Source organism: Mixophyes fleayi, chromosome 4 (assembly GCF_038048845.1).
Source record: "Mixophyes fleayi isolate aMixFle1 chromosome 4, aMixFle1.hap1, whole genome shotgun sequence".
Lineage (NCBI taxonomy): Eukaryota > Metazoa > Chordata > Amphibia > Anura > Limnodynastidae > Mixophyes > Mixophyes fleayi.
This window is the reverse complement of record NC_134405.1, coordinates 159,050,701-159,339,058: the sequence shown is the minus strand read 5'-3', so window position 1 is coordinate 159,339,058 and position 288,358 is coordinate 159,050,701. Positions and strand designations below refer to the sequence as shown.

At 39.1% G+C, this 288,358-nt stretch overlaps 1 protein-coding gene and 1 long non-coding RNA gene across 3 annotated transcripts in view; both read right to left on the bottom strand.

The window, feature by feature from the left end:
• Nucleotides 1–86,051: 86,051 nt before the first annotated feature.
• On the bottom strand, nt 86,052–198,048 carry SEMA3E (semaphorin 3E). Its single transcript, XM_075208695.1, has 17 exons — nt 197,458–198,048; nt 127,687–127,847; nt 119,207–119,266; nt 118,866–118,985; nt 112,534–112,627; nt 105,621–105,740; nt 104,479–104,618; nt 101,474–101,588; nt 100,062–100,131; nt 98,252–98,396; nt 97,289–97,511; nt 96,924–97,015; nt 95,973–96,014; nt 95,218–95,384; nt 94,492–94,559; nt 89,228–89,367; nt 86,052–87,313 (listed from the first exon to the last, which is right to left on the bottom strand). Exons 1-17 carry the CDS (start codon nt 197,558–197,560, stop codon nt 86,858–86,860), a joined length of 2,316 nt encoding a protein of 771 aa, XP_075064796.1. The 5' UTR covers nt 197,561–198,048; the 3' UTR covers nt 86,052–86,857.
• Nucleotides 198,049–277,368: 79,320 nt separating this feature from the next.
• Nucleotides 277,369–288,358, bottom strand: part of LOC142150006 (uncharacterized) — a 24,266-nt gene continuing 13,276 nt past the window's right edge. For both annotated transcript variants that reach the window (XR_012690964.1, XR_012690965.1), the window contains exons 2-3: nt 279,882–279,979; nt 277,369–277,866 (exon numbers count right to left, since the gene is read on the bottom strand). This is a non-coding gene — a long non-coding RNA (uncharacterized LOC142150006). The remainder of the gene's footprint in view (nt 277,867–279,881; nt 279,980–288,358) is intronic.

The following is a 288,358-nucleotide window of genomic DNA, read 5'->3' as shown; positions in this document are numbered from 1 at the left end:
CAGGATAGAACAGTGTATTCAAGACCTAGGGATTGTAGTGTTTGTATGTATGAGGAGAGAGTCGTCAACAGTGTCAAATGCAACTGAGAGATCCAGTAGAATTAGAAGAGAGCAATGGCCTTCAGTTTTTGCTGTGATCAAATCATTGACAACCTTGGTCAGCACAGTCTCTGTGGAGTGTTGAGAGCGAAAGCCTGACTGAAGGTTGTTTGCTGTAAGAAAGTGTGTGAGGCGAGTGTAGACTATTCTTTAGAGATGGGGCGGTATTTTGAGAGAGAGAGTTTGGATCAGAATTTTGTTTTTTCAAAATAGCAGTAATCACTGCATGCTTGAATAGTGATGGAAAAATACCAGTAGAGAGAGAGAGACATTACAGATTTTAGTAAGAGGTGGAAAGAGCACAGGAGACAGGGGCCTACCAGTTTGTGAGGGTAAGGGATCAAGAGGACAGGAGGTAAAGCAGGAAGATGAGAAGAGAGTGGAAACTTCCTCTTCATTTCTAGTATCAAATGAAGAGAGAGTGTCAGAGGGTGCTACATAGGAATTGAGCTGACTGCTTGTCGAGGGAGATGATACCTTTTCAAATCTGATCTTATCTATTTTGTTCTTGAAATAGGAAGCAAGACCCTGGGCACTGATGGTAGTTGGAGGGTTTGAGGTGGGAGGGTTTAGAAAAGATTTAAATGTGTTAAAAAGGCGTTTGGAGTTAGAAGCCTGAGCATAGATGAGAGATTGAAAGTATGTTTGTTTTGCAGTGTCCAGATGCATCTCCATCCAAACACATTCCCAGAAAAGTGATGGCAGCATCATGCAGATGGGGGAGCATCTCTTTAACTGCATCAGTTCAGATATTGGTCAACATGAGTACATCCACCAGAAGCTTAGAGAAATGGGCAGGCTATTGTTACATGCCAGAAAAGCTACGCCTTTGGAGAGGATGGAAAACTACCATACCATCATGCCTGGCTTGCAAAAGAATTCAAGCATTGTGGAGTGCTGATCGATAATGGAGGGCTGCACTTGAAAATGAATGCAACTTCAGGAAGATCTATGAGGCAAGATGGAATGAGTTGATCTCATTGGCTGCCTTAAAAACTCTTAAGGAGTCGAAGTGGAATATGCCTCAGCTCTTATCTTTTACTTAAGATTTGAAAAAGATGAAAAAAAGCAAGTGTACCAAGGCAATTTATCCACTGAACCGCTTAACACCTGAGTATTGATTGCAAAAGTCACCGTGGTACAGGTGGACTTGTTCAATCGAAGAAGGGAAGGGGAGGTTTCCATGATGTTTTTGACTACCTTTTTTTCAAAAGATACTTCAGCCTTAGAATTGTAAGTACCTCTATAGTATATGGAAAACGTGTCAAAGATTTCACCCCCCCCTAAAAATTTGCACATGTTGATTATTGTAAATTGCTCAGACAGTTCTACTAGTCAGCTGCTCTCTTGTCAGACAGGCTAGGTAACTTCCGTCCATATCAACTTGTGAGTATTGTCGGTGTTGTAAGAATAGAAGGTGGCACTTGGACTTATCAAAGAGATAGTCTCTCCATTCTAACTGAACCTTCAACCATTGGAGACGATCCTTGAATGTATGTGATCTAAGATATAAACACTCCAGGACCCTACATCGCTACTCCAGCATAAATTCCATTTTTCTATTAGAATATTTTGTGTCAGAGACATCTTTCATAAGGGTCCCCCTTAGAAAAGCCTTAAATGTATCCCAGAGGACAACAGGGGATAATGACATATTATTATCTGCAAAGTATCCCTCCCAGAGGACGTTAAGGTCCAATCCAGCTTCCATCGTATCCAACCAACGTGGGTTTAATTTCCAAAACCTTATTCCTCTGTCATTAGTCAGATTAATGCATATAAGAACTGGAGAGTGATCGGAAATGCCTCTGGAGAGGTATTCAATAGAGGTGACACAGTGAGTTAAAGACAGGGAGGGTTAAATCAAATCTGTTTGCGACATGGTGTGATAAGTGGTAGGAGAATTATTGTTTATCAGGGTTTCTAAGTCTCCACACATTAACCAGGCCCATCTCCTCCATCAGACGAGAGAAGGGGGTGGGACTGCAAGGAAGAGGTGTATTTGACTCTCTCCATTTATCCACCCTTTGTGAAGGACATAGTTAAATCTCCCAGACTCACCACCGGAGTGGCCGGAGAGAGTGCCATAAAAGTGAAAGCCTTACACAAAATGTCATTGTTATAAGGAGGCGGGATATAAAATTGCTAAAATTACTAGCAGGGAGAAGTTAACAACTGCCCTAAGAAACATATACCTCCCATAAGGGTCAATCTGCACATGCTCTACTGTAAAGGTTAGTGATTTCTTGACTAGTATAGAAACTCCCCTGTCATTAGCTGAGTGTGTAGAATGATATGCCCACCAATGACGCTTTATCATCATCATCATCATCATCAACATTTATTTATATAGCACCAGCAAATTCCGTAGCGCTTTACAATTGGGAACAAACATTAATAAGACAATACTGGGTAATACATACAGACAGAGAGGTAAGAGAACCCTGCTCGAAAGCTTACAATCTATAGGACAATGGGAGTTAGAAACACAAGGGCATGTGATACATCATATTGCACAATGGACCAGCCAGACTGCAAAGGTAAAAGTACTGAGTGGGCTGTGTGTGTTGCAATGTTGGTCAGAAGGTTGTTGTCTTGCGTTAGCAGTGTAGAGGATGGCAATAGGGTAATCTAGGGAAATTAAGATGATAGTTGAGGAATATCATAACCTTGTCTGAAGAGGTGGGTTTTCAGTGAACGCTTGAAGGTTTGAAGACTAGAGGAAAGTCTTACTGTGCGAGGGAGGGAATTCCACAAAGTAGGTGCAGCCCGGAAAAAATCCTGTAACCGAGAATGGGAGGATGTGATGAGAGTGGAGGAGAGACGTAGATCTTGTGCAGAACGGAGGTGTCGAGTAGGGAGATATTTCGAGACAAGTGAGGAAATGTATGTCGGTGCAATTTTGTTGATGGCCTTGTATGTTAGTAGAAGAATTTTATATTGGATTCGTTGAAATACAGGGAGCCAATGTAGAGACTGACAGAGTGGCTCAGCAGAGGAATAACGGTTTGTAAGGAAAATCAGTCTAGCCGCTGCATGCAAAATAGATTGTAGGGGTTCAAGTCTGCCTTTGGGAAGACCAGTAAGGAGGGAATTGCAATAGTCTATGCGGGAGATGATGAGTGCATGAATTAATGTTTTTGCGGTGTCTTGTGTCAGATATGTGTGTATTCTGGAAATGTTCTTTAGGTGTATGTAACATGATTTAGATATAGAGTTGATGTGGGGAATAAACGACAGTTGTAAATCAAGGATTACACCTAGGCAATTAGCTTGCGGGGTGGGATTTATGGTCATGTTATCGACAGAAATAGAAATGTCAGGCAGGAAGCTTCTGTTCTTGGGTGGGAATATTATTAATTCAGTTTTTGAAAGATTGAGTTTGAGTTGGCGAGAAGACATCCAAGATGAAATTGCAGAAAGACAGTCAGTAACGCGAGACAACACAGATGGTGAAAGATCAGGAGAGGATTTATAAATTTGTGTAGCATCCGCATAGAGATGATACTGAAATCCAAAGGGGCTTATTAGTTTTCCAAGAGAAGTGGTGTAGATAGAGAATAGCAGAGGACCTAGGACTGAGCCTTGTGGAACTCCAACTGATAAAGGAAGCGGAGCAGAGGCGGATCCAGAGAAATTAACACTGAAAGATCGATTAGATAGGTAGGATGAGAACCAGGATAGGACTGTCACAGGCACTAGGAGTCTTGCCCAGGAATTCACCAGATGACTGGGCTTACCAGAGTAGTGAAGTTCACACAACGGTCCTCTGGTAGCGGGGTGACTAGCGGAACAGATATCACAGCAGATGGAGAGAGAATGCCAATAAATAATAGGAAAGTCAGTGACTTGCAGCAATCTTTGGTCAATGAATCAGCGACTAGCTGATATAGTGGAAAGGCAGATTTGAACACGGAGATCAGGATGGACGTGAGTAGATGCAGGGAGGTAGCAGGGAAGTCAGTGGTCTGCGTACAGCAAGTTGTACCACTGCTATGGTGAAGAGACTTGTCCAGGTGTAGGTAGGTAGCGGGGAAGTCAGTGGTCTGCGTACAGCAAGTTGTACCACTGCTTATGGTGAGAAGACTTGTCCAGGTGTAGGTAGGTAGCGGGAAGGTCAGTGGTCTGCGTATAGCAAGTTGTACCACTGCTTAATAGGTGAGGATGTGTACAAGTGTTGATGAGTGGAAGCATACAAAGATAATAGGATGCAGACACTGAGAGCACAGAGGAACTTGATCCCAATAGGTATGCAGCGTATCCAACAAAGTCTATAAAACGATATGTGTGGTAAAGGCTTGCTCAGCACAGATATGCAGGCCAATAATGGATAGTCAATCACAGTTATGCATATAACGACTGAGTAGTACGGTTAATTCCAAACAGGTATGCAGCGTAACAATAACAGTCTATAGTGGGTATGATACCGCTGCTGAGCGTAGAAACTTGTCCTAGCGGATATGCAGAGTAAACGTAGAAAGTCAATAACAGATAGGCATACCGCTATTCAGTAGAACAGTCTGTCCACAGGGAAATGCAGGAACTGCAGAGATGCTGGACGGCAGTGACGAGTGTAGGAAACCAGCGATGAGTAGCACAGGGAATCCACAGAAACTGAAGACACTAGTAGTACACAGGAGATAGTAGAGGGTATGGAAACCAGCGATGAGTAGATCAGGAATCAGCAGGAAACTGAAGACACTAGTAGAACACAGGGGACACCTTCAGAGACTCACAGGGAATGAGACTCCAAGATCAGGCAATGAGGTAATGCACACAGGTGCCTTAAATAGGGAGTTGCCTGATCAACCAATTTGGATTAAAAGCAACAGTCACAAGAGTTCTTGGGAGCTGCGCATGCGCAGACCATCAGGATGGCGGACGGCCGCGGTTCAGGATAGGTGCCGGCAGAAAGGCTAGGGAGCCACGCACCAGCGCAGAGGCACTCACGGTCCGGTGAGTGACAAGGACAGTGCCTTCAAGACCTAGGGATTGCAGCGTTTGTATGAGGAGAGAGTGGTCAACAGTGTCAAATGCAGCAGAGAGATCCAGGAAAATTAGAAGAGAGTATTGGTTATTATTTTTTGCTGTGATCAAATCATTGACAACTTTGGTCAGCGCCATCTCTGTGGAGTGTTGAGAGCGAAAGCCTGACTGAAGAGGATCCAATAAGTTGTTTGCTGTAAGTAAGTGTGTGAGGCGTGTGTAGGCAATTCTCTCGAGAAGCTTGGAGGGGCATGGGAGCTGGGAGATGGGGCGGTAATTTATGAGAGAGTTAGGGTCAGAATTCTGTTTTTTTAAAATGGGAGTAATCACTGCATGCTTGAATATAGATGGAAAAATACCAGTAGAAAGAGATAGATTACAGATTTAAGTTAGACGGGGAATGAGCACAGGAGACAGGGACATACCCATTTGTGAGGGAATGGGATCAAGAGGACAGGAGGTAGAGTAGGAAGATGAGAAGAGAGTAGAAACTTCCTCTTCATTTGTGGGATCAAATGAAGAGAGAGAGAGTGTCAGAGGGTGCTACAAAGGAATTGAGCAGATTGCTTGTCAAGAGAGATACCATTTCAAGCCTGATCTTATCTATTTTGTCCTTGAAATAGGAAGCAAGATCCTGTGCACTGATGTTAGTTGGAGGATTTGAGGTGGGAGGATTCAGAAGAGAGTTAAATGTGTTAAAGAGGCGTTTGGGGTTAGAAGCCTGAGCATAGATGAGAGATCGGTAGTATGCTTGGTTAGCAGTGTCCAGAGCATTTCTGTAGTGGTAGATATCAGTATATGTGATGAAATCATTAGAGGCACAAGATTTACGCCAGTGACGTTCTGCTTTACGAGAAAGTTTTTGTAGAGTTCGTGTTACTGTAGTGTGCCATGGTTGGCAACGAATTCTACGTGAAGTATGTAGTGTCGCTGGAGCCACTTGATCCAGAGCAGTTGCTAGGGTTTCATGAAAATGGGGTACTGCCGGATCAGGGGAGGAGAATGTAGAAATTGGGGAGAGAAGGTGTTGGAGAAAGGTGGAAAACTGTTGAAAATCAATAGCGTTGATATTCCTGTGGGTACGAGGAGGCTTGGAAGAGTTTGACACCAGGGAGGGTAAAGAACTGGGGGTGAGCGCGTAGCTAATAAGGTGATGATCCGAGAGGGGGAAAGGAGTGTTAAGGAAATTAGAAACTGAGCATAGTCTAGAGAAAACAAGATCAAGACAGTGGCCATCCTTATGAGTAGCAGATTCAATCCACTGGGAGAGGTCAAGTGAGGAGGTTAGAGAGAGTAGTTTGGAAGCAGCATTGGAACGTGGATTAGAACTAGGGATGTTGAAATCACCCATGATGATGGTGGGGATATCAGTAGATAAGAACTGAGGGAGCCATGCAGAGAAGTGTTCAAGAAATTGTTGGTGTGAACCAGGGGGGCGATAGATGACAGCAACACGCTTTAGAGCCAAAACTCTACTACCGTAGAGATGCGTCTCATCTAGGCAGGCTATGTTTACATTATATTTTCGTAGCTGGGATAGTACAAGGGAGCGTTTAATCTTATCATTCAACCCTCTGGTGTTCCAAGTAAGCAATCAAACCCCCCCTCAGTGCAGTTACTCACAGCCCTGTAGAGTCATACAGCAATGGAGTGTATCGGATATAAGGTAAAAGGAAGGAGCAAACTGATGGGCAGAGGAGTCCGGTGACCCGTCCCGTGAACAGTGGAGAGAAGTAATTCACCTAAGTCATAATTAAATATAATAGCATTGTAGTGAGAACAATGAAAGCAACAATACAATTTACATAAAGACATATTGAACTAACTTGAGTACATCCCATAACTAAATATACTCTATACTCTATATACTCTATATAGTGATGAACAATACCCCTTCTAGCAACCACCCCCAGCCCGTATACCCCTCTAGAATAACTTAGGTATACCTCTTCCCCAAACAAATTCATTTAACAGTAAAATAAACTCAAGTAGAATACAAAGTGAAGGAACTAAGCAATCCTAGCTATATTAATCTTGAACCCTTTTTAATAAAGTATATCACCAATTCTAGGATGCCAATCCTATATAGAATAAAAAACAACAACAGTAGAACACATTATGCAGTTATAACTGAAATAGAATATTAGTAGGAGACAAGTCAAAGTCACACAACGGACTAATTGCCTCAAGGAATAACTCGCGCTCTCTTCTGCGGACGCCTCTTCAGCCATTCCATGGCCTCTCGGGGTGTGGAAAAGAAATGGTGACAATCTGCCTCCACACGAAGTTTGTCAGGAAACAACATTGAGTATGACAGGTTAAGTTCCGTAGCTTGTGTTTAACAGATATGAACTGAGCTCTTGATTTTTGAACATCCAATGCGAAATCTGGAAACACAGATATTGTGTGGTTCTCCAATTTTAAGTGAACCTTCTGGCATACCAGTTTGAGGACCATGTCCCTATCTTTGAAGTGGAGGAGATTGGCTATAAATGTTCTCAATGGTGCACCAGATGGAGGAGCCTAAGGTGGAGGTGGAAGGCGATGCACCCTCTCTACTGCGAATTGAAGTGAAGAGGCCTCCCTCCCGAATAGCTTAACCAACCAAGTTTCTGGGAGTGCTTCGGGAGTAGATCCTTCTGCCCGTTCCGGAAGACCGACAAATCTGAGATTGTTGCGCCTCAGGCGGCGCTCAAGATCTGTCATTTTAACTTTGCAATGAGAAACCTGCGCAGCCAGGCTCTGAATTTCACCCCTGATGGGTGCTGAATTATCCTATAAAGTAGAAATGCAATTTCAGTTTCAGCTTCTCTCTCACAAAATTTTTGCATGTCATGTCTTATCAGGAAGAGATCAGCTTGAACTTCGCCTATCTTATCAGTTAGCCTTTTTTCTAAGGCCGTTATGGCGGATAGCACCTGTTGTAAGAATGGTTTTTCGGCCCTGATTGATAAGTCAGTGGAGTGGTGAGAAGCATCAGAAGATGTTTGACCTTCTTTAGTAGTGGTGGATGGAGGTTGGCGTGCAAAGTGTTCAAATTTGATTGCAGTCGATTGAGCATGTTTCCCCATGTTAACAGAGTGCAGAACAGGAAATGGTTCTATGCCATCTACCGTAGCCCAGCTGTTCCATTTCAGGCCGCTCAGTGAATAAGGGATTAATACCCAAATACCCCCACTTGTCTCACACAGATGTAGAAGAGATGGGGGGGAGCTCAGTCCAACTATAATTGTATTAGCACTGACTCACAGAAATGCAGTAAAGACTTTGTGCCCCAGCTGTGTAAGATAGGTGAGAAAAGGCCACTTGTGATCTTTTTTTTTTGTATACTTTTTTATAGCTTGATCCAAAATAGCAGACCAGTAAGGAGGTTTACAAAGGCAGGCCAGCTTATGTAAAAACAGCAGAGAAGGTCAAACAATTAATTGCAGTCAGAATTGGACATAGCACAGGGTATTTAATTTAAGGACATTTACTCACTCTGCAACTCATGCAGCCAGGAGCGCATTTGCTGTAGATAAATACATGCAGTGGTATGGCTGCCCGTCTGAATACTTCCCGCAGCAGTTGGACAAGATGGCGGCTGTACCTTTCCAGAAGCTCGCCAAATAATAACTGAGCCCAGTGAAACACATCATCCGCAAAGACTCGCTGGAGGTCGCAGGAGAGGTAAGTTTTTAAAGGAGATATTTGAGCACTTTGTGTACGGCACCTGTACACACGTGAATAGACAGCCGCCAGATAGTAGTGGTGGGGCCGCAGCTAGTTCTCCTCTGCACCGCCGGGGTAGCGCATTGACGTTGGTGCGAACAGCCTCAGTTAGCCACCGGATCAACTGCCACGTCAGTGAGGAGTTCCCAGGACAACCACGCCGCAGGTCTCACAAAGCCGGCTCTCCATCCAAATTGAGCACCCAATCCGACAGCAGGCATAGGCCCCAGGCATGCTGGAGAGCGGGAATGCCGGTTTGAAGCAAACAATATAAAAAGGTGAGCGGTCAATAGAGGCACCCAGGGTAGAGAGTATTTATCAATAATTTGAGAGGAGGACTGGACAGCGGGAACCAGCAAAATAAGGATTTTAACACCGATGGCAGAGGAGAGTAGGAAAAAGAAGTCTTACTTGACGCTATCCCAAGCCACTCCCGCATTCGTTTGACTTTTGACTTTTACCTCGGTCATTTACATATCTCTTTCTTTTTAGAACCGGTCCAGCTACAGAGTGACAGGCCAGGTGATGAGCAATCCCCAGTAACAATGAGAAAAGTGGTCATGCATTCAGTCGGTACTTCCCTGTCAGAAGGGAGATGTGTAGGGACCTGGCAACGTGGGACCAATGTCTAGCCAAGGCATCCACAGGTTGGTTCAGCATACAGCTCTGTTTTTCGCAGCTTTGTAGTGGACCACTCTGCTTCCTTTCAGGTTGTAAAGAAGTTAGGAGTATAACCTGGGACAGAGATGAGATCCAAGCTGTGGAGAAGCACATGATCAAGTTTTATCCAAACATGCTGGGTGCCCGCAAAGCATGATTGCGTTGCATGGATTGTGGCCGAACCATCAGCACAGAAAGGTTGAAACTGGTTAGCTGTGAAATTCTACAGAATCATCTAACAATTGTAAAGAGAAATAAAATTTGTTGAAATGATATGCAGTGGTTGTACATGGCTATAACCTCCATGGCTAGGTGTTGGTGTATGCAGGTTAATAGTCTTTGGAAAATAAGAAATCAATCATAATGTATAGATTTTTTTTAATAAAGTATTTTTATTGAGATTTTTAATACAAAAAGAAAAAGCAAAAAAATAACACCATCTAAGTAGCTAGCTACACCTCCTATCTAATCTTGTCACTTGTATTAGCTTGAGTTTCAACCATGTAGACCACACAATTTGGATAACCATGTACAAACTTTCAACCAATATCACATTCTAAAACATCTCCTATAGCATATTACTGACATGGTATATGTGGAAACGGATGTCTGATTAGTCGATTCTCCATGTCTCTCCTATTAGAGTTGCACAGGGTTGTGAGCTAATTATTACCCCTGTGACTCCCCAACCCAACCACATCATCTTGATGAGGGTGAATAGCAAAGTGTGACTCATTCCAATGAAGCCATACCTTATGATACTTATGCGTGGCTTTCCTGCTTTCATACATAAACCTTTCATGTTTCCATACTTCAATAACTAGAGAAGTCCAGGAGAGAACACTGGGTGACTCAGGTGCTATCAAGCCCCTAGCAATAATAACCTTAGCCAAAGAGGCCAGTGTAAGTATGTTTTTAAAGAGCGGCTTATCAAGGTTCTCTTTTAGTGTACTGTAGTGCCAAATAGACAAAAGTTGGGGCACAGAACAGGAGTTACAAGTAATGTGGAGGAGATGTGACCTCAAATCTTGCCCCAAAAGGATTGTATGACTGGGCAGGTCCACAGTAAGTACCAAAAAGTGCCCATAACAGCACCGCAATTGGGGCACGCCGCATTAGCGCCTCATCCCATTTTGTGCAATATGGCTGGGGTAAATAAACTCTATTAACTATATTGAAGTCTACCTGCTGGTATCGCAGGCATGAGGTGACAACTCTGGTACCCCCATCACCATATTCCACTCCTCATCTGAAAGAACCCCCAAGTCAATTTCTCAGCTAGTTCTAAGCAGATCAAGCTCCCCAAAGACACTTGAGGCAGCAAAAGGGCATATTGCACAGATATTGTCTTGCAGGAGCCCACAGATCACAGTATATTTTAAACCGGAGAATCTAAAACCTGAGGCAAGTTCCTGGAAGATTGAGCCCTCAGGGCATGTCGTAACTGCAAGTATCGAAAGAACTGACAGTTAGGCATCAAGAACATGGATCTTATTTGTTCAAAGGACTGTATATAGCTGTCCACACATATCTGACCAATGGTATTCACTCCCGCCCGCCTCCACAGCACCGCGCCCTCCAACTCTTTCAGCTAATTGAAACCAGGATTATATCTGGGTCCTGTTCCCTCCCCCCCCCAAGCGGGCATGTGTCACTGACCATATCAGTATTATATTGTAGGAGCCACAATACTTTGTTTGTGCCTGGCCAGCAAAACCTGCAATGAACCGAGAGACAAGTACGTCTGCTCGGCCAATATGTGCCGAGAGTAGTATCCTGAGTAGCACTCAGCCAAGGTACCAAATGTGTAAACAGAGAGGATAATGCATGGATTTGTAAATGATTGATGATAAGATGTTAATAACTCCTCTTTCTTTCAGTGTAGAGTACCGACTGGAAGCCATTGTGCTTTTGTACCACTGCCAATGGCCACTTACAGGCTGGGTTAATTAAGTTCACATACACTTTGTTTTCTGTCAGCCATTCAGAACAGGTGATGCTCACAAATTCCCCATCCTCATATTCTACAGACAAATAAATTAATTTATTTTTTGCTGGCCCCTGTTTCCCCATCACAATGCTTTATAGTATTTAAGTAAACCAACTAATGGGTCAGTCAGTGTTGGCATAATTACTACTTACAATGAACATGGTGCATTCACATGACATTAATGATTAGTTAGTAAGTAAGAGTTAAACTATGGAAATGACTAAAACAATTTTTTCTCAATTATTTCTAGCAAGTTATTTGATATTCAGTCCTTAAATGGGCTGTCTATTATTGCATCACCACTCTCTTTATGTCCTGTCCCCTCATATAGCAAATAGGTGGCTGTCTTTTTCCAAGGATTCTGTTTTTTTACTATGTAACATGCTCTGAGAGAGTGTGGGTAACATATAAAGCTATTTACATCATGCTAACACATGCTATTGCGAAATGTAGAAATAAATAAGCACACAAACAGCCCCCCCCCATTATTTCTTCAATTAAATATGTAAACAAAATCAAGAACAATCATGGAAAACTGTAATTGTTTTTAATTTAATTAATATTTTCACTATTATGCCTGTAAATAAAAAGCAATGATCCCGAGAAAAGACATATCTGTCCTGAAAGCGCTATTCCTGGCTATACTGATACAGCGCTAAAAATGAAAATTTTGTTGGCCCCTAGTTGAGCACATCAACTGAAACATCTGATTCTGAGAGGGTTAAGAAGAACAGTGGGCATTTATTTAGATTCAGATTTAGCATTGGCGCTAAAGTTAAAACCAGTGAGGAACAAAGCATTTCTATGGTTCTAGAAAAATACATTTTATTTTCCTATTATTTGAAATATCCAGTTCAAAATTTTGGGTGTAGTGGGGAATCCATACACATGTAATTCCTCCTGTAACTGCCTCATGAAGTGTAAAAAAACTGATACTTTAGCATGACATCTTACAGGGAGCATTATAGTATAAACTCAATGTACCTTTCAATTGATTCCCATTTTATAGCTATATCCTCTGGCATTGCTTTCACAATTATTAATGTGCTGGGCCACAAGTATGTTGTTAATATATGTTTGCAGCCTAGATCATAGTAAAAGAAAAAAATAATTTAGATTCTATGGACATTCTAAGGAGAGCTGAAGGCCACAAAAGGCTTTGATGCAGTAGTCATTTAATGTCGGTGGGAGGTGGTGGAGCCAATCAGGGTTAACAACCTGGCACATTCTTTTAAAAATAATGACAAGACCATCTAACATTACATTTTTACCAGGTCCTGGTACTGTTCAAATCAGAAATTCATACTGCTTTAGATTGTTGTATTTAGCCTGTGGGTAGCTTTTCGCCAACAGGATGCCTGTGCCCTGTAAGAGACAGTGTGCGTGCTGGTATATTTTAAAGCAGTTGAATTTATGTTGTTATGTAGCAGGTTGAATATGGCATTCTGTGTGAAACACAATTAAGAGAATACTGAGCATTAAATCCATGTTTACCTGGAAATATTGTATCCATTACAGTACTTGACATTAGTTCTCAGTGGAAGTCAACAGGATTGTAATCAAAAATTAATTGTTAACAGCAAGAAATAAACACAGTAGACGTGTAAATGCTGAAATCAGCAAACACAAATAATTGTTAAATAAACTCAGCCTATGTAAAAAGAGAATGTAAAACCTCTTGTAGATGCTGGTCTTTATATCTTAGTTTGTCCCACTGAGTCAATTGCATTTTGGAACATATTTTCTAAAAGAGATGAAGACAAGTGGAAAGGAGTCACATGGAATTGGAAACAGAATCTAAAAATGTCTGTGTTGAGTTCTCAGCTAAAAAATCTAAGTTTAAAATATATTTATTTCCCAGTAATGTAAAAAATCCATAATTGTTTTGTACCCACCTTTCTGACAATCCATTGCTAATATAGATGTATACAGACACTCTCAGTTTGATCGAGCTTGCTAAGCTTCACAACAATATGATATCATGGCAATGTGGGGCTACAGGTCCATCATATAAATGTTGGCTCGAACTAGAGGCCAGAATGATGTAAAGACAGCTTTGGATAGCCAGATAGGCCCTGTAAGTACTAGTTAAAGTAAATAAATAAATAAAAGTCTATTGTTGGGAGGTGGGGTGAGTTTTAAACTTAATCTGCAAACTTCCTTAACCTGTTTTCAGATATTTTAAACCCCTTGTTCATAGTGTTTAAAACTATCTACATCTATAGGGGCTGATATAGAGTTGGTTACAAAGGATGCGTAAGCTACTCTAAAAATTGGAGCACAGAAAAATAACCTATTTCCTCCCATATGCAGAGCCATACACATATTGCAAAGCGCCCATCTACGCATAAGCAGCATATGCACCTGGTTTATGCCAATTCATCATCATCGGCAAGTCTTTTTATCTGCCCTATTGCAGGTGGAAAAGATAGACCTCCTAACAGTCATATATGTGTGTCTCTGCAGGTCTGTATGAGTCTGTAAACACCTTTACTGTACTTAGTCAAAGTTAGAAGACTCCTTCCTTATGCCAGAATCACACAATTCTGCATAGACACATATTTGAGGACCCACTTTCTGGGTATGTGCCAAGCAATTGTACGCAAGATATGCTACACAAACTACACAAACTGGCATAGTACTCACTCGGCATCAGCTCCATAGTGTATGAGATGTAACATTTATAGTATTGCCAGCCAGTGTCTGTAAGAAAAGTATTGGAATGCTGTATGTGTATGCATGTACTGCACAGACCCATACAAAGTGTCTGATTCAGAGAGTGCACACTGTAGCTAGGTATTATTTAGCTGTAGGCTACAGACATATTTTCTTGCAAGAGAATAGCAGTATGTCTGTCTATCAGATACCTTATCTTGAAATCACACACCTTTTAAGGCAATTGCCATATTTTACGGTTTACCCATTATCATTCTTATACTGAGAATACAACAAAGGTCACAGCTGAATGTGAAAGTAAACTGCAAAGGTGGATGTGAAATGAGATGGGAATTTGAGCAACTGATTGTTTTTGGAGTGCTATATTTTTAACTATTCAATTATTTTCACATCTTTTCTCAAAGTAAAGTTAGCAAAATATTGTTTAGTCTTCAAAATATAAGGCCTGGATGGTAAAATAATACAACAAATGTGGCTAAAACTAAAGCTAACTTTATACATTATCCATATATAAAGTGTAGCACGGTGTTGTGTGCCACTTAAAAAGGTGTTTACAAATGGGTGTCTATATTAACTAGAGATGCTCAGGCAGTTCCCCGAGAACCGAACACACCTGAACTTAGCAGATCCGAGTACAGAGCCGGCCCTCGGAATTTAAAACGAGGCAATATGTCATCATTACGTAATCGGATCTTGCGAGTTTTGGATTCTATACATACCGCCCTCCATGGTAATCCAGCACCATTTCACAGAGGGACACAGAAGGGGTAGCACGGTTCTTGGCAGTCTCCAGTGCAGTTGGACAGCGTCATAGGTAGAAAAGAAAGAGGAGGGGTCTCCAGTGACATTCAGGAGAGCTCCATTGCTAATTGTCATTGCTGAAATAGAAAAAATAGGGCTGATAGTCTTGGTCTTCTAAATCTGCAGTCACATTGTACTGTGTTATATAGGCAACACACAAAGAGGAGAGCTCCATTGTTCCATTGCTAATTGTCATTGCTGAAATAGAAATGATAGGGCTGGCAGTCTTCTTCTAAATCTGCAGTCACATTGTGTAGTGTTGTATAGGTAACACACAAAGAGGGGAGCTCCATTGTTCCATTGCTAATTGTCACTGCTGAAATAGAAATAATAGGGCTGGCAGTGTCCTTTAAAATCTGCAGTTACATTTTACTGTGCCTTAGCTCACTCAGAAACAGGAGAGGTGGCAGGGTTCAGTGTTGAAACAGTAATTATAATAATAGAGCTGTCAGTGTTCTTAAAAGTCTCCAGTAACATTATACTGTGCCATAGCTCATACAGAAACAGGAGGGGTGGTATTCTTCTTGTCACTCTCCAGTCTCAGTCATCATGATATTAATCCCTCTACCTCATGTGCTAAAGCCTATGTTCAAGTGCATAGTGTTTTTAAGTCAGAGAAATAAAAATGTAAATAAAAAACCTGTACCTTTTTTTAAAAAAAACCTCTCTAATAAAGGGGAAAGTTTACTGTAGAAAAACAGAAAAACATAAAATTGCAAACATGCCATTCTACCCAAAATATTACCAAGCGTACCAGCATCAGCTAGCTCCCTTCTCTCAGCTAGATCTCAGCACCTGTATTCTACACTGTCATAATTATCACCCTCATCAGTGTGTACATCATCCTCAAACAATACTAATTCATCCCTGCTGCAATCCACCATCACAGAAGTCTGTGTACTTTGATGTAATTGCCGGTAATGGCCCTCCTCATGGAATTTGTAGTTAATTTTACGGAAGAGCTGTCATGATTTTTGGGCAATTCTTTTAGACCAGATTAGACCAAATGTCAAAATGTTGTGCAGTCTCATCCGCTTCATCACAGGGTGTCTAGGGAAAGCTAAGATTTTTCCTATCAGCAATTTCCAGAGAAACTGAAGGAGGAGACGTCATTGTGTCATGTACCAGTTGAATTGTCAGCTTGCTGACCAGGAGCTCATTGCATCTCTTGAGATCTGGGTCAGTTGGAAAGAAAGAGAAAACATAGCTCTTAAACCTAGGATCAAGCACTGTTGCCAAAATGTAATGGTCCGTTTTCAAGAAGTTGATAACTCTTGGATCCTAGCAAAGTGAATAAAGTACTTAATCTACAAGCCCAACATATTTAGCAGAATTGCTTTGTTTCATTTCCTCCTTCAATTTCTCTTGCTGCTTTTCAAACAATCTAATTAGGTGAATCACTTGACTCAAGCTAACATTGTCTAAACTCTCTTCACAGGTGACTACTTCGAGTGGCTTCAGCACCTTGCACAACATGGAAAGTATTCTCCACTGTGCTGGACTAAAGTCCATTCCCTCTAAATTATATTCTTCTTGCAGCTGCTGCATTCTCCTACATGCTGTTGCACAATCCCAAAAATGACCCTAAATATTTCGGGACACAGACAGCATCTCCTGCATGTCATTGTCATTTTTTAAAAAGTTCTGTACCACCAAGTTGATTGTGTGAGCAAAACATGGAATGTGATGGAGATATTTTTATTAAGTCTTGCGACATAAGCATACAGAAATATTACAAAAAGGTGGCACCACTTTTTTATAAAATCACAAAACACAAAGTAAGGCACTGGAGATCTGCTATCCAAGCTCAGACAGAGTCCGGCAATATAAATAGGACTATATATACATATATATAAAAAAATAAAACACGCATAAAATAGAAAAGGGTGCCACCACTAAACCATAGCACATCCAAATACAAATTCACAAATACCCACTGCAAAGAAGCAAGCTGTAGGAGCATGCTAAGCCATACTTGAAAAAAACACTTAACCATCAAAATCTAGGGGGTGAAAGAATAGGAAGGAAAGCCATTTAGAAAGGAGAAAGTGCCAGACTTTTACCTCCCTACGGAGGTCTCAGACCCCGCCAGAGTCTGAGCCAGTTGGTATTGTTCATCCGACGTCCCTCAATATCCCTCCGTTTCCACACCTCGTGGAGAATGTCACCCGCCACCACTTCACAAGGAAGGATTTTATGTCTGATGGACACCTGACACCGTGCATTCCACGTGAAATATCTAACCACTAAACTGACTAAAAAAAGGGTACAGAAATCAAAAGCCCTCCACCTGGCCTTGAATGCCCGTAGACCCATTCAGGGTAACTAAGCCCCGAAAGGCAGTGGATCCCCAAGGACCCGGAGACTCTTTCATAAACCTCTACATTAAAGGGACACAGAAGCAAGAAATGGTCCATAGTCTCCTCCACCCCTACACACTCCTCCCGTGGGCAGCCACGATCATCAGCATTTCTATGCTTGAGATTCCCTCTCACGTAGAGTCTCCCCTGAAAGGAGAGCCAGGCAATATCCCAAAGCTTCAACGGGATTCTCCCCGAATTGATCAGGGAAAGCCCCGCAGAACTCACATCACCCGGGCAGTCCCTCAGTGACAGCGGGACCCAGAAATAGGAATGCAGGAATCTCTTCTCCAGCTCACTTCTAGAAGAGCTCCTGACTTCCCCCGCCCCCAGGCCCCAACGCTTTGTCACCTTCAATCTCAAGGAAACGTAGGCTGGGAGATACCCATGCCGGACCAGGAAGCTTTTCACCATGCCTCTCCCATACCATGCACTAAGGAAGGGATCCACCCAAACCCTGAAACCACCCACCCACCGAGGAGGGGTCTCAACTAGGAGACTGCTCAGGTACAACTTTAAAAAAGTTGTGATGAAGAAAAGCACTGGGTTAATCATGCCCAGTGTCACGGGCACTAGGAGGCTTTACCCAGTATCACCCGCTGATGGTCTTATCAGAGCAGTAGAGTTGGTATATGATACTCTGATGGCAGGGTGATAATGGAACTGGAAACAGCAGATGGTTAGAGAATGCTCAGAAAGTCTATGACTAGCAGCACTGGTAGGTAACTGAACACGAGGATCTGGATGGACAAGGGCACGTGAGGGTAGTCAGTGGTCTGCGCACGGCAAGTTGTACCACTGCTATAGTGAGAAGAATGTCTAGGAGTAATAAGGAGGTGGAAGTCAGCGGTCTGCGTATAGCAAGTTGTACCGCTGTCTGTAGTGAAGGAATGGAATCCAGGTGAAGGTAACGGGGAAGTCAGTGGTCTGCGAGTAGCAAGTTGTACCACTGCTTATGTGAGAGGATATATGCAACTGGTGACACAGGGAAACAGGAATCAGTGGTCTGCCTCTAGCAAGTTGTACCACTGAATATATATGTGAGGAAGGACACGAGGAGATAAATGCTATGCAGAGTCTACACGGGTACACTGAACTTGATCCCACGTTGAACTGCACACAATGATAATAATGAATGAACAGCACTGCACAGATAAACAAAGTCACTCAAATAGTCCAGCAAAGGAAACACAGTCAATAATAGCAATAGTCTCAGAGGATGGAAACTCCGGAGGAGAACAACTCAGTCCAGATGGATATGCAATACACCAGCACAGTCAATGAGAAGTATGCATACCGTGGTTCAGATGAGCAGGCTGTTAGGGATAGCTGCAGGGATACCTGAGCGGCCGGGAACAGACGAGATGCAGAATGGAAGCGGCAGGTAGGTGCAGCGCACTGTAGGTAGGCCAGCAAAGATGACAAATACTCAGGAAGCAGTAGTATATTGAATAGAACAGCAGGAGACCACGGGAGAGTTGAAGCGATGTAGCAAAGCTGGAAGCCGAGGAGCGTAGACTCGATGCAACAGGTGAGTAGACACAAATGGACACACTGTAGAAGCAGTAGGCAGCGGGTCAGCTGACGGCAGGTAGAATGCAGACTGGAGCGCTGAGACGAGCAGACTCTGTAGACACGCTGAAGTAGCGAACAGGAATCAGCTGGAACAGTAGCGATGTAACTCAGGAGAGTTTGCAGTAATCTGTAGCTGTAGATACACGGAGGCAGCGGATAGGAATCAGCTGCTGGAGTCACGAAGAAACACAGGAGAGTTTGCAGTAATCTGTAGCTGTAGATACACGGAGGCAGCGGATAGGAATCAGCTGCTGGTGTCACGAAGAAACACAGGAGAGTTTGCAGTAATCTGTAGCTGTAGATACACGGAGGCAGCAGATAGGAATCAGCTGCTGGAGACACTAGGAACACGAGGAATAGAAGTGGTCTGGAAACCACAAACGGCAAACAGGAATCAGCATTAGCTGAACACACGAGGAGGCACTCGAACACCTTCAGAGACTCATGAGGAATGAGACTCCAAGATCAGGCCACGTGGTATTGACCACAGGTGCTTAATATAGGGAGTGTTGCCTGATCAGCCAATTAAGTTAAAGGAACAGAACTGAAGGTTAAAAGGGACTGCACATGCGCAGTACCTCATAATAATGGACGGACACGGTTCCTAGCTGCCTTAGAAGTAGCACTCACAGTCCGGTGAGTGACACCCAGGCCACCATCCTTCCTCGGCCGATAGGTCACAGCCGTCTGACCAGTTCCCCCAGAGTAACTGGAAGAAAACTGCATAAACCCATGACCATAAAGACTCCGGCAGAAGGCACACATAGCTGATGTACAGGAAAACCGGGATCAGGAAGGTCTTGACCAGGTCCACCCTTTCCCGGAGAGAATGTTTCCACCTCTTCCAGCTCTCTACCTTCCAGGAAGCTTCCTCCAGCCTAAGTTCCCAATTTTGCTTGGCATAATCGCCAGGGCCGAATTGAATCCCTAAAACTTTGATCTTTTAAGTAGCCTGGGTAGACTGTCTGGAAGGCTGAATTCACAACCCTCCTCCCCCATCCAGAAAACTTTACTCTTTTCCTGGTTTACTAAAGAGCCACTGGCCTCGGAATACCCGCACACCAGAGTTGTTACCTCTGTTGCGCTCTGCGGAACTCGACAAGACAACAGTAACATCGTCAATGTAGGCCACTACCTTCAAAGGACACTCCGGACCCAACAGCACTCCCCCTAATGAGCCGCCATCAACCCTTCGGACGAAGTGATCTATGGTGAACACATACAGGAGGGGGCTTAGGGGGCAACCCTGCCTTACTCCAGAGCTCACCTCAAAGGATGGACCCACCCAACCATTCACAAGAGGGAAGCTCTCGGCTTGTCTGTAAATAGTGCGGAGCCAATTCACCACCCGGACCATAAGACCATACCACAGAAGCAGAGCCCAAAGGTACTCATGATTTACCCTATCAAAGGCCTTCAACTGATCTAATGCTAAAAGGTACTTCCTCCACCTCTCCGCACGACACTGCTCAAAGGCCTCCCGCACCGCCAGGACAGCACTGAAAGTGCTTCGACCCCTCACAGTGCAATGCTGAAAAGGAGAGAGCAACCAGCCGGAAACTTGCATCACTCTATTAAAAAGTGCCTTCGCCAAAATCTTCTTGACGGTATTAAGAAGAGCGATGGGGCGCCAGTTCTCAACACACATGACTGATCTTTCCCCTTGGACAACAAAATAAAGGCAGAGACCCTCATGGAGGGAGGTAATAAATCTCTTCCCAGGCTCTCATTAAAGACCTCCATGAGGCGCAGAGCCAGGATGTCCCCAAAGATTTTGAAGAACTCAGACGTAAGACCATCTGGGCCTTGGGCTTTCTTGATAGATAACCAATCTATTGCCATCCTGACCTCATCCACCGTTATCTCACTGCCCAAGGACTCAAGCGAGCCGCTAAGAACTTCAAGGCCAGAAGTCTCCCTCAAAACCGGTCCATCTTTTCTCTGTCAAGTGACTTCTCCGACAAAAGATCAGAGTAGAAGGACCGCACGACACCAAGGAGGCCCTCCTTATCCTCCCTGAGCACACCCCCAGCATCGCGCAAGCCCCTTACCTCCTTAACATCTACAGAGTTCCTACAGCTCTGGAAGGGGTCGGGCGAATGGTACTTCCTATAGACCCTCTCCAGAATAAAGGAAGCGTTCCGGTCATATTGTATCTCTCTCATCTGAGCCTTCACTCAGGAGATCTCCCCACCATTCCCCTGGCCAGAGATCAAGAATCCTAGTTTCCTTCTCAGTGCTAGGTAGGTACTCTCTTTTAACAAATTATTTCGGGCTACTAGTCCACGGAAAAAACCCAGGTCCTCTTTTTAAGTATCTCCCACCATTCAGACCTACTCCAACCCACCTCCAAAAGTGATTCCTGGGATTCAAAGAAGTCCCTAAAGGACTGTCTTATAACCTCCTCCTCTAGGAGCTTAGAGTTCAGGCGCTAGAGGCTCCTACCCTTCCGAAGAGTCTCCGAAGCATTCAAGGACACAGAGAGGTAGACGTGATCGGAGAACTCTACTGGCCTCAGCTCAGGAGCCAAGGTTTTTGAGCTCTCCTTAACGAAAAACCTTTCTATCCTAGACCTACAGCTAGCTCTAAAGTAGGTGAACCCTGTGTGGTCCAGGAAATGACGAATATGCACATCCACCAAACCAGCCTGCCTAATTATGCTAGCTAAAAATTTTGAGTCATAGCCCAGAGAAGTCCTTGAACCTTCCCTGTCTTTAGTCCTAATGACAGTGTTAAAGTCACCACAAAAGACTATCTCCCTGGCTAAAAAAAAAGGTACGGCTTTATCGCACTGAAAAGGCACTTCCTTTCCCACCTGGATTGGGGACCATAGACATTAATCAACCTCAGGTCGTGCCCTCTCAGATTGACATCCAAGATCATGCACCTACCTCTAGTTCTATAACTCGCTGGATGGTTATCATGCCGGTAAAAAGCACTGCCACCCCACCGTACGGCTCTGCCGCAAGAGACCAGTAGGAGGGCCCAAGCCTCCACTCCCTTTTGGCTTTATGAATGTCAGCCAGCTGACTCAATCTGGTCTCCTGCAAAAATAAAAAATCAGCCTCAACCGTTCTGAAAAAATCAAAGGCCTTATAGTGAGCTCGTTCGGAACGTATAGATGCCACATTAATGGTGGCAAATCTAATGGGCTGGGAAGCCATCCTTCAGAGCTATAAAGTAGGAATCAGCTCACTACTTTTTTACCTGTTTGGCAGAGTCCTCATCCGAGGACCCATACCTCTTGCAACTTAGGCCCACTGGCAAGGCCTCCCCCTCCTGAAGAATAACCTCTTCACCAGAAGTGGGGGCCCCACTAGACCCAACACTGGCCACTTCGACTGACAATTTAGCCTCTGAAGTTGGGGTACTAGAAAGAATGTTAGTGGGTAAGACTCCCGATATCACTGACACCTGACTCACTGGAGGTACAAGGGGGGGGGACAAGATGAACAGGGTTGAGAGGAGGAGGAAGGGGAGGAGGGACGGGAATAGAAGTCAGGCTATGGGAAAGGACCAAACAAGACGGAGAGGCAGGGACGGAACCTGAACCGGCAACCAAGGGAGATATCTCCCGAGCCAACCCAGAAGGGATCAGAGCAGACGTAGAGGCAGGAGAAACAGGAAGGGGGCCGGATCAGGGTCAAGGTCGGGAATAGGAGCTGGGGGTAATTCTTCCACAGAGGGAGAACCCTTGGGGGGCAATGATTTAAGAAAGGACCTCTGGGACTTTGATTTATCTTTGGGCTTCTTATAGGCTGCTATATCACCTAGGACAGGGCCGGAACGCTTCCTTCTCTTACTGCTGGTACTTTGTCTAAGATTTAGATCCCCCTCATTTGTTCTTACAACCTCCCCCTCCTCTGATTCCTCCCCCTCGCTAGACAAGAACTGGAACTTATTAGACAAAACCAGATTTTTTTCCCTTCTTGATTTGTTCTGCCTAATGCTCTTTTTTGGCTCCACCCATTCCATTGTCTGTGGATGAAGTTTTGGAACTAGGACCAGGCTGCTCAACACTCGGCCCCTGTCGGAAAAGGGGGGGATTGGCATAGACTTCAGCGGCTCTGTGGAGACTGGATCAACAGGTTTCACAACACCCTCACCCCTCTGCGCCTCTTCTATCCCCTCAGCAACCTGTACCAACAGCTCATCAGCTATCTCTGTGTTATGGAATGCATGGGGGCATCTACTGAAGGGATGGCCAAATGTCCCACACAAGTTACATCTAATACTGCTACAGGAACGGGTTTCGTGCCCGGTATCCCCACAGTGTCCACATTTTTGATGCGGGCAATTGGCGCTGAGGTGGCGGAAGTCACTACAGCGGTGGCACATCCTCAGCTGACCCGGATAAAAGCAATGAATCCTGACCATCTCTAGGAAGGCAGCACTTGGGATATGAACCAGGCCAGCCTCCGTGTACCGCAGGTCTACCATGGCGGACCACCCACCACCCCAGACACCATGGCTTGGATCAGGCACCTTCACAAGTGGGGGACACCAGGCACGCGTACCGCCCCACCCAAAAGGCTAAGTCAGCTACAGGGATATACTCGCTTCTAACCAGGATGGCAATCTTGACCCTTTTCTGTCTGGTGACAGCAATAGCCTTGAAATTTGCCCACGGATCCTGTCCCCTACATTCAACACATCGGCTCCAAAACGCCTGCAGCCCCTGATATGTCATAAAGCTGACATCATACTCGGGGGTCCCGACGGGATGGATGCAGGCAAAGAAATCCACTGGGACGACATCAAATGAGGGGAAAAAACCTTCAGAAAATCACCTCTATTTGGGGGTTTTCTCCCCATGTACCTTAGCTGTACAACATTCCTTCTCCTGGGGGCCACCGGAAGGAGGCACCACAGGTCTTTGTGCACCCGATACCACCCGGGCATAAGAAATTAGCCCCTGAACTGGACCTAATGGACCCTGACCATACACTGGGGGCACCAGATTAATTGAAGGGCAAATGGGGGTAACCGGCCCGGGGCCAGTCCTGACATCAGGGTTATGCCTTGCCACGGTGGGCGAAAGTGGACCCACCAACTCCCCCCCGGCGCTGATACTGGACATAGCTTGATCCCCAAGACCCCCCTGAAACCTCTCCGCATTTTCCCTGGTCACTTGGTCGATTAGAACAGCAGCTTTTTTAGCCCTCTCTGTCACCTGGAGGGGCCCATATATAGTATCAATAATTTTTGATTGTGCTGGGCTCAAAGGTATTCCAATACAGTTACTAATAGGGGCGATCCGGCCTGCGGATATAGAATCCTTACTGGACTCAAGGAGGCTAGCTGTACGTTTAGTCGTGCTGCTCACATCAGCGAACACCTCAGCATCAGGGAGAGGGGAGTTATTACTAGCAGAGACAGGAGTAGATAATCCACCGCTATAAATCCCTGCACCAACCTCTGATGCTGTAGTAGCAGGGAACAATATATCAGTGGTTATTTTGAACTTAGTCGAGACAATATCAACAACAGATATGGCATCGGAGATCTCGCCTTCATTAACCAATCTCGCTGGCATTACATTACACATTTCATTCATACCTGCCTCCTGGAGAGAGGAGCCTGAGGCTACTGTATCCACCATCAGGACTGCCAGCCGTGACCGGAAGTGACGCCAGAGGTAAGACCGCCGAACCAGCCGCAGTAACTACGGCCTATGCAACAACCACCCCAGCATCAACTACAGCCCCTACGGGTTCCTTCACGGGCGGCTCACCCTCCTGCCTCCTGATTTTATCATACAGAGAGTCTACCCCCGCATCAACAGGAGTATCCATCACCGGGTTAAGCAGGTAAGCATGATTGATCACCGGCCGAGGCATCCACATTACAGGACTACGTGCGTTGTAGTTGCTCAGTCAGGCATTGCACATTTTGTTCTTTCAGTAACAAATTAGCCAAAAGTTCCTCTATCTCTAAACGCATAACTACTCTATCCGTGCTAAAAGCCCGATTGCTCTTTTTTTTCAGTGCAGATATTTGTCTTTTCATCCTCGCTATATCAGCGATCAGCCCCTCTTGATGTTCCCTGGTAATCGGCTCCTCGACCTCTCCATCTGACTCCGGTAAGTCAACACTACCAGGATCCACTTCAGCAACAAGAGGTTTCTCTCCACAGGTCACGGCGTCATCCACTGACAGGCTGTCCTGGGTTTCTGCTTGTGGTAACTCTGGATCACCCGCACCAGTTGTAATTTCACGGGTCTCATCAGGCTGTACCACGGATGCTGGAGAGTCTGGATTGTTAGAATGCACAGAGGGGCCTCCCACGGTCCTCGGTTGTGTAGGCACCGGGACTTGTACACTTGCACCACTCGGATAGGAGTCCGACATGTTAAGTGGCACAGACGGATCTATCGCGGTCCCCAGTTGCATAGTCACTGGGACCACATTGGCTTCATTCACTTGCCCCACCATGTTTGACTTCACAGTCGGGAGTTCAATGCCGGGACCTAGTTGCCTCACTAGGGTCTGTACATTGGATGGGTGCTCAGATACAGTCTCCCCTTTACTCAAGTGCATGCAGGGGAAGCATTCTTCACCCAAGGTCATAGCCAGTGGCCCCAAGATCTCCCCCGTGATGTTGCTTGGGGGGGTCATCTGCAATAAGGCTGGAAGCTTGACTGCGGCTTTCCATGCTAGAGGGGTCATCAACCATGCTGGCTAAGATGTTTTGAGGCTGCAGATGGGAAGAATTTACCCTGGAGATCACATTTTCTGCAGGTGGAATAGGCCCGGAAACCTCTGGGCTTTCCTCCTCGCCTCCCCCAGGATCCTCCATCCTTGCTGGCTCAAAGAAAGTACTTTTCTTGGTTTGCAGGAGCTCTCCAACACACAACCTACTCGATGGAATTCACCCAGCTGTAATGCTCTAACAATATTGGTGGCGTTATCAGAAATCACGTATCCTCAGGTGAGTCCATTGCAACATGGATTATGTTGCAATGACATCCTTTAGTTTTAGCCTGCCTCTGAAAAATGTGATGTTCTTGGGTACATGCTGCTGCTGTTCCTGCTAGTGAAGGCAAATCACTAACCCAGTGGGCTTTCACAATCATATAATCTTTAGTTTGCCCAGTTCCGCTTGTCCAGATATCTGTGGTTAAGTGTACAGTGGGTAGAATGGCATTTTGTAGCGCAATAATTACATTTTTGCGAACCTTCTGGTAGAGGTGAGGAATAGCTTTTCTAGTAAAATGATGTTGTGATGGAATGTGGTATCAGGGAAAGAAGACCTCATGTAACTGTCTAAAACCAGCTGGATATGGGACGTAGATCTAGCATAGTCACCATGGTGTCTGTGATCCGCTTTGCGACCGGGTGACAGCTTTCATACTTGCTACCTCTTTCAAAGGATTGTTTAACAGTCAATTGTTGTAAACTACTAGTAGTCTTCTTCTTGGTCTGCTTCTGGGTTTAAGATCCACCCCCAGCAGCAGGAGCAGCAGCAGTGGGCTAACGCTCAAGGATTAATCTGAGAAGTCCTGGATAGGGGAGGAGTTATCTTGCCTTAGAAACTTGGATGTAGGACTAACTCCGATCACTTGTGAGGATATTGATGATGAAGGTGTTGGGGGTGTAGATTGCAGATGCTGGGGTCTAGCTGAGATAAGCTGATGCTGGACTGCTTGTTGTTATTTTTTAGCATAAGCTTCTGATTTTCACAAAAGCTTTCCATGAACTCGCTTCCAATAGCGTAACATGGATGAGGTTCTTAGATGTTAAGGTCCCTAGCTCTACTGACTATGGCTTTACAATGCTACAAATGGCTAGACAACTCTTGTCAGGATTTGTGTAAAAATAATTCCACACATAAGAGGTGTAAAGCTGAGGCATGACAATGGCCTTCTTCTTATCACTGGCAAGAACTGCTTCCACTGGTGCATGACTTGCCACAGTAGAGTTCATTAACAGCACTGTTTGCTTAGGTGCCTTTAGCCCATTGTTGGCTTGTTTTGTGGTGGCCCAAACAAACCAAGCACTTTAGCCACAAAAGTGGCACTGCTTGTCGCTAGAGTGCTTGTTTTGTTAAACTGTACATGTCCTTTTCAATATCTTACATAAGAGTGGGTGGGAGGGCCCAAGGACAACTCCATCTTGCACCACTTTTCTTTTCTGCCACTGCTGTGTGGCAATGTTTCCGAGATGTGCTATGAACTGCTGTTTGTCTGTGTCATTGCTCTGTCACTTAGCTTCCAGCCAGGTCGCTGCAGTCTTTGTTTGAAAGTTTATGAAAATTATATTGTGACCTGTGAGGTGGTCAAAATTGACTGCAAATGACTTGAAATGAGTGTTATTGAGGTTAATAATAATGTAAGGGAAAAAAAGAGCAAAATTATGTAATTATGGCAAAAAAATAGTGATTTTAGAAAAAAATAGGGATCCAAAACCAAAGCGTGAAGTTAATCCAGATTCAAAACCAAAACCAGAACACGGGGGTCAGTGAACATCTCTAATAAGAATGGAAAAGAATCCATTGGCCAAATCCACCACCGCTTGCCACTCTCCAGCTGTTTCCTCAATTTTTTTACCACTGTAACCATATCTGGATCAAATGCTGCTAACAATAGTCCTACTTTGTTTAATACCCTATAATTAATTGTCAAAAAATAGGAATAGTCTTGTTTTTTAACTGAATAGATCAGAGAGTTGAGATGGCTGACTGCGGGTCTTAAAACACCAGCTTCTATCAAAGTTTGCACATTCTGTGATATTTCTTTCAGATCTTGTTTGAGATTAACTAGCTGTAGAGGAGGAGGAATGTACACTGGGGACCATTTAATCAAACCCCTGTCAATAGGCTTCACTGCAGACACCGTCTAGGATCTGACAGAGCACCTAGGGGTTTATTTATTAAAGTTTTCCCCTGTTGTTTTCGGGGCTTTACCGGTAAAATCATTATGTATTAAGCTTGCATCGCAGCAGATATTGGAGATATCTGCTGCTTTGCATCTATTACCGTTTATCTGAGCGCTCTCCATAACAATGTATGGGGAGCGCTCAGTATCACTATGTATCAACATCTGGCAATTGAAATCTTTCTCAATTTCTACATGAAAATGTACGGCATCTGAAGCTGGCCTACACTTTCATAAGTGTAAGTTTTCTCACCTGTCAGCTCAGCAGAGCTGGTCGGCGTCTGTGTGGAGGGGTGGAGGGATGTGATCCCTCCCAGTCACATGCCAGAGTTCACCAGAGTTCACTGTTCTGGTCACTGCTGCCGAGAGACGGATGAGAGAATTGCCTTTGCTACTACCTTATATTTTACAACAATAAAATACTGGTTTAATTACAACTGAGATTGCTGCTGTGAAGAAATATTAGCTTACTTGTTTTTGCTATAAGATGTGAACCCTTGGTCATAAATACATGTTTTTTTATGTATACAGTACACATACAGTATACATTAATTATTACTACAACACTCTTTATTCACAATCTTTTTAAAAGGGAGTTTAAAGAAATAGGAAAGAATGAATCAGTGGGAGATGGCTCTGCACATGCCTGGCATTTACAGTCAGCGCATGGGCAGTAAACAAAACAAACACAAGAGAAGATCACCGCAGCTTTCAAGAAGGAGATAAGACTGCGATACACTGGTGAGTCACTTCTCAGGGACAGCAGGTTATCGGCACTGCTGTCCCTGAGATTTTTTTTAATACATTGCCGTTACTTTTCAATCCTTATCAAGGAGATAAGGATTGAAAAGTTTCAACTGAAAAAAACATAAATAGACCCCTATAACACATAAGTTCCACTTTCAGTGTACTGTTTGCTCATTAAAAATATCTATATCAATTATGATGTTTGGAAGCTCAGATACTAACACCTGTGCTTTGAATATCAGACCTTTGCAGTTTTGGAGTCTGCAGTGAATCTTGGTTGCCCATGTCTGCTGTCCCTCCCAACCCAATATGCCTGCTGTGTATGTTGAGTCCCTGTAAAGTGAAACAGTGATAATGTTGCATCAGTATCTAGTAATGCTGTAGTTCTGTGTGGTTGTGTTTGGCCTGGCCAATAAATTGCCACTGACACATAGGGGTGTCGATCCCTTGGCTTCATTAAACAAATATTGAATGTTAGTAACTGCTGCTGGGATCCACCTTGCTTTCACTGTGATTGTGAATTTCCCACTCTCTCCCAATACCATATGTCTTTGCTAAAGCTTGCACCTCCTTACTGAGAGCAGTGTAAGTGCCAGGTTTAGGTGATTGAAGTGGGGCTTGAGGTGTGGTTGTGGGTGTTACAAGGGAGTAATCTTCTACATCACTAGTTGCCACCTTTTTGGGTGGCCCACTTGACAGCTTCACTTTATATCTCAGTCCCTTCCATCACTTGAACAATTCAGTTGTAGCAATTCCAATTATGTCAATATTTGACACTTCAGCATTTAACAAGTCCAAAAACATTTATTTACCTGTCAATTTAAATCTGTTTGAAGACTGACTCTCTGTCTTCCTCTGAAAATCTTTTCTCTCTACAAGATGCTGTTGCTTTTTGTTAGATTTATGTAACTCTCCCAACTGACTCATCAGTGAAACAGTATGAAACACAGTGGGCACTGTACTCAGCATAGTGAAAAGAGCAGGTTTCAATTGTGGAGGAGTAGTTGTTAAAAGCTTATTACGCATTACTGAAGTAAATAGAGCTACACCAAGACCATTCCATTCAGTCTGCAATGAACACACAACCTGCTCTGGTAATGGATTTCGAGTAATACCATTCACACATCCCAATTCATACAATCTCTGTATTTCTTGTCTCAACTCATACCATGCACTCATATCAACCACATTTGTGGGTGTATCATATACTTGTCTTATAGAATTGTGAATGAGATGCAGCAATATAAAATTACAGTCTGTGAACCGTGCCATTCTCATTTATAATCTCACCCCAGGATAAATACTCACTGCACCCAAACTGATAGCCTCTCTTTATATTAAAGTTACACCATTTGCACTAAGTACCATGGTCAGGGCCATCAGGGGGGAGGGGGGGATGGGTATGCTAGGGTGCCCGGCCCGGGCCCTCACTGCCGACAGGGTTTTTTTTGTTACCTTTATTTTTTTATGTTGTTACCTTTATTATTTTAATCTGTTTGGCTTTTTTTATTTTGTTTTATTTTATTTTTTAAAATTTTAGTACACAAATACTCACATGACCTTGGCGTCGGCGTCTGCCCACGTCCGTTTGCACTGAATGTCGAGCATGGCGTCATCACGTCCGACATTCAATGAGGAGCGCTGCACAGAAGAAAGAAGACAGAAGAGAAAAGAGAACAAAGAACAGAAGAGAAGAAAAGAAAAGAAATATGATAGAGGGCAATACAAAGGTAAGTATAGGAATGGAGGAAAGGCACAGCGTGATGAGCCGGGAGGGGGGGAGAGAGAAAGGCACAGTTTGGTGATGAAGAAGATGGGGGGAGAGAGAGAAAGGCACAGTTTGGTGATGAAGAAGAGGGGGGGGAACAGTTTGGTGATGAAGAAGAGGGGGGCTCAGGTTGGTGAAAAAAAAGAGGGGGGAGAGAGAGAAAGGCAGAGTTTGGTGATGAAGAAGAGGGAGGGGGGAGGCAGAGTTTAGTGATGAAGAAGAGGGGGGAGAAAGAGAAAGGCACAGTTTGGTGATAAAGAAGAGGGGGGGAGATAAGGCACAATTTGGTGATGAACAAGAGGGGGGGAGAGAAAAAGGCACAGTTTGGTGATGAAGAAGTGGGGGGGGAGAGAGAGAGAGAGAAGGGCACAGTTTGGTTTGGTGATAAAGAAGAGGGGGGAGAGAGAGAAAGGCACAGTGTGGTGATGAAGAAGAAGGGAGTAGCAGCATTGCACAGAGTGATGAAGGGGAGGACAGCATAGCAGAGTATGAAGAGGGGCAAAAGCAGCGTGGCAGAGTGTGAAGGGAGCAAAAGCAGCATGGCAGAGTGTGATGAAGGGGTGCCAAGAGAAGGGGGGAGCAAAAGCAACATGGCAGAGTGTGATGAAGGGGGGCCACTTGAAGGGGGGAAAAGCAGCACTGAGGTCGCAGTATGATTATAAGGGGGCATAGCGTAGTTGTGATGAAGGGGCACAGTGTGATCATAAGGAGGCACAGCGTGGTGATGATGAAGGGGCACAATAATGTGTGTGTGATGGCACAGAGAGCATTTGGCAATGTAGTGTGTGTGAGGTAGGTGGTGGCTAATTAATGGGTGCTATTTTGTTTGTGGGGTGATGGTGGGGAATGTAATAGTGGGGACTAATAATTTAAGATGGGATGATTTGGGGGCTATTGAATGTGGGGGTGAGTTTGGGGAGAATGAGGTCTCTTTATTAAATGTGCCTATGAATTATTTAATGGCAGTGATGGTTGCGGGAAAAAGGTATATTTCTGAAAAGTAAATACTATTAATTTATTGCTGCGGCTGTTTGTAGGGAGATTATAGGTTTATTTATTAAATGGGAACACTATTATTTTAATGTTGGGACTGGAGCAAAGCCTAATTATTAATCGTGGGTGCTATTGATTTAACACCGGGGCTGTTTGGAATTATCTAAATGTACCCATTCTTTTTCCAAATAGGGCCCCCAGCATTCCAGAACCCAGACAAGCGGCAACTAAAGAAACCTGCAGCCACAGGTGGTGAAAGTGACAAGAACAGGTAGGAGAGAGCAGGAGATTGTGTGAAATGTTGTGATTCTAGTGGGACAATGCCAAGTTTTGGTGACTGTTCTGCCCAATGTAAGGTGCAGGCCAAGACTGTGAACTCTTTCTGTACACACTGCATTCTTTCTATTCTACACTGTGGTGCTAGATGGCCTGAAAGTCAGGAGTGCTTGGACATATGTCACGATCCGGCGAATTCAGGGCCTAGTGATTTTGACCTGCTAGCCACGCCCCAATGATGCATAGCAACGCCACCAATTCTATGACCACACCCACTATTAATCAGCGTTATTTTTTTTAGCGTGCTTGACTATAAGGGGGGCCCCATGAAGTTGTTGTATAGGGGCCCTGAATTCCTCTTGGCAGCCCTGACCACAGTGTCATTATCCATGCCAGACATTCCTTATTAGGATGTTGTTTATATTTAACCCCAATCTCACTAATTTCTCCATCAGAATAATTTTATGTTTCTTCCACCATTTCTTGCTCTGACCTCATCCCTCCCTGTCTTTGAGTAATTGTGATCTGAATCTGACACAATAGCATTGGTGTCAGATCTATGTGTCACCTCCCTCCTTTGTCTGGTAGTAATAATGGGATATAGTTCTCACTCCACCTGTTCAACTTCAACCTCCTCCTCAGATTCAATCTGTCCCTGACCATTCAGCTACAGACTCCCAGTCCCTGCACTGTATCAGTGTTCCCACCATTACAGGGTCACCATAAGTCGCAGTTATAGGCATATTTGCCTCTGCTGTTTTTTTTACATGGGAGGAACTGATCCTTTATCTTCCCTTTATGTTTTCCAAGTCTCTTAAACAAGTGCGGAGGAGAATTAGCTGCTCTGTGTATTTTAAAAGTTCTTTTTCTGCACTTTCTCTACGTTCTGTCTCATCTTGTACAAATTCACCCAATGTTTGTCACAGCCTTCTGCTCAATGTTATTATATCGAAACAAATCTAAATTCATAGTGGCATGGTGAGGATCTGCCAATCATACTGATGCAACATGTTTATTAAATTTGTGAGCAATGGGAGCCCAACATCCTGAACTAGACACCCACAAAGGGAGCGGACTCACATTTTTTTGATTTTCTTTCACTGATTTTTTTCCATTTAAACAATCTCACTTAACAAATTACCACAGTCTAATAACTTTACATAGCGATATTTCATCAGGTGGTGTAACACCCCTTAAGGGGGTATGCAAATGTTTGTGTGTTTTTTGTGCGAATCTACTTTGCGTGGGTTTTCTTCACCTTGATAGACTTTTCCAGCAGCTTCTCCTTTTCCCATGCCACAGCAGAGAAACATGTGGTCCCAAACACAATGATGACACAAATAAAATAAATTAAACATGTATTTTACAGGAACCCTTTCATGCACTCTAGCTTCCTTCAAGTGAAAGGTTAATGTCACCCGGCACAACAAGCAAGATAATTGCAGCAAACACAGTATCACATTAAACAGCAAAATGAAAACATGCAATACTTAGTTTTCAATCTAACAGTAGTTATCTCCAATGTGACAATCGTCATATAGACAGCACTAATTATCTATGGATTAAGCCTAGATTACTCGGTACGGCGCTGTCAGCTACTACTACTGAAGGTAACTGTAACTTTTAAAGGCAATCCAAACTATTATTACTTCACAAATATATTATGTATTATAGTTGTTTCTTCTCTGGCCAGGCTTTGATGGTGCACATAAATGTAGATTAAAACTGCTTGCGAGCTTTTTAAATCCTGAACATGAAACACTGTATTACCTGCTAGTTCTGAGCACTACTTCCGCTTGTCACAATTAATATGTTGTTAGATATGATGGGGCACAGTTTTACTGATGTGTTGCAGGGACCGCTAAAGTGTCCATTCCTGTTAGGTGTAGCTGCTGATTTTTAGCTGGACTTGGAAATACACAACTGACTGACTCTTGTGTAGTTGTATTTATCTTAAATTATTTCTCTGGATGACAGAACAAAATGGCTGGCTCTGTGGGTCACTTTTGCTGGACTGTTTCTATTTCCTCTGCCTTACAGCTCTTATTCTCTTTTCAATGTTCTGCTGTATTTCTAGTGTAGAAAGCTGTCATTGTTTTCTGACAAACTCCTTTCTGGGTAGGATATATAAGTCTATGTAAGTTTACAGAGTAACTAACTTGTCATTTCTGTCCCAGGTTCAGACAAACTATTAATGGTTGCATTCTATCTTTATGGCTCCTTGGTACAAAGAATAGACACTCTTGTCTGACTGCCTCAGGCTGTACACCTAGCACCTGTAGAACAGCTATATCTCACTCCTCTGGTTTCTCCTCAGTATACCAGCTCAGTTAACTGTAGCTTCCGGCACCTTCTCGCTCTCTCTGGCAGTCAGCTGACTTTCACCACGGCAACGGTGACAGCTTGTTTCTCTCAGGTGGCTCTCACAGTGCTCTCTTTCTCTCTCAGCAGGTCACATGGTTATATCCCACAAACACAGTTTTCCATGTACTCTCAGGTATAGGGTTCCTCCTTACTTACTTAAGTGATACCACCATTCCAGATATATATAGTCTTTTTGTAGGGAGTCACTAGTTCTGAGTGGGGTATCACAGTGAAGTCCTGCATTTTCAACTTCATTTTCAAATATGTATAACATATTTTGAGTTGTATTGGATTGATTAAAGTGAAAGCAGATTTTGGCAGCAACAAAATTGGCACCTATAGGATTGTGAGAAATGAAAGGTTATTAAACATTAATTTAAGAAATTAAAACTGTAGTAATTCTGTAAATTGGCAATTAAACTGCAGCTAACCTGCACAGATAGATGTTGAATCCATCAACACTGCCCTTTCTGTGTAAAGTTTGTATGGTCTCCCCATTTTGAATAGGATTAAATATTCTCTGTACAGTGCTGTATAATATGATTTGTGCTATATAAATAAATGATAATACATGCAAACACACATCAAAATAGACTGATAATTCTGTAAATGCCACAAGTTTAGGGACAATCAGAAACAAGTTTAAGATCTGTGGTTTATTTGTCTTAAGTAGATTGCTTGAGCCTGAGTATCCCTGTTTATTTGGTCATGGAATGACCTTGATGGCTACAGGCTACAGCACATTCTTCATTCATTACATACAAGACTGAGATATGCATCTGTTCACAAATGTAACCCATGATTAACCAGTTCCTAGGATGTAAGTAGACTCGATCCAGCAGTGTTAGAAGATAGGAACTGAACGAATTTCCCCAACACTGAAACAGTCCCTTTGTGAGGAATTCTTTCCTAAAAGTGGATAAAGATAGCAGCCTATCCTAAACAGATTTGTCCAGAGTTGTCAAGCAGATATTTATCTTTAGTAATTGCTTGTTGGACCCATTAGGTGGAAGGGTATCCTACCATCCCCTTCTGAAATCCTAATTTACCTAAATAAGGTAAAGATAAGGAGTGGGAGTAAAGTAGAGATGTTCACTGACCCCGATGTTTTGGTTTTGGATCTGGATTAACTTTGTCGTTTGGTTTTGGTTTTGGCAAAACCGCCCTTGCTAATAAAATATGCTAAAATCACATAATTTTGCTCTTATTTTATTCCTACATTATTATTAACTTCAATAACACTAATTTCCAGTCAATTTTGACCATCTCACAGGTCACACTATTATTTTCATCCACTCTCGGACAAAGACTGCAGCGAGCTGGCTGGATGCTAAGCGAAAGAGCAATGACATAAACAGTTCATAGTACATCTAGGAAACATTGCCACACGGCAGTGGAAGAAAAGAAAAGTGGTGCAAGATGGAATTATCCTTGGGCCCTCCCACTCACCCTTATGTAAGATATTGAAAATGACATGTACAGTTTAACAAAGCAAGCACTCCAGCGACAAGCAGTGCCACTTTTGTGGCTGAAGTGCTTGGTTTGTTTGGGCCCCCACAAAACAAGCTACCAATAACTTAGCTGCCTTAAGCCTAACAGTGCTATCAATGAACTCTACATTAGTAAACAATGTCTGGTCAGGCTGCATCTTTAATCTCCTTCTCCTCTGTGGATACAGGAATGGATATTACAACTGGAGTGACATTAGATCTACTTCAGACAGACTGTCAAACAAAACATGTCGGGAACATGGAATCTGTCATGTTGAAATACGGTGCATTGAACAGAGATTTCAACCAATATAGAGACACAGTTGAGGAGACCGTACTTAAGTTAATACATGACCCACGGGATGAGATCCCAGATTTAAGAGAGCTTGTACACGAGAGATACACTGCGCTTCAGAAGAATAATACAGAGGAGGCCCTGAGGCAGGAAAATAAATATGTCCAGTTTAAAGAACAGATAAGAGACCTCAGAAAACAAATGGGTGTGTCTCCGGCCCCTGCAGACTTAGCTTTGGAGGATGAAGACGAGGAGATAAACGTCACCTTGAGCACACGGCAGGAACAGTGAAACGGAGAATGGCTCATGAAATTAGTTATGGTTCATTTGAGCGCTCCACCCATTCTTTCGATAACTGTAGTAATTCTACAGCTAATACATGGTGACAAATGAATAATAATTCTCAACCATTCTTTGGATGTTGATAGTTGATAGTAGGATCAAGTGGAGTTACAGCAAAGGTGTCACTAATTTTGGTCAATTCTTTTACAGTAGACAAAACCAGATGTCAAAATGTTGTACTGAGTCATCTGCATTATCAATGAGTGTCTTTGATTTTTGCAAAGCACACAACAGTATATAGCACATGTAGGTAACATTGGCACACAGCGGTAGCTGAAAGGAAAAGTGGTGCAAGATGGAATTGTCCTTGGGCCGTCCCACCCACCCTTATGTTGGATCTTAAAACGGATATGCACACTTTAACAAACCAAGCACTTCAGAGACAAGGAGTGCCACTTTTGTGGCTGATGTGCTTGGTTTGTTTGGGCCCCCACAAAACAAGCTAACAATGGACTTAAGGCACCTAAGGTAACAGTGCTGTTAATGAACTCTACTGTGGCAAGATGTTGTTGTCATCATCCTCAGCCTCATCCTCACCCTAATCAGTGTGTACATCATCCTCACACATTATTAATTCATCACCGCTGGAATCCACCATTACAGAAGTCTCAGTATTTTGATGTAATTGGCGGGAAAGGCCTTCCTCATGGAAAATGAAGTTCATTTTTAAGAACATCATCTTTTCCACATTTTGAGAATGTAGCCTCCTACGCCGATCGCTGACATGGTTCCTGGCTGTGCTGAAAACTTTTTCCGAGTACACATTGGAGGGTGGGCAGCTTAGGCAGTGCAAAGCGAGTTGGTACATGGGTCTCCAAATTCCCTTTTTTTCCTCCCAGTCCCTTATAAAGGGACTGTCTGATGTGTCTATTTCTATGCTGTCATTAAAATAATCCTCCACCATCCTTTGGATGCTGATAGTAGGATCAGGTGGAGTCACGGCAGAGGTGTCATGTTTTTTGGTCAATTCTTTTAGACCAGACCAGATGTCAAAATGTTGTGCTGAGTCATCTGCATCATCCCTGGGTCTCTTGGGGAAGCTAAGTTTTTTCCTACCGACAGTTGACTGAGAAACTGAAGGTGGAGACGCCATCATGTCATGTAACACTTGAGCTGTCATCATGCTTAAAAGGAACTTCTTGCATCTCTTCAGATCTGGGTCAGTTGGAAAACGTAGAGAAAACATAGCTCTTAAACCTAGGGTCAAGCACAGTCACCAAAATGTGGTGATCGAATTTCAAGATATTGATAACTCTTGGATCCTGGCGAAGCGAATAAAGCACTTTATTTACAAGTTCGACATACTTAGCGTAATTGCTTTGTTTAATCTCCTCCTTCAGTTTCTCAAGCTGCATTTCCAAAAGTCTATTTAAGGGAATAACTTGGCTCAAGCTAGCAGTGTCTGAACTCACTTCACAGGTGACTACTTTGAATAGTTTCAGCACTTTGCACAACACGGAAAGTATTCTACACTGCGCTTGAGTAAAATACATCTGCCCTCCTTTCCTAATGTCATGGCTTGTGGAGTAAGTGTGAATGGCTTTTCACTGTTCATCCATCCTCAGAAGCATATACAGGGTGGAATTCCACTTTGTTACCACCTCTTGCTTCAGTTGGTGGCAAATTAAATTGCTCTTGTAGCTGCTGCAGTCTCCTACATGCTGTTGTCGAATGCCATAAATGTCCAGATATTTTACGTGTTACAGACAGCATTTCTTGCACGTCCCTGTCATTTTTTAAAAAGCTTGGCACCACCAAGTTTATTGTGTGAGCAAAACAGGAAATGTGATGGAATTTACTCAGCTGTACTGCTCTCACAATATTGGTGGTGTTATCAGAAATGACATATCCTGAGGAGAGTCCAAGCGGGATAAGCTATGTTGCAATGACATCCCTGTTTTTGTAACAGATTGTCAGCTGTATGCCTCTTAGTGAAGCCGGTGATACACAGAGTAGCCTGCCTCTGAAAAATGTTAGATCTTGGGTACATGTTGCTGCTGTTCCTGCTGGTGAAGGCAAATCACCAACCCAGTGGGCTGTCACAGTCATATAATCTTTAGTTTGCCCAGTTCCACTTGTCCACATTTCTGTGGTTAAGTGTACAGTGGGTAGAATGGCATTTTGTAGCCCAATAATTACATTTTTACGAACCTTCTGATAGGGGTGAGGAATAGCTTTTCTAGTAAAATGGTGTCGTGCTGGAATTTGGTAACAGGGACACAAGACCTCAAGTAACTGTCTAAAAGCAGCTGCATTAATAGTGGATATTTGACTCAGATCTAATACTAGCATAGACACCATGGCGTCTGTGATCTGCTTTGTGACTGGGTGACAGCTTTCATACTTGCTTCCTCTTGTAAAGGATTGTTTAATAGTCAACTGTTGTAAACTACTAGTAGTCTTCTTCTTGGTCTGATTCTGGGATGAAGATCCACCCCCAGCAGCAGCAGTGGGACTAACGCTCAAGAATTCTTCTGAGGAATCCAGGATAGTGGAGGAGTCATCTAGCCTTAGCAACTTGGATGCAGGACTAACTCCAATTGCTACTGAGGATACAGATGAAGAAGCTGTTGTGGGTGTAGATTGCAGGTGTCAGGATCTAGCTGAGAGAATGGACCTAGGTGATGCTTGTTGTTATTTTTTTAGCATAAGTTTCCGATTTTCCCAACAGTTTGCCATGAACTCGCTTCAAATGATGTAACATGGATGAGGCTCCTAGATGGTTAAGGTCCCTACCTCTACTGACTATGGCTTTACAAATGCTACAAATGGCTAGACCACTGTTGTAAGGATTTGGGTAGAAATAATTCCACACATAAGAGGTGGATTTTTTGGTCTTTTGCCCAGGCATGACCAGGGCTGCCAAGAGGAATTCAGGGCCCTGGTACAACAACTTCATAGGGTCCCCCTTACAGTTGAGCATTGAAAAAAAAATTGCGCCGCTGTAGTGGGTGTGTTCATACAATTGGGGGCATGGCTATGCATCATTGGGGTGTGGTTAGCCAGTGAAAAGCGCTAGGCCACCCTCCTACAGAAAAAAAGCTTGCATTGTTGTATACACCTTTGACACAAGCGTGCAGTGCCCACTCGCCGGAGCATGTCATATGTCCATGCACTCCTGACTTTCAGGACATCTAGCACCATAGTGTAGTATATAAATAATGCAGTGTGTACATAAAGAGTTCACAGTCTTGTCCTGCCCCTTACATTGGGCAGAACACTCACCAAAAATTGGCATTGACCTACTAGAATCACAACATTTCACAGACCTGCTCTCTCCTACCTGTTCTTGTCACTTTCACCATCTGTGGCTGCAGGTTTCTTTAGTTGCGGCTTGTCTGGATCCTGGAATGTTGGGGGCCCTACTTGGAAAAAGAATGGGTACATTTAAGAAATTCCAACCAGCCCTGCGTTTAGTCAATAGCACCCACATTAATAATTAGGCCTTTCTCCAGCCCCAACATTAAAATAATAGTATTCCCATTTAGTAAATAAACCTATTTCCTTCCCTCCAAACAGCCCCAGCAATAGATTAATAGTATTTACATTTCATAAATATACCTATTTTCCGTAACCATCACTGCCATTAAATAATTCATAGTCACATTTAATAAAGAGACCTCATTCTTTCCAAACTCACCCCCACATTTAATAGCCCCCAAACCACCCCAAATTAATAGTCCCCACTATTAAATTGCCCCACCATCACCCCACAAACAGAATTGCACCCATTAATTATCCACCACCTGCCTCACACTACATTGCCACAAGTCCCGTGTACCATCACACATACACATTACCACAAGCCCCCTGTGCCATCACACACACATTACCACAAGCCCCCTGTGCCATCACACACACATTACCACAAGCCCCCTGTGCCATCACACACACATTACTATGACCCTTCACCATGCTGTGCCCTCTTATGATCACACTGCAACCTCCATGCTGCTTTTCCCCCTTTCACCTGGCCCCTCTTCATAAAACTGTGCCAGGCTACTCCCCCCTTCATCACCCTGTTCCATGCTACCCCCCTTCATCATTCTTCATCATTCTGTGCCATGCTGCCCCCCCTCGCCTTCATCACACTGTGCCATGCTGCTCCCCCCTTCATCACACTGTGCCATCCTGCCCCCCTCTCCTTTATCACAGTGCCATGCTGCTCCCCCTTCATCACTGTGCCATCCTGCTCCCCACTCCTTCATCACTGTGCCATGCTGCCCCCCCTCCTTCATCACTGTGCCATGCTGCTCCCCCTCTCCTTCATCACTGTGCCATCCTGCCCGCCCTCTCCATCACTGTGCCATACTGCTCCCCCCTTCATTACACTGTGCCATCCTGCCTCCCCCCTCTCCATCACTGTGCCATGCTGCTCCCCCCTCTCCTTCATCACTGTGTCTTTCTGCCCCCCCCTCTCCTTCATCACTGTTCCATACTGCCCCCCCTTCAGCACACTGTGCCATCCTGCCCCCCCTCTCCTTCATCACTGTGCCATGCTGCTCCCCCTCTCCTTCATCACTGCCCCCCCCTCCATCACTGTGCCATCCTACTCTTCCTCTCCTTTATCACTGTGCCATGCTGCTCCCCCCTCTCCTTCATCACTGTGCCATGCTCTCCCCCCTCTCCTTTATCACTGTGCCATGCTGCCCCCGATCATCACACTGTGCCATCATGCCCCGCCTCTCCTTCATCACTGTGCATGCTGACCCCCCTCTCCTTTATCACTGTGCTATCCTGCTCCCCTCTCCTTCATCACTGTGTTATGCTGCTCCTCCCTCTCCTTTATCACTGTGCCATACTGCCCCCCTCTCCATCACTATGCCATGCTGCTCCCCCCCTTCTTTACACTGTGCCATCCTGCCTCTCCCCTCTTCATCACTGTGCCATGCTGCCCCCTCCTCTCCTTCATCACTGTGCCATCATGCCCCCCTTTCCTTTATCACTGTGCCATCCTGCCCACCACCCCTTCATAACTTGGTGTATTTGTTTTCCTCCTCTTGCCTCTGTTCCTTTACTTACCTTTGTATTGGCTTTTTTCATCTCTTTTCTAATCTTCTCTTCTCTCTTTTCTCTTCTGTCTTCTCTCTTCTGTCTTCTTGCTCCTCTCTGCGCCACTCCTCACTGAATGTCGGACGTGACTTGAGGATGTCATGCCAGACATTCAGTGCAAACGGAGCAGAAAGGCGGGAAGAGGCCTTTATTTTGTTTTTCAGTACCCTGCTCTACCTCCAACGAAGGGGGCAGAGCCACCCCCCGCAGAAAAAAAAAACAAAGGAAAAAAAAAAAAAGGTTTAACCCCCCCCCCACATAAAATAAAACAATAGTCGGCAGTGAGGGCCTGTGCCCGGGTAATTAGTACCCCACCCCCTCTCGGCGGCCCTGGGCATGACAATGGCCTTCTTCTTACTACGTGCAAGAACTGCTTCCACTGGTGCAGGACTTACACAAACAACATCAATCTCATCAACATCCTCGTTAGCGCCCTCGTCAGCTACACAAATATCCCCCCTCATCCTGTTGCAATTCCAAAGTGGCATCCTTCATTTGTGTATCACCGGCTACACTTGGGCTGCTCATGCACACATCTGCAGAAATGCTGAAAGGGGCTTTCTTTATGGGTACACTATCAGAAAGGTCAGGCTTATTCATAGCGCTCGTGAATAGAGTCTCCTCAGGGATCCTCAGGGATTTGTGTCATTTCTGAATATGAACATACATTTTCCTCTAATGCCTTATTGTTTTCTTCCAGCTCGGCTTTTACATGTAAAAGTATTTGGACAACACTTTTGGAGTTAGAATGACAAGATCTTGTTTCCCTGACTTAAAAATGGACCTCTCCTGTTTGTGTGTTAGGTATATAACACAGTTCAATCTGACTGCAGATTTAGAACAAGACTGCCAGCCCCATTATTTCAATGTCAGCAATGACAATTAGCAATGGAGCAATGGAGCTCTCCTGTTTGTGTGTTATCTATATAACACAGTACAATGTTACTGCAGATTTAGAACAAGACTGCCATCCCTATTATTTCAATGTCAGCAATGACAATTAGCAATGGGGCAATGGAGCTCTCCTGTTTGTGTGTTATCTATATAATACAGTACAATGTTACTGCAGATTTAGAACAGGACTACCAGCCCTATTATTTCTATTTCAGCAATGACAATTAGCAATGTAGCAATGGAGCGCTCATGTTTGTGTGTTAGCTATATAACACAGTGCAATGTGACTGCGACTTAGTACAAGACTGCCAGCCCTATTATTTCTATTTCAGCAATGACAATTAGCAATGGAGCTCTCCTGTTTGTGTGTGAGCTATATAACACAGTACAATATGACTGCAGGTGTAGAACAAGACTTCTAGCCCTATTATCTCTATTTCAGCTATGACAATCAGCAATGGAGCAATGTAGCTCTCCTGTTTGTGTGTTAGCTATATAACACAGTACAATGTGACTGCAGACTTAGAACAAGACTGCCAGCCCTATTATTTCTATTTCAGCAATGGAGCAATAGAGCTCTCCTGTTTCTGTGTAAGCTATAACTCAGTAGAATATCACTGGAGACTTTGAAGAACAACCCCTCCACTTTCTTTTCTACCTATGACGCTGCCCAACTGCACTAGAGACCTCCAAGAACCGTGCTACCCCTCTGTTTCTCTCTGTGAAATATCGCTGGATCGCCTTGGAGGGAAGTACTTATAGAATCCAACACTCGTGAGATCCGACAACGTAACATTGGCGTTTTGCTTCGTTTTCAATTCCAAGGGTGCGCGAAAGTACCGAGCCGGCTCAGCCCGGTACTTGGATCTGCTGTGTTCGGGTGGGCTCGGTTCTCAGAGAACCGAGTCTGAACATCTCTAGTGTAAAGTAGCACCTTATATCATCTGGCAATCTTTACACTCTACGGGGTATATTTACTAATCTGCAGGTTTGAAAAGGTGGAGCTGTTGACAAAAAAGTCTTTCAAGAGGTCTTGAAGTGAATGGAGACTATATCTGAAGGAGAGCTGGGCACAAAATTGTGAAACAAGATTGGTATCTGCTTATACATTCATATTTTAAATCCTATATTGTGTAATTTAAGATTAGGTAGATTAACATTTCCTTTATAGACTGCTGTTGCAATCTGATCATGCTGATTCTGTTTTTTTTTTCTTTATAATAAATACTTCCGTTCATTCAGTTCATTTGTTCCATTTTTGTAGATGGTATTTCTCTAATAGGTCTCATTTTCATGGCCTATCATAGTTTTGGAAGCAAGATATCTTGACCAGTTACAATGCTCTAGGAAGTTTAAATTGAGGCCCTGTCAGGAGTTGAGCTCTTGCTTGACCTGTGAAATGACTGACTTAAAGTCATTATACTCAGAAAAGCTGGATGGTTCTCGGCTCATTGAAAGGTAAAAGCAATCTGCTAGCCTGATATGGCTCAAACATAGCTAAAGCGTAACATTTTTCTAAATTAATAGTATATACTGAGGAGAATGCAAATATATTTTGTCAGTTATTTGAGGGATTGATAGACTTGGTTTAAGAAATAAATTACAGCAAGATATCGACAATAGTAGTGAATTTGTGATCTGTTTTTGCTACCTCTAATCTGTGTTAGAAGTAATAGGTGTTGAATTATGGATTTAACTGAAGTGAAGGGGTGAGAGAGGACAGGTTTGTCTTGTTCAAAGGCTTTTTATTTGATACTGATAACTGTAACGTGAGCTGTCGGTTTTGTGTAAATAGTTTGTATAATGCACCAAAATGTTGAATTTTTGTTAATTGTTTGAGCTGAAGATATGAGTTCTGATCAAGTGCCTTTTAAGCATCATAATTTGCTATGATTTTACTAATAACTCTAGCAGTATATGTGGTAGTAATGGCTGCTATAGCTGCTCAAATTCCAACTAGTGAATTCCGTCTCTGATAACTGAATGTTCACAGAATCCCAAATACACCAGGGTAGTGGATATCCACATAAAATCTATAGAGTTCTAAGTACCACCCACTTGAAACTAGGATTTTGGTGACCTGAAGCAAAAATATGTGTGGGAGCAACATAATAACTTCCAAGAGAGACAAAAAATGTTACTGTACTTTGCATGAAGTGAAATAGCACAACATACATATGAATACATTTAATTAAAATAATGCAATAATGGAAAAACATACTTTAAATAACCATTAAATTAAGCATGGGCATAAATAAATAAATATAAATAAAGCATAACCATAAAGCCAGATGGACGACAATAACAGTTTCAATCAAGAGCAGAAACAAAATAATAAAATAGCAAAATGTAAATCAACCACACAATCAATTGAATGTACTTTTTACTTCGCAGATCCTTAAAGGGGATGTCAACAATCATAATGTCTACCCAGTTCGAAGGTCAACATGTAAAATGTAGACAGGATTCTAAAGCTGACACTCAAAATGTTGGCATACAACACTATATTTAAAATGGCAAGAAATGTAAAAAATAAAACGCAGTGGCACCCCCCCACAAACAGCTTAATCAACCGTAGTGTTGTCAACCTAGGCTGGGATTAGCAAAAAACAGGGAGACAAAAAGTTTGGAGTCCCCCAGATTTTACTGTTACCAGTACTAGGCTTTGCCAGCCTGGGCTGGTGGCACTATAGCATGGAAACCTGCAGTATGGGGTCCACCTGCCATAATGCCAAATCAGCTTCATGCAGGTCAGCACATGATCGGATTACCTACGAAGATTGGGTCTGCAAAAAAACCATGGGGTTTCCCATCGCTTAAACTCAGGGCTTGAGTTCAAATTGTGGGAAATGCATATGTTATAAATATGAATACTGTTGTAAGACCTTTTAACTGTGTTGAGATTATCATTGTTGACCTTACAGTGTACACATTTTGACTGTCAACATTTTAACTGCTGACTTTTCATACCCAACCCCCTTGAAGATGGCATAAAAACAGAGCCCAGCACTAACTCAAAAACATTCATCATTTGCAATCTATGTCCAATAGAGCAATGGCACTGCTTTTAAATTCCATCAGCTAAAACTCCAAACAACCATGTTAGGGATTCTTAGTGACAAATCAGGACATATTGGAGCACAGCTGAAAATGATTCCATGCATGCAATTGAAATGCTAGTAGTTCTGTCCATGTCTGCTTCATGACTGCCTCATGTCTCTCATGATTTTTGTTATTTTAGGTTATTTTAGAATAAGGAACCATATGCTGTATAGCTGCCACTTTTCTATGTGTGTAAGCCACCAAGATTGTAGAAGGATGTGCAAATGTCAGAGCCAGAGTATTATTCATATGGCAAAGTTACATTGTCAGGTGGAAGGCAATGCCATAACTGCTCTCTTCAGGCGGCTGCATATGTTATGGTTGAATAAACATACAATGTAAGGAAGAAGACAAAAAATAGAACAGAATCTGTGACAGCCAGCTTCCTGACCCGATCTTATTGTCACAGCCAGGGTAAATGGTCCTGAAACAGGTCCACTTCCATCATTCTCTGTTGTATCTGAAACAGGCCCTATTTCCATAACAAACCATCCTGTTACCAGCAGTTTCGCCAGGGCATTTTCTAGACTGTATCCCAGGGATAAGCTTTAAAATGCAGTCCAACTCCCCCCCCCCCCCCCCCAAAAAAAAAAGCACACTGAGCTAGAGCCAGTTATCAAGTGAACTTAGGAAAATGGTACCTCTGGCTATGCAAGGAGTGGCAAGCACAGGCAGAGAGGCACCAACTGGAGGACTTAAGCAGTTGCTTGCCTTGCTTGTATGATAGCATTGTCCTTGAGAAAATGTCTATATTATTTTGAAATTTTAATACGATATTAAGTGCAGTAGAAGTATTTGTCTATTAGCTATCATTTTTGCGTTTGCAGTATCGGGGTCTAACTTTGGAATAGCGATAATCTAATCCTCATTGAATGTCTCTGATGCGTCTCCTGAGGATGTGGCTGAGTAATGTGAATTCTGGAGTTGGATTATCTCTTAAGATTTTATAGTACTTATCCTTAAAGCCTTCTGTGCCTGTAGATCTATATTTGCCTAGTTATTTAATTAAGTCAGTTATAGTTGAGAATGGAGTGTCCAAAGATGGTTTTATAATGTTGCATAAAAGCATTACTTATCTTTTATTTTATTTTCCAAACATTGCAATTTTTTTTTTAGAAAAGTAATATTGCCCCTAAGCTCTTGTAATTAGTTGGGTGTCATAGATTTGTTTTGTCTGTAAGTATTTGGCCTTGCTAGCAGCATTATTTTGGCATTTATGTTGTTGATAAACTGCTGTGAGTTTGGAACTAAGTTATTTTGCTAGTGAAATCATTATTTTTACTGTCAATGTCTTCTAACAGTTCAGTGTTATTATCAACAAAGTCATTGCTTTGTAACTATTGCAGAAGTATTCTGGCTGACTTAAATAGCTAGGAAAGCAGCAATTTTTAGAAAACTGTCTGATCGTGTTGAGTTGCAAGGATAGCTTTATGGCAGGATAGGGACATATAATTATGTTATTGATGCAGATCTTTTCAAGTCTGGGGAGAAAATTTTGGGAGATAAGGAAATAATATATATGTGAATGTATCTCATGAGAATGTGAGTAGATGGAGTATTCTTTAGAAAATCATAATGAGTCTACTAAACTTAGGACTCGGTGGAAGAATGAGATTGTCAGGATACTTGCTAGCATATTCCCTGACTAATGTTTCTCTAAAGGTCTTATCTGCTGTAACTTCTTTTCAAGGAGTATTCTACATGTTGCATGCATCTTGGTACACTCTTGGGTTGAGTCTTCCATGCAAAATGTCTCTCCAAGTTGGCACTGTTGCCACATGTCTATAGACAGAATGGACCTGATTAATAAAGGCACGATTTTGTGCATGTCATATGCAAAATCACTCTGCACATACCCAAAACTAGAAGATATTTCCGTAAATGCAGCCCTGTCCACTGCGTCCGCAATCTTAAAGGACACTTACTGCATCCTACAATTTCGGAAAGTGAACTCGGAGGGGAATGTGCATTTTGCCATAGTCAATATACAGTAGAGGCGTGCCGAGCACAAGCACATTCAGCCACGTCCGAATCAAGCTCTGAGAGTCTGAAAGTTACTTGTTTTTCTGCTGTATCTCTTGCTTCAGCTAAGGAGCTAGTCTAAGTCCTGATCAATAGTGTTGACAGTCTCATATGCATGCTATAACATGTGTTTGCAATCATGAGAAACTGTAAAAATGTATTTTATGTTCAGTAGACACTTTTTTAATTTTTTACTGATTTATCATTTAATGCCTTTATTATTAACAGGTCACATTAATGTAATATTTTTTTTTATTATCCTGTGCATTCTCCTGTGAATTTATAATCCACATAGGTATTGGATATATCCTGCAGCGTCTTGTGTAGTAGAGCACAGCTGAATACACCTGAATTCAGCAGTGCACGTATTTTAAGATCTGTGCGTTACTGAATTCGGGTGCTTGCAAATCCTAAATACGTGCGTATAATACTAAACAAGGGTTGCAATCAGAATATGTGCCTTTATGAATCAGGCCCAATGTTTTCCCAAGTAAACTATATGATAATGCCAAACAGAAGTGACTAGGAGTTTGTCCATCTGCACATGGGCAATGTCTTCCTGAGAGATTTCACACACCAAGTATTCACACTTCGGCACAGAATCAATGTTTGCCGGGTAAATTTCTTGCACACCTCAGCAACAAGCAACCATCTCTCTCTATATATTTATATATTTATACCCGAATAGGGATATAAAAAAATCTTAGAGTACAAGCAGTTGAACAAATTAAAGCCATCAAAAAAGGGCTTGACAGTTATAAGCTACCGTGTAAAAGGGATGCTTCCTGAATATTTAGAATAAGAACTTTGGTCCCACAAGGACCAGAGTTAGAACTTGATGATATAACTTCTGGACACCCTCTATGTGTTTTTTAGCATCTGTTAAGATTTGTATTAGTAGGTATTGAATTGTTTGTGTTATTTGTGTTGTATAACATATTTTAATTCCCTTGTTAGTAGATATTAAATGAACACATTAGATTTAAAATGTATTTATATCCAGCATTATAGGTACCGGTTTTGATTATGAACCGCAACTAAGAAAACAGTGGATGACTATGACAAGAGAGGCTCCTACACTCAAATGCAATATGTCTGTGTGACAATACAAAGTGCTTAACTGTTAAGAGTTAAAGCTTTAGAGGTCCTTTAGATTCCTCTTTATAAAATTTTGCTGCACAAAACTTCCCACCCTGCCTCCATTTTTAATAAGATATACAATCTAATAACCAAGTATCATTTAAATTTGTTCTCTGTTTTGCTTGCAAGTGGGTCTCCTGAAGAAATATTGTCAGGGGCTTGAGGTGTGAAATGATTTTGCTTTTCTTAATAGGATTTTTTACTACTTCCACGTTCCATGAAAGTCTATTGAATGATTTTGTGTGTGAGCAGGGATGTGTGATAGAGTAGGTGTAAGCCTATCCAACTACAGTTTTCAGGTCAACATTTTGAAGTAATGTGTCAATGCATTAGGCTTTCTTGATGTGAAGTGGTATCAGGGGTGGGAATGGCAGAAAGCAGAGAGAAAAAGTATGTTGGCCAACTTATCCATAAGAGTTGCTTGGCAAGAATAGGTATCAGTTGCAGCATCAAATGTAAGATAAATGTTTTCTTTGTGTTTGTTCATTAGCTGGCTACACCTCCAGCAATATCCCACGATATACCCTTTTAAGCACTACAAAATGAACATCCCAGCGCACCAACTGACTACAAAGAAAAGTTTCAGATTCTCGAAAAAAAATATTTTATACTGGTCTAAAACCCATGAGTACAATTAGCCTGATGAAGTGTTTGTCCCAAATTGGGTGTTATTTATGCCCCCAAATGCATCTCAAGATTCACGCAGGTTGGCACCAGTAGCATATGTGTCTGGTTTACGCCAATGTTTTTATCTTTTCATTTTATATGCAGCAAACACATTTCCTGTTAGGCATCAATGAAACTTTTTTTAAAAGAAATCTCTAATACGGCAGAAACAACCCTGTCTAATGTATGGGGTAAAAAGGTTTTCTTTAGCACAGACACAAAGGCATATCTTATACCATAGCAAAGAAGAAAAGCACTAATCAACACCAGCGGTGCAATTGTAGACAGGCAGTGGTTCACTAGTGCCAGAGAACGTCATCATCGTCATCCACTATTTGCACCTGCACCTGACCACCCGCAAATATTGCGTTTTTCTTAGGCATATGTGCATATATTTCCTGGTTTGCATCCATCTACAAATGCATGCACATGCCCTTACTTTCCTTGGCCTATATTAGAAACCCTCCATTCCTTCTCTCCAAGTGCAGGCTGAAGTAAGTGTCCCCTCTTTTTATGCATGAGCAGAGTGATTTCACACAAAATACATTACGCAAACTTGCATAGTACTCACTCTGCATTTGCCCCTTTAGAAAATACAGTCCTGCGCTCTTAAATGAAAAATATATAAATTACTATGTGCCAGCATATACATAAGTAGGAGAATTTGGTGCTCAATATATTGGGATAAGCTCACTCGTCAACGTCAAGGCATCTCCTGTAGGTATTAGCCCAGGCCCGGACTGGGACTAAAAATCAGCCCTGGCATATAAAGCACACAGGCCCACCTGCTGTGGGCTCCATGCACGATATTGTTGCATGCTGATATGGCGATGCTGGTGCAGTGTAACATGAAGCATCCGCACAAACTTATGTACCAATATATATATATATATAGTTAAAATACAGTGTATAATGTGTCCATGCTACTTCCCCTAAACCAAAACCAAATAAGACAGTAATTTGTTTGAGACGTAATGACCATAGCAATTTGTTGATTCATGGTATAATTTTAGTGGTTATATAAAATACTTAAGTGAACATGTAAAACATAAACATTACGCAGAACTGCAATAAAGCACCATTTTACTGTATAAGTCAGCACCCCCTCTAACATGACCCCTTCCACCAGGTAGAAGAGGCTCTGCTCCTGTACTTCCCACATGATTTATGATTGCTGTCACCTGTGTTGAACAAGTAAATTGATAAGAAGCGTGTTTATAAAAAAAAAAATTCACTGACAGGGGTGTGGGTCATGCCATGTATCTTGTGCATGTCCAGCCTTTCAAAAGTGCTGAGCCATCCCAAGCCCCCTTTCCCTTAAACCATCCCTTCAATGTTGCGTGTACCTGCTGCTGGTACACACGACAATGAAGAGTAACCCACCAGAACAAATCTATCAACAGCCCTGGAATTGGGGCAAATGTCCAGATCAAAGGGATGGGGTGATGATCCCCTCAAATCAGAACTATCTAGCCTATATCTGGAGCCTATATTTGGGAGGTATAGCTAAGGATGCACAACCTACTGAATTCCAGCCAGTTGTATATTCAGTAGGCAGTACAACCATAGTATTGTTAAGCCAGTTACAGACCTAAAGTTAGTTACTTAGTCCTCAGTGTGATGATTGTCTGTAGAAATCTTTCCAGTGAATTATGATGATGAATTCCCTCATCAGAGGCTATGGGTTGACTTTATGGGGCTTTTTAATGGACAGTTGGGACTTTTTCTGCACACCATATTTACATTTCATCTATATAAGAAAAAGTATTTGAGTCTCTGGTCTGGGCTATGGCATAGATAGGTGAGGCAGTTACCTAAGATGCAGTTAGCTTCCTTACAAGTAAGGTTGTATCACCCTCCTTTAAACCCCTCCTTTTTCTGCTTATCTCAGTACTTCCTCTCTCAGTTTTAACTTTTGGAAGCATTCCTATTGGGTTTCAGAATTGCTAAGAAAATCTGCTTGTAGTGCATTTGTTTCCTCTACTCCACTGAGTACTGAGGTCAGAACAGAACAAACCTCTCTTAGCCTAATTCATGACCGGATAGCAGCATGCAGTTTCCTGTCTAGCAATGAAACTGTTTTAATTCAGTGTAGAAGAAATCAGCCTGTATAACAAATACTCTGTTAATATTTGTGTAAATATGAATATAAGAATTTGGGACATCGATAACATTAGATTATTTTGAAACATACATGGATGATTATTGGAAAAACTATAGCACTGTACAAACTTCAAAGTGAAGCAATTTGTCTTGGCTAATGCTTTATAGGCAGCAATAAGTGATAAGTGGAAACCAGCTGTTTAGGTAAACAAACAAGGCTTGGTGGGTAATTATTTATGTATCAGATGCTCATCAAATCTTCCTAAACAATTACTTAAACACCCCAGTAGCTCCCATTGATTCTCAGGAGTCATCCATGATAATTTGATATTAAAATCTTTGCTCCTCATGTGAAATCCCATGCCATGTTTTTGAACATAGGATTCACTGACATAGCACTAAATACTAAGTTGGAAAGCTAAGCTAAAATGTTCACCTTTTACAAATTTATAATATTTGATATCTAAGGGGTCATGTTGCAGCTGTTAAAATTGCCATAAATTGTATTAATCATTCAATGATCATTCATCATTTAAGACCCTAGATTTATATACCAGTACTGTTATGCCAATATGAAATTTAACGAAGACTTGTAGTTGACCAGTGACCCCTGAGGTCAGTAGTTAAGTTTGCGGGCTTTCATAACTCAACTTTACATAAAAATCTCCTCCCCTTCCCACACTTACCTTCTTTTATCCGGAGCTGCAGAAACTGGGTCTTCTGTCATCTTCTCTTCCCTTCTGCACACGTGGGACGGAGCACAAATCATGTGATGCATGCTGTCACATTATATGGTGACAAGTGAGAGAAGAATGCAGGGTAGTGTCAGATCATTAAGATCCGCGGCCTCAAACATTAGGACAGTTGGTCCCTTCCCTGGAACCAGCCTATCAATCAACCCTTTGTAAGGGGCTGACATCTGTACCTGGTGCCAGATATGATGCTACTCGGGCATGCAGGTGGATGGATCAGCCCATCTAGCCAATGGCCCTTCTGGCATTTGCCAGAAGTGCCAGATGGCCAGTCCGGCTCTGTATCAGCCTCATTAGGTCTAATTTCTTTAAAAATAAGCCAAAAAAAAAAGTGAATTATGATTTATTCCATGTTGATACAATGAGTCATTTTATTTGAGAAAACGTGATCAGTGCTTTTCATGTGGCGGCTATCGCATACCCTTCCTCAAGATAGCACATTTTCCTCACACTAACACATTCACTCCGTATAATTAAAATAAACTTTCTTCATCTGTTTTTTCCCCCAGCACTGGCAGATGTATAAAGTATATTGTAAAAACAGACAGATCAGTGCTCAGGTTCCAAAGGGAGATGTGAGCAACCCAATTATGGTTTATTCCACCCCAACAACAAAAACTGTACTAAAAAATAAAACAAGTCATATCAAACACAGTCAGTGTGTTTGATATGACTTGTATTTATATGAGTGCAAACTTACAATCCAAGCACATAAACCAAAGGCAAGATATTATTGCATTATAGTGCAAATGGTCAAATAGCCAAAAAATGATAGTCCATTAGGTAATGGAAAATACAGAGTTCAATGGCATAAAATTTCATAGGATTTCTTGTGACTGAAAAAAAGAAAATTAATCCCGTACAGTTAGCTGATGTGTCTTGCAGTATTTAAAACCTTACGTGGATTAACTTCCTTGGATGTGTAGCTGTGGCTCCTCCACTCCTCCACTCCTACATGGGTAACAACACACAAAATAAACACTAACGTAAATTATTAATTTAATAAAATTTGCATACTAAACTTGTGGAACTTTGGACTTTTGAGGGGGCATTTATATTTTTGCACAGTTCACTCCTTAAAATTTTTCTCCCTCCCCACATACCAAGACGAAATTGCAGTTTTTCCAACTTTAGTAATATTTGAGTATTTGTTCATGATGCCAATTTGTGGGGAACCAACATTTTGCTCCCTCTAAGGAAAGCAGCTGGGTGAGTCAGGGTGTTCACGCTGAATACAAGATAGCCACAGTAGAGCATCAGATTCTGCAACTAAATTCAAAAAAGATATTTCAAGGACATAATTTCAAGGAGTGGAGATTGGGAGGTCTTTGTCAGAAGAAAAAAGTGTCATTTAGAAATCTGGTTGCTAACTATAATTTGTTTAAATCCCCTCATAAAAGTGTTAGTTGGCCAGATGTGACTGGTATTATTATTATTTTGGCAAACATTATTTGGTTTCTAAATTGACCAAACTGGACAATAACGGAGAAACAGAGTAAGTTACAGAGTAATATATTGGACAAATTGTGCCCTGGATGTCAAATTCTGTCATTTTTTAATTGCAAATCTACTGTTTTTGATCGACATTTGGGTTTAAAATGCATTCGTTTCATTTACATGCACAGCATAATTGTATTGGATATATTAAATTAATAAAAATATTTGAAAAATATCCAAGCCACCATTTTTTTTTATTTTTTTTTAGTGCAATATTCTTATAGATATTTTGTTAATCTGGTAACTCATGTAGGCATAAGACCAATAGACTTGGGCATTGAACACATTACAAAGTATAATACCAAGGTTATTGATTTATACTAGAGTCAGAAATCTTAGGAACATTCTAAATCTACCTTTCAGAGATTAGCTATAAAACACTGCATCCCTGTCATATAAAAATTGCAAAACAAAGTGAAGCTTTGAAATCAGCAGTTTATGTTTACTATTAGAAATTGTATTGTTGTGGCAAACATTTTATGAATTACAAAGATTAATATTTAAAAAATGTTAACAATTATAAAATTGCATAGTTATAAATAATTTTAAAAGATGTAATAAATGATAATGGAATGGTTTAATAATCGTATTACTAAACTGCTGTAAATCTGTATAAACACATTTTCATATCTATAACCTTGGCATGTCAAGGATGCCATATTTTTTGTGTGCTGTCAGTAGAATAAACAGCAGACATATATAACTACAAAACAAATTGTAAAATCTTAACAATATTCTTAGCAATTCTCTCTACTTCATTTAAACTAATAGGAATGATATCGCCTAAAAATAAATATTTTGTGCTAAAACAAAAAAAGACTTTTTATTGTTTATTAGATGTTTTATTTTATATTATGTTTTGAAAATGCATTTTATTGAGTTTTATAAGAAGAAGATACAGTATGGAGAAGGAGAGGAGGAGGAACAGGAATAAAAATACAAAAGATAAAATTAAGTTTATCTTTTACAGAAAACATTATTATTGTCAGGGATAGACGCCTTTAGCCAGTCCCTGATTTAATATTTTACCATATATTCACACAATCAAATAACATATCACCTCTATTTTGTCAGAAAACCTCTCCTAACTACCTTTAACAGTCACAAACCACACTCTGAGCACTCGTGACTTGGAAGCGTTTATCGTATGGGGTTACACACGATTCCAACACTCAATCTTCTTCTCAACTATTGCACAGGTTACAGATTTGCCGAATCGCCTTCAAACAGCGCTCACACAACCACAACCACTTCGGTTTTGCCACCACCTATTGTATAAGGGCAATAGGACCCCTATATAATGTCTTACACTGGCCCACAATGAGCACTCCTTTTTGCACACAGGTTAGCAAGGCACACACCAGCAATCAAAAGGGTTATCACTTAACCCTTCAATGCTCTATGACACAAATGTACATGTAGGCACACACTAGGCTTGGTATACAAATATGTTCACAATTCACACCTTATCATTTTAGGGGTTACCATGGTCAAGCAATCTCCTTCACAAAAGGCTGTGAATTTGTTTAGAGCAATAAGAACAGCACTTATTAAGATTCAAATTTAATATACAAAAAATACAATGCTTACAGGTTATAAAAAACAATTAATAAAAAATTGACATACAAATAAAAAATTGAATAACAGTTATAAAAACAAATGGCATAAAAGTATAGTCCCTGAAACTTCTCCACAGTCTGCAAGCATGTATTTTGCTTGCAAACAGTTAAAGCACAAATATGCTGCAGTTCTGCCCCGCAGAATTCAGGGCTCCACTGATCGGTTTGTGTGACTGTTTTCCTTGGGGGGAGGGGAGTCAGTCGTGGGTCCCTGGTATCGGGTATACAGAACTGTAGATTGCTGAGTAGCATGCACAGTGCAGAGGCAGACACATGCCCTGTCATCAGTGGGGGCAGGCCGCGCTCCAGCCGTTCAGTAGTATGAGCTAATTGGGTCAATCGTCTGTCACACTGCTGCCTCTTCCCATGTGGATAGTGATGTAGAGGTTCCCAGGTATGTGTTAGAATCTACCATGTCTGTGTAACTTTGTGTTAGAACATGTCTGTGTTAGAATCTGCCATGTCTGTGTAAGTCTGTGTAAGAACATGTCTGTGTTAGAACCTGTCATGTCTGTGTAAGTCTGTGTTAGAGCGTGTCATATCTGGGTAAGTTTGTGTTAGTGCCTGTCATGTCTGTGCAAGCCTGTGCTAGAACATGTCTATATAAACCTGTGTTAGAGCCTGTCATGTCTTTATAAGTCTGTGTTAGAACCTATCATGTCTGTGTAAGTCTGTGTTAGAGCGTGTCATATCTGGGTAAGTTTGTGTTAGTGCCTGTCATGTCTGTGCAAGCCTGTGCTAGAACATGTCTATGTAAACCTGTGTTAGAGCCTGTCATGTCTTTATAAGTCTGTGTTAGAACCTGTCCTATCTGGGTTACTCTGTGTTAGAGCCTGTCATGTCTGTGTAAGTCTGTGTTAGAGCCTATCATGTCTGTGTCTGTGTTAGAGTCTGTCATCTCTGTGTAAGTCTGTGTTAGAGCCTGTCATGTCTGTGTAAGTCTGTGTTAGAGCCTGTCATGTCTGTATAAGCCTGTCTTAGAGCCTGTCAAGTCTGTGGAAGCCTGTGTTAGAACATGTCTGTGTAAGTCTGTGTTAGAGCCTGTCATGTCTGGGTAAGTCTGTGTTAGAGCCTGTCATGTCCATGTAAGTCTGTGTTAGAGCCTGTCATATCTGGGTAAGTTTGTGTTCGTGCCTGTCATGTCTGTGCAAGCCTGTGGTAGAACATGTCTATGTAAACCTGTGTTAGAGCCTGTCATGTCTATATAAGTCTTTGTTAGAACCTATCATATCTGGGTTAGTCTGTGTTAGAGCCTGTCATGTCTGTGTTAAAACCTGTCATGTCTGTGTAAGCCTGTCTTAGAGCCTGTCATGTCTGTATAAGCCTGTGTTAGAACATGTCTGTGTAAGTCTGCGTTAGAGCCTGTTATGACTGGGTTAGTCTGTGTTAGAGTCTTTCAAGTCTGTGCAAGCCTGTGGTAGAACATGTCTGTGTAAGTCTGTGTTAGAGCCTGTCATGTCTGTGTAAGTCTGTGTTAGAACATGTCTGTGTAAGTCTGTGTTAAAGCCTGTGATGTCTGTGTATGTCTGTGTTAGATAGAGGCTGTCAATTTTGAGCATTTCAGCTTGTGCTCAGCTTTTAGCTTCTGTATGATCATGTTGGAATTTTTCCTGGAGTCAGTAAAGACATGATAGAAATCATTGGTCATCTTTGATCTGTGAAGGATAAATTGCCCTCCTTCATAATTAAGTACTACTCATCTGCTCTGACACTGCTTATCTGGCAGTACCCTTGCCAAACTGTTTAAGACAGTGGGCCACTTTTTCAACTTTTGACAGATTCAATTAAAATATTAAGGGTATATGCACATGAGCATAATAAATAATTAATTCCATTTCGCCTCCATTTAATTTTTGACAGCTGAGTGCGATGAGCCATGGAATCTCACATAGAGATTATTGTTTTCTATGAAGAGACACTGGTGCAGTGCATATAACAATCTTTCCAAATTGCATAACAGAGCTGGGAGAAGTAGAGCCTGTTCAATTTTACTCCACCCCCTTCAGACATTTGCAGAATTAAATTAATTCTCTCCTCTGCTTAGGTGTCAAAGAAGTAATGGAAGAGATGCAAAAATGATCAACACTCCTATGTACATTTACGTCCTGCTGACGTCTAATGATCTGTCCAATGAGATAGCTCCCTGTGACAGGTTAGCCATATTCCTAATCCATTCCTGCTGCCTAAATTAAGAATAGCCTAACATACAAAGACTTATGCGAAAACAAAGCTCCCTAACTCCAGCATATTTGCCCATGGCCTTTTTCAGGATAAGGAGAATCACAGCTTCCTCCTCCTGTCCTTCCTAGTGGTCCAAAGAGACAGGATCTTTTTGGCCAGCTCCTTTTCATGATTTCTGGGAGGGAGGTCTACACAACAATGAAGGTCAGCAATCAACAGATCCTGCCTTTTCGCAGATCAGCACAGGAGCTGCCAGGGAGACACAGGGTAAGTCTGTACAAAATCTACAGTGTCTAAGTGGAAAATCATTCAACCCAGTTTAATTGTATTTGATTGGATGGAATTATCAACCAATGACAAACAAGAACCTGGTAGGAAGTGTTAAACCTATTTTCTGTCGATCTAATTGGAAGGTACAATCAATCACAGCTTAGACACTTCTTGCCAAGTCTTTCTTGTTGCAGCATCTGGCCCTAATGGAAGGTTATAAAGATGTTTAAATATGACTGATTACACAAGCATTCCCGTTTACTGGGCATGTTCTAATTATAAATCTGCTTCACCTCACATAAACTGTTTGAATACACATTGAATATTATAAAAGACATAGGCATTGTTATGATATGGACAATTTCCAGAATAGAAAAAAAGTCCTACATAAAATTAATTTTTAATTGATTCCAAATAAACTCAGTAAAATGCAAAATAAAAAGGTAGGCAAATCAGGTAATTCATTGGGGGGTATTCAATTGTTGCTTTTAACGCGCTAAAACAAAAAAAACCGAGCGCTCGAAAAATATTACAGTTTATACGGTAATATGCGCGAGATGAAATTTAGCGAGTAATTACCGTATTAACCCTAATATTTTTAGAGCGCTCGTTTGAGAGCGTTGACGGCAACAATTGAATACCCCCCATTGGGGGGGTATTCAATTGTTGCTTTTAACGCGCTAAAACAAAAAAAAACGAGCACTCAAAAAATATTAGCGTTAATACGGTAATTACCGTATTAACGGTATTTACGCGCATATTACCGTATAAACTGTAATATTTTTTGAGCGCTCATTTTTTTTTGTTTTAGCGCGTTAAAAGCAACAATTGAATACCCCCCATTATGTATCAAGTGCCTGATTCATGTTCGGACGTACGTCCGTTTTGCGTAGCATATTTTGTGTGAAATAACCATACACATGCAAAGAAAAAGACATTATGCCAATGAATGCAATTGCATGCACCAATGCCCCCTTAGTCTCATGACTTAAGACATAAATAAGCAGCTTATTGGAAGAAACAAGAATGTACCAGTTTATAATAAGTATGATGATGATCTAAGAGTAGTAGTATGCAGCAATCCCACAAAATAGGACTCAAATTGTGTGAACCTCAAAAAATTAGGATGGGGACATTCAGCTGTGTATTCACCTGGTGGGGAAACAAACACAATTGCACAAAAACATGTCCCTATATTTTTTCTGTTTCCAAGCACTTTCTACTAAAGCATAATACAATCGTATGAGGCTATCCTTTTGGCAACAGGCATCAGTTAATTTAAGTTGAAGATTCAGGGCTAGATTTACTAAGATTTGAGTTTTGTGGCGGGATTAAACCATCGCCGGTGGCTTAGTTCTCCAAACCGCCGCATTTACTATAGGATGGTTTGAGGCTGTAATGTATTATGGAATTATGGATGGCGATTGAAAACAGCTAAACCACCAGTGATTTTGGCCACACCGCCGGCGGTTTGGTTAAAACCGCCATCCAAGAGACAGGACAGGACAGTTTTAATACCTGTTTCTGAATGGCTTTATAGTTAAAACATGCTGTTTGAGCTATTTTGCCATTCAGAACATAAGGCATTTAAATTATGGGGCAATCAATATTTATTGATTAAGGGGCAAAATTATTTTGAAATTAACGTAAGGGGCAAATTTTAATTTTCATAATATGCAGGGAACAAAATTATTGAATTATTATATTATTCGAGCACTATGTTCAATTTGTCCAACGCTAAAAATTGTATCCACCATCAACAATCAGTTAATATTATAATACATTCACATTTCCCCCATAATATAATGTAATAATAGTGTCCCCTTAAAACAAAGAAAGCAAAATTGTCCCATAAGTAAATTTTAATTTAATTGTGCCCCTTAATCAATAAATAATGATTGTCCCAATAATTTAAATATCAATGGTGCTTCCTGTTATGTTCTGAATGGCAAAATAGTTCAAACAGTATGCAGTTTGAGCAGTCTCACCACTCACAACCACCTCTTTTATTTTAGCCGTTTGGATGCTGGTTTTGCAAACCCCAGCTTAGTAAATCTGGAGGTTTGTATGTTCATCATTGTTAAAATCGGGATGGTGATTTGCAAAGTGGTGGCTTTGTAAAATGCAAATTTTGGCCCTTTTAATGGTGGTTTGGGCTTTAGTAAATACGGCGGTTTTAAAGCCACCAGAAAAATCACAGAAAACTGGCGGTTTCACCAAACCGAACTTTAGTAAATCTAGCCCTCAGTCTTTCAGCATGGGACCATATGACTTCTGCAGGTCTACTTTCTTGTACACTATAGGTTTCTTTAAAAAATGTAAGTGGTTGTGCATGACATGGGTGTGATTGCTGTGGTGTGTGTGTATCTGGTGCGCTTGGCTTCCAACGCTAGCTAGCAGCCAGACAATAGTTAGGGTGTAGTTAGTGTGTCAGAAAGCAGTGGAACCATTTTATGTATGTGTTATGCTGTTTAATGCTGAAAATAAAACAACTACTGCTTGAGAAGCGTGGAGTAAGGAGTCTCTTATTTGGTAATTCCTACAAAGTGGTGTTATTGTAACAGGTGCTAGGGAAGACAAAGTCACACAAACTGCAATTCCCTTCCCGACACCCCAGGTACTCACCCAATCCCGAGGGACAACTGCGAGATGCACTGTAGCCTTCTCCACAGCAATCCGGGAACTACACTTCACATCTAGTCCTCTGAACACCTCCGTTGTTACTGGGCCTGCCCTTTGGTTCCTGCATGGGCGGATACTAAGGAGAGAGACAGGTTTGCACACAAACAGCAAACAGTTCGGTAAGTTACCTGCCAGTGACCACCTCACCAATGGTCACTTCTTCTCCTCTCTGAGCGGACTGATCCCGCTGCATATACTTAATCACCCACTTCTTAAGGGCATCCTGGTCTTTTAAGCTAAGAGCCTCTAGCTGCCGAACTAAAACCAAAATGGTGGCGCTTGGTGGCTTATATAGCTGCTGACGTAACTCGGCATCGCCACGAGCCCTGATTGGCTCACCACGGTACCAACAATTCAAATGGCCGGATGTGAGCCAGGATTGGCTCACCAATCTGACCGCCTATTGACCTGCAGGAAAAAGTGAGTACTGATTGGCTCACTTGCCCTCTGCTGCCCGGACCTGTAAGGAAAGAAGATGTGTACTCACCCCTGGACCGCAGGAGTGGTAAGTAGTCTTACTCTTCTTCCATCTTTGCCCTTTTCAAGGGCACCACAGTGGGGCACACCTCCACATTATAGTGGGATCTGAAAGGACAGCCTAAAACACAGCTGTCCACTGTTATGGATTTGTTAGTCCAGAAGGTCTTACCTGCTGGTATTTGCGCTGCTAAGTCAGGAGGTGCGGAGTCCCTTGCTGGGGTCCCTGGTCTTCACCAAGGGCTCCCCAAAAGGGAGTTTGGGGTTCGCTGCAAGAGACGTGCAGGTGACGGCCCTCCCAGTTAGCTACCAGCGAAGTAACAAGTGAATAGACGTTGTCGTGCAGTCCAAGGTCAATCCTTGTGGGCAGTAATGGTATAAAAGGAACCGGCAGAATCAGAGTCAGGAAGCCAGGGGTCAAAACCAAGAGGAGTATGCAGACACAGGGAGATCCAAAGGCAAAGTCAGACAGAACAGAATCAAAATCCAGGACGTCAGTCAGAATGCTGAGAAGCATACAGGAGCCCTGGAGCATAGGTAGACCTAGATACTCTGGCACCCTAATGGTGCCAGAGCCAGCTTTAAATAGATGTAGATGATACCTCATTGGTGGCAGTGGAATCGAAAGTAAGGAACAGCTGACCGTCGACAGGAAGAGGCAGCAAGCGTCTCTGTTGCCTGGCAACAAAGGTTTTGCGCGTATTGTGCATGCGCCCACGCTGCCGGGCCAAAGACAGGAAGAAGAGTTGCATGCCTAGCAACGGGACACGCTCATGGGGGAAAGGAATAATGGCATCCCTGGCATCTACTCTGCGTGCGGGGTTGGTGCCTGACATACACCCATCCATCCAGACAGCAAAAGCGAAGTGTGATATTTAGTGAAAAAAAAAGAAGGCATTTTTTTGCGTGTTTTCTTTGTTTTCCTTCTGTTTGTTTGTTTCTCCTTAGAGGTAAAATGTAGCAGCTACTGCAAGCTAAAATATTACAAAAAAAAAATGTTTTTTTTTGTTGTTCTTGTTTTCCCATTTTGTTTGTTAGTCTATGTTAAGGGAGGTGCAGTTTCGATATCCCACTAGATTGAATAGCAAGACGGAGGAAATCCTCTGAGCTTGAACTAATGTGGCCACCACACTGCAAGCTCAGCAGGGCAAAATGCTAGTCATCGCCGAGGCACAAGTGGAAAGTAACAGAGTGTTATCGGCAGAGCTCAGTCAGCTCTGACAAAGTGAGCATGAACCCGCTGTCTTGTAAAAGATGACCTACTCGGATGACGTAGAGGCATTTTTGTTATTGTTTGAAAGGACTGTGACACATCTTAAGTGGCCAACAGCTGAATGGGTGGAGAAACTGGCTCCTTGTTTGAGGTGCGAGGCCCAGCAGGCCCATATGGATGTGACTGAGGACCAGGCAGTGGACTTTTAGCAACTAAAGGTCACAATAGGGGTGACAGGACCCGAGAAGGCACAATGATTTCATGACTGGTGGTTAAGATCGGGATCTGCAACACGTGCCAGCTGGCAAACCTGGCAAAATTTACAAAAAGTTGGTTGGAGTCGAATTGTAATACTCCTGTCAGAATGTTAGAAATTCTGGCTATCGACCATTACGAGTAAAACCTGAGTTGGAAGTTATAGAGATGGGCTCTATAGACCGCCCCTCAGTCGTTTGACTAACTTGCAACAGCTATTGACCGGTATTACACTGTCGAAAATATGACCCGGACCACTGTTAAAGGTGTTAGGCCAGACTTCAGGCAGAAACCAACACCAGAGGTGGGAGCGACCGCAGGACAGCCAAGAAAGTTGCCAGGCCGGACTTCAGGCCAAAACCAACACCAGAGATTAGAACAGACCGCAAAGTGATCCCAGCAAGATGTTTTTTGAGTGTGGTGAGCAGGGGCACTTCTGGAGACATTGTCCAAATCAGACAGAACAAATGAATTATTCAGTGGTTCGACTAGACCCCAGGTTTCCTGCTTTATTTCACACTGTTCTCATTCACAGGAGAGGCCTCCCTCCATAGTACCAAAGTTTGTTTAAGTTTAGAACATATGAAAGATGTATATATATATATATATATATCTATAATATAAATGCTTAGTGGCGTGTGTTAGTCTGTGTGTGTGTGTGTGTGTGTGTGTGTGTGTGTGTAAAAAATAAAACCAAGCTGCAGCGCCAACTGCTGGGCGGAGTTATACACTGACCTACTAAATTCTTAGTGTGTGTGGAAAAAAAAATTCAGAAAGGGCTGAAATTTGGTATACTAAGATGTTTTTAATTTGTTAATTTAATTTGTTAATTGTTAAAAGTGTTTATAAAGATTTAAAAAATATATATATATATATTTCTTGAAGGAGAAGTGACAGTTGGGAGTGGTTGGTGGTTGCCGGGGGTGACAGTGGGGAGTGGTTGGTGGTTGCCAGGGGTGACAGAGTGAGAGGAGTGTGATACTCAGGACCGCTGAGAGAGATCCCTGTGTCTGGATAGACATCTGGATAGATGTGGCGATGAAAATGAAGGATGAGGTGATGGAGAAGAATGATGAGGTGGTGACATGTGGACAAAACCACGTTAAAAAAGGGCGCTTACGTCGGGAAGTAACGCTCTTCCCCTGAGGAGGCCTGGGCTATGGCCCAAATGCATGACAAGAACCTTTTTAACACCTTAAGTAGCTTGATTTGACTAGAATGCATGAGCATCATGCACGGGTTAACTTGTATGTATATATATATATATATATATATATATATATATATATATATATATATATATATATTTCTCTTGTGTTTAGTTTTATTGCACTTACAAAGTCTGGTTGATATTCTATTTCATTTGACCCTTATTATACACATACTTCAAAATACCTTGTATGGTAAAATATAATTTTTTTATAATAAACAATTAAGCATTTAGTGGTCCCCTTGCTTTAGAGATAAATGTGCCAGTGTGACTTCTAAAGACCAGTCTGAAGCACCGCTATTTATTTGTGTGTCTGAGGTCATAAGTAATATATGGGCAGAGGGTTCCCTTATCCTCCCTCTGGTGTTGCAGTTTTTCTTTACATTACCCAACGAAGATGCTACATGATTCTCACTAATGTGAAGACACTGTATAGATGAAATAATGGTGAGAGCGATTATTCTACTACAAACACCTTTCACATAGCACACCTGGGAAAGGTCTATATATACATTTTCCCATATACACATTACATACTGTATTGGTGTATGGAAGAATAAGTGTAAATTATTCCATTATGTGTTTTAGAAACAAATTTTTCCTTTTTAGCTTCTATGCATGTGATTGTGACTAGAGAATAACATACAATACGGAGAGCATCTTAGTGACTGATATACAATACAGAGAACAAATGACCAATATAACACGGAAAGCATCCTGGTGACTAACATGCAATACAGAGAGCACCATATTTACTGATAAACCAGGCAGGGAACATCGTAGTTACACCATACAATACAAATAGCATTCTAAGGATTTATATACAATGCAGAGAACATTCTAGTGAACAACATACAATGCAGAAAGCATCCAAGTCACCACAATACATTGCAAAGAGTATCCCATTGATGTGTGTAATGGAGATACCAGTGCACTGTCACATACGTAGCCTCTGCTATGTGCACTTTACATAGGTTTCCTCCACTCCACCATGGGAGGTATCCATAGCTGAGAGGTTTGCAAATTCACACAGCTGTTTACCTGCCAGAAGCACCTAAATCTAGATGCCTGTTCTCTCTGCTTCATCTTCATATCTTCCTCCTCTCCACTAAAATGGATCAGTTATTAGTCCCACCATTCATGCAATGGAAGGTCCTCCTACTTCCTCTTTTTCCTCCTCTTCTTTTAAGCTCCCTTTTTTCTCCTCCTTTATCCTCCTCTCTCCTCCTCCTTCCTCCTCCCCTTTTCTCCTCCTTCTTCCTCCTCTTCTTTCTCCTCTATCCCACATAGATCCTCCATCATCCTCCTTCTTTCAGAATCGGAGCAGCTGAGGCAGTACATGCACTGTCTGCACTGCCCCTGGCACTCAGTAACTACATGTGCTGAGCTCATCCTACTGGGGCTCAACACACTCAGCTTTGCGTAACTGGGACTAACTCAGAACAGTGTGTGCTGAGCCTCAATTGGATTTACTGTGTGCTAGGATGGTGCAGTGCATGTACTAACCCAGCTGCACTCAAACAGGTGCTGATTGCAGGGAGTGGGGGCCACATATGGAGACAATGTTCCCCCGTCAGTAAGGGACTGAGCACCAAGAAATTTCCTGTGGGCCCCACCAATCCAACCATGCATATACTGCTTAAAAGACACTCCATCCTCCATCAAGTATTTCAACTGTAGTGTTACCCACACTCTGACAAGGATGAAGGTTAGCCCTGTACTTTCTCTCCTCTAGCTATGTAAAGGAGGATTACAAGACCACCTGTTAATAAAAATACATTACATTGGTATCCATTTTGTTAGAAAGTTAAGATTACCAAAAATATTATTTGATTTTACCAATGTTGTTTCTTTATACTTGTATGTATTCTTGTTAATAATTAATTTTTTAAATTGCTGTAAAATTCTAGATACTAAAAGTATTATGTATATTTTAGTCCACAAACTGTAGAATATACCCGTCACCTATCATTATCAGAAAAAACATTAATTTCTATTTTTACTTATAATTACATCCTTTAATAGTAGCTTAAAACATGTGTGCTCTTGTATAATAAGATTGTACACGTCTTTTTATATCGTTTATTAGCAGTAAACTCTTGATGTTGAACCCATTTGATTCCTATCCAGAATCAATATCAATTCAGAAGTCCTCAGCCTTTTACCAGAGGCAAGCTAATAACATTTTCTTTAATCCATTCTGCACTGAAAGGTAATGTTTTATTGGGAATCAGAAATATGCAGTTTAATAAATATGAACACTGCCACTTCAAAGGCAAATGTAAAAATTGTTTATCATAAATAAGCTTAATTTTATTAATAGAAAGTAAAACATTGAGCCTATATACTATATATGATATAGTTATTATGCAGACATATTTTTATATGCCCCGTAAATTGATAGGGCACTGTTTTTAGTTGTGGAAGTCTCATAAATGCAGATTATCTGCATGTTCACAGCAGCTCAGAATATTTTAGGAGATAAGAGTGCTGATCTTGTGGAGGCAGTAACCTGTCAACTCCTGTGAAATTATGTTAGCAAGATTGCATGTGACAGGGGAATTTTGTAATGTGAGAGAAGAAGTAAGGAAAAATGCAGAATTTCTAGAGGAAGCTTTCCAATGCTTTATTTTGGAATCATGAGGGGGTTTGTTGGGGTGGGACTGGGAAAAGGCCAAATGCTGCTGGTTAAACAAAGCAAAATGTAGCAGCCAAATGTAATATTAGGTGAATATTTGTGGAACAGTTTTGAACATTCCTCTCGTTCTAATTTTAAACTGTAAACACCAACATTATTCAGGTTCTCTAAAATCCATCTCTTGGTCTTCAAGAGATCTAGTGGTATATTTACTAAACTGGGGGTTTGAAAAAGTGGAGATGTTGCCTATAGCAACCAATCAGATTCTAGCTATCATTTTGTAGAATGTACTAAAAAAAATGAGAACTAGGGGCCTGATTCATGAAGGATCTTAACTTAAGAAATTTCTTATTTAAGTCTTCTGGACAAAACCATGTTACAATGTAAGGGGTGCAAATTAGTATTCTGTTTTGCACATAAGTTAAATACTGCCTGTTTTTTTCAATGAATCACTATCTTATGCTCTCACTCAACAAATACAAATGACCAAAGACCTCAAGCATAAATAAATACAATTATGCATAATTGCATATGTAGCATCTGTCATTAATATATACTGTCATTAGCAGAAATCCCAAATTGTTTGCAAAGTAGATACTTTAAGTGACTTATTTTCACCAATAGATTTGTCTGGTCCTTAAGGAGTCTAATCTGTTTACATTTTGACTCTATGATCAAAGCCAACGGAGATGTGTTGGTAGATCACTGCATGAAGGTAGATATAAATAAATTGTGCTCCAGCTTGCAGCGAGTATTAGAGGAGTTAGTTTGCAGCAGCCATGTGTGTAATGCAGGGTAGTGCTATGTGCCAAAGCTGATAGACTGCCAGTGCTAGAGGATGGGGTCAAAGAGGATACTTCTGCTGATACCTATTGTTAAGTTTGGAGCACCCTTACAGGCCCTTTCCTTCTGTGCTGAGCCCTATGTGTTAATGTGAATAAGTGCATGCATGAACTTACTGCTCTCCATTGCAATAAATTGACTTCACTAAACAGTATAATGTAGCAAAGAAAAAGGGTATAGTCCCAATTTTATGGTAGCGATATTACATTTCCAATGTGTCCATGTATAAAATATGTATGCATAATAAATAGATAAAACCTTACCAAATAAATTATTATAAATAGATACAAGCTATCTACAGCAGATTATATCTTTCTTTGACATGAAATAATAAGCATCAATATCTGTATTTGGGTATGATAAGTTAAGACCCATTATTCAATCTAATAAATAAATGAATATTTTGGTTCTTAAGTTTAATATATATTTTTATTTATTTTTATTAATAAGTCAAAGAATAAAATAAAATAAAATGAAGCAAATGGATGTAAAGAAAACCTGTATGCAATAGATATAATATGGCATTATTATGTAAACCATGCACCAAAAGTACTCAAAATATATGCAACCGTTCCTAAGTATATGCAGTGCTGGTGACATAAGCTGTAACTCGTGCAATTTGGCTTGCTCCAAAATTCAGATAACCATGGAGTGAAAGAGCTTTTATAACCTTTCGATACTTACTGGTCACTTTGGTGCTAGAAACAGTAGTATAAGGTTTGGAACAGTAGATTGATGATCCACAAAGGCACTAGAGAGAGACTAGGTAGGAGGAGCTGCTGCCACTAGAAATGTGTTTCTGCCATTCTTCTACAGATGCTGCAGCCATGGCACTTCTCTATAAGAAGATTATATTAGCAGGATTATGCACTACTACTATTATAGTCATGATATGAGCGGGTGTACAGGGGAGTTTCAAGGCAAATTGGACCCTCCACCCCTAAGTGTCTGCATGGGAAAGGAGGCAAGTAGAAAGTCACAATCAAGGCCATAGAGTAATGGTGTAAGTCTGCTGACAAACTGATGCAGGAATACTGTATTGTGTGGCACCTCTATATGAAAAGAAGTTTATTCATCCAATTTGTTGCATTTGGATATAGAATTTGATATTTTAGTGTGGCTAGCAAACATTCAGCAAGGAACAACATGATCTGCCCACTCTCTTCAATCACAAAGAGAAAATATTGTTCCTCACTAATAACCACCATAGCTACACTATTTTCATACTCACTAAAGGAGGCACAAGTGAAAATAGGACACTAAGGGCCTGATGTAGAGTTGAACATACGCCTGTTTCCATAGCATTAATTTTGTGAGTTCACTCTGCTCATGCCCACAAAAAACCTGCAAGCACTATGCCTAAATAGCATTGCACACATCCACACCTGGGCCTGCTTGGGTGTTCTAATGTAGATCAAGTATAGTAAAGGTGTGTCCACAGAGTTGAGAGCTGGTGCAGACCTGAACGCAGACACAAATACGCCTTTTAAAGCTGTGTGGTACACTCACCTGGATGCCCGATGTCTGGTGAGTCCCTTCACAGTAGTACTGGTTCCGTGATGGTGCCAGCAGCAAATCCGGATAGATTCGCTGCTGGTTCCCTGATGGTTGGGACAGGGAGCCAATCAGGCCATTTGCATTTTGGCACCACAACGTCAGCATGCCAGCGGCTATTTAAGCCGCTGAGCCCAGCACCACTTTTCAGTCCGAAGGTGGAGAGTGAAGAGAGAGAACAGTGCAGAGTGGCCAGCAAAAAAAGAACAAAACAAGAAGCAGAGGCAAGTCGGACAAAGCAAAGATCCATGGCAGCGAGCCCTTGCAAGGGCTGGGAGCTACTCTGCCAAGAAGACACTGAGAAGACATCTAGCAAGAAGCCGGAAGCAGGGAGCCCTTGTGAGGGCTGAGAGCGCCCCAGCTACAGAAAATAGAAAAGAAGAAGACGCCAGAGAAGAGAAGCTCTGCTGCAGCAGCCTGTGAGGAAGTGGCAGAGAGGTGGTACAGCTGGGGACACTAGAAGACAGCTAGTGCCCTTGTGGGCACCACTCCGGCACCTCTGTCCTGTTTCCTACGGTCTTTCTCTCCACAGCGGGCACCACACCTGAGCACCGGTGCCAGGTAAGGATTGTTGAAACAGTAGGTGTTGACGAGGGAGTACTAGGCCCATAGAGTATTTAGTGGGTGCACTAGGCCCCAAAAGCCTTTAGAGGGGGCACTATGCCCTTAGAGTATTTAGAGTAGGCACAAGGCCCTTAGTGTGTTTAGGGCACAAGGTCCTTAGGCTTAGTGGGGTGCAAGGCCCTTGGGTTTAGTGGAACACTAGACCCCTGAGTTTGTTAAGGCACTAGGCCATTGAGTTGCTAAGGCACTAGGCCCTTTTGTAAAACAGGGCATAAGGCCCTTTTAGCTAGCAGGATACCAGGACACATAGACATAGGGAGAGCAAGAGGCCTCTGAAACAGGGAGGCACCAGACACCATGGGTGGGTGCAGAGGTACCAAAGACCCTGTGTGGCTGCTGAAGCACCAGAGGCCCTGTGTGAGTGTGGAGGCATGTGGCCTTTAATTAGGTCTGGAATGGCACAAAATCCTGAATTCCTAAAGGGCGGGCTTAAAGGCTGAGGTTCCAGACAGAAGGCAGAAGCCTGCAGTGCAACTAGGTCCTGGTGGATACTGGTGAATCATGGCAGGTAAGAAGAAGCAGGATTGGGAGAAGAGTTACGCTAATTGGAGATCAGGATCGGTCTGTGTTTCAGAGCAGTGTACCTACCCTTTATTGCAAGGTGTGGCAGGTCTGTGACCATTTGTGAGGTAGTCACTGGCAGGTAATACACCGAATGGTACGTTAGTCTGCTGGATGTATGCTATCTTCTTAAGTATATTCCCCTGTAGGATCCAAGAGTCAGGACCTCATCAAAGACTGTGTTGAGGTGGGCAGCGATTGGGGTGGGTTCATGCGTACGGTAGGTTGTCCATCGTGAACAAAGTACAGTGCTCCTCTTTGCTATCCCTCGGGATTGGGTGAGTACCTGGGGTGCTGAGAAGGAAATTGCAGTGTGTGTGACCTCTAACTTGGGCCTTTTCTCAGCTGTATTTTTAGTAATATTACATTATTAACAAATAAACACTGATAATAATGACAAGTACCACCACTAGCTAATCGCTTCAGCCTGGCTAATTGCAATTTTACCTCTGAAGCTGCTTGGTACTTTCTTCATTTATTGTGCTTACATTTTAGAATTTAGTATGTGTACATTTTAAGAAAAATGTTACTTCATTGGTAAGTGAAAAGTGATTTACTATTCTGTGGAATGGCTGTTTTGTGTGGTAAATGTAATTCACATTTTGCTGAATATATAGGGGGTGATTTATGTGTATAACATTGACCTGGTGTATAATGGGGCTTTATGAAAAGTGGTGCATAGTAAAAAGATGCTTTAACCATATCAACTAATCAGATGGCATGTTCTGCTCTTGGGAGTGTGGCACTGGGCTGTGACATAATAGCACCCCGCTGCACTCTCAGACCAGCCCAGCCTGCACATTAATATATCCCGCATAACTTCTGACCAATCATTATCTAGAGTCTCAATCAACTTTCTTCCATTAACTTGTTGCAGTAATGAATATTTTATACAATGTAATTAAATGCTGCATATTATAATGGTAAACAGTTTGTGATCTATTTGATCTGCAAAAACAATCTTTAATTAAGGATATTGACATTTATGATACAAAATGTACAACAAGATATATATCAACAATATTCTGGTTGGAGCTACTGTATCAAACAAGGATAAGTAGATCTTGCATTTATAACCAAGAGTCAATTATCCTGCTTCAGTGATGTTTTTGTGCTTACACATGACATACTGTATTATGTTAGAGCTTTAAAATAAAAACCAGGACATCCTTGGGATATGATTAAATAAGGCATCTCTTTCCCGACATCATTTTATTTTTCTTTGTAGTACTGTTTATATATATATCTTCATATGCTTTTTTAAACTTCTTTGTGTGAAGACATTTTATTCAGCTAAAAAGGCACACCATATTAAATTATGGGATAATATTTATATTATAGCCCACTAGGGTTTTCCTACAAACTAATTTAACTAAGTTACCTAGGAGGCAAGGCATTTACAACACACTAAGCAATCTCAGAAACAGTGATACGTGTACTTTGCTCCCCTTTCATGTTCACTGAACAACAACCTTCAGTATGGACTTTTTCTTAAATGAAGCTGTAAAGCTTCCAATGTTCATAGTGTAAAGGGAATAGAGCTAGATGTCCCATAACATTGCCTTATTGGGTGTTGTTTGCCTGGCGGACCAGACTGTACATTTACTTTACTGTGCTTTGTTCTATAATGGAAGGTGTACTTTCTGGTTCTCTAGGCTAACAATAAAGGAGCTACATCTGTGGAAGTTAAGAACTAATAGAACAATAGTTTCTGCTTTCCATATATTTTAGGGATTCTCCATATCTGACGTGGTGAGATCCTTTCCTACACCACAAGTTTGAAAAACATAGTAAAAGAGATTCTCAGCTGCTACTGAAATGGATTATTATTATTTATTTACTATTACGTAAACACCCCACACACATTAGGGTTAATTTTCTCAGAAGCCAATAAACTTACCAGTAAGTTTTTGGAAGGTGGGGGGAAACCAAGGTAGCCCGAAGAAGCCCATTAAACAAGAGGAGAACATACAAAAGTCATACAGATAGTGCTCTAGTTAGAATTTAGCCCATGACCAAGCTCTGCAAGTCAACAATGCTAATTACTGAATATTTATATAACTTGAATACATTTTAACAGTTTTCTATCACCTTATAATTATTGTTGTATGTTTTTTATATCAATCATATATTAATCAGTCATCAACATATATACATGAATATACACATTATATTGACTAAAGTATTTGCCCACACCTGTTAATTGTTGAATTGAGGGGTTTCCATCAGACCCATGGCCAGAGGTGTATAAAATCAAGCACCTAGCCATACAGTCTCCATTTGCAAACATTTGTGATACAAAATGGGTCGTTCTGAAGAGCTCAGTGACTTCAAGTGTGGTACTGTCATTGGATGCCACCTTTGCAATAAGGCGGTTCATGAAATTTCATCCCTGCTGGATGTTCCATGGTCAACTGTAAGTGATATTATTAGATAGTGCAAGTGATTAGGAAGAACAGCAACTCAGCCATGAAGCAGAAGACCATGTAAAATCACAGAGCAGGGTCAACGACTGCTAAGGCGCATGGTGCGTAAAAGTCGCCAACGCTCTGCTGATTCCGTAGCTGAAGAGTTCTGAACCTCCACTGGCATTAGTGTAAGCACAAAGACTGTGTGACTTAATGGAATGGGTTTCTATGGCCGAGCAGCTGAATGCAAGCCTCACATCTCAAAGACCAACTCAAAGTATAGGATAGAGTGGAGCAAAGCACACCGACACTGGACTGTGGAGCAGTGGAAATGTGTTCTGTGGAGTGAAAAATCATGCTTCTCTGTTTGGCAGTCAGATGGGTGAGTCTAGATCTGGTGGATGCCAGGACTGTATTATACCAACTGTGAAGTTTGGTGGAGGAGGGATAATGGTATGGTGGTGTTTTTCAGGGTTTGGGCTAGGCTTCTTATCTCCAGTGAAGGGCAATCTTCTCGTCCAACAACAGTGCCTGATTTCATAAATGCTCTAGAGAATAAAAATGCACAAATTCCCACAGAAACACACCAACATCTAGTAGAAAGCCTTCCAACTGCTGTTTTCTTTTTGGCTGGGTGAAGAGAATGGTTGGAGGGTGCTAAGCATACCATCACGGTGTACACGGATCACAAAAATCTTCAATACATTGAGACTGCCAAGAGGTTGAATCCCAGACAGGCGCGCTGGGCTCTTTTCTTCTCTTGATTTAGTTTTGCGATCACATATCGCCCCAATTCTAAGAATTTGAAGGCGGATGCCTTATCGAGAAGTTTTCTAGAGAAACATGAGGATCCACTTTATAACACTTCTATCATATCTTCTCAAACCATTGTTTCAGGGCTAACTCAGGATTTGGCAACCCAGTTACAGGCAGTTCAGGATCAGGCACCAGCCTCCATGCCTCCCAATTTGTTGTTTGTGCCAGCTGGTCTGAGACAGTCTGTCTTGTCTGAGGTCCATGACAGCAAAATATCTGGACATCCAGATATCACCAAGACTATGAAATTACTCTCTCGTTATGTTTGGTGGCCTTCTATGAAGAAAGATGTTAGAAACTTTATACAGTCCTGCGAAATTTGTTCCAGGGTGAAAACACCCAGAGATTTACCCATGGGAGAGATGATGCCTTTACCCGTGCCCAGTGTTCCATGGACCCACAATTCCATGGATTTTATCATGGATTTGCTTTGGTATAAAGGGTGTAATTGCATTTGGGTGATAGTCGATCGCTTTAGTAATATGGCTCATTTTGTTCCTTTACCAAAGATACCTTCTGCTAAGTCTTTGGCCCCTCTGTTCATTCAAAATGTTTTCAGATTACATGGAATACCCACTAATATTGTATCGGATAGAGGAACTCAATTTGTGGCCCAGTTCTGGAAACCATTTTGTGCCTTGCTTGACATTCAACTAAGTTTTTCATCAGCCTATCACCCGCAAACTAATGGACAGACGGAAAGGGTAAACCAGTCTTTGGAACAATATTTAAGATGCTACATCTCTGAATTACATGACAACTGGGTAGAATACCTGCCATGGGCGGAATTTGCTTACAATAATTCACCCCAATCTTTCTCTGGTTATGCCCCATTTCTCTGCATTTATGGGAGACTTCCCAAGTCTGTTTCATTTTCTGACATCATATCACCCACCCATCATGAGATCGGACACATTGCTCATTCTCTGAAGTGAATATGGAAAAAGATAAACTTCTCATTGAAGCAAGCTGACTCTTAAGTCAAGTTATTTAAGGATTGCTTCAGATGTCCTTGTAAGTTCAAAGAAAGGGACAGAGTATGGCTCTCCACTAAGAACATCAAGCTCCACCAGCCTTCCTTTAAGTTCGGACCAAGATATATTGTTCCATTTAACATCATCAGGAAGATTAATCCTGTTGCTTTTCAGTTGGAACTGCCCAACTCTTTGAGGATACGCCGTATGTTCCATGCATCCTTATTGAAGCCAGCTCAACCATCCTGGAGGTTTCCCAGGAAACAGCAAAGGAAACCTGCCCCAGTGATAGTAGATGGTCACATGGAATATGTGATTGAAAAAATTCTTGATTCCAAATGGGTACAACGCCAACTCCACTATTTTGTTCACTGGAAAGGGTATGGTCCTGAAGAAAGATCTTGGATACCTGCCAGGGACTTTCATGCCAATGACTTAAGAACTTTTCATCAGAAGTTTCCAGATAAGCCTAGATTAAGGGGTTCCTTAACCTCTCGTTAAGGGTGGGGGGTAATGTTAGGAACAGCAGGTAACTGCTTTTTTCTTTTTGGCTGCTGCAGTGTTGTTTTCAGCCTGAGTGTGATCACCTGAACTCCTCTCACCTGCAGCTCTATCTGACACCTGCCCTGATTGGCTACTACTGGTTTAAATACCTGTCAGCTTCACTCTGCCTTTGCAGATTATAGCGTTCACACGCTTGCTTCTCTGTGCTTTTGGTTCTGTGATTAGTCTGACAGTTTCCTGATTGATACCCGTCCTGACCTCTGCCTGGATACCGACCTTGCTTGCTTGCTCGTGGCCCTGACTTCTACTTGAATTCGGACTCTAAATTTTCATCTGAGATCTCCTCCCATCCATAGGATCGTGGTGCCAGCTATTCGCTAAATCAGACTCACCTGTGGCTGCATTGTTTCACAGTACAGATTTACTGCTCTATCTTGCTCTGGCATTTTTCCTGTCACTGTGCTGCTCTCTAGCTCATCTCACTCAGGCCACAGCTGGTACTACACCTCTACTCCACACTGTCAATCTGTTATACTGGTGGAAGTCGGTACTGCATTCTGTTGCTAACTCAGTGTTCCTGCTTTTATCTGGTCCAGGATTATGCCTGCTCAGCATCCCACTGTCAAGTCCTCTGTGGTGCCTACCCACCAGAGTTGAGTTATAACTACGCGAGAATAAGTCCTGGGGACAGCCCAGTACCGGTGAACATATCTGGTTCTATGGGAAAGGGGGTTGCTATACGTGAAGCTCTCGTCAACAACAGGTTCTGATAACTCAACTCGTAGGGTGATTCGTGACAATTATTAATATTGTTATTCTTTAATTCTTTATTCATAAGACACAAGATTTCCTTTGTACAGAAGAATACAAATAGTTTACCATACAGGGTAAACAGTACAGAGCAATAAAGGAATAAAACCAAGACTCCAATAGTTCAAAGCATAGCTAGTACAGTGAAGTTGGAGGAGAAGAAATAGTATAGAGACAGAAGAGAGGATGGCCCTGCTCATAAGAGCTTGCATACTAAAGGTAGGGTAAACAGATAGCAGGCACAAAGGAGAGCCAGTGGAAGGGATCAGATGGAGCATATAGAGGGACAGGGGAAGAGGAAGGTGAGGAGGTCAAGCATGGAGAAGATTAGGTGGATGGCTGGTAGGATTTGAGGAACAGATGAGTTTTAACTGCACATTTGAAGGTGTACAGATTATTGGACAGTCGGATAGAGCATGGGAGATCGTTCTTGTGGAGGGGGCAGACTGGGAGAAATCTTGAATTCTGGCATGGAAGGAATTAATCAGAGTGGAGGAGAGGCGACAGTCATTGGCCAATCGCAGGAAACGGGCGGGAGTGTGAATGGATAGGAGGTTGGAGACATATGGGGTAATGGAGTGGGAGAGGGCCTTGTAGGTGAGGGTGAGGAGTTTGAAAAGAATTCTGTAGGGGAATGGGAGCCAGTGTAAGGCAAGGCAGAGAGGGGAGGCAGAAGAAGAGTAGCATGAGAGGAAGATAAGTCTCGCAGCCGCTTTGAATATAGAAGGAAGGGGGTGTAGTGGGAATGGGAGAGACTGGTGAAAACAAGGTTACAATAATCAAGATGGAATATGATAAGTGCGTGGATGATGGTTTTGGTGGCATCCTGAGATAAGAAGGTCCGTCCGGTTGAGGGTGATGTTGCGTAGTTGGAAGCAAAAGGAAAGGGCAAGAGCTTGAATGTGGAGGGCAAAAGAGAAAGAGGAGTTGAGGATGACTCCGAGGCAGTGGAGTTGGTGAACAGAAGAGATGGTAGTATTGTTACCAGTTATAGAGAGATCAAGGTGGGATGAAGTTATAAAGACGGAAGATAACCAGTTCAGTTTTGGCTATGTTAATTTTAAGAAAACATGAGGACAGCCAAGAGGAGATGTCAGAAAGGCAATCAGATACATCAGAGATGAGGGGGGGAGGAGTCCGGTGGTGAAGGCCATGGCGTAGGAACTGAGTTGAAAAACTGAGCAGCAGACTCACTGATGCATCCGGGAGTCAGTGGGACATCCGATGAAGAGGCAAACAGGCATGGTACGGAACCAGGCTGGGGAGTAAGGTGGAGGAGATTAGTGTAGGCTAGGCCCAAGTCGCAGCCTGTATAGTCAGAGACCATCAGGTCTCTGAGCATGGAGAGACAAGGCTGTCCAGAGGCAACATGTTGGGCGAGGGCATCAGTAAAACGGAGACGGAGGTAGCAGGCAGCTTGAGGCAGCAGGACAACAGAATTTCGGAACAGGGGATCGCAGGTTTGTGTGTAAATTTAATATAAACAGTGTATACAGGGCCGGTGCTATGGTCCTTTGCGCCCTAGGCACACTTTCAAAATCTGCCCCTCCCAGGCACACTTTCAAAATCCGCGCCCCCCCCCCCCCACACTTTCAAAATCCGCGCCCCCCCCTTTCCTTACCTTAACTTGCCTCCATAAAGCTGCTCCTCTCTGCTCCGTCTCCTCTCCACCACTCACTGACACTGCTGATGATAATGATGTCACGCCCCACAGTCAGGGAGTGGAGGGGAGGGGACGGAGCGCCCCATCAGTTGTTTGAGGGGAGGGCGGCGGTGGTGATCCATAGCCCCTTCCCCCTCCCCGTGGATTAATCTGAAGCTGTGCGGCGGCCGTGGAAGGTATGGTCAGCGGTCGCCGCAGAGTTTTAAAGTAATTTTAATTCTGTGGCGCCCTCCAGAGCCCGGCAACTACCTAACCTTGCCTAATGGGAGCGCCGGGCCTGAGTGTATAATATAAAAATAAAGTAAGGCTTATCTGTGATCCTCAAGGAATGGTCCCAAAAAAAGTCTCAAATCCAGAATACAAATAATGGACCCCTATAGGATGTAAAAGACAAGCCACACCAAGTGACCACACATGTGTAGAAATGTGTAGAAACTCTCATGAGTTTTGCATCGATATTTTCTCCCAGAAATGACATTTTGCCTTGTTTTTGAGATACGAAATTGCGTGCAAAACCGAGTCATGACTATGTTTCACTCGGAAAACCCAAATCTTGGATCTTTCGAATTTCTCCAAATCAGGACCGCTCTATAATAGATAGATAGATAGATAGATAGATAGATAGATAGATAGATAGATAGATAGATAGATATCGATATAGATTTAGTTTGCAAGATTTTTCATTTTTTTTAATACTTATTAACATTTACAGAAATTGATTATTATGAATTGTGGTACTAGTTTTTAAACTGCTGACCTGTGCCTTTAAATAGAAAATGTGGCTACTTCCCACAATAGTCCAAATTAATTTTCATTTATTTAATTAGTTTTGAAAATTACAGCTACCACATTTCATGTTCAAACAACTTAATAGTTATCACAAATGATATTTTGCAAATAGTGTAACTGGATGCAAATTATTACTCGTTTGATGAGTGTTCTCTGTGTTACAGCTAAAAATGATGTTTGCAAAATAATATTTGTATAGGAACTATAGAAATGCACTAATCCAAATCATTGATATAAATTATTGGCATATATCATGTTCGCCATAATACATAGTAACCATAACTTTTAAGAGATATGATAAGCTTGCAGTAGTAACTCATAACAATTATGAACACTTATCATCTGTCGAAGATCAAAAATTGTTTTAAGAGATTATTTTTTTTTTACTACAACTCCTGAAATATATAGCTGAAAGCAGAGGTGCCACCTGGTGGTCTTTTGCAAAAATAAATATAATTAACTAGAAAATAATTTTATTTTTTTTATTATAAACTTTCATTGTATTTAACACATTTTGAAACATATGTTAATACATTACTCAGTCAGAATTGAGAAAATATGATGTTAAATATCTAAAATTATTAAAATGATACATTAGTAGCCAAATTCACAAACAATATACTATGGCTATTTGTATGACTTTGGAGGAATGCCAGATTTAAAGTGAACAAGTCTAGCATTAATTATAGAAGATAACATTCTAAAGACTGATCTATTTAGCACTGCATTTCCAAAAGGTGGTGTTAAATCTGCAATTAACTTGCATGAACAGCAATTTTAGATAATTTTTGTAATTTTAACTGTAGTGGTCTTAAAATACCTTTGTGTATATGGCGTTAAATAAAATTAGACTTTTGTGAATGTATGCATATTTTTAAAAATGTTGGGCATGCTTAGGTTCTGTCACGAGCCGCGGCTTTACTACGAGCCGCCGCGGCTCGCTTGTACTTCCTGCCCATCATCCCAGTTGTCGTCATGACGACCAGTACATCACTTACGCCTCAACCCGGCCATTGCCAGGACAACGGAAGGGACACTTATCCAGTCCCTGACGTGTCCTGGCAGGTAAACACAGCCGGGCGCGTGTGTTATAATTATTTCTACTACGGCAAGCTGCTACTCGGGTTTGTTCCTGTGACAGCTGTGACCCATTAACTGTTTATGGAGCTTGCTTCTGTTTGACCACTATCAGTATTTAAGGCAGGGGGGGCTTAACCTCCCTGCCGGTTATTGCGTTCAGTTTCCTGGCTGCTGACCTGCTGCTGTACTGTGTTCCTGTACTTCTGGATAGACCCTTTAGTGTATGACCTTTGGCTTGTTTATTGGATTGTGATTCTCTGCTGGTGACCCTGACTGCTGCCTGTGACTCGGATAGCTTGTCTTTCTGCCAGACCTGACCCTTTTGCCCGGACCTCACTTCGCTGCCTGCTTGTGCCCTCTGACCTTGGCCTGTCCCTGACTTTTTCTCCTGCTGTCATCCCCTTGCCGTATTATGGTTAAAACCATAAGCTTGTACTACACTGAGCATAAGACCTGGGGGCATCTGAGTACTTGTGAGCGCAGGTGAGAGGTTATTTAAAGTATTCTAGAATTGCTGAAAATAACTCAATGGTTGGGAAGTGAATATTGGGGAGGTCTATGCAACGGATTTTTCACTATCTACAGTAGCTCAATTTGTTCATATTTCATACATTTTAAATTGAAGTAAGCATGAATTTAAAAAAATATATTTATCAAATATGCAAACTAGTCACAAATTTGTTCAGCGAGCCTCTTACAAAATATTTTTTTCACTTCACCTTTGTTTTTATTTTGCTCATTAAAGGTACAATACAATGTACAAAAACTAGAGATGGACAGACTCGGTTTTGTGAAAACAGAACCCACCCAAACTTTGGGGTTCAGAGTACTGAGCTGAGTCGCTCGGTACTCTCGCGCCTATTCGGATTCCAAAAGAGGCAAAAGGTCATTGTGACATTGCCGGATCTCGCGAGTTTTGGAATCTATAAATACCGCCCTCCACCGCGATCTAGCGCCATTTGAGAGAGGGACAGAGAAGGGGTAGGACAGAGTATAGAGCAGTTTGGCAGGCAAAGTGATAGAAGAGAAAGAGGAGGGTGGTAGCAGCGCTATAGAAAGCTCCATTGCTGAATTTGTCATTGCTGAAATCCTAATATACCAGTCATTGCACTCTTTTTTTCTGAATTTACACTACAAAGTGTAGGGTCTGATATACACCTTTATAGAAGAGCTGCGTTGGTCATTTGGTCATTGCTAAAATCCTAATATACCAGTCATTGCACTCTTTTTTTCTGAATTTGCACTACTAAGTGAAAGGTCTATTATACACCTTTATAGAAGAGCTGCTTTGGTCATTTGGTCATTGCTGAAATAGTAATCTACAAGTCCTTGCAGGCTTTTTTTCTTAATTTGCAATACTAAGTGTAGGGTCTAATATACACCCAAAGACGAGTGCTCCATTGCTAAGAGTCACTGATGAATAGGAAGACAAGCAGGCTTGTCTTCTGAATTTGGAGGCAAATTCAACAGTGTTATACTGAATAAACAGACACATAGGGGGAGAAGGGGAAGAGGGAGACAGAAAATTAATCATCTTCCTCTTCCTCAGGACTGTCAATGGTGTTATAGTCTCTTAACAGGCTATGGATCAGCCTGCGACAGTCCTGGATGATCATCGTCTCCCTTTTCAAGATGAGGCGATTCCTGGCAAGCCAAATAGCGTCCTTAAAGTGGTTCATGATGATGATGATGATGATGATGATGAAAGTGGTTCATTAGGCTCCAGGCCTCCTGGATTTCCCCAATGATGTGGGTCCCAGGAAATAATCCATAAAATACCGAATGGTATGAAAGGCAAGTTCTGGGCACACTGTCCTTATGTTCATGTTCCAAGGCATCCAACAGTGCCTGTGCAGTGGGGCAGTCCCAAAGAATATGCTGTGCTGTTTCCCTTCTGGTGATGCAGAAGGGGCAGTGGACATGTTGGCACAGGTTCCGGGAGTGCATGAATGTCCTGAGAGGCAGATATTCCTGGATAGCCATCTATGCAATGGCTATGTGTCTATTAGTCAGCCTCTAAGAGGTCACATTCTCCCACACGTGTTTTGTTTGTAATCTGCACTTTACATGAAAGGTACCTAATTAGATTACAATTTTGTGGGAATTGGGGCTGATTCGAAGCTCACCAATGAACTGGCTTTTTGCTGGGAATTACAATAGCTCTTTTTAGTGCATTGTCTGGCACCCTGGATTGGTGTGTGTCCGATAAAAGCATGCATCCCGGGGTGGGGGGTCAGCGCTCGTTGCCATGTATTAGCTGTAGAATTACCTCACTTATCCAAGAAACAAGTGGAGTGATCGTTGCCATGTATTAGCTGTAGAATTACCTCACTTATCCAAGAAACAGGTGGAACAATCAAATGAACCATAACTGGTTTCATGATCCAAGGACAATTCCATGTTGCACCACTTTTCTTTTCTGCCACTGCTGTGTACCAATGTGTCCTAGATGCTAGGAACTGCCGTGTGTTTGAGTCATTGCTCTGTCGCTTACCATCCAGCCAGGTCGCTGCACTATTGGTCCAAAAGTGTATGAAAATAATAATGTGACCTGTGAGGTGGTCAAAAGTGACTGCAAGTTACTTGAAATTAGTTTTGGTTTTGGATCTGGATTAGACTTGTGTTTTGGCTTTGGTTTTGGCAAAACCATCCTCGTGTGTTTTCGTTTTGGATCTGTATTTTTTTAGACAAATTGCTAAAATATGCTAAAATCACATAATTCTGCTCTTTTTTTGATCCTACATTATTATTAACCTCACTAACACTAATTTAAAGTAATTTGCAGTCAATTTTGACCACCTAACAGGTCACAATATTATGTTCAGACACTTTCAAACAAAGATTGCAGCATTTCTTGCCAGTGATAAGAAAAAGGCTATTGTCATGCCTAAGACCAAAAATCCAAAAAATGAAGAATTATTGAGCGTTAGTCTTGCTGCTGCTGCCAGGGGTCGATCTTCATCCCAGAAGAATACTACTAGTAGTTTACAACAATTGACTGTTAAACAATCCTTTGCTAGAGGAAGAAACTGTCACCCAATCGCAAAGCGGATCACAGACGCCATGGGGACTATGCTAGTACTAGATCTGCGTCCAATATCCACTATTAATGCACCTGGTTTTAGACAGTTACTTGAGGTCTTCTGTTCCTATTACCAAATTCCATCACAACACCATTTTACTAAAAAAGCTATTCCTCAACTCTACCAGAAGGAAAAATGTAATTATTGAGCTACAAAATGCCATTCTACCCACTGTACACTTAACCACAGAAATGGGGACAAGCGGAACTGGGCAAACTAAAGATTATATGACTGTGACAGCCCATTGGGTTAGTGATTCGCCTTCACCATTAGGAACAGCAGCAGCATTTACCCAAGTAAGTCACATTTTTCAGAAGTAGGCTACTCTGTGTGTCAGCGGCTTCACTAAGAGGCATACAGCTGACAATCTGTTACAAAAAGTAAGGCATGTCATTGCAACATGGCTAATCCTGCTTGGACTCTCCAGAGGATATGTGATTTCTGATAACGCCACCAATATTGCTAGAGCATTACAGCGGGGGGAATTCCATCATATTTCCTGTTTTGCTCACACAATCAACTTGGTGTTACAGAACTTTTTAAAAAATTACAATGATATGCAGGAGATGGTGTCTGTGTCCCGAAAAATTTATGGTCATTTTTGGGATTCTGCAACAGCATGTAGGAGAATGCATCAGCTGCAAGAAGACTGGAATTTGAGGGGAATGTACTTTAGTCCAGCAAAGTAGTCACCTGTGAAGAGAGTGCAGACATTGTTAGCTTGAGTCAAGTGATTGCCTTATTTATACTTTTTGAGAAGTAGCTAGAGAAATTGAAGGATAAAATTAAATTAAGCGAATCTGCTAACTATATTGTAATTGTAGATCTAGGACTTAATTCGCTTCGCCAGGATCCAAGAGCTATCAACATCTTGTAATTACGTCTCCTCCTTCAGTTTCTCTGGCAACTGCTTCTCGGAAAAATGCTTTCCCAAGACACGCAGTGGAGATTTAGATGAGTCAGCACAACATTTGCCCTCTTTAAACTTTTTACCCCCACCTACAAGACTCTCCCACTCCACTGCCCCTTATATCTCCAATCTCCTCTCCATCCACACTCCCGCCCGGTCCCTGCGATCGGCCAATGACCGTCGCCTCTCCTCCACTCTGATCACCTCATCCCATTCCAGAATTCAAGAATTCTCCTAAACTGCCCCCCTGCACTGGAATGACCTCCCACACTCCATCCGTTTGTCCCCTAACCTGTGTTCTTTCAAACTGGCACTCAAAACTCATCTCTTCTGCAAAGCCTACCAGCCTTCCACCTAACCCTCTCTCCATGCTCACTCTCTTCACTTCGCTCCTCCTCAGTAGTGGGGAGCGCTTGCTCCCCTCCTCCGACTCCCTTTGTGCCGGCCATCTGTCTACCCTCCCTATAGGATGTAAGCTCGTGTGAGCAGGGCCCTCCTCCCCTGTCTCGCTACCTTCTCTTCTGCTCCAACTTCAATATATTTGCCTTGCCTGGAGCCTCTGAAGTCTTGGTACTACTCATTTATTGTTTTGTTCTGTTATTCCCTGTACTGTCCATTGTATGTACTGTGTACGGCGCTGTGGAAACCTTGTGGCGCCTTATAAGTAAACGATAATAATAATAATAATAATAATACCATTTTGACATTTACTCTGCTCTAAAATAATTGTCCAAAAATCGTGACAGCTCTGCCATAAAATGAACTACAAATTCCACGAGGAAGGCCATTATTGTCAATTTCATCAAAGTAAACAGACTTCTGTGATGGTGGATTTCAGCAGGGATGAATTAGTATTGTTTGAGGAAGATGTACACAATGATGAGGGTGAATATAATGACAGTGTAGATTGCAGGTGCTGAAATCTAGCTAATAGAAGGGAGCTACCTGATGCTGGTATGCCTGGTAATATTTTGGGTAGAATGGTATCTTGGCAATTTTATGTTTTTCTACAGTAAACTTTCACCTTTTTTAGAGAGGTTTTTTTTTTAAAAAAAGATACAAGCTTTTTTTAAAATGTTTGTTTCCCTGACTTAAAACCACTATGCACTTGAACATAGGCTTTAGCACATGAGGTAGAGGGTTTAGTATCATCCTGACTGAGACTGGAGAGTGACAACAAAAACGTCACCCCTCCTGTTTCTGTATGAGCTATGGCACAATACAATGTCACTGGAGACTTTGAAGAATACTGACAGCCCTATAGTTGCAATTTCTGTTTCTGCCACCTCTCCTGTTTCTGAGTGAGCTATGGTACAGTAAAATGTAACTGGAGATTTAGACCAAGCCTGCTAGCCCTCCTATTTGTATTTCAGCAATGACTCATAGCAATGGAGCACTCCTCTTTGTCTGTTACTTATATAACGCAGTAGAATTTGCCTGCAAATTCAGAAGACAAGCCTGCTAGCCTGCAATTAGCAATGGAGCAACACAGCATTTGTCTTTGGGTATATATAACACCGTACACTTTTTGGTGCAAATTCAGAAAAAAAGCCTGCAAGGACTAGTATATTTGTATTTCAGTAATGACAATTAGCAATGGAGCTTTCTTTAACAATGCTACCACCCTCCTCTTTCAATTCTGTAAGTTTGCCTGCCCAACTGTTCTACACTCTATCCTACCCTTTCTGTATCCCTCTCTCAATTGGCGCAAGATCGCCGTGGAGGGTGGTATTTATAGATTCCAAAACTCCCGAGATCTGACGACATCACAATGATGTTTTGCCTCGTTTTGGAATCCGAAAAAGCTTGGATCCCCTAAGTTCGGGTGTGTTCGGTTTCCGAGGAACCGAGTCTGAGCATCTCTAATCATGATATGAAACTCAAAAATATTATAATTTTGCTTGAATTGGATTCTGGAGTTAAACAGGACATTTAGCAAAGGTGCATAGTTCTGGGGATGAAACCTTCAAGCTGTATTTGTGAATTCTGCAGTTTACAGAATTATAGTCAATAAGTAGATTTAGGATGATGACAATGTCAATTTATTCTGTTTCATGGTGGTGCTTGGCGGGGCAGAACTGGGGTTCTGATATTTCTACGGTGGTCCAGACAAACAACTGCAGTCACACACAAAACTCTGCCTCCACTACCAAGACAGTGAAAAGGAGCCTGCTGTTTTGCAGGTGCCGCTGAAACTAAAATAGTCTCCAGTAGTGAAATATAAATAGTCTCCTTCCTCTCCTGAATCCCTGTATCTAGTGGAGGGAGGGTGGACAAGGTTTCTGTCTTCTTGAACATTTGTCTGGAACCCGTTTGATTTTCAGAAAGTGGAAAAAGAAACATTTTTGTAAAGGGATTTTTATGTTATGTCATAGCAGCCCCAAAGGAAAAAAAATTTTTTTATTTAGATATTTGAATTCACAGCAAAAGATAATGACATTAAAAGTATTTTACAGAAAAATATCTTTACATTTTGTGTGCGAGAATTAGAAATATAATTAAAACAATAATGAAGTGTAATGGTAGAAGTTAAATAAACAATGTAATCAATACATTTGAAAAAGACACATCCACTAAGTCCTGCCTCTCCCAGTTGCAATGTAGTGATTTATTGCTTTCTGGTCACTACAAGGAAACCTCAAAACATCTTGAAGCTACTTAACAAATCACTGATACCCTTGACAAGGAATTGTAAGGCTCTTTGCAATAGCATCAGATATAGTTACATTGATGAACTAGTTATACCTATCTAATGTTCTATAAAAATAAAATGAAAAAGTCTGAAACAGATGCATGTAGAAAGTATGGGCTCTTTCTCAGTATTGATCAAATGAAATTAACCAGCTCTGCTTGTGAAATGTAAGTGGCTAGGTTCTAAGACAGATTGTTGGGAATGCAGGCCAGTGCTGTCCCAACAGTGACTTCTACTGGTCATCCACAGAATAGGAGGCAGTTTCATAGGAATAATCCCAATCAATAATGAGTTCTGTCTGAATACTGAGAGGTCACACAGAGCCAGACTTATTTACAACATCCACTATGCCATGTCAGGGCAATTCCTAGGCAATTATTTCCCAGGACAAAGCTTGGGAAGGGTCTCCTCTGTCCCTATAATAGTATAGGCATACTGTTGGGTTCATATCACAAATTGGTGCCAGGGTGACCAATTTTTGAATAGCTAGTACAGTGTCTATACTTCCTCCAGACTCAGGCAAGTGCTAGTGCTAATATTCTCTGGTTTTAATTTCATATTTGTGATTGTACAACTTACTAGTTTTATGTCTAATGTATCTAACTTATCCAATTATTTTAATTCTCTTTTCTACACATTTGTTTTTGTTTTTTATTAATTATGACTAACCTTATCTCCATTGAGATTGTATTCTCAATTCTACATATCCTAATTCCAAATCTGAATAATGATGTTTCCTCCTTATGTAAATGAAATGGCAATTTATAAGCAGAATCATGAATCTAAGATTAACCAGAAACCATTGCTTATGTACCATTGTGCTCATCTGGCAGACTACTGATATCTGGGTGTGTTTTGGTGAAAAATATAATGATTTATACAATACAAAGAATAGAATACACCAAAATGTATCATTATTATTTTATTATTTTAATTACTAAGCAATTGATGCACAATTTAAGAAAACTGGAAGCCTTCAGCTATAAAATAAATTTTGTGCATAAAATTTGTGGGGAAAAAATAGATTTCTTGTAAAATATCAGCTGAACAAAAGCATGACTGAAAACGTTGCTTTACAAAATATTAAAGTATATTGTTCTTATTTGTTGAGAAAAAGTGAATTTACAATATCAACACAATTATCACATTTTAATCATATGTCTCTGTCTAGTATGCTTCACTGATCCATTTGTTTGATCGCATATAACTTAGAAACAGACCACACTCATTTGCACGACATCACTTACTTTAAAAGTATTCCATTTCGAAATAAATAACTCAATCAATTGAGGAAATGCACACATAGCTATAACATAACTTAAAAAAAACATGTGTGCTGCTTGTTGCATGTATTATCTATGACAGAGTTATTCCATCCCTCAAGCTATTTTATGGCTAAAGAAAAAAGTAGAGCATTACAAAACAGAACATTATTTGTATGCTATTGTCCATATATTGCTTACTATATGTATTCTAAGCTTTCTCAAACAAAAAGATAAATGATAATAATATATAACACATAAACTAAAAAATACAATTCACCCATATTAAAATTACGGATGTAGACACATTTTAAATCCCAAACAATAATAAAATATATAAAAATATTTACATAAGGGTAACTCGGTCAGTATGTTGTTGATATTGTACAAGATGCTTTTGACTTAGAAAATGGTTTATTACATATAGTGTACTTGTTTTCTTTATCACTTGTGTAAATTATTGCTTTTACAGTCAAAGACAGTGCAGGAAACATCAGAAGACTTATGGTTCTGATATATGTCTTGGCATACGATGATGCTCTGATTTCCCACGTGACTTCCGCTCTTGTGGATTAATATATTTCCACTTGTTTGGAGGCATTTTCAGCTTTTTTCTCCTTTTATCTGTGCACCATACCTTTTCACAATATTCCTCAACTTTTTGAAAATTGCTATATCCAACGAGTTGCAAAAACTCTTTGTACCATGGTTTAGATGGCTGTGAAACGCTGGATTGCACAGGACATGGCATTTTTTGGACTACTGTTTCTTCTTCTTCTTCTTTGTTAAACATATCGTCCACACGCTCTTCTTCTACAATTTCCAGAGTAATTTTTCGGAGTGTATGAACGTAAGTATGCTCAACAGTTTGACAAAAATACATCCCAGCATCTGTTCTATGTAGCTTTAGAAAAAGAAGTCCAAAATCTGTCATTATAACTCTTTCTCCTGTTTTCACCTAAGACAGCAAAAATGGTAATAGTCTATTAGTACCCTTATAGATTACAAACACACATATCTACTATGGGCCTAAGTTATTAAGGAAAGTATGGAAAAAAAAGGAGTAAATGTTCCCCCGGGACAAGCAATGTTACAATGCAAGGGGTTCAAATTAGTTTAATATTTTGCACATAAGTTAAATACTACTTTTTTCATGTTTCACACAAATGATAGTTTTATTTTTACACTGAAATTTAAAGTTAGTCAAGGACATGCCCTACCCCAATTATAAATCTGTCCCCACATTTTAAATTTACCTCCCCATCCAATGCAACATGGTTTTGCCCAGGTGCAAAGTTACTCCTTTTATATGCAAAAATAATAATGGAACCGCTGGTATGTCAGACAATATTTAATAAACCATAATATTAATGAGGCATACAAAAAACAGATAATATTAAAGCAAAATACTTAATATAAATAAATAAAGTAAAAGTATGTAAACAATATATAAATATGCTAACTGGAATGGAGCCGCCTGCTAATATTATATTGAAACTGATAATCTCATAAATACTGATCTTAATAATAAGATACTGTTGTGATTCCAAAGACAAAAATGTTCCCAAACATCCAAAGATGGATACATATAACGAGTTCCAATTTGTAGAATGATTATATAAATCCTTAGTATACTGGGCATACAAAGACAAATGTCTATTCGATTGTCCTTGATTGGAATGAAATCCACTTTATGTGATGATTCACAAGTTGATCTTAGTAGTGGATATCTATGGAAAAGTCAGACTGGTATAAATCTTATTGTGCCCTGATGTTCCGTCCACTATTGAACAAACACTTTGTTACTGTGTCAGTAGGACAAGAGCGTGAGAAAGTTCCTCACTAGTATGTGCACATACAGTAATAATTGGACACTGCATCAACATGAAGAAATAGGACGGATACCATACATGATCTCCCTGTGTTCAAAACTGAAGATAAGTGTCCAATTATTACTGTATGTACACATACTAGTGAGATATGGAGTTTTGACCGGGATGGCTGCCCCCCTCAGTTGTGGTCTCAATAGCAGCTGCACCCCTGCATTTATGGTAGTTACACCCTTGTTGCCAGCCAGGTAAAGTTATTTAAGTATTCCCTTACAAGTGACTGCTCTTCTCAATGTAATAAATAGCATGCTGTAATTGAAATTTGTCAATAAAGCCAGTGATAACATTAAAACAGTCACTGACTTTTTTTATAAATAGGCAAAGATAGTAAAATTCTACTTATTGCTAGTTTATTGAATTTATTTTATTAATACGTGTAGAACCCTTTGATTTACATGGTATAATGCCATAATTCCAGTTTTGTGACACATCTTCCAATTTCTAAAGTGTATGCAAATGGAGATGCTAAAAACCTATGCTCACTAGAAGCAATTGATATTACAAGAAGATGCATAGTGGGAGAAAATAAAAAAAACAGACATAGCAATGTATGCTAAAAGATTCATATATACTGTGACGCTTTATAAGATACATTCATTGGATGCTAATATGGTTCTCTGGACCAAATCTTACCAATGCAGTATGATTTGATCAATTAAATTGTAGAAGTGATAACAAGGGCACATATACCTCACATACAGAAGCTAAGTTAATTTATTCTTCTTCTTTTATTTGGAGCATGAATCACCCAAGATAAAATGCACTACAGACAGATATTGATGACCATTTAGCCTGTCTGTTCACTGGGAACCAGTGCACTATGATGGGTATTTGGTCATGACGTGCCTAGGTGAGATCAATGGTGCTAGTAGTGAATTGATATGCTGCATTCTCATGAATTAGTGGATTAACCTAGAAAATAACTGCCTCTACTATGTGGTGGGTATGCGATGATTACATGTTAAACTGTGACAGGACTTTACCTCCTCTTTCTTTGTTTCATGCATTTTCTGAACAAACCAGATGACTTTAGACTGCAAAGAACGAGGCATACATTCCAATAAAGTAGTGTTATGCTCAACACCATACAGTGTGTACTCCTCTGTCTTCCCCAGACTTTCTCCTAGAAGGGCGACAAGTAAATTATTACATGGTAACAATCTGGAAAAGTATATAGGTAAACTACACATTAATCAGGCTCAGATAAAGCCATATGTTATATTTAAATGTATGTAAGGTATAATCACTTGACTGTGCTGTCTGTCTAAAATAAATGTGTTCATTCCGTATATATATATATATATATATATTTATTTATTATTTAACATTTTTCCTGTTCATGAGTTCTTTTTTTTTTTCAATAAGGGGGACATCAATTGCAGCTATCAGCATCTGTTTTAACTATTTTGCATTCGAGCTGATTTTAATCTTGCTTGTTGCTCTCAAAGTTCTTCTTTAGACATCACACATTCATTCCCATCAACAAAAATAAAATGATTGAATTCACTTTGACTGTTAAAGATGGGCTACTATTGTTGTGCGAAGAGACGGCTGCTTGATCGTGCATCTAGTTCCATCTGTGTGAACGACTTCTGATCATTATTTTTTATTAACCTGACCTGTTGTGACAAGGAAAATCTAGTAATGAGCTTTATTAAGCTAATCTTGTGAGTTGTGCGAGTAGTAGAGGAGTCCTGTTATCAGATGTAAGTGCAGTTTAAGGCAATTTTTTATTTGAACTATATGTATTGTTAATCTGTGCTTGATATTGTGCTTGTAACTGAGTTGAAGTTGAATAAAGTTATTTGAGGGGGATATGTTTCATTAGCATTAAAAAATCTGGTGTTAATTTCAGTTGCTTCACAAAGAGCATTACTTATATGGCAGTTATCTACGTGATGTGCGAGCAGTAGAAAATGTGCTGTTGTAGTTTAAAGGAATTTGCAGAAACTGTTCAAATCAAAGACGAAGGAAAACCTTATATTCTCTTATTTGGAATTTTTGCTTATGGTCAAGTGGTTTGACCTGTGTTGAAATTTATATATATAGTCTAACTGACTTTTCGTGTGCACAGCTGTTGCGGAAATCACATTTACCTTACGTGTACATATATAGAAAAATATTTTTATAGATTTTAGCTGTGCTGTGCTAATTTACAGAGTGTTTGCTAATGTACATCTTGTTCTATGTATGCACTTCTAGAGGGGTGAAAAGTGCTGTTCAGGATGTGTGAGTTGCTCTTTTGAAAAACCAGGTTATTGATCTATATAAGCAACTAAATAAACTGCAATCCATGGACAACATGCAACAGGCACTGATTAGGGCCAGTTAAGTTGGGGTTGAACACATAGGAGAACAAGATCCTGAGAATGGCAGATAGGATACTGGTAACAGAAAAACAGAGGGAAGAAGGAATGTCAGACAGGTTAGTCCTAACTTGTCACACACCAGGAAATATGTCAAATCATCTGAATTGCTGAAGCAGAATACTTCCTGTAGAAACAAGGACAAAGACTGTTTCTGTAAAGAAAGGAATATGAGTTCAGTAAATGTCAGACAGGTGATTGTGGGACTGGACTCAATTACAGTATTAGGAGGAGAAATAGAGTAATCTGTTGTCAAATCTATATACGACAGTTTGATGTCTTCCAGATGCTTTGGACTGGCATATTGTGGATGGGTTGATTGATTGTTGGTGGAGTTGGGCAGGACCCAGCAGTCTAAGTACACATTAACAACTTTAAATTTATGAAAATGCTTTAAAAATTATTTCAAGGATTTAGGCTGTCAGTGGAAGGTGGGGACGACAAAGGTAGTATTTTCTAAAATACCTGCGCCATATGCTACACCAGAGAGAACAGACATTTAGGAAGGTTAATAAATGGTTAAGAATTTGGTGTAGTAAAAAGTTTTGGATTGTATTCAGAACTGTGTTGATTTAGCTGTCATCGTCATATTCTACTGTAGGAATGAACTGCAAGTCAATGGGTACGGTGCATGTATGCTAGGGAAAAGATGGTTAGATGGCTGGAGGAAATTCTAAGCTAGGTTTTTGGGGAGGGCAAAGTAGTGGGCAAATTGTGCACCCTGGGAACAGGACTTATACTGGATAAATGTGGGAATAATATGTGATGGGTTTAAGAAGGTGAGGCCATAAGGGGATGCTGAAAAATAAGAGAGGCAACAAAATATTCATATGTACAGTGACAAACAACATAGGGGAACTAGAACTATTACTGGAAAAAAATTACGATATAGTGGTTATAACTGAAATGGATGGATGAGAATCATGCCTGGGCAGTGAATATCGAAGGTTATTGTTATTATTACAGTATATTCGGTATCACTGTACAGTTGAGAAGAAGTACAGTAATAAAAAGGATGGGTGATAACAAAGAAAGAGGTAAGATCTCACAAGCTTACAAGCTATAGGAATATAGAAGCTAGATACATGAGATTAAGTGGCACAGATTGCATACTGGTCCAGCCAGATCACAATGGGAAAAGTGCATAGTGGGGCTAATTAATCACAGGAAAGTTGGTTTGGAGGTCCAGAAGGTTGTTTCAGAAGAGAAAGAATAAATGTAAATTTTGAGTGAACTATGTATAGAGGGGAGGTAATCATCAGGTAGAATAGCCCAGAGAGGTTAAAAAGGTGGTTTGGGAATTTGATAAGCTTGACAAAATAAGTGAGTTTTCTGTAAATACTTGAAAGTTGCAGGCTGAGAGAAAGTCTTGTTATACAAGGATTTAATTTCAGGGAGTAGAGCAGGACATTGGTAGGAGTGAGTGACTTTCAAAGGCTGCATGCAGATGAGTTCTCTTAGTCTTATGTGACTTGACCTTCAGTAAAGTGCTGAGTGCAGTAAGTGAAAAGAAATGTGAAGTTGTCAGTGTTGCCTGTTCACTGCCAACTGTTGTCTTTAGCCGGTATTGTGGCAGATCCTCACATGAGCAACTCATTGACTACCTTAATCAGTGCAATCTAAGTGGAATGTTGGGCACAAAAGCCTAGCCAATAAGTTGTGTTTGGTGAATGTAGGCAAGCGTCTCAAGAAATTTGGAAGGGAAGGAAGTTGAGATATATAACAGTAACCTGGGTAAGAGTTTGCTTCATAATTTCTCTTTCTCAAAACAGGAGCAATAACTGTATTCTTGAATAATGATGGAAATATACCAATGGAGAAGAAGAGATTACAGGTGTTAGTTAAGAAGGATAGATGAGCACAGGAGACAGGGATCGTATAATTTGTGAGTGTGTAGGGTCAAGAGGACAATTAGTAGAGCGGGAGAGGGTAGGTACTACATCTTCATTTGGTTGTTGCTCTGGGAAGAAGATACTCCTTTTCATTGGATTTTATAAATATTGACCATGAAGTAGGACGATTTTTGGCAGTGATGGAGGTTGGAGGGATGAGCATGGAAGTTAAACTAAGAGATATAAATGTGTTGAATAGGTGTTTGGGGTTTTTGGCAGAGGTGGTAGATAACTGTGCATTTAAGGAAGTCATGAGATGAAAAAGACTGTGAAGTTCACTGCCCAGGGGAGTTAGTAATGGCAGAAACAATTGGTGGGTTTAAAAATACCTTGGATGCCTTTTTTTACAAGGAATCTATCATAAGTTAGAATTGTCAAATTAAACACTTAGGGATCAGTGAGCTATGAAATTAATCTGATTGTCATGTATAGGATCAGAAAGTTCATGAGTTGTTCCACTAAAGGGAAAATCAGTTTCTGCATTGGTTCTCAAACATGTGCATTCATTGTAGATCATTTACAAAGCACAACCAAAGTATGTAGAAAATACCTTGGTTGTGCAATAGTGTACCTGGATAGTTTTCCCAACGCACATCAAGGTACACAGCTTCTCTCATACCGTATGGATGTGCACAGTGCAAAAGTGTAAATGACAATGTCAAGTCCAACCTCCTACCACTATACTGCCAACACTTTCAATGAAATAATCTATACCTTTTTTCTCCTAAACTAACTGCTTGGTTTAGCCTTTTTTATGGCTTAAATAAATGATAAGTGTTAGGGAACATTGGGACCGTTTTTATTATACGTGTCACTTTTGTTTGTGAAGCTTGCTATTAAGATGAATCTAGAGATGTAATTTTCCGTTAAAGGCTTAGGGACATTAGTTTTGGTCCTTTACTTAAATGGGACCCATGAAGCAGAGAAGCACATTTAGAGCAGCTCTACAAGTAATGTAATACACCACACAAAATTATCCCCACACATAATGCTCTTTTATTATAAAATCATAATATATAAAACAAAAATTAAAAAAGTACTCTACTCTTTTCTTCAGCCTGGGATGGTCCCCACTATAACAGGAAGACAATGAACACGGGGTGACTCTGACATACTGAAAACCAGTCCCGGTCAGGTCAGCACATTACTGGAGCCTCTATCGGCAGAGGATGCAAATAATTTCATGAAGGTACCATCCTCGGTCTAAAAAGTGCTAGGATTTTGTCAACAACCTTGGGCTATGGGGCTGGAGTAATTAACATTAACCACAGAGTGACAACTATGCTACCTCAGTGGTCCTTGTCCCATTTATAATGGACAGGGGTTCCCCAGTTTGACTACCCCAAAAAAGCAACACCATCTGTTAAATAAGGCAGTAAGTACCCTCTTAAATATGATCTCAAAACACAATTCTGAATGAATCATTTCATCATTATGAAATGCATCTTTTCAGCAACTTTCTATTTAATGCATTTTTACAAATACACTTTAATTACTATTCACTAATGATCACAGTGCATTATAATCACATGTTTCTTATAGTAGCTTAGAATTTTTGAAGCAGTCATGCCTATTAATAAAGTGCTTACACAGTGGAAGAGAAAGTAGATACAACATGTCAAAGCAGGAATATTCTACTGCAAACATGGGTTACAATTAGTTAGGTTAAGCCAATTATGAGGAAAACTTATATGTCCACACGCGTGTTTTCTTGACTTGAGTTCCCAACATCCTACCAGGGAAATAGTGCAGCACAGACATCCACTGATCTCTGTGTCATGCCATCTTAGCTGTCCCCATAGACAACAATAAAATACATGGTTCAGCAAGGAAATTATGTCATCAAATAAATGCAGTGAGAAGATTAATGTTTTGCCATTATGATACCAAGCTATAAACAGCCATTAATTTTAAATACTCATGTGTATTACATCTAAGAGCTACAACTTACATCTTACGGATAGTGTAAACTTGTGCAAAGCAACTTACCATTAAAATATTGCCCTGAACACTGCTGAGCCGCATTGCCGTGCCGAACATCCTGCCTTCTGAACCGTCTGTCAAAGTATATACATTTATTACTGCATCATCAAAGTATCATAAGTAAAGGACTGGATGTTGAAATACATTGTTTTTAATTGTTTTCATTATAATTGTATTCAAGATGATTATGATTCATATCAAGTTAATTGTTATGAATCATCATTTGAAGGCTTGTTTAATAACTTTGGTGTAAATTGCATATATATATGGTATATATATATATATATATATATATATATATATATATATATATATATATATCTTAGCATTCAACATTTAGTGAGACTAATTTAGTTATATTCATGAAAGTTCATCTCTGATTCATTGCTATGGATTATAGAATGCTTGCGTTATTTTCGACACACCATTAAATAAACATTATAGGGACTCTATTCAACAAGATTGGTAAAGTTTTATGTATGGTGAGACCCGCTGCAATGTTAGCGGTCAATTGGCACAATATTGCTATGCAGACCGCACCAAAAACAGCATGGTGTACTATAATAATTTTCTCAAAACTGATCTTGTCTATATTGGGCATGCTGAAAATGCATCAGAAGATAACGGCTATCTGCTTATGTGTGTACTCATTTTGGCACAGCAGCAGGATCAGGTCAGTTTGCAATTTTTATAAAACGTTTTATTACATAGTTGTTATTCTTGTGCACCTACCTTTTAGAGTGTATTCCATAGGGGTAATACCTGGAGCAGGACATTCCGTCCCATGCACAGTAGGGATCACGAGCCAGGCAGCAGTCAGCACAAGCTGTACCATACATCTCACACTGGTGAAGCTTTATTTGAGCAACACTAGATTTAGACCCAATGTACAGTTGCTGCTGTAAAAGCAAACATAAACAAAACAAAGAAGTACTTAAATAAAGCAAGTAAACAATTAAGTTTACTAACTTACTTCCAACTATTTTAGCATCAGAGGTGTTTAATGGGATATTCATTTTCTATCATGATAACTGAAGAAAACCAATTTATCTTTGATATCGCACAATTTCTTATTCAGTTTGTGTATATTAGCAAGCTGTTTAAATATACAAACTGGTTTCTTACTAGGGACTTTTGATCACTTTTAAAAACAAATGTGTTTTTCTCACATACAAACTGGGTAGGAAAGATAATGATGGTGCACTGACATATGGCAAAAAGGTTTATATTACAAGGTCAGTCATCACTTATCTATAATCGTTTTCTGTAGAACCTTGCTCAGTACAGAGCCATTCTTTTCTGTTAGGTGAACTCACATCTTTTTTGTTAGCAACGCTTCTGAAAAGTTTGAATAGGACATTTGGGCGTAGTAGGGTGTCTTAATGCCATTAAACCAGGAAACCTCATTTTGAAAATTAACCATCTTAAATATAATTTTGTTCAACCTTGTATACATTTTGGTTTTTAGATAGATTATAAACACATACTCTTTTTGCTGAAATCTCCATTGAAACAATTGGTTCAGGGACCTGAAATGAAAAAAAATATAATAATTATCCTTTATATATAAGGCGCCAACATTTAAGCAGAGCTAATTGTGTTACAGACAAGTTGCATACAATCACATTGAAGCAGAAGATTAAGGAGGGCCTGTCTAAAGGACAAATTATATTATAATGAATGAATTGTGGGGAAACACATAGAAATTGATTAAGTAGTAAACAACAAGCATAACAGTATGACCAGTGACAGTTATTACAGAACATCATAGTCATAGGGATAAATGATCCTAGTTTGGGCCATGTATCTTTGTACTTTCTCATTTTGTGCATGTAAAGCAACACAAACAGAAATCAAATACACACTCTCTAAAAAAAACATTAGGCATGAAATGGCATTGTAGACTTGCTGAATGAATGTTAAAGAAAGCAACTGTTGTGGTTATATTTTCTCCTCCTGTACCCCTCTACCCTAAGGCTACAAAGGTAGGAACCTTTTTTTTCTTTTTAAACTATCACATTGTCTACTAAATCAGTTTCCTTCTTTATTGCCACTGGTATAAGAAACCACATGATGTAACTCAGTTGTTTAACTGGAAATTTAGAAGTGCCGGTATAGAAATTTAGAAGTGGCGGTATGGAAAATGTAAGTGAAAGCAAATTGATACTTCTACAATCAAGGCAGTAGAAGTGACAGTATGGCATAGCACCGTATACCAGCCCAATTCAACCACTAAGATGAGCAATTAAAAGCAATTAAATAGTCAAAAAAGCAATTATTTGAAGAACACATAGCATAGTGTAATGTAATTTTTATATACTAGTGTTGAAACAGAAAATAGAAAATCATGATGGCAAATGCACAGCACACTTTAAATGCAAAGACAATTAAAAAGAAAGCAATTTTGCAATCACAACTAATTATTAAAATAAACTTACCTTAAATACCCGAAGCTCTTCGAGAATAACTTCCTCCATTGTTTCTGTTTCTTGGTTGTAAATGGTAATAACTTTCAGTACAATCCCATTGTCTTATTCATAGCAAAAGAAGCAGAGAGGAAATATATCACTTTTTAACTATGAACTATTAAAACTATTAATGAAACAGGAGATGTGCCATAAAAATATTTAATAAATAAAAATGTTAGTTGCCATTAAACAAAGAATTGGCTAAATAAAATATTTTCTAAGAATTTGAAGGCCTTGTCCCAGATGGTAATTTACTTTTTTTAACAAACAAGTAAAGGAAAAGAAAAAATTTTTGGCATCATGGTAGTATTGACTTTATATAATTAGACCTTTACCTGTTCCTAGAAACATAACATGATATTGTCCATCTTCTGCATCCACTCTGTCTACAGCAATTTGTTTTAAATTGTATTTTTCATCAACCTTCACAAGAATTGGCCTTTTATGTACAGGCTTAATAGACTCATACATCAGAGGATGACTCCTAGCAAAGCGTAAAGCATCATCTGGATAATCCTTGGTAGATCCATAATGACCTCCATTTACCTTGCTTGCACACTAGATTGCAAACAACAAAAGGAAGATTTAATGATTTAATTATAATCATGTGCCCAGGAAAGGCAACTATCTGAAACATGATTTGTCTAAAATTGAAATTGCATAACTCACAAAGCTGAGCATGAAGGGGGCCATCAATATAATCACAAAAAAATGCAATTAGCTTAAAATATATCACTGTATATGGATTTATTAGTATCAAGCACATATTTGATATACTATGTTGACGACTATCAGAATGAACTGGTCCAACCAGGCATAATATGACAATGAATTAAATTGCATAATTGAAAAGGGATAAATAGAAATCTTGTCAAAAGTTTTAACTTTAGACCACAGAGGTCACAAACTAATTCCCCATTAAAATTAAGAATAATGTGTTCTGTTTATACTTATTTTTATGTTTATTCAATGATGAAAAGGATGGTTATGAATTCATCCTCCCAACTATGGCATGAACAATTCCAAGTTTAGAACTCCATAAAACCACCACAATGAAAGCTTAATCGTGAGCTTTCATAGCTTAGTTTGCAGTTGCATGCAATTTGATTGCTGCTTGGCACTGTATTAGGTTGATGTGTCATGGCAATCCACAGTGAATAATTTAGCTCAGCTGGAGGCACAACAAAATAGTATACAATTATTGTTATGTTTTGCAGGTAGCACACCTACTTTGTGAACCTAGTTACAAATACATTATCTGGAGCAAGTTTGAAAAACGTAATGCTAGAAAAACTTACCGATCCAGGCCTTGGATAAGGTACTTTGCCCTCATACATTGACCAATGGTATTCTGGTCCTTCCTTGTGTGCATATGGGCCATTAAATGCTTCACGTATGTTAGCCATATGATAAACACAAACAGCATACCCTTTAAAAATGTTGCTGAATAAAACAAAATACATGTTTGTTAGTATAACTTATTAGTAGTAAAAGATTATATTTTGAAGAAGAAATAGGGGCATAAATGACAATTTATACAACTCGATACCTATCATCACTGTGAGGTACCTATGTGACTGATTCTTTTAAGCTCTTTTCCCCCTTGCTCCTGTATACATTGCAAGCCATCAGATGCCAGGACTCACTGAATCAGAATTATAACACATAAGTGTTTCTAGACTGTCTGGTATGTTCACTATCATGATGATATATATATATATATATATATATATATATATATATATATATATATATATAAAAAAAAATAATTTGTAGATACAAAACAAACATGGCCATGAATTATTTGGGTGCAATGGAGGATGGACACCCAAGGGCACCAGGCTTATATACACTTAGTTTTGATATAATTACATGTTAGGAGGTCTTGGTATAAGCATCCAATATAAATACATGGACATACTTATGGTCCTTCCTTATGTGCATATGGGCCATTAAATGCTTCACGTATGTTAGCCATATGATAAACACAAACAGCATACCCTTTTCCCCCTTGCTCCTGTATACATTGCAAGCCATCAGATGCCAGGACTCACTGAATCAGAATTATAACACATAAGTGTTTCTAGACTGTCTGGTATGTTCACTATCATGATGATATATATATATATATATATATATATATATATATATATGTATATATATATATATATATATATATATATATATATATATATATATAAAAAATTAATTTGTAGATACAAAACAAAAATGGCCATGAATTATTTGGGTGCAATGGAGGATGGACACCCAAGGGCACCAGGCTTATATACACTTAGTTTTGATATAATTACATGTTAGGAGGTCTTGGTATAAGCATCCAATATAAATACATGGACATACTTATGCTATTATATATGTTTAATTGCTGTGGGGTAATTTGTTGCATAACCATATCTTATGTTTCATAAGTGATCAAATACTGTTTATTACTGGGGCTTTTTCTGTAATTACCTCTGTTCCCTTTACCCTATATGTTATTCCTTGGTTTTGGTCTTGTGCCAACTACTGTGGCTTCTTGGTGAGATTTGCTTCATTTTGGATTAGCTGATGTTTGGGTAGCACGATGGCTTAGTGGTTAGCTCTTCTGCCTGACAACACTAGGGTAATGAGCTTGATTCCCAACCATGGCCTTATCTTTGTGGAGTTTGTACTGTATGTTCTTCCTGTGTTTGCGTGGGTTTCCTCCAAGTGCTCCAGTTTTCTCCCACACTCCAAAAACATACTGGTATGTTAATTGGCTGCTAACATATTGATCCTAGTCTGTGTGTGTCAGAGAATTTAGACTGTAAGCTCCAATGAGGCAGGGAATATAAATGACAAATATTCTCTGTACAGTGCTGCGGAATTGGTGGTGCTATACAAATAAATGATGATGATGATGCTTAGCTTCGTTTTACCCATTTTAGCCTGCCTTCCTGATTTCTTTTTTCCTTTCAACTCACAACTCATTGAAATTCACCTGAAGAATCAATCCATAAATCAGTAATATTTTTTAAATGGCCTAAGCACTATTGTCCACTACAAATCATATTCTTTGACTTTTTCCAATTATTTTTAATGTGTATTTATTCTCTCTATATATCTTACCTTGTGGTGCTGAAAAGTGCAAATATCTCTGGATTCTTGCCATCTCTGGTATGCAGCAAGAAAACATCTTCTGCATTGGAGAAAAACAGAACATATCTTCAATACATAGGTAGCATGCATTTACATTTCTTCCAATTATAGGCAATCATTTTGAAAAGTATGCTGACAAAACATGTTCTACAATCTTGAGTTCAAGTTCATTTGTGTAGATTTATTAATTTGTAAAATGTATTGCTACAGTATTATGTGTCTTTTATCTACAATAATGTTTGTTCTACTTGGCGATCACACAGTGCCCTGTCAAGTACTGTTGCAACTTGTTTTCTTTCAAATATTGCAGCAATTAAATAGTAATTTGTACTTTTAGGCTTATTTTTAAAAATACATTTTGCAATTAGTGATATGTTAGTCATGGAATCCATTTTGAAAAAACTACAAATCTGAAGGCAATATAAATGCCAATGGAAACTTCATATCCTTGATATTAATTTTTATATTTTTAATGTAAAAATATTTTTTTTATTCCACTCAAGTGAACTGACTTTTTTCTTTCTTCAGGACAAACAGGGTTTTATTTTGGCAGCATATAGGAATAGCTTAAGGAAGCATATATTTCATACTCTTTTACATTATTCTGGCCATAGACACGTTTTACCTCTCTCAAAACACACTTTTATTTGGGTGTTTTTTTTAATAATAAATGGTATAATATTTTATACATTAAGCTTGCAACAAGTGTAGAAAGTGTCACTGTAATCCATGATATAGAGATTGTATATCTGGCCATTCTCATATTGAATGTACTGCTTTCTCTCAGATCCAGAGGAAAGAGCAGCGCATTCCCACTCTTTCCTCCATATTTGCTTCAGACGGCTACTTTATGGGGCTACCAGCTAGGGGTGTGACCAGAAGAGAGTCAGGGCGCACTCATGGTAATGTTAATCATTACCCATGTGACCTGTTGTACAACTCCATTCTCTCCTCCTTGCACAGAAATCCTGCACCATCTCTGCTCCAATTTGGAGCATAGATGAAATTTGGAGAGCAGGCACTTTTTTCACTAGAACTGCACTTGAAAAATGATATAATTTACAAAATGTAATAATAATTATACAAAAAAATATATAATTGATTTTAGAATGTCTAGAAAGTCTTTTGAGGGTATTGGTTCTAGCACTTTAAGTTATCACATGACACATTGATCGTCAGCCTCTTGCACCACTTAGTGCAACTTTCAGTTAAACTCCCTTTGAATGTTATCACCCAGACGCCTGTACCACATTTTTTCACTGTACACAATAGTGACATGCTGAGATTGTGAAACTAACAAAACACCACACATAATTATTTACACAGCTAGGAATGAGCAACATTTTAAAACTGATAAATGTGATAGATTTTAAATTGTTTACCGAGTTCATCAAAATGTGTATCAATCCCATGTGGTCCAGGAACTGAACAAACCAGTCTAGCTTTGAGAAATGTGGTCCATTTGTTCACCATCATTCTCTGACCCCCAATGTCATTCTAAAAGTAAGCAAACACACGAAAAAAAACCATATATGGTTAATAAATATTAATTCTAATTTTAAAGACCATCAACATGTTATTAGCACAAAGAGAGCACATTGAACCTAAACATCTGTGTGCGCAATTATAATGTAGCTAAGCATATAATACCCCACAGACCTGCAACTTTCTGGAACACTTTTAGAAAAGTTTTTGTGTGTAGAGTACAATGCAATGAGGTTGAATGCTTATTTTTTTTTTATTAAAGTCATTAGAACATGGTTTCTAACATGAGGTACTTCAATAGAAATAAAGGGTGTTGCTTTAGTTTAATTTGAAGTAACTACTTTTGCAGGATACCTGCCAACTAGAGGTTATTATTATTACCATTTATTTATATAGCGCCACTAATTCCGCAGCGATGTACATAGAACTCACTCACATCAGTCCCTGCCCCATTGGGGCTTACAGTCTAAATTCCCTAACACACACACACACACACACACACACACACACACACACATACACACACACACACACACACACACACACACACTGTCAAACACAGACAGACACACAGACAAGTGCTAACCACTTAGCCAAATTCCTCAAAAAGTGGGAAATAGCAAAGTACACGAGTGGCATGTGAGCAGCAGTTAGTGACAGCTGCGTTTTAGATCAGGTTTGAGTCTTACCTCCCACATAATCATATTATCACAAATGTGAAAAAGTGAAACATTTGTGCTGCCAGCGGGAAATTACCAGGCAGTGCTGAGGAGTAACATTACACCAAGGATGAGGTTGTTAAGAAGGTTTACTGACTACCATTTCAGTTCAGCGAATGCAAAATCCTTTCCTAGAACCAGAAGAGGACAGTAGCTGACTGCTTTAATAGGTTTACAGTGACTGGTTCTTGTTTCTAATCTCCACCTTCCACTGTCTCTCCTCTTTCCCACCATGATGATCTACTGGTAGCAGCACAGCGATGCCAGTCACCACTGACTGCTATATGATTGGTGACTGATAAAGCTGCTGCCTTACAATAAACACAAACACTTTCCCAACCAGCAGCTGCAATTGTTACTCCGCTGAGTTATGTATCAAGTGTTTCTCAAACCTCTTAGATTGTAAGCTCATGTAGGCAGGAACATCTTTACCTTCTGTTTCATATCATTGTATGAAATTTGTTTATGTTAAGAGTCCCTCAGTGTACAGCACTGTGTAGTATGTCAGCGCTTTATAAATACAAGACAATAATAACAGATAATGATGGGCAGGGGTCTAAGGGAACTAACCTACTTTTCAGCACCTTGCTGCTACCTTCAGGATAGCACGTTATCTTTGCAGGCTCACCAGCCCTGCGCTCACCAAGTTTCCCCCACCTCAGTTCATGATTTCCCTGTTACAGTGGAAGTCAGCACAGGCTGTCTGGTGTTGAGGTTCTGGGTAGGGGGTACCCTGTCATTTTTTATTTTTTTTATTAAGCATCAGTGGTCTGAGCAGAGGTGACTCCAGCAGTAGGTCTCCGCCATTCAACTAATGTTGTCTACTAAAAGTAACTTACAATAAGCTCTCATTAGTCTAGAGATACTGCCAATTAATTAATTAAAAATAAAAGTTTTTTGACTATTATCAGAAGCATCTGTCTTTCAAGGTAGACTGAGGCGCTCACTGCAACCTTATATATTTACCCTAATTCAAACCAGTGGTTGAAGCGACTGTATTGGAAATGTAAGTGAATGGAATGTGATTGTTTTACAATGAAGGCAGTAGGAGAAGTGGCAGTATGACATACCACTGTATACCAGCCCTCTTCCACCACTGTATAACATTACAATGAAGGCAGCAGGAGAAGTGGCAGTATGACATACCACTGTATACCAGCCCTCTTCCACCACTGTATAACATTACAATGAAGGCAGTAGGAGAAGTGGCAGTATGACATACCATTGTATACCAGCCCACTTCCACCATGGACTCAAAAGCAAAGCATGGTATTGTAAATATAACCTATCAATGGCTGCGTGTTTAACATTAAACATTATGCATGGCGAAACAACACTATATGGGCTGCATAATGGCATCAAATTTGTCCAGTGTTAATTTGACTTATGCCACAGCTCTCATTTTGTGCCCAGATGCTTATGACTACTTCAAAGACAATAGCTCTTACAGTACCTTCACAAGTTCGGTGAGTAATGAATACAAAATAAAAAAAAACAACAACAAAGAAAAAAAGTCATCAAATTTGTGTATGTACTTAAACATAACCATGCAGAAAAACATAATTAGATAAGTGCTTGACATGAGGATTAAGTGGTAAAATACAGAAAAGGCAGGTAAGAAGGTAGAAACAGGGAATTTGCATTGTACAAATATCCAGACTGCATGTTAATAACTTGCTATAAATCACTTGTAGAGCACCATTTGAAGACTCGTTTGTCCACATATCTTGGCAAATAAATATGTAAATGGCTGAGAAAAGCTGAAAACTAACAATAAAATAAAAGCAAAACCCTACCCACTCATGCTGAGCATATATATAAATATAGTAAGTATGTCATGGGCAAAGTTACAGAATTGGTAAGTAGTTTACATCGTGCAGCACAATGTTATATATTATGCCTTGATAAAATTACCTCTGCATAAAGTAGACACATAGGAAACTCTCATTCTTAATCATAATCTGTCCTTAGTCCATAAAAACACCCAATGCTTTCTTTTGGAGGCTAAACTTAGTAAGATGACTCTACTGCCTTTACTCATGACACTTTACGGTAGGTAAATAAGTATTTTGAATATAATTCCAAGTTAGATATTTTCATTGCCCAAATAGGAACATCTAGAAAGCATAGTTCTATGAAATACTGTATGTTACATAAGTAATATGTTGAGAAATTTCACTTACTGCACAGACTCTTCCCACCCTAGAATAAATCGCTTGGACTCCATCTCCTTCTATGGCTTTTTCGGTGTAAAAGAAGTATATTTTATTGTCGTCTTTGTCTTCATTGTCTGGAACCATATAGGAACCTACAAACTTTGGTTCTAAGACAATAAAATCAGAATGGGCATTAGTTTTACTTTACACTTTCCTTTTCTAAAAATAAGCAGCATATATTTTTATTATAATGCAGTATCAGAGTTGCTATAAAAGAAAAATGTAATTAAAATGAAAATAAACTGCAAGAACATTAGTACAGTTTAAAGTAAAGTAGGAGGGACACATTTAAAGTCAGTTAGAACATCCCACATCGGGAAGGGTCATTCTCCGTCATTTAGCTCAGTGAGAAAGGGCACCAGAGAAAGACTGCATGTAAAAAATAAAAAAAAATTGTTCCTAGATGCAAACATTTCAATTGTGCAAATATTTTAAACACTGCAAACTCATTCCCTGTTATATATGACAGTACAGAGCAGCAGTGGTATGAGGCTTCCAAATAATGGCGGCCTACACATACAATCATTGCCTTCACTGACAATCGCGAAGTAACACTGCATTTTGAGGAAGACCCCAGTCATCCATCCCAACTTATTCTGGTTAAAGAAAACTAATGCAAGGGGTGACCCCCCAATTAACTCAAGGACAGTCACAGCATCAATCATTACCTTCTGCTCAACTGCATTACCATCTCCAAGTGCTCACATCCATCATACTTCTTATGATGGACAATGAAGGTAACTGACATCCCCAACCCACCAATGGTGCCTGACCCAACAAGAAATTCAATTTGACACAAGTGTGATACAGGTGCTATTTGTTACATTCTGTTTGTGTGAGATATTCTGTTGCAAATACAATTTCTATTACTGTTTATTAAAAAAAAAATAATTGTATTAAATTTTAAAAAAAAGCATCCAGACTTTTTAACTGTACACTATTTTCAACGGCTTGATCTATGTTTTGCACATTCTGAACTAAAAACATTTTAAAAGTTCATAATGGATTACCTACAATAATGTACTCAACAACTTCACCATTTTTCTCTTATGCAAAATAACAGATACTGATTTAACTAAAGGCAGTATCATACTGTTTTATTGAATCACCTTTTAAAATGCGATCATCATCGTGCTCTGTTCGAATATGAGGCAGATGTCCCATGCTCCGAAATAAAGTAGCATCTCTTCCCCAGAAGTCATTGTAGAGGCCAACAAATAGCTCACCACCTGCAATAAAGTTTTACATGTGAATCTATTATCTTGTATTCACATATTCTAAAATGTATCTTCTTTTACCAAATGGTTAACATAAACAATAATTTAACTGGATTTTTGTGATGTAATGCATCTGTTTTATCACAAATTAGCACATTTTTTGGGGATGTGCACAGATTAGTATGTCAGCATCTGTGGGAGGTGCAAAGATTGTACCCTTTGATAGTAGTAACTGTCTGAAACTGAGTGGATAAGGCTGTTTCTTTCTGAATGCAAGCAAGCGCAATCATGCATCTAATATTGTACCCACATGCTTACATACGATTCATATTGTGGTACAAAATATTTTCTGTACATTAGATTCTGGACTCCATAAAAAACACACTAAACAAACTCCCTTTATCACAGTTACATAAGTTAAGTATAAAGGTGTCCATGCATAATGTGATTTAGATGGCCAAATATGCCATTTTAAACCTTGTTGACAACAAACTGCCTTGTGTAGGGGCACTAGTCCCACCAATTCCTATTTAATGGGGAGCCAACGGATGTGGAATGAGACAGAAGATGCTGTTGGGTAATGACAGCATCTGACCCTGTATTAGATCATTGTGGCACTATGCTAATTTATGATCTTCTACCCAGGTGCTCAACATCAGGATATTTCAGAGTTAGCCCTAAATGGCAAATGGCCACTTTTGCCTGTGTATGGCCAGAAGAAGGCCTTTATTGCTGCACTAATGCTGCATAATAACCAGTGTGTCAAAGGGTCTACCTGATTCAGGGATGTCTATATATCCACTATCTGTGAATCTATGTGAAATATTATTTTAAAACAATTAAACACACAGTAGTATTGCAAATGTGTGTGTATGTATGTACAGTCTATGTAAACAATAATGTATTATATAATGTCCCTTTTTTGCTAAGTTACACCTAAATAAACTCTAGAGCAATCAGGTATCTTCACAGGTCACATAATTAATTGATTGTACTATTAAAATGTTTCAACTGAATTAACCTGAATTAAAAATAAGTACAGCTGTCTGTGATGTCACTGTTGATTAGTGCATTTCCAAACAAAAAATCATCATTATGAAGATCTAAACAAATCCAAGAAAAGATTATTGGAACGTACCACTGAGGAATATCATATTGGAATATTTTAAAGACTTTTAATATCTGCAGAGCACTGTCGAGTCCATCATAAAGAAATTAAAAGAACATGGAACACATGTTAATTTGGGCCATCTCAAGTTTTTCATGGATGGGATAAAATGATCCATTGGACTATTGGACACCAATAGACTGTGCGCTTCACAAATCTGCTCTTTATGGGAAGGCAGCCAAAAGAAAATAATTCTTGAAGAAAACTTGCATGAAAATAAATTAAAGTTTGCCAGAAACACAAGGGAGGCTCATATTACACGTGGAAAAAATGATATGGTTTGATGAAACCAAGAATTAACATTTTGGCAACAACAGTATGTGCTATGCTTGAAGAAACTGAGCACTACAGAGGAACTCCATTCAGTGCACGCTGCACTGATGCATGTCATTTATATGCGCAGACTGTATATTCAATTATGATGCTCATAGCGCCCGGAAATAGGGTTCAATTACGCTTATTTTTTAATCGCACCACAAGAGCACTATCCCTACCTGGTAATCCATGAAGCTTGGTGGTGGGAGAATCTATGGGGATATTTCTCTGTTTCTGGACTGAACAATTGTCATTATAGAGGGCGAATAGATAGAGCAAGATCTAGACAAATCTTGGAGGAAAACCTGTTGCAGTATGCAAGAGACCTAAGACTTGATCGAAGATTTATATTACAGCAGGAGAATCACCCAAAGCATACAGCAAAAACCACAATGTAATGGCTTAAACATAAAAAAACTCAATATACTTGAAAGCCAAGTCATCACCTGGAGCTCAATACTACCAATTATCTGTGGTTTAACAATAACCTATATTAACAACCAATTAATTAATAAACAATAGCCTACATTAACAATTTAACAATAACCTACATTAACAACCAATTAATAACCAATAGCCTACATTCAACTTGATGGAGTGTGAGTAATGTTGCCAAGAATAGATGACAATTGCAGTTTCCAGATGTCAGAGGCACACTGGCAGAATCAAGGAAGCCAGTATGGTTTGACTTTACCAGCTATGGAGGTACAGAGTCTAATGCGGCAAAGGTTTTCACCACGGAGCCCTGAAGAGGTATGGTCTTTGCTGCTAGCACCACGCACGGTAGTGGTCTTCCATGCAGGTACCAGACATGAACAGCAGGTAAGTACCACCAAAGCATAGTAGTAAGACGAGTGGACACACTATCTGGAAATACTGGAGCTGAGGTAAAGGATAATGTCAGGAACATACACTGAAGTAAATACCGAAGCAATACCAGGAATACACAGAAAAGGCAACCCCAAGCCAATACTGGACAAGTGATGATACCAGGAATGCTCTGGATAAATGATGATACCAGGAATACATTGGATTGATGATGATATCAGGTATACACTGGATAGATAGTGATACCAGGAATACACTGGATAGATAGTGATACCAGGAACAGGGTGAATAGATGATGATACCAGGAATGCTCTGGATAGATGATTATACCAGGAACACAATGAATAGATGATACAAGGAATGCTCTGGATAGATGATGATACCAGGAATGCACTAGATAGATGATTATACCAGGAATAAACTGTTTAGATGATGAAACAGGAATAAACTGGATACATAGTGATACCAGGAACAGACTGAATAGATGATCATACCAGGAATGCACTAGATAGATGATTATACCAGGAATATACTGGAGCTAATGTTGGAGAATTGCCAGGAATGCAAAGGAGAAAGGGGGCCAAAAGGTCAGAGTAGTAGGAGCTAACTTAGACATGAGGATCTGGCACCATACTGGAGCATCAGCTGGTTTAAATAGCCCTGGGGAAGTTATGGCATGTGCTTGCGTACCTGTAGTCCAAGATGGTGCCCTCTTGCTGCACTGAATGCTGGTGACACCAAAGGACTGGACAATGGCTGGGGAGACCCAGACATGATCGATAGTTCATTATTGTTTGGGGTGTTTTTTCATTTAATTAATAGAAAGCTGTCTTTTATTTTGATATTTTTATTTTGATTGGTTGAAATAATTCCCTAGTAAAATAAACCATCACTTCTTATAAATAACAATATATATATAACAATATATATATATATATATATATATATATATATATATATATATATATATATATATATATTAATAGGTAAATTACCTTTACATATTAAATGTTAATATGTAGTTATAAAATAGTAAATACATTTTAAAATACCCCCCAAGAAATATGGTATTTATACAAATAGTGAAACAGATTCAGCTCACTGTACTTTACAGACTTTACAGAAGATAGAAAGGTGACCTTTGCATAAATTTTTTTATTTAATTATCGGTAGCATTTTACAAAATGGCAAAATTGAAGCTTAGAGCAGAACCAGTTATTAAGGATGACAATAAATAAATATTAAACTTTACATATCTGTCCCTTATCCAATAAGGAATAAATGACTTTTCATATAAAGTGATGCATATGGAACATTTTGAAATTCTGTGGCTCATTATGGCATACCTACAGAATTAATGTACCCACAACTTCACCAATGTTCTTTTAGGTTAAGAAATATATCCTGATTCTACTAATGTAAGTAGCCACTAGGTGGCAAGCTTACATTACTATTAGCACATACATAAACCTATGAAATCAGTAGATGGACTTAGGCACCTCAATGCACTGTAGCTGAAAACTCTTTATAATCCTTTATTGAGACAAATAATGATAATTAAATTAATATACATTGACAATAATATTGATTTGTTCTCAAAATAACATGTTTGGCCTCATGTAGAGTTAGACACATGTCCATTCAGATAGTGAAAATATGAATTTCACAACTGTGCATGCCCACAAAAAAGACTTGTGTCTGTATACAGATTCAGTCACACCCTGCATATACAACTACTCACGCTTACAGAGGGAGCTCGGGGACGGCAAGAGGTATGCAAGTGTAGGAGAAGTACAGTGTGTTCAGCTAAATGGGACTAATGTAGACCTGGATGCATAAGCTGACAGGCCTATACTACTGGTGTAAGCAGGGCCAGTGCTAGGGTCCATGGCGCCCTAGGCACTTTGTCAAAATCGGCGCCCCCCCCGCGCAAAAGTCAGCGCCCCGTTCCCCGTCCGTCCCCCTGCCGCAGGAACGCTTTGAAAATCAGCGCCCTCCTCCCTCCTCCCCCATCCCCGTCTTTCCTTACCTTGCCTCAACACCGCTGCTTCTCTGCTCCTCTCCACTCACTGACACTGTCGGGCCGTGATGATGATGTCACAGCTGACAGTCAGTGAGTGGAGGGGAGGAGACAGAGCAGAGAGGGGGCGGTGGTGAGCAATAGCCTCTTCCCCCCTCCCAGTGGTTTTATATGAATGCTGTGCGGTGGTCGTGAAAGGTCAGCGGTCGCCGCACAGTTTTAAAGTAATTTTCATTCTGTGGCGCCCTCCAGAGCCCAGCGCCCTAGGCAACTGCCTAACCTTGCCTAATGGGAGCGCCGGGCCTGGGTGTAAGATACGAATTGATAATGATGATGATCAGCTTAGATTCGTCTATCATTATACTATGTTGAATGTGCCTATTTCCGGACGCAATTTACTCTTGCATGCAACTTTACATAAGTCTCTGTATGTATTTCCAAGCATGTTACTTAGATTAGCACATTACAGCTCACATATACAAGCTTGGCAGTAAAGTAATCAGAAAAGTGATAATAATGTTAAAAGTAAACAATAACATGTTACATTATGAGTTACTGCTACGTGGTTTCCAGCTGATAGCTCTGCTACTGCTATTCAGGGGCAGGGGGGCAAGGTATAATGGGCTACCTTGGGCTGGTTCACTGGGCCACCTGCATTTTTTTCCTTTAAAATAGGCTGCTTAATCACGTCTTGCCCCCCGGGCTAAAATTTGCCAGCCCTCCCCCCTGCTGCTATTACAGTAGAATTAATGGAAATAAAACGGTGACACTTTGCTTTCAATTCACCAACCCACAAAACACAAACCACTAAGGGAGACAAATTTGAGTAGAGTGTTTTGCTAAAGCTAAATAAAACACAGCATTGTAATGCATGCCATACTTAGTTGTACTTTGCTAATTTTAATCATCCGCTTAATGAATCAGAAACACAGTGTTAATTGATACAGTGCTCATAATTATAACAAATTCACAGTGTTAGAGTTTTAAACATATTAAATAACATTTTCATTTAAAATGCTTTGTTTAGTGCATCTTATGTTGTACTCACCACTATTAGGTGTGTTTTGTCAAAGTCAAGAAGCACATTTTGTGCTTGCTTGGCTCTGTCTGTTTTAAGATAAGAAATTACCACTTGTGTTACATAGCTTATTTTGAAAGCGTTCCATGGAATACGTTATACTGTGTTATATGTAAAGCTGCTTGCAATGGTATGTTGCAATACAGCAGGATACAGCAACAGGTCAGAGTGCACTGTGGGAAGAGGAGGAACACTTGCGCTAAGAACGGATATGGCTGCTGATACTATACGTCAGTGGATCCCAAACTTTCTCAGTTCAAGGCACCCTTAGGGTCTCCATAATTTTGTCAAGGCACCCCTAAGCCAAAATAATTGCCAAGTAGTCCCTCGCCTTGCTTACCACCGGCCCTGGCCGCGGCACCCCTGTGAGATCTCCGCGGCACCCAAGGGAGCCAGGGCACACAGTTTGGGAACCACTGCTATAAGCTGTTGTCTTGTTCTCTCTAAAATGAAGTTTATGTATTGATTGATTTGAAGTGCAAGTTACATTTGTTTGCCTAAACTTTCATGTATCATAAATATTTAAAAATAAAATACACTAAACAGATACAGCAAGATGATCATCATATGTAATTCATTTCCTTTAGAACTAGAATCACAATTTCCTTTTAAGAAAACCCACAGAGCATTGTTTGTGGGATGCAGAGTTCAGAATTGTGACTGTTTAAGTAACCGGAATGACGAGTTTATGTGCATGTGTTGTATTATTGCAACTAAAGTTATTTCCAAGAGAACAATGTTGTAAATGGCCATATCCAGGCACGTTGGGCACATTGGCTAGGTTTGCCAGTGCTGATTCATTTTTCATTTTTCTGGGGGGGTATAATTTTATTTGGAAATGGTATGTGATATCACATTATCTTAACTGCATGTATGTATATATGTTTTTGTTCATCTACTCTGCTGAAATACACACAAAGAGGTAGGGGTAATATCCATAGTGTGGGACTTTCCATATAACTACCAATGCTCAGAAGGTACAGGGTCAAATTAAATTCACATATATCTCTTTTTGGACTGTCCAAATACATCCAGTTTTGGACTATTTACTAACTGTAAATAGTCCAATTCCTTAAAGCAGTGTAAGGAATTGTGTCATGGGGAATCTGAAACAAAGAATTGTTCTGCAGACCTATAGACATGTGAGCCAACTAATAGGTCATAGTAATGCTAATAACTCGAGGCACTTTACAAAATAAATAATTGTTTTTGGATGATATATATTTAAAAGTTTGTTTCTGTATTACATAAATCAACTTATCCAGAATATAAATCTACTGTAAATAAAATATTGCAACCTCACTAGTGTGTATTATAACCTGGCAGAGTAAACTAAAGTACAGGGAGTGACAAAGCAATAACTTAATGTTCATTTTCTAAAAACAATATTAATTACCTGTTAATATAGAAGTAACTGAAGAGTTTGGGTCAAATGGACATCTCCCACGTCCTCTCTCAACTCGCTGGTGTTCTTGTTGGAAAATATGTTCCTGCAAGTATAATCAAAATGTCATTTATGGTATAAAGAAATAAACTAATAGTAAAAAGAAAAGTGGAATAATGTTCTCCAAGTTTTAAAAGGCTTCACACAAATCTTGTTAAAAACAACTGTGGAAAGAATTCTGTAAGTGAATGTTTTGTAAGCCTTTTTGAAAATTTTTGCAAAAAATTATTACTTGTAAAGAGAAATCTGCACAAAAATGTCTTGATATGCAAGCTACCTCCAGAGGTGCTAAAATGGAGGTAGTGATTATGGTCAGAGTCCCCTTCTGGTTTCGCTGGAAGTTGCGTTTGCAGCGTTAAGGGTGGGGGGGGGGATGTAATTGCAAAATACATATTTCCCATTGGATTACGATGATAGAAAAGAAGGAATAAAGAATAATAGAATAATAGAGTGGTTAACACAGGCTTTCAGGAAGTGCTTATTTCATTAAACTGTATTTTACAATTATATGTTACATTATTTATGCTGTATTTTTATAATGGGCAGGGGTTTTAAGGACCACTTTCAATTATTCCGGGACAAATAAGGTGGAAAAGTTACAACTCCAGGTGTTACAATCTTTTTCATCATCCCAGCACCCAAGCCCAGGAATATCAACAGTACTTTCAGCAGTGGGCTTGTAGTCCCTAGGAGGGAACGGCAACATTGTTTGTTTTACAGACCTCTACCCTTTTTGGCTCTAGTCCTTTGCTGATTAGCTGGGCACGGTTTCCACTATGGCAGGGGATACCATGCTGTGCTCTTCCCCCTTATAGATAATCTGTCCAGCCTTTCTAGCCTGGGGCTGCTTTCTGCTCTAACAGGCGGACACCAAACTCATTGTTCTCCGGTTTAAATGGGAACTAGCCACTGGTCTCCCTTGGGATGGTTTTCACTATAGTAGGGGGCCCCTGGCTTGTGGTTTCCCAGTTTTACTGGAATTCAGCCTCAGGCTGACTAGGATTTTTTTTATGTACTGAGCTGTCCTATTCTTTCAATGGCACATTTATTTCAATGGGGTTTCCGCTTATTGTGCATAGCCTGTAAAACCCATTATACTGAAAGGCCATTGAAACAAAAGGGAAAGCTCTGTATACGCATGAAATGTGTTATTGATTTTTGTCCTCATCCATCTCACTGATTTTCAGGTGTTTTCATTATTTTTTAGTTTATTTTCCAATTGTCAATGACGGTTTACTAAATCGATCTGAATTAATCCTTACCAAATTTCCACTGTACTGTTGAAGTATATAGATAGTGATCGTGCAATATCTGGTGATTTTTGAGAGGTGAAAAATAGAGATTTACATAATATTGACTGTGCCTTAACACTATATGTGCCATTCTGTTTATGCAAAATAAGTCTAATCCAGCCAGCCAACTAGTCAGTCAGTTAAGCCTCAGTCAAGACTATATTAAGGTGCATAATTTTTATAAAACACACAAAAAACTAAATCATGTCCAATCAACAGTGTCCTTGATAATTATATTATGTATTTATTTATTTGTTTGTTTTATTTTTTAATAAGAAATTGCACAATACAACTTCCCTTGATCTGTATGTATGCACAGGGAACTGCATAATTAAATGTAATATAATCATTGCCATTGTTGTTGTTGGGTTATTGTCATGGACATAACTAGAAGTTTGGGGGCCTCATTCCCTCACTACCATAACAAACCAGCCGGTTGCCTCCTCTCTTTCTGCAGCTATGTGTGCTCTGTACTTCCCTTTCTACTTACAGCATACTTGCCTATTCTCCAGGAATGTTCTGGGGACTTACAGGTTCTGTCGAGTCCTCCCAGACTACCGGTAGTGTAGGCCACGCTCCCATATACTGATTCACTGTCTTCTAAAGTGCCTTGATGACTCTATTAAAAGCAAATGGCCCTGACCTCCCACAGCACAAAGATGTGAATTGCCTTGTTGCATTTGTTGTCCCTTGGCTATCCTCTGTGGCATATCATGGAGGAGAGGTAAAAAAAACTAGGAAAGTATGGCTCAGACAGGAAGGAAAAACAGTATTCTCTTTCCTTCTGAGCAGATATAATCCCTTGAGGTGTTGGTAGTCACAAATCATCACTCATCCAGTTCCCTGCTGACCATGGACACCACAGAGTGGAGCAGGGCCTGGAGTAACACAGGAAGCAGGTACACATGTCTTGGCAGCTAATGGGCATTAACTGGGTCCTGTGGCAGCTGTTACCACTCCTACCCCAGTAATTATAAACCTGGTAATTGCAGTGATGATATTTTTCTAATTGCACTAACAGTAATGTGCATTGATATATAGTACATTACAAAAAAGCAGCAAAATGGTATAGTAAGGATTTGAAACAACATAGTTGGCTTAAGCTGGTAGGACTGTTGAATTGCTAGATATTTTGTGGGACTGTGTATATAGACCTACAGGTTGTGCTGGGTAAGATTAATCTACCACTCACAGTAGTTTATCTTACTGGTGTTATGTTATATCATTGCATGAATGGCATTCTCTGAGAAAGTTGAATAACTATATGGTTTTGCTAACAATTTACGTTAATTTCTTGTGTAATTTAGTCAGAGGTGTATTATAAATTTGCTAGAGTACAATTCAACAATAACACCGACCGTAAAAGTGAACAAGGTATATCAACAAACAGATTACACCATGTTTGTAAAATCAGTAGTAAATGGACAAAAAACAGCAGAAAAAACAAAAACACACACAAAACCCCTGTTCCCCGTGAATATATACTTCATTAGCTAACCAAGTTACATTGGTTGGTAGTGTACCGCCCTCATAGTAGTGTTAATTGATAATGTTGCACAAATTAAATTAAAAACATGTGCTAATGAATTTATAAAAAAGTTATATTAATTCGAAATGATTATTTTAACAACTTATGATTCAAAAACAACTGCGGACTGGAAAGTCTGGAAACTTTGAAATCAGGTTTTCTCATTACGTCTCATGCGTTGTATCCATTAGTTTGCACATGTTGATGATTTGAGCTGAAGAGGGATTACAAATATTTGATAATATCTATTGGATAATGTTAAAACTTTAGGGATTTGAAATGTTTTGACATTGCCATATCCTATGAAAAAGCAATAAGTAAATTAAAATAAATGAAAAACAGCCACTCAATAACATCTCTAGTTCAGAGGTACCATATATAAAATATATTTCAATAATAGTGAAACAATACATTTGCTTAGTATGGCCTAAATGCAATTCCCAGTAAAGGCAGGTTATGAATTAGAAAAATATCAATTCTCAGTTTATTCTGTTGTATGCAAATTCATATATTTTTTCGTCCCAGGTTGTTACACTAGCACTTTTTTATGTGCAGCTATGTAGACACTTGGGGGTATATTTACTAAACTGTGGGTTTGAAAAGGTGGAGATGTTGCCTATAGCAACCAAATCAGATTCTACCTATCACTTATTAAGTACATTCTACAAAATGACAGCTAGAATTTGATTGGTTGCTATAGGCAACATCTCTACTTTTTCAAACCCGCAGTTTAGTAAATATACCCCTTGATGTACCACTTTCTGGGCTTGTGGTCTGTGACGTACATATATGTGCATGTTGGCAAAATAACAGTGTCCCCTCAAAATACTGCACAATGATAATAGCATATAAGCAATATTTAGGTCACAGAAATATTTACTTGAGTCAGAGCAATTAGAATGCATATTTTTTTTATACACAAGATATATGCCTCATTTTTTTTATTTAACATATGGTCTTACATTATATACATTGTACTTTTATATTTTTATTATTATTGCAGCAAGTGCTTTTTGTCTTTTTTTTTCTGAAACCAAGCATTTGGAAACCCCCTCAAGAAATCCTGTGTTTGCTCCTTGTAATATATTACTGCACAGACAAGAGATTGACATCTTGCATTCATCTAATATTAGTGTGGCAAACTATTAGCTCCAAAATAATAGTGAACATGACATTTTCAAATCATCTGTTTACATTTTTTTCTCTAGTTAAATCCATCAAGTGTCATGGTCTAGAAATGCTTTGCAGGTGCTTCTCGTACTATTTTACCTCAGGCTAATGAAAATTACATAATGCCATTTATGTCTCTACGTTTAAGAGGTCTTCTGAAAACTGTTCAATACTTAGCCATTTAAACACGGTATAAACACATTAGGTAAGTCAGCAAACACATCTGAAGTCTGAAGCTGAGTAAGGGTTTTGGCTCCAATTAAAATAATATCTAACATTCCTATTTCCCTGCCTAGGCAGCTGCTAATATGTCCAAAAGCAGCAAAACATTCTTTGATGATGCAATTCTTGAATTATGTTCAAGTAACACCCTGCTGTTGCATTTTCAAACTATGTGGCAGTAATAATAATGGTATTTCAAATTTTAAGCAAGCTTAATTCTAAGTAGGTCATTTTATTTATTGTGGTTTATTAGTTTAAAATGAAAATTTACTGGCTATGGTTATTATTTTAACTTTAGTGTATCTTAGTGTATTGGTTTGTATGTGTCCTTCTGCAAATGCTACTAAATACAATGGCTATAAAAAGTTTTACCATCTTGGCGTTTTTAACATTTTATTTATGGAATACAAATTAATTTATTAGAGAATTCTTGTCACTGACCAACACAAAACACTGTAAAAATAAAACAAAAAACACTATAAAAGCTTTTTCTTAATTCATTTAAAATAAAAATGTCTTGGACGCTTCTCAATTATGCACCAAAAAATCTCCCACTGAGTTAGGTGTGCTAACATGTACATGGGTAGCGGGATATGAATATACTGCCATCTATTGAGTTCTTGATGCCTCCATGTCATGTGTCATGTATGGTTCAGATACATTGATGATAGCCTCTTAATTTGGCCAGGCCACGTTGAAGAACTGTGGTTTTATAGTCTAATGAATTTCACCCTAGCATTTTACTTTTTTAATGTACACATCCTTTTAAAATGGATCAGATTATTATTGTTAGGATAATTTGAAGTTTTTGTTTTATTGTAAGTCATATATTTGCAAACAGACTATATGCAGACAAAGGTTATTATTAATTCATAAACACACATTGTATATTTTGTAGCAGACAGAATGCATATTTGCTATCGCAGAGAGTTAACAGGACAATAAAGGGTGATCTCCTTTACATTGCATAGTACAGTACAGGGCATACAGATTTGACAGTCAAAAGAATGGGCAAAGAGTTTAGCATTGACTTATAAATTCTCCACTCCATAGCAGAGTAAAGCTTATAAGAATTCACAAAATATGGAAGTAATATAACCACAGGACAATTGTTACCAAATGACAAATCTCCACTACCTACCTTATATATATATATATATATATATATATATATATATATATATATATATATATATATATATATATTTTAACTGAAAATATATTATAGAGTATTTGGTTGTGTGCAAATGCCAATGAACATTATGGACCTGATTCATCAAGGAGCGTATCTGCCGGTTTTGTGCGTATCACACGCAAATTTCATATGCGCAAGCCCAGTTCCGGACCATACGAAACTAGACGCAACAATGGTCAATTCATCTTCGTATGCAAAGGACACTTACTACAGCCTATGATTTCTGGGAGGGAATAGGGAGGGGAAGGGGCATTAATTCGTAGTCAATGTACAGTAAGGACGTGCCAAACGCAAACACACACAGACACATCCAAATCAAGATTTGGGCATCTCAAAGTTACTTGTTTACTGCAGTATCTCTTGCACCAGCTACAGGGCTAGTCTAAGTCCTGATTACTATAGATGACAGTCTCGTATGCATGCTATAACATGTGTTTGCAATCAGGAGCAACTGTAAAAATGTATTTTATGTATTCCGGACCTTTTCTCTAACTGCCTTGGATCCCGCCATCATTCTTGCACCAGTCCTGCACCAGTCCTGGTACTCCTCCTGCCTCTCTTGTTACGGTCTACAAACATAAGCTCCTACTATTCAGAGTTAAGACCTGGAGGCATCCAAGTACCTCGGAGCAAAATAAGCTCTACGAGAAAGACGGCTGCTATAGGTGAAGACCTCTGCTGCCTGTTCTAGGAGTTCATGTTTGGGACTTAGCCGTAACAATAGACAAATAAGTGTTTAAACAGATGCCTTTGATGAGCTCAGAAATTACAAATAAATGAAAGACATTTAGAGAAAAGTACAAAAGTTTTACAGACATATAAATGGATTATAAAAAAAGGAACAAACATCCTACACATGGGAAAAGAAAAAACATACCTGTGACCGAAATCCAACTCTTATAAAAATGCAAAGCGGATCAAATGCTCCAGTTCCACAAGCCAAAAGATGAGTTCTATTATAGTGGTGAAGAATGCGGATAAAATTTGCACATTCTCTCTGTGGAAAAATTTTAAATGATGAAGTGTAAATAAATAGTCATCTTGTAATCATGTAAACATATACACACAACTATCTAGCTATTGACAAAGAATCCTGAATTATAAGATTGAGTTTTCTATAATGTAGAAATATTAATGTCTGTAAATAAAAATGTCTGTAATTTACTTGTATAATTTAATAGGACCTCCCTTAAAATAAACAAACAAATATATATTTACCGGTTGGTTCCCTTTTCTGTAGCAGTCGTCAATTTGTTGGTCTGTACTGGGCCAATTTATCTAACAAAAAGATATAACACAAAAGTCATTCTTAGCAGTGAGCTCAAGGTTAATTGTTAAGACAAAATCATTATCAAAATATTAGCAATAGAAATAAGATCTATCCACACAGCCTAAAGCTAAAAAAACACACATCACCTAGGCACAAATGGAAAAGGTAAATTTGGAAATTAGTTACAGAGGTTTAATTGAATGCATATTAAAATATACTGGTATGAAAATATTGTACAAACCAGTAACATGAGTTGGTTTTACAATGGATCTCCTTTTTTTGCAGTCAACATGTTTACCACATTTTATTAGGCTGTTGATATCGGCTGACAATAGTGAGAAAATTGTATATTTGTTTAAATGCTAAAAAACAGATGCATGATATTTATGTTATATTATTATTTTACATAGCTTCCAGGCAAACCAAATTATGCTAACACAAACCACACCCGGACTGGTAAAGGCATAGTGCCAGAGTCATCTATCATAAAACGTAACTTCCATACAGCCGATTACATTTGTGGGAATTACTTGTTCCCTTATAATTAGTAGAACCATTCCAGTAACTTTTGAAACCATTAAAAAGAAAGTGTATCTATAACCGTAACATGTTAATAAATAGTTTTGCTGGAATGTAAACAGTTATTCTGTCCATACAAGGGTAGGGTCTTATGGGTCAGCAAAGACACAGTTTCTTTGAACAACATAGGATAAATAATAGTGCGTCAATAAACTATGGGGGAAATTCAATTGTAACTGCGCACTATTACTGTTTGTACGGTAATTTTAATGTGGATTTCCGCTTGTGGCTTTCAGAGCTGCGAGCAAATATCAGCATTGAAATTACCATACTAACAGTAATAATATGCACTATTACCGTAGCAACGCTAATAGTACATGGGCAGCGTTACTTTCACAAGTAAAGCGGCCAATTGATTTCTCCCCTATGAATGAGATTCCAAACTCCCACTTATCACACAATTACACTGTGAATTGGGAAGAAAAATACATTATTGCAACAATATATTGTAACAAAATTGGCTCAATGATAGGAGCTAAAGTTTATAATTAACATAAATAAGAAACAAATGGTGTGAATACTCATCAAAGTCCAATGTGTAGATTTTTATAAAGCTATGTAAGTATTCAGGCTCCAAAAATCCAACCATAACCTTAGGCTATGAATGTTCAATAGAGACATAACCCATACATTTATTTGACACTTTTAGAGGATAAACAGATATGATCGTGCATACATGACCATATCTAAAGTAATTGAAAATATACGCATGACATTGGAATTCAAATATAAATCAAAAACACAAGAATAACTGGACCTATACATGCTAAAAGACAAGTTTAAAGCTAGTGTGAAAAGTAATTGTACATGCCATATAGTATGCAAGAGAGTGTGCCCTTTGTTTTCAGTACATATGCCACTACTTTCTTATGGAATTCCCTACCATACCCGACAAACATCTCTCACAACCTTCAAATAGTTAAATGCTTTCTGAAAAGCTTAACTTACTCCCACATATACTACTCGCACAACTGCCCAAATATCTACTCTCTTCACACCTCTCGCTCTTCTTGTCTCAGTTGTGCCCTTTTCCCATTAGACTGTAAGCTCCTGCTACCTTGTATGTCCCTGTTTTATATATGACCTCTTTTCCCCACTGTTCACACTAAGGCACCTTACAATATCAACAACACAAAAATAAAAATAATAATAATAATAGATATAATTATAATGTGCTCACAGTCAAAACCTGTTTACATTGTTTTGCAACTTAGGTTGTTTCTACTCTGCCCTCCCCAACCTTTATAATATACATTATAACAGTGTTGCATTGCTCATCCTCCTACTGCCAACAGAAATAAAGATCTTGTATTACTAATCACCAGCATGAACCTGCTGCCCTTATAATATTGTGCTCTATGCCCAGGCCTTTGGGACCTTTCCACAAACCTAGGGCTATTACTAACAATCAAGAGTCTTGCCGCAACTTGTATACTGTGATAACGAAATGTGCAAATATTGGAATAGTTTGAGACGTTTTAGTTTCCAATTAGCTTAGATGAAGATTCTTATTTTATATAGCAAGAATAAATAATGTTAACAGCCATTAGCAAAAAGATTTAACCATTTCTGTGCATTGCAGTTGGAAATTCCTCCCACTAATTTGGGATGAACTGTGTTCTGAGGACAGGATATATAATACTATATATAATGTCAAAACATATAGTGATTGTGCTTCTCTCTGCCAGTCTGCTTTGCCTAGTACAGCATGTTTATGATGCTGGAAATCATTACAAAATTAGTGAGAAAAATCTGGTGCAAATATAGCAAAATAAATCAAATTCTTATTTATTTTTTGTAAAACAAGTAGCAAAGTAATCAAATGATGGTTAAATTCAAGGAACTCCTGCATTAGACTCAACTAGTCTCCCTTGATTTGAGCTGATATAACATTTCTCCTTAATTAGTTGCAGTTTTTCTTTTCATTGAAAGCTGTTTATATTTACTACAAATAAATGTGGAAACCTGATACTGGTAACAAACTTTTGTGAAAATAGTGACAAATTGTTATGTCAAAATGAAGCAAACATTTCACATCTTAAACAATAAAGCAAACCCCTATTTTTCAGGAATGCAACTATTTAAAAAATTGACACATATCCTAACATAAGTGGGATTCTTTTATTTTTTATCTAAAATGTCATGATATATATATATATATATATATATATATATATATAGATAGATAGAGAGATAGATAGATAGATAGATAGATAGATAGATAGATAGATAGATAGATAGATATTTGCAAGTAGAGTATTTACCATGTAAACAGTGCACTGAAACATATAAATAGCAAAATATTAGTGTTTGATGAGATAAATTGGTTAATTTGTAATTTTCCAGGTGCTATGGTCTTTTATTTGTAAGTTGAGTGATTGGGTATTGGAGAAGATGGAATAGGGCAACTTTAAAATAAATAAACTCATTGTGCAGAGTTACACTGAACAACAACTGTGTGTTACTCTGTAGACCATTAAGATTAATATTAATTGATGTCAATAACATTAAATTTTTAGCACTTATTACATATTTGAAATAATATCTACATGCCAAGAGGAACACATTTGTATAGTAAGCATGGGGGAATCACTGCATATTTCAAGAGAAAGAACATAAACTATATTTATGTAGTCCAGATTGTGTGTGATATTCCTGGAAACAATACAGTTCTATAATCCCTTCAAATTAAGGCCTCTTGGAATTTATATTCCCCTAGCAATCAGTACATGCATTTACATTATGACATTAGGGAGCTAGCTAGTTAGGCAGAGGCCACAATATGGTATCACAGGGTTTTTTTAAACTAATTTTAAAGACCTCAAGGGTTGCTAGCAATATGCCAGTTTAGTGTAGCAAAAATAAAAAATGGTAAAGTATGTGAGCAGAAAGGCTTTAAATACAAAAATAAAGCACTTGGTAGAAATGACCTTAAGATGTGTTTATTTGCGCTAAATACAGAGAATAAGGATCAGTTTGAGGTGTTAAATCAGTTAGTAGCTGATGGTGTGCAACCAGTATCCAAAGTGAAAATTTAGAAGTGGCAGTATGAAAAATGTAAGTAAATAGAATAAATAGCACACAACCTTATGTCATTTATCACCAGTGGGGCAGCACAGCAGGACAGGAAACGCAGGGACATAATGTAAAATGGGAGGAGGTCACAGGATCAGGCCCATGACACAAAAAGAGATGAGGGGTGAGGCCCGACTTTACTTATGACATATTAGTGTGCAAGTGGTGCTGTGCAAGTACTCACATGTTAGGTGGCATTGCTGCTGGAATATTAATGGACAAGTGCTGCTTATCTGTTAATGAGTGTTAGTGACAGCATATAACCTCTACTATTGGTATGTTACTGGTCTGTCTCACTGGCACAGTACTGGGTAGATATTACTGTCATGTGACTACTACTACAGGCTTTTTATTGGCCGTTAAAAAAAAAAAAATACCACTGGGCAACTAATACTTGCAAATGATCAATGCAGCTGACATAGCACTTTGTATAACTTAAGGCACATTACTAGGTGACTATTACCGGCATTACTAATACTGAGGACATATTGGTAGGCCTTACTAATGGATTATTATAGTGCAACTGCTGGTTATTACTTGGTATTATTACTGGAATATTATTATATAATTGATGACATATAAGTACCATTGTTGGCAAATTGAGGGGTATTGATGGTATATTACTATGCAACAACTAGGGGCATGATACTACTACTACTGTAAGGCTGCTGGGCATTACTACTGGTGTATTATTGTAGTACTGTAGGAAAATAACAAGTACTGCTGGCATATTATTGAGCATCATCACTAGTATATTACTTGACAAGTACTGCTTCCATAGTAGTATGAGGGGCACAAATACTATATATAACTCAAAAAAAAACATACTGGTAGGTTAATTGGCTGCTATCAAAATTCACCCAAGTCTCTCCCTCTCTGATTCCCTCTCCGTCTGTCTGTCTCCCTCTCTGTCTGTCTGTGTGTGTGTGTGTGTGTGTGTGTGTGTGTGTTAGGGAATTTAGACTGTAAGCCCCAATGGGGCAGGGACTGATGTGAGGGAGTTCTCTGTACAGCGCTGCGGAATTAGTGGCGCTATATAAATAAATGATGATGATGATGATGATATAACTAATACAAAAGACATATTACTGGACATTGCTGATGACTTATTGCTGCAAATTGTTGCTGGCATATAACTATTACTGCTGGTATATTATTGGGCATTACTGCCGCAGCTGGCATATAACTGGTATTTACCTCTATTGCATTGAACTTTCATGTGTGTGTGATGTAGTAATCTCTTGTGTCTGTGAAACCATTATTTAAATTTGATAGACAGTTAATAAGTGAGACTACAAAATAGTGAAATGTATACTCACGAGGGTAGACCCTAAACACAATACCAAAACTAAGCTTTTAACTGAATGCCAGCAAAGTATGATTAATCAGTCTCAGGGTCTGTTAAACATAATCTGTTTTAAATTTGAACATTATAATGTTTTAAGGTATATATCCATATATCTGTATATTAAAAATGATCTTTCTTGACAAACAGCCAAACCTTTATCCTCACAATGTAAGGTACTTTCAATTGAACAAAGCATTTAGTTCAGCAGAAAGAGACAGTTGACTATTTAGAGAATAATGAAAATGGTATCCTTGTCTTAAAACATATTGACTGCCGTGTGTAAAACTAAAATATGTATTTTCTGTTATGCTCTATACAGCAATGACACTCTGCATGATATAGGAAAAAAACTATCATTTCATGTATACAAACCCATGGTCCAGTAAGTTGTACATTGTGGACGTTCTAAGCACAGACGTTGTGCAGAACTACATTGAGCAATTAAACAATTCATTCCAAATACAACCTTAATGTGATGATTAAGGCCACTTTGTTTCATGACATTCAGTGTACAAGGATTAATTGACAGGTATACACTACTTATACGAAAAACCTGAGACCATCTGTTTCTTATATTTCCTCATTCTTACATACATTAATGGATGACTGCCCATCCTGTGTGAGCACATGTTTTAGGACTGTTATGATTTATTCTGAAACCATGCCCATACCAATATATTGCCCACTTAGTGTTTGGAAACTTAACCAAAAAATAAACTAAAACATAATGTTGTGGTTCAAGTGTCACATTGTTTCTGCAGGCATTTAAATAGCTCAACTGTTTGGTAAAATTTGGCAAAATTAGTCACCGTTAAGGGTCATTTAGAAACTAGCACATTTTAAGTTGCACATCCATTTTCGGGTCCTAGAAACACCTAAACATTTGCAAATCCACCTGAAGTGCTTTGGGTGGAAAGAGTGTAAATATCTCTATAAAGTCCAACCTGCTTCCACATCTGTAGAACCGCCAATATTAATTTAAATTACTAATGAGGTTGAGGAGACATCAAAAATAATTACATGCTGCACTTTTGTGTGCTTGAATGTTTGAATGTTTTTTAATGTTTGCTGAGAAGAGCCTTCCTGCAAATTGGAAAATACCTACCTAGTTGCACCTTCCCCTTTCGCTGCTGCAGAAGTTTAGGTATAAATTTAGGGTGTCTATTTTATATTAGTTTCATATAGCACCACAAAAAGCTTGGGTTGTATGCATAGGTAATATATGTGATATTATTATTAACCAGTACCTGTATTCTATATGCTTCACTAGACAACTAGGTTATGTAGGGTATGCAAAATGGATAAACTGTTGTACTGTTGTACAAGACAATAATTGTGTTTTAATTATTCAATCAAGCAATCTTGGGTTTCCTGACCTTAAAAAATACTATATGAGAGCCCACCTCTATCAATGCACACGCACCCTTAGGGACCAAACTATGGGCCGACATGGAAGCAGATATATTGCAAACGTTCATGAACGCTGCCTACCGATGGATTCCAAAATCTACAGGCAACGTTCCAGAATACCATTGTGTTCTACCATTGGGACCAGGCAACATCATCTTTCCATCTAATTTCCGCATCGACTGAGCTGTAACCCTTATGGAACAACCCACAATTTTTGCCAGGAACATGAAAGCCTTCTAATTTGGGTGCAGGGCCTTATTAAATTATTAGTCTTTTCCTGAATTCTTAGACCTGCAATGTAGATTACCCTTCAGAGGCAAACACTTAATAGCTACAGATACAACACTTCCATCGCTTCCAATATCCACATGATCAGAGTTGTGCGCGCTCTAAACCAGAGTCGTTGTGTGTGTTCCATTCAACAGCCAAAGGTTTATCTCCACCATGCACAAAATATTGATTGTTCCACCTCCCTTAAGAAGTACACTCTAAGTGGAAGCAAGAGATGGCAGTCATGAGGTTTGTGATACGTCAAAATCTATCTAAGACTTCAATATGTGTCTGAATTAAAGAGCCCACTTATAAATTGTATTATAGGTGGTACTTTCCTCCTGGATATGTGTCTTCGCGCATCATCTTCACATCTATATTGAAGCCAGTGCTCCCAGATGGGTACTTTGGCTCACACCAGGTAGAGTTGTACCAAGAGAGTGACATTTTAGAATGAGGTCAAGGAGCTAGTACTAGTTCTCACTGACATCAGCATTCCTTTCTCACTAGAACTCTTTTTTCTCCTACTGATTCCAGGAACCCATAAGTACCTTAATAAACTAATTTGACATATCTGCAGTGCTTCAACCTTCTAAATTGCTGCAGCATGGAGAGCTCCCGATCCCCTGTCACTTACAGCAGTGATAAACATAGTCTGGGATATTTATAAGATGGCATGTATCATTAGCAACTCATTTAAAACCTGCTTACGTGTTCCCACCTTGATCTGCATATGAGCTGTCCCTCATTCCCACCCCCATACTGCCCAATTTAACTCTTGCTACTGAAAAATATAACAGTCCTCAGATGTTCTGACTTGATAGTGTTTGGAAATCTTGATTCATATTTGCTTCATGTCATTTGATATATGATCTGTACTGTCACTCAATAAATTTGTCTTTAAAAAAATTAAAATAATCAAGCAGTCAGTTAAAACTAACATTTATTTTCATGCTTGAGTTTTGTGAGATGTAATATTGTTAGAAAAAAAAACTTTAGATACTCTTAATATTAGTTGTCATATGGGGATTTATTGTTACTCAGTGATTCACTGGTGGTTGAAGCTCCATAGATCATCTAAGATTAAGTTGCAAAGACATATTTTTCTTACTTCACCAACTTAAACCTCAAGAGCAACATTTAGTGGGAAAGGTGATTATCACAAAAGAAATCTTAAGTGAATCAAGCACGCGCTTATACTGATGCAATTCTGGTTGACACGCTCAGGTTCCTTTTCAACAAGCAGTAAATCTGTCATCTATTTCTAATTTCTGCAAGAGTTATGAATATAGCAGGTTTGGCTAACTTAGTTAACTCCCATGTAAAAATAAAATGCATGTTATGAGACACAAGCACTTACTTATTGTATGTGGAAACATATTATAAAGTGAGAGAAAAGCTAGCTCATATGGCCAACAGCAACTCATTTCTGAGAATGTCATCTACTTACACTTTAGCCTTAGAGGGGCATAATAATATCAGTCTTTGGTAAGAAGAACAATTATGTAGAACTAAGCACAATATGCAGAACTCATTATGCAAGCACTATTTCCTGAGTAATATATGGTAAGACATCATTTGGAAAATGCACATCGACAAGAAGTAGCAGGGAGTATGCTCGATAACAGATATTTTGCTTTTTATATTTAAACTTATTTGTAACATAACCCAATACATTTAGACAAGAAGAATGAGACTGAAATGTAATTAAAAACACAACTTTGCTTTTACTGATTTGAATGTTACCTCTTTGTATTTCTCACTGATGTTTTCCAAGCTAAGTGAATACACATGATCTCTGCCTCCGACGAACAATCTTTCTTGATACTCATCCAAATACATGGTATATAGGTCAGAAGTTGCAAACGAACTCTGGAAGACTGACGTTCTGTTTAAATCCTGCAGTTCTGAAATAAAAATCATTAAGTCAAATTAATATAAATAATTCAACATTTTAACTATATATATATATATATATATATATATATATATATATATATATATATATACATATAATACTGGTGTATGGTATACATTGAAGTGGATATAGACTGCAAATTTGGGACTTTGGGGATTTGTTTTGAGGCAGAATTAAGTTACATTACTGTATTATATTTATTTCAGTAAGCTATGTCAATATATTCAAGGACCTAGGGTAAAATGCTACTATTGTATCAAATCTAATGATCATACAGCAAGTGTGAAAATCTATTTAATATGAAAAGTAGATGGGACTGACAAAACAATGTGTTTAAAACAGAAGGCAAACAAAAGATGAATTGTTAATAGTCTCATAGAACAGCAGCCACATTCCCCCTGTAGAGGAATGCAGTATGCCGTGGGCATCTGAACCAGATTTTAAACCAAAAAAAGTCTAAAACATGTATTTTATTGTGGTACATGATAAATTTAAACAGTGCACATTTTTAAATTAAATTAACAGCAATTTCTAAACAGTACAGAGCAAGACGTAGTAATGATTTCACTGCTAAGGAACCTTTTCACTGAAAGTTAACACACCCAATTAGGTAAGCCACTCTATATAATCAAATCCCTCTATTTTCCTTTAGTATTAAGGTCACCTGCCTCTGAACTGTCTCAAGTTCTTTTATGTCCTCCTTATAAAGCAGGTCCCTAAGACTTTACCAAATATTTACAAGTAGTTTAAGCAGTGCCTTGTACAATGGTCAAATTATGGTTGCTTCTCATGCATCTGTCCTTATTTTATGCATGCAATATTTTTATTGGGACTTGCAGCCAGGGCCACCTTAACTACATTATGGGCCCCCGGGCAATGCAGTGCAACGGGGCCCCTAAATATATATATTATTTTTTTACACACACACTATATATATATATATATATATATATATATATATATATATATATATACAAGTTATCCCGTGCATGATACTCATGCATTCTAGTCAAATCAAGCTACTTAAGGTGTTAAAAAGGTTCTTGTCATGCATTTGGGCCTAGCCCAGGCCTCCTCAGGGGAAGAGCGTTACTTCCCGACGCAAGCGCTTTTTTTTAAAGTGGTTTTGTCCACATGTCACCACCTCATCACTTTTCTCCATCACCTCATCCTTCATCTTCATCGCCACATCCTTCATCAAGCTACTTAAGGTGTTAAAAACTCCCCACTGTCACCCCCGGCAACCACCAACCACTCCCAACTGTCACTTCTCCTTCAAGAAATATATAGGTCAGTGTATAACTCTGCCCAGTACCTGTTTGGTACGCTGCCACCTATTACTTTTTATTATATTTCACGTGTGCATTTGACATTCTTTCTTTTGCTTTTCTCTGTCTCGGTTTCGGTATATGGTTGGAATCTATTGGAAACTGGACGATATTGATCTTACCAGCTAGACATATATTTAAGTCTGCATTTCCGTTATACTACAGTACTTATTGACTGTCTGGGTGATTTAAACCAGCTAATACTGCTCTATTTGGCGCCACTATTCCTCCTACCTTTGTATATATTGATGAGATAGATATATATATATATATATATATATATATATATATATATATATATATATATATATATTTATATAGTGTCTGTGTGTGTGTAAAAAAAATATATATGCATGAGTCTCTCTGGTCTCACGCTCCTCCGTGCAGTGCTTGCAGTGAATCTTCACTGCGAGCACAGCACGGAAGAGGGGATCAGGGAGGGAGCCGGATCGCCAGCTGACATGACTGCAAGGTAAGTATTTTCTTCTTTTTTTTTTTTTTTGCAGGATTTTTTTTTTTTTGCAGGATTTTTTTTTCAGCGCTGCCTCGGACGGGCCCCCTTGCCCGCAGGGCCCCCGGGCACCTGCCCATTGTGCCCAATGGAAGAGACGGCCCTGCTTGTAGCAGCTGCTAGTTACCTTACAATCTACTGATATGTTTTAAATCCCTTACCATCTTTCATTTGCCAATTGTACAATGTATCAGGCTGCTTTGCATGAAGGAGGTGAAATAGACCCTGAAAACGTTTAGTACTTTTGCCATCCTCATTCTGAAAATGTTTATTATCTAAATTTTTCTTCTCTGCGTGGCAAATCTATGTGATACAAGTGAATGCCACCTGGGACAGGAGCTTTATCAATTTTAATCTTGCTTAGATGTAACTGCACTTCCTTCTGTGTTTGACAGTACTGTTTATTGTTCTGTTTGAGTATATGTCACCCAACATATTTTCCAGTATTTTCCCCTCATCTTGAATGTATGTTAAAGGTCCGCTTTTGTTTTATATCCAATAATAAACATCCATCATTTATCTTCTAGTGACCCAATACTATTATTTTTCAGTTTTTTTCTCTTGATGTATTTCAAAAACTTGCTGTTTTCCACAATATTGTTTCCAGTGTCTCTCTTTGCTAAACTGAGTTCCTTTTACATGCTATGCTGCATTATGTCCAGGGCTGCAGAGAGGATTCCTGAGCTCCCATGCAGCTCATCATCATCCTAATCATCACCATTTTGTTTATATAGTGCCACTAATTCCGCAGCGCTGTACGGAGAACGCACTCACATCAGTCCCTGTCCCATTGGTGCTTACAGTTTAAATTCCCTAACCCACACACACAGATCAAGAGAGACTAAGGACAATTAATTAGCAGCCAATTACCCTACTAGTATGTTTTTGGAACGTGGAAAAAAGAGTATAAAATCAATAGTGGCTAATACAGACAGACAGAGTGGTAAGCAGGGACCTGCTCGCAAGCTTACAGTCTATGGGACAATGGGAGAATTATACACAAGGTTAAGTGCCACATATTGCAAATTGGTCAGCTGTATCTTATGTAAAGGCAAATGCTGCACATGCAGTATAGGGGTATGATGTGACCGTGTGGACCAATAGAAAGCTATTTCTTCTCCCCTGCACACAGGATGGTTCTGATGGTGCAGCAGATAATACAGGAGTCCCAACCATCTCCACCTAATCACCATTGGGAATCCCAGGCCTAGGTACTTTGTACCATCCCATCTTCTCTCAAAGACCTGGATGTATTGGATACCTTGCAATTTAATATTTCAAACTGACAGAAAAATTATCTTTGATTTTTCGAAAAATTATTTAAATTATTTAAATAAAGCAAGATCACTGTGAGCAGAATTTAATGTTCAAAATACGTGCAAATTACAATTTTACTATGTCTATACAAGAAACATTAAATGATAAGAATGTGCTACATATTCCAAATCTATTTATATTTTACACTGTATACGTATTTGATTAAAGCATACTTGGCTACTCTCCTGGAATTGCCGGGAGGTTCCTGAATTTCTGACTCCCGGAAGACTAGGCTTCCTACTAAGTCTTAGTGGAGGCAGGGCTTAAGGATGCAATGTGCGTCTTCAAGCCTAACAGCAGGGGGTGGGGCCAATGGTATCACCATGCCCCCTCCTGCACTTGTCACATGAGGGGAGGTTTTAAAAGTGGGCGAACATGGATTAAAGCTGTACTACCACATAGGGAAAGGTGATCCTCCCCATGGCCCGGAGCAAAAATCTAATATTCCCCACACAGTAGTGGAACTACCGCTACTGCATGGGATGTGGCTGCTACAGGGCCTAGAGGTGAAGGGGACCGCCAATGCGGGGCTACCCTCCCAAGTTCCCCGTTCAGATTTTTTCTGGGGGGAGGGTGAGCATGTGCAGTGAGGCCCCATATGGCAGCAGAGCAGGGGTCTCCAGAATGATGAACCAGTGTAACTGGGTCCTCCCCAAATGTTGCTATGGGCCATGGCGATGCTGTGTTTTTTCCATTGTCCTACAGCAATGTCCTCAAGCAGGAGCAGAAAGTCCTCTATGAGAAGAAATATCACAGTTTATCTTAAATATCTTCAATTCTGTTTTTATGAATGTTACTGGTAAGTATTTCATATAAAGCCTGTATTTTACTTTATTTTTAATGGACCTTTAACTTCTGAATATGATAATTTGTGTCCTAATGTATAGAGCAGTCAGAATATAAAGGTAGCCCATTATGATTCAATTTGCCTTTTTCCAACAAACTCATTAGTTTTCAATGTATTTTAACCATGGTATCTTAGCAACAAAATCTATTAAAAGTTTTATATTACAGCACATTTGTCACTGTTCCAGTCATACTTCCATACACAGCAGCTGCCTTGTAGAGAATGATAGCAAGACCAGGTTTTTTAAAAAGGTTTAAGCCTTAAAGTGAGTTTAAGCACTTCAAGCAGGGATTTTTTTTTACTTTACTAGGGTCCAGGGCACGAATCATAGATGTATCCCCCGCCTAAAATGTATTAATTACTATAAACATTTGAGACAGACAAAGCTGAAGGATGTTCATCCCTTCCTGATTGGACGATCTTTGTGATTTCTGCACAAAGTTGGATTTCCTGGGAGGAACTTTTCAAAATTCTTAGATTACCCAAGCAAATTATACATTGTTTTCATTTATAACTATTATGTAAGACGATATAGGGCAAGATACTTTTCTATGATTCTTCCCTATGTTAATTTCACAAAATAATTTATTATTCAAACATACATATTGAAAAATCATATTCATGTGTGTGTAATAGGTTGATAGATGTCCATAATATTGTCCCCACCCTGGGGCGGATATAAAATCAGGATCCTCACTCTAAAGGCTCCTAGTCTTATCTCTCTGGTTCCTTCTGTGTTTCTTGGTGCTAGACTCCTATTACACTTTTGTTCCTCTCCTCTCTCCCTATTCGGAAACCTGTGCATGCTTATTACGGAAATTTAGCAAGCAAGACTAATCAGTGCATTTCCATCTTGTTCATTCAGGACTTCCACATTTACAGTACAAATTTTGTGGCCCAAAATAAAATTTATATTTAAATGTGTGTAATAGTGTTTTTTTTTATTTGCTTGCCTGAATATTTGCCTGTATGTCTTCATAATTTATTTATTTTGTAGATTTTCTATTACTTACAGTACATATTTTAAACCAGTCTCATTAAAAATCATAGTTGATTGATTGCTTAATAGAAGGACTAGGTTAAAAATTTAAAATCAGGGATACGTACATTGATCTATTGTCAATTGTATACAAAAATGAGATATGCACCTGTGATATCAAAATGAGTTACATAGGGTTGATATTGAACAAACTTAAATATGTTCCCTACTATTTGGGGATTTTCACATTGGAAAATATTTATAACCCACCTGTGCATACATGACACTTGAAAGCAATGCTGATGTCCCTGCACTTTCCTAACAGTACTTTGAGTTGTCTGAGCTGTGTTTTTCAATTAACTTTTTAAGTGTCTGCTTGTTTAATTTACTGATGAATAAAAAGCTTAGTCTATGAGTTTATTCACAGTGGTTCTTCATCTCCATGTAAGCAGATGTTTTCTTTGCTCATTGCTGCATTGTCACATATGCTTGCGTAAACATAGCATTTTCTATTCTATGTCCCTTTTGTTTCATTTCCATTTGCAGCACCGATGTGACAGTGAGTTTAACCTCTCATGTGAACTACTCTAAGTGTTATGACGCTTTGTAACAGATTAATAGGAACCACTGGGAATATGAAAGATACTCAATGGACAGGATCAGAGGACCGTAGACAGAGCAATACTACTAGTTAAACATGTCAAAACAAATCCAAACATGATCTAAGGAATAAAATCACAAGCCACAGAAAGCGTGAAGACCAAAGACACTGCACCTGTAAAATAGACATGTAACAGTTTCCCAGCACACTCATATACTGAAAAATGTAGTGCTCCTGTGAATATTCTGATGATCTGATTGGTTACATGATGTTCAATTCCCATACACTAAAAATGGAAGACACAGAGGCGGGCATGAGATAGGTGTAGAATAGAGTCCCCTTGAAAGGGAGGACGCAAAGAGGGCAAAGAGAAGAAGAGGATCCAGCTGAGGTAAGTTCGCACTTCTGACAGTGCTCCCTGGCATTGGTGTCAGCAAATTTGAACAGGTTCAATGTCAGTCAATCAATGGCTAGGACTGTAAGCCACTCAGGGATCACCTCCGGTCATTTGAACTTGGTGGCGTGGCAAGCTAGTCACTGCTTGTTACATCTCAAAGCCTCACCTACTGCACTGGTCTGATCAGAATGGTACCGGAAGCCCAAGCAGGAAAACAAAAGAGGGGCAAGAGTGCAAAGAGAACAGGAGAGAGATGATGGAAGAAGAGAAGCAATATCTCCCTTCAGGCAACAGGAGCCCAGCGTGGATTGAAGAGAAAGAGGCCTCTTCAATCAAGTAAAGCACTCAACAGGAGAAGAGGTGCCGCTGGCAGGATGAATTGGAGAAGACGAAAACAGCACAGAGATGGTCTGTTTCATGTGCAGAGCAGGTAAGTATGGTACTTTCCTCCAATCCCTGAGACACATTTTTCGGGCACAAGGCCTGAGGGCAAAAATTCGGGTTCTAGGTCTGTGCAGCCATTGTTCGAGCACAAGGCACATGGGATGCATTAGTGTATTGACCCATACTGACCCATATTCATTATCATTTGAGGCACAGTCTAAATTAGGATTAGCATCAGTTTCAGGTTTAGAAGTTTGTGGGCACATTTATAGAGCAATAGTCTGTGAGGTATAGTAGAATCAGCCATAACCTTTGGAAAATACAATTTCAGGAACTAGGCCTGTGGGGAAAACTCCGGCGCTGGCATCAGTAGGAGACTAGCCCTTGTTACTAAGAGACCACATACTGGTTCCCATTAGTCTGGTTCCCATTTGCCTGCTAAATCCCTGGTGGCTTTTTTGTAGTGGTCTACTAGAGACCTTGCTTTGATTAACACCATTATTGTGTCCTTGCCCTTATGAGTCATGCCCCCATTAAAGGTAGGCTTTTGGTATATTATTTTTTAATTTGTTAGTCTGCGGTTTGGCTGTATGGTATTGTGGGTGAATTAGATAGGTTACTACACTACACCCAGTGATAGAAGTTAATGTAGAGCAGCTTACGGTCATATACAGTGTTGTTAGGACCAGGGTGCTGCTGTTGTTGTTGTTTTATTTAGCACTAGAATTGTGGTATATACTAGCACAGTAGACAGCTCTGTGGGAGGGTTCTTGTATGTCGCTCCTTTCCTAGACGCCATTCCTGGGAATCTCAGGTGACCATCAAGAGGAGGCAATGACTACACGGTGAAAGTCCTCTGTTTGTTTTTTTGTTTTTCTCTTGGTGAGGCCCTCACCAGTAAATCAGTGAGTAAGATATTGGTGCAGGAGTCTTCCCTGATGCAAATATCTGCAACCCCGCGCCCAGGCCCAGCTGTCAGTTACAAGAGTAGAGTGCAGTGTCTGTACTCTTGCCCATCACCTTGGATACTAATTCTCTCCTTCTTTCCTTCTTCCCTGTACTTTAGCCGAATAATTGTTGTTGTCTGTCCCTTAGACCTGGTACGTGGCAAGTTATGCTTGGGATTTGGTGTGAATGATAGGTGGATCGATTGTGATCATGTAAGAACTTTGTGTGTGTTCAGTTTTCTCAGATGCTATATATAGAAAAGAAAAAATTGTGCATCACTTTTAACCAAAATGTCAACCAAATGATAATCTTGATATGCAATTTTAAAGAGTTTAATATTAATACATATAAGTTACTATAACTGAAGCATGCCTAAATATGAGGATTTGCACATTACACAAATTACTGATGTTTATGCATTTATATGTGGGATAATGGACCCTATACTGTAAGTTAAAACAATTTAAGTCATGGAGGACATCATGAAACTTGTCATATGTGAGTAGACTGGAAGTTACTTACAACTGGATAGAGCAGGTCTTGATATTAGGTAACCGAAGATATTCCCTACTTTTGTATATTTTCACAACATTTTTATGCCACCTGCACAAATACAACTCTTGAAATCGGTACTGACGTTTCTGTACTTTCCTAAATCAACTTATACTTCAGTCAGGGACTGATGAGCAGTTCATCAAAAGAGACAGGTACAATTAAGGCGGACGAGGTGCCAGGATGTGGAGATGAGTCATTTCTTATTTATGCAAAGGTTTCTTTACTGTCTTGAATTGCCTCCAAGTCCAATTGTGAATTAGGCAGTGCTTTCACCTGATTTTTGTTCTTTTGCTCTCTGTGTGCAGTGAAACCTCAAACCACATACATTACAAGCAGCATATAAAACCAATTAAGTACAAAAATTATTGCTCCTTGTGGTGAGAACCTAATTGTGTGATGGGGTTTCAAAAACAACTGCTGAAAACAAGGCATGCTTTTGTGATGATAAATGTAGATGTAATTGACCCCAATTGCTTCTCAGAAAAAGAGAAATTATCTAGAACAATCCGCTGTGCATTCCTTCTGTTAAGAACGAATTTAGGGAGTTCCCACAGACACAGACCAGCATTACTGCAATTATTACTGCTGCTAAGTGCAGATTAATTCAGAAGTAGATTTATTCTAAGCCATGGATTTGCTTTTCTCTTCACTGCTTCATCTGAAATTAGCATTTTAGTTTTAGGTACCAAAGTGTCCTGAAAAACAATGGTATGAACTGCAAGAATTGTTGAGCATGTTCATTAAATAGCTGCGCCCAAGCAAAACAAGCTTTACTGGCTGTGCTACATACTTTAATATTTCAATCTCCGTTAATATTATTGTAAATTTATACTGTGCAGTATTTGAGTGACTGGTCAGTGACACATTTGTGTTTTAATGAAATTCTTTCCACATGTCATTATAAAGAAAGCTTAATCACATGTCGGTTAGATGGATTGGCAGGGTTAATACCTTGAGCTACAATTTCCATGTGCCTTTCAGGTCAAAAGATGGATCCATTTTCTGTTTGAACTTTTAGAAAAAAAAGTTCTCTTGAATACATTAAATAATATAAGTGTGATTTCCATTTGACTCAATTACACTGTTACAATGGAGCTGTATATTACATCTCAAATTACTTGAATTAAACAGAATGCTGTACTAATTGATCATTATATTTCAATTGTGAAGGATATCTTGCGATGACAAATATTTGATTTGCATTGTTTTTTCTCCACTAAGTATATATGATTGCATTTTACATTGATTATCTTGAAATTGAGCAACTGAAAGGAAATACATGCTGGCCTCTACAACCCCAGAGCAGCCCTTGGATCTTTTCTGTACAGCACTCATGCTAACCAGCATGTATTCACTATACCATGCTGGGGAAAATGGGATTACCAGTTATAATAGTTTTTGATAAATTCTAGAAAAATTAATCTCTTTCAGTTCATTGGACAATATACTATATTGAGTTTTATTATTAGAAAATATATTTACAAAATTATATTTTAAGACACAATTCCTTTTTCTTTTCAGTGTGACCCTTACAGATTTATTTTACAGCCATAACACACTAACAATCCAGAGAAATTTGAAAATGTGGAAAACCATTTACAACTAGATTGTGTTTGATTTCCTCTATCTTTCACAATATTATCTCTATTATGTTCAGCTCTGCTCAGTTCCTAAAACGTTTATATTTGTGAATGTTATTAATAGTAGCGGTTTTATTTAATCCAGCTTGTGTTTTAGGTTTAGGGGTCCATTTAATTATGATCCATTGATTCGTCTTTAACCTGTCTTATAAACTAAAGTCATGGCCAAATGTTTTGAGAATGGCACAAGTATTGATTTTCACAAAGTTTGCTGCTTCAGTGTTTTTAGACCTTTTTGTCAGATGTTGCTATGGTATACTGAAGTAAAACTACACGTATTTCATAAGTGTCAAAGACTTTTATTGACAATTGCATTAAGTTTATGCAAAGAGTCAATATGCAGTGTTGACCCTTCATTTTGAAGACCTCTACAATTTGCCCTGACATGCTGTCAAGCAAACTCTCTGGGCCATATACTGAGTGATGGCCGCCCATTCTTGCCTAATCAATGCTTGGAGTTTGTCAGAAATTGTTGATTTTGTCTTCGCCTCTTTAGGATTGACCACAAGTTCTCAATGGGATAATGGTCTGCGGAGTTTCCTGGCTATAGACCCAAAATGTTGATGTTTTGATCTCCAAGCCACTTAGTTATCACTTTTGCCTTATCGCAAGGTGCCCCATCATGCTGGAAAAGGCATTGTTCATCACCAAACTGTTCTTGGATGGTTGGGAAAAGTTGTTCTTGAAGGATGTTTTGATACCATTCTTTATTCATGGCTGTGTTCTTAGGAAAAATTGTGAGTGAGCCCACTATTTGGCTGAGAAGCAACCCCACACATGATTGGTCTCAGGATGCTTTACTGGTGGTATGACACAGGATTGATGGTAGTGCTCAGCTTTCCTTCTCTGGACAAGCGCTTTTCCAAACAATCTGAAAGGGGATCCATCATAGAAAATTATTTTATCCCAGTCCTTAGAAGTCTAATGCCTGTACCTTTTGCAGAATATCAGTCTGTCCCTGATGTTTTTTCCTGGAAAGAAGTGGATTCTTTGCTAGCCTTTTTTATACCAGGCCATCCTCCAAAAGTCTACGCCTCACTGTGTATGCAGATGCACTCACACATGTCTGCTTCCATTCCTGAGTAAGCTCTGCACTGGTGGTGCCCCTATCCTACAGCTGAATCAACTTTATGAGCCGGCCCTTGTGGTTGCTGGACGTTCTTGGGCGCCCTGAAGCCTTCTTCACAACTACTGAACCTCTCTCCTTGAAGTTCTTGATAATCCGATAAATGGTTGATTTAGGTGAAATCTTACTAGCTGCAATATCCTTGCCTGTGAAGCTCTTTTTGTGCAAAGCAATGAAGACTGCACGTTTCCTTGCAGATAACCAGGGTTAACAAAGGAAGAACAATGATTTCAAGCACCACCCTCCTTTTAAAGGTTCCAGTCTGTTATGCTAACTCAGTCAGCATGACAGAGTGATCTCCAGCCTTGTCCTCGTTAACACTCTCACTTGTGTTAACGAGAGAATCACTGACCTGATGTCAGCTGGTCCTTTTGTGGCATGGCTGAAATGCAGTGAAATTGTTGTTTTTGGCATAAAGTTTATTGTCATGGCAAAGAGGAGCTTTGAAATTAACTGCAATTCATCTGATCACTTTTCATGACATTCTGGAGTATATGCAAATTGCCATTATAAAAACTGAGGCAGCAGACTTTGTGAAAAATAATATTTGTGTCATTCTCAAAACTTTTGGTTATGACTATATCCATGGAGGTCATCAAATGCTTTACAGAGGATACCTTACATAGAGTAACCATCATTATCATTTTCTAAACTGGTTTACTTTTCATTCTTAATTTGTTAGTAAAATAAATGTATCACATCCACTTTATAAATGCACTATATTTCTCTGGTTAGGTGCAACCATAATTATACATTCCAAACATAATTTGTATTTTGCCAAGAAGTATAAAGGAAAACCAAAGATTTACTTATCATTTTTACATTTGCTGGTCTATGCAATTATTGCAGAAGCATTGTGTTATTGGCATGTTAGCTAACTGTGGGTTATCTAAGGTGAAACAAAAAAATAAAACATATACTACAGCTAGAATTAAAGCAATTTACATTCACATATGTAAATGATTTGTAGTTTAAGACATTTCTTGCCAGTATTTATCGACTGATGTCCACTGGTTTTATTTACAGTACATGCCATATGAATACCATCCACAAATGCTTTCATAAATACTGCCCAGACATCTACGTGAAATATGGGTGCTCAGCTGATGGGGTTGGGGTTGTACCATAGAGGATGTTTACATGATTGTTAGATATCATCGAAAGAAAATAGGATTGTCCATTTAAATGCCACTGTTTACCCAGGCCTGTATTATGGCAGTGGTACATGACATCAGTGTTGCTGTGTGAATAATCACTAAGTGACTGAAGCTATTGAAAACAAGGCATAGGTTATAAGCCCACCTTGGTCACTATAAGTATTAAAAATGTATCTCAAATTGGAGTGAAGGACTCTACCTTCCAATACTAGTCATCCGCAGGCTAAAACCTATAAAAACACAATAAAACTACACTGTATGCAACTGTTTTCATAGACTGGACATTCAGTTCTTGTGTGACCACTAGAGACATCTTGCTGTCTACCACCTTCAGGACAGCACTGACTACCCTGAAGCAAGGTACCCAGAGCAACAACCAGGTTAATATGCTGGAATCCAGAGCTAATATTGGTCTAACCTACAGTGCTGGCTTTATTTAGAAAAAAAAACAACTATTTCAAAAGGAAGCTTTAAAAAGTTGATTGAAATCAGGACTTATCACATATATGGAGTTACACTGAGGAGTTATAAAGCGTGTAAGTGAACAGACAGGTTACACACAGAAAGTCCAAAAGCTTTGATAGCTAATCAAATTATATCAAGATATATTTCTAGATTAAACTGTATAAAGAATAGCCCCTGCCATGAGCAACGTTTACATAAAAACTCACTAAACTTCTAATGTGAAATGTTCATGAATGTAAAAAATATTGCCCAGTGTTACTCTGACACTACTTAGCAGAAATTGTTAAAAAATTAAATATTAACCAATAACTCTCTACTCTATAGCAGACATCTGAAACTTTTCCCACACATTTAAGACAGTATCTGACAAAGAAAAGCTGTAAATAATAACATTTCAGTTACTGTAACATCACTGGCCCTGCCCGTATATATGTATCAACCAATCCACAAAGGCAATTTCTGCAAGGCAAATCTGTCAAGATGTCAGCCATTCTGTGTCTGCTTATTAGCGATACATCTCCCTCCTAACATAACAACCTGCTGCAGAGGAGTGGAATAAAGCATAATGGGTTAATCTAGTTTAGTATAAACATTCCAGTTATCACATATTTTTTACACCACCTTTGACATATATTAAAGTCAAATAGTAGCTTTACTTGCTTTTTAAACAGGGTAACTCTAGCAATTGATTGTAAGCATTCTTCAGTAAAATATTGCCATGCTTTACACAGCTTTACACTAAGAACTATTAAAGACTGATTATTTTGCAGAAGAGAAAGTAAGGGATGCAAAGGTTAATGACTACCATATAAGCCTGTAAGTATTGCATGGAGGTGGGTTTTCTCTAATGACAATCAGCTTGCAAAAGATATTGTAGCTGCATATTTCAGATGCTAAACAAAGAAATACCTGAGCCTGTAAGAGCATAGTCTACACTCAAAAAGGACTACACTCGGAAACAGAGTGCCTGTTTCCTGACCTAGAGGGCAGTGCAGAGAAGGCTTTCCATTATATCCCTATGTTGTTGTTCTACTTTTAGTCTTTTACGTGTGTGTGTATCTGTGGGTCATATTACTTTTGTTATGGATATACCTATTTGTCCCTAGATAATTTCTCTCTTTATTTTATGTTTCCCTGTGCATTTGTTGATCTGTCCTACTTCATCACCATCCAGAAACATCACTGTTGGTGTGCCATCCAGGGCTGGCACACCAAACTGTGCAACTGTGTGCATATACAAGGGAAAACATCCTAATGTTTTTTTTCCTTTTGACAACCAGCTGTCATTAACAGTATTGTTAGAAGTCACCTAAGTAACATATACATTCTATAACATAGCACAGGTCATATCGGCATGCAGTGCTGTTATATCTAACCCTTATCTGCTCCCAATCCTTTGATGCCAGTGGTCCTTATTTAAAGTTGGACGTAAGCATACTTCCTAACATGTCTGTGTCCACCAGAGGGACAGGGGTGGGACCATGGCAGTGGGACCATGAGGTGTAAAATTCTGCTGTGTTTTATTGCTCATGCGTAATAATACAAAGTGTAATTTACAGATCCACGCATGTTGCACTTACAGCTAATGTGGGGGGGCTAGCAGCATGGGATAACCCTGCAAATGTCAAAACCAGCACCGGCCTATAACAGGCAGAAACCCAGTGTGGGGTTCCCCTGTTATAGTGCAACTCAACCCCAGCCTGTTCAGCATGAGGTTTAATTCTTTAGAGGGGTTAAGCCCTTTTTTTGGGCCCTTTTTTTTTTTTTTTTTTACTATTTTGCATTTAAACCCATCAGTTTTTTTGGTGGAGCCCCAGTGTTATCTAGTTTTTCCTAGATGGGGCAGCATTTTTTTGCAGGCCAGATCCCCATAGGGAGTTCCTGTGCAAAACAGGCTGTTTCCCTTTTTATAATCAGACCACCTCATACTGTCATAGCCTTTTTGTGTCTTCTAGAGGGGGACCCTACAGTATTTGTCCCATTCGTTTTATTTGAGGGCAATGCTATAATGTGCTTTTTATTTATTTTTATACAAATTTAAAATACATGTCATTAACATGTGCTCCCAATGTTTATGGTTAACACTGCTGCTTTTTCCATTCTAATCTATATTCTATGCCAAATTACCAATTTCTCAGGTTTAGAGCTATTTAGATTAAGTCAACTGCTTGAGTTCACACACAAGAGTATAAATCCGGCAAACCAGACCACATTTGAACTACATGGGGAGGATTTCAATTAGCCACGATGTCCAGAACCGGAGCATTCGCCAGTGTACGCATCAACATCCAATTTGTTTTTGAGCGCAAACGAGCTTATGATTTCAGGGGCAGAATGGAGATGGGACTGAGTTCATGCACGTAGAAAATGTACAGAAAGGGCATGCCAAGCTCGAGCGGACGCAGTAGTGTCTGTTTCAAGCTTTGGTCATCTCAAAGGTACGCGATTTTCAGTCGTATCCCTTGCACCAGCTACAGGTGTGGTGCAAATGCCGATTGCTAGTGATGACGACTTTATATGCATGCTAGAACATGTGTTTCCAACATCCTAAAAAATTTATTTTAGAAGGGGGGGAAGCTTTTTTATTTTTTTAGGTTTTGTCATTATTGACTATATTATTAACAAGTGACATTAATGGAATAGGGTTTTTTGTGACTTTTTGTGACTTTATATTCCCCACTTGTATTGGACGTAACCTGCAGTGTCTTGTTTGTTAGAGCAGAGCGTACCTAGACCCGTATTCATCCATAGACATTTCTTCAGAATACGGAGGCACGTATGTAACCCGCTCCATCCAATTCATAAGCACCCCCCTATCCAATTCATAAGCACCCCCTCTAGCCAGTTCATTAATCCCCATTTGCACTTCATTAATCCCCCCTAGCCATTCCATTAATCCCCCCATCCAATTCATAAGCCCCCCTCTAACCAGTTCATTACCTCCCCATTTTCACTCCATTAATCCCCCCTATCCAATTCATACTAGCCAGTTCATTAATCCCCCCATATCCAATTTATAAGACCCCCTCGTTAGCCACATTAGCCAGTTCATTAGTCCCCCCAGTCATCTCCCCCCCTCCACATCCGATGTGTCTTCCCCCCCCTGATATTTAACAAGCTGCACTTACCTTGCTGTCTTCTGTTCCTCCTCTCACCAGCCGGCGCTTCTGTCATCTTCACACGCAGCTAACAGATCTGACGCTGTTAGCTGCACTGTCACTGCGGGCGCGCTCTCTGTGATTAGTGTGGTCACGTGAGATGTGAGATCTCACGTGACCACACTAAGCAATACACTGACTAACAGCAGCAGCTAACAGCTAACAGCATCAGATGCTTTTAGCTGCGTGATTGGGTATAGGAACATGCGGGACCGCCCCCTTGTGGACAGGGGCGGCCCCATCAGAGGAGAAAGAAGCCGATCGCCGGCATTTGAATAAAAAAACAAAAAAACCCAAAAAAACAGCTTGCTAGTGTGCCGCGCTGCGCCCCCCAGGACTCAGCGCCCCAGGCTGCAGCCTGGTCAGCCTAGTGGTTGATCAGGCCCTGACTCGCGTATTTAGAAAAATGCACGTTTGTTTTGCGTTTTTTGATGAATCAAGCCAACTATGTTAAATACATTTGCTGCATGAAGATACATTAAAAATGCATGATATGCTTTAAACATATTATGATGCCAGTCATCATCACTAAATTGTTGGTGATGAAGATGACTGGTGTTTTAATGTAGATTTCAAAATAAATAATTAAAATATTTTTATTTAAGTGATCGAATCATATAGCTCATAGCTTGGATAGCCTGGGGCTCCTCACAGGACCACTGCTGTACCCTTTTCTCCTAAGAAATTCAGCTACGTGATGAACAGGCTGGGGCTCAGTTACATTATGGCAGAGAGACCCTACACTGCAGGTTTCCCCATTATAGTGTGGCCAGCCCAGCATGTCATAGCCTGGTGCTGGTTGTGGCTGTTGTGGGAGACCCCACGCTGTTTACTGCAATAGATATGCTGATAAGAGGTTATGCAGCTGTGTCCGGGTCTGACGTAGTCGCAATTACGTGAAGTTCGTTCTTATTGTACTTGACCTATGCTTGCCCTCCACGTAAATCTAAGATGCAGTTTCAAAACTTTAAGTGAGCTTTTTGTGCACATCCTCAGTATGGTAAAGTGTATTTTACGTAAAAGTTTGTCCAACTCTACATAAATCCCTATTCGTCTGTCAACTCCTCAATATCATCATCATTAACATTTATGTATATAGCGCCAGCAGATTCCGTAGCACTTTACAATTGGGAACAAAGAGTAATAAAACAATACCGGGTAATACATACATACGTAGTAGTAAGAAGGCCCTGCTCGCAAACCTACAATCTATGGGACAATGGTTTGATACACAAGGGTAAGTGCTACATCATATTGAATATTTGTTCACCTAGAATACAAAGGTTACAAAGTATTTAGTAGGCTGTATGATCAGTCACACAATTATGTTGGTCAGAGGGTAGTTGTCTTGTGTTAGCTGTGTAGAGGGTAGTAATAGGATAACCTAGGGAGATTAAGAGGGTGGTAGAGGAATATTATAAGCTTGTCTTAAGAAGTGGGTTTATATATATACTCAATGTATTAGTGAAACATGATACTACTACTACTGTGAATACTACGGTTACTACTAATAATAATAATAATTAACAGAAATTTACTCTGATTTGATTTTTTTTGTTTAAGGTTTTTGAAGCATTTCACTTAAATCCTCTTGTTAGTAAATCTTGCCTTTGGCCGAGTTCACCCTTCATAACCAGATCTGTTTAATATAATATTACACTGGGATCATTTATTTAGCTCAGAAAACTGCTGAAGCAACATAGTGTGGGGTTTCAAATGTATATTTCCTGTATATTTTAGCAAAATGTTAAATGCTTATGGTTGATCTAGGGATATGACAGCCCATTACACAGTCACAGGTCACTTTGAAAGCTATACCTGTTTAAAACAGGATCCTTATATTTCAAGTCCCTGCTGATTTGGGATTAATTAATAAAAGTCTCCATTTTCTGCCTGTTCTTGAAATCTCTCACCAAGTAAGTTCACATAAATAAATAAATAAATAGTTAAATAATATAAGTGCCTGAATTCTTATGAGGTAACACATATAATTTTTCATACTGACTCAAGCAACCCTGAGGAAATATACATGTATTTATAGTGCATAATAATCAGCAACAGCATGCTTCAACAAACGTGTGTCAAACATTCCAAACATGGATCTGACTTGTAAAGTAAAATGAAGCACATGTTTTGCATCGGTAGGTAGATGAAAAATAGCTATTCGTAGCCAATGTGAAGTCTTATTTAAAATAAAATTATTTGCACAGTATGGTAATTAAGCAATTGCTAAGTCATGGACACAAATGGATAGATTTTTTATATAAACACAAATTTACAAATGCATAACTTATTCTGGGCAAAAAACATGCATTAAACACATATTATTGTTAATATATAAACAATGAATGTTTCTAGCAAAATAAACTCACATTGGGATATTAGGAAAGTTAGGCATAGTTTATTTAACAAGTTCACTGTTTATTTTTTAAGAATAATCACACGCCTTATGTGCCAAGCAAGTCAAGGGTTAATCTTGTTGGAGTCTTCTCCCCTACAATCATTGAATAAGAGCACTACTTGACTGCATGGACCTCACTAGATTCTGTGATATATATATATATATATATATATATATATATATATATATATATATATATATATATACACAAGTTAACCCGTGCATGATACTCATGCATTCTAGTCAAATCAAGCTACTTAAGGTCTTAAAAAGGTTCTTGTCATGCATTTGGACCTAGCCCAGGCCTCCTCAGTGGAAAAGCGTTACTTCCTGACGCAAGCGGCCTTTTTAATGTGTGTTCATGAGGTAAAATTACCTCATGAAAATGAGTTTGACCCCTCAACTCGTAAATTTAGCCTTTACTACCCCTCCCACGGGGGGAAGGGGGGATGATGGAAGTTAACTGACTTGACTATTCTAATTTTTTTGTCAAATAATGTCAGTATACCAAATTTCAGGTCAATTGGATGAGCCCTTTCTGAGAAAATAGTTTTTTACACACACACACACACACATTAACGCACGCCTCTACACATGTGTGTTCATGAGGTAAAATTACCTCACGAAAATGAGTTTGAGCCCTACCAAATTTCAGCCCTTTTTGAATTTTTTTTCCCACACACACTAAGAATTTAGTAGGTCAGTGTATAACTCTGCACAGCAGGTGGCGCTGCAACTTGGTTTTTTGTTTTCACACACACACAGACGCCACTAAGCATTTATATATTAGATATATATATATATATATATATATATATATATATATAGCTACATATTGATATATAAATATGTATATGGATATATATATTACATGTGGTATTACAAATGAATAGATTGTAATTTGCATTCAGCAGGCCTCATTTGTGAAGAGCATAATGGCCGAGGCATTTCATAAAAACCTCTAAGGAGGTGATGTGCATCTCAGTTTTCCAGTGATTTCATTTTTGCACTAGCTCTGAGTTAGAAATTTGGATCTCGTCTTATACTGTTAATGAGAAGCATCTTGCAAAATCCAATAAAATTCAATAGTGAAGCACTTTTCTTGGCGTACTTTGCCAATGTAAAATAAAGCTTCAAATCTGTTTAAAATGCAATAATGGGTGTTTGACTGCATAGCACTACACGGATCAATGTGAGACAGGCTTCCCAACACCACCCACTCCTCAAACCTGATTGCATGTCAATGTAAAAATCTATGTGCCACTATTCAGGCATCACTACATGCATCATACATGGAGATTATGATGCATGTTTATTGATTTATTCAGTTTAATTCCAATTAAAAAACTACTTTGTGAAACACATTGAAATAGAAAATTAAATATTCGGTTTTAGGGGCAAAACACTGCATTGCTGGGCCCCATAGCAAAATTTGGGAAGGGGCCCAGTGATGCAGTTATAACCACAGGGGCCCTGCTCAGTTCTAAAAGGACTCGAGAGTGAACCCCTCCTGAGCATGCATGTGCCACTCAGAAGAGGACTTTCAGAGCAGAACAGTAGTCTCTGGGGGAGAGGGTTAATATGAGGAACCCGGGGGGTAAGGGTGGGATTACTGGACCTTCCCATAGGCAAACCAAGGGGTGGTGGGGGGGGGTTTCTAGTGCCTGGAAACCCCCCTCCAAGCCTGAGGCACTGTATAATTGAGGTGGCTGGACCCTGCCCCCGCTTCACACGGCTCTGCTTGAAAAGGGAGAGTTGCATGCCCCTAACAGTAGTGCACGCAGCATTGCCCATGTATATTATGGGGATAGGAAGAGTTGGAGAGCAGCCAAGCACTGTCTAAAATTATAGCCACGCCCCCATGTATGCTGGTCACGCACACTGGCGGCATGGTGTGGAAACCCCCCTCTACGAATCCTGCGTTTGCCCCTGCCTCCCTCACCTCTGGACCCTGAAGCTGCTGCACCACCTGCACCCACGGTATTTCTGTCACTGTATGGGTCCTAGATGCAGGGATTTTCCTGTTAATGTTGGTTTTGTAGAAACAGTTTATTACCTTACAGCAAGTATTTTAAATAATGTATATTATTGTTTTTGATGCTGAGTAGCATATTTTGCCTCATTTTGCACACAGCAGCCAACTGTGATGAAACATTTCCTTCAGTCAGAAACTGTTCAATTCATCTGGAAGGGATCAAACAAATAATTAAGCTTGTGTAGCTAGTGATAAAGCCACACTGGGAGGACACGTGTTGTCAAAATATAAACTATCAACCATAACAATTTCTTAACATGGAAGCAATCACTGACTAAAACAAAATAGCTTGTATAAAGGTATTTCTACCTCCACTCTAACCTGCTACTGTAATCACTTGGATATAGTTTAACTCCACACTATTAAACTCACATGATTCCTGGTTTGAGCTTATTTCTCTGTGAAGTTATGTCTAAATAAATTTTGATTTGAGTTTTACATTGTCATAGACATTATGGGCCTAAGTCATTAAGGAAATTATGGGCCTGAGTCATTAAGGAAAGTAAGGCACAAAGGGGTATATTTAAGAAAGCACGGTAGTGCATTATCGTGCACTTACCGTGTAAATTAGGCCAGGATGTGCTCTCCGCAAATTTATTAAAGGTGCATCGCAGCAGATATCATTGATATCTGCTGCTTTGCACTCCTGATCGTTTTTGCGAGCAGTCACCATTCAACAGAATGGTGACTGCTCCTGGCCGCAATCTAACAAGTCCTGAAAAAATGTTTTTTTCGGGAACTTGTTGTGTTAATGTACGTCAGCTGAAGCTGGCGTACATCATAGGAATTACTTGTAAAAGTTGTGCTCTTCGGTATGTCCAGCTCTGCTCCGGAGAGCAGAGCTGGACAGCGCATGCGCAGGGAGTGATCTTGTGATCCCTCCCTGTCACAGCCTCAGGTTCTCCGGTCGGCACATGCGCAGTAGCATGAAGAAGAGAAAGTAAGCCGAAGAGGAGGAGATCCGGAGCCAGTGCGACTGAAGAGGCAGTGGTGAGTATGGTTTTTTTTATCACAGAAACAGCAGTTTTTCGGAACTGCTGTTTCTGTGATCCATTTTTAATAAATTTGAGAAATATGCGATAAGGATTGATAAGTATTTCTCGTTTTGTCCGATAAATGATAAATGTGCCCCATTAAGCGTAAATGATCTCAGGGACAAACCATGATACAATGCAAGAGGTGCAAATTAGTTTATTGTTTTGCAAATAAGTTAAATATTGGCTCTTTTTACATCTAACATACAAATACTTGCTAGCTTTATTTTTACACTGAAATTTAAAATTGATCTAGGACATGCCCGATCCTAACTATAAATCTGTCTCTACATTTTAAATTTACCTCCCCCTCCAATGCACAATGCAACATGGTTTTGTCCAAAGTTACTCCTTTTTTATGCTTTGCTCTCCGTAATGACTCAGGCCCTATATGTGTATCTAGTGCTTTTTTTATACTAAGGGAATAATTAAAGGCTCATACACATTGGCAATCTCCTGCACTTACGGAGCATTCAATGTGAGCTATTTATGTGACTACAGTGTCATCAATGCAAATAGGATTCATTGAAATCTATGAAGTAAGGGCTGTCAGTACAAAAGTGCATTGATGTTGAACAGAACATGGAAGCAATATGATAGGACATGTTCTGTTTGTGTCTGTCGCATATTCACTCTGTGTACTCAGCACTTTTATCATAGGGCTCACTGAACCATATTTACCGTGCCAGTTACATTGTCCCTATTAGGGGACATAACTCAGCCTGAGGGTACCAGGAAAAATGCTCAAGTGTATGAGCTTTAAGGAATGTCCAATGTGTAAGAAGTCAAAGAGAAAGAAATAGTGTCATCATAATTCAGTCCATGGCAACATAAAACAATTGTGGTTAAGTAAGATTATTTGGCATGACACTATGGTTAAATTTATCATACATGTACAGGGGCGCACGCAGGATTGTCAGGGGGAGGATTTTCCCCCCTGACCCAAAAAAAAAAAAAAAAAAACACACGTGAGAGAGCTGCTGCGCATGCGCCCGTGCATGCGCAGCAGCGCCGTTCCGGCAGCACTGTACTATACAGCAGCTGCTGCGCTGTCAAAGAAGCGTCCGCGGCGGTGCTGTATACAATACAGCACCGCCGCGGATGTATAGTACAGTGCTGTATAGTACAGTGCCGCTATTGTGGGCACTTAGTTAGCGGAGGGGGGGTTCCTGGAGACCCAGAAACCCCCCCTGCGTGTGCCACTGATGTATATGTTGCCCAAGAAATCCTGGTTTCGTTGAAAAGAACATATACAAAACCCCACTTGTAAGGTGATTAGAAATTCCCTTTCTGTGGGACTGTGGCCCTCATGGTAGTAAACACTGTAAGGACACGCAACTACTGCCCTGCAAACATGCATTATTATACTTGATTTCAAAAGAACAATACCAATGTGAATTGCACTCCCATTCAGATGACTCACTAGAGTACAAGGAAAATTATGATAAATATATTTTTACTTAATTTTCCCCTTCTAGACTACACCACTGTGCCTCATGTGTGTTTTGTGTTCTCGGTGCTTAAAAGTAGTATCATCAGCTTCACAATATAACATTGGAAAAATGCAAACAACATCTATAATACCAGCACGTTATTTTCAAGAAGAAAGATAATTATGTTCAGTGATAAAAGAGAGGATAACTTTTTATTATTAAAAATATTTAAATTAAATTCTGATTATTAATACGTACAAAATATATAGTTTCTTGGACATATGAAATGTAACTGTGCAAACAAATATACTGAAATATTTGATATAATCTTAAAACCACTGTAACCTCAAATAATACATCTCTTAATTGTGCCTAGTTCAGAAGAATATAGTTTTATGCTATCTTTCTGTGATGGTTATGAGCAAGCTGTTTACATGTCTTTGGCCAGCTTGATGGTCACTCCCTCAGTGACATCATAACACTCCTCAATGACGACAATCTGTTGTGATGGGATTATTACACATTAATAATATTTACAGGAGGGCACTGGGTGGTAATTATGAGACAGACAAAAACAATGACTCTGTAGGAAACCTAATCCATACTTGCCAACTTTTGGTTGTTGTGCTCCGGGAGAGCCCGGGGGCAGGTGGGTGTGTGGAGGTGGGGCTCGATGAATTGGCACATTTGGCCCTGTCCCCTAAATGAACAAAACTATTTTACCCTATTCCAACAGCGGGCGGGGCCACAATGACATGAGAATCGCATCACTAAGTCCCGCCCCCACCTGCTTAACTAATGAAGTGGGCTGGATGGAGGAGGTTGCCCTGCTCTCCCAGGAGTCCAGGAGGACTCCCAGAAATTCAGGAATCTCCTGGACTTTCCGGGAGAGTAGGTAACTATGACCTAATCTCTGGAAGCAGAGTAAGTAACAGCATTTTAGAAGCTGATAACATTATAGTAAAAGGAAAATGTGTATACATTAATCTCTTAAAATTTATATCAGACCATTACAAACTAAAAATTAAATGGGACTAAAGTGGATTTAAAGTTAAGCACAGCCTAGATGATTTACCAGATGGCATGCCACAACTCTAAATCACTTTTAGCAGCATGACAACATTTATTGCCATGTGGCCTGGGGACTCTACCTAGCAGAAAAGGTCATCGGATGTGAGCATCACGTGATCTGCTCACATCCTACCCTTCGGCCAGGTATGTCACGCTGCTGTCAAGTCCACATGTGCATTGTGATAAAAGTTGTGATGTGGTTGACAGTTTCCTAGTTAAACTACAGGCTTAACACTGACTTGCACAACTCCTATTAAAACTATAGTTGCAGCAATCACTGCTTGTAACAAAGTGTGAATACTATTGAAATGTATGCTAACAATAAATTCTAATAATAATAGAGAATGGAATTATAAGATCTGAGTTGAAAACATACAGTATATGCCGTTAACATAACGGTTATTGCACAAGGTGTCTAGTGTTTCCAGGCTGAATCATAGTTTGTGTGTTTGGGGTGATTTCCATGGAGCATATTAATTTTTACAGAAATTACCATTAAAACATTTACAAATGTTATAGGATTTCACACCTGAAGAGCACCAGAAATCTGAATTCATTAACAATGATGTCACGAAAGAGCCTCATGTAAAAACATTTAAAATTCAAATGTTATATAATTACATTTTGTAAGCAGATGTTCATGAATATTCAAACCACAGCATGGGACCAATATGCATACTGTCTTCCTCTTACATTACACACCCAGTCTAGCGAATGCCAATATAGTAAATATGGAAACGTCTTTACTACCAGCAAATCTTAAACCTCCTTAAACACAGTGTTTCCTACAGAAGATAATCACTTCGCCATAAATCAAATCCCCTTTATAGTACTCAATCTCCACTTTTCAAATTGGAGACTGGATTATTTCCAAACCAAAGTGGCAAAAGAATAACAAGTGTCTGTCATTCTATCTTCCAACTCTGTTTCCAAATTAAATCTTTTCTTCCCTTGTAAATATACCCCCCTCCAACTAAAATTTGACTTGATTATTTTGTTTTAATCATAAAATGTTTTACTTGGACAACAAAACGAGAAACTCCTTGAAAATTCTGCCAATTGCCAAAGGATTCAGGATATGGAAATATACTCAATGTTATGTTATGATAAATAATATTCAAATAGCGTACATAAATCTCTATACTTTTTTTGTTTAATAGTTATTGTCATTTGAAAATATCCTTTCAGGAAGAAATTAAATATGGAATTCAGAGCTTTCCAGGATTTGACAAAACAACTCACACGTTTTATATATATATATATATATATATATATATATATATATATATATATGTATACATATATCTACTATATAAATGCCTAGTGGCGTGTGTGGAGAAAAAAAACCAAGCTGCAGCGCCACCTGCTGGGCAGAGTTATACACTGACCTATATATTTCTTGAAGGAGAAGTGACAGTTGGGAGTGGTTGATGGTTGCAGGGGGTGACAGTGGGGAGTTTTTAACACCTTAAGTAGCTTGATGAAGGATGTGGCGATGAAGATGAAGGATGAGGTGATGGAGAAAAATGATGAGGTGGTGACATGTGGACAAAACCATGTTAAAAAAGGGCGCTTGCGTCGGGAAGTAACGCTCTTCCCCTGAGGAGGCCTGGGCTAGGCCCAAATGCATGACAAGAACCTTTTTAACACCTTAAGTAGCTTGATTTCACTAGAATGCATGAGTATCATGCACGGGTTAACTTGTATATATATATATATATATATATATATATATATGTATTCTTCTCACCATTGATTGTGGTCTGGAAAACATATGGAACTTTACATACCACACTTATAGGTATGTGGTGTCAAGATAGGAATGATAAAATCCTCAAGCGATAGATTGATTTAGTTTCTCAGAAACAAAACCCTGCAGCATTAAGTTGTTGCAACATCTCAGTGTGAGTGCATCTGGTGGTCTTTAAAACTGAAGATTTACATTCCATAAATCATCAATGGGGTTATGGAGAGAAAATGAATCAAGGATTAGTAGAGTTTGAAATATAACTTCAATGTTCCATTATTCATAGCCTTAAACTGGGACGGCTAAAAAATGTAAATGAACTATTAGACTGGATCCTCGTGACACAAATCATTATCCCACATGGGGGTACTACAATGAGAAGATGTAATCCTGAGCTGTCATACTAACATCAAAGTATGCTTGTCACAGAGGAGTGACAGATGCAAAGTAGCCAAAAGTGCTTTTTCAAACTGGGCAAAGGAAGACACAACTGCTTTGTAAGAGTTAGTACATTTTAAACAGCAAAGCCATTGTAATTACTTTCCATTAATGCATTTAGTTTTTGTTTATGTCTAACATGTCAAACTTAAAGGACATAAAGTGATGAATTGCTTGGATAAAATTCAGTAAATTGTACTTTAGTATTAAGTGAGCTATAGAAGTTTCCATCAGTAGAAATCCATTGTGACTGAACTTTGTATGTTCTTCCCGTGTTTGTGTAGGTTTCCTCCGGGTGCTACGGTTTCCTCCCACACTCCCAAAAAAACATACTGGTAGGCTAATTGGCTGCTATTAACTTGACCTTAGTCTCTCTCAGTCTGTGTGTGTGTGTGTGTGTGTGTGTGTGTGTTAGGGATTTTAGACTGTAAGCTCCAATGAGGGATTGATGTGAGTTCTCTGTACAGCGCTGTGGAATTAGTGGCGCTATATAACTAGATGATGATGATGTATTGGCATAATTGATATATTTTACTAGTGCACCAACATTCCAAGGTAGTCATTAGGACACAATATACATCAAGTGTACTTTACTGAGCTGTTTGTGCTACATTTGGGAGATACAATAGCACAATAGCAACATATTTTTAGTGGCAGTCACCATTGTAGCTGAATATTGCACTACTAAGTGAGTTACATACACATATACACATATACACTTGAGCAAGAGAGTATTTAAATAAAATATTTTAGATTTACTGGTTATTTAAATTGCTTAACAGGGACATCTCTAGACTTATTTGCATTTCTGTAATGTTATCTAATTTGCATAATTAATTGCCCAATAATATGGATCAATGTGTCAGTCTTGGGACCACCTAGAATATATACTGAAAAGATCTTGTTGCAGTCATTATTTTGAAGTACAGACAATGGATAAAGATGGCGAGTCTCAGAAGGCCTAGTCAACGTGTGCCACATTTTTGACTGACAAGTGTCAAGGATTTTGTCATACCTATCAGCACTATTCACAAAATGCCCATGACACAATTGTTTGCTAACACATCTATTAAGGGGTCTTAAGATGAAGCATCTGGACTTGCTTAACATGATTACAAGGGAACCAAACGGAAGTATTTTGCAGACTTCCAGAATTCTAATCTATTGGGAGATTCACCACGATATTCTAAAAAATTAGCATGATTGTGTTTGCAGTAAAACCTCAATATAGCAATTCTGTTTTTGTAAAACAATGTTAAATGTTATTTTGATTTAATACTTGCAGCAACTCTCTATTGCACAGTCTGCATGATTCACTATCACTTCTGCATCATCTAGGTCAGTTCTTGGAAATGTTCATACAGTCTTACATTGGCAACAAGTATAATAAGATTAATATAAGGACTTTTTGTTATGCCTAGTTACAGTTACATAGTTAGTAAGGTTAAAGAAACATTGGTCCACTAGTTTAACTTTGCTGGCCCCTGGACTGTTTATTTGTCATTTTATTATGGTGCAAATAACTATTTGTAAATTTGTTATAAATGAATTGTATTTGCTTAAGGGCGTATACACTTTGGCCTGGATTTATACATCCCCACCTCATCCTTGACTAGCAGAATGTCTTTAAATAATTTTAAAGCACATCGTTCTAAAAACTGTCCATTGCTTGAAGTAATGAAATGCAAAAAATGCAATACATAGAGTAGAATTTTCCTATCTGTATCAATCTTCATAACCTGTCAACTTTACTATAGAAACTGTACAAATATCCTGCCCGACAAATGTATTGAAAATATTTTGACTGTTTTAAGGATTTAAAGACAGAGCACCAATTTATTATTCATTTCTATGTGGCTAGAACAACATGTAGCCAATCAGATCACTGGAATACCTCACTATTTCAGAGGATGATTGTGCTGACCTTGTGAAAGGCAGTGACCTGTCCACTCATCTGTATGTGTTAATGAGGAAACTGCCGGAAGCGACATAAGAAGTGTTATGATGTTACGGGAATAGAGGCATGCGGGAAGTTATAGGCTGAGAGTTAGATAGCAGAACGCCCATGTCACACTCATGCAGGGAACTTGTGGCATCGAACACAACTCTTGATAAAAAGAAGCTCATACAACAAACTTTCTATATTTACAATTTCAAATGTAATATAGAAGGAAACAATAATCCACATTTTAAAAGGACCAGAAAAATATGATTAGCAATGGACATTATTTTCAATTTAATTACTTCCACCCTGTTTGTATACATATTAATTTAAGAGATGCCCTAATCACTGAAAGCAGACTTTGCTTCACATGAATCAATCTCTGCATTTCGTAAACAAGTAAACTGAATAAAAATAAATAAAATCCAAATGGAGTAGAATATGATTAATAAGAAAACTGAATATAATATTCCTACTATACTGGATATAAAAAGGACAAGTGATTTGGAAACTTTTCTAAAATGTACTTGTAATAGATACTCTTTGGTTATTTATAGTTTCACCCAGTCATCAATGCTAGCAATAAATGCAACTTAATATATAAAAGTGTGTACAGCATGTACTAATTATTAATATGACATGAGTTATGTTCTCCAGGTGTCTTGCATAAAGGAGAGAGGGGAGATTACCTGCAGGTAGGGTGTATGGTTATTTCAAGTTATGTTATTCTCACTGTGATTTATTGATAGAGAAAGATATCTGCATATTTCTGAAATGTTGAACCAATATATTTCATATACATCAAATAACCGGTTGTATAGAGGATCATTCATTTTTTGTCATTACAAGTCTGTTTATTTAGAAATTTTCAAATAGTATTATATTCATTTATGTCATATTTTAGACAACAAAAGACAAAAACATGTACAGTGATGGATGAATAAACTGTAGTCTCCATTTGTAAAAATCCCTTTACTGCTTATTTTCAATGTGGTACATAATATACAAACACCTATGAATAATAGATGACAATTTTAGAATGAATAACTCGTAATTTTAGAGAACAGTGTTTAACATATATAGTGAGAAAGCTACTGTATTCGAGGGGCTGTTAAGGGACAACGTTCAAGAATATGTTTTAGAAAATAAAATTAACATCAGTGAGTGTTGCTGTATGAGAGCCCAATCTGTTCAATCAAACCTACCTGCGTTTTATAAAGAAGTGAGTAAGGATTTTGGCAGAAGGTTATAAATGGATGTAATATATTTAGATTTTTCAATCGTGCATGACACCCTGCCCCATGGACGCTTAATTCATGTTCTGACGCAAGTCCGTTTGTGTGCCATATCTTGTGTGAAATAGCTCTGTGCATGCTCCAAAATGCACCTTACAACAATGAATTTGCAATTGATGTCCGAATTCAAATGTCACGTATGACTTGAAGGACAGAACAGGGGTGGGAAGGGATGGACAGATATAGACAATGTAAAGTAAGGTAGTGCCAAGGGCAGATGCGGCCAGTGCTAATGATAGTGATGACTGTGTCAGTCATCACTATCAGTTAACACTAATACCTGCCTTAAAGCTGGTGCAAGTAATATGGCTTAAACTAGCGCACTTACAAGAAACCCAGGACTAGAATTGGCCGTAACCTTACTGTACATTGCCTATGTCTGTGCGTCCCTTCCCACCCCTGTTCTGCCCTTCAGGTCATAGGCAGTCGTACATGACATTTGTTACATACGATCGTGTCGGCATTGTCTTTGTTTGGAGAAGTACACGTATCAGGTATCTGTGCCACTAGATAGCACAGAACATGTGTATGCTACTAAAATAGACCATAAAATGCTGTGTATGTACAGAAACCATCAAGAACATCTTGATTTAAAAAAAAAAAAATACAAAGCATATTTTTATTAATGATTATACTGTTAAAAGTTGTTCTTTTATCTTACTATATAATTTTTTTAATGGGTTCTAATGTGACTTTATATTGTACATACACTTGTGCACATAGTGAACACTACTCTGCTTGGATTTGAATATAAGCAGAAATACATTCAAGTCCTGTGCTCTTTTTTTAATGGCAAGTTGTGTGTAAGTTGCGTTTGGATTTAAATCAGACCCTTAATGTATAAGTTAAAAACTATTGGTCTAAAAATTACAATATGTAACTGGATGGGAGGAACGGACCTGCAGTAATTTTAATTTTAAATAAATAAGTCCAACCCTGATATATGTTGTTTTCAACATGCTTCTGATTTATTAGTAGACTTGAATAATCTAACAGTGCTCGGCAGATCCTTCTTGATGAATATTTGATACCCGCCCAAGGAATTGTCTATATTGATACTTAGTGAAATTGAAAGTCTATCATCTGCATCGCTAAAAGCTAAACTTTCTCTATGAGACAATAATAAGATTGGTGTGATCTTAATGCATATAGCAACAAAAGCATGGTAGATGTCTGTTTTCATTAAGTCTGCTATTACACCATGATATACAATAATGCTAGGATATACGTGATACATTGTAATGGCTTACTTTACCAGCTAAAGCTATGCCTGTGGCACATGTGAATCAGCACAGACACCCATCAGTAAATATATTAGAGTAGATAGCTGTATTTGTGCAGTTGTGTTTGTGTGTTCTGTGAGAAGCTGATTATGCAATATCAGCTTTTCTGTCTGGCAGATAAAGCGGCAATTCATGTAAGTTGGTATAGGCCTGAATAGCATCTATTTCTGCATGGAAAGAAAAACCTGTCAGCAATCTAAATAAACAGTGGAGTGACCCGTGAGCCTTGTGTCTATGTATGTCATCATAGAGACAGACACATTTACTCTAATACATGTGTGGTTCAATCAACACCATTGGAGTGACCACACACACTTGTGTGTAATCAGAATATAAACAGTGTCTTCATTATTGGTCTATTGCGTGTTTTGCAAGTGTGTAATTCAGCAGATAGGTGGAAACATAAACCCATCAGTTACATTTTACATTAATACAGTGTAGTGTTCTATATCAGAAAAAAATAATAGACAAAAGCACAACTTATTATTTAATTAGGAGAAACAAATGTGAGTCTGTGAACCTTTCAAATCAATTTCAAAATCAATTTGAGGGATGTTCTACAAGAATGGAGTGGTACAATAATTCAGTAAATCCATATTGTTATGTTACTAAATGTACAACTTATTCTCTTAAAAAAATAATTCTCTATTTTTTTTTAAATGTAGTACTAATGTATCAGCCCTCTTACACCTACTTATATTTTATACCAATTTCAGCTTATTCTCCTTTTATAAAGCTCTTGACTCTCCTGTTTCCTTGTATCTTGCATGCTCTATGGAAAGTATAGTAATTTTCAGTACTGGGATGGACAAGAATTCATCAATTAAGTTGAATTTTATTTTAGGGATCAAACAGCAATTAACGATCTAAAATATCTTTTGTGTGAAGGTGGTGATAGGGATTTGTCATCATCAAGATATTCATGGCATTAATATCCCATTCAGTACTTTTCAGACTAGTTACCTAGTTAAACCTTATACCACTTTCTATCCTATCAAATCTAGGAGCACAAGACTGTATCTCTTCCATAAATTAGTAGAAAAAGATCTTGGTAAATGAATGATTAATCAACAGACTAGATCATAAAAGCTATCTAAATTGGAAATATCAGCATTAAATGATCTAAAATAGATGACACAGAACTTATCACAAATGCTTACAGAAGGTGGTTATGTAGTGGTATTTGATATATTAGAGTGTAATAATAAAATCATGAAACAACTTAATGATAAAACCACAAACCATCACCATGCCAGGGATACAAATGTTGGTTATCATGTTAAATTAAAAAACTTGACTTTTTGGATTATCTAAAGGTATTTAGAGCATCCAGTCTATCCAAGTTTTCATATAGTCCCAAAAATATACTTGGTTTGAGCACCCATCCCCCACAGCCGCATTGTCTCAGAAAGGGCCTTTTTGAAAATTTGACGCTTTTCTCCAATTATTGGTTACATCACTCCTGGAGTAGTATTTACAGGTTTCCACCCACGTTCTACAAATGTTGGTGGGGCCTATTGATTGTCACATTACAAATGAGTTACTATGAATGTACGCTATTCCTACATTCCTCATCACTTCGACCTACAGGCACTTTAACACTTTTTCTGGCTTCCTCGCTATACATGTTAATTTTGTAGTTATAGCTGTTGATTTTTTGCTCATACACAACTATTTTTGTTTTACTAGTGGTTTCTATCTCCAAGGGTGTGACACGGCAATTGGTGCTAAGATTGTGCTTGTTCTGCTAATCTTAACATGGGTTGGTGTGAAATGTGACAAATATTTCGAGATGAAACCCCTCTATGTCCAATATTATCACTTATCACAGATTTACAGATTATTTAGTTTTTGTTTGGGGTCGGACATTGGATGATCTGGGTGGTTTTTTTTTTGTTGGTTTTTTTACAGTTAGCACAATGATAGTGAGATAACTTTAAAAATGTAATATTGAGTCCCATGACAATGTCATTCATTTTTTAGATCTGACTTTATATTGAGATACTATTAAAGGAGATACATCTGATATATTTATAAAAGCAGCAGCTGGATAAGGGAGTCTTAGGGATTCTTAGGAAACTATCCTGTTAGGATAGACCCATTCACACAGCACAGTGAATGGGTCTATCCTAACCAGGTACAGCGCTGGTTGGGACACCTTCAATTGACCTTAAGGAGGAATGTGCAATAAAATTTTAAACAGAAGTTTCACTAAAAAAGACTAGGAAACAACTTGTAATTAATAAATAACACAACAAAGCAACACATTGGTTTCCGATCAAATCTGTCCACAATTCATCACAGCTTAAGCTGGGTACACACCTATGCAGTTATCATGTAGATCACATGATTCACGACTGATTGGTCAGATATTGCAAGAGTGTGTAAGCTCCCACGATCATGTTTCATCGTACCAAAACACAACGTATCATTTGATTTGGTTTTCTAAACTTCCTAAAAATCACAACCAATGAAGGAATGTCTTATCAGCAGATTTTTTATGGGAGATGAAATCACAGGTCTGATGGTAAATCGTGTAGATGTGTAGGCATCAACATGCTCATCTGGACTTTCAACTGTTGGCAAAATCATTACAAAAACTGCATCTAAAGTAAGTTTGTATAGGTGTGTACCAAACATTACAGCTCAGAATATCACAAGATTTGTTAAATTTCTACAAAAACATCTATCAGTATTATAGATAGGCGTTGGATTGTTGTGAAAATAAAAAAAGGTAGTCAGTCACTCTTGGATTAAAACCATGGAAATATGGTTATGTGGTGGCAAGAAATGTGCAACTTGCCCTTCAGTAAAATTATCAACCTCTTAGGATTTTACACAGTACAGAGGTTTTAAATCAAACACTTATCAGTATTAAGGTCTGAGGAATAATTGGGAGGGTTTTTTCAGAAGGGTCTTTGTTTTTGAAAGGTTTCCCACAATTGGCAATTTGTTTTCTCCCAGTATATTTGGAGAACAAAAAACAGTAGATGCAATTGGCTTAAAACCATGGGAATGTGGTAATTTTGTACCAAGAGGAATGTAACTTGCCCTTTAGTATATGATCAACCGCTTAGGTTTCAACACAAGAGGAACGTTTCAAATGAAGGATTTGTATAACTTTGATACAAGGGGTCATTTGATATATTACAAATGGGGTAAACAATATGTGTTCTAAACATTTGACAGTCTAAAACACTTTAGGGTATATATTTTGAATGTCAGATACATTCCTATTCATGTTATCTTAAAAATATATTATATACTTGAAGTGGATATATTTTCAATCAATAGAAAAAACTTTATTTTAAAAACAATTGTAAACATGTTCAAAATAACTTTTTTATATCTTTTAATAGGTCACAAGAAAACCGATGGGTTAAAATTAGGAATGTTAGGCGCACTTTCAGGGCCTGATCAACCAATAGGCCGATCAGGCTGCAGCCTAGGAGTCTAGCACACTGGAAGCTGGGGGGCGCAGCAATGCTGGTATTTCCATTTCTCCTCCTTTGTTTTTTATCTTATAATTATAGCAGCGGGCTGGAATTATCGGGAACACCCCTGGTCTAAAGGGGACGGCCCAACTCTCACTGTTACATGACAGGCAGCCTGGCAGTGATTGCTTCAAGCTGCCTGTCAGTGTGGCCAGAGGCGCTTCTTAATCTTGTCACGTGAGATCAGGACTTCCATATCTCACGTGACCAGAGTAAGAAGCACCGCAGCATCACGGACAGGCAGCTTGCCAGGCTTCCTGTCATGTATAGCGCTGAAGAGAAGACTGTTGCGCCAGAACAACATGTAAGTCCTAAAGTCTGGGGGGGGGGGGGCGTTGTGCAGGTTAGAATGCTGGAGGGGGCATGTGGTAACGTTAAGGGGGCATATGAAAACACTAAGGGGGCATGTGATCCTCTAAGGGGGCAGATGAAAACTTTAAGGCGGCAGGTGAAAACGCTAAATGGAGCAAAAGAAGGGGGCTGATGAAATTGCTGAGGAGGATGGCTGAAGGGGGTAGCTGAAATGCCTAAAAGGGGTCGATGAAATGGCTGAGGTGGGTATTTAAAAACTAAAGAGCAGCTTTGGGAGGGCATGATATTTTTATTGTGTGGCGGTTATGAGGATGCGCTCTGTGGTCTGTAGGGTCACTAGAATGTAAAATATTAGTCAGGTAGAGCTGATAGAGGTATGTATTTGATTATAGCTCTTTGACAACAATTTTCATATATTTTATTGCCTACATATGCCTGTGCTATGGGGTAGTTTTATCCGGCCATAATTGACTACTATTTATGGACTAAAGAGCCTAATCATTCAGGGTATGTTAGCATTTTGCATTATAATACAATTGCTGCATATTGTCAAAACAGGATTCCAACTTTCCACAAGACAGCTAGATAACAACAAAGCTGCAAGAACAGGCAAGAGAGCAGAGCAAGACCAGGTAAGATAGAATGCACAATCTGTCTACATTTGAATGCTGGAGAATACTCATATTCAGGAGTATTCCTATGCGCCTATATTGGGGGGAAGGAGGGGGGGTGTGCTACAGCTGTAATAGCCTAAGGCGGCCGATACCCTTACTCGGCATTTTGTGGTACGCTTTGTGTGCACTTCATAAAATTCCTCCATTAAATACTGGAGGGAAGGTTGGTCTATCTTTTGTGGATCTACACTATTAGGATTGGGGACTGAGACAGCTCAATTGTATATTTCCACCTCAAAGGAAAACTACATTAAGCATCTGATCACAACGTCCTTTTTCTAATTATTTTAGTAATACAAGGCCAGGTTCGAAACACATACTGCTTTTTTGGTACAAAAATAATTTTGTAATCCAGAACACTGTGATACAAATACCTTTGTAACACGAAAAACTAAGTTGGTAGTGTATGTATAATTTTAGTGGCACAAAATTTATTTTGTAGCATATGAACATGAGTTGTTGTACAAAATCTATTTCCTGACAGGAAAAACTGAAGTAATTTTTGTGCTACAATATAAACTTTCAACACAGGGAGATGTAATTTGTTGCATAACAACCAATTATGTACACATTTATGTTTAATTATGCTGACAAAATGATTGACAAATGACATGCCAAACGTACTCAGAGCTATTTTAATAAGTAGACAAGAAAAACATTTGGCGTGTGCCCTTCAAGATTGGATTCCCACAATTAGACTCAATAATATTGGAGACAGGTGATAGAATCCCTACAATAGTTTTTAACTCAAACCCTACCTATACTTTGCCATTAAAGAGAGAAATCAGTTGCAGCTGGCTACATTTACAATCTTACTTTCTACAGCCTTCTTGCTCACTAACTAAATGCCCCCTAAGGAAAATTACTTTATAAATATATGCACAGTAATACATAAAAAAAAAGGGACTTGTAACATATTCTCATATAAATGTTTTACAATACAGAGCAGACATTTTTATGGTACAATACAATGACATGTTCATCCTATTATCAAAATTCCCTAGGCATACCGAATCCTTTACATGGTTTAGATTTTCTCATCATGAAGATGCTTGACAGAAATAATTAAATTGATATAATATACAAGTGATGGTAGTATATGTATAATCTCCTGTATATAACAGTATAAAGAATGAGCTCTGATGTCATTGCTTATAATTGGTGAGTTCTCATGTCAACACTATTGTTTACGTTCATTAGGGAAACTCGTGTAAAATAAGGAATAATTCAACCCATACTGTACATTATTATGGATATTAGAAGTCTCTTTCTGTGACCTGTATAGAAGTACCATACCTACAGTGTTGTGCGTTTCTATGGTCGCAGAGGACAGAATGCCTCAACAACAGCTAATATCCACAATCTTAAAACAGTTCAAAACCCATATATTTTCTCAAATTTCATTTGAGAATCCCAAATTATTTTGATGTTCTTTTAGGTTCAACCAATATTCTAAAATGTAAAAACTCAAAAATTGTTTTTATAAAAAAAAAAAAATCATAAAAGAAACTCTGTAGCTGAATATCTCACCCAAACCATTACAGTAAACGAATTAAATTAAACTAAAATTACAAATGGCTCTTATGTTTATAAACCCTCCCCTAATATCCTCCCTGGGAGCCAACTGCACCCTGATTTTACATTTATATAGGAAGCTCTAGTGTAAACATGGGCAGCACATACCACAGCTGGCTTTTTGAACATTCATCTAGCTGGAGAGTACGCTGACCAGTGAGTAATATTCTGAATTACTAAGGACAAAAATCCCTCTCCTGTGATGCTCTCCCCATAAGATTGTGTGTGATCAAACTCCGAAAAGCTAAGCTACGCATGGTTTAAGGCTTGATAAACAGGCCCCGTTTGATCAAACTGATAGGATAGACATTTACAGTTTAATCAAAATGTGCACTATAAATGTTAAGTTTATTTAGGATAATATACAGAGATATTACAGAGTCTAATGTACAAATGTTTTCTCTTGTGATTAACATGTCTATCCATCTTTTTGCTCCCTTTTCCAATATATGTGTGTGTGTATATATATATATATATATATATGGGACTGCCACTTCCCCGACTGCTTTGATTATTGAATTACATTTCCCTTACCGCCACTTCTAATTTTACATTTTGATAACTAAATATAACAGACTCCAGAATCCAAGACTTTTCCTGTGCAGCCCCCTGAGCTTTGTTCCTGAGTTCTGTCTACCCTCCCTTAGGATGTAAGCTCATTTGAACAGGGCCCTCTTCCCTCTTGTCTCCATACCTGTTCTTCTGCTCATTCTTTACTGCATTAGCCTGCCTGGAGTTTCTGAAGTTTTGGTATTTTTTGCTTACTGTTTGTAATGTTTCACCCTGCATAGTCTACTGTTTGTGCTGTGTACGGCGCTGCAGATCTCTGCTGGCGCCTAACAAATAAAAGGATAATAATAATATATGATAATGCTCTCACTACATTACATAATGTACTGCATGAAAAAACTGACAGTATTTAACTTATGTGCAAAATAGAAAATTAATTTGCACCCTTTGCATTATAACATGGTTTTGTCCAGGAGACTACTTACTCAATTGTTTTACTTAACTTTCCTTAATGAATCAGGCCCTATATTATTAACAGGTGAAAACCATTAAAGAGTTGTTTCTTTTTTGTGTTTTCTTTTGTTACTTTATATTCCACATATGCATTGGACGTATCCTGCAGTATATTGTCTGTTAGAGCAGAGCTGAACTACACCAATATTCATCAACAGACATATCCTCCAATCTGGTCCTTGTTGAACACGTATCTGGTCCTTAGTGTACGTATGCCTGATATATATGTATTTAGAAAAAACAGCACAATACGTTCATTTTGCATTACTTGATTATCCAGGCCCTCTACCTTCATTACATAAACCTGTAAGTTTTTTCCTAAAATATGTTTTGGTTAAGTTCATGTATTTTTTTAATCATGTATATATATTAATTGTGAGAGTGAGACTGTCTTTAATATAGCTGACGATTTTGAGTTTCCTCCAAATGCGCTCCTACAGCAAAATGCCACTGGAAGGTTCAAAATGCAACCCATTAGAAGTATAAGAGATGACCCAATAAAATTCCAGTGCTTCAGCAGAATGAAAATGACTGTGAGCCTTCCACCTTCCAAAACACCCCTAAAGACGCTCCTTCACCTCTTTATCCCATTTCAATAACCTCTGCCAATAAAAAAATATTTAAACCACTGTCACTAAAAGGGTAAAGTAAATATGTCTTGCTGCACTAACTTATATACCTGCAACAGCTCCACTCAGCGTAGAATCAACATTTAAATGTGCAGTAACCAGAATTGACTGCAACACTCAAAAGCTCAGACATAAACACTAGAATGACGTGCATTCCGTATATATACTAATTCAATCATCACTGCAGTAGTTGTTTTATTGTTGCAGAATAAACTTTTCTATGGATGAAACAAATGTCAAAATGAACCACCCACCGTGCCATTTAACACATATATGCCCATCCATCATGTCTGCATATTAATGAATGGGAAGAGTGGCTCCTGCAAATGTCAATACCTTCTGAAGCAGGTAGCTGGTACTGCTTCTTTGAACATGTCGGTAAGCTATACTAACAAAAGAAATGTATGTTATGTTAATAAAAAACATAAAGATTTGCTAACATGACAGCAATCCAATGAAAGATGAGACTGTTATAGCGTTGAAAGGCCAAAACAATTACTATTATAAATTATTATTATTATCATTCAGCTTCAAAGATATTAAATGTTCATATTACTGGAGCTTTACTGGGTGGGGACAGAGTGCTGCTTGGTATGAAACTGGCATTTGTATCTGTTACTCTGCCAGGTGGACCAGAAGAGAGAGACTTGTTTTAGGCAACAATCTGTACATAGCAAAGGATGTCACAGAGGTGTTGATCCTGTTTACAAATAATAGTACAGTTGTAATATCATTCATGATGTGTTGTATCCATTTCTTCATAGGTTTGCATTACAATCACACTGGCCTTTGATAGAACAGTGCACAGTATTAGACTGGCTTCAAGAAATTGGTGCTTCTCAGAGTGGATGCTGACTGGTCTATTCATTCGCTTTAATTGGGCTGCTAGTCTCTGTAAATCTCTCAGTCCTGAACTCGAGCTATGAATATCTGTCATTTAGAGTACTACAAAAGTCTTATACAAAAGATATTAAACTAAATGTTAATAAAGATTTGTGAATTGTCCCTGAATAAGATTGTGAGACGAGTGTATAATTAAGACGACCTACAGACTAAGCCTACTTTTTAGTGCGATTCACTTAAGTGTTTACAGAAATGTATCACTTGTTTGTCTGTAAATTATAGATTAGTTTAGAAGCATTATTCACAGTAGGTTAAATATCAGGTACACAATATGTTGCAAATGACAGATACAAAGCATTGAGTTAGCTAAAAAGTGTACATTGATAAAAAAAGTGAACTTTTAAATAATATTTAAATAACATTTCACTTTGTAGATTGTGGTTTTTAAATCAATGACATCCAAGACAGCTTTGACACAGAGACTAAATAGAAAGTATATATGAAATGTCAGCAGACAGTCAAACATGCTTCAAAAAAGAAATTCCAGAGAGCATTCCAGAGACTGAAAGTTAGATTGAAAAAACTTAATGTAGAAGACAAAATAAACAGTTTGTAGACCATGAAATGGCACTTACTCCAAAACAAAGAAAGTATACATAGGAGGAGGTTTGCATGCAATTAATTACCTGCAGGTAAAATGATTGATGATATTGTTTTTTATAGAGGAAAATAACATTATTACAAATTTATTATAATTTATTATATAGTACTAGCTACTAGAAACATGTCATTTTTTTTCTTTGGTATTCTTATCTTTTGTTATGTGCGGATGCACCCAACTGTTCATTCTCTGAATGTGTGGTGGTTTTGAGATTTTTTTTCTTTGTATCATACCATGGAATATATTTCACATATCACATATTTAACTTAATTAACACACATATATACGAATTTTAAAACCCACAATATGAAAAATTGTTAGAGTGCACAATCATTTATTATGCAGAAATAAAAATGATTTACAATACAAAAGGAAAACGAACAGTTTCATGAAGAAATGCGAAATAATGTAACCTTCCTAATGAATTATGGGTGCCATGCCCTTTGCCTATATGTTTTATAACCCATCTGGTATCTAAGTTGAGCTCTACTGCATGAAGATGTATTGCGTAAAATAACTATCTCAGATAGTTATATCCTTATGGTTGTTATATATCTATGTCAAATTTATCTGAAAGTAAATTTTATGATGCACTCTCCGTGTAAAACAGCCTGCTATCAACGTAGATGAAATATAAAATAAGATACAAACATCTGTTATCTAAGCACTGTAGGTATTACAATAAAGCTTTATAAATAATTTTCTAAAAATGCAATATATTTATTAATACAAGGTCAAAAGGTTACCAGTTACCAATAGTTCTTACTAACACATGGTTCTTTTTCCACCACAGTAAAGGAATTTAATATATAGTACATTAAGTTGTCATTTTGCTAATTAACAGGGCTCCCATTAGTGGTGGCTGGTCATCAAACTAAGGCCCTAAGAGACATGTCAAATGAACAATTAAAGCACTTCATTTTAAACTGACACGTTAGGACATGAATGGAGTCTCAGAACTCACAAGTCACATTTGCTGAGTGTATATAGTTGATACTGGGACTTTGCTCAGGTATGTGTTAGGGCTGAACAATAGAGTGCAAAGTTTAAAATGCAATTTTAATAGCTTATCCACAAGTCCCTAAATAACCATCTATTATAGCCATCAATTAAGTGTCCAAAACCAGGTGGTTATAGGGTTGGGTTACACATCCATCGTTGTGCACTGAATTCAGTTTCTCCTCCCTGTTTTCAAGTACTCCCAAAAGTCATTATTTTTAGGAGTGTTCTAATTATACACAGATGAAACAATGAAGGGGTCTTGCTCAGTAACAACCCCTCATATTCTCACAGGAACAATCCTATAAACTTGACCTGTTTGGAACACTATTGGAGAGGAATACAAACACTATGAAAAGGAATGTTAAACTCGCTGACACTGGTATTCTACAAATTAGACACAACCAAATGTTTGCTTTCTCTAGGGAAGGAGTTCTGTTGGTACTGAGCACTGGAGTTGTGGCTGTTATTGACAGCATAGTGGTGGTGCAGAAGGATTCCTGCTTCATTGGTAACAGCATCTTATTTAGGCCTCAGAGCAAACTGATACCTGAACTGTTCCCCAGATATTTAATTTTCCTACTTTTATTATTTTAAATATAGTTCACGTGAATATAAAAGGCATGACAATGTAGTAGTAGTAAATATAATGGATTTTGGCAGCAATTTCTTAGCTCAGTGGAGTCATGAGCTCTATACTCTATAGAGGTGGCAATGTTAATTTATTACAGCCTTTGTCTTTGCACACAGACTGCCACTGATAGACTAAGTAAATTGAACCAGTCAGAATATTCCATCCCTGAAGTCACCAATTACTGGGAGGGGTGGGGTACGGCTTGATGGTGCTGATTACATCGACAACACTTACCCCGATATCTTCAGTCCAGACGGCTGCTTCCTGGCGAGGATCCATGACGAGTCTTCTGTGAAACGACTTCAGCCAATCACGATGTAGGAAGACACCGGTGGGACTTGATGACGTCAGTGAGACAGGCAACACTGCTAAAGCTGCTCTTAAGGGGGTAATGTAAGAATGCGGCTATGTACACTGTACAACCCTTTCTAAAGTACATTGTACATAGCTGCATACTTACATTACCCCCTTAAGAGCAGCGTTAGCAGCGTCGCCTAACTCACTGATGTCATCAAGTCCTGCCGGCATCTTCCTTCATCGTGATTGGCTGAAGTCCTTTCACAGAAGAGTCGTCATGGATCCTCGTCACGAAGCAGCTGTCTGGACTGAAGATGTCACAGTAAGTGTTGTCGGTGTAGTCAGAATCGATGTGCTGACTACCACCGACTGGGAGGTAATTTTATATTTTTTCAAATATTTTTTGAAAATTTTCTGTCTTAAATGAGCATGTTACCTGCTGAAAAAGCTAGAACCCTTCAGGTCGCCATTGACACCAGTTTGTAGTAAGTTGTGTTTTATAGGCATATGCTTTCATTCTGTAAACCATGTAGACTAGAGATGGGCAAAATGATCAAATCTGTAATGCAAAAGATTCACCTTGCTCAGCATCTGGCACGTTTCACAGCGGAATTTGGCTATAAGTATCCCCTGACCTACCACAACTGCACCACACGGTGGAACGAAACACGTTTCGCACACAACATTGCTATAACTTGCTCACCTCTACGCCACATTTTATTTTATTTGAGAGCATTTATTACTGGTAATACACCTATGACAAAATTGCAACCTTATTTTGTCCTTTTTTCCATTATCCACGATTAAATGTTACAAATATAATATTTTAGTGATTATATTTTCTCGTTGGTAATTTCTCTAAGTAAATAAATTCATATGCAAGCTTCTGTTTTTTTGTCTGAGGCACAGAAATAAGAGCACTATATAATAAACAACATAAACTCATATAGTATATGTGCTATTGACTATATTATGCCTAAACAAACATTTATTTTCTTGTATTTTATAGTCACTTTGCATAACATAATTCTATGCTTCACAAAGAAGTATTTGTCTACTGATAGCTTTATACCTGTCTTACAGAATGACGGACAATGTAACAATTATTGGTAAAATGTGTAGAAAGCCAATGACATGAAGTGAGAGACATGACAAACAGCAGGCTGTAAAAGGAAAACAGATGTGTTATGCCAAAGTATAACCCTGTAAAATATCGGTTTGAATTCATGTGTGAAATTCAATTCCTGTTCTAACCACGAATAGATTCAGGATGATAATGGCAGCGTGACTTGGATATGATCAATGAAACATATATTTATTGTAATTGGACAATTGAAAGCATTCTTTGTGCTTTCTTTGGATGTCGTCATCTTTAAAGTTAAAAAGGCAAATGAACGAAATTTGTTGGCATAAGGCAGCTGACATAAAGCATAGTAAAGAAAATGTTTAAATATCATTTTTACATTTTCAACATATTGTTTTGTAAAAACATTTTCAATATTTACACCATATCAAAGACTGATGTTCATTGCAATAATATATCATTTATTTATTAGCTATTAGTTCTCCCTGTGCCAGTGAAGCTTACAATCTATATTACCTACCTTGCAGACACACACTAGGGTTAATTTTGTCAGAAGCCAACTGACCTACCAGTATGTCTATTGAGTATGGGAGGAAACTGGAGCACACAGAGGAAAGGCAAGCATACATATGGAGAACATACAAATGCCACACAGATAAGGTCCTGGTTAGACTCAACCGATGTTTCCAATGCTTTGAGTAAGCAATGCTAACCATTGTACCACAGTGCTGACCATGGTGTAATATATATATATATATATATATATATATATATATATATATATATATATATATATATATATCTACTAATTATTATGACTCATATTATATTAGAAGTAGCTGGAGCCTGTCAGTGATATACCACATGTTTTCATGCTTATTATTATTAATGATATTAATAATGATATTTCTATTGGAGAAACTAGATAATGTATGTTATTTGTAGCTGTGAATAAAAGTGTCTTTCAACAATAGTCTGAAACACAACTGGAAGCACCGGATTTTCTCAACAGAGTTTCAGATTTACTTTTCATGATCTCTCTATACACAATATGCATAATCTACAAATTCAACATTTATATAACAAAAAAACTATATATATGCAGTATGTACAAACATCACATTTTGGAAAAGTATGCCAATCACACTATTCTGCAAAAAGTACAAATGCCTCTGCAGTCTCATGTATATTGAACAATTTGTCTGCCTCTATTGTGCTTACATGAGAGTGCCCTATTTTGCAGAGCGTACAATCTAAAGGAAAGTTTGTGCAAGAAAAAATAAAGGGGGCATAGCCATATAAGGATTTGAATAAAGGAGAAATCATCATCATCACCACCATTTATTTATATAGCGCCTCTAATTCTGCAGCGCTGTACAGAGAACTCACTCACATCAGTTCCTGCCCCATTGGGGCTTACAGTCTAAATTCCCTAACATACACACACAGACTAGGCTCAATTTGTTAGCAGCCGATTAACCTACCAGTATGTTTATGGAGTGTGGGAGGAAACCGGAGCACCCGGAGGAAACCCATGCAATCACAGGGAGAACATACAAACTCCACACAGATAAGGCCATGGTTGGGAATTGAACTCATGACCCCAGTGCTGTGAGGCAGAAGTGCTAACCACTGCCCTTATGTCATATTTACCTTACAGCAACCAGTAGATAACATAGCACAAAGTAGATTTTGCCAAAGATGTAATAGAGCACATACCAAAAAGTTAACATTGTTTAATTGGTCACATCCCAAAAGCAATGAGGACGAAAATTACCATCAATGAAAATGTGTCACATAAAACAGCTATCAAGCTAGTGGCATTCAGGCAAGAGAAAGCTGTGGGTTTTTATCAAAGTATCATCACTTGAATGGTTTCTTAAATGGCACCAATCACAGGACATGTAATCCATGAATGTATCAATATGGCCACAGATGTAATTTACTTTGATGTTCATGGGAATTTGTTTCTTGAGAAATAACAAAGTCACATGTAAGGAGATAATGAAAATATTTTTCTTCAAAACAAAATCTCTCTCATTTTCATTTGATTCTAGAAATAAAACACAGCACAGCAAATGTAAAACACAGAAGAAAATAATAATAAAATCAGTGTTCTCATATACAATATCCTTTATTTTGTTAAGTGCTGTTTGTTTTATAAACTCTTCTCTTTCACACAAGTGTCACGCCTGCAACAATGTGAGATAGTAGCACTTGTTAAATAACAAGACTTCTAGCTGCAAAATAATAATTGGGGAAGAAAGATTAAACTTGTCTTCTGTTCTCTGAACCTAGCCTCCTGCTGTTATCAGCAGGCAGGGATATTAAGATCATCATGAAAAGTGACATGTAGACAGAAGGAAACCAAGCTGCACACAGTGTGTTTTAATAGAGATGATTTATTTTCATATTACATTCAACATCAATTGTGTACAAATGCAGGACTGTTGGTTTTATATATGAGAAGTCACACAGTTAGAATTGCTGCTTCACAGTGCTCGGGTCATTTTGTTTGTTTCTGACCATCTGTGTGGCATTTGTATGTTCTCCCTGTGTTTGAATGGGTTTCCTCCAATACTCAAAAGACATACTGGTAAGTTAATTAACTTCTGACTAAATTAAACCTACTGGGTGTGTCTGTGTGGCAAGGGATATGGAATGTAAAGGATTACATATTCTCTGTTAGTGCTGCATATTATATATGCACAATAAAATGTAAATGACTGTTAATAAAATAAATAATAATTAGTGTCTTTGAGAGCCTTTCATTTGGACAACCTACTGGATGACTGACCTGCCCAATTTTGCCATAACATGTGTGCCAGAATTAGATAATCAGTGATTAGCTGGATATCCATAAGTGGGTATCTTTAACCAGCTCATTTTGTTTTCAGCAGTGGTCAAAGTGGGTTGGTACTAGGGATGTGCACCGGCGACTTTTGGTGTCTCGTGTTTTGGATTCGGATTTGCTTGAGGTTTTGGGTTCGGATTTGTCTCGCAAAACACCTGCCGAAAGGTTTTGGTTCGGATTTAAGGTTTTGGATTCGGATTTTTTTTGAAAAAAGCATAAAAAGTTCAAAAATCAAGTTTTTGGGCTTATTTTCACTCCTACGCTATTATTAACCTCAATAACATTCAATAACAATCATTTCCACTAATTTACAGTGTATTCTGAACACCTCACAATATTGTTATTAGTCCAAAACGTTGCAACGAGGTATCTTTCTGGACTGCGTAGTGGAGTGGTCCCCACAATATAATAAGAAAACCATCAACTGGTCTTAATCGCATCAAAAAATGTACCTGGACTGCGTAGAGGAGTGGTCACCACAATATAATTTAAAAACCCTGAACTTGTATGATTCGCACCAAAAAATGTACCTGGACTGCGTAGAGGAGTGGTCACCACAATATAATAAGAAAACCATCAACTGGGCTTAATCGCACCAAAAAATGTACCTGGACTCCGTAGAGGAGTGGTCACCACAATATAATTTAAAAACCCTGAACTTGTATGATTCGCACCAAAAAATGTACCTGGACTGCGTAGAGGAGTGGTCACCACAATATAATAAGAAAACCATCAACTGGTCTGAATCGCACCAAAAAATGTACCTGGACTGCGTAGAGGAGTGGTCACCACAATATAATTTAAAAACCCTGAACTTGTATGAATCGCACCAAATAATGTACCTGGACTGCGTAGAGGAGTGGTCACCACAATATAATAAGAAAACCATCAACTGGTCTGAATCGCACCAAAAAATGTATCTGGACTGCGTAGAGGAGTGGTCACCACAATATAATTAATAAAAAACCCTCCACGGGTCTGAATTCCCCCCCAAAAAATTCTGGACTGCGTAGCGGGGTGGCCCCGGTACCCAATTTGATACCGGAGCCACAATATAATTAATACACCCTCAACTGGTCAGAATTCCACCAAACAAGTATCTGGACTGCGTAGTGGGGTGGCCCCGGTACTAAATTTGGTACCGGGGCCACAATACCTCCTCCAAGTTCCAAGTGTAATGTTTATAACATATTAACACTACACTAATTCTAGCACGCCAATACCTCTTGTTTTAAATAATGACAGGGCATTTAACTTTTGATTTAATTTTTTGAATTTGTTGACATTTTGTTTTACTTTTTGAACATGGCAAACGACTGTTGAATGGTCACATAATGCCAAAAAAAGAGTTGCAAGATGGAATTGTCCTTGGGCCCTCCCACCCACCCTTATGTTGTTGAAATAGGACATACACACTTTAACAAACCAATCATTTCAGCGACAGGGCCTACCAAACTACTGTGGCAGAAATGATTGGTTTGTTTGGGCCCCCACACCAAAAAAACAATTAATCTCTCCCTGTACAAACTAAACAGGCTCTACTGAGGAAAGATGTCGTCCTCATCCTCAACCTCTGATTCCTCTCCCCTACAGTGTGTACTTCCTCCTCCTCACACATTATCAATTCGTCCCCGCTGGACTCCACAACCACAGGTCCCTCTGTACTATCTGGAGGGCAGTGCTGTACTTCATTGAGGAATTGATTATTCATTTTTATAAACATCATTTTTTCAACGTTGTGAGGAAGCAACCTCCTTCGCCGCTCACTGACCAGGTTCCCCGCTGCACTAAAAACTCTTTCCGAGTACACACTGGAGGGGGGACAACTCAGGTAAAATAGAGCCAGTTTGTACAGGGGCTTCCAAACTGCCTTTTTTTCCTGCCAGTAACAATATGGACTATCTGACATGTCTATTTGGATGGTGTCAGCAAAATAATCCTCCACCATTTTTTCAATTGTGACAGCATCCAATGCAGCAACAGTAGACATGTCTGCAATGATTGGCAGGTCCTTCAGTCCGGACCAGATGTTATCAGCATCCCCGCCAGCGGGTCTTTTAGGAAAACTGAGCTTTTTCCTCGCAGCTTTATCCTCCAAATTTTTGTTTTCCATTATATGTAGCACAAGAGAGCGTACCCCTAAGCCACACACACTCGGCAAAGCCTTTAAAAATTATATGCGGCACAGGAGAGTACCACTGGACTTATACTGCAGAATCCGTGAACTTTGTAATATTGCAGTACCAATGGACTTATACTGCAGGATTGTTTTTGGATATTTTTTTTTAATTTCTTTTTTTTATAATTTTTCTTTTTTTTTATAACTTTTTTTACATTTTTTTTATAACTTGGGAATAATGGGGAAATAACAATGCCCTTAGAAGGACAGAGCACAGGACACAGCACCACTGGACTGAACAGGACACAGCACAGGACCCAGCAGCACCACTGAATTCAGAAGAACAGAGCACAGGACACAGCACCACTGGACTGAACAGAACACAGCACAGGACCCAGCAGCACCACTGAACTCAGAAGGACAGAGCACAGGACACAGCACCACTGGACTGAGCACAGCACAGCACAGCACAGCACAGCACAGGATATAGCAGGGCAGAGGACCACCTAACACAACCTCCCTCTACCCTGATCAATGCCTGAGTGAAGATGGCGGCGGTCAGCGGGGAATTTATAGAATCCGAGTATCGCGAGATCCGACAACGGGATTATGACTCTGAGCCTCGCTTTCAGTTTTGCAATTGGCGGGAATACCCGGATCTGTCTCGGATCCGGCTCGGATCGGCAAGGTTCGGATGGGCTTCGATTTCAGATATCCGAGCCCGCTCATCCCTAGTTGGTACATGGTGATATGCATACTGCCACTTCTCTTACTACCTTCATTGTCACATTCCATTCACTTACATGCCTATTATGCACTTTTGGTTATCGAGACAGCTCCAAAACAGAAGGAAAGTGTGCTTAGTCAATGGACTATTGAGGCATAATAGTGCAAAATGATGGTGTTTTGCAATGCGCACCAAGATCGTTATTTTTGAATGGCCTCACATTTTTTTGGTTTTTCTATTTTTGCAATACTCTGGCACAAACACATTTATTTTATACTTGTCCTTAGCTTCATCACCCAACTAAGTGTCCAAATAGAAAATATATATTGTGATATCAACCAGTATATTTTTACAACACAATAAATAACGTAAAAAGCAAGTTTTATTGTACTACTCACTAATCAGTCTGTCCATCCCATCTAATTAAAGCCTTTCTTCATTGTGGAGCCATAATATATGCAATTTATTTGTAATGACCATCAGTTACTTTATACAGAATAATGACTTGAATGAAGAAAAAAAACGCTATCAAAAAACAATAGTGACAAACTTCTCTTAAGACAAAGAGGTGCTTTTGCAGATATGTGAGTAGGAATCTCAGTATGAGTATAAGACAAACAGATCAAGTTATGGACTGGCTAGCCCATGATGGTAGTTCAGATGATAATGGAACTTCTGAAATGTTATCAAATCGGGACACAAAGGCTTCTTTATATAGTCATGCTTCTGTTGACTTTGAGGTAGGTCAGCTCCTAGCAAAGGGGAAACAAAGTATGTTAAAATTAAAGCGGCAATGTCAGGTTAAGTGTTTAAACACTTAATCTTAGGGGTCCCGACATTGCTGCTTTAAATTTCTAGTGACAGACATCGCGATGACGTCAGCCTGCACTGCCGAACACTTCTTCAATCGGAAACACTTGCTGTCATCATGCTAATCCAATCGGAGATCTCCAGTGTCGTCTTCAAGGTAAGTCTGATTTTTTTTTTATTTGGTTTTGCAGCTTTTCAGGGTTTTTTTGTAGGGCTTGTTCATGTCGGCATACTCACAATAGTTAAAGCGTACCCAACCCGTGTTTACATAAAGGGGATTCTGCACAATGATCGACTGAAGATAGCATCAATGACTCCTTCATAGAGCCTCCTCTTGCAAATGTGAAATACTGCTGTTTCAGAGACAATATCAGGCAGGACTCTGGGCTACCTACATCTGTAGCAGATGTTGCAGGCTTCAAAGTCTGCACATCTGTGCTCTTCACAGCACTCTGGCACTAGAGGAATTCTGGGAAAGAGGAAAGCATCTATAGGGGCCAATGCAGAGCTATATCTCTGTACCAGACCACTAACACAACAGTGAAATTCCACAAAAACAGGGTCCTCCAATGAAGTAGCCAAAACGATATGGGCTTCCCAAATCAGCCCACCACTGTCAGAACTGTTTCTGTCAGAGACCATGGAATCAGCAACGCACCCTCTTCTGTCACAGATAATACTTGCAATATGATGTAAATTGGTTCAGCAGTGGGTAAGTGTCAACAATATCAAAGACTAGTACAGAGGTAAGGGCACTCCCTGCTGAAGCCATTATACTCAAAATTGGGTCCAGCCACCAGGTCTGGAAAAGAAACATTTTGTACCACATCCTGTGCCCTTTTACTGCTGTGAGACTGAAAGCTCACAGAAAGTACATGTAGCGCGTTCCAAATGTCTTCAGTGACATTATAAATTATGTAATATGTCATGTTCTGTATGAATGATGACATAAAAAAATCCTTGAGCTGAGTTAAGGTTACATAAATATAAACACATGCATGTATGTACATATACATAATTTAACTTAACTCTGCCTGACCTCAACTAAAATATCATGCTTATAAAATACCTGTTCTATATTATGAGACATACAACACTTTCTGAAGACATTTTTATGAGTGCTGTCTTCCCTTGTATGGAAATCCTCAACATATGCAATGAAACAATACAGAAATGTTTACAATGACAAAAGGGTATCTGGCATGTGTTAAACCAGCAGATCATTAGAACACATCATCTATCTTCATTTCATCTGCCTTTCAGTATAATACAGTATGCATAGTGTACAAACACATTTCCTTACTAAAGAATTATCTAGATATATGATTATATGTGTATATCGTATATAATGTGTTGTAAATAATATGTATTGCTTACTTATAACAGCTTATTTCACCATGCTGAACATATTAAATGTAATAACTAACTAAAATTATTTGCTAAAAGTCGCTTAAAGGTTTCCCCCACTCTTTATTACCTTGAAGTTAAATAATTGGATAAAGGTGGTAATCAATCATTTCTGTACACAAATATTGTTTGCATAGCAATCAATATCCACCACAGGGGCGCACGCAGGATTTTTAGGGGGGGGTTTCCTGGGGGAGAGAGCAGCTGCGCATGCTCCCGCGTATGTGCAGCAGCTCGGGCCGGCAGCACTGTCTTCTTTGACAGCGCCGCGGCTGCTATATAGTACAGTACCGCTATGTGGGGCACTTTCTTAGCGGAGGGGAGGGGTTTCTGGAGACCCAGAAACCCACCCTGAGTGCACCCCTGCACCCAAGTCATTATCTTAGCAACATGTAAATAAGTTTAATCTTTTTCTTTCAGTTAATATAGAATATAGTGTGGTGAAGAAGGTAATTAATATTTCCAACATGTTAATTACATTGAGTTTGGTCTCATTCTGTTTGCAATCTCATGAGAATGTTTCCGGTAGTATTTATGATGCGTTCTCACATTGCGAACGCTAGGTAAAATAACTTTTCATACACCACATAGCAACTCCAGAGATGCCATAAAAGAACCAGTTTATACAGGTCCAGTTAGTGAGCCTGAGGGGTGTCAAGTTCTTAGGAGGCCATAACCCATCGACCTATGGATGTGGACCTTAATACTGTACCTGTATATCTTTGTGATGTCACAGCTTTCTATGACTGTACAGCATATAAATTGTTCATCTCTGGCTTAGGAAACCAGAGCGTTCTGATATAAGCTTGATGAGGGTGACGACAGCGCAGGCATATGCAAGGTTTGCTACATCCTAATGACATTATGTACAGTGGAAACAGCAACACCAAGGTCTCTGCAGATTGATTTGTAGTCTTGAGATTGTCCATAATTGGCTACATTCTGTCTGACCTCCTTAGACAATTCTCTGTCTTCCTTTCTTTTTTCCATGCTCATTGCAGTACACTTAGTGACACAGAACTGGAGAATGAGTCATTTTCTCTATTCAAACTTTTTCAATTATACCATTTTCATACTGCCGCCCCGGCAATATCCTGGGTTTTTCAAGCCGGGTTTTTGCCGGGGCTCATAGCGTCCCAGCTCAGAAACACCATTCATACTGTACCTCGGACCCGGGAATTTCCCGGGTTGACCCCATTCATACTGCATAGGTCTGTGCCCTGGCAATTTGTGGGAGTCATCACCAGAGCAGTTTTCATTGGCTGAAAAATGGTGATGTCATTGAAAGGTGACTGGTTACACACTTTTTCAGTGAAATAAAAGCAATTTTCTCCAACAAACTCCGATTCTGCTTCAGCTTGATCTGCACTCCACCATCCACCATTTCTCCTAAACTCCTCGAATGTTCCACGGGCTCCCACCGATGACATCATGCTCCAGAGACAGGCAGACAGCCAATCAGCTTGTTTTCTGTGCAACCCGGGTTGAAAAACCCGGGTTGCACCATTCATAGTGCAGGCAACCCGGGTCCGACCCGGGAATTACCCCTCGATAAATCCCGGGTTGAAGACCCGGGTTTTTAGACCCAGGATTTTTGACTTGTACCATTCGTACTGCACCAAGACCCGGGTCGTTTGAGCTCGCCCCAGCAAAAACCCGGGATTTTGGTGCAGTATGAATGGGGTATAAGTGATTTTTATATCGCAGACACATGGTACTCACCAAATATGAATTCAGTTCCAAAGTGACGGAGAATCACCTGCTTGAAATATAATTATTTCTAACTACTTTTAAAAGGTGGCAATAATGTAGTCCATTTAAGTATTTATATGTGGAATAAACTATGATTTTGGCTTTTTTTCAGTTTTTTTGTGTTTTATTCTACTGCAAACCAAAGAAGTACAGGTGCAGATTCCAAAATATTTTTTCATTTCAATAATTTTCTATAAGAAATAGTGCAATATTAGAAAGAACTGCAAAGGTGCCAATATTTTTGACCTTGACTATATGGAGGAGCTCTGTCAGTGTCGTCACTTCTTGCACTACACACTGTAAAACAGTGTACAATAACAGTGTCAGTGTAAGTTAGTGCTAGGCATTGACCATGTGGCTGTGAAAAGAGTACTGCAGTTATTTAGCCTTTTTTTGGGGAGTAGTCTTAGGAAAATGAATCCCATGGTTTCACTAGTGGGGCAGTGTGGGATTTAGGGAAAAATGAGAAAGAAAATTAAATATCAAATAAATATTTAAAAATATGGTGCATTATATGGCCGAGACAAAAATGTAAATAAAGTACATTAATGTAAAAGAGGTAAAAATACAAATATTGGAACTGTAGCAAATCACATATAATAAAAAACAAATGTAAGTTTAATATCTTCAGGGAATAAACACTGCATTTATTTGCAATGTGGTCATCTCCCAAGTGTTATATAGTTCTTACCTTCCACTTCCTCTTCCACGTTTCTGATCTACAGGTGTATATATATATATATATATATATATATATATATATATATATATATATATATATATATATTCCAGTAATTTGATAAGGTTATAGTAACCTCATAATGAACATCCAATAATTGTCCATTTAATGCACTTTCCTTGAGATTGGTTTAGAGCAATATGTTTAGTGTTGGTTAATCTACTCCTGACACAAGCCAGTACAATCTCTGGGTAGTAGCAGGCTGTCCTGAAGTTCAAAGCACTTAACATTTGGCAATTCAGAACAAGTTTCACAGAGTCATATGCCTTTCATCATTTTAATAACATCTTCCTCTATGAGTAAACTATTTACAAGAAGAGGCCTTCGTGCCTAATTGAAAATGTACAGTATATTCTACTGTCATATTAGAACATTTTCACACAATGTATTTACATTTATATACATATTCTGATAAATGTATATCTTTTATACTTTGTACTTATTCTTGACCATATAGGGTTCTTAAAATGAAGCAGCTTTCACATAACATGCAATAAGTGAAAATGTTAGTTTTAACATTTATTATAAATAACAATGTATATGACAAATGCTAACTAATAAAATTACTATGATTATAATGCATTTATATGGATAAGTAAATAAACAAATTAATGATTTAGGTTTTGTAAGATATATTTGGAGATCATGGCATAAAATTTAAATAAATATTAATTATTTCTATTATCAAAATAACATTGTGAATCCAACTTGACGACTGTCCCAGAATGTCTGAAAGACTTCAAAATTAGTGGGTGACCTCCCAGACTCCAGAAAGAGTGTGGCAATCTCCCGGAAGCCAGGCCGGAGAAGCGGTGGGCAGAGCCACCACAGAGGAAACTTTCGAAAATTTGCAATGAATAAATCAGTGTGCTGGAGAGCAGGGCCATTTTCTTGTAGCTCACTTCTTCTTGGTAAATACATTTTATTTACGAAGGGGTGTGCTACAACAAAATGGCCACCACTTTCCAGCACATTGATGTAGTCATTACTTCTTATTCGCTATAGTGTGAGAGAGAGATACAAATGGGGGAGATAGTGTAAGAGTTAGAGAGAGGTGGAGAGAAAGGATGTGAGAGAAAAAGTAGCAGCAGAGGGGAGGTAAGGGTGAAGGGAGGTGGGGGAGAGAGAGGTGAAAAGGAGGAGACGGAGGAAGGAGAGAAAAATGTAGGACAGAGAAAGAGGGGAGGAGGGGTTGAGAGAAAGTTGGAGAAGGTGATGAGGAAGGTTGCATAGAGAGGGTAGGTGTATATATTCCAACTGGTGGTACTAGACATGCCACTGATTGGTACTAGATATCCCATGGGTGGAGCTAGACATGACCGTTTGGAGGCATGCTGCAATATGTGCGATGCCTAGGTGTTACTTACATCTCTTTTTTCAAAAGTCAGCAGTATGCCATAAAGTGGTCTTTTCCATAACCTAGTCAACCAAATAGATTATCTGTGAATGATATATTAGTGGAAAGAATGTGGAGAAAACACAATACCATCTACTTGTCCTTTTTACCTAAATTGCCTTGTAGTACTACTGCACTTCACATACATATATACTCTTTAATGTGGTTTACTTTAGACTTATATTAGTTTAATATACTTATCTTTATTTGTTTGGTGCAGCATATGGCCTTTTATGACATTTATTTATTTGCAGTTGGGAAACTCTAAACACTTGTTGTGGGGTTGTATACAACAACTCACTGATAGCATTGGCCAGAGGAGCCTCTTTACCGCTAAATTATATTAGTAATGTTTGCAGATATATAATGTAAATACAAGTGTATTTTATGACATCCATTTAAACATCTTCTCCCTTGAGAAGATGGGATATTTTTAAAAAGTTTCCATGGATTGCTAGCAGAGAATTTATAGATTAACTGATCAATATAAAACACTATTGTGAATTACCAATAGTATATTAAACAATGTTGGTATTGGAGTGACTCTGGTGTTTATGGAGGACTGTAGGGCACAAAATGGCATACAACCAACACGGTTAACATAGATAACTCACTTAAGTTGCAAGGTATTTGTTAATTGTTTATATTTGAAGTTCTTTAAATAATGCCCTCTATATCAACACTTTATGCAGGTGTGATAGGATAATGGCTACTAATAGTATGTGAAATCTTACTAGTGTAATAGTTGCCAAAAAAACCCATGATATATGTAAACTCATTATGAAGATGAAAATCAGCTTTGAAAAATATGTGGATGATATGATATGAATTGATTTTCACTTGATAGTTTTGGCCCTGTTTATGAGCACATAATATATTAGGGGTCTCTTATATCCCATAAATAATCATTCATTCTAGAATATTTGACTTCCTTCATGGCCAACTGATGCGATGTCAATTCATTTTGGGGCTTACTTATCAATGATTTTAAGCCTTAACTCCAGTGAAAACATCTGTTTTCTACAGCGAAAGGTTCTTTTATTTTTTCACTCAATTTATTAAATAGCTAACACCAGAGAAAACACAGATTACTCCAGTGTTAGCCCTGTTTCCACTGATAACTGCCATCTCTATAGATCTCTATAGGGATAGTGAAATCAGTTAGTTTATCAAGCAGTGAAAATCGCTGTTTGTCCTGAAAAGCTATTGCAATCTCTGAATGGCATTAAGCACGGTTTACCTGCAATTTCAGGGCTGCTGCAGAGAACAGTCCTGTGCACTGAAGACTCGCATGTGTCAAACATATAATCACAGAACTTGTAAGTGAAGTCTTTTGCCGCTGCATTTTTGGTGGCACTGTCTCAGCGAAACTTACATGATAAATTGCTCTGAAATTTCATTTCTCCACTGTGATAAGCGGTGATAAGAAATTACACTTAACAGGTAATTTTTGTGATTTATGATAAATACGTTCCTTTTTCATAGGGCCTGATTCATTAAGGGAAGTTAAGTAAAAAAAATTGAGTAAGTAGGCTCCTGGACAAAACCATGTTACAATGTAAGGGGTGCAAATTAGTTTTCTATTTTGCACATAAATTAAATACTGTCAGTTTTTTCATGCAGCACACAAATACTTGATAGCTTATTTGTACACTGAAATGTAAAGTTGATATTTGTGTGCTACATGAAAAAACAGCTAGTATTTAACTTATGTGCAAAACAGAATACTAATTTGCACCCCTTGCAATGTAACATGGTTTTGTCCAGAAGACTACTTACTCATTTTTTTCAACTTAACTCTCCTTAATGAATCAGGCCCATAATGACTAAATATCCTAGAGGAAGGATTTGCATAATTGTTAACAAAGAGGTTTTCATTTTATATAGAATAAAATTCTAGATTATTCTAGATTAGATTAAGTTTGTCCCGCTGCTGCAGTCCAGGGTTTTGTACCACTTTAGAGAGAAAGGATATCTATTGTATGTTGTCCAAAAAATATTTTATACTATTGAGAAATAATGTTCATGTTTCCAGGATAGGTTTGTCAACTGCTAAGTCAACATTTTAATTAACAATCTCAGTCAGATTCCTCAGAAAAAATGGCAACAATTATCTTGTATATTTATTAACTAACATTAGTAAATCAAATATATAAAACATTGTGTACATAGTGCCAAACAATTTTCTGTGACTGTCAGATTGTCAGGAACATTGCTTAAAGGGGATGAGGCCCTCCCTGGAGAAAAATAGCTAATCAATGTATTTACCAGTGGTCTGGACAGGAGAAACTTGAGAGACTTAAAGCAGCGGGGCAGTCTGGTCCAGAGAAGGCAGTGTGTGATAGATGTAAGTCAGACAATGCTATTTTAAGTCTCTAGAATGTCTCCCAGGAAGAGACAGTGAAAAATAGCTATATGTTTGTCTATTCATAAAATTTACATTTTTCAGACTATTAAGTGATGCAAGTGATGCAGACAACGCTGGGAATCAGAACAGAAGCCTAATTCAATAGCAAGTCCACTAGTCAGCTCCAGGACTCCAGTTGGCTATATATATATCAGGTCTAGCCCATTCTTGTTCAAAGTCGCTAATGTATGGTCATACTTAAAAATAAAATTCATATGTACCCTAGTAAAGCAGACGATTATTAAATCACAACAGATGATTACCGTATTTCCCCATGTATAAGATGCACCTTTTCCCCCAAAATTTTGGGTCTAAAAACTGGGTGCGTCTTATACAGAGGTAGTAGCGCTTACCCTGTTCGATGCTTCCTCTGTCCGGTAAAGTCTTCTTTCTTCGGTCCGTCTGATCCTGATGCTGGAAAGTCGCTTAAGGTCCTCTTCCCGATGACCGGATGTGGTCTGTGAACCGCAGTTGGAACGCACACTTCCGGTTTCTGCATTTGGTGTTTTTCCAATCAGGACCTTGTCAAAGTCCTGATTGGACATCCGGTCATCGGGAAGAGGACGGTAACCGGCTTTCCAGCATCAGGATCAGAATGGACAGAAGAAAGAAGACTTTACTGGACAGAGGAAGCATCTGACAGGGTCAGGCAGAATTGACAATAGCGTTAGAACGCTGTCTCTCCTCTCTGTATAAGCTGCACAATTACTCTGTGAAAAAATTGAGGATAATGTTTATCCTCAATTTTCTCACATGATTTATATAGGTGCGTCTTATACAGTGGAGCGTCATATACATGAGGAAATACGGTAACTAATGTTATCTGCATTGCCTTATTAAGTAATAATGCATATGCTTGTACAATATAAATGTGTAGTAGTTCCACAACACCATTACAACTTATAAAAATGCATTAGTATAAAAGATAAGTAGTCCTGGAGAATCAGAAAGGCTATGTCATGTATCCCATGATAATCTTACTTTGACAGCATTTTACCACAAGTATTCTGCCATTTTATGAACAAACCAGTTATTCAATAAAAAGGATTGCACGGCACAGTGGAAGAAGAGGAGTTATCAGTCAGGTCATTGATGGCTCACTGCACATGTCATATGCAGATGAAATATCCAGTTGTTGGCTTCTGAACAACTTAAGCCATATACCAATTCAATCATATCTCTGTAAAAGCTAAGGAGAACTATATTTGCATAGTGAAGTGGACAGGAACACCTGCTATATTATAGGGAGGAAAAACAAACAACACCCATACCACTAATGGCAATATATGGTTCCATCTAAGAGGAAATATGAAAAATAATCAAAGACTTGCAGCACATAATGACAGTGGAAGGGACATGAAATAAACTTTCCAAAACCACAGATCTCTGCGTTCCACAAACCACCAAATCTGAAACAGACTTGAAGGAAACTCACTTTCTCTTTTCCACACTGCATCGTAGACCAGTTTTCCTATTGCTTTTCAGTTTGCTGTTGCTGGTTTGTGCACGTGTATTACAGGAAGATGCATATGAATCAGTACACTTCAAGTCAATTCTAAAATCTCATTTGTAAAATTAGAAACACAATGTTACTGAACATCCCATGTTGGTTCACCTAAGACATGGAATTTGGAAAAAGAAGAAGCTGATTTGTACATGTGGGTGTCAGTAAAATCAATACTAGTAAGGAACAAAGCCATTAATTTGTTCACCAATAAGAATGTATAGATGGTGAAATTCAAAAGGTTAAGAGACCAAACCTATTTTTGCCAATTGTATTTCGGTCAATAGAGGTTTTGCTTTGAGAATAAAAATTCAGGTGAAATTAGATGAAACCTGAATCAGTAGAATATTAAAAGAATTAGTATAGAAGTTGCATATTTATATTGTGAGGTCATAACAAGCAAATAGAGAACTGAAAACAGAAGTGAAAATCTCACTGGCCAAAATGCGATATGTGACTATAACAGAATGGATTGTGCCAGTATACATAATTACAGTTACACCCGTGATATCCATGCCAATGTCATTGTCAGGGCCATGTAAATGATGGCCAAAGTTATGCACTTTGTACACCCCATGTTCTGAGCCAATGTGATCATCATTCTAATTGATATGAATAAGCAATAAAGACATATTTTTTATTTTCATGGTAATATTATTTATGATTAGGTCAGATACATTTGCATATATCAGAAATAGAGGTAGGACAACAAGGAGAGTTTCTTGTATCTCAGTTTTTTTAAGGTCATTGGATTGTGCCTGGTTTTACTAGAAAAAAGTTTTACTGAAGTGTTATAAAGATAGCCCTTTAATTAAAAAAAAAATATTCATGGTCTTAAGTACTTAGCACACACCATGAAAGTTAAAGAGACAAATAGAATAGCTTATCCAGACAGTATTCTATAGCCCTAGACTGTTACACAAATATATGCACTGTACAATGCATTTTCTTGTTAACTTGTGAATGTCACAGGTTCCCATGGGCATCATATAAAAACCATGACAACAACCTTAGCATAGCTGGAATTTTACAATGTCAACAGTGACTGATAAATCATTCATTGTCGCATTGTTAACTATCGCAATCAACATTACCCACATGATAAGATATATTATTTTACAGGTTTTTTTTTTCTATACATTGTTTGTAGTCATTTTTTAAAAGTTACTCAAGTGAGCTGGGTTTAATCTTTTGAACAGTTGGGTGTCATGTATAAAAGTGGAGAATCAGGCCAATCACAGATCATAGAACCTAAATAAGTCAATCAGCAGGACAATAGAAATGTCATAGAAGGAGCGTACAGCCTCTCTGGCTCTCATTGTTCCTGGACTGTTTTAAGGGTAAACAACCGTAAATGCTACTATTTGTGATTGTGACTTGAGATGTTATTTGTGAGTTATCAGCGGCTTCTGATGACTGTCATCCTCATCACTTCTGTTCTGCTGCACACTTGGTACATTGCAGCTTTGCCTGATACATCCTGCTTAGTTAGCCCTACAGTGACTCACACTATTTTGCAGCACAACAGATTTTAGCTTAATTCAGTATTATAAAAAATCCCCAAAACATTATTTCTGTACTTGTAATTATCCATTTATATAGTGTTCAAATCCATTACTATCTTAACTCTTTGTTTTACATTGCACTGACTGCCACCAAAAAAAATTCTTCCACGTGTCATTAGCGTCACTGGTTCTCTAAGTGTATAAATACCTAGCCAATACATTGTCATCTCAACTTCTGTCTTGTTTACAACCCACTGACTGGCAGAAAACACTTTTTTATAATTATTCAGTCTGTCCATCCCCTTTAATTAAAGCTCTGTATCAAGCTTATTTTATTGACTGACAACCACTTTATAGAGAACGATGAAAGGAAAGTAGCCCCCAAAAATCTTCTTTTATGCAAAAACAGAGATTTTGTAGACAAAAATATGACTGGTTAGCCCATGTGGACAGCTCGGATGCTAATTACACTTATGAATCTGATGGGGAAAGCTTAGAAGTAATATTAGATAATACTATTTTACTGAAAGAGCAATAGATTTTTTGAAAAAACTTTCAGCAAATGTAGTAGGAAGACCAACAGCAAAGACTATAGGATAAATACAGAAATGGAAGTTGTACAATTAATTTATTATTATTATTATTATTATTATTATTATTATTTTTACTATAAATATTTACTATTGAGATAAACTCAGGTTTTTTCTTACACTAAACCAATATTATGTAAAATGAACAGACTAAATGGATCAATATGTCAATATCCTATCCTGAGGTGTAACTCCAATCCCCTGGCTCATGGAGCAAAATCTGACCCAGGATCCGGTCTTCTAAAAGCGCAAGCAGTCTATTTAGTGGTAAAGAACCAAACAGTCCAAAGTCCATATACTGGAAGCACAGCGGGCCCTTCAGAGCCCCAGGGTGTTTGCTATCGCTACTACCTCTATTGCTATGTCACCGATTTTATATTTCTATATAGATAAAGTACCTGCTGCATCTTGTCTGCCATAAATCATTCTTAAAGATTACAATGGTATTTCTTGTTCTCAAATTAATCCTATAATAATTTTCCATGTATCCATCTCAATGCTTATTAAATATATATTATACTGATTTACCTTTGTCTGAATTAAAAATGAAATAAAGTTTCTATTCTATGCTTCAACTAGTAAATGATCTATGTCAATGATTGAGTTGCAATGATGCAAGAGATAACCTCTTACCTAAAACCTAGTACTATTGGGTGACATCAAAGGTGGCATCTGTAGAATTGCATTATATTATCACTGCATCATGTAAAGGCTCTAACTCCCAGTGTAATGGCTACTTCTTTGATCCAGAGATCAGTGCCAGATGTAAGAGGTGAAGGTCCAGGTATTTACACTTATGGCCGTGCACAAATGATCAATACCACACCTCTGATAATTTATAACATCGGTTCTTTGGTAGACAAAATGTGACATAAACTAAGGTTACCAGTTTCTGAAAAGTAATTCTGGGGACACATAAATATATAACTCCTTTTTAAGCCACACTTAATAATACAGACAACAAAATATTCATTTTTGACATAAAAATAAAAATTTAAATGAATGTGCTGAATAAGTGTAGTGCACAAATCCTGACACCATTATGAAACGTTAACATGCCAATAAAGCAATAATTCTACTTCTAGGGCGCCACGTGCAGCATCATACACTGCATAATGAAAAAAATTCATTCTTGATGTACATAGTTATAGAAAAGGAAAAGTAATTATTGTATCATACTTTGGATGAATAAAAGGAAATACTTTAATAGCTATTTGCCTAGGCTTAGAATATCCTTTAATTCATTCTTTAATTAATGTGTGCAGAGGGTATTGCCAGCAATTCGTTAAATAGAGAAACCCCAGAATTGCCAGCCATATATTGCACAGAGCTCACCCAGAGTGGCAGCTATATACTCCACAGAGCAAAAATCCTTTTGCTAGTCATTTATTACGCCGAGACTCCCCTTGTTGCCAGCCATATATAGCACAGCGACAGGCGTGGGTTGGCAAATTTCAGCTCGGGGGGCGCACAGGCGGCCGCATCACATGACACGCGATGGCCGCATCGCGTTTCATTTGATGCTCCCGCCTGTGCGTTGACGCGGCCGCATCGCGTGCCTTGTGATGCGGCACCGGTAATGTTCCAGTAATATTTCATCCACGGGGGGGGTCGACCGGCCCAAACAGCGGTCAGACTGCCTCCCTGCCCCCTGGCCCAGCCCACCCCTGCACAGAGACCCCCTGTTGCCAGCCATATATTGCGCAGAGATGACTCACAGTTGCAGCTATATACTCCACAGAGTTGAAATCATTTTGCTAACTATATATTACACAGAGACTTCTCTATTGCCAGTCATATATTGCTTAGAGGACATCCCTGTTGCTAGTGTCATATATTGCACAGATATCACCCCTCAGTCGCCAGACATATATTGCGCAGAGTCCACTTACTGCTTATATTTCGCAGAGATCCCTAAATCCCAATTGCTGGACAGCCCTAAATTATCCCAGATCATCCAATAATCAGGCATAGGTTATGGAGCACTAATAACATTTATAATAGTTACATAAACCTGTTCAGTACTTTTTCACTAACAAAAGGAGAAGACTTTAAAACAAATTTTGAGAAGCACTGTGCTGCAAATGGCACAATATGACAGAGTTACATATATTGTTTTCAATGGAATGTATGGATTGTGGTGAGCCAGGAGAGATGTAATCTATCTATAGCAAAGCTACATATTTACATAACTCCCCACATAAACCATGTATTACATTATAATTCTTTTTCACATTCATCAGAGGGAATACAGTCTAAGTGGAGTGAAGATATCAGAGATGAGTGAAGTTGAACAATCTGAATTTCCTAGCAGTATATACCGTTCTGCAGAAGTGCACAGTTACAGTGATACAGGGCCTCATTTAGAGTTGAACGCAAAGTCTGTTTTAGGCGCATCGACCAAAAAACCACTATCACGCATGTGCAGCAAGCACCATATCCGCCTGCATCCTGGACGCATTTTACACTAGCGACAGCTTGTGGCTGACTACGAGGGAAAGAGCGGAACACGGAATTGTGAAGGTTTGACCCCGTAAGTAAATCCTAGACGCAGTAAGGCGCAGACACAACACATGTCAAAAAAAGGCTAAAAATGTGCGGCAGGAATTAGGTGGCGCAAATAGTTAGCTAGCTGCAGGAGCTGTTCGCAGCTTGGTAGGGTATTACGAGTGGGACGCAACTGGGGTTGCTTGTCACTCATAATACCCTACCAAGCTGCTGTACACTCCCACTCCTGCATGTCTTAGACCAGGGGTGTCCAAACTTTTAGCTTCCCTGGGCCACATTGGAAGACGACGAGTTGGTTTGGGCCGCACATAAGATGCACTAACAATAACGATAGCTGATCATCCAAAAAACCATAGTTAATATATATATTATATATATTTATATATATATATTATATATATTTATATATATATATATATATATATATATATATGAAAAAAAGTGATTATATATCTCTTTTTTTTTTTTCAAATCCCCCTATACATACCTTTCAATCGCCCTGTTCAAAAAATCCTCCCGTTATTATACTATAATCACTTTTTGTATTGTTTTGTTGCAATATCAATAAAGTGCATTTAAGCCAGGCATTGTATATCAGGGTGCCCTGACCAGGCCTGCGGTACCTGACATATACACGACTGTGACCCCAAATTGTCACCTGTTTTGATAATTACACCACTATGTTAGTTAAGGGATAACAACTTATAATGGGCCAAAGAGAATAATATATAATACCCCATTAGTAATACAAGTAGAAGTATGTAGCAGGGAGATAAGGTCCATGATGCTCCAGGACCAGGTGACTTTTATTCACTTGTCAGCGTCCCTTGAAATAATAAAAAAATCCCCCTTAACTTACCTTTTAATCGGCTTGTTCTCCTGTTCTCTTCTATTCTCCAATTCTGCGCTGCTGATTGTTCTTCTCGAGCGGGTGTCTCCTCTGTGCTGTGCTCCGCAATGGATGTTGGGCGTGATGACATCACGCCCGACATTCACTGCGAGCACCACACAGAGGAGGAGACACGGGAGGGAGCCGGAGTACCAGCTGACACGACCGCGTGACCGCAAGGTAGGTATTTTCTCTTCTTTTTTTTTTTTTGCAGGATTTTTTTTTCCATTAACAGCGCTACCCCCTTGCCACAACCAAAACTCCCTTCTGGGGCACATTTAAAGGCGTGCTGGGCCGCATGTCTTAGACGCACATTGCGTCCGACTTTAAATGAGGTCCACAATGTTCAAGTTCTGTTTTTGCATCACCATTCTGCAGAATAGCTAGTCGCACTGTATTTGTAAATTCCTATTTTGCGAAACTTATAGACTAGGAATGGAGCTGGGACAATGATAGTCAATTCACTCTGCTGTGTGGTCTGGTTGAGGTAGGACTGGAAACACTTAAGATCAAATTCCACCGGCAAAACGTGTAAATATCCAAGTCCGATAGTGAATGAGGTGAATATTATGTGGAACAGTCTGAATATTTCATTCACTTCTAGAAGATACAAATACCAGATTGTACCAGGTGCAACCATAGTGTCCATGTTAATCTTATCTTAACAGACTTAAGTGCTTTTTAGACCATCATAACCAAGTCATTATTCTTTAGAACATACCAAAATATAAATCATTTAATTACACAATTTGCGTCCAAACTTGATTATTCAGTAAATATATCTGGTTGTTTTGCTTACTGCCATCTATATTGAAATTCTAAGGCACTTTGTTTCCAGCACTATTTTATACATCTATAATTATAAAACAATTGAAGTAACGCCTGTATGATTTTGTCAGCTAGACGATGAGAATGAAGTGATTTGATTCATGTTGTATTATTGGAACCCCCCAGGGAGTAAAGAGATTAAACCTAATATTACAGCAATGATGTGTACTGATGCACAAACCTAATGAAAATAAGAGTTGATATATTTACAAGGATCAAACAAGTTTACTTCATTTATTTGACAGATTAGTAATGTGACTCATCTTAGTCAGCTACAGCAGTCCACAATTATAAATGACATATAAGATTATTTATGTATGTTGTATACATAGACAAAATTGTTTTAGAATAACAGTGTAATATAAATTGTAAACAGGACATTCTATTTTTTCCTGGAGAGTTTATTATATAAAGTAATGTTATATTAAAGGGTACCTCTTTGGTATACATAGAAGAAATTGGACCCCATAGCCAACTCTGTAAATCTCTATTGCACCTACTGGAATGTGTTCCATTCACAAACAGGGTAATAACTACATTCTAAGCTGCCCTTAGACGGGAAGATCACTCTGTCCGCACCAAGCGCTGAGCAGCCTGGTCTATGTCCAATTTGGCTACACAGTTCTGTCACAGAAATTTCAGAAGCAAATCACCAGAAAACTGCAAACTCCACTTCAGAGGAATACACTGAGGGAAATAATTAATCCATAGACTGCTCAATCCCCATGAATGATTTCAGCACAAATATTTTTAATAAATAAGTTGAGGATTTTTCTCAGCCATCACTTTTATAATACATTTATGTCCTACTTGCTTTAAGTTATTTGCAAAGTCATTAAAATAATGGGACTGGCGAGGGCAGCCATGTTTCTCTGTGCTGTGTTATAACATTGCTCCATTTTGTTCTCTGAACAACAAAAAACAGCTACAATGCCAGTTTTCGCATTTCAATATACAAGATTACAAGTGTGTACATTAAAAATATTTACAGATGATATCTTGAAAGTTTTACTAAGTTCACAGACATTTTAAGATTTCAAAAAAAAAAAACACATATTCAGGTGAGACATTCACTGACCAGATGAAAAGGGCGAGAACTTCATTAACCATTTAGGACCTCATTTAGAGTCGGACGCAATGTCCGTCTAAGACGTGCAGGAATGGGAGTGTGCCGCAGCTTGGTAGGGTGTTACTAGTGGCAAGCAACCCTAGTTGCATCCCACTTGTAATACCCTACCGAGCTGCGAGCAGTTCCTGCAGCTAGCTAACTACTTGCACCACCTAATTCCTGCCGCACAGTTGTAGCCCTTTTTTGACGTGTGTTGCATCTGTGCCTCACTGCGACTAGGATTTACTTACGGGGTCACACCTTCACAATTCTACGTTACACCCTTTCTCTCGTAATTAGCCGCAAGCTGTTGCAAGTGTTAACTGCGTCCAAGATGCAGGCGGATGCGCCTAAAACGGACTTTGCGTCTGACTCTAAATGAGGCCCTTAATGTATATTTCAATTTTTGCCATTTTCTATTTCATAATTTATTCTGTATTAGTTTTAATGGATATGTTTATTATCTGTTCAGTTTTGCCCCGGACATTCAAGTCCAGGAAGTCCTGTATGGTCTTCAATGAATTGTATTGAAGTAGACTCATTACCTGCACAGTTGAGGAAGCCATTTTGTGGGCTATTTCAACATTTAGCCCATGAATTCACCAGGAACTAAAATGGCTGTCATCTCTGTGTATAGATATGTCCATGTTAAAGTGAAACAATTGCATTGCAGAACTGAGAACAAATCAAAACAGAGTAAGTGACAAACAAAAAGAGTGGGGTGAGGTAGAGAATCCAAAATACCTGAACAGATGCACAGTAGAAGTACACATATGTTGTGATTAGCACTATCTCTGGCACTCTTTGTATTGTGCTTCCTTCTCACAGGAGCAGAAGGTGGCAACCCTACTAATAGCTACAGTGCCACACAGTACATGGGTGAACAATCATCATCATCAGTTATTTATATAGCGCCACTAATTCCGCAGTGCTGTACAGAGACCTCATTCACATCAGTCCCTGCCCCATTGGAGCTTACAGTCTAAATGTTCCTAACATACACATACACAGACAGACAGAGAGAGAGGCTAAGGTCAATTTTGATAGCAGCCAATTAACCTACTAGTATGTTTTTGGAGTGTGGGAGGAAACCGGAGCACCCGGAGGAAACCCATGCAAACAAATTCCACACAGATAAGGCCATGGTCGGGAATCGAACTCATGACTCTAGTGCTGTGAGGCAGAAGTGCTAACCACTACGCCACCGTGCTGCCCAATGTACATCAGTAATTCCCAGCCAGTGTGTTGGGGTATATTTCTGTGTCACAATGATAAACTGAAGGTGTCACAAGAATTTAGGTGCAATCCATGAAAAGCCTTAAAAGAAAAAGGAAAATAAAGATATGAAATGATGATGTAAAGTATATTAAATTATTAAGTATTAATTTTTCTTTTTCCCATACTGATTTCTTGGTTGCCCTTCCATTTATCAAAATGCAGAGCTGTGTAATGAATATATGAATTAGAAGACAGTTATTGCATTTGTCATGATTGCAAGCTGAAATGTATAAGCAGTCCAACATAATAGTTCTTTCTCAATAACAGGTAGGAAATAAGTGATGTGTACCTGGCTGAAAGAAATCATCCCAGGATTGGATGGGAGCATCATGTGATTGCCCCCCCCAGCTGCATCCTGATAAATGTTGCAGTGTGGCAGGGGGTCTCCTAATATTTATGAATGAATGAATGTTTATTTAACATTCCTGAAGAGGCACAACATAGTCTGGAAGTGAACACAAATATTTATTTTTGCAGTTTTGAGAATTACAAGCTTACTTTTCTTCAGAACCAACCAAAACTGAAATTGACACAGTTCTACCGCAAAAAAAATGATACATTCTAAAATTGGAAGTTCATGAGATATTAAACCAGAACCTATAATTATAATAAAATGAAATATGCAAAATATTTTTCAACTGTCATTTGGTTCAGTGGCTCTTATGAATAGTAAATATAGAGTCCTAATACACTGGTTGGAATCTCACATGTCAATATCCAACATTAAATAAGAAATGTATCCACTTGTGCGGAATGGATCCCTGTAATTACCCACCACAGTCACAATTACGGTCACACATATGATATTGTCATAAACAATCTAATTACAATGTGTTGCTAAAATATCTGATTGCAAGAGCTCATTTACATGTTCAATGCTGCAGCAACAATATACAAACTCTCCAACATGACCTTTTCCACCCTGTACAAAATGTTCTGCACCCAAATGTTACACATATTTTCTTATTGCAGTTACTAGGGCTGATGGTGAGAAGGGTGTTGCTAGGTGTCAATTAATTAACTCAGCCCATGTAACTGCAATGGGAAAATAAGTCTGGAAGAAAGCAGTATTTTGCGCTTGGTCATATGGGAGGACCTGGCCATAACACATAAGTATTTATATATTTTAAATGAAAAAAATAAATTGTGATTAACTACCATAACACAAAGTGCAAATATGTGGTAACCCGCTATCAATTTACAATGGACTTTAATCATCCCATTATAGAGTATTAGATCAGTTTAGTAAATATAGATTCGATAGAGTGTTAAAAAATGTCTGATTGGTTGACATAGGATACAGCACTTTTACACCATGTCAGTAAGGTGCCCCTAAGTTTTGTATTATTATATGACATTTTAGTTCCTTATTCTGTTTTGCTGTGATTTTGTAGTTACTATTAAAAGCCAGGATGGATAAGCCCTTAACTTCTCTTTAAATCATTAATGAGTGGGTGGTGGGAAACTGGACAATGTTCTCTATAGTGGCAGTAACTAGAACTTGGCTTTCATTGACATCTTGATGTTCCAGAGAGATGTGCAGGAAGTAGTACTTGTAGTTTCCTTACCCATGAACGTAGCTGCACAGTATTCTGTAGAATGCTTAGCAGCACATGCAGCTGCAGTTATATATATATATATATATATATATATATATATATATATATGTATATATATATATATATATATATATATATATATACATATATATATATATATGTATATATACATATATATATATATATATATATATATATATATATATATATATATATATATATATATTTGCAGGGGTAACGTCACTGTGGTCCGCCTGCATGAATAGGGTCTCCTGAGTTTGCTCAGGCCAATATTAGCTCTCTTACTGGTAACATAAAAAATAGATCCCCTTGTTTATAACTAAAGTTGTAAGGACAATATGGTTAAAACAAAACACAGGTGTGAAGATTCAAAACCATTTAATGCATTCTTAAAGATCAATTTTGACCTAGTTTAAATAAATAATATATTTACAGTGAAATAAACTTAAACTTTAATAGACTATACATATTTGGTGCCTACATATACTGGACAACTAGGTAAATACATTTCCCCATTTTAGATGATATTTCTAGAGGCTGCACAAAGTTCAAGAAAATAATCATTGATACTATTTGAAAATATACTTTTTTTTTTAGACTTTGTTTTACTTGTACTTATGTAATACAGGATAAAAAGAAATACCAACAAGCATAAATGCTTCACTACTCGGATTGCATAAGAGCAAAGCACCTTAGTTATTAAGGGGTTACAAAACGTTTAACAAGCCATGAGATAACAAGTCAGTGAAGTTATGAAGATACACCCGGCAGCTGAATTTTTATAGGCTTTGTTTTGACCAGGTGTTTTGCTATACCTGTCTCATAACATAAAAGATGCCGAATGTTTTTTTTTTTTCTGTTGCTGCTTGTAATCCTGTTATCCTTGCCTGCAAAACATCAAACAGCTGACCTTGAAAGCACCATGAAGCATTGCAAGTATTCTGTAATTACAGCAGTACATCTCCTTTAATTCACATGTACAGCACAGTAATTACACAGTACATACCAACACGTATTTTATATTTTAAAAAAATTAACCCAATGTTTGATTTCAGTTAAATGCATTGTAACTCCTCTGGTATCCTGTTGGTCTAGTGCTGGGAATGCTGCAGTATCAATAAAATAGACCGGCACAGTTATTCTTAATATAGTCTTCTTAATTACAATAATTGCTCAATGCAGGTAAATCCATTTACTGTTGTAAAAAAACATGTTGCGATGCAAAACTAAAATCTCTGACAGCAAAGTGGTTAAAGAAACTGATCCACAATTGTGACTTACCTTTAAATGATAATCGAAGTCTTGGTTGTCTTGTGTCTATTGTCAAACACCTGAATACATGAAGTCCAAAGAAGAGGAATGCTTCAATCAGAAAACGTGCCATGCTGCTCAGCAATGAGTAGTTCTCCCTGGTAAGGACTTTGCTTCTCTGCTGGAGTTTAGAGAAGAGCTTTCTTTTCAGTTCCTTCAGTATCTCCCCGAGGAATCACTTCTCTTCCTAGTACACATTTCCTATTTGTCATGCTTCATTACAATGTGTAACACAGAGTGGTCTCTTGCCATGACGTTTGTTTACATGTCATTCCTTAGTCCTTGCCAGAGTGGTGCTGTATCCTAGCCCTGTGCTCAGTATTACCAGGCAATCAGCAAACTCAACTGAAGACAAACCATTTACATAAAATTCTTTCCTATCGCTGCAAGCTGCTGAGAAATCTGTTCCTTGCAAAGACTTGCCAGACATTTAGTTTTAATTCACCTTTCACCTTATATAATTAGAAGCAAAAAAGTATTTTTTTTAAAAAAAACAAATAGCTGTTAGATCCTACCAGCAGGGATGCGAGGCTGTCGGCTGTGCTCAGCAGCAAGAGAGATCAGTGAAGGATGAGAGCATGTTCATACTACTCAACTGACAGGCAACTCCTACTCTTAGCACAGTAGCTATTTTTTTTTGTTGTAATGCACTGTTTTAATATTCTAACATGCTATGTTTTATTGTTGTTATTTTATGTACTTATTTTTATATTTTGATTCATCAGGAATTCAAGCAAACTACTTGTATTAATTCCATACTCTCCTAAAAAGCTCTGTATACTAATAACAGGAACTTATGTTTAATAAGACAAAAAAAATTGTGAGAACCTGCATTGTAACCTTTGAAATACAATATAACCTTAAATATGAATACATATGCATCTTGTACAATACAAATGTAACCACTTTGGGGGCTCTTGTAGAGATAGATGCAAGTAGCGTTTTCAGTGTTTTATACACCTTTTTGTACTTCTGCACATAGCCGGATTAAGGGAGGGGGGGCACAGGGGGCACGTGCCCCGGGCCCCCCTCTCTCCGAGGGCCCCCCCGCCGCCGCGCGCATAACTTCTACTGATTTTTTTTTTTTTTTTACACTTTTCTTTTTAGCGGCGGCGGCGGAAGGGGGGGGTTCGGGGCTCCCTTCGTTGGTGGGGGGAGCCAGGTAGTACAAAAAAAAAAAAAAAGATACACTACTCACCTCACCACGCCGCTGGCGTCCCTCCTCCTCCCTCCTCTCTGCACTGTTGATACTTAATGACAGGCGTGACGTCATCAAGTCACGCCTGTCCTTCAGTGAGCAGCAGCGCGGAGAGGACCAGGAAAGAAAAAAGAAGACAGAAGAGAGGAGAAGAAAGAAGCTAACAGAAAGGTAAGTAAGAGGCACAGTATGGAGGTAAAAGGAAAGAAGAGAGGCACAGTATGGAGGAAATAGGAAAGAAGAGAGGCACAGTATGGAGGAAATAGGAAAGAAGAGAGGCACAGTATGGAGGTAAAAGGAAACAAGAGAGGCACAGTATGGAGGTAAAAGGAAAGAAGAGAGGCACAGTATGGAGGTAAAAGGAAAGAAGAGAGGCACAGTATGGAGGAAATAGGAAAGAAGAGAGGCACAGTATGGAGGAAATAGGAAAGAAGAGAGGCACAGTATGGAGGTAAAAGGGGGAGAAGAGAGGCACAGTATGGAGGAAATAGGAAAGAAGAGAGGCACAGTATGGAGGTAAAATGAAAGAAGAGAGGCACAGTATGGAGGTAAAAGGAAAGAAGAGAGGCACAGTATGGATGAAAAAGGGGGAGAATAGGCACAGTATGGATGAAAAAGGGGGAGAATAGGCACAGTATGGAGGAAAAAGGGGGAGAAAAGGCACAGTATGGAGGAAAAAGGGGGAGAGGAGAGGCACACTATGGGGGAAAAAGGGGGAGAAGAGAGGCACACTATGGGGGGAAAAGGGGGAGAAGAGAGGCACAGTAAGGAAAAAGGGGGAGAGGCACAGCATGAGAAAAAAGGGGGGAGAAAGGCACACTATAAGAAAAAAGGGTGAGAGACACAGCATGAGGAAAAAGGGGGGGGGAGAGACACAATAGTGGGAACAATTAATTTAAGATGGGGTGGTTTGGGGAGAATGAGGTCCCTTTATTAAATGTGCCTATGAATTATTTAATGGCAGTGACGGTTGCGGGAAATAGGTATGTTTTCTGAAATGTAAATACTATTAATTTATTGCTGGGGCTGTTTGTAGGGAGGGAAATAGGTTTATTTATTAAATGTGAATACTATTATTTTAATCCTGGGGCTGGAGGAAGGCCTAATTATTAATCATGGGTGGCTGTAATTTTCTAAATGTACCCATTTTTTTTCTCCAAATAGGGCCCCTAACATTCCAGGATCCAGACAAGCCGCAACTAAAGAAGCCTGCAGCACAGGTGGTGAAAGTGAGAAGAACAGGTAGGAGAGAGCAGCAAAGTCTGTGAAATGTTGTGATTCTAGTGGGACAATCCCAATTTTTGGTGACCGTTCAATGGCGTACACAACAATGCAGTTTTTTTGTCTGTAGGAGGGTGGCCTGGCCATGCCCAGTGATGCATTATCAATGGTATTTTAATTTGCGGTATAACTGCTAGTTTTAATCTGCATTATAAATTTTATTTTTAAAGTGCGGTATCATTGCTAGTTTTAGCGTGCGGTATCATTGCTAGTTTTAGTGTACATTATCAATGGTATTTTTAATGTGTGATATCATCAATGATTTTTCTTATGCAGACAACCTAAGCGAGCCCTCTGGGAGAGCTGTAAGTGTCATACTGTGGGCTGTACGTGATGTAATGCAGGATGTGTCACTATGCCCTTAATTTAAGATCTTAGGGGCCCCCCTGTCTTAAGTGCCCCGGGCCCCCCGAAGCCTTAATCCAGCTCTGCTTCTGCACATGCCGACTAGTTACATTGCAGCCATATGTAGACTTTCAATTATCGCTGCTTGTGGCAGTTTACGGAGTGGCGAAGGAGTGGGTGTGTTGGAGCAAATGGGACTTATGAAGACTGAGACTCACATGTGAGCCTGTCAGGGGACGGGAAACATGCGGGCACTCGATTGCTCGTGAATGAACTGATAATGCTGACGATCAGCTTAGATGCATCTGGCTCAATATACTAATAATTTAAATTTGTCTTTGTTTTTGGAAGCAATTTTCATCTGCGTTCCACATGAGGCCTTTAATATTTCAATTGCCCTTAACTATATAAAAAATAAACTTTAAATTAGTGTAAGAATAAATATAAAACAATATTGTCTTCCACATTATGTACAGAAGAAAGGCAGAGCCACGCTACCATTATGGGAATCTAGGTGGTTGCCCTGTGCGTCAATGGTTAGGGGGTGCATAAAATACTAAATGTGTGATATAATGTCACTCATTCGTTTTTTCAATAGCGTCACAGCACCTCCACACTGAGCGCTGACATGCAGGAACAATAGATAACAACTTTTTAACTGTGAAGCTGCTGGCTGCTGATCCTTCATGTTTGTGATACGCTGGCACTGGGCTATGATGTCAAGCCCAGCACTACACTCCCAGTCTGAAGAACAGGAGATGCTGTCACCCATCTCCTGCCTTGTAACGTAAGAAGCAGGGGGATGGGGTGCAGTGTCCAAAGGCTGGTGCTGCCTCCAAAGGGGGGCAGCAGCAAGGCGCCCACAGAGCTTAGGTAAGCTCTGACTACAGGAGCTCAGCATCCTGCTCCAGATCAGGAATACTACTGAAATATGAACAACAGCTGTACCAAGCACTGAGGGCCTTTCAGTGTAAAAATAATGCTATCAAGTATTTGTGTGCAACATGAAAAACAGCCAGTAATTTCATTACATGCAAAAATAAACTAATTTTCACCCCTTACATTGTAACATGTTTTTTCCAGGACCAAATTTACTCCTTTTTTTTCTTTTGCTCCTAACTCAGCATCAGGCCCTGAGTGAGCATTTGCACTGAGACCTATTTTTATGGCAGACTTGATCAGGATGTTCATATGATGCTCATTATTAGAGATGCTCACTGACCCCCGTGTTTTGGTTTTGGTTTTGGATCTGTATTTTTTTAAAAAATTGCTAAAATATGCTAAAATCACATAATTTTTAATTTTGCTCTTTTTTTCCCCTACATTATTATTGACCTCAATAACACAAATTTCCAGTCAATTTTGACCACCTCACAGGTCACAATATTATTTTCATACACTTTTGGACAAAGACTGCAGCGAGCGCAAACACATGGCAGTTCACAGGACATCTAGACATTGCCACACAGTAGTGGTAGAAAAAACAGAAAAGTGGTGGCAGAAAAGTGATCTAAATGATTAGACATTCTCTGCAAAGTGCTGTGTAATATGTTGGTGCTGTATAAAGGATAATGATAATATTTGATTTTAAATAAACTAATAACTAGAAGCACAACATAAATTATTTCTGGGTATGAACTATGTTTCTTATAGTGTTGCATATCATACATTTATTACTTTTCATTGATGATTCCATTCCATTTGTATTGTGAATATTGCAATTAAATGTTTAATGTTATTAATAGCCATAACCTTTTTCCCTTCTTGACTCTATTTACCACTACAATTATCTCCAAACTAACGAGGACGATATGTTCCTTCCAACCTTGTGATGCTTTGGGGGAAGAGTTGGGGTAGAGCAGTCATGGGGTAAATGTATCAAGCTGCGAGTTTCCGGTGTGTTTAAAAAGTGGAGATGTTGCCTATAGCAACCAATCAGATTCTAGTTATCATGTATTTAGTACATTCTGCAAAATGATAGCTAGAATCTGATTGGTTGCTCTAGGCAACATCTCCACTTTTCAAACTCACCGGAAACTCTCAGCTTGATAAAGTTATCCCTTGGTCTAAATATATTTTCTGAACCTGATATAGGGTGGTATAGTGGTATAGGGTGGTATGCCTTAGCACCCCCTCCCAGATAATGTAGGAGTCAGTGCATAGCCTACTTAGGACTTCAGAGGCTCACATATGAATATTATCACTGGGCACTGTAGTTAAATCAACAGAGATTGTATCTGCATTGTAGAACTGACATTGCATTTTATGAAAGAAAAAAAAAAAAAGGGTTTATTGTTTTTCCATTGCTAATAACGGTATCACAGTTTAACAAGATAACACCGAAGGTGGTTGTAGAAGAGTTAGGATCGGTGTAGAAATACTGCACATTAGCAAAGTGCACATGTGCTGATGGTAGATGAAAAGCCAGTAAATTTTACTTAAAATATCTAAGGTTTCTAGGATTCATCGACTCCTAGATTTGAAATATGGTACATAGTATTTCATGCACGATATCTCTTGCTTAGTGATTTTTCAAGAAAGATTTAGCATCTGTATTTTATCTGGCCACTACTGAGAACTTAGATTACTTTGCTGTTGCTGCCATGGTATGATAAACTCACACACCTGGCATTCATAGTGAACATGATTTATCTGTGTGGGTGTTCTCCACGGAATTTAGGAAATAATATTATGGGTATTTTTCATCAATATACATCTTTGTGCACATCACACAGACATCTCTATCTCTGACCTCAGAAGGCTAGAGCACACTAATGAACCTCACTGAAATGGCATCTTGCCCTATAATGCTAGTGTTAGTCGATATTATTAATGTATGCAATAGAAGTGGTAACGGTTGTATATAATAGTGATATGTGCTTATTATGACTATTATTAGGTAGATATCAAGGGTGAACTTCTCTTACAGTTTCTGCTGACTATTTATAAATTCTGCTTTGGATGGAAAAAAACTATATGTGACATCCAGAGCACATCACTTCCCATTAAATGATAGATATTGTTAGCAGTCGCGGCAGCCGCGGGCACCGCTGCGACTCTCACCTCCTGTCTGCAGCCGTCGCTATGACGACCGGGACGTCACTTCCGGGATTTACCCGACCATTGCCTAGGCAACGGCCGGACGCTAACTACAGCAGCGCCGTGTCCCGGTGGCTGGGGACAGCCGGACGCAGGAATAGGTAAGCCTGTGGGCTAATTAAGTAACTAATTTGTATCAGGACCTCTGTCCATGTGATCCCACTGCCAGGCTCTGATTGGCTGGTACTGATATTTAAGGCAATGAGGTCCACTACCTCATTGCCGGTAATAGCTTTTGCTCTCCAGTCTGCTGACCTGCTTGTTCCCGTTCCTGTCTTCTGAACCTCTACTGATTTCCCGTGTATGACTCTTGGCTTTGAATTGGACTTCGCTTGTGTTTCCTGTGACCCTGATCTCTGGCCTGTTTACCGTTTCTGCTATCCGTTTGTGACCCCTGACCTCGGCTTGTTTACTGGTACTGTTGTCCGCTGCCGGCCCTTGACCTCTGCGTGGACCTCACTCCGCTTGCCTGGGTTCTCACCAGCCGGTACACACTTCACGACCCTCTGTCAGTCTGCGGCCCAGTCTGTCCCCACCATCAGGGGCTCCAGTGAACACCTGATTGGCAGAGTAGATTCCGGGTTGTGTTGTGCCGGCTGGAGGGGTTCCTAACAGATATGTCCTTGATATACAGTACTCCTACATAATATCTTCTGTTTACATACTGTAAATTAACAATTCATAAGAGATGTGACAGTGTAACCAGTTTATGATCGCCCACAGTGTAATTCGTGACTCAGACTGCAGGGGAGATCCACCAGACCCTATTTCACTCTAAACAGTCTCCCACAATCGTAAAAATAACAAATTAAATTTTTTTTTTAAAAAAAATGTTACAAGTTAGATCATTTGCCCATCCCAATTTCCTGCATAATGCAACCATCAGCCATAGTTTCTGTCACATACTCCTATAAAAATGCATTATCACACACAATAATGGCCACCGCAAAACTTCACAAATAGTGATAGCCTCTATATTTGTCCTTCTCGTCCCAGCTTTATCCCCATTTATTAAGATTTGAGACTACTTGCATTTTTTTCTAATAATGTTGAAGTCAAATCCCTTCCATGACAATGTCCTATAGATAGATAAGACCAAACTACAGCTTTTTGTTAAAGCACATCATCCCTATGTTTACAGAGAGCAAAATGAAAAGACACCTTCCATATAGTCAAACATGGAGGAGGTTTTGTGATGCTTTGGGGTTGCTGAGTACCATGTGGCATTGGGTGTCTTGAACTTGTGCATGGAATCATGAAATCTGGAAATTACCAGGCAATTTTGGAGCACAATGTTGCTAAACTGCAGGTTTGATGGAGATGTTGCCTATAACAACCAATCTGATTCTAGCTTCCATTTATTTAGTGCATTCTACAAAATGACAGCTAGAATTTGACTGGTTGCTATAGCCAACATCTCCACTTTTTGCAAACCGCAGTTTAGTAAATAGGTCTAAACCCCATAGAAAACCTGTGGAGAGATCTGAAAACAGCAGCTGGGAGAAGGAACCCTTCAAATATGGGAGAACTGGAGCCGTTTGCACAAGAAGAGTGGACCAAAGTGACAGTAGAAAGGAAGCTATTGGAAGTGGTTGATTGCAGTTATTTTGTCTGTGCTACCAAATATTTAGTCTATGGTGGCAATAATTTTGCCAATGCCATTTCTTTTGATTTTCTGATTTAAAAGGATATACAGTATATAACTCAGAATCAAAGCAAAAGTTCTGTATATTAACAGAGAAAGACCTGTGTAGATCAAATACTTTTGTTAATTTCCCTTTATGTTTAGAGGAAAATGTGAGTGCAAGGGAGTCAATACCTATTCTCGGGATCAGTGATAGTCATCATAATGACACTGATGATACCGACAAAAAATACCTATTTGAAGAATGCCTATAAAAACAAAATGCAGACTTACTATAATAATGACACTGTAGATCAATGACATGCTTCTGCTAAGGTTAGGGTTAGTATTAGGGTTAGGGTAAGGCTATGGGTTAAAATTACAAAACCAATAAATACTTTTACATTATACACGGCTGTTGACATTGCTGTTTTAAATACAGAAATCTCCGAGTCGCTATGATAACTGACGTCAATAAAAACCACCGACATTGACAGCAATTATTATATAGCGAAAGCATGTCGCTGATCTACACTGTCATTCTTATGGTAAGTCTGCATTTTGTTTTTATAGGCATTCTTCAAATCTGAATTTTTTTGTCCGGTATTCACTATGTCAGTATCATCAGTGTTGTAAAAAGATACACAACCCCCGGGATAGCTAGCTAACAAACATTGGTTTGCAGCAGTGATATATCATATGATCAAAACATTTATATGAAAAATAAGTGTAAAACTCAGTTTGATGACCATTATGCACAGATGTAAGTGAGCAAGTACCCAGTGTTCTTCCTATAAGAAAACAAGGCAAAAAACACACAAAATACAGAACTTTATAGAGTAAAACTGTTTAATAGACCTAAAATTAAAAAAAGAGTGTAACCCCCCCCCTCCCCAATCAGATTATCAGATTGACCCTTGTGCTGCCAGCCTAGAGCTGATACTAGCAAAATCAGGGGGACAAAAGCGTGGGGTCCTCCTGATTTTTCTAGAACCAGCATTAGTAAAATCAGTGCTATAGCAGGCGAACCCGCTGACTATACCATGCTGTCAGAGCTGGGTCGTGGAAAGTCTCAGGCTCTAGACCTAGCAGCTTTCATTTTTTGTTTATGCGCTGGGAGTTCATGCTAATATGCATCGACTGAATTGGGTTTTTTATGTTACCAAGCATATTCAGATGGATTATTTAGGTTTATCAAGCTGATTGGTGAGTATTAATTGTTTTTTTTACTTTTTAAATACATTTATTTGTAAAACTAGGGGTGGGGTTTATTTACACTTTGTGTTGGTGCACTACAGGTCACAGCTGGCCCTGGGTACCAGGCATGCTGGCACTTGTGGGTTCCCAAGTGCCAGCATGTCCTGGCAGCCATGGGTATGTTTGTGTTTGTAGTACTAAAAGCACTAGCATGCCTAACATGTTAATGACAGCTGGGCTTGCTTGGATCTGTAGTGCACCAACAAAAATATATATTTCATTACCCCACATCCACCGCCCAGGGGTGTGCGAAGAGCCCTAGTGCTTTCAGTACCCCTAGGGCGGGGGGCAATCCAGCCCTGTGCTGCCCAGCCTGGGGCTGGTTGTCATTATGGCAGGGGGATCCTACGCTGCAATTTCCCTATTTCTGCTGGCTGGAACAACCTAGTGCTGGTTCTAGCAAAATTGGGGACACCACATGTTTTTTTCCCCCTTGACTTTGCTAGTACCAGCACTATACTGGTTGTACTAGTGTTAATCTGATTAGGGGAGCACACTCGTTTTTTGTTTTTTTTTAAATGTCTAATCCTTTGTGTTCTGGCAGCGGCTGTATTGCCACCAGGTCCGCCGGCTGCCAGCATATGTTTGGGGAGGGGATAGTTTTAGGCTTTATTAATGTTTGCATTTGTTTTTTGTAACTGTTTTGTGCCGGCGGCTGTATAGCCAACGGGTCCGTGGGTTTTGTATGTTTAATGTCAACATTGTGACTTTCGATATTACTACTGTTGACAGTCCCAATGTCTGCATTTTAAACATGTCAACAGAATGAATATGTCAATATTTACATTGTCAGCATTTTGGTGTGGACAGTATAAGTGTCGACATATTCAAAGTCAGAAATATGACCACAGGTGTGTTCGAGCTTGACATGCCTTTACTGTACACCGACTATGTGCATACGCCCATGCCCTGCCCCGTTCTGCTACTGAAATCATAGGCTGCAGTAAGAGACCTATGCGCTTGAAGATTAATTGGATACACTTGCATCATCTGGCATATAGTTAGTTTCTGGACATTGCGCAGAGCATTTTAAAGCAAAATATGGCACATATGGGCATTTGCGTTTCTTGATGAATCAGGCCCTGGGTGAACATTATTGGGTGATTAGTAAAAGCGAAATTATATCGTAGACATGTGAATAGTCAGTCCAGGCCTTTTTAATAGGTAAAACCAAGCTGCTCCTTCCCCATAATAGAGCCCTTGGAATTATACATTGAAACACTGTTTCCAGGGATTCAGTGTTGCTGTACTAGCCATGGGGGGGGTGTAATTGTGCCGACCAATATCAAGGTGCAGTTGGAGAGCTTGCAGCTTCCTCTTGGTCTAGAAAGTCACAGGTGGAACAGGTTTCACCAATATGGAGAACCCCTGGAAAAGCTGCCTATGGGTGTAGTTTTTGGGGCTCTACTAAGGGGAAGAAGCAACTTTGTAAATTAAACTTTAACAGGGTCTTGCACTGAATATAACGCAGTGCTCTGCATTTTCAAAGGCCGGCCCCGGGTAAAGAGAATATAGAATAACTTACCCATATGTGCTACAGACTGTCAATAAAGGGACCCTCCGGGTCCACATGCCACGGTCCTCGCTGCTCATCTGCGGAAAGAGCATGTAATGGCAATATGAAACAAGGATGTTTTGCCAATACGTAAAAGCTATTGGATTTACTTAACTAAATCACAAAGACAAAAACGTTCAATGATTTGCTTAAGAAGTCTGGATTTTTCCAATATAGTACCTGTTTTATTTATCTTTATTAGTAATAACAAAATGTATATGCATTACCTGTGTTGCTTGTGATTATTTGTATGACTATTTTTTGTATTACAAGTACATTTTATTGTTATACCAGACCTCAGTAAATTATGTCCTGAGCCAATAAGTTACACCTGCACAAGAAGGTGTAGTACTACACATATAACAATGAGCAAACAGATTTTTCTATACAATATAAATCTTATTCCAATTGTTCAACCATTAAAGTCTGGTCCAAAATTTAATTTTTCAAGGTACAGTATATAGGTATACACGTAAGTGTGCTGCTTCTATATATTTTCCGAATTTTTGGGGAAGGAGGAACTGCTAAAACAGTAATAACAATGTTTGTAAATCTTTCAAAACTGTAGTGTCAGTAGGAAGTAATAATCTATTGATAAAATCTATGAGATAATGTCACCTCTTTTATTCCTTAAACTAATTGGATATCTCCAAGGCAATAGTCTTACTCATCTATATCCATGGCTATGCCATTTGGTATATGTAATGCTGTTTTAACTATTCTGCTTACTGATTAGATAAAATATATGTTATTTTCAATATAACCTACACTAGACACTATTGGGGTAATTCTAATACATTATGTTGATCCTTAATATATGTAGGGATGTTATACTTGGCATAACTAGTTCTTAGATAAGTTTTAATTACTTATCCACCTGTTTTCCTGAATGTTGTTATTTAGACACTAGTCAATATCCAAAATTAAGCACTTCAAAGCTGTAAAAATTAGAGATGGGCAGGCTCGGTTCCCCGAGAACCGAACCCACCCGAACTTTGCCTATCCGAGTACCGAGCCGAGCAGGCTCGGTACTCTCCCGCCCGCTCGGAATCCAAATCGAGGCCGAACGTCATTGTGACGTCGTCGGATCTCGGGGCTCGGTTCTCGCGATAATTGAAATCCATAAATACACGCCTCCACAGAAATCCATCACCATTTGACAGAGGGACAGAGCAGGGTGTAGTCACCAGCTGATTAGAGCAGGGACAGAGAATATACCTTATTCTTCATCCAGTTCTGATAACAATTCTGATAACAATTGATAGAGAAGAGAGGAGGATAGAGGAGTCTTTTTTTTCAATATTTGCCACTCCAATTGCTTTGGGGTGTCCCCCATTCTTTTGCATTAATATTTCTGGCTATCAAAAGTCCTGTTTGTCAGCAGTCTCAAAAAATAATATTTAGCACTCCCAAGTGCTTTTGGGGTGTCCCCCATTCTTTTGCATTAATATTTCTGGCTGTCAAAAGTACTATTTTTCAGCAGTCTAAAAAAAATAATATTTAGCACTCCCAAGTGCTTTTGGGGTGTCCCCCATTCTTTTGCATTAATATTTCTGGCTGTCAAAAGTCCTGTTTGTCAGCAGTCTCAAAAAATAATATTTAGCACTCCCAAGTGCTTTTGGGGTGTCACCCATTCTTTTGCATTAATATTTCTGGCTGTCAAAAGTCCTGTTTGTCAGCAGTCTCAAAAAATAATATTTAGCACTCCCAAGTGCTTTTGGGGTTCCCCCATTCTTTTGCATTAATATTTCTGGCTGTCAAAAGTCCTGTTTCTCAGCAGTCTCAAAAAATAATATATAGCACTCCCAAGTGCTTTTGGGGTTCCCCCATTCTTTTGCATTAATACTTCTGGCTGTCAAAAGTCCTGTTTGTCAGCAGTCTCAAAAAATAATATTTAGCACTCCCAAGTGCTTTTGGGGTGTCCCCCATTCTTTTGCATTAATATTTCTGGCTGTCAAAAGTACTATTTTTCAGCAGTCTAAAAAAATAATATTTAGCACTCCCAAGTGCTTTTGGGGTTTCCCCATTTTTTTGCATTAATATTTCTGGCTGTCAAAAGTACCATTTTTCAGCAGTATCTAAAACAATTTGTAGCACTACAAGTGCTTTGGGCTCATAATGGATTCAAAGCAGTCCACATATGAGCAGAATCAACAACCAGGTTCTGTCACCAGTCCTGATGGTAGTGTTCCCAGTACGTCATCTTGGAAAGGCGATGTCAAACTACACAGTCTTTTGAAATCAGTCAAAAAAACACACACCAAAAAAACATTTACCGTGTTGAAGCGAAAAAGTGTAGCTGAGGAATAGTTAAGTGCCGATAAAAAAAAAATTGCCAACATGCCATTTTACACACACAGTGGCAACGAGAGAATGAGGCCTTAGCCTTTCTCTATTAGTGGCAGATCCAAAAATGTTACCGAGCCTACAAGTGGTGCACAACTACTGTTACACGTCAAAGCCGAGCTGCAAGATAACAGTAAGGCATTAGAGGATAATGTTTGCTCAGAATCAGAAATGACACCAATCCCTGTGGAGAGTCCATCCAACAGTGGGGTGTCTAATCATGAGCATTCTGTTAGTGTACCCATAAAGAGGGGCCCTTTCAGCAGTTCTGCTGATGTGTGCCTGAACAGCCCGAGTGTAGCCGGTGATACACCAAGTGATGATGACACTTTGTCTTTAGAAGAGGATGTGGGGGAAATTTGGGTATCCGACAAGGGCGCTGATGATGATGCGGTTGATGATGCAGTAAGTCCTGCACCAGAGGCAGCAGTGTGGCACCAGTGGCAGCAGTTCTGGCACATGAGGTTCTGGCACCAATTTGCACTTTCCAAACACAAGCAGGGATGACGCAGGTGGAAGACCACAACAGTTTTAAATCTGGGCTGGTTTGAAGGATTTGCCAAAAAAATGTGTGACCTTGACCATAACTCCAACCAATCCTATTAACATGCAAAGCATGGTGGAGGGCCTATCAGGGATTAAACTGTATTTTTCCTAATTTGCACTAATAATGTTTGGGTGAAATATAGACCCAAAGATGAGTGCTCAATTGCTAAGAGTCATTGATGAAGAGGAAGACAAGCAGGCTTGTCTGTAGTATTTGCAGGCAAATTGTGCTGCGTTATATAGGTAACACCCAAAGAGAAGAGCTCCATTGCTCCATTGCTAATTGCAATTGCTGAAATAGAAATAATAGGGCTGACAGTCTTGGTCTAAATCTGCAGTTACATTTTATTGTACCATAGCTCACTCCGAAACAGGAGAGGTGGCAGGGTTTAGTGATAATCTTCCTCAAACAATACTAATTCATCCCACCATCATAGACGTCTGTGTAGTATGATGTAATTGCCGATAATGGCCTTCCAAATGGAATTACTAGTTGATTTTAGGGCAGAGCTGTCACGATTTTTGGGCAATTCTTTTACAGCAGAGCAAATATCAAAATGTTGTGCGGACTCATCTGCATCACCACTGGGTGTCTTAGGAAAGCAATTTTTTTTACAACAAGCAGTTGCCAGAGAAACTGAAGGAGAAGACGTCCAAACAAGATGTTGATAAGTCTTGGATCCATGCGATGAAAATTAAGTATTTAATCTACAATTAAAATATAGTTAGCACATTTACTTTGTTTTATTTTACACTATAATTTTGTGCAGCACTTTTTCAAAATGTATTATTAAGGCAATCACTTGACTCAAGCTAACTGTGTCTGCACATTCTTCACATGTAACTACTTTGCTGGACTAAAGTATATTCCCCTCAAATTCTAGTCTTCTTGCAGCTGCTGCATTCTCCTACATGCTGTTGCAGAAACTAGAAATTGACCCTAAATTTTTCTGGACACAAACAGCATCTCCTGCATGTCATTTTTAAAAAGTTCTGTAACACCAAGTTGATAGTGTGTGCAAAACAGGAAATGTGATGGAATTCAACCCCGCTGTAATGCTTGACCAATATTGGGGTCGTAATCAGAAATGACATATCCTCAGGAGAGTCCAAGCAGGGTTAGCCATATTTCAATGACATCCCTTAGTTTTTGGAACAGATTGTCAGCTGTATGCCTCTTACTGAAGCCGCTGATACACAGAGTAGCCTACTTCTCAAAACTGTGACTTACCTGGGTACATGCTGCTGCTGTCCATGCTGGGGAAGGCGAATGACCAACCTAGTGGGCTTTCACAGTCATATAATCTTTAGTTTGCCCAGTTCCGCTTGTCCACATATCTGTGGTTAAGTGTACAGTGGGTAGAATGCCATTTTCCGGTACAGGAGAGAATTAGCTTTTCTAGTAAAATGGTATAGTGATGACATTTGCTAACAGGGACAGAACACCTCAATTAAATGTCTTAAACCAACTGTATTAATAGTGGACATTGGACGCAGATCTAACACTAGCATAGTACCCAGGGCGTCTGTGATCCGCTTTGCGACTGGGTGACAGGTTTCATACTTGCTTCCTCTTGCAAAGGATTGTTTAACTGCCAATTGTTGGTTCAGGAGATATTGATTATGAAGGTGTTGGGAGGGGGGGGAGATTGCAGGTGCTGGGATGTAGATGAGAGAAGGGAGGTAGATTATGCTGGAATGCTTGTTGTTATTTTTTTTTTAACCTAAGTTTCTGATTTTCCCAACAGTTTTCCAAGAACTCGCTAAAAATTAAGAAACAAAGATGAGGATCCCAATGGTTAAGGTCCCTACCTCTACTGAGTGTGGCTTTAAAAACGCTACAAATGGATAGACAACTCTTGCCAGGATTTGTGTAAAAATAATTCCACACTTAAGAGGTCTTATGCCCAGGCATGACAATGGTCCTTTTATTATCACTGGCAAGAACTGCAGCAATTTTTCCTTTCAAGTGTATGAAAATCATATTGTGACATAGGAGGTGGTCAAAATTGAATAAAAAATTGTACATAAATGACCTCATTTAGAGTTGGACGCAAAGTCTGTTCTAGGTGCATCGAAAAAAAACCACTATCACGCATGTGCAGCAAGCACTATATACGCCTGCATCTTGAACGCAATTAACACTTGCAACAGCTTGCAACTCACTACGAGAGAAAGGGTGGAACGCGGAATTGTGAAGGCGGGACCATGTAAATACATCCTAGTCACAGTGAGGCACAGATGCAATACACGTCAAAACAGGGCTAAAGCTGTGCGGCAGGAATTAGGTGGCGCAAGCGTTAGCTGCAGAAGCTGCTCGCAGCTTAAAAAGGTATTACGAGTGGGACGCGACTGGGGTTGCTTGCCACTCGTAATACCCTACCAAGCTGCGGCACACTCCCACTCCTACACTTCTTAGACGGACTTTGCATCCTACTCTAAATGAGGTCCAAAATGTACATGCCTATTCATAAATAACTGTAAACAGATGATGAGATTTAGAAATGGCATGCACAAGAGTAGTGAGATTGTACACTGTGGTCAGTATTGAAATCAGGATCATTTTGTTAGCTAGTATGTGAATCATAGCCCATTCCATTGGCTAATAAAAATTCAAACCCATTCTGGCAACTAATACATAACCTTTTCTGGTGGCAACCATACACAGCAGGTCATATTATGGTGGCAGGTATACTATGCAGTCTTCAGTTCTGGTGTCTGGCACACATTAAAAAACCCTTCTCATTCAAGTGTCTAGTATACAATTAAACCAATTCTAATGGCTAAAATACAATAAGGACTCCAATTATAGTAGCAAATATACAAAACGGACTCCCTTTAAGATAGTAATTATAAAAAATACACCCCGTTATTGTGACAATGTGATGACAATCCCTATTGTGATGGCTAGTATAAATTGCAGAACCCTTTCTGACGTCTTTACTATATAGGCACACACATAATCTGTTGGCTTATATACACAGTGCATACTCAATTTATTATGATTGTTATACAATGCTGACTTCACTTCAGCTAGCTAGAATGTATAAAATACAGATAGGCAATATGTGTCTTTCAAACTGCTGTTAAATTACAAATTCTATTGCACTCTGCTAATCAGAGACTGTCTGGAAATGTTGGGATTTTTAGTCTGTGCAGCTCACCCTGCTCAATGCTGTCAGGTCATTCTCCTGTTGTCATTGTGTTGTCATTAAAAGCCAGTGTAGAGCCCCCCAGCAGGCTAATACCACTTTCATACTGCCGCCCCGGCAATATCCCAGGTTGTTAACCCGGGATATTGCCGGGGCACAGGGCTATAAAGATAACAAGATTCCCGAGTCGGGCGGGTTCATACTGCACCTGCCCGACCCGGGTTTTAGAAAAAAAAAGTGTTAAAAAAGATTTTAATTAAAAAAAATACATAAGAAAAGTTTACTTAACTTATTTTCTGCCAGCGGTGTCTCCGGTGCGTTGCCGGCTGTCAGGGGGACCTCTGGGTACTAAAATGACGTCATTTCTAGTCCATTAGAAATGACGTCATTTTAGTACCCAGAGGTCCCCCCGACAGCCTGCAACGCACCGGAGACACTGCTGGCAGAAAATAAGTTAAGTAAACATTTCTTATGTATTTTTTATTAATTAAAATCTTTTTTTTTTACTTAACAATTTTTTTTTTTTACAGTATGAATGGTGAGACCCGGGAATTACACGGGTTGCACCATTCATACTGCAGGCTAGTGGGGTCCAACACAGGAATTACCCCTCGCAAAATCCCGGGTCTAAGTCCCGGGATTTTAGACCCGAGATTTTGTGGTTGGACTATTCATACTGCACCAAGACCCGGGTTTTTCAGCGTGCCTCTGCAAAAACCCGGGTTTTTGGTGCAGTATGAATGGGGTATAACTGGTTGAAGTGGCTTGTGAAGTAGATTCATTTTGACTGCTAGAGACTACAGCATAGGCTGCCCTGCACAACATATTAACCAATTAGAAAGCCAGGAGCTGTCTACATTGCTTCTCTTAGGGAGGATCGGCAAGCATAAAAACAGTGACAGTGGAAGGATCAGAAAGAAATAAATGGGTTAGGAACAGACCTTGTGGGCACAAGTGGAAAAGGGATAAAACCCTGCAAATTATATATACTGTGATGAGATTGGTATTTTATGCAACACTTCACTCCAGGATAGCAGAATCAATTACCCTGTTTTATTGTCATAATAGTAAGGACAGCAATTTGTTTAGAATATAATGAAACCCGTAGTCATTCAAAATCCCTGCTACCCTGTTTCTTTCTAGACATACATCTTTTGTCTAGTCACTGACCAAGTAACTGACCTCGTTCATCCCACCCACAACAAACAAAGAGTATTTTATTCTCCTCCCAAGCACTAATTAATCAGTAAATAAAATAACAATCTAATTATACCTATATGGTGTCTGTATACTGTAGGAACGCAGGAGTTGGAATTTAATCCTGTCTGTATCCTGTACCTGCAGTCTCTTTGAGATTTCACCTGTCCCTATGCAGGAGTGGTGTGGCAATTAACTCTCTCTCTCTCTCTCTCTCTCTATATATATTTTATATATATATATATATATATATATATATATATATATATTCTTCACACCCTCCAGTCCATTGGTCTCTCCTCTCTTGGTTCACCTCTTACCTTGCCGACCGTTCCTTCTCTGTTTCCACCTCTGAGTCTCTCTCCCCCTCTTCCTCCCTTCCAGTCGGGGTCCCTCAGGGCTCTGTTCTTGGACCCTTACTATTCTCACTATACACCTCTTCTCTGGGTGCACTCATCAGCTCCTTCGGCCTCAAGTACCATCTTTATGCTGATGACACTCAACTCTACCGTTCTCTTGATCTCTCTCCCTCCTTTCTCTCCAGGGTATCCGCATGCCTCTCTGCCATCTCCTCCTGGATGGCCTCTAGATTTCTTAAACTAAATCTTGCTAAAACTGAACTCATTGTCTTTCTTCCCTCTCGTACCTCCTTCCCCTCTGACCTCTCTATAACTGTTGACAAGTCCTCTATCTCCCCTGTTCCCCAACTCCGCTGCCTAGGTGTCATCCTTGACTCCTCTCTCTCCTTTGCCCTTCACATTCACTCTCTCGCCAAATCCTGCCGTTTCCAGCTTCGCAACATTGCCCGCATTCGGCCCTTCCTCTCCCAGGATGCCACCAAATCTCTCGTCCACTCTCTGATTATCTCCTGCTTGGACTACTGCAACCTTCTCCTTATCGGCCTCCCCCTCTCTCATGTCACTCCTCTTAGATCTGTACTTAACGCCACTGCTAGGCTTATTTTTCACTCTCGCTGTTCCACCTCTGGCCCCCCACTCTACCAAGCCCTTCACTGGCTCCCCTTCCCCTACAAAATCCTTTTCAAGATCCTCACTCTGACTTACAAGGCCCTCGCCAACTCCACTACTCCCTACATCTCCAACCTTATCTCTATTCACACTCCCTCCAGGCCACTGCGATCGTCCAACGATCGTCGCCTCTCTTCCCCTCTGATTACCTCCTCTCACACACGTATCCAAGAATTCTCCCGCGCCGCTCCCCTCCATTGGAACAAGCTCCCCCGCTCCATCAGAACTTCCCCTAATCTGTCCTCTTTCAAACGAACATTAAAAAACCCACCTTTTCCTAAAAGCCTTCCAGTCTCATGCCTAAACTCCCACCAGTCGGCTACCTCTCTTTCTCATCCATTCTTCCCTTCTCCCCCTTCCTCGACTCCGTCTCCATTTCTCCCGTCTCTCCATCTCATCCATGTGTCTGTCTGTCTTCCCCTCCCTTTAGATTGTACGCTCCTTTGAGCAGGGCTCTCCTACCTCCTGTTTCCATCACTTTTAACTGCACTCTCCAGCTACTCAGCTCATCTCCTCTCGGTCCCTCTGCCCTCTGTCTCCTCTCGCTTCTCTCCGCTCCCCTCAGTGACTCTTACCTGTCATCTGTGCCCACCCTCTTGGGCCATAGTTACCTGCCTGTACTCACTTTTCCCCTCCCTCCCTCTCTGTCTTGCTGTGCTTGAGCCCCCAGAGTTATAGTGCTAACTGTTACTTGTACTGTGCTGTTTCACCTTGTACTGTGTCATTGTTTGTCCTGGTACGGCGCCACAGATACTTTGTGGCGCCCTATAAAAAAAATTTAATAATAATAAAATGTGTGTGATTTCCTTTACAACAACTGCAGTGTGTGTGCATTGAAATTATATTGAAAAACATGTGCAAACATCTTAACAAATAACATAACTAACAGACTAATGTTATACAGTGTTTCTATTAATGGGTCATTTTAATACTAAGTATGTGTTATAAGTTCATTGCTTGAATCTTGATTAATTTCATTCTTAAAAATCATACCAGCTTTTACCAAGCTAACTGAAATTAATGTACAAAGAGGCATAGCATTTACTCAGACTTTCATGACAAATGGGATAAAATGGAAAAAGTTAGAAATGTGGTTCCCAGTCTCAGCATCATTGGTTGAATGGATCAAATCACAGAAATTGTCAGGTCAATGGCTTCAAGTCATTTGTTGAATGTAATCAAGTATTTTGCTAATTTTTAGCGTGCTTTCTGACCCCTTCCTTTAACCAACCAATGTCTGCATTGCTGGGTTACTTTGTCTCTCTCACTCAGACACTGGGCCTCTATGCAGAAGGCATTTAATTTATCTCCAAAATTATAATCTCTCTCAGATGTATCGCAGACAATTAATGCATTAAGTTCCACTTCTGGTTTACATATTAATTTCTTTTTTTCATAAGGATCTCTTAATTTTGGCCAGCAGTTGCTACTTTTCAAAAAACTACTAAGCAATTCAAATGATTATTTCTACAATTCTAAACCCAATGGGCAGAAAAACCTGGTGCTGACTATAGCAGCCTATACCTTTTATAGTAGAGATACAAAACCGATTCAAATAACAATCATTATACTTAGACAGGAAAAAATTGCTGCTTATTTATAGAAGTTGTTGTGCATCAACTTCAATTACAATGGAAGAAAACAAAAAACAAAAACAAGCTCAAATGAATCCTATCTAATAAATACCACTGTAGATTTAAAATATATAATAACATTTATTTGTATAACCATTAATACTTATATAAAGCAAAAAAAAAGAAAAAGAAAAGAAAATATCAAAACATAATCCACCAAACCATTAATCTGGACTAATTTTGGTCTTAAATTATGTTGAAATCACCTATAGTGCACATATAGGGAAAAAAAAGGTCTCATAGACAATAATTTATTGCATATTCCGGAATTTTTGATAATAAGAGATCGCTGGATTAGCCCACAGTACAAGACACGATTGTATCTATTACATTTCGCACATTCATTGTATGATATACACCACACTATTATGTGGATCACAATTCCTTTTTCGGTCATGATCATTCATATGATATAGCCGTCAGTATGATAACCTGGAGATACAGATCATGCTCAGTACATCTAATTCCTGAAGTCATGCAAGCGGCTTTTAGCTCCGAGTGCTAGAGCTACATACCGAATCAATCTTCAGCAATTTAAACTTGTTCTCTCTCCGTTATATCGATCTTACCCCACTTCAGGCTTCGCAAAAATGGGCAATGTGCAATATTGATGGAGGAATCCAACTGGGATTGTGATCTCTCCTTAAATCAGTAAATCCGATCAGTAGAATTCTAATTAAGTACTGTGATCACGGTTCAAAGGAGTTCTATCTCTCACTCACACACTGGGCCTCCATGCAGAAGGCATGTTAATTTATCTCTAAAATTATAATCTCTATCAGATGTATCGCAGACAATAAGCATTAATAATGGCATTAAGTGCCAATTCTGGCTTACACATTCATTTCTTTTTTTTTTTCATAAGGATCTCTTAATTTTGGCCAGGAATTGCTACTTTTCAAATAAACTACTATACAATGTAAATGATTAATCTGTACTATAATGAAAAAAATAATGCAAAAACAGACTGATAAATCAATGGATGGGACTTTGTCATACATTTTATCCTTGTGCTATGTGGTTTGAATCACATCCTAGCTGTAATTTGGATTTGTGTTATGCTGCAGATTCTTTGTGTGAGCGGGAGACCAGTCGTAACCAGCAATGACTTTAAATGGCTGTCCTTCTGCAGTCATTTAAAGTGTCAGATAGAAAGGTTTTGCTATTTAGATAGTAGTGCAGCTATAATGTAGTTAGAAATCATAGGTCATCCTTTTTATAAGCAATATCCCATTGTTGTCAAATGCATAAAAAAATAATTGTATATCCACCTATATTGCTGACCTGTAAAGTAAATATAATACACCTACATGAATGAGCTATTCATATCTGAAGCCCAAATGCATGTCAGCAACTACTCTGCCTAAATAGATATCTTGCACATGAGTGAGAGTATTGAAATAATACATCTGAAATTGAGAAAGAGCACAGTTGATGTCAACTTGGAACTTCTAATTATTTTGTTAGCTTTCCAGATATTTGTCTATGCAGTAAGAAAGCAAATGACTGTTATATGGGACAGACATTGAAATCTTTCTGTTACATCATGACATCGAAAAAATGTGTTTAACCTGCAGATTTGACCCATACCAACAATAATTATGTCATAATAGGGTGTGATAGAACAACTGCAATAGACAGTGATATCATTGCAAGCAGTGGAGCAGGTCACATCTGCAGGACCACTGCTTTGATATATGAGTAAGTGTAATTATGCTTACAGCTACATTGTCAGGGATTAATAGCAGACTAATAGAGGGAACCATAGTGTTTAAATTAGACACATGCCAGGACATTTATTTCTTCATATTCCATAGTGGTTTCTTCAGGATGAACATTTTCTTTTTTACCAACGTGTCATCACATTTCCTGTTGTTGGAAAAGTAATTAGATGCTATGAATTGAAGACATATCTATAAGTAACATGTTGAATTAAATAAATTTAACTGCACCTTCATTTTATATAGTATGTGCTAGTAATAAACGCCTACCTGAAGTCTCGGGTTATACAAACCTAAAGGACCAAACATATAAATATGCAAATATAATGTTATTTAAACCTGGAAAAACTGTAAAGAGCTTTGTCCACTATGAAATGTGTTTTTTTATACAGCCCTTGGTCTATTCTCCAGTTTTAAGAAATATGAAAGGTAGGCAGGGGTAAAAGAGGAATTCTCTTGCGATAGGCATTGAACAACCTGTATAACCTCAAAATAGCAGCCTTACTCATTGAAACCATACTGGATGCTGCAGTAATTGTGATAGTTTCTACAAAACTACTAATAACACTCTGAAATTACTCATAAGTGTGTCAGTTACAGTGGTCCTAATGCACTCATGTCCCACTTGTGCCCATGTTTTTATTCATTTGTTTATTGTGCAGCAAACACATTCATTATTTGATATCTGTAAAAATGTAACAAAACTTGTAAACAAAATTCTCTAACACAATAGAGACAAGTCCCTGTAATGCATACAAAAAAGTTTTCCTATATATATATATATGTCATGAATGTATTCATTTGGATGCTACTACAAGGGATTAAACAGGATTTCAGCCTTCAATCTGGCACTCACCTATCACACAGGTTACAGATTTAGTTGAAAAATAACCCAAAACAGGTCTCTCCATACACACCTAAATGCTACCACCTCTTATTTTTAGAGATGCTCAGGCTCGGTGTTCTAAAAACCAAGCCCACCCGAACTTAGGAGACCAAAGTAGGCTCGTGAGCCGGCTCAGTACTTTCGCGTACCCTTGCATCTGAATCAAGGCAAAACGTCATTGTTGCGTTGTCGGATCTCGCGGGTTTTAGATTCCATAAGTACCTCCCTTCCCAGGAGATCCAGTGCCATTGCACACACAGAAACAGGGGTAGCAGTGTTCTTGTCACTCTCCAGTCTTCAGTGACATTGCTCAAGGCCATTGCTCACACAGAAACATGGGTAGCAGTGTTCTTGTCACTCTCCAGTCTTCAGTGCCATTGCTCAGTGCCATTGCTCATACAGAAACAGGAGGGGTAGCAGTGTTCTTGTCACTCTCCATTCTCCAGTGACATTGCTCAGTGTCATTGATTACACAGAAACAGGGGTAGCAGTGTTCTTGTCACTCTCCATTCTCCAGTGACATTGCTCAGTGCCATTTCTCACACAGAAACCGGGGCAGCGGTGTTCTTGTCCCTCTCCAGACTTCAGTGACATCGCACAGTGCCATTGCTCATACAGAAACAGGGGCAGCGGTATTCTTGTCACTCTTCAGTCTCCAGTGACATTGCTCAGTGCCATTGCTCACACAGAAACAGGGGTAGCAGTGTTTTTGTCACTCTCCAGTCTTCACTGACATTGCTCAGTGCCATTGCTCACACAGAAACAGAGGTAGCAGTGTTCTTGTCACTCTTCAGTCTTCAGTGACATTGCACAGTGCCATTGCTCATACAGAAACAGGGGCAGCTGTGTTCTTGTCACTTTCAGTCTCTAGTGACATTGCTCAGTGCCATTGCTCACACAGAAACAGGGGTAGCAGTGTTCTTGTCACTCTCCAGTCTTCAGTGACATTGCACAGTGCCATTGCTCATACAGAAACAGGGGCAGCGGTGTTCTTGTCACTTTTAGTCTCCAGTGACATTGCTCACACAGAAACAGGGGTAGCAGTGTTCTTGTCACTCTCCAGTCTTCACTGACATTGCACAGTGCCATTGCTCATACAGAAACAGGGGCAGCTGTGTTCTTGTCACTTTCAGTCTCCAGTGACATTGCTCAGTGCCATTGCTCACACAGAAACAGGGGTAGCAGTGTTCTTGTCACTCTCCAGTCTTCAGTGACATTGCACAGTGCCATTGCTCATACAGAAACAGGGGCATCGGTGTTCTTGTCACTTTTAATCTTCAGTGACATTGCTCACACAGAAACAGGGGTAGCAGTGTTCTTGTCACTCTCCAGTCTTCAGTGACATTGCACAGTGCCATTGCTCATACAGAAACAGGGGTAGCAGTGTTCTTGTCACTCTCCAGTCTCCAGTGACATTGCTCAGGGCCATTGCTCATACAGAAACAGAAGGGTAGCAGTGTTCTTTTCACTTGACAACAATTGACTGGAAATGACTGGAAGTCAATGTTATTGAGGTTAATAATAATTTAGGAACAAAAAAGAGCCAAGTTATGTGATTTTAGAAAAAAATAGGGATTTTAGGAATAAAATAGGGATCCAAAACCAAAGCCAAAACCAAAACACATGTGGACAGTTTTGCCAAAACCAAAACACGAAGTTAATCCAGATCCAAAGCCAAAACAAAAACAAAAACAGGGGGGTCAGTGAGCATCTCTACTTATTTTGCAAAAAAACCACCTCACACCCCAACACTCAAAGTGAGGCAGTCATCATCATCATCTGGTATTTGAACCTGCCTCTAACCACCCGCAATAATATGACTTTCTTAGGTGTATATGTGTCTTTTTTTTTTCCTGTCTGCATCTGTTCACAATTGCGCGAACACATTAAAGGAGCATAATAGCACAAATCTGCATGGCTGCATATGCATGTGCCCAATTTACCTGGCCCAGTATTACTAAACAAAAAGTAATCGCCGGGATTGACAGTAAGGCACAATTTTTTTTTCTTCTGAATGTAGGAGTAAAACTACAACCCCCAGAAAATCAGAGCCCTATGTGTATATTTTAAGTTGCATGTATCTTAACATACCTGGTGCTTGTAGTATTGTAAAATAAAATGTATACAGCACAGTAGACTTCAATAGCATGTATAAAAGCAGAGATCCTGCAATATTCTTTCTTAATGTGGTCAAATAACTTATTTAATATATACAAAACCAGGTGCGCCAAGGAAACCATCCTAGTAAATAAGTGTATTAAAATAAAAGAAGACGGGCTTCGTCTAAAATGCAAATAGTATTTTATTATAACCAATATAAAAAATAACAATACATAAAACTAAAAAAAAAAACAGCAACAGTGGGATAATATAAAAACTACCTCTAAAAAAGGATATCTTTGCATATAATATTGTTCATGTCTGCAAATGCAGAAATAACCATGAATTTAAATGGTATTCATTTATAACAGGGTCTTCAATCTGGAGACTAACTTACAGATGTTTTTGTAAGAAACAAAGTGTGTGGCCAGTACACTTGGTAAACAAATAATCAAAAATCCTGAATACGCATGAATAAGCCAAGGATAACAATGGTGGTGAAATCAGTCAACAGATGACCATAAAGAGAATATATAGAGCAGTCTCACCCAGAAACAGCGGCACCTGTAATTAGTGCTAATAGCACCTTCAGATCCTTCGGACCTGAACCTTCCGCACCTGCGACAAGGAACAGACATTTTGATTTCTTTTTTCAGTTGTCTGATAGTATATATTTACTTTTGGGTTTTGAGCGCTCAAGATATGTTATTTAAAAAGCTATACGTGGCCAGTAATGTTCTTGTAATCAATAGTACCATCTACATTATATTCCATATAATTTACACTAAGAAGTCTATTATCCCGTGTGTGTATAGTAGTATCAATAGGGGAAATACTCCAAAGTGGAAAATACAGAAAGTCCAAGTGTAAAAGCACACATTTATCATCATTTTAATAGAGGATAGTCTCAGAAATGGAGTGCAGAGAAAAAATGGCGTGAAATACTCAAAACAAGTAAGACATTGGGGAAATTTATGAAAATGATTATAAAGGGAACATGTGGGGTAACCAATAGCAATTTTAGTTTTATTTTAGTTTTACAATGTAGACATATGTGCAAGTGGGTCTCATTTTATGAAAATCCGTACGGCTGTGCAGAACAAAATGTTACTGCCTGCTGGGATTCATACAATTGTGCTTGCTGATGGGAGGAGTTGGCCAAATGGAGACATGCCTTGATGGTCATGTTAGGGAATTTAGACTGTAAGCTCCAATGGGGCAGGGACTGATGTGAGTGAGTTCTCTGTACAGCGCTGCGAAATTAGTGGCGCTATATAATTAGCTGATGCTGATGATGATGCTGATGATTAAGGATTGGGTGTTTTTCCACTCAGGAGCTGCTCCTTAGTGGAAAAACAAGATGCTAATTAATGGAATAGGGTTATTTAAATAAGCTAGCTGTGGAGAAAGAATATTTATGGACGAGTTCCAAGTTTTATGGGTGGACACATAGCATTTTTCATTAGATAAAATGACTGTTCATTCTGCTCTGATGTTGTATAAACCAGGGCTCATCCTATACTTCTAATGGTATGCATTTTGTACCTCCATTTCAACTTTCCATTTCTAGTCACATATTGAATAATGTAATAAAAGCTTCAAACACCCAAAGCTGGCATATTTAATAAGCAGTGCTGATTAGGCCCCTTCATGATTGCTCCATTTCCATTGTCCTCAGTCTCTGATCACAACCTCCTTTCCTTCACCCTCCCTCGGCCTCATGCACATCCCCTTCTTCATCCAAAACCACATGTACTTAGTGTTTTCTTAATGTTCTTTACCCTGTTCCTCTCTAGAATCACAGCTCTCTCTATATCCTAACTGTCTTGACCTAACTTGCTGTCCTTCTAATACTGTACTTTCTTCTTTTCCCACCTCTGCCTCCCACCTTTGCCTGCCAGCTCAATCCTAATGCCTCTTATTTCGTCCACAGTCAAAGCTTGCTTGCACTTAACCCACCTTTTCAGCCTGTACCTTTACTCCAGCATCTTCCTCTTAGCCTTTAAATAGACTTTTGTTTCACCTAATCTCAAAAAAGCTTCTCATGACCATGAATCTCTTTCCAAATACATCCCTATTTATTCCTCCCATTCAACTCAGAACTCCTCAAGGTCCTTGTCTTAACTGCCTCACAAACCTTCTGTCCCATAACTTTATTCTTGGCCCTCTAAAGACAGGTTTCCCCATTCTCATTTACTCTAATGAGATGTGTCTTCCCTACAAAGACCAACAATCTTCTATCTTTTAAGTCTAAGGGTCATTTTTCATCACCCTTCTAGACTTTTCCCCTGTTTAGGCACTGTTGATTACCCCCTCCCACTGCATATCCTTTGCTTCATTGGCTTTAGGGACAATGTTCTCTCCCAGTGCACTTATTACCTCAACAACTTGCTCCTTCTCTGACTTTACCTTTAACTCATGCTTCCCCCACTACATCCTCCCATTTGGGTCCCTTAAGGCTGTATCATAGGCCCTCTGCCCTTCTCACTGTGCACCTATCCCTTGGTGAGCTAATCAGTTTCATAGGACTCTAGTAATGTTGGAGTTTAAATTGTTGGTATAGCCAAGGTGAGCCTACATTTAAATTTTATTAAATGCAAGATATGAAACAGACATTCCAAGATGAGCTTAGCTACTCGCATTATATGATATTAAAACAATGTTATAATCTTGATTTTCACCTCTAACATGTTGTGGTTTCACCTAAGTTCATGACAAACTATAACCATAAATTCTATGAAGAGTAAGCTCTTTTCAGAAATTGCAATATAAGGGGGCCTCTGCAAGTCACTCATTTTGGAATTTGTAAACTTACACTGCTTTAGAGTAAGTCATCTAAGATGCTGTTTAACCAAAGGTGGAAAGTCCTGCTTAGACCTAGCGCACAACTTGTATATTATTCAATGATAACCTGTGCTTCATACATGGTCACTGTATCTTGTGACATACGTAATTTTGACTTTAAAAAAACTACCTGTAACGTCTAATGTAGATGTGAACACTGACTGTCTCTATAGAATGCAATAAACTAGTAAGAGCCTCTACCATGCCTCCTTGTCTGCATGGTTGTTCATTCCGACCTTAGGACTGGACCTCTGACCTAACAGTAACGCCAATACACTGATGACACCCAAATTTACTTTTCCTCTTCGACCTCTCCCCTACTCTCTTATCTTATGTGTCCATCTGTCTATAGCTCTCACGGATGCCCCTATGCTACTGTACCGAATATCAGATGATCCGATTCAGATGGACCCAGAAATAAAACTTGAAATATAGAACCTCATGTAGAGTTGAACAAAACTTGGGCATAATTTACAGGCCAAAAATGTGTATTCAAACATAGCATATATCAGCCTATATGCTGAGTTGTGGGCATTTCAAGATGCATCCAGCTCTGCAAGTGTACCCAGTTTACAGCAAGCATACTTACACCCAATTAGACATACACAGAAACAGGTCGTAAGTGCAATAAAACTTTGTAAACATTTGTTTTCATAGGGAAAAACTTGTTTCCTGTTAGTCTTTATATAAAGCAGATTTAACCTGCCTTCTCGTGTACAAATTAAAGTAACAATTATTTGTGTAAAACATGCATGATTAGTGAAGAAAGCACCCAGCAGCTTCAGAGGTGAAATCGTAATCAGCCTATCAGTAGGTGGTAGCTAGTGCTAGTGATTGTCATCATCATCAGAGTGTATTTGCACCAGACCCTATGCTGGTGCAAGTAATACGGCTATAAAATGCATATTTGCATCTGCATTCAGGTCTGCATGGCTCACAATTCGATGAACACGCCCTCACCGTACTCGCCCTACATTAGAACACCCCCATCCAACTGCTTTAGGCGAAAGCAGCCACAAGTTTAGATGTGTGCAACTCTGTATAGCTGTAGGTACTTACAGGTTTTTTGTGCGCAGAGAGAAATCATGCGATTTCCTCTACACAAACGAGTGAATGTTCAAATCTCCATGAGGTGCATAGTGTGTAACATTAAAGCAAATAAAAATTACATTGTGTATCCACTTAATTCACTCACCTATATTAGGTGTTCAAATAATTTATAGAAATATTCTGTGTAAAATATGTAAAAAAGAGAAGAACACATTAGTCCTCTCTATGTACTGTAATTTTCCTTAAAAATGTGTTCTCACTTTATTAAATGTGTGAATGAAAAGTTTAAAAATAATTTTAAACTTCATTGATTATTTCCAAATAGCCACTGGTAGTTTTCAAAATAAAAAATAAAATACAAAACATAGTGTATTCTGTGATAAATATATGTAGAATTGAGTTGTAAATTTATATTCACCTATAGTATGACCCTTATGCTGGACAAATCCAAGATCAACTCTTATACAGCTGTTATAAAATTCTTTATTCACAGCGTGTTGAATGCAGAGATGAGGCTTTAGTTCCTGCCACCATTTCTGGTGTTCTACATAAATTCTTCAAGAAAGGAATCTCTTATGATAGCCTCAATCTTTGAAGAATTATCTGTACTTACTACATTATTACTTAAATTATAGGATTTCGGTATCTCAATTAGGAAGCTGTTTCATACATCTACAACTAAATAGAATGACACTTGCTATGGGATTGCCGTCCTGTATCTTCAAAGTGACCTTTTATGACCCTTTGTCTGGCTGTTTTTTGTTCCTTTCAAATTCTCTTTTATTATTGCTTTAAGCCATTTAACTTCTCAGCTAGTCACTTCTTTTGATTGAATAATTATCCTTAGAGCCATAGTAAAGTCCATTACTTTTTGGGTGAAGACTATGTAATGGTTGTTAGTGTAAACTTCTAAATCACAAGTGAACGTGGATACAACCGTATTTGTTATTTTAGCCCAGCTATTCTGTGCACATGTCTACTCTATGCTGCAATTTTCATCCAGGCAAAGAGTGAATTATTTTATTTATTTATATGATTTAAATTTATTATATTATTTATATATAATGTATTATTATTATTATTATTATTATTATTATTATTATTATTTATTTTGTTCCAATAATTTAGTTAAAACAAAACAAGCAAACAGAAAGCTTTCAAAGCAGGAAAAGGAGCTTTTGCAAGGCTTTTAAGAGGTTCAGTAAACACAAATAAAGTAACTTTAAATAAACAAAAAACAAACAAAAGCACATAATCAGCAGATAATGGTATTGCAGGCTGTGCTTTTCAGTGAGCCAAGTGCCCACAGCAGGAGCTGCTCACTGCAAGTTCCTGGTTAATAACTAAATTCAGAATAATTTTTGAACTTAAACTAATACTAAGCAAACTCATATGTAGAAATTAACTTTTGAAAAGGTAATCAAAGTCAAAACAGTCAACCAAAATATAGATTGAAATTATGTTTTTACAGGTTTTTTTAAGAGAAAAATAAAGTGCTCTGTAGTATTAATAGTAATACAAGTAGTAGTATATTTACTCTTTTGAGTAGCTACTTATGTACTTATATGTCATGGTTGAGAAAGATATAGCTTACATAGGGGTTACAATGTATCTGAGGGGCTGAAAGATAAATGGTTAAAACCAGATCTCAACTACAGTTAACATTGTCAATTGCAATTTAATATTTATATATTTACTTACTAACTATTTTTTTCTAACTTTTTTAAGAAGTCTGATGACAGGAGAGATCTGGGGAATTAATTATCTACATTCAGTACGCATACTTTTAAAATATATTTACGTTGTATGTATGCTGGGCATGACACAGGATGCTGAAAAGAACACTCAATTATTTTCACTACTCTCTCATAATAAAAGTTTATCTGATGACCTCTTATCTCTTGTAAAAGCTCACTTCTGTTAGACAAATAGAGCTAATATTGTTTCCAATTTAGCACTGAGTAGTGTTGAATGGGGCTATCCACTCTTTACTGCTATCTATGATACATATCAATCATCACATAACATGCTAGGAAATGTTATATAAAGGGGTACTGTTGGAATACATTTTTTTTACAATGAGCACTAGTTGACAGGCTTAGTTTGGTTGTCAAATAAGCAAGAATTCATGGTAACATGATGTCAATCACACATCAATTAAGTATAACAATAATACTAAAAAAAATATACTTTTAGGGCCATTAAGCAAAGCAAAAAAAAATGAGTAAGTTTGCACCTTGGCAAAACCATGTTGCATTGTAGGGTGAGGTAAATTTAAAATGTGGGGATAGATTTATAGTTGGGGTAAGGCATGTCCTAGATCAACTTTAACTTTTAGTGTGAAAATAAAGCTATTAAGTATTTGTGTGCTACATAAAAAGCAGCCAGAATACTCCTTTTGTAACATGGTTTATCCAGGAGCAAAGTTACTTTTTTTTGCTTTGCTTTCCTTAATGAATCAGGCCCTTAGACTTGATATTGTACTTAATTGCAAAAACTGCAAATAAATATATATAAAAAGATAAAATAGTAGTTATGGTATTCAACTAAATTTATGAATTATATTAATTCAGGAACAGAAAGTTATATGTACAATACACCAATCAGCCACAACATTGAAACTACGTTTCTGCATTAAAAAGGAAAATGCATAATTAAGTGGAAATTGGGATTTTCATGTTCACAATTTAGTGCCTACTTTTGAATTACCCATATTTTTAAGACTTTTTAAGACTTTTTAACAGCACTATTTGCAATTAACCACTAAAGAAAACAAGACACATAGAATAATAATTGCTCTTTACACAGAGATATATATATTTACACACACCGATCAGCCACAGCATTAAAATCACTGACAAGTGCAATGAATAACATTGATTATCTCATTACAATGGCACCTCTCAAGTGCTGGGATTTATTAGGCAGCAAGTGAACAGTCAGTTCTTGAAGTTGATATGTTGGAAGCAGAAATAATGGGCAAGAGTAAGGATCTGAGTACTTCTAACAAGGGCCAAATTGTGATGGCTAGACGCCTGGGTCAGAGCATCTCCAAAACTACAGGTCTTGTGGGGTGTTCCCAGTATGCAGTGGTTAGTACATACCAAAGGTGGTCCAAGGAAAGACAACCGGCTCATTGATGCATGTGGGGAGCGTAGGCTAGCCCGTCTAGTCCAATCACACAGAAGAACTTCTGTAGCACAAATTTCTGAAAAAGAACAAACAGTGCATTGCAGCTTGCTGCATATGGGGCTGCGTAGCTGCAGGATAGTCAGAGTGCCATGCTGACCACTGTCTACTGACAAAATTGCCTACAATGGTCATACAAGCGCCAGACCTGGACCATGGAGCAATGGAAGAAGGTGGCCTGGGCTGAATAATCACATATTATTTTACATCATGTGGATGGCCGGATGTGTGTGCATTGCTTACCTGTGTAAAAAAATGGCACCAGGATGCACTATGGGAAAATGGGAAGCTGGCATAGGCAGTGTGATGCTCTGGGCAATGTTCTGCTGGGAAACCTTGCATCCTGGGATTCATGTGAATGTTACTTTGACACGTACCACCTACTTAAACATTGTTGCAGGCCAAGTATAATCCTTCATAGGAACAGTTTTCTCTGATGGCAGTGGCCTCATTCAGCAGGATAATGCGCCCTGTCAGACTGCAAAAATTGTTCAGGAATGATTTGAGGAACATAACAAAATGTTCAAGGTGTTGACTTGGCCTCCAAATTTCACAGATCTCAATCAGATCGAGCATTTGTGGGATTTGTTGGAAAAACAATTTCAAGCCATGGGAGCCCCCACCTTGCAACTTACAGGACTTAAAGGATCTGCTGCTAATGTCTTGGTGCCAGATACCACAGGCTTGTGGAGTATATGCCTCCACGGATCAGAGCTGTTTTGGTGACACGAGGGGGACCTACACAATATTAGGCAGATGGTGTTAATGTTAATGTTAATGCTGATCAGTGTATATATATATCATGTAATGAAATTGTTTGAAATAATATAAACCATAATTCTGTTATAGAAATTCTAAATCTGAAACCCATTAGGTAGGTAGAAATCTTAATTCGATATATATTTAGACGATAATATATCATGTACTGTAGATTAAAAGGATATTAGAAGTTACCAAAGAGATCCACATTTAAAACATTATCAATGTCCTTGTCCTGTAAGAAAAGGTCAGTATCTGGGGATTGTAACAAATTAAAAATTAATTGAAGGGTAACTATTTCCTTACAGCTTCGTGAGGAGGGTATGCTTCTTAGGGCTACTGCAAGTGAATGATGAATGAATGAATTAATGATTTCCACTGCTGCACCCATGGTGTGTAGCAGAGGCGGAACTAGTGAGCTGTGGGCCCCAGTGCAGGGAAGTGGGTATGAGAGACCTGGGGCCCACAGCTTGCTAGTTCTGAACCTCAGCATCTGCCATGCAGCGGGCCCCATTATCTCCATGGGCCCCGATGATCCACACCGGCCGCACTAATGGTAGTTCCACCACTGGTGTGTAGAGTTAAAAACATTTCACTATACTATCAAAGAAAAGGACAACAATTACCTATTCTATTGGGAGCAATTAATATGAACCTAACACCAAGAAACTATACTAATCTGCCAGATAATGGCCCTTAGGTCACCTATCAGTTTGATCCAAGGAAGTGAGGTGGTCTCCACTGATAGTACTGTGAAGAACCTGCCCTTATCATCCCATATATGTCTCTACAGATGATTGCTACCACTTGGCTGAGTCCTACACAACTGGCAAGTAGATATTGAATAAATGTGTCCTGGAACACAGTCACTTGTGTGGATATTCTATTCATTTATTTTACTCATAACATCATGACACTGGTCTTTGTTATGCACGTTTTGTCGCTATCCAATAACGATTGTTGAATCTCGATTTGTGTTTCCAACGCACAAATATTTATTCTCAATAAGTAGCAGAATAATTCAAGCGAAATAATGATAAGTACAGCCGCTCTAGATCCAGTGAACAGTCATTCAGGTCTGAAGTCTGTGGTCAAAGATGACTGTCCACTAGATGAAAAGCTCCTGCTTATATGCAGACAGAAATACAGTAAAACAATGCAGATGGTGTGGCTTGCTTCTATTGGTCCAGGTTTCAGGAAGGTCCAGGAGGTTGCAGATCATAGGCTAGTTCAAACTAAAATATCCAAAGGTGGGGGTCATCTCTCCAGGGGATGTGCCCCGATCTTCTCGCCAAGACTCCTGTTTCAACTAGTCTATTAGCATTTTATAGTCAGTATCACTTTAAAGATTTATTCCTTAACATCAATAACTAGAGTATGCAATGTGCGATCTATTCGCCGAATAAACCGGACAGCTGCTGATGAATAGGGGATTAATATGATACCAGACATGACACATTTCCTTTAACCTGTACCATATGTTTTACTAATATGCATATAACTTATAATATTACACATAAACACTACTATATTTCGACATAAATAACTATGTGTTGTGACTATAATTAATGTGTACTATTTACAAATGTGTGCGTTGGTGCGAATATATGTAAAAGCGTAAAAACTGTTATTGCCCCGTGTTGCGGCTGCGTTCGCCCTTCCACGCCGTAGCGTACCATACGCATATTTTCAGACAAAGACAACCAAGTTTGCTCGATATTAATTGAAATGACTTTATCCAATTTGCTGACTTCGACATCTTGTACTCCATAACATAATCAGACTAGAACATAGATGACTACCTCACATATGGTCAGCACATTCATCTCACACTGCAGTGAGTATTGCAATGATCTAACTAATGAACAGGGAAGATAAGAAAGATACAGTAGCACAAATGTAGGACACGGCTCCATCAGGCATTATGCAATTTTTTTCAGTCACAGAGCTCATAGAATAGTAGTATGATGTTTTGAGTACCATTTGTGTATCCTGCTCATGTACTAGTATTTCTATGGACGGTTCAGTTCTGACCTCCCAGAAAGTGTAAGCTTTGCGTGCGGAAGTGACGGCTGGAGACCTAGGTGTTGAGTGTCGACATCTTTGGTATATTTTGATATATTAAACATGGTATAAATGGATCAGCAGTAGATGAAGATTGAATATGATATGGTTAGTCAGCCCCTAGCTAAATTCACCATAAAAATGCTAAACAGACACTTATAGTATTTATCCAAGCTCCAAAATCTCAACCTTACTTTTGTACTCCAACAATTTAATTGGGTGAACTAATAATAAAAGTTAACGTAGAAAGACTCTGGTCTCTGTAACAAAGCCACATGTAAATTAAATGTTTGCACTAAATCTTAACGGAAATTGTTCATTTATCTGTATATTCATATAAGCAGGTTCTTGTGAGTTCCCAATAATGGGCCTTTTATTTATCTATGCGAAAACAAGTATCCAATACCACATTCAGTACTATTGAGGAGTGTAATTAGAACATCAGGTCTTTAGGACAATATTACCTTATGCAGATTTGTATGGATTATGTTTCTAGACAATTGGATTCAGTGTGTGCATATAAGGGGAAGTAGAGTATTGTATTAAATATATATTACACACACACATATATACATATATATATTGCTTAGGTTCCAAATCTCTTCAGATATTTCACTGGTATGGTGCAAAGTATGGAATGAATTGTGAAGAGAGATAACTAGGTCTGGAAGCTTTAAATAAAAAAAAACAAAATACTTAACCATTACTGTAGAAAAGTTTAAAAGAAATAATACATGGTTTATAATTTGCAGACACTACAATAACATTGATAGCATTGACCACACAGTAAAATAAGTGCATGCATCTTCCATGGTAAAATTTAATTTGGGAGAAAAATTGGTGAATGTAATATAAATTTTCCTGCACTTTTTCTGCTGCACAGTAAAAACTTTGTTATTAGCAATTATTCATTTTGTGCAGAAGGTCTGTTTATGCTTTAACAAAACCAAAAATCATTAGCTCACTAATGCATTCTCTTATCTCAAATAAAAATGACAGATTTAGTGTTACTGTGATTTTGGATTGTCGTTAGTAAATCTAATGTTTTCCCACAGCTGGAAGAGTCTGCATTTTAAGATTAGGCCAAAATAATCCTACCCGATGAGTCCTCTGCCTACACGCTTGCTGCTTTGTAAACCATTGTAAAAATATGTCAGTAATTTATTCCATCAGCAAATACCTATCATTGCTGGAGCCTGTGAGAATGTTTTATACCCCATTGTATTTGGCTACAATCGGTATATGTTTGGGTCAGAGATAAAAGCTAGAAGTTATAACACACAATATTAGGTTGCATATAGAGGGTAACAGGATCATGTAATATGTTTCTTGGGTCAAAGCTTTATCTGCTTGAGTGGTTGCAAAAACACATTTTAGTGAATGCCTTGCGGCAGTAGTGTATAATCCCTGCCTAGTCATCACTTTCTTAAAACAGCAAACATATTTACAATTTTTTGTATTTAAATTCTCTTAACTCCAGCTATGTCCACAGCACTAATAAATAGGGATTTTAATAATTTGATGAAGCGTAAAATATTTTTTTTATCTCAAGCTAGAATGCAAGAAGCTACCTGTAAAATCAGCCACTTGGACAATTGTATGACGTGCTTCTTTGTAACTCAGATTCTGCAAGGAACTGTATTTGAACGACAATTACATGAAACAATGTATCCTTAGTTTTTTTTATATAAAAATGCAAATAGCATAAAAAGAACTAGGAAGTATGGAATTAGTATATCCACTTTATCTGCAGCATGATATTACATTGTACAATATCATCACCATCAGCAAGGACAACAACTCATCTCTTTGCGCTTCTCAGATGCGACTGGTAGGGCAGTCAGCCATGCAGATTTAGGCTAATTGCTAGATAATGTTTCTCTCTCAACCAATGTCCTTTCATGGAATGTTCATCATCACCCTTCTGAGGATGACTATCACATTGTAGCAATAGTGTCTCCTAGTGAGTTCTCTGTACAGCGCTGCGAATTTAGTGGCGCTATATAAATAGCTGCTGATGATGATGATAGGCATCCTCTAACTGCTGCCAATAGTCATTGTCAATTGCAATTTCAAATGTACTTTGTTTTCATCACTGCTAGAACCTCACATGTTGTCCACCATTAGTGACTAAATAAACAATGTTCTATGTCATGATTTGATGAAGTGGATTATAGAGATTCACAAGCTGTATTATCATCTGAACTGCAAACATGAGCTAGCCAGTCCATAGTTTCATGTGATTGACTCACATCTATAAAACCACCGGTTTGACTTAAGCAAGGTTTATCTGCATATTTTTGGTGAGTACTTTTTACACTCATCCTCTATAAAGTAACTGCTGGCAATACAATAAACTTGATATTGGGGCCATATACAGTAAGAGCTTCAATTACAGAGGATAGACTGGCTAACTAATAATAGTGAAAATAAGATATTTTAAATCAGAAAATTTGTTGAGAGTATAATGCATTGTCTGGGAATTTCTACACTTAAGACTTGATTTAGAGTAAGCTGCAATTTGGCAGCTCAAACGTAGGCGTCGACCTATTGCTGCAAATTTGCAGCAATACCTATGTGTTATGACTTGTATGTACCTTAACTGCCCACATCAGGACATGTTCTAACCTTTATTTAATGTTGCCAGAAAAAAGATATGGCATCATCAATTTAATAATGATTACTGATGTCTTTCTCTATATTGTATTAAAAAGGAATAAATATTTTTTAACAAAATTATGTGCCCCCCCCAAAAAAATAAGTAGCCAACACTAGTTCTATATCCTGTGCTGATTGCTGCTAAAGCATTGGGACAATGAGAGTGGGGTCCCCCTTTAAAGGTGTCAACCACCAACAGGCTATGCCATTCTGGGGTAGTCACACTACAACAGAATCAAGTACCCCTGTCATAATTTGAAACTAACCCCTTTAATACCTTCAAACTTGGGCCTGCAAAAACCGTGCTACCCACTCAGGACAAAACAGCCATGTACTGAGTAGCACTGTGTCTCTTCCTGGCTCCTATGGAATGATGAGTGCCAGGGTAATAGTTGATTGTCAACAATAGATGAAGTACTATTGTGGAACTACAAGTCCTAGCAAGTTCTTGTAATTGCCGAAGCTCCTCTGGTAGCCACTGGTAGCCTTAGCCATGTAATTCTACAACCAGCATGCCTAAGCAATCTATGGCTGCCAGTGGCTGCCAGAACATGGTGTAGCTTCTGGAACTACAAACTCCAGCATGCCATGACAGCATGTAGTTCCACAATAACATCTAAGTTAATAAAAAACACACATATCAATTTTCGGACTTTCAAATGAAATAAAAACTGCTACAAATTTTACCTCTATATTAGACTTCTAAATTCATAAGGGATGTTCTTATCTCTTTACTGAAGTAGTGATGAATGAAGGGGTCAATTCACGAACAGTCAGAGTGGGTTGGATTTGATTGGCTGGAGCACGCAAAAACTAGGCTCAGCTCACAAATTGATTTACGAATCACTGAAATTAGGCCAAATTTGGCAAAATGGCTGAATCCATTAATTCTCTCTAGTAATAAGAACAGATTCTACAGCATGGTTACAAAAAAGGTTGTCCCTGTTGTAAAGAATATGATGCCCCAGTTGCCAAATCTGATCCTAAATACCCTAACTTAATGGCTTAATTACAGAGTAATATTGTTAAGCAGTAATAAATACTAGCTCAGTGTTTATAAATGCAGATCTACTTTATAAAAGGCATATCAAAGGCTCCTTTCATCCTCTATCTAAGGATGAAAGTTCACAAAAAACAATCAAAGTTGGCAACATGCATTGTGAAGATAGCAAACCTGTAATAGGCATAGTTCCAGTTTTCAGTGGTAAGTCTGTAACTTGGCAGCTTATATCAATATTAAAGTGAGTTTCGACAATGCAATAGAAGTTACTAAGTATATATGTTGGCAATGGTAGATCTAATTCCAGGATATGGTGGTGCAATCAATCTGCATTGATTTGGAAAATAATGTAATGCTTCTGACCCATTCACCACATGCTGCATACTGTACATATCTGTATTTCACTTACAAACAGCTACATGAAATTAATACAAATACATTTTTAATAATTAGAAATTATGCTTTCCCTAGCTATAAAAATGTACTTACAGCATTAACTTATCAAATGCAACGACATTAATATTATGCAATATTAATTAGAAAACATTAGCAATAGCCAAGAAATATTTGAAAATCAAAATTAAGTAGTGAAATAAAATAAGATTTAATACACATTTTATTATTATTATTATTATTATTATTATTATTATTAATCTTTATTTATATAACGCCACAAGGTTTCCGCAGCTCAATACATAAAAACCCCAAAAAACAGTAGACCAAATCAGTACAGGGTAAGACAGAGCAAAAGAAGTAGAATTCCAAAAGTTTCAAGCACAGCAAGAAAAATGATGTTGGAGAAGAAGAAGTGGAATTAAGACAGAAGGGGAGAGGGCCCTGCTCGTAGGAGCTTACATACTAAATGGAGGGGAATCAGACAGCAGGCACAAGAGGAGACAGTGGAGGGGATCAGGTGCAAAAGGAGGCAGGGAAGAGGGTGGTGAGGAGAACAAGGCTGGAGCAGGTTAGGTGGATAGCTGGTTGGCTATGAGGAAGAGATGGGTTTTGAGAGCCCGTTTGAAAGTGCTCAGATTAGGGGACAAACGGATGGAGTGAGGGAGGTCGTTCCAGTGGAGTACACCAGTATGGGAGAGGTCTTGAGTTCTGGTGGGGGATAAGGGGATCAGTGTGGAGGAGAGGCAATGGTCATTGGCCATTTGCAGGGAAAGGGCGGGAGTGTGAATGGAGAGGAGGTTAGAGATATAAGGGGCCGTGGAATGGGAGAGGACCTTGTAGGTGATGGTGAGCAATTTGAAGAGGATTCTGTAGGGGAAAGGCAGCCAGTGCAGGGCAAGGCAGAGAGGGGAGGCAGAGGAAGAACGGCATGAAAGAAAGATGAGTCTCACAGCCACATTTAGAATAGAGCAAAGGGGGGCAAGATGGGAGTGAGAGTGGCCGGTGAGGAGAAGGTTACAATAATCGAGACGGGAAATTATGAGCTTGTGGATAATAGTTTTGGCAGCATCCTGAGAAAGGAAGGGCCAGATGCAGCAATATTCCCAAGTTGGAAATGGCAGGATTGAGCAAGAGATTGAATGTAGGGGGCAAAAGAGAGGGAGGAGTCAAGGTGACACCCAGGCAGCGGAGTTGAGGAACAGAAGAGATGGTGGTGTTATTAACGGTGATGGAGAGATCAAGGTTGTTAGAAGATTTAGAAGGAGGGAAAACAATGAGTTCAGTTTCAGCAATGTTTATTTGGAGAAAACGTGAAGACATCCAGGAGAAGATGGCGGAAAGGCAGTCAGAAACACGAGAGAGGAGGGGGGCGGAAAGGTCAGAAGAAGAGATGTAAAGTTGAATGTCAGCTGCATTTCTCACAATGTGTGTAGCAGCAGTGTAAGAGGTTATATATACACTGTCCAATAAAACACATTAAAGAAAATTTTATTTGTGTAATGAAAACTGTCACCTAATGTCGTTTACTGTTGCACATTAGTGCAGTAAATTGAAACTGGAGGAAATAGAATTGACATGCATTACTGAACAGCATGGAAACATTTTACCTTATTGCATTAATATTACAAGTTTTATTCATGTTGATCTCCATGTAAGGAATAATTTTAGAGTTAATTAATAAGCACAATGGAAGCACATATTTGTAGACTCACTTTTGAAATTATGCATAACATAACATGAACATAATTATTCACTTTTACAAGGAAGTGTTTATAGTGAAGCTTTGTACACTTTATATGACCACATCTGTTTAATAGCTGAATAAATAGAAGCAGAGTTTGGAGCAGTATCTGTGCTTCTCAACAGCTCATCCTTTTCTAGAGAATATAGCTGATTTCCTTACTTACAAATCTAACAACTCTGGGTAATGAGAGAACACAGGTGAAATACTTTTATTAATTGTTACATGCATGTTCATCCTTCCATTCTAATTATATTATTACGCACATCATCACTGTGTCCCATTTTAGACCATGCTTGTAAAATTAAGTTGCCATGAGCTGTTGGGGGGGGGGGTTACAGATTACCGGGGCCCAGGCCTGGTGAGAGGCCTGGGCTCCACTGGCAGCCAGGTATTTTCTTTTTTAAATGAATATCTTTTCCTGTCCAGTGCACCCATGGATAAGGGGGGGACGTGTCAGCAGCTCACAGTCCCCGGACAGTGTGTGACCAGGGCCGGATTAAGGGAATGGAGGCCCCAAGGCTAAGGGTACTGTGAGGCTCCCCTGGGCTAAGGGTACTTTGAGGCCTCCCTCCCCGATATATATAATACAGCATACTATATCTGCTCAGTTACTCCTGTACTCCCCCCCCCCTCCCAAGTGCTTAGTCCTTTCTTCACTGCAGGCTGCAGCAGTTCTTCGGTCACTCCCTGTAGTGCATCCACGGTGCGCAGTAATCTCCTTACTGAGGAGATCTCGTGAGAGTAAGACTATGACTCATAGTCTCACTTTCACGAGATCTCCTCAGTATGGAGATTACTGCGCGCCGTGCATGCACTACATGGAGTGACAGCAGGCAGCTAACAGCATAATATTTGCTGTTAGCTGCCTGTATTCTTCATGACCTGACAGTCGGAGCTATGGGGGGGGGCGCCCCCAACCCGAAACCCGATGAATGCCGATGGGTGCCCCAGATGCCAAAGGCCCCTGAGCTCTAGTTCAGAAAGCCCCCGGGTTAATCCGGCCCTGGACATCATACACTATCCACCGGGGAGCTCTAAGTCTCGTGAGATTTGGTAGTGGGAAATGGGTAGTGAAGTGGGAATAAATTGGGAATGTCCCACTACAATCTAAGACAGTTGGTCCCCTTAGCAGCCTATAGTGTCCTGCTCTCCCCTACTTGTTCTTGTAGCTTTCATTACCTGCTGCTGCTCGTGTCTTAAGCTAAGTTGCCGCTTGTCTGGATCCTGGACTGCTGGGGCCCTGTTTGGAAAATGGATAGGAACATGAAGTATGGAAAGCCTAGCAATGAATGAACCTTCTAGGTTTCCCTTCCCCCACCTGCCCCACCATTAAATCAATAGCACCCACGTTTAATACTGCCCCGACATAAAATATAGTTCACATTTTATAAATAGCCCTCCTTCTCCCCAAATTCAGCCCTACATTCAATTAATAACCCCACAATCCACTACAGCATTAAATTACTAGTCCCATCACCCCACTTAAAAAAAACAGGTACAGCACTATTGAATTAAATAGCCCCCACCATCAAATAAATAGGTCCACACATTAAATGATTAACCATCACTATTAAATTCATAGCCCATTACAAATGTCACAGGTTTTACAGTTGCTATGAAAATAGGTACTGTATAGCTTAATTTGTTTGAATAATGCACACTTTTTCATTAGCAAGTCTTTATATTTTATTTCTAGCAATCAGTCTATTTGAATATACACGCAAATGGTTAATTACTATACACAATTTGCCTACACACTTTGTGCATGTACAATTTATGCACATTCCAGGCAACTGAAAACCCCCCAACCCCTAAGTACGCACCTGTAATGACTGGTGAAATACAGTTGGACGGTATTATTTTTGAGTGCCCTATTATCACCCAACAGCACTAACTGAGCTTCAGAGGGTTTGGCTATTTGGCCCAATCAATGTGGTTAAGCGACTGTATCTGTATGAGCACCTTTAGATGTTTGGTAAGGATATGCACGTATAATAAGATAGAGCCAAAGCATAATCAAAGTTCTTGTGTTCCTGGCATCTTTGGCCATCACTTTCAATATTAACATCATTTGGTACAAGAGAAACAAAAAGAGTACATTTAAAATAATAATAATAATAATTGTATTATTTATATAGCACTTTTCTGAAATAAATCAGCCAAATACCAAACGTACTAAATGCTACTATCACTTGATTGCAGGACATAGAGGGTTTGATTGTCTTTTAGAAAGGTTACATTATGACACCTTATTTATAATAGCATAGCAGAAAACACACCCTGAAGATCTAACATTCCTTATGGGTCAGCACTGTGTTACTTGGTTGCTGGGCACATTATGAAGAGTTTCTATTTGTAATATAAATAGTTGTTCAGTTGTTCATGTTGTTTTGGGAAGCAAGCCATGGAAATTCTACTGTCCTTAAAATGTAGGCATAGTTGTGGGTCAGTGAAAAAATAAAAGAAGCAAAAAGAGCTTTTCATTCACAACCTTGCCAGTAAGATTGTTTGAAACAAAAAATGTAAGTTCAAATCAGGGCAAGACTCAACAAAAGGTTTTTGCACTGACATTTACTATCTAATCTCTATTTCAAATCACTAAAGCCAGAGCACCTTATTATGGCAGTAGTTTAGCTTTGAATGATTGATTAAAGGTGGTAGAGCCATTTCCTTGCAAAGACTTAGAAAGAGAGATATTGACGGCTATACTTTGTGTTTCGCAAGCTGTGAGAGTGCCCTCTTTTAACATGTGTGAAATTCCAAACATCTTCCCTGGTCTCCCAGGCCATTGCCCAAGTCTCTTGTAACAATCAAGATATTCACAGCCTGATTTTGCAGTAACGAAGCCCATATGTATTATCAAAAGATAGACTTAAACAGGACTCTTTGCTCACATACAGCTTGTCTGGTTCGGGATTACACACAATACTAAATAGTCAGAATTGTTACCAGATGACATAAAACACTTTCAAAGGGTTTTAAAATGTATCTGTAAAATTGTTAACAATTATATTTTTTACGGCATCTGCTGCTATGTTGCTAAAACACTTTTTTATGAGGGAGATTTAAACAAAATTAACTTTGTCATTGATGTATAAACTGTTTTATCTGACAGTATGGAATTAAAACATTGACCTGACACTAGTCCCACAGATTTTAAGTTTGTGCACAGGGCTCTCATACCCCTTTGTCTGTTAATACCCAGTCTCCAGTTTTATTACTGTGTTTTGTTCCCAATTGTAAAGCGTTGTGAAGAATGCTGGTGCTATATAAGTACAAGTATACAATAATAGTAATTAAATTCCATGCATTATCTGTAAGAAGCATGTACATTTTTAAAAACAAAACAAACCAAATCATTCTGTCCTTTTTTTCTTGCTTCAGAAAAGGATTTATGAAATGGCTAATTCTGATTTAAGTTTATGCAGTGTAAATCATTCTTAGTAGAGAATGAGAACAGTGTTTGAATGGACTGTGTACAATAAAATATTGTGCATATTATTATAAAGAGTATGTGAATGCTGTTGCAATCTTTTCAGATCTCCTTCTCATGTAATGTCAATATAACCCTTTTTGTAAGCATGTCTACTGTTCTAGACACAGTAAATATGTGATATTATGTATACATTTCTCTCAGGGCATGAATATCTCTGGGTTTCAATATCAATTTTATGATTGTGATTACGGACCCCTGTGGTACTTTTATTATCTAAGTTGCAATTTGTGATGTGACACAGATGTACACAAAACCATCTTTTAGCATTGCTTATCTTAGTAACTCATGTAGTCGCCATCCGCCCCCAACTGCACAGAAAACACACAGTGAAGCATATTTTGGAGCACAAAAGTGATGGAATTGTACCAGCAGCCAGTAACTTTACAGATGCCCTATTGGTCCTGGTAAGAGCTCATGGCTATTAAAAAAGAATTGTCAACATACTCAATATAGCAAATGACTGAAAGCAGAATTGCCTGACACCAGAAAATGCCTGCACCCAGACGTTACTTGGATACATTAAACCTGCTCCCTAGTCTATAAAAAACCCTACAGAAGTCATATACTTGTAAAGCGGGATGGTCCTCTGAGATACTCCACCTACACAGGAAGAATCTATTCTAAGCTAAAAGTATTTATAGCAGAAAAAAGCAAACAAATTGTAAACCCCATTTACTAGTCTTAAGCATTGTTGGTCATATCCCAATTTTCTGATTACATGTCACTGGCTATTTCCAAAGAAAGGTTAAGTCACTCTGATTCTTCTTTTTTTGTAAGCATTTATTATACTGTAATCCATTTCATCCTCATTTGAATCTGTTTTAGTCTTAACAAAACTTTTCAAATTATTTTGTCTTCTTGCTCTTTTGACCTCATTCCATCTTACTTGCTCAAGATTCTAGTCCCAGTCATTACCCACATGCTGACCCATATCTTCCATTCATTACACCATCTGGTATCTGCTCTTCTTTTAATCATTCATATGTAAAGCTAATTTTAATAAAGGGTTCATCTTTCACCCTTTGTGTCTCCCAATTTACCCCTAATCTAGTTTCTTAAATATTTTCAGACATTTTGTCCTATATTTGAAATAAATTTGCTACACAACCGTAGGCTTTATACATTCTATACTTGTAACTGCTTACGCATGTACACTTAACTGAGACATAACTACAAGGCATTGTAGATAATATCTTAATTCTAAAAATCCAAATGGAACTTTAATTTTCATAACGGGCCTTCTCTGCAGAAAAAGTAAGACATATTAGGTTAATCATGGTATATGTCACATAAGATCAAATCACACATTTTCTGTAAATGCTTCATTTCTGAAAAATACATTTACATGACAGATGATCTCCATAAAAAGCATGCTTTTGCCTTGACAGATAGCTTCAAAGCCCAAAACACAAAAATTGTACTAATGCCGGAAATATAGATTTGAATATGCAAGAGAATGTTTTTATTTATGAAGTGTTTACGATAAAAAGTCCCATGCCTGATACAGTCATAGTAATACATTTCCCCTTAGCAGCCTATAGTGCACAAGAAACACTTCATACTAATCTTTTGCACACAGTAACTTGCAGGTTTTGTTGGAAGGTCACAGCAGGCATCAAACAATCCCAAGTGTCTAGTGATAAATGTATGTGAGCAACATGTGGTAGATGTAGTGTAATGAAGAGATTATGACAAACTAAATATACAAGTACAGATTGTACCAGGCTCCTTGACATACTGAAGATGCCAATGACTGGGTGTAACATGCCTGTTCTTAGTGAGTCTTCCGCTCATGTATAAGGTATGATGATGGATTAACATCATAAATGGAGTAGTATATGTAGTGGTACAGACCATATGTATAATTCATTTGGCAAAAAGTACTGTAAAAATCATGGCAGTGATTGAACATATTAATTCCACGTTCCATCAGGTTAGCATCTACTCTCAAAGGCTTGAAGCGAGTCCTTAAGACTCATTTCTTTATTCAAGTCTATCAGTCGTCCTCCTAACCCCCTTGTCCTGGCTCTCTCCCCCAGTTAGTACCACCCTTTTTGTGTCTTCCCCTTCCCTTTTGGTTGTAAGCTCTCATGAGCAGGGCCCTCTTTCCTTGTGTGCTCCTTCTACTGTTCCTTCGCTCTCTGTACCTCTTGGCCTGCTTCGCTAGCACTGTTTTCCATGTTTTCTTAAGCTTCGGCCTTCTTCTCGTTGACTCCTACCATTCCTTTCACTATCTGTCCCAGAAATAATCTGATTTGCATTGTGGCACTGCTCTAAATTGCTTAGTGGTCCATGGATACATTTCAGCGGAACCATGAACTTGGAAAGGAAAAAAATACATCATTATTTTCACTAACCTCTAACTGAAATTTAGCACTTACTTCAGTTCTAATGGCAGGCAAAAAAACACTGTTACTTTATAACCAGTAGAAATCACAAATATATTTCTATCATTTCTGTATCACATTAGGGCACGTGGGATACAAAAATGGGTTCAGAGGCACACAGGCTACTATAGGCTTCATCAAACTGCCTGAGGCAGAGGTCGGCAATCCCCGGCACATGTGCCATATATGGCACAGAGGGCTGTGTTATATGGCATGCCGGAGCAGCTTTAACTAATGCTGAAGATCGCCGAAATGACCTCCTAGGTCCGTTGCGGAACTGAAGAGTTTTGTGTTGAGTGTTGACAAGAGGTGTGTGGCATAATGTGAATTGGGGGCACTAGTGTGGCATGAAATGAACTGGGGTAAATCTATGTGGCATGGTAGGAATTGAGGGCACTACTGTGGCATAATATGAATTAGAGGCACTGCTGTGACATAATACGAATTGGGATCCCTACTGTGGGGCATGATATGAATTGTGGGCACAACCATGAAGCATAATATGAATAGGGGGCACAACTATGTGGCATAATATGAACTGGGGGCTCTACTATGTGGCATTAAATGAACGTTTACATTTATTTGTTGGTCCCATTACTGTCAATATTATCTTGACATCAGCATTAAAAGATGAGAAATATTTAAATTATATATATATATATATATATATATATATATATATATATATATATATATATATATTCCTTACTCCAGATAGGCTCATTGAAGTTGTCACATCTCTGTGAAACATTTCCCTTGTTCCTATTCAATGGTGTGAATCAATAAATGAACTACACTATTAGCAGACATGGAAAACCTACTTAACCTATTCATATATCACAAATTTAGACAATTAGACAAATATATTTCCACCACAGAATTATTTATACAGCACAGTACCAATATTGTTTATCAATGCACCCTATAGTAAGCAGAGATTGCAATTCTTCATCGGATATTAAAAAATAACCAGATGCACCCCCCTTTATTAAAATAAGTCTTTTTGCTTTACTGTCACTTTATAAATGTAGCTGAGTTACTATTTTGACCATGATTTGCTCCAAAATAATAGGGATAGCGAACATGTGCAATGAAAGGAAACAAAGGACACATGGTGGCAAAATGAAATACACTTTTCAAAACAGAAGAGGACCTTCATAGTGCAAAGCCAGTTAATATTGTGTCTTTAGTTACTTTTCTATGTTCACCATAAATTTAAATAAAGCTAGAAAATATTTATTCAGTGTCCTAGTCGTCCTTCATTCTGGTAAACAACATAGTTATTTGCATCTACAAGTTTAGCAAATAATTAATTTATTAAATAAATTAGCTATTAAAATGTAAGTTAAAAGATTAGAAAGGAATATATGTCCAATGGCTTAGAAAGTGAAATTGAACAGTGGTAGCAGTGCTTGCAGATTACATTACGCCTCTGTGTTATTTTATAGGAGGTGGTGAAATTGAAACTGAAATAACACATTATATTCATGTTTATATTACTTTGGAATCCACTCGTAAAACAGATGTTGGAGAATATGTATGGTTACTTTTGTGCCTATTGTGGTTACTCAAAGTTGTAATGGTCTCATATTCACTTGACCTAGTGATAAATGTTATCTTAGCAATAGATAAACTTCTTGTAGAAATGTTTACTTTAAGCACATGTTTGTCCAATTAATGTGCCCTTAACAGACAAAAAGTTACATTTAAAATGACTTAAACAGTGTAAAGCAAACTTCAACTCACCAAAAAAAGGAATTTTAATAGTATACTTGGTAAATATGATCATTTATGCTGTCATTAGTACTTGATCTGCACATTGTATTGTCTGAACTATGAACAAGTAAAAAAATACATTGAGTTTCATTGGTTCCTTAATTTCTTCTTGGAAGCAACCTTGAAATTGCTGGACTGTTAATGAAATAACTATTTTATTTTACTTTTCACTTTCATTATCTGTATATGTATTAATCACTTGTGCTTTTTATCTGAGAACCTTAGGTAAATTAGAGGTATGACAGGCAATGACAGTGAATGTTACAATTGTATGCTATGTAAGCCATCTATAGGATATGTGGGAAAGGATAAATGGGACAAATGTGCTTTAGTTCTATAACAAAACAGCCACATATAAACCACAGTGATGAAATGTGCACCTTGCTGGTTTCTAAGGTACCAAAGCAATAAAGTGTATTGAAGTATGTTTGGTCGCTTACCAAAGTGCCAAAAAAAGTGTGCCTGCAGTGCAAGTGACGTGGTGGTGGGACATACCTGCTTTTGCACAAATGAGCATGTTTTATCATGGAAGCACATGGATTTTGTGCATCAAGGTGGTGTCATTTTACATGGGCTAGAAGCCCATATTTTCTGAGACTCATTTTGTGGCACATGTGAAAACACAATTTTGTTGTGCAGAATAAGATTGTCTAAATGAGATTAAAAGGATGGAGATAGCACATTTGTAGAATATTTCCTGTTACGCTCCAGAGCATTTATGTTTCCAGAAAAGACTTGATTTTAACAAATCCTTGGCCTATATAGTCGATGGCCTCTTCTTTAAACTCCTTCTGCTACTTCTTTTTGTTCCTTATGCTGGAAAGTGAATTTATAGGTGCATGTCAAAAAATTACTGTTTTAGTAGTCATCATTGAGTTTAAGCTAAGTTCGAGAGACATTTCTGAGGAAACATGACATCATTTGAAATGAACGGGGGAAAGGAAGAACTGATCAGAATCAAATATTAGAGTACAGAACAATGGTCTCTAGGTTACCCTAACTCTTAACAGAAGTGGGTGATATATGGAATCTGCAAAAGAGTAAAAGAATGGTTGGAGACATAGCCTGATAGGATTGGGCAGCATCTTTTAGGCTAAAAAAACATGATTTATAGTAGGAAGAGGTAATCGTCAGTATAGAAAATGGCAGATAGATCCAAATCAATGGTCATTGAATGTAGTTGCTATAAAATAATGCAATCCTTTAGTTAGGGGGGATTCCATAGAACACAGTCCATGAAATCCAGATTTAAGGTGCTTAAGTGGCACTTAATAATTCCGTAAAAAGTCTATAAAATAGGAGAATGAAGTTTTAGCTAAACCACAAAATTACATTTTCAGATATGAACCATAAAGGTAAAATACATTATCTACTGTTAAACTAACTAACTGCAGCACTGTATAGTGGCACACACCTTTAGTATACTGTTCTGATGGGCTCTGATGCAGGTCAAACAGCTAAGACTGCACTCATTTGAGTTACTATGACATTCTCTACCTGCACTGTATATTAATCAATAAATCCACCATGTTCACTTCTGCAAAACAAGTCTGTCAAGTTGTAATTCCATTTGTGTGTGCTATGTTCTAGTGGCAACTACGTCTAAAAATGGCAACTTGTACAGCGGAGTGACAGAGAGCATGGGGGACATATTTAGGTAAGTATAAACATTTACAATATTCATGTATATTATTAAGCTAAATATTATTTTTTAAAATGTGTGGGGTACACATTCTCTTCTAAGGATTAAGGAGCCATTTATCCCTGTCACCAAGGGCCAAAAGAACCAAAAGTGGCAGGAGGACCTAGGTTTTTAGAAACATCACCTCCCCAAAAATTAGAGCCCTGAGAGGGCATGAAACTTCAGTGTCACACCCCCTTCTCTAGATCTGTGATACTTTTAGTACTCAGTGCTCTACTAAAACAGGTCATCACTTCCAGAGACAAATAATTCCTGAGGTTTCCCATGCTGCTGGCCTTCTGCCCGGAGGACAAAGGTACTCTGTCTTCCGGAGTTTTGTTAACAAAATATTTTGTGTATTCTAATTATTTGTCATTGTATATTTGGACAACATGCTGATTTCCCCAAGGATATTGAAAGCCACATAGATCATGTTAAGGAGGTCTTAATTTATCTCCAAAGATACCGCCTTACTGTAAATTGGAGAAGTGCCTTTCTGAGCAAGTTCAGCTTCCTTTTCTTGGATGGATCCGGTCTACAAATGGATACTGATAAGGTCAAAGCAATCAGATATTGGCCTCAGCCTACTGCATTTATGGCAACCTTCACTTTCTGGGATTTTATGATAACTACAGGCAGTTTATTAAGACTACACTTCTCTGGTTGCACCCATCATGACCTTAACATAGAAGCCAACTAAACACACTCTGAAGGTGGCATGGATATGAGCAAAGAAACCAATCAGTTGTACGACTAATTTCTTTTAAATGCGTTTTTTCTAAGCGGCCATATGGATATATATAAAGAAGTAACTTTGAATAGATGGTTGTGACAATACTTTTCCACTGAATACTGTTACCATTTTTAATGAAATTATGTCTGCTATTACAATCAGTGTTCCAGAACATTAAGAATATGCACATTTATATAAATGCTAAAGTCATTTATTTTGTAGTGGATTGAGACATGAAAATATCCCAGTGATTTATACCACTTAATTTGATTTACATTTATATGTCCAATTATAATGATGGTCTTAGCATGCACTATTGAATTAATTTACAATCATTAATCATGAGGTGAGGATTCATAGTTATTACACTTCTCAATATAATCATGTGTACAACAACAACAACAATAATGTTCTCATTATAATCATGTATTACTGAATAATTTTACCTTTGCAGTCTGGCTGGGCCAAAATGCAAATTGTAGACTTAACCTCATGTGTCAATCTCCCATTGTCCCATAGATTGTAAGCTTGCGAGCAGGGCCTTCTCACCTCTTTGTCTGTTTTACCCAGTTTGTTTATTAGTTTATTATGTTTGTCCCCAATTTGTAAAGCGCTACGGAATATGTTGGCGCTATATAAATAAATGATGAGGATGATGATAATTCTCATAGTCATTTAGATTGAAGTGTATAGGACAATTTTTAAAATAAGCTACCTCATGTGAAATTCACCCTTAAAGTAAAGAGCACCTTCTTATGCTGATGGCAACCCATTCGTTCCATTTGCAATTGATGACCTCTTGTCCTCTGTATGTTTCCCCATGAGATGAGTTTGTTAGACAAATCTTTGACGTGACCTCAAATATATTTATACATAATAATTAGGTCACCTCTAAGGTACCTTTTCCCAAAGTAAATAAACCTAGGTTTTCTAACCTCTTTATAATTTTACTCTTATATTCCCTTTACTAATCTACTACTACTGCCTGCCTCTGAAATCTCACCTATGTCTTTCTAAAATTGAGGTGCCTAAAAATGTATTGCATATTCAAGATGATAATTCACCTTTACAGCGCTGCTACTGAGCTTTATGTCAGTTAACATTCAAAGTCCTTTACATCTCCTATTTTCCAATTATATTATACTTAATTTATAAGTGGCATATTTACTGCCATAATCCTACGATCCTATTCTTATGTAACAAGCTACTATTCTGTCCTGTCTTATTTACCCAACAACATGGACACTTTACATTTTACACAGTCATTAATAAGGATGAGCAAAGTTGAGGTGAAATTTCGTGTTTCATTGAGTTTCGCTACAGAACAGGGAGTTTTACAGAGGTGCAAATTTCCAGTGATTCAATATTCAAGGTCCATTTTTGCTTAAACTCCATAAAAATTTGCATTTTGTGGAATTAATAGAATTTTGATGTGTTATGTACCTTGAATTATTATCATGAGAAGTTGACTTCATATCCTAGACTACATTTATTTTAGGTATTTATCTTAGCGTGCAGGATAGGAGTTAATGTGATTGTGGAGTCTGGGTGAATGTCTGTGGTATGTTTTCTCCAAGTATATGTTTTTCACTTTCTACTTCTACAGTGGTCCTGTCTTACTTTGTTAGTTCTCTCTTTGCTGTGTGACATGTATGGACAATAGGCACAGTCTGACGTTCTCTACTGGACACCACTTCTTTGGATTTGCATTGTTTTTTCCTTGTATTGTTTATTTTTATAAACATCACTATTAATATTATTATACTATATGCATTGTGCTCACTTGTGTGTATTTGCCTCAATTAAACATACAGTAGCTGACTATGCTTCAACCTAGGGGGGCTAGGTTTTTGGGGGTGCAAAAGTGTGACAGGGAGAGGTATAAACTGAAATTCATTTTAAAATATAAGATAATAGTTGTCCTTCAAACTAAATAGAAAACATTAAAGAAATGTAGTAAGCCCCTTCCCCCTTCAGTAGCAGTCATTTAAGCTTCTATTCCAAAATGAAATAAGTGACGCAGATTAAACTTACCCTTTTAAAAAACCAATTGGAGCTGAGTTTAGAAAACACGGCAACATAAACATCAGTGGGGGTGAAGGAAGCGGATTTTAAATTAAGGAGGAGTTCCTTTTTACCTTCCATGTATTAGCCTAAGTTGGAAAGCGAGGGGGCGCTAAGACCCTATAACCAGGTCCTCTATATCAGCTGTTATTATGATAAACTCCTGAAAATATATTTTTATGCAAACAGGCAATCTATAATTAGTGGGAACATTGTTGATGAACTAAAGTAAAATCTATTACACCTCAGACTAAGTTCAAAAATTGCAGTGGAGGAAAATACACTTTAACTTTACTCTTTAACTTTATAATTTATTTTATGGGCAGCACGGTGGCTAAGTGGTTAGCACTTCTGCCTTACAGCATTGGGGTCATGAGTTGAATTCCTGACCATGGCCTTATCTGTGAGGGGTTTGTATGTTCTCCCCGTGTTTGCGTGGGTTTTCTCCGGGTGCTCCAGTTTCCTCCCACACTCCAAAAGCATACTAGTAGGTTAAAGTGTGTGTGTTAGGGAATTTAGACAGTAAGCCCCAATGGGGCAGGGACTGATGTGAGTGAGTTCTCTGTAAAGTGTTGCAGAATTAGTGGCTCTATAAATGGTGATAATGATAATGATAACTTCAATGTTTGTGCATATTTGCATTTATATTATATTTTCAGATAAAGCCTTCTTATCTCATTGTTGTGCACATTCCTTACAGTTTAGATTATTAAAATGTCTGTGTCTTACTCAATGTTTCTGTTCCATCATGGGGTCTTTTAACAGACATTTTTAGTTTTCAGAACAGATAAAACCTCATAGTGAGTTAAAATTGTGACATATATGCCATCTGTTACTAGGCGATTACCAAACCTAACCTTGGACCTCTAAAACTCAGTCCTTCTTCCCCACTGTGTACTTGTCAGTTTCTGCTTCGCCCTTTCCTTTTTCTCTAGGAAGTTGAATTTCCTATATAACACTTCAACTTACTCCGATCCCACAGAGAGTTTATTAACATATTATTGATCCTTTTGTTTATCCAGCTGGATTTTGAATGCTCATTAGTGAAAGGGGAATATAACAGCATATGGAGGCCACACAGCAGCCTCATATTGTTTAGATGCAACATTTTTAGTTTTGCTTCAATACTAAAAACTATTTATCATGCTGTGATTAAAACTAAGGTTTTCCAAGTGAAACCACATTTGACATGCAGATGTTAACTAGAGATTTTACTTGCATTTGCACTGGATAATTATATCGCCATTTCCACCCCTATACAAACTTCTTGCTATAAGCAGTGGATGCAGACACGTTACACCGCAATTTTCATCCTACTCACTCAGCTGCTTGGTGGTTCTGGTCGCCTCTGGGCAGCTGGGTGGGCAGTGCAGTGTGATCATGTTATCTTACTGCAACAAATCACTATCCAAGGGGGCCCAGTTTGCTAGGAACCTGCTGATTGGCTTCATGCTCTTATTAGTGCACGGAGCTCAAATATATATGTAGTCATTCTATTCCTGTTTGATGCCTTTTTAGTCCTGATTCTAGTTCTAACACTGCTTTGGATATGATTACTCTTTAGATTGCTGCTTGCCCTAACCTTTGCTCTGGTCCCTGACTACCTTTTGGTTTTCTGCCTGTCCTGACCTCTACAGTAAATCCTTACTACACCTTGGATTGTTCCCAGCCGGACCACTTTACACTAGAACTGTGGAGTACCTGCGCCATTATTCCCTGTATTGTATTGTGACCGGTGTCTCCTATAACTTTTGCACTAGAGAAGTTTTTGAAATAAGCTCCTGCTACTACATGCCTAAGTCCTGGACCTGGTGGCATAATCATGTACTGTTAAACATCTTATGCACTATAGAAAAGGGGGATGGTAAAAGAAGACCATGACTATCCTAGTGGTTTACTCCAGGAATTTTGACATCTTATATTACACTTCTAAGCAAAGGGCAACTCTATCTATCTATATGAAACAAATAAGTCTAACAGTTTTAAGAAAAACCATAATAATAGTACATAACCCTGTTCCTTACATTGCTGCTATTCTTAGCCTTATGCGGCCACTTTGAAACTGAACTATCTGCAATATAAAAATCACTCATTAAATTAGCTCAAATAAAGAAAATGACTAACTCTCCTGTTTTTTTGTCACTATGTGTACTGCAATGAGCATGGACTGAAGATTGTAGCCAAGCTTGGGAGCATGGACAAACTCAAGGATACAAATCAATCTCCAAACTCCTTTATGTTCTCATTTCCATGTAACATTATTAGGAAGTTTAAGGGTTATGGTACTTTAGCCAACCTCCCTGGTAAAAGAAAACTTGGTCAAAGATTGCAGGGCAGGATCAAGCTGATCTTCAGACGCAAGATACAACAGTTTCAGCTCACTCCATCCATCACTAGCTAAATGAAAGGTTGTTGTATGGTTGGAGGACCAGGAGGACCTCACTGCTGAGAGAGACATAAGAAAGCCTGACTGGAGTTTACCAAAAAATACCTGATCAATTCAAATTCAGGATATTGCAGGTGAGTTACATCTATTTATCTGGGTCAGGATCTATCCCACCTGTTCTCACAGATGGAAATTCTCAAAACATGACCTGTTAGTGGTTCTCGAGGACTGGAATTTGGAAACACTGTTATAGTAGATGGAATACTGTTGCAAGAGAAGATTAAAGGAAAGTTAGAGGACTTGCCTTGATAGATCATACATTTCATATCAGCAAAATATAATAGTAAATTCATTTTCTTTCCATCCCTGCCTGATTTAAATGTTACTTCAAATGTATGGGCTAACAGTTGTCATATGTGGCCTTTCTGTAAATCAGGACTTGCTCACTGTAATGTAGTTTTGTATATCTATTCACAATGAGAAAGTGAGGGAAGAGAAAAGAAAGAAAAATAAAGAATCAACAGGTAAGAAGAAAAAAGAGAACAGAGAAAATGCGGAAGAAGAAACAAGGAGGAAGAGGAAGAAGAAGAAAGAAGAAGAAAAAGAAATAGAAGAAGAAAGAAGAAGAAGAAAAGGAAGAAGGAAGAAGAAGAAGAAAAAGAATAAGAAGAAAAAGAAGAAAGAAGAAGAAGAAAATGAAGAGGAAGAAGAAGAAATGTAATTTGTATTGTGTGTGATACAAGTTACATAGTTGTAATACAACTGTATTGGGCATACAGTCCTTACAATGTGCATGCCATTTGCCAAAGTAAAACATTTCAAAATTGAATATGATTAATGCTATGGATCAAATTAAAAATGAAAAAAGCATTTTTTACATGAAATACCACAGTTTCTGTGATTGGGTGATCTGTTTTATTACTTAATGGCATGCGAGAAGCCTAAAAGACTAATTACAATGCTATGCTTTTCCAATAAGTGAAAAGTTCCCTTTAAAATTAATGTTCTTAAGTGGATTTAAACTAGCTGCTGAGGAAAAAAATAACTATGTTCAAACAAGTAAAATGCTTCCTGTCTTTATAATGAGTGTCTATCCAGATCCTTCCAACCATAGGATGCAACATAATTAGTCTTCTCTTCAAAGCGAGACAAGTTAATTATAGCATATACAGGCTGCAGAGTGTTCTTCAATAGGATCAAACAGGTGTCCCCAGAATAGATATAAAGAGTTCTATACATAATATATGTGTAAGGTGTCTCTTATACTTAGTGTACTTAACAATTGAATACTTAGCTGTATAGTTTATCATGATATTGTACTGTATGGGTTTTTCTATGCAACAGTATTACAATGTATACTTACCTTTTGAATACTAATTGCTGATTGCATTGAATAGTTGCAGACATTTAGAAACTTTAGTCTTGTTACACCAAGTCAGAGACTTGTGCCCTTCTTTATACTACAAATATGGAGGTTATTTCATGTGATATACTCTGGGATAGCACTATCTAACTTTCTGATGTGGGAGGCTGGAAATTGTTTTCCCAGTATGCCAGGGACAGATGTCATTTTGCCAACTTGAAGTTATTAAAATAAAAATAAAAATAAAATATATTTAATTTAAAATATTAACACAATAAATGAGAGTATTTTAAGAAAAAGAAGCAAACATATTACTAATGTCTATTCTTTAAACTTTTGGTTGAGAAATCAGTTTCACATAGATATATCATAATCAGTTGAAAAATATAATATTGTTATAGTATTGTTGCAATTTAATATCTGTACATTCTATGGCATTATCGTATAAATGTCTATTTACATGCATAATGTGCATATCTATGTTTGTATTACCAATATAAGAAAAAATGCATTCATTGGCTTATACCTTACAAACATTTTTACATAGAAGAAATATATATGCTACTAAAACAAATGCTAATAAACCCATTTGTCCACTGTCTATTGGAACTCCAGCTTTACACTTTTGCAGCCATTAGGCTAAAGTTAGATGACAATGAAAGCACAGGTTCATATACTTGAACAGTGCAGACCTGGCCTCAATAGAAATCCAGAGATAGGATAGAGTGCAATGCCCCTGGTGGGGAAAGAGCTGCCAGTTGAAAGTAGGGAAACCACTATCCCTAAAAGCAATGGTATAGATAAAGGATTCCTCAGCACTTGATACGTAAAATGTAAAGGTGTATGGGTTTTATTATATGCAATAAATACAATAGGTTCTGGCCAGAGCTTAAATACAGACACCAATTGGACATAAATCTCAATATCAGGTATATTATGTATTAAATCTTAAAGACTGTGACACCTAAAAAGATGCCCAATCTTTTTCAAGCAAAGTCCTTATGGAAACCACGCAAGTGGAACACAGTCTATCTATCACAGCCAGTAGGCACAGTTCACTGTACCAAATAATGTTCAGGCAACTCGTTAGTGGCTTTGAGCCTAAAAGGAGTCTGACAGATACTGAAAGTCTGTGAGTTCTTCACTTATATAGCGTGGGGATAAATGATCGCAGCCACAGGCAGTTAATGACGTCCAGGCGACCTATGATGTAGGGTGGACTTACGTTTGTGAAGAGTTGGTCACGATTCGATTCCTACCCTCCCTTCTCTGGATCGGGAGGCACTTGTACTGGAGATCGCTCTGTCCTCTTCAGTGGTGCACGCATGCGCAGAGAGGTGCCGACGTGCCAGCTGTTCAGCGTGTGTTCTCCTCTCGCTTGCTCTCGTTCTGACGTGGCAGTTTGGCGTTTCGGCCGCGGGAGTTCAAAGCTCCTGTAGCCGAAACTCAGGCAAACATGGTAATGAAAATTCATACAAAATAATACATATATCTATAGGCAGGTGTGGAATGGTCATCCTATCAATGGCCTCCTCTAGTCCCCGGCCAGCTAGAGGTCACATGGAATGTGCACCACATAACAGGTGCAGTCCCATGTGTGTAGAGAGAGGATTCTACAGCAGCAGCAACAACAGTAACAAGGTAAGTGTGAGGTAATTGGTGTGGAGCTGCTATAATGTGTGAGGGACAGTAGGGGAAGGGGCTGCTATAATGTATAAGGGAGAGGAGGGGCTGCTATAATGTGTGAGGGACAGGAGGGGAAGGGGCTGCTATAATGTATAAGGGAGAGGAGGGGGCTGCTGTAATGTGTGAGGGACAGGAAGGGAGGCGGGGCTCCTATAATGTGTGAGGGAAAGGAGGTGAGGGGGGCTGCTATTATGTGTGAGGAAAAGAAGGGGAAGGGGGCTGATATAATACGTGAAAAAAAAGATGAAGGGTGCTAAAATTTGTGAAGGACAGAGGGGTTGCTGTGTGAGAAAAGGGGGTGTATATTGCTATAATGTGTGAGGAAAGGGAGGGGGGGTATATGCTACTATAATGTGTAAGGAAAGGGGGTGTGTGCTGATATATTGTGTGAGAGAAGGGAGGGTATGCTGTTATAATGTGTGACGGAAGAAGGGGATATGTTGCTATAATGTGTAAAGGAAAGGGGGGTCTTAATATATTGTGTGATATGAGGGAAGGGAGGGGGGCTGTCTTAATAGCAATGGGAGGTAGGCTATTCATTTTATGGTGCAGGTGAGGTGAGGCTAATTATTTAATGGGTGCTATTTTATATGTGGAGTGATGGTGGGGCAATTTAATTTATTGGTGGGGCTATGTAATTTATTACTGTGGCCTATTAAATTAAGATGGGGTGACAAGACCTTTAATTAATGATGAGGTAGTTTGGAGCTATTAATTAAATATGGGGCTTAGTTTGGGAAGGAGGACTATTTAATAAACGTGAATATTAATTATTTAATTCTGGGGATGTTGTGGTTGTTATTTTAAATGCAAATGCTATTAATTTTTTGCTGGGACTGTTTAGAGTGGGGAAAGGTTTATTTATCAAATGGGATTACTAGAAATAAATAGATCTATTTATCAAATATGAGTACTTATTTGGGGCTGGAGGGAGGCATAATTATCGAATGTGGGTGCTATTGATTTAATGCCTGGGATGGTTGAAGTTTTCTAAATTTTATGTAACCATTTTTTTTTTCAAATAGGGCCCCCAACATTTCAGGCTGCAGACAAACAGCAAATGAGCTAAAGACACTAGCAGCCACAGGGAGTGAACATGACAAGAGCAGGTAGGAGAGAGCAGGACAATCTGGCAACTGTCCTGAATCTGATGGGGCAGTCCAGAATTTGGGTGACTGTCTTGCTTAGTCAGGATTTGGTCCAACTGCAAAGACAGTTAGGAGGTATGTCCTGCTTCACACTGTAATGCTCATGAAGGTATAGCTGTGTACACCTAGCAGTAGTGCACACAGAATTGCCTGTGTATTTATCTAAAATGTATCTAAACTGATTACTCTTCTGTCTTAAGTGCCCCAGGGACCGGGGCACTTAAGATACTACAGAGCTTTAATTCAGCTCTGGTGATACTTTAGAGTTTCTTGCATGGATTCCATTGCCTGCCTTCTACCTTGCACTGGTCCCATTCTTAGTTTTTGAAAATATGGCCAGCCCCCAGAGGCAGAACTAGTGAGCTGTAGGCCACGGTGCAAGGAAGTGGAGAGGAAAGGAGAGGAGGGAACTGGGGCCCACAGCTCGCTAGTTCCCTGTGCAGTGGCCCAACGTACAACACACCTGCTGAACCAATGGTAGTTCTGCCACTGCCAACCCCCATTGCACCGACAATATTACCAATCCTGTCTCATTTGCACTTACTATATCACCAGCAAACCCTTGAAATAGCCCTCCCCTTCACTTATGCCATTGTCTGCCAACCCTCCCTGCACTGTTATTAATTTAAACCACCACCAATCACTGGGCACATTTAGGGCTCATACACAATTGTTACAAAAGAAGTGTTTTCTTGCAGATGCTTGAAGCATTTCACCTTTGTGGTGATCACACTGGATAGCCACTTATTATTTTTAATGCATTTTTTTAAATACACAGTACACATATTTATATTTTAAAGAGAGAGATTTGACTGGTAGTTTGCATCTCATGAAGTTAGAGGAAGTGGCAACAGTTCGGTGAGGTGCTCATATGCCGCTCTGGCAGACTGATCAAATAAGATTGTGCCAACAGGTTTCATAATAGTTAAATTTATTAAACAAAGTCAGACACACTATATGGGCAGAAGTATTTGGCCACACATGTTAATTATTGAATTGAGGTGTTTTAATCAGACCTGTGCTAGAGGTGTATAAAATCAATCACCTAGCAATTCAGTCTCTATTTGCAAACATTTGTGATACAAAATGGGTCATTCTCCAGAGCTCAGTGACTTCAAGCGTGGTACTGTGATTGGATGCCACCTTTGCAATAAAGCAGTTTGTGAAATTTCATCCCTGCTGGATATTCCATGGTCAACTGTAAGTGATATTATTAGAATGTGGAAGCATTTAGGAGCCACGAAGCGGAGGACCGCATAAAATCACAGAGCGGGGTCAACGACTGCTAAAGCACATGGTCCGTAAAAGTCGCCAACGCTCTGCTGATTCCATAGCTGAAGAGTTCCAAACTTCCACTGGCATTAATGTAATCACAGAAAATGTAAACTTAGATGAAAATTGAGTTACGGGTTTGATGTTCCTGACCTTGCTGATGTGGCATGCTGCACATCTATTACAATGGAATAACCTCTTAGTTTGCTCATTTAACCAGGTGTCTTTTTTTTTAGTTGTTAGAGCTGGTGGGATACTGCTCTGAACTCATTTCTTTTTCAAATTCTCTGCTTTTTTGTAAACAAAGTTTGGTCTTGGAGGGAGTATTCTTATCAGTTTCTATTAATGGTGTACATAATCGGTACACCACAGGTACTGAGAGACTTGTCGGTTCCTTTTCACTTCTTTTTTGATTTTACATTTCATTTCATTTTTGATTTTATAGTTAATTTTCTTTTTTTCTTCTATCAGTGCACTGATGGATTTACTTGCATGATATACTGTTTAATACACATGGTAAATTTAAAAATAACATGGATTTTGTAAATATATATATATATGTTTTTAATATAGAACAGTACTTGGTATAGCATTAATTATGTGTTTGGAGAGTGCAGAGTATCCCTGTTTTCTTGTCTATAAAATGTGGGCAACCCCCTCTTGCACCCCAGTTTGTACATGGTGAGTGCAGAGGATCTATGTCTGTTTTTGTTTATATAATGTAAGTCCCATAACTCTTGCACCCCATTTTCTACATTCTTTACATTTATTAATTCCAACTTGAGTCAGGTGAGTCCCTGGTCTCCCATGGCTGCTAGTGCTTGGGAAAGCCTTGCCTTTAAAAGCTGTGTGTAGGTAAGCCTTAAGCCCAGATAAAATAGCATAGCATTTGATCATGTTAGGACTGACCAGAATGGGAAGACTTTGGCGTCAGTTGGTCAGCTTAACATATATTGCAATATGTGGAACTAACATTCCCTGTTTTTAATATAGAACAGTACTTGGTATAGCATTAATTATGTATTTGGAGAGTGCAGAGTATCCCTGTTTTTTTGTCTTATATATATAATATATATAAAATTGTTTATTGTGTCTTATGTACGGGCATTTATTATTAAAAGCTGCAGTGTGAGGCATTGTGCCGCTACTTTTAATAAATTTGTGATTTTATAGAGAACAGTTGTGCCTAAATACTTGACGGTATTATACTATTGTGGCCATCTTTTGAGTTCCAGCCATCTGGAGGTTTCTTGCTGGCGTTTTGGGAGGAATATCTGGCATATCCAGGTTCATATGTGTTCCAGTGGTCCACTATTGACGTCACCTAGAGGGATTTCTTCAACATATTATTCAAGCACATTTTATCTGGACCTCTGGTACGGGAATATTATACATGTGGAGAATATCACTTACTTTGTCTTACATTTAATGCGCTATGGGTGGCGCCCCTATTCTCTTGTTTTTTATCTACTAGGTGTGACACTTGCAGACAGGTGTCGAATGATTTGAGAGCTGCCAATTGTATACTGAGTATAACTATATATCATCACTCACATTTGCACTTATACAGCTTAAAAAGTACTGGGTTTCATATATATATATATATATATATATATATATATATATATCATAAAAAGTAACATGAAAAAAATTGAAATTGAAAGGAATTCAGGAACAGAGCTACATGCAGTTAAAATTTTTTTTACAACGCTGCAGAACAATTACACACAAGGGACTTGTTTAAAATATAGAAAAAACTATTAATAAGCATACAACATTATCAAAAGCTCATATATAAAATACTTCTATGTCTCCAAATAAGCAAATGAAAACAAAAGATAATAAATAAAACAGGATGGGGTTAAACAAGTCTGGATTTAACACTGCAGATATATACGTTATATAAAATTCAGTAGTCCATCCTCTGCAAGAAAGATGGACAATTTAAGAAACCAATTAGTCCCAAAGTGTGTACAATCTTCTGGCTTTGTGTCTCCTGTAATTAGTTAATGGTACTAGGATTAAAAACTCTCCTGCTTCAGTACAATGGGTCCCAGGAAAAAGTGTAATCAAAACAGTACCTGAGGCATAATAGGTGACCTGTTGAGTTCCCTTTTCTCAATTCTCCTAAGGCTTTTCATATTATGTCAAGACTTTATCAAAGGTTGCTAGATACTATTTCCTGTTATTGATTTTTTTTTCAAAATGCACTTATTTTTTCATGATGTGGGCACCATTTCTAGTAAATATGTAGTGTCACTTTTCAACATACACTTGCACATGTAGTACAACATGCTGGCACTTGTAGTGTCACATCTGAGCGCTAGAAACATTGCTGATTCTGGCAGGTCAGTACTGATTCTGTCACATATGTTACCCCACCTTTGTCCCTTTGTCATATATGACCCACTTTGTTGCGTGTTATACCCAATTTACTCCCAAATGATATGTGACAATGTGCTCAAGGTTGGAAGTCATATATGACATGGGGTAGGTCATGTATTTTTTTATGCATTATAAAGTATACTTTTTTCAATTAAAAAACAACATTTTCTGCCCAATGTTGTTCAAATCAAAGAACTATCTAATCAAATAAAATAACTAATGCACTTCTAAGAATGATTTTTAATCTAATTTAAATAATTGAATTTCTGTAATAGTGCTCTTTTATGATGATGGCTAAATGCCATGTTAAAGTAAACACTTCCTTCTAAGAAACAATACAAATATTTAAAAAACCTGCTTATATATGTTTTCTTTGTGTCCCTTCTCTATTTTTTGTTAATGTTATTAATGTTTGTAAAGTATGAGCTGTTATTAATCATTGTGGATGCAAAAGATAACACTTAAAAGTAAGTTGTTGCTATTCTTTTATGTTCTTTGCTTAATGCATTTTGCTAGACTTTATGCTATTTCAGGAAAGCAAATGATTGTTCTTTCTGCCCAAAAAATTATTTCGACAAACCTGAATAGATTATAAATGTATCTGTCATATGACTCACAATTATAGAAGAAGAAAAAGAAAGTTATATTATAGGTGCACTAATATTTTCAGATGATTGTGTTTAATTTTAAGACATAACTTTTATTCAGTGTTAGTTAAAATTTAGCGAAATATAGGTTAAAAAGAATAAAAATACTCGCTATCTGGTTGAATATTCTCTATTAATATTAGGACTTATGCTGATAAGGGTAGTGATCGTAGCAATATTTATTACAGCAAATGTGCTTATTATTTATAGCCACTCCTTGCTAACATACTCCTGATGTAAGATTAGGCTGTAGTATTGCTAATCAATGACATGTTGTATACTAAGCAGTAGTAGCAATAGTGGTAGCGTAGCGGTAATAATTTTAATCAATGTATTTATTATTCATAGCCGTTTTTTGCTAACATTCTCCTGGAATACAGTGAGGCTATAATATTGCTTAGTCAATGCCAAATTGATTACTAAGTAAATGAGATCTACTAGTCTTTAAGGAAATATATGATAGAGGGAGTGAATTGCTAGCTACCTACAGATACCACCGAACTAACTCTGGGTATATCGGGGTATGCTTTCAGCTGCCAATATGAGAGATATCAGCTTAACAGACAGCGAGGATGCCGACGCGCATTTCGCTAGAGTCTGCTTTGTCCAAGGATCGGTTATTTTTTCAGATGACAACTAGTGCGATAGAATCTTTCTCTTTTCAGTCCTAATATGACTCACAATGTAAATTAATATAACATTTAAAGTAACACTGTACTCAAAATCAAGTTTTATATATTTAAAATTATATGTAATAGAGTTTTGCAATTTTATTTAATTAGTAAAAATGTTATTTATTTACTTTTGGGTTTTGTGAATTCATGTTTTAAAACCCACAGCTATTACTTTTGTTGCTGCTGTTTATGCAGATTTTTAACCCATAACTAAAAACCCTCCAGATGTATACTTTAAATTCTAGTCACATTTTATACACAACCTGCTAAATTTCATATTAAATAGGATAAAACTTATAGACAGTAATTTTACCTTGTTATGTAATGCTGTTAGAAAAACAAAGATTTGTAACTGTAAATACATGTACAGTATGTATTCATAGCTCCCCAAACAGCAAAGAACATTTTTAGTGATTGTATTAACTTGTTTTGAATGAATTTGTGATTGTATCAGAATATATTAATTAAAAACATTTAAGGAGATGAAGAAAAATTAACTAAGTCAGTCGTGTCCAGAATTTTCATGGAATGGTCACAATATTTAAATTAAAAAAACATGTTCCTGGGCCAGATTTCATTATAAAAAGATGTCATGATAGGTTAATTTACTTGATCCCTTCATAATATTATCCACCCTCAGGAACACCTTTGTTAATGCAAACCTTGCTGTTTAGTCACATCATATGTGAACACATCTATGCCTACAGAGAGCATTTTTTTCAAATAAGTTTTGTCATTATTGGCAGCAAATAACAATGGAAAGCAATGCAACAGTAGAGGTTATAGTGACCATATTCCCGCCAAGGTTCTACTGGAACAACTAACCTGGTTTGAACAGCACCATAAAAATTGTCACTCCTTCATAACCATCATCATCATCATTTATTTCTATAGCGCCACTAATTCTGCAGCGCTGTACAGAGAACTCATTCACATCAGTCCCTGCCCCATTGGAGCTTACAGTCTAAATTCCCTAATATAGACACACACTCACACACAGACAGGGAGAGACTAGGGTAAATTTTTGATAGCAGCCAATTAACCTACCAGTATGTTTTTGGAGTATGGGGAGAAACCGGAGCACCCGGAGGAAACCCACGCAAACACAGGGAGAACATACAAGCTCCACACAGATAAGGCCATGGTCGGGAATCGAACTCATGACCCCAGTGCTGTGAGGCAGAAGTGCTAACCACTAGGCCACTGTGCTGCCCATAACTTCTGTGGTAGTGATAGGCAGCCAGTTACAATTCAGGGGCTTCAAAAGGGCCACATATTACCCTTAAGCTCAGTAAAACAATACATGTTATCATAAAAAGAGACACCTATCTACAATAACAGATCAGCAGGCATTTTAAACAAGTCTCACAAGATAAAACAAATAAATGCAAGAAACAATAAAGCAGGAAGGAGCTGGGGCTGTGGATGAAGTCTCACCATGTCACGTTTCGCCCTACGGCCACCTGTTGCACATTACTTTTACTTTGGTATACTGAGCAGAATAAAAGGTGATCACATGGCTGCTCCATAGTTCGATCATTTCACAAAGCTCCTGTTAGAATCTATAACATGAAATGTTATTTATCTTTTGAGTATTAAAACTTGCGTTAAAAAAGTGTCAGGGAGGTAAGGGAGGGTGACAGATACAAGAGGGAGGGGTAGAATGGGGGGCTCAGACAAGATGAGAGAGGCAAACAAGGCATAGACAGAATAATGGAGCCCATAGGCCTAATCGTTACATCGTTAAGCAAGAGTATGGGGAACACCTTTGTTAATGCATATTACACAGAAGTGGGATTCGACAAATTATTTGTCTTGACCCGAGATAATAAAGTAAATTAGCTATCTTATCCGCTCACATTTAATAAACATGAAAATACTGTAACCTCAAAAAATATTTGCTTAACTGTGCCTAGTACACATTAATGTATAGTATAAACTATTGTTATACTTTCATACTTTAAGAAAGTTAGAGTTTCTTTAACCTGTATTTCTACAGGCCACGTCATCCTCTTTTTACATAGGAAATATTTCCTTAAGTCTTTGTCGCTTACTTAAACGTACTTACTTCTCTGCGTGCCTCTCTTACAAAAGTAAATATTACAAAATCAGGCACTGCCAGAAGATTAGAGATAGTGGCAAGAGGAGTGAATTGTGGAGAAAGTGGAAATCTGTGTTGTTGACTGAGAATGGTGCCACATGGGAATCTGTGGTCTGTTTGTGTTTAACAGGTAACATGTGTCATGCATCTGGATTCAGTTTTCCAACAGGGAAACAAATCTCCAAAAGGAAAGAGTAAAGACTCATACTGAAAACACTGATGCTGCCAGTGAGAGCCGCCTCTTAGTGAAATAGAACCAGCCTTCTCCTAGGTTTACGTACTGTACTCACTACATATGCTGAACATGTGCAAATAAACATACATAAAGTATAAGCCATTATAACTTATTATTGTTTTTAAATCACTATGGTGTCCAATGTGCTTTTAACATTAATTTGTAATGTCTTGCTGACATTATATGGTGTCTTGTTACATTTTTGTTTAGTTTGGTCAGGCAGGAGTCACTAGCCCAGTCTTAAGGGAAAAGAGGACGGAAAAAGCAAAAAGGAAACCTGATATAGAAATCCAAAATATGCCTACAACAAAGTTGCTTAAATATTTTACAAATAAAGCTTTGCTTTTTGAACATTTCATGGTTACCCCAATTTTTGTAACAGAAATAATTTTAGCGATGTTACTGTAAATTTGTAGTGATAATTTGTAACCCCTTTAGACTACAATGACCAAGTGATGTCCCTTCTAGGTGGTTGGTGTTTGGGAATGTTATGGGTTCTTAGAGGGTGAATATGAATTTACTATCACTTCCTTGACATGGTCAAAGCTCAAATCCAGAAGGAGTTGGATGATTTGTGCATATTGTAACAAAGATCTGTTTGGGGACGGTTTGATTGGTTGACTGAGGGATGATTGTGTGTATCTATTTATTTGGGGAGAGGTGCATGCACTTGGGATTGTCAACAGCTGTGATATTGGTAACCTAATCTGCATATATCCTGTGAGTAATAATAAAGGACAACCTTGTTTGGGTTTCCTAGTGATGGATAAATGCTCTGTTCTGATATACTATGACCAATCATTATTATCAACTATAAACTTTTATAATTCATTAAATGCAACCACATAATATTATAATTACTTATATCAATCTATTTATTGAATTGAATTAATAAAGGAGAGAAAACAAAGGCTTTTTAGCTCCCTTTACTCATTGTAACTTAAATCTCACAATGCAGGAGGGCATCATTTAATACTGCATACTCACTTATTTTAAGATTAAAGAGGAATATTTGTGATAAATGAGTGCACTTATAATCTCTTCCATTTAAATGGACATTAATATGTGTTTTAAAAATGAATACCTCTACAATGACTACGGAGGGTAGCGAATGTACACAATTAAGAAAAATTAATGACATATCCCACTAAAGCTGGGTACACACTACAGAAATTTTGACCAACTTTTTATGCCGAGTGATTTTACATGCGATCGATGTTCCGATCGCTCGGTCCATGGACTGCATAAACACTAGCCTTGTTTAGGATGATAAAGGGAAGAGCGGACGTCCCTTTAGCGACTTTTTACAGCCATGTTGTCGTGAGCAATGACTGTAATTTCATACTCACTGTTGTGGATCGGTCGGAAGTTTATACCCACTACACAGCGGAAACGAGATTGGACCGAATTTATATTAAACGGTACGACCAACCAAATGAGGCGATAATTGTCCATTTGGGCAGACTTTCGACCATGGTGTCACAGCACACACTGACCCGACTTTTGAATGAGCGGTCGTATGTCGGCTGTTTGAGACGATTATTGGACGAAAACAGTGTAGTGTGTACCCAGCTTTACTAGGACCTTTTTGGGACTGGTGACTAATCATCCCATCTTTCTTGGAATCAGTATTGTGTGGAGCATCTTGTGTTTGTAGTGTGTTATAACAGAGATTAAAGTCATGTTGTGTTATTCCATTGAGATGGAAGACCTGGGCCCTGATTCATTAAGGAAAATAATGCAAAAAAAGGAGTAACTTTGCACCTTGGCAAAACCATGTTGCATTGGAGGGGGAGGTAAATTTAAAATGTGATGGCAGATTTATAGTTGTTGCAGAGCATGTCCTAGATTAACTTTACATTTCAGTGCATAAATAAAGCTATCAAGTATTTGTGTGCTAGATGAAAAAGCAGCCAGTATTTAACTTGGGAAAAGTAATAAACTAATTTGCACTCCTTGCATTGTAACATGGTTTTGCCAGGAAAAAACTTAGTCCTTTTTTGCTTTACTTTCCTTAATGAATCAGGCCCCTGGTATTTAAACCAATAATACCATTAAGGCAAATGTGCTGCTCCCTCATGACAAATTACAAAACAAATCACATTTCTCATTAGAGATGAGCGCACTCGGATTTCTGAAATCCGAGCCCACCCGAACGTTGCCGATCCGAGTCGGATCCGAGACAGATCCGGGTATTGGCGCCAAAATCAAATGTGAAACCGAGGCTCTGACTCATAATCCCGTTGTCGGATCTCGCGATACTCGGATCCTATAGATTCCCCGCTAGTCGCCGCCATCTTCACTCGGGCATTGATCAGGGTAGAGGGAGGGTGTGTTAGGTTAGGTGGTCCTCTGTCCTGGTAGATCTCGTGCTGTTCAGTTCTGTGCTGTGCTGTGCTGTGCTCAGTCCAGTGGTGCTGTGTCCTGTGCTTTGTCCTTCTGAGTTCAATGGTGCTGGTGGGTCCTGTGCTGTGTCCTGTTTACTTCAGTCCAGTGGTGCTGTGTCCTGTGCTCTGTCCTTCTGAGTTCAGTGGTGCTGCTGGGTCCTGTGCTGTGTCCTGTTCAGTCCAGTGGTGCTGTGTCCTGTGCTCTGTCCTTCTGAGTTCAGTGGTGCTGCTGGGTCCTGTGCTGTGTCCTGTTCAGTGACAGTCCAGTGGTGCTGTGTCCTGTGCTCTGTGCTTCTAAGGGCATAGTTATTTCCCCATTATTCCCAAGTGTTTGAAAAAATAAAAAAAAGTTATTAAAAAAAAAATAAAAAAAAATAAAAAATGAATTAATTAAAACTAAATTTGCAAAATCAATCCTGCAGTATAAGCCCATTGGTACTGCAATATTACCAAGTTCACACATTCAGCTGTAAAAGTCCAGTGGTGCTGTGTGCTGTGCTCTGTCAATTTTGAGTTCAGTGGTGCTGCTGGGTCCTGTGCTGTGTCCTGTTCAGTCCAGTGGTCCAGTGGTCCTGTGTCCTGTGCTCTGTGCTTCTAAGAGCATAGTTATTTCCCCATTATTCCCAAGTGTTTAAAAAAATACAAAAAAGTTATTAAAAAAAAATACAAAAAACTAATTAATTTTTTTTTTAATTACAACAAAATTTGCACAACCAATCCTGCAGTATAAGCCCATTGGTACTGCAATATTACCAAGTTCACACATTCAGCAGTAAAAGTCCAGTGGTACTGCAATATTACAAAGTTCACACATTCTGCAGTATCAGTCCAGTGGTGCTGTGTCCTGTGCTCTGTCCTGCTGAGTTCAGTGGTGCTGCTGGGTCCTGTGCTGTGTCCTGTTCAGTCCAGTGGTGCTGTGTCCTGTGCTCTGTGCTTCTAAGGGCATAGTTATTTCCCCATTATTCCCAAGTTTTGAAAAAAAAAAAAAAAAGGTATAAAAAAAAAAAAAAAAAAAAGTAATTATAACCAAATTTGCAAATCAATCCAGCAGTATAAGTCCATTGGTACTGCAATATTACCAAGTTCACACATTCTGCAGTATCTTGTGCTACATATAATGGAGACCAAAAATTTGGAGGATAAAGTAGGGAAAGATCAAGACCCACTTCCTTCTAATGCTGAAGCTGTTGCCACTAGTCATGACATAGACGATGAAATGCCATCAACGTCATCTGGCAAGCCCGATGCCCAATCTCCTAGTACAGGGCATGTAAAATCCAAAAAGCCCAAGTTCTCAAAAAATAGCAAAAAGAGAAACTTAAAATCAGCTGAGGAGAAACGTAAAGTTGGCAATATGCCATGGGGAGACGTATGTGGGGTTAGACGTGTGTGATTTCTGCACTAAGTGGGATTTTCTCACAAAGTGGACGAAAATGCACAGTTAGACAACACAGTTGGACAAACATTGGACTACATTTGACTTGCTTTAACTCCCAGCAATAAGCAACATCTGCCACAGCCTATCTCTGCACTACTTGTCTATTTATATGGAATACTGCTAAGAGGTAATTCTTAAAATACCCTTGCTTTTTGCTTTTACCCCTTTTTTCACAATGTTTCACAAATTGCTTTTCTTAGTCTCATTTCATGGCATGATCTTTAGGACTGTGTCATCTTTCACCCCTCCACCAACACACAAATTTGTTCATATTGCACCTGCATTACTCCACTCACCTCTATTTAACACCCATGAACTGTTGTCCTATTTATTATCTCTAACAAGTACAGCCTCCACCTGTCGCCAGAAAATAAAAGGCCACACATCTTACAATCCCCTTGCCTATCTTTCGCTCACTCTGCTTCTATTAGCTGGTGATATATCACCTAATCCAGGTCCCCCACACTCCTCACACACACATACATCAGAACACTACCGTTCTATAGCAAACCTCAAACACATCACCTGTCTACCCTCTCTTCCCAAGTCCTTTAAATGTGCCCTTTGGAATGCACGATCTGTTTGTAACAAACTTACCTCCGTTCATGATCTCTTCCTCTCAAAAAACCTCAACCTTCTGGCAATAACAGAAACATGGCTCATGCAATCAGACACTGCCTCACCTGCAGCACTTTCACATGGTGGCCTCCATCTCACCCACACCTCCAGATCTGAAGGCAGACAAGGAGGTGGGGTTGGACTACTTCTCTCCCCACAGTGCACATACACAGTTCTACCAAATGTCCCATCACTCACGTTCACATCTTTTGAAGTACATGCTATTCGCATTTTTAATCCATTCTCCCTACGTGTTGCGGTGATCTATCGTCCCCCTGGAGCACACCAACAATTTATTGAGGATTTCTCTGCATGGCTCCCTCACTTCTTATCTTCAGACATCCCCACCATCATCATGGGTGACTTCAACATCCCCATTGATAACCCACCTTCCAAAGCTGCTTCCAAACTACTCTCTCTAACATCCTCACTTGACCTCTCCCAGTGGATTGAATCATCTACTCATAAGGATGGCCACTGCCTTGATCTTGTTTTCTCTAGACTATGCTCAGTTTCTAATTTTATTAATACACCCTTCCCCCTCTCGGATCATCACCTTATCAGCTACACTCTCACCCCCACTGCTCTAACCTCTCTACTGTCTAACTCTACCAAGCCTCCTCATACTCGTAGAAATCTTAATTCTATTAATCTTCAACAATTTTCCACCTCTCTCCAACACCTTCTCTCCCCTATCTCTACATTCTCATCCCCTGAGATGGCAGTACCTCATTTTCACCTAACCTTAGCAACGGCCCTTGATCAAGTGGCTCCAGCGACACTTCATACTACACGTCGACTTCGATGTCAACCGTGGCACACCAAAGCAACACGAAATCTTCAAAAACTGTCCCGTAAAGCAGAACGTCACTGGCGTAAATCTCGAAGCTCTAATGACTTCTTCACATATACTTCTGTCTACCACTCCTATCGAAATGCTCTGGACACTGCAAAACAAACATACTTTCAATCTCTTATCTATGCTCAGGCTTCTAACCCCAAACGCCTTTTCAATACATTTAATCATCTTCTCAATCCTCCCACCCCGAACCCTCCATCTACTATCAGTGCTCAGGATCTTGCTTCCTACTTCAAGGACAAGATTGACAAGATCAGACTAGAAATGGTATCCTCCTCCTCAACAAGCCATCAGCTCATTTCCTTCCCACTACCCTCTGACACCCTTTCTTCATTTGACCCCACAAATGAAGAGGAAATTTCTACGCTCTTCTTATCTTCCTACTCTACCTCCTGTCCTCTTGATCCTATTCCCTCGCAAATTGGTAGATCCCTGTCTTCTGTGCTCATTTCACCTCTAACTCAAATCTGTAATCTCTCACTCTCTACTGGCATCTTTCCATCACTATACAAGCATGCAGTGATTACTCCTATTCTAAAAAAACAAAACTCCGACCCAAACTCTCTCTCAAATTACCGTCCCATCTCTCAGCTCCCTTGCCCCTCCAAGCTTCTAGAGAGACTTGCCTACACTCGCCTCACACGCTTTCTTTCCGCAAACAACCTGTTGGATCCTCTTCAGTCTGGCTTTCGTTCTCAACACTCCACAGAGACTGCGCTGACCAAGGTTGTTAATGATCTGATCACTGCTAAGACTGAACGCCATTACGCTCTCCTAATTCTCCTTGATCTCTCGGCTGCATTTGACACCGTTGACCACTCTCTTCTCATACAAACGCTGCAATCCCTAGGTCTTCAAGACACAGTTCTATCCTGGTTCTCATCTTACCTCTCTAATCGCTCTTTCACTGTTAATTTCTCTGGAGCCACATCTGCTCCGCTTCCCCTATCAGTTGGAGTACCACAAGGCTCGGTGCTAGGTCCTCTGCTGTTCTCTATCTATACCGCTTCTCTTGGAAATCTAATAAGTTCCTTTGGCTTTCAGTATCATCTCTATGCGGATGATACCCAAATCTATCTATCCTCTCCTGATATCTCGACATCTGTGTTGTCCCGTGTAACTGACTGTCTTTCTGCCATTTCATCTTGGATGTCCTCTCGTCAACTCAAACTTAATCTTTCTAAAACAGAGTTAATAATATTCCCACCCGCCAACAAGAGCATACCTGACATTTCTATCTCTGTTGATAACATGACCATAAATCCCACCCCACAAGCTCGCTGCCTAGGTGTAATCCTTGATTCACGCCTATCCTTTGTTCCCCACATTGACTCTATATCTAAATCATGTTACATACATCTAAAGAACATTTCCAGAATCCGCACATATCTCACACAAGACACTGCTAAAACCTTAATTCATGCACTAATCATCTCCCGCATTGACTATTGCAATTCCCTCCTTACTGGTCTTCCCAAAAACAGACTCAAACCCCTAAAATCTATTTTGCATGCTTCGGCAAGACTGATTTTCCTTGCAAATAGCTATTCCTCTGTTGAATCACTCTGTATGTCTCTACACTGGCTGCCTGTCTTCTACCGAATCCAATATAAAATACTTTTACTAACCTACAAGGCCATCAACAAAGCTGCACCAACATACATCTCCTCTCTTGTCTCAAAATATCTCCCAACTCGGCAACTCCGTTCTGCAAAAGATCTGCGTCTCTCATCCACCCTCATTACATCCTCCCATTCCCGGTTACAGGACTTTTTTCGGGCTGCACCCACTCTATGGAACTCTCTCCCTCGCACAATAAGACTCTCCTCTGTTCTACAAACTTTCAAGCGTTCTCTGAAAACCTACCTATTCAGACAAGCTTATAATATTCCTCAACCACCATCTTAACCTCACTACCTTTAGCCTGTTACACAATTTCACACAAGACAACTACCCCCGGACCAACATTGTTGTGTGACGGGATCATTTAGCTTATGAGTCACTTTTACCTTTGCAGTCTGGCTGGGCCAAGATGCAAAATGTATACTTAACCTCATGTGTCAATCTCCCATTGTCCCATAGATTGTAAGCTTGCGAGCAGGGCCTTCTCACCTCTTTGTCTGTTTTACCCAGTTTGTTTATTAGTTTATTACGTTTGTCCCCAATTGTAAAGCGCTACGGAATATGTTGGCGCTATATAAATAAATGATGATGATGATGATGATGATTACGACACGTAGTGGCAAGGAACGGCTTAGGCCCTGGCCCGTGTTCATGAGTAGTGGTCCAGCTTCACCCAAGGATCTAATCCCTCCTCCCCCCCCCCTACAAAAAAATTAAGAGAGTTATGCTGTCAGCAACAACAACAAAACAGCAAAGAACTCTGCCTTCTAAACAGATGACATCACAAATCCCCAAGGCGAGTCCAAGGGTGTTGCTGGTTGTGAACCCTGACCTTCCCATCACTGTACGGGAAAAGGTGACTCCATCCAGCATTTGCAGCACGCCCTCTGCATATGCTGGAAGGATCACCCACAGTCCAGTTACAGATTTGGCTAATGAAGGTGTGAATGTTGTACACCGGGAGGAGGATATTGATGTAGCTGGCGCTGAGGAGGATGTTGATGATTATGATGCAGACAGATACCAAATTGCCTTTCTCAATTTCTATTTATATTCTAAATTATATAACGGCTGAATAGTTTTCTGTTTTACTCCTAGTGGAGAGGGGATCTGATGCAGACAGATACCAAACTGCCTTTGTCCATTTCTTTGTATATTTGAATTTCTAGTTCTACAGTCTATGCAGGCTGCTTTATTTATATTCAACTACAAGTGTAGGGCACGGGGGAGGGGGGGGGGGCATAGATAGCCACCAAAGTAACGTGGTCCATTTAATTACACTTTCTAGCTCCACAGTCTGTGCAGCCTGCTTTTTTTATCTTCAACGTATTTATATTTACAAGCCTTGCAATCTAAATTAACTAGAGGTAGTGACATGGTAGAACTCCAAAAGGCAGTTTGGAAGCCCCTGTACAAATTGGCTCTATTTTTTAACTGCGTTGTCCCCCCTCCAGTGTGTACTCGGAAAGAGTTTTTAGTGCAGCTGGGAACCTGGTCAGTGAGTGGCGAAGGAGGTTGCTTCCTCACAACGTTGAAAAAATGATGTTTATAAAAATGAATAATCAATTCCTCAATGAAGTACAGCACTGCCCTCCAGACAGTACAGAGGGACCTGTGGTTGTGGAGTCCAGCGGGGACGAATTGATAATGTATGAGGAGGAGGAAGTACACACTGTAGGGGGAGAGGAATCAGAGGTTGAGGATGAGGACGACATCTTTCCTCAGTAGAGCCTGTTTAGTTTGTACAAGGAGAGATGAATTGTTTTATTGGTGTGGGGTCCCAAACAAAACAAACATTTCAGCCAAAGTTGTTTGGTAGGCCCTGTCGCTGAAATGATTGGTTTGTTAAAGTGTGCATGTCCTATTTCAACAACATAAGGGTGGGTGGGAGGGCCCAAGGACAATTCCATCTTGGAACTTTTTTTTTGCATAATATGACCAATCAACAGTCGTTTGCCATGTTCAAAAAGTAAAACCAAATATAAACAAATTCAGGAAATTAAACCAAAAGTAAAATGCCCTGTCATAATTTAAAACAAGAGGGATTGACGTGCTCTAGAACTACTGTATTGTTGTTTATATTTTATAAACACTACACTTGAAAGCTTGAGTCTTTCAATGAAAAAGTAACTCTCCATTGCACGAATATTTGCAACAGGGACAATTTTAGGGTTAAGAAAGTCAACTAATAACACTTCGACGCTGTCTGTCTTTATAAACACTACACTTGGAAGTTGGAGGAGGTATTGTGGCCCCGGCACCAAATTTACTACCGGGGCCACTCCACTGTGCAGTCCATATTTAGGTGTATCAGATATTAAACAACAGTGACAGTTGATGCCCAATTTTTTAATTATATTGTTGGCGCTGTAAAAAATTGTGTTCCGGGCACACCACACTACGCAGTCCATACCCTTTTTTGGTGGAATTCTGACCCGTGGAGGGTTTTTTAATTATATTGTGGCCTCGGTACCAAATTGTATACCGGGGCCACCACACTATGCAGTCAAGATAGATAGATGCAAATCATAGATAAAGTACATTCAGTGTTGTAGGGCAAATTGAAAAATATTCAAAATGCACTGACATTATCAAAAACAAGAGGTTTTCACACGCTGAAACTCCAACATGTATATGATGGAGAGGATGGAGGAGCAGCCGTATGTGCAGTGTAATGCAGACCTGTTGAAGGTTTTTTATATATTTTATTGTGGTGCCCAGTGCCCACTACTCTACGCAGTCCAGATACTATTTTTGGGTGTAATTCAGACCTGTTGAAGGTTTTCTATATATTTTATTGTGGTGACCAGTGCCCACTACTCTACGCAGTCCAGATACTATTTTTGGGTGTAATTCTGACCTGTTGAAGGTTTTCTATATATTATATTGTGGTGGCCAGTGGCCAGTCCTCTACGCAGTCCAGATACTATTTTTGGGTGTAATGCAGACCTGTTGAATGTTTTCTATATATTATATTGTGGTGGCCAGTGGCCAGTCCTCTACGCAGTACAGATACTATTTTTGGGTGTAATGCAGACCTGTTGAAGGTTTTCTCTATATTAAATTGTGGTGGCCAGTGGCCAGTCCTCTACGCAGTCCAGATACTATTTTTGGGTGTAATGCAGACCAGTTGATGGGTTTTTAATTATATTGTGGGGAACACTCCTCTACGCAGTCCAGAAAGATACCTCGTTGCAACGTTTTGTACTAAAAAAAATAAAATATTGTGAGGTGTTAGGTGTTCAGAATAGCCTTTAAATTAGTGGAAATGATTGTTATTGAATGTTATTGAGGTTAATAATAGCGTAGGAGTGAAAATAAGCCCAAAAACTTAATTTTTACACTTTTTAGTTTTTTTTCAAAAAAATCCGAAACCAAAACCTTAAATCCGAACCAAAACCTTTCGGCAGGTGTTTTGCGAAACAAATCCGAACCCAAAACATCGCGAAAATCCGGATCCAAAACACAAAACACGAGACCTCAAAAGTCGCCGGTGCACATCCCTATTTCTCATGAGAGGTCCATGTTGAAGGATGGTCTAACCAGATTTAACAACATCGTGGTAGGCCCATGTCTGCAATGTATTTACCAGACACCTAATACACAGGGCATTGTCTATGGATTATCAGACCTTTTCTTATTAACTGCTTTAACCGATGACCACTGCATACAGACTTTGTTCAGTTGGCAATCAGGATAATGCACCCAAAAATTGGGATTCCCAAACAACCCAGCAAATAAGTAGAAGTAAAGTGCTCATTAACCTTTCATCTGACTCATTATGATCTCTCCTGGCTAAAAAAATAATAGGTGATAAATGACAAAAAGAGAAGTAAAACCAATAACATAAAAGGTGCACCTTTGTTTCAATACAGTGTCAGAACTTGAAAAAATAGTGGGGTGAATATCTGATATTAATTGTAATTACGTAAAAGTAGCAATAAGAATAATCTTGAAAATGAATATTTTCTTAAATTGATTCTATTTTACTGTATATTTACTGGTTATTTATTCATGTGCAAAACATCACTGGGTACTACTGGGTTAAAAAAATCATATCATTTCTGTTTTTTGACAGTACTTTACTGTACTTTTCAATCAAAACACTTAAATGTGAAAAAACTGACAATTTGTGATATTTACACTGCATGAAGTAAAGTAACATACTGTGCTAATTGCTGTTTTTGCACACTCTACGGAACATGCATTTTATTCACCTTTTATTAGATTTCGCTCAGTAGGTTTAGATCCATGACCTCTCTAGTCATAGGCAGTGATCATAGAGATCAGCCATAGGTTCGGCAGTCCACTGTGGTGTGGGTGCTCTGAGTCCTTTGTGGAATTTAATTGCTTATAGTTTGCAGCTGTCTAAATCCTGTAGCCAGTCGAGGAAGTTTCCTGCCTTTTTAAATTCTCACACAATCCTAACCTGTGCAACAAGTTGTCCTCTTGAGCAAAACAGATTAGCCATTACTAGGATTGATTAATGGATTTTGACCTTGATTTTGTCTCCTGATTTTGTCTGTGTTCTACTTGCCCTGACATTGATCTGTACCTTGACTCTGCATTACTGATGTGTTGTCCTGACCCTCTGGTTTGTTCCTGGACTTTGGGTTGGCTTGTGGTTTCTTTCCCACCTTATTATATGTTTGTCAGCAGCCTCCGAGTAAGACTCCTATCGAGGCTGTGACCTCTGATTCTATAGTGCAATCCATGTCCCCTTGTGGGGTGTTTTGCTGAAAATGAAAAAGTTCACTAAACTCTGTGCCCCAAAGTAACTGATGCCAGTTACCGGGGGCACAAAAGATTCACTTCCTAAGTTTAATATTATTATTATTACCATTTATTTATAAAGCGCCACTAATTCCGTAGCGCTGTACAGAGAACTCACTCACATCAGTCCCTGCCCCATTGGAGCTTACAGTCTAAATTACCTAACACACACACACAGACAGAGACAGAGACAGTCAAGACAGACTAGGGTCAATTTGTTAGCAGTCAATTAACCTACCAGTATGTTTTTGGAGTGTGGGAGGAAACCGCAGCACCCAGAGGAAACCCACGCAAACTCGGGGAGAACATACAAACTCCTCACAGATAGGGTCATGGTTGGGAATTGAACTCATGACCCCAGTGCTCTAAGGCAGAAGTGCTAACCACTTAGCCACCTTTTACTTCCAATGCTACTCCTTACAGCACAGTTTTTGAGTGTTCCTCTGGTGTGGCTCGGACCATCCCACTATGTAGAAGTATATTTGTATAAAATAACAGTAATAAAATGCCTATGTGTAGCGTATCTGATAATCACCTTTACCATAATTATAAATGCATTAGTAGAAAAAAAAGCTATGATATTTAAGCTCTGCATATAGATTTTGTGGTCAAAGACAGAGGCGCACGCAGGATTGTCAGGGGGATGTTTCCCCCCCCCCCTGACCCAAAAAAAAAAACCACGAGAGAGAGCTGCTGCGCATGCGCCCGCATATGCGCAGCTGCTCCGTTTCAGCAGCGCTGTCCTATACAGCAGCCGCGGCGCTGTCAAAGAAGCGTCCGCGGCGGTGCTGTATACAATACAGCACCGCCACGGACGCTTCTTTGACAGCGCCGCGGCTGATGTATAGAACAGTGCCGCTATGGTGGCCACTTGGTTAGCGCAGGGGGGGGTTTCTGGAGACTCAGAAACCCCCTCTGCGTGCACCACTGAAAGATAACATGTAAAAGAGTTTTCAAAGACCCTTCAGTTCTTTAAGTTATCATGCATTGAAATATTCAGAAACAAGGTATCAGGGGAGGGCTGGTAAATTTTAGCCCAGGGGACAAGAGTCGACTCAGCAGCCTATTTTAAAGGAAAACAAGCAGGTGGCCCAGTGACCCAGCCCAAGGTAGCCCACTATGGGACCGACCTGGGGGGGGCAGATGCCCCCCTGCCCCCCAGCCCAGCCTGCTCCTGCAAGGTATACATTTTTATTTATATATTGCTTGATTCATGGCTGAGAGTTTTGCTACAGTTTTGTGTACCTACACATTATGCTGATGTTTGATGCAGGATTATGAATTAAGGTCTGAAAGGGAGTCAAAGAGTAATGCTGACATTATGCCTAAAATGTCACTAAATGAATGTCAGGGCCTCTTTCCCAGTGGTAATCTGGTACAGTATTTATTTTAAAAAACATGAAAACTTCAGTGTGTAATCAAATTATATTATAATCATTATACATTTATTGTGATTTTTTTAATGTATCTGGCAAAATACAAACCTTTCAGCCCCAAATTATCATTCAAGTCTCTACCGTACAATACAGATTAGCATTTCAGATACTCCCTAGAACCAATATGCAACTAGATCACTTTATTTGAGCAGACTTTGAGTGAATGGTTCACCCATTCAGTGTTCACCACATATCACAGATCAGTGCTGCAACAGCATCTAGAAACTGTTTCAACCTTTTTATGGTTCATTTGTGTAAGAAAAAGGTTTTCTACTCATTATGTAAAGAACTATAGGGGCAACCTCATAAAAACATTAAAAACTAACAGGGAGTAAGTAGTTCATGCTATTCCAGGAAGACAATATGCAAATGAGCAAGTTATCCTTAGGAGAAGTAACTTATGGAAAAATGCCATTTATACCGCAGCTCCTTGAGTCAATTCTTTACTCATCATTCAGTGCCTGTCCCAAGCCAGTGCTGCAGCAGCAATACCGTTAGGGGATCTTCAGTGCAGGTTTTCTGCTCAGCATGTGAAGCACTATAAAGGCAATATCACTGAGTCAATGAGATTGATGAGGTAAACTTTTAAGCTACTTCCTAGAGTCAATATAGAAATGTGCAAAATTCTCTTTTGGAAATGTGTACACATTTACATGGCCTAGAGTTTACCCAGCAGAAGTTGTTCATTTATGGATCTTAATAAAATGAAACATACAGGGCCTGATTCATTAAGGAACAAAAACGCAGATACGTGCAGTATTTAGCATAAACTCGCTCTGCGCATGCCCAGAACCGAACTATACACCAGTAAACGCAACAACATCCAATTCATCCTTGAGCGCAAAGCACCCTTACTAAAGTCTACACTTTCATATGTGGAACAGGAGGGGACTGGGTGTACACACATAGTCAATGTAGAGTATGAAATTGCCAAGCTCAAGCACATGCAGTGACGTCCGATTTAAGCTTCGAGCATCTCAAAGGTACGTGTTTTTCTGTTGTGCCACTTCCACCAGCTACAGGTCGGGTGTAAGTAACAATTACCAGTGATGATGGTCGTGTGTGCAAGCTAGAACATGTTTTTGCAATCAGAAGCAACTGCAAAAATGCATTGTATCTTGAGATGGCATTCATAACATCCAGAACAAAAATGTTTTTCCCCCTAATGATTTGTCATTAATGACTATGGGCCTGATTTATTAAGGATCTTAACTTTAGAAACTTCTTATTTAAGTCTCCTGGACAAAACCATGTTACAATGCAAGGAGTGCAAATTAGTATTCTGTTTTGCCCATAAGTTAAATACTGACTTTTTTTTCATGTAGCACACAAATACTTGATAGCTTATTTGTACACTGAAATTTAAAGTTGATATTTGTGTGCTACATGAAAAAACAGTCAGTATTTAACTTATGTGCAAAACAGAATACTAATTTGCACCCCTTGCACTGTAACATGGTTTTGTCCAGGAGACTTAAATAAGAAGTTTCTTAAGTTAAGATCCTTAATGAATCAGGCCCTATATTATTAACAGGTGACGTTAATTGAATATTTTTTTTCTATGTGTTCTTTTGGAACTTTATATTCTACATACATATTTGACATATCCTGCAGTGCATTGTCGGTCAGAGCAGAGTGTACCTAGACCTGTATTCAACAAGAGGAGATGTTTCTCCAGATCTGCTCCCTGTTGAATATAAACATGTGTATGCCCGATTTGCGTGCGTTTTAATTTAAAAAATGGCAATAATTGCTCTTCTTGTGTGCCTTAATGAATCAAGCCCATAGCATGCTCATTTTTCATAGTTCATTGCATTGACACTACCTTTTATGACATATTTTATTTAACAACAAGTTAACCCGTGCATGATACTCATGCATTTTAGTCAAATCAAGATACTTAAGGTCTTAAAAAGGTTCTTGTCATGTATTTGGGCCTAGCCCAGGCCTCCTCAGGGGAAGATCGTTACTTCCCGACGCAAGCGCCCTTTTTAATGTGTGTTCATGAGGTAAAATTACCTCACGAAAATGAGTTTGACCCCTCAACTCATAAATTTAGCCTTTACTACCCCTCCCACGGGGGGAAGGGGGGATGATGGAAGTTAACTGACTTGACTATTCTAATTTTTTTGTCAAATAATGTCAGTATACCAAAGTTCAGGTCAATTTGATGAGCCCTTTCTGAGAAAATAGTTTTTTACACACACACACACACACACACACACACACACACACACACACACACACACACTAACGCACGCCTCTACACATGTGTGTTCATGAGGTAAAATTACCTCACGAAAATGAGTTTGAGCCCTACCAAATTTCAGCCCTTTTTGAATTTTTTTCCCCACACACACTAAGAATTTAGTAGGTCAGTGTATAACTCTGCCCAGCAGGTGGCGCTGCAACTTGGTTTTTATTTTCCACACACACACACAGACGCCACTAAGCATTTATATATTAGATAAAACAATATTTTTTAACAATAAAACAATATTTAACAATAATTTATTTAACTCTACATTTATTAAGTATACATTAGGAAATTACCTATTAGTATGTCTTTTTTGGCACCCATTGTGATTATACTGTATAAACACTCCAAAAACTACTCTTTTTCATAAGGTGTAGTAACTTTAAATGAATGCCTAAGAGAATCAGAAAAACAAAATACAGCACACCGACATTTGTGCAAAACCTCATTTATCTCACTTTTACCTGTTGCAGATGTTCTGATAAACATGTCATAATTACACATGCAAGACAAAGTGGTTAAGTCTAAAGGCTAAAATCCTTGAATTGTAAAAATAAAATTATTATGCAATAGTATTTTGAAATCATCAGTTACTTTGAGTACAAACTGGTCACTGTAATACAATCTGCTTCATCAATATTGTATGACTAAAGAAGAAAAAAAGCAATTTTAAGGTCCCTATCTATAAGCCATCTCCATAGGCATGCATGAGCTATATGCGCATCATGGAGCATCGTATAATGATAATTACTTAGCTGTTCTCCTCATAGTGATTATATAAACAAATGCACAATCATAATGTCTGTGTGCATAACATTATTCATTAACAGCTGTAATATTTTATTTTGTTTCATTTCGGTTTTTGGAACTTTCTGGATAACTGGAGGTCCAATACCTGTATTTACCAGCATCACCACTACTAATAACCTATTAGGGATGAATAGTGTATAAATTACTGCGTTATGTGATCATTTATGAACAGATGGAATTTAAAAATAAAATAAAATAAAACTACAGTCTTAGAGAAACAGAATGTGTCAGTTCACATATCTCCATTAAATGATACACTGTCATGCTTGCATAGGTAAAGGTAACTAATAACAGCAAAACAATCTTTTAGGTTAAATTTCAAGCAATATGTTTTGAGCCATAATCTCCTGTCAAATCAGCGTATCATCTTTTCCATCATCATGTGAACCTGGACCTGGCTAGTAAAAACGTTTAATCAGATAAGATACAAATGCTCTTTGATTTTGACAGAGGTCTTTCACAATGGCAAAGGTGTCTAATAAATGGTAATCCATTGACCTGAACTATTGAAGATGTTTACATAGCTCAACTTCAAAGTGGGCTAACAAAGCCTTCATTATTACAGTTCACTTCACTAAATGGTTATGGATATAAACAAACTCATAGAGAGTATAAAAGTGGTTTATTGTTACTTACATGGAATATTTAAAGATTATCATCTAAAACTAATACATTTCAGATGAAAACATCACTTCTTTCAAATATATAACTTGCCTACTTAAGGTGTTCTAATATTATCTAGGGTAGTCATTAACTATTTCAGTAACATGTATAGATAGATATGCAATAGATTTATAGAGAGATATGAGATAGATAGATAGATAGATTTATAGATAGAGAGAAATGAGATCGATAGATGGACAGGAGATATAGATAGAGACAAATAGATAGATGGACAAATAGATAGCTATGAGATATATAGATAGATTTATAGATAGAATGATATGAGATAGATTTATAGATTTATGGACAGAGATATATGAGATTGATAGATAGATAGATAGATAATAAATAGAAGGTAGATAGACAAAGAGATAGATAAATAGATAGATAGAAAGATAGGAGATAGATAGATAGATAGCTAGATAGATAGATAGACAGACAAAGAGATAGATAGATAGATATATAGATAGATAGATAGATAGATAGATAGATAGATAGATAGATAATAAATAGAAGATATATAGACAAAGAGATAGATAGATAGATAGATAGATAGATAGATAGATAGATAGAAAGATAGGAGAGAGATAGATAGATAGATAGATAGATAGACAGATAGAAAGATAGACATATAGATAGGAGATAGATAGATAGATAGATAGATAGATAGATAGATGGATAGATAAATAGCTTTGATATAGATAGATTTATTCATAGAAAGATATGGGGTAGATAGATATATAGAGAAAAATATTTTTAAAACAATAACAATTACCTATTCTTTTTGACCTTTAGATTTTAGCCACTATTTACAAGCTATACTCAGATTTTAATAACGCAATAACCAGTGGGTCCACAATGATATTTAACACAAGATAAAAGTTTAACATGTATCTCACAAAATCATCTATATTGTATTTAAATCTACTGAATATGTAGAGAATGCATGGTTACATATGATAAATACAAGCTTGGGTGTGTGGAAAGGTCACAGGCTAAGAAATTCAGAAATGCGCCATTATTTTTTTTTTTTAACTGTTCAAAATTGTTTTATTCATACAAATAGGATCCTGTGTCAGTTTAAACTAGAGATGGGCGGGTCCGGTTCCACGAGAACCGAACCCACCCAAACTTTGCCTATCCGAGTACCGAGCTGAGTAGCTCGGTACTCTGCCGCCCACTCCGAATCCAAATCGAGGCCAAACATCATCATGACGTCATCGGATTTCGGGGCTCGGTTCTCGCGATACTTCAACATTATAGATACATGCCTCCACTGCAATCCATCGCCATTTGACAGAGGGAGAGAGCAGTGTCAGAGAATCCAATATTCTTCTTGCAATTGCTCTAACAAAAATCGCTAGAGAAGAGAGGAGGATAGAGGTTTATAATTTTGTTTTAATATTTGGCACTCCCCAGTGACTTTGGGGTGTCCCCCATAATTGTGCATAAATATTTCTGGCTGTCAAAAGTCATATCTGTCAGCAGTATCTAGCAAAAATTTTTTAGCACTCCTCAGTGCTTTTGGGGTGTCCTCCCTAATTGTGCATAAATATTTCTGGCTGTCAAAAGGAATATCTGTCAGCAATATCTACCAAATAATTTTTAGCACTCCCCAGTGCTTTGCGCTCAGAATGGTTTCAAAGCAGTCCACATATGATCAGAATGAGCAATCAGGTTCTGTCACCAGTCCTGATGTTAGTGTTCCAAGTACGTCATCTGGCCAAGGTGAGGTCAAACAACAGAGTGTTTCCAAATCAGTGCAAAAAAACAAAAAACAAAAATTTACTGTATTGAAGCGAAAAAAAAGTGTTACCGAGCAAAAGTTAAGTGCCGATAAAAAAAAAATTGCAAACATGCCATTCTACACACGCAGTGGCAAAGAGAGAATGAGGCCTTCACCTTTGGCTATTAGTGGCAGATCCCAAAAAGTTACCCAGCCTACAATTGGTGCACAACTACTGTTACGCGTCAAAGCCGAGCTGCAAGATAACAGTAAGGCATTAGAGGAGAATGTTTGCTCTGATTCACTAATGACAACAATCCCTGTGGAGAGTCCATCCAACAGTGGGATGTCTAATCGTGAGTATTCTGCTGATGTGTGCCTTAATAGCCCGAGAGTAGCCGGTGATAACCAAATTGAGGATGCCACTTTGGAATTAGAAGAGGATGAGGGGGAGATTTGTGTAGGTGACGAGGGCACTAATGAGGATGTTGATGAGGATGAGGTTGTTTGTGTAAATCCTGCACCAGTGGCAGCAGTTCTGGCACGTGACAAGAAAAAGGCCATTGTCATGCCTGAGCATTAAACAAAAAAATCCACTTCTTATGTGTGGAATTATATCTACCCAAATCCAGACAACAATTGCATAGTCATTTGTAGTGTATGTCAAAGCCACAGTTAGTCGAGGGAGGGACCTTAACCATCTTGGAACCTTGTCTATGTTACGCCATTTGCATGGCTTATACCACTCGGACTCTCCCCAGGTTATGTCATTTCTGATAACGCCAACAATATACTGTGAGCATTACAGCTGGTTGATTTCCAACACATTCCCTGTTTTGCTCACACTATCAACTTGGTGGTGCAGAGCTTCCTACGAAATAACCGTGAGGTGCAGGAGATGCTTTTGGTGGCCCGTAAAATTTCAGGCAATTTCAGGTATTCAGCCACAGCATGTAGGAGATTACAGCAGCTCCAAGAGCAGTTTAACTTGCCCTGCCACCAACTTAAGCAAGACGTGGTAACTAGGTGGAATTCCACCCTGTACATGCTTCAGATGATGGAGGAACAGCGCAAAGCCATCCAAGCATATTGCACAAGCCATGACATTGGGAAAGGAGGGGGGATGTATTTCACTCTTGCACAGTGGGGAATCCTTTCAGTCCCGTGCAAGGTGCTGAAACCATTTGAAGTTGTGACGTGTGAGGTGAGTGCAGACTCTGCTAGTTTGAGCCAACTAATTAATTAGACTATTGGAAAAGCAACTTGAGAAAATGAAGGAGGAGCTGAAAGCAAGCAATTCAGCAAAGTATGTTGGCCTTGTCGATCAAGTACTTAATTCGCTTCACAATGATCCTCGAGTTATTAAGATCTTGAACTCGGATCAGTACGTTTTGGCCACTGTGCTTGATCCAAGGTTTAAAACCTACATTGAGTCTTTACTTGTAAATGAGCGAGATGTGAACTTTTGCAAGGAGCTATTGCTCAGCAAGTTGGCCGCTGAACTGGGCCTCGGCTTGACAACGTGTCCTCCTTCACTTTCTCAAGCTGCTGCTGCTCGTAAAAAATTAAATTTCCCAAAAAGAAGCAGGGAAGACGCAGGGGGCAGACCAGAACAATTTAACATCTGGGCTGGTTTGAAGGATTTTTCAAACAAATGTGTCACTTTGCCCATAACTCCATCCAATACGAGTATAAACATGCAAAGGATGGTAGAGGATTACTTTCAAGAGGTAATTGATATGGAAATGTCAGACAGTCCCTTTCCTTACTGGGAAGAAAAGCAGGCCATTTGGAAACCCATGTACAAGCTTGCTTTGCAATACCTAAGCTGCCCACCCTCCAGTGTGTACTCTGAACGAGTGTTCAGCACAGCAGGGAACTTAGTCAGTGATCGCCGTAGAAAGTTACTTCCCAAAAATGTGGAGAAAATGATGTTTATAAAAATGAACTACATCTTCCACGAGAAAGGCCTTCACCATCCAAGACATCCAAGCACTGACTGTTCTCTAATGGCGGATTCAAGCGGCGATGAATTGATAGTCTGTGATAATGATGTACACACTGATGAGGGTGAGGATGAAGCTGAAGATGATGACGATAACAGCTTTTTAAAACTTTCTATGTAAGTGTAGGGTGCAATCTACCCCCAAAGAGGAAAGGGACTTGTGGCATTTCCATATCACGTACCGTCTTGAAAGGCTGCTGTTTGGGCAATTTCTCCTTAAGGGTAGGGAGTCATAGACAGAGTGACCCCAAACTGCCTTTGTCCATTTCTCTTAATATTGTACAGTCTATAACGGCTGAATTTTTTTGTATTTTATACAAGTGGAGGGGGGCCTAGAGAGACAGAAACCAAACTGGCTTTCTCCATGTCAATTAATATTGTACAGTCTATAACGGCTGAAATTTTTGTATTTTATACAAGTGGAGGGGGGCCTATAGAGACAGAAAGCAAACTGCCTTTTTCCATTTCTTAACATATTTAACTATAAGTGTAGGGTGTAATATACATCCAAAGACGATGTCTGCATTGCCAATATGCATAGATGGAGAGGAAGACAATCTGTTTTGTGTGTAGAATAAATGAAGGCCTACCAACGAAGAATTAAACTGTTTTTTTGATGATTTATTACCTCTATAATTAGATTACTTATCTCTAAAACAGTTGGAGCACTAAATTGGGTTATTTTAGGCCCAAAAACATGGATTTTCCAACAAAATAGCAAAACAAAACCAAACAAAACCAAAACCAAAACACGCAATGGCGGTTTTGCAAAACCAAAACACGATGGTAATCCAGATCCAAAACCGAATCCAAAACCAAAGCACGGGGGTCAGTGACCATCTCTAGTTTAAACCCTATAGTAAGTAGCTAAAGGGTATAGTACGGCACTGAAAAGGAGACTAGGGGAAGCAAAAGGTTGAAATCTGAGCTTTAGTAATTATTGGTGCAAATCACATATCCAGCAGAAGATAAAGTGACAGGAAATTGAAAGAGGTTTGAAGATGTGTGGGTACAAATATGGGCTGTTCACTGCCAAGCAGTATACAAAATGTAAGAAAAATTGTGCAAAGATACAGGGGAAAGCAAATCTACATTCAGCAATCTGCACAGATAACTGGCAATATAAATAGATTTTATTCAAATTAATTAATACCTTATTTACGTTATATGTTGCAGAGTCCCAGACATTGCTTGCTCCAGTCAGTGATTTACCATTTGCACAATCTTGTAGCAATTATATATCAATTAATAATTTTTTCCAATTTCCATAATAATTACATTTGTAACCAGGGCCTGATCAACCACTAGGCTGACCAGGCTGCAGCCTGGGGCGCTGGGTCCCGGGGGTCGCAGGCGCTGCGGGTATTTTTTTTTTTTTTCTTCATTCATTTTTTTTTTCGGGGTGGGTCGCCGCGGGGGGGTGGAGGGCTCAACGATCAAAAGCATTGGTGGTCAGGGGTTAGCAACACACAGCCAATCGCCAGGCTGCCTTTTGCTGTGCAGCAGACAGGAAGCAGGACGTCTTCACTTCCTATCTGCTGATCTGAGGAGAGGAGCGACGCTGGCACAACTACAGGTAAGTGAAGGGGGGAACTGCCCTGCATATCTATAGGGAGGGGGGGAACTGCCCCGCATATCTATAGGGAGGGGGGGAACTGCCCCGCATATCTATAGGGAGGGTGGGAACTGCCCTGCATATCTATAGGGAGGGGGGGGGGGAACTGCCCTGCATATCTATAGGGAGGGGGGGGGGAACTGCCCTGCATATCTATAGGGAGGGGGGGGGAACTGCCCTGCATATCTATAGGGAGGGGGGGAACTGCCCTGCATATCAATAGGGAGGGGGGGGAACTGCCCTGCATATCTATAGGGAGGGGGGGACTGCCCTGCATATCTATAGGGAGGGGGGGGGACTGCCCTGCATATCTATAGGGAGGGGGGGGACTGCCCTGCATATCTATAGGGAGGGGGGGAACTGCCCTGCATATTTATAAGGAGGGGGGAACTGTCCTGCATATCTATAGGGAGGGGGGGAATTGCCCTGCATATCTATAGGGAGGGGGGGGAACTGCCCTGCATATCTATAGGGAGGGGGGGGACTGCCCTGCATATCTATAGGGAGGCGGGGGGAACTGCCCTGCATATCTATAGGGAGGGGGGGGAACTGCCCTGCATATCTATAGTGAAGGGGGGGGACTGCCCTGCATATCTATAGGGAGGGGGGGGAACTGCCCTGCATATCTATAGGGGGGGGGGGGGAACTGCCCTGCATATCTATAGGGAGGGGGGGAACTACACTGCATATCTATAGAGAGGGGGGGGGAACTACCCTGCATATCTATAGGGAGGGGGGGGACTACCCTGCATATCTATAGGGAGGGAGAGGGGGGACTGTCATGCATATGTATAGGGAGGGAGAGGGGGCCTGTCATACAAATCTATAGGGTGGGAGGGGGGGGCTGCCATGAAAATCTATAGGGAGGGAGAGAGGTTGATATGTATGAAGGAGGGCAGAGGAGGTGGGCTGATATATGTGACTGGGGGAGTTTTGATGTGACGGGGGGGGGGATAGCTCATGGTTGCCAACTCTCCCGGAACGTCCGGGAGACTCCCGGAATACTGGGAAATCTCCCGGACTCCCGTGAGAGTACTCTAAAATCCCGAATTTTTCTGCAGAGCGTGGCGGAGTCCTGAATCCAAACTGCGCATGCGCAGATGATGACATCAGCGTGATGACGTCATCGGCATGATGACGCGCGCAGCCTCTCTCCCAGAACACCATCGCGGAGCGCGGAGCTCCCACGTCCATGCCCTCTGGATAGGATATATGCTGGAGGAGAGGAGACCAAGTGAGGACTCGGAGGCATAAAAAAAGGCAAGTACCACCTAATTCTTCTATATGGGGTTGGCATCCAACAAGAGAGTTAGCAGAGAATATTTATTAATGTTTTATAGTGCTTCAAACTTACAGCTGAGTTACCTGTCACCTCCGTATATGGTGGTACTTTTTAATGGGGTAGGAATGCTTATTGTAGATAGGGGCCTTTATTACAGAGAGGGATGAGAGAGAGGGGCCTTTATTATAGATAGAGGAGAGTGAGAGGGGCCTTTATTACAGTGAGGGGGGAGAGAGGGATAGACCTTTATTATAGAGAGGGGGGGGGAGAGAGAGGGGCCTTTATTATAGATAGAGGAGAGTGAGAGGGCCTTTATTAAAGAGAGGGGGGGGGTTATTACAGAGGGGAGAGAAAGGGGGGCTTTTATTACAGAAAGTGGAGGGAGGGGCCTTTATTATAGATAGGGAAGAGAGGAGGGGGCCTTTATTATACAGAGGAGAGAGAGAGGAGCCTTTATTTCAGAGGGGGGAGAGAGAGGTGGGCCTTAATTACAGAGGGGGGAGAGAGAGGGGGGTCTTTATTGCAGAGAGAGGGGGAGAGACATAAAGGGGTGGCAATTTTATTATAGACATGGGCAGTGCCGTAACTAGCCATTTTAGTGCCCTGGGCGAGACAGGGAACCGGCGCCCCCCCATCTAAGTGGGAGTGTCAATCGTCGAGTGGGCGTGATCA

Bases quoted from the DNA above. Each gene is read 5' to 3' on its own strand.
- SEMA3E (XM_075208695.1), bottom strand. From the start codon at position 197,560: ATGGCACGTTTTCTGATTGAAGCATTCCTCTTCTTTGGACTTCATGTA. The intron at 112,628-118,865 runs GTATGTTTTTTC...TTATACTTGCAG, and splicing joins GAGTTGGATTTCGGTCACAG to GAACATATTTTCCAACAAGA. The intron at 97,512-98,251 runs GTAAGTTTTTCT...TTTGCAATCTAG, and splicing joins CTTATCCAAGGCCTGGATCG to TGTGCAAGCAAGGTAAATGG.